Source organism: Mercenaria mercenaria, chromosome 9 (genome assembly GCF_021730395.1).
Source record: "Mercenaria mercenaria strain notata chromosome 9, MADL_Memer_1, whole genome shotgun sequence".
Taxonomy (NCBI): domain Eukaryota; kingdom Metazoa; phylum Mollusca; class Bivalvia; order Venerida; family Veneridae; genus Mercenaria; species Mercenaria mercenaria.
Window position 1 is genome coordinate 47964377 of NC_069369.1, and position 288358 is coordinate 48252734.

General features: G+C 34.4%; 3 protein-coding genes and 1 long non-coding RNA gene across 4 annotated transcripts; 2 read left to right on the forward strand and 2 right to left on the reverse strand.

The window, feature by feature from the left end:
* Positions 1-22233: 22233 nt before the first annotated feature.
* On the reverse strand, positions 22234-142624 carry LOC123547055 (neuropeptide F receptor-like). Its single transcript, XM_045333818.2, has 4 exons — positions 141960-142624; positions 68315-68372; positions 27050-27193; positions 22234-25325 (listed from the first exon to the last, which is right to left on the reverse strand). The coding sequence occupies exon 4, from the start codon at positions 25309-25311 to the stop codon at positions 23965-23967; it is 1347 nt and encodes a 448-aa protein (XP_045189753.2). The 5' UTR covers positions 25312-25325; positions 27050-27193; positions 68315-68372; positions 141960-142624; the 3' UTR covers positions 22234-23964.
* A 103318-nt stretch (positions 142625-245942) lies between these two features.
* Positions 245943-247024, forward strand: LOC128559273 (keratin-associated protein 19-2-like). Its single transcript, XM_053550544.1, has 2 exons — positions 245943-246003; positions 246588-247024. The coding sequence occupies exons 1-2, from the start codon at positions 245943-245945 to the stop codon at positions 247022-247024; spliced, it is 498 nt and encodes a 165-aa protein (XP_053406519.1).
* Positions 247025-269740: 22716 nt separating this feature from the next.
* LOC123547942 (uncharacterized) lies at positions 269741-275950 on the reverse strand. Its single transcript, XR_006685772.2, has 3 exons — positions 275810-275950; positions 271265-271348; positions 269741-269910 (listed from the first exon to the last, which is right to left on the reverse strand). It is a non-coding gene; the product is annotated as an uncharacterized LOC123547942 (long non-coding RNA).
* A 7802-nt stretch (positions 275951-283752) lies between these two features.
* Positions 283753-287710, forward strand: LOC123535016 (putative nuclease HARBI1). Its single transcript, XM_053551349.1, has 6 exons — positions 283753-284147; positions 285449-285588; positions 285991-286093; positions 286729-286814; positions 287119-287191; positions 287503-287710. Exons 1-6 carry the CDS (start codon positions 283938-283940, stop codon positions 287686-287688), a joined length of 798 nt encoding a protein of 265 aa, XP_053407324.1. The 5' UTR covers positions 283753-283937; the 3' UTR covers positions 287689-287710.
* Positions 287711-288358: the final 648 nt, after the last annotated feature.

The window sequence follows — 288358 nt, forward strand, 5'->3', positions numbered from 1 at the left end:
CATGAAAGGTTTTCAAAAATAACAAAATAATTTTATTTACCACACACCAACATCCGCCCAAGGATATTGTCAAACACTGACTAAATCATATGATGACGGCAGAACCCTGTGGCTGTAAAATAGCGACAGACTCGACAAGACCTACAGAATCAAACTCGTGCTATAACCTACTGACAAATTGTCCAGTGAGACAGCACTATAAAGTTGGGCATTGTGCTCACTGCTACAAGTAGACACCGTCGTTTATATGCCTGAAAAATTGTTGACGTTAAACCCGAACACACACACACACGCGCGCGCGCGCACGCACGCACACACACATACACAAATTGTCATTAATTTCCACAACTTTAAGAACATGAGAATGGTATTTTAAAATATGTTTCTGTCTGCTGTAAGCGATTCGTCAATTTCCTTGTCAAGTAATTTCATTGTTTAATCCAATTTTCATCACAACAGCAGAAGACTTACTAATAGTAAATTTCGCTTTTACTCGTAATAGAAGCAAAATATGTAATAGCTAACTACATAGCTGGTATGAGTACACAACAAAATTCGAAATATCACGATTGAAATTCAGCCAAATATATACATGGCGGCAGTAACTAGTGTTGGAGGTTGACGACGTGCATATTCTGAAAAGGATCAAAATACAGATAATTACTCGTATTAGGTACATACTGCTAGCTACTTAATCGCAGAACTGATAAATTTAGCAATGATTTATTCTTTATGTACATTCATACACAAAATGTACCAAACAAACGTCTCGAATAATTACAAAGCGCATGAACTTCTAACATAATTATAATTATTATTATTATACCAGATTTATATATGTTGAAATTTTTCTCTATATGATGAGCTATGATTTTTTTTTTCATTTTTAAAGAATTATACATAGTCACCTCCCTTTGGAAAACGACGTTTTCTACAATTATTTTGAAAAATTCTTGTTTTTCAAAGTCTTAAAAGAAATTCCTATTGACTTTCCTAAATATCACAGGTATCATAAGAAAGCATGTTCTGTTACAAGAAAAGTAGTCAAAGCACCATTGTCTGTCAAGGCATGAATTTCAGAAAATATAGCAATCCATCTATTGAAAAAGGATACATACACAAATTAATATAATGATAATTTTGACGATGTCAGTAACATTGAAATGGCAAAATACATCTTCAATCATTTTCTTCGATTTCAAAACTGACATATCCTTTCCAATTATGGTCCTATTTTTGGAAATATTTCCGGTGTTATTAAATATAAGACGATGATTTTCATATTTTAAGTTAATATGCATAAGGGTTCATCCACGTCAAAAATAAAATTCAAATGTGGTTTTCTAATTTGTGTCAATCAAATGTCATTGAGCATCTGATCTTTAAAATGATTGAAACAAACCTTTTTTAACAACCACTGAGACAAAACTATTTATTATTATTATTATTATTATTATTATTATTATTATTATTATACAACATTTATATAGCACTCTTTTCATGCACTTGTACACGTTCAAAAGTGCTTTACAGAATAAATTGCAAAAATACAAACAAATACGTATACAAAGATAATGCATTCCACATTAACAAAAATCATGAATGAAAACAAGCATAATTTAAAAACAAGATAAAAAAATAAATGTATCGGTCAGTTAACAAAAATATTGTACAAAGAAGTGGGTTCTGAGCAGGCTTTTGAAAGCAGCTAGCATGTCAGCTTCCCTGATCTTGACAGGAAGGGAGTTCCAAAGCTTTGGAGCAGTGCACGAAAAGCTGCGATTGCCATACATCATGGTTTTAGATTTTGGCATAACCAGTGACAGCGTGTCTTGTGAGCTTAGGGTCCTGACCGGTTTATACACTTCTAGCATATCCCTAATATAGGCAGGGGACTGATTGTGTAAAGCCTTAAAGGTGTGGGTCAGAACCTTGTACTGCACCCTGTATTTCACTGGTAACCAGTGAAGCTCCTTCAGAACCGATGGTATATGATTCCGACGGGGCGTCTTAGTTATTACGCGAGCTGCAGTGTTCTGGACATGTTGCAAGTTGTTAAGTGTGCTGTTTGGTATATCACTTAACAAGGCATTACAGTAGTCTAACCGTGAAGTAACCAGGCTGTTTATAAGGGCTTTTGTGGCATCACTGGTAAGATACCGTCTGATGTGACCTATTCTGCGAAGTTGTGCATATCCAGCCCGGCACACCGAGTTGACTTGTTGTTCCATATCCATACCGCTGTCAAATACTGCTCCAAGATTCCTAATACATTTCGTGGATTTTATCACAGAATCACCGACCTTCACAGAAACGTCATCAATGTACTTGGAGTTACGCTTTGATGTCAATAGCATAACCTCAGTTTTATCAGCATTGAGCCTCAGCATGTTGGAATTCATCCACGAGACAATTTCAGCCAGACAGCTCTCAATGCGGCGCAAAGCTTCACTTCTGGCCACAGCCTCTATCGGCTTAAAAGATAGGTATAATTGAGAGTCATCAGCGTAGAAATGATGAAGACGTCCATAACGTCTGCATATGGCACCCACGGGTTTAGTGTACATGATATAGTTCTTTGAACCAAGCACTGATCCCTGGGGCACACTGTATTTCATCAACGTAGGCGTCGACAACTCACCATCAACGCATACAGTTTGATAGCGGTCACTAAGATATGATGACATCCATCAAGTGCTTTGTCTGTGACTACAAAGTGATGTTCGAGCCGGTGTAACAGTGTCTGGTGATCAATCGTATTGAAAGCCGCAGAAAGATCGAGAAGCACGAGGACTGTTACAGAATCTTGATCGGCAGATGTGAGGATGTCATTCTGTACCTTTATCAAAGCCGACTCAGTTGAATGAAACTTTCTGTAAGCAGACTGCAGTCCATCATGTAACTCATTTTCACTCAAGTGCCGCTCAAGACGCGCATCTACTACCTTTTCTAAGATTTTTGAAATGAAAGGGAGGTTAGATACAGGCCTGCAGTTTTTGAGAATGTTTGGTTCAAGACCTGGTTTCTTAAGCAGGGGTCTTATCCTAGCACTTTTAAACTCTTTTGGTACATAACCTAATGGTTAACTTTATTTCATGTGCAAAGAGTAATTCTAACATGTACGAAAAACATTGTGTGGAATATCTGTTTCGATTGATGCCAGAGTTAATATCAGCAAGGTAAAACAGTTTATTCTTCATTCTATCTACGAGAATGTTAACTATACTAACTATCTTAGTTTCTCTTCCAATACATATATGTATACCTTTGTTCGTAGTATCTCCGTTTCTGCATGATGTCCGGACAAAGGAAACATAAATATAGCTTAAATGTTAAAAGAATAAGAGGCTAGGGCTGATACAGCTTCACATTTATTTGAATATTTGACAGAAAAAAATCAAATAATAAAAATAAACTGTTTTATGCAGGAATAGCGATCATGCATGTTTGCAGAAACAACATCTGCGGAATTTCTCAGGCGTTCCCTTGGGATTTCGCAGATCTTGGTGCGTTAACCGTACAATAATAAACCAGTTGTAATACGGTTTTATCGTAAATGTTTTTCCTCATACAGTCAAAATTTCACCAGAAATGTCAGCCAATTTTTCGCAAAGTAATATAGCAATTCAAATTCGGTTGAGGACTGCTGCTTATTCTGTTAGAAGATGGAAGCCTGTCTCGCCTAGATCCATTCAGTTTTCACGAAACGTAAATTTGTCTCTAAAAATATTGTACTTAATCTGAAATTTTTTTTTCTAAAGACCTGAAAATAACAAAATAGAGTTCAAATTTATTATATAGAAGTGAATATCAGATCATCAGAAAGTAATATTCTGGTAAGAATGTAATAGCATATTTGTTGAATGATTTAAGGAAGAAAACCAGAACGGTTTTCTCCGTTTAAATACTACAACAAAATAATAGTAGTAGTAATAATAATATATCTGTTTCACATTAATAGAGAACATCATAGTTTGAAACAAAACACATAGTTGTAAATGAAATCAGAATATCTAGTGTTCGCGAAAATTGTCCTTTGTTCTACCACAAACATACAGTTTGATAGCGGTCACTAAGATATGATGACATCCATCAAGTGCTTTGTCTGTGACTACAAAGTGATGTTCGAGCCGGTGTAACAGTGTCTGGTGATCAATCGTATTGAAAGCCGCAGAAAGATCGAGAAGCACGAGGACTGTTACAGAATCTTGATCGACAGATGTGAGGATGTCATTCTGTACCTTTATCAAAGCCGACTCAGTTGAATGAAACTTTCTGTAAGCAGACTGCAGTCCATCATGTAACTCATTTTCACTCAAGTGCCGCTCAAGACGCGCATCTACTACCTTTTCTAAGATTTTTGAAATGAAAGGGAGGTTAGATACAGGCCTGCAGTTTTTGAGAATGTTTGGTTCAAGACCTGGTTTCTTAAGCAGGGGTCTTATCCTAGCACTTTTAAACTCTTTTGGTACATAACCTAATGGTTAACTTTATTTCATGTGCAAAGAGTAATTCTAACATGTACGAAAAACATTGTGTGGAATATCTGTTTCGATTGATGCCAGAGTTAATATCAGCAAGGTAAAACAGTTTATTCTTCATTCTATCTACGAGAATGTTAACTATACTAACTATCTTAGTTTCTCTTCCAATGCATATATGTATACCTTTGTTCCTAGTATCTCCGTTTCTGCATGATGTCCGGACAAAGGAAACATAAATATAGCTTAAATGTTAAAAGAATAAGAGGCTAGGGCTGATACAGCTTCACATTTATTTGAATATTTGACAGAAAAAATCAAATAATAAAAATAAACTGTTTTATGCAGGAATAGCGATCATGCATGTTTGCAGAAACAACATCTGCGGAATTTCTCAGGCGTTCCCTTGGGATTTCGCAGATCTTGATGCGTTAACCGTACAATAATAAACCAGTTGTAATACGGTTTTATCATAAAGTTTTTCCTCATACAGTCAAAATTTCACCAGAAATGTCAGCAAATTTTACGCAAAGTAATATAGCAATTCAAATTCGGTTGAGGACTGCTGCTTATTCTGTTAGAGGATGGAAGCCTGTCTCGCCTAGATCCATTCAGTTTTCACGAAACGTAAATTTGTCTCTAAAAATATTGTACTTAATCTGAAATTTTTTTTTCTAAAGACCTGAAAATAACAAAATAGAGTTCAAATTTATTATATAGAAGTGAATATCAGTTCATCGGAAAGTAATATTCTGGTAAGAATGTAATAGCATATTTGTTGAATGATTTAAGGAAGAAAACCAGAACGGTTTTCTCCGTTTAAATACTACAACAAAATAATAGTAGTAGTAATAATAATATATCTGTTTCACATTAATAGAGAACATCATAGTTCGAAACAAAACACATAATTGTAAATGAAATCAGAATATCTAGTGTTCGCGAAAATTGTCCTTTGTTCTACCACTCATCTATCAATGAAAAACGAGACAAACATAATAATGTATACTGAAAAAAATATATACACATTGTAAATAGTTTTTGTTTATAAATAATTATAAGCATGGTTTGTAATTATTCATTTTATGAATGATATATGGGAATATGGGCATATGCGTTGCCGAGTTTTCTTATTGAAGGAAATACTAAACTGTCAGTAATACATGCTCTCAGCAAAATATGAATAATGCATGGTTATTTGATACAAATGTACCACGATATGTAAACTGTCAATTAAGACCAACGCCTGAGTCCTAGTCTGCGACATAACATCACGAAACTGTTTTATCCGTATCATGATACAGCCGTTATGCATCTCCTCTCATACTCACTTCTGAAAGGAGCTATTTAAGGTAAATAGAAGTTTTAGTTAGATCTGTGTAATGTTTACAAAACAAGTCAAGATTTTTAAAGTCTTACTTCTAAATTTTAGACCCAGAACGTGGATGCATTGTTGATGTTTTAAGAGCAGTTTATGCTCCCTGATAGAATTATCCATTTTTATTTTTTTTTTTGTAAACGTTAACAAGTTTGTGACAAAATGTACAAGACAAAGCTTTCAATTTTAATAATTACTGTAACAAGTATTTTCCTTGTTTCTCATTAATATTTCTTGTTTATTTGTTCTGCTAATATCCGATATTTCAATGAGGCAATTCACTTCGTAGCCAAAACCAAAGATATTACATATCATAATTTAAAGTATGTACTTTAAATACAAATATTAATCGAAAAATGATAGATATAATTTTGAGAATTAATCAGATTAAAAAAGTATCGTTTGTACGATATGGTTCTTTCTTTTGTGTGTGTGTTTTATTTCAGTATCCTCACTTCGTTCTCCTGGAAAATATGTCAAGAAGAACAGTCAATATCATATGGCTACCTGTACATGACTTTTAGTTAGGATTAAGTACACTAAAATTAATCATACATTAAGACATAACCTAAATGATTACAAGAAATGGTCATGCCTGAATTTTCCACTGAAATCAAATGGCACCATAGAAGTAAGAAATAGAAAAAACAGATGTAAGATACCGATATATGAAAACAAGACTGAATATCCAACAGGGAAAACAACGTTCTAAAAACGCAGCCTCCCCAAACGTAAACCCAGCACGTGGACGCGCACACGACCGACACACAAACACACGCTTGCACGCACACACACACGCGCGCCGCACACACGCACACAAGATAAACACACAAGTACAAAACAAACACATAAACACAGTGGGGCACCGCCTTCGAACGGTCAGTGGCAAAACCACCACTTGGGGGCTTTAACCGGTTTATGGTGCACCTAACCTCACTCTTACCCCCACCATGTTCAAAAGTCACAGGACAGTGTAAATAAAAGTTATCCCCGCCAGGTGAAACCCTAACATACGCAAAGGCAAAATAAGACATGTAATGTAAGACACAAAAATGCTCTTTTATATATATATATATATATATATATATATATATATATATATAAATGCTATCCTTAAGAACCTAAAACGCAGGTACTCAGTACCTTTGCAGAAGACAGAGCAACAAGAGAAACACCCTTAAGGGACCGACGAAACAGGCCAGAAGACGGAAATCAAAATAGCTCAGTCCTGGTGGGATTTAAGAACTACCTATCATAGAGTCCTCCACCTGTTCCGTCAGACACAATCAACGTCCAACTGTAGAAGGGCTGAACACCAAACATGCGGTGTGTCTCAAAACAGTAAGGTCTGTAGAAAGAATTTTAAAACCGTTTTTTCCCTTCCTGCATGTAAGATCTTAGTTATAATCACCAAATATAGCAAGTGTTACCAATATTAAAAACAGAAATGTTCCTGTAATAAATGTATGGAGTTCTTATCATTTCAACTAATAAACACGCACTCTATGTTTAGGCATCTTATTAAATCGTAAATCTACAGAACGTAATATTGTGAATTCTAGACAACTGAAACAAAATTTAATATGTTCAATTCTTATTTTCTTACTTGAAAAGTCAGTTCGTCCAGCTAATTTTGTCGGTTCGGCACCAGATTATTAACTGAGAATGGCAAGGCGAATTTTTATTACCGGTATTTGGCAGAAGACACTAAATATTACAGCTGGTTCCCGGTGTTGTTAACGCTTAAGTTGGCTTTAATTTACCATAAATTTAATTATATTTTATACAGAAAGTTTGTATTGCCTTCTTTTCGCTATTGGAATAGTTGGTTTTCATAATGACTCTCAAACAATGTAATGGTTACTGTAATTTCAATTTTGCAATTAATTGATTATTTCAGCGTGTTTTCAACCCTGACTGACCAGTCAGGTGATATTCTCGTACCTTATAGGACAATGTGAGGTATGTAAACATTTGTAGTCAACCGAACGTTGAAATCGTTGGAAAAGTTTGTTCTAGAAAAACAAACTGAAACATTGCTTTCGACGTATTATCTAATTATCTTTATCTATAAAGCGGTGTAGCAAAATGTTCATGTTAACTTGAAATCCATCTTGATTGAAATATAGTTCGTGGTAAAACAGCTTTTATTTGATTTTGAATTATATTGTTGTTTTAGTTTACGGAGGTCGAATGCTCTAATGCACAAGTAAATAACTAATAGATGTCTTTCATAACCAGACGTAAAACTCTTAACCGCTTTCTATTTCTTAATCTTTTATATTTACAGATTTATTTCCGCTTTCTTCATTAATGTTGTAAATGATCCAGTTTTGCATATTTTTTAAGTAATAGGGCTCTGAAATGACAAAATCTTTATCTTCCGGCGGCTGTTTCAATATCAAATGTTTAGTTATAACACACACTTTCCATGGGCAACGTTCGGTAACAAGCAGGTATTTCATATGACGACTAAAATATGTGTATAACGGTAAAAGGCTTTCAGTCGTGCTTTAAAATGCCCAAAATGTTTTGTTTTAGGATGGTTAGTACTGTCTACATAACCACACACTGTGCTTTATATTTTCTTAGATATATACTTATTTGATGTTGACTTACTGAAAAGAAATAGATCACGAAATTGTAAAATCGCCAACTAATTGTCCGGAGACGTGACTTGTATAAACAATCACAGAAATTCCTGCGCTGTTATCTGGAATATTCTTGTCAAACTGGATGAAATTAATTCATACATAAGGAAATAAATGTCCATTAAATGTTTTGTTTCTTTCTTCATCTTTTCATCGGTCAACAAGCTTGGTCCCTTCCCTTGTGGGATATTAATATGTCTTATCTCCTCGTATATGAACAATAGACTGTGTGTACATGCCAAAAATGGATAGAGGATTAAAGGACGTTTTGTGGACGTTTCGGCTAAGAATTGATTCCGTAACGTTCCATTAAAAATTTCATAAAATCTCAGTTCTCCAGTTTGAACCGGAGTACTGCAACATCGCATAAAGGTAACGTAAGCAATGTTTTCACTGGAAAAGAAAATAAAGTGTTTTAAACCCACGTTAATTTCTTGGGTATATTCAATAATTTATGAAAGAAAAAGAACGTAGAAGAAGTAAGTTTCACAAAAAATTAAAGATTAAATAAATACAAAAACGACGTGTTATGATGCAGAATTCGTCAGGATGAACACGAGATTCGAATGTACATGTAGTATCTATAATTGTATATTTCTACATTGAATATGATATTTTGATGTTGATTAGTTTTTCTGTGTATGGTAAATATTTTGACAAGATAACATCTCCATGTGCATTTTTAAATTTAAGCAAGTAGACAGTCTGACGAGGAACACCATGAAAATATTCGATTACAGTTCTTAAGGGAACCATTTTCTGAAACTATGAACTTTCCTATTAAATATGCAAAAACGGGGATTTCTAATTATTTGTCCAATCGGAATATTAATATTTAACGAGAAATTTGACAGGATGTTCCTTGTATGGAAAGGGCACTAAGAATTGGCGACAATATTATTGAGGAATACGATATTGTGTCGGTTGATATAGATTTTTATTATATACCTATATAAATTCTGTAAAATGATCGGCTTGTATTTCACAAGTAAATACGGACGGGCAGAAAAACATTCTGTGCTGTACCTTTTGTATTGTATGTTGCCGGACTTTAATTAATATGCATGACCCGACACAGTTCTATGAATAGCGCACATAAAAACTTCACTAAGTTCCATTTTAACATCGATAAACATTGAAGATTTCGTTCAATAACAAAACAACAAACAAAAAGGTGGAGGTATATAATAAAAGGGTCATTATAACAGTAGCTAGATCTGGGATTTTGTATTCGGCTCCCTTGGATTTTGCAAGACCGGATCACCCTAGGCGCTTGCGCGTCTCATGAGATCCAATTTGCCAAAAATCCACTTGAGCCTAAGACAGCAGTCCATATCGAGCTATTATTACAATAACCCTATAATATCTAACTAGAAAGAAAAAATGTCTTGCATTCTAACAGAAGTAATCCAAAGTACGTGTTTAAACGACACCGCTACGTGCCTAAATAAATTAACAAAGACATCACACCAGCCTGGGATTGATTTGTTATTCTGGATACTAGCGTTGTATTAACAATTGAAAAGTTTTCGTTTCAATACCCAAAGCGTTCCTTTGGTCAAACAAAATGTGATAACGTCATCACACATGTGTTATAAAAATGTCTGATTATTGTTTTGGGTATTTAGGACGTTACACAAAGCACGTTATGTAATATTTTGAGAATAAGGTGAATAAGTTATCTAAAGGTACAAATAATATTCTAAATAATACTAAAATCAATCATACAGAAGCATTAGTTGGCTTGTTTAAAACAGAAAGCAGAACATGTGTTCATAATCAAAAGCTATAGACATGTACAACTGTAGATGCATTTATTAGATGTTAAATATTTGAAAGAAAGTTGGTTACGGTAATTTTTCCTGTAGGTCTAACCTGTTCCTGGTGGATTTTACAAATAAGTTCATGTACACTGGGCTACCTGATACAAGCAAACAAATCATTATCTTCCAGAAGCTTGTGAATTTGTGTTTATACTTCATTAACAAATTGTTGCAATTTCATTTTTTTCTGTGCTAAAATATGTGTTAATATAAAACGTGATTTTAATTTTTATTTTATGTTATCTTATTTTTTTTGTTTGAGTAAATAGAACAAAGAAATGAAATATGTTCTTTAAGATCGAGAAATAATATTACAAATTAAATATTAATATATAATAAATAACAAATACACAGCTTTTTCTGAGGAATAGATTTCGAATTGAGATACTGACTCCATCTTTTCTCAATGTAATTTAATCTAAATTTAACTGAAAAATCATTAAATTATATTCCATAATTATTCATTTTTCTTGTTTTCAAACTTTATTGTTTGCTGTTTTTAAAATATAAGATTTTCTCTCTGTTCTCTAACAACCTAACTAGAATATTGAAATTAACCTACGAACATAGCGTTATATAGGAGAGATCGTGTTTGTATACAAATTCTATTTTTAGAACTGATAAGACAATGATCGGGTGGGCAGAAGCCGACCGTCCATGTTTTTTGTAAACAGTGATGTTTTTCTAACGGTCTAAACTTTCTTAAAACACAAATTACATAAATAATTTTTTGATCAATGGAAAGGTTATAAAACAAGCAATTTATTGATTACTTTTAATTGTTATTTCGAAATAAAATGGATTAATTATGAACGCTTAACTTACACTGTTTTTCTAAAGGTTGTGAAAATCACTACGCCGCTTTTAAAATTATATGTCATTTAAAACGGTTATTCATTGAAAAAAGATATTTGGATACAAAAATATGAAGATTGTTAGTATTTCAAATCTTTTTGAATTTTGAAAATCCATAAATGAGCAAAAAAGTTATTAAAAATTAAAAATTCTGATTCAATACGCAAACGGTGTTAAAATCATTTGTTTTGCCAACCACCAGATAAACAGATGTTAACGCGTGACGTCACGGCGATCTCTCCTATTACTTACTCATTTAAAACCTTGTCTATGAATATATATTTGTTGCCAAAGATCGTGCAAATTCATAGGTTACCCATCACATGAAAACAGAAGAAACGAGGTTCAAATTATTTCATTAAAAAACTCAAGTTAAAGAAATTGCAAATTCACACACTCAAAAAATGGGCAATATGTCCATTGTAATAAATGCCATATACATGTATATAGAAAAATGTTATCTATCACAGAGACCACTTTATACAGTACATTAGAGAGTAAATGTTGTTACATTTGTTAAATGGTCCTCTATCATAAAATGTAAATCTTATAAAATAATAAGCTACTGTCTTATTTCCAACATATTATGTAGTAATATATACTGTTAACGCACAACCTTTCAAACTGAAGCGTTTGCAGGTAGATATTGATTATTAATTATGACTAAATGTATTGACCAAAGCAAACCACCAACAAAAGCTTTTTGCCCTAAAGGAGTACTTAACATGTTATGGTTAAATACCGAGGTTTCCCTTCATTTCTCTTAAATGATATTGTTATTAAGGTGTGTATTAACAGAAGACTAAACGTATGTAAACAAGGCGATAAAAAGCTGTTAACACACAAACTTTAGACGTACCATGACGAAACGTTTATGTATAAAGGCCCTTAAGCACACAAATTAATGTACATTTAACGATATGCATATAATATTCATAGCAAGTTTTATTTTAGAACATCGTGAGCGCGTGTTTATTGATTTTTCCCGTTATAATACGATAAACATACTTTATCCCTACAAAAAATAATATTGATATATGTATTAGAAATTGTGCCATAATAATTGAAAACGAAGAGTGAAATTTAAACGTTAGCAGTGTATATACATGTGTCTTGCTTATGACCCTGGGACATTAATAAAGTATAACTGATATCTGGAGCAAAAATGAATAAAAATCTGTAACTGTTATGGGATTTGAGGATTAAAGAATAGCACATGATTAGCTGCTACATAAATCCAACGACTTTTGGGCCTTTAAGTATCACAAGGGAAATATGCCTAAAACAGATTAAATTATGCAGAACACGTCTATATTCTAACAGTGTATCATGGACTCAGACAGCGAAAGCTGTTTTGATCAATCTACCTTTTAAAGACTATTGTTTTCGACGGAATAATCAATGAAGTATCTGCCTATAAAATATCGTCTGCACGTTTTCTTAAAACGACTTCTAAAAAGGACTACTTAGCAAAGCAAAATGCATACATGCATGCCCCGTCTGAAAACCATTTCAATATTGTTGAAAAGCTTTAAAGGCAAAGAAAATCTCCTATATAAGTGACCCCCCCCCCCCCCCCCCTTTAAATACCAGACTTTTTAATCCCCAATATACAAGATCCTGTCTGGTCCACTCTGATAAGGGTCCATAAAACTCCGGCAGACTTGACATGTAGCCTAATTATTGTCAGAGAATCATAAATTTTATTGCCTACAGATAAATTGGTTATTTCCTGTGCATTTTATTGATTGGAGTGCTGTTTTTTTTTGTTCTTTTTTTTTTTGTTTTTTTTTTTTTTGTTTTTTTTTTATTCAGAATGTACACAAAATCATTTTAATTGATAATATAATTTTGATTGCTCAGTCATGTTGAATAATTTCCCGGCCAATTGAATTATAACTCTTATAGCAAAGCAATTCTCACTGACCTCAACAATAAAATAATTATTTAAAACTTAATATTTATTTAAAGAGAAATTACAAGTTTGTTTATTCAATAATTATGATCTTTTTATCAAAAGTAACAAAATAAAACCAGAAAAAGATAATTGCTGGATTTTATCAGAAATTATTTAAAGAAGCGTTCAGTTGCATTTTTAATAGATAAAAAAGGAATATGGACAGAAGGATTTTATATATTAAAATGCATAATTCCCCTTGTGTCTAAATAATGTTTTTTTTTATGTATAATAAATCCAGCAATAAAGATATATCATTGTTCAAAATACACATAATTTATTATTTCTAAAAGCTATGTGTCTGAATGCATTTTTTATATTTTTGATAAAAAACAGCAATGATGAGATGTAATTGTTAGAAAACTTGATTTATTTAAAATATAATAAAAACACTGTTGTATCTTATCACTTTGTTTATTTAGCCCTATTTCAATCAAGCTTTCTAAACTCGTTATAAAGGTGAGAACTGATTTGCTATAAAGGTGAGAAATATCACCTGCAATTTATTTACTGCATGGTAGCTATACAGTAGCTTATTATGATAAACAGAAGCAAGTCTATCAATGGTCCTGGCTTGTGTATTGGCCATTACCACCAATACTCAGACCTTATCATTCCCATAGGCCACATACCAGGCATACCAGAATCAGTGTCTTTAAAACACACAGAAAGTTTGGAAAACCATTTTCTCCCTTTGTGTCATTTATCAAAATAATGTTTTCTAGATAAAAAAGTGTTATTTGTGCAACTATATCATCGCAAACAATAGATGTGTTTGTAAAATATAGTTTACTGAACCTATTATATTTCCAAAGCGTGAAAAAGCGCAACAATTTTACGAGTGTAATCTAGGAAAACGTCATTTGTTTCGTAAGATAAAGGCCATATTTTGTGATAATATATTTTGTAGCTGGAGAATTTCAATCTCTTTTTTCAATTTATCACAACTATTATGTTTACAGAGTTCAAATAATGCCTCTAAAGGGAAAATCAAATTCAATCACGTTCTTTATTTATATTTTTGGAATCCTAAAGCTTTAGGCATGAATAACCCGATAGTAATTTTTGGTGCAACTCAGTCACAGTTTCAGCAATTGTTGGAAAATAGCGTAAAGTAAAAGCTTAAAACCGTTATAATGTTTTAATGCCTATCAATGCCTACCGAGTAGATTTCTCAACTTAAAATACATGCACAATGTAAAGTCTTTGACATTTTCACGGCGAGTTATTGATGAAAACATGCATTATAATAATTGATTTCTGTATCATTATAATTTTTTGTAAATATTACAATTGCCTTTCCATTTGTTACCATGTAACGACAGCGAGGAGATACTAAGTCCTATGCAGGAAAAAATAGGAGATACTTAGTCCTACATAGGAGATACTAAATCCTACGTAGGAGATACTAAGTCCTACGTAGACTTAATATCTCATACGTAGGACTTAGTATCTCCCACGTAGGAGATACTAAGCCCTACGTGGGAGATATTAATTTACTACGTGGGAGATACTAAGTCCTACGTATGAGATATTAAGTCCTACGTAGGCGATAGTATGTCCTACATATGAGATAATATGTCCTACGTAGGAGATACTATGTGCTACGTAGGAGACACTCAGTCCTACGTAGGAGATACTAAGTCCTACGTAAGACAAATTTAGATCTCTCTGCTGGCACCAGGATGCTGCCATAACATGTGTATAACATTTATGCTCTTCCAGGTTTAAATTAGTGTACGGATTTGTGTAAGTTATGTTTTCCCGCACTGCGTTAAATGGAAAATTCGTTTTAAAACATTTATATCCATAATGAGTAGCTGTGTGGGGATCTTAAGGCATCAGATCACTATGTGTTAAAGGAAATATCAATTTAAATGAATATATAGAAAATACTTTATATCAAAGAAATAATTCGGTGTATTATATAGGCTCATAATTCGACTGTCGTGAATTCTACCTCTATTACACGGTATATGGAAAGGATCTGCATCCCATAGCAAACAAAAATTATTAAAATCATATAAGAATATATGATCAGTTTATTCGTTCAGTCTAAGGACAGTACCCTTTCCGGCCACTTACATTTGAAGGAATAACGAATAGGTTCTTCACTTGCCCACGACATATGGGATAAACCATAAATGTTATACGATTTACGTTTACATTTAAAGAAATATACTTCGGACGAGAACAGTGACACGTGGTAATAAACCGATTTAACTCTTACTGTCTCTTGATTCTGACCGGCTAAATTAAAGCCCGATTCAATCACTTTATCTATCTTAATGCTTCTTGATTCTGATTTAGTTACTTTGTTATCTATCTCTGTGACCTTTGACTCTGCCTGATGGAGATCGATACAGTCGCTATATTTTATCCTATCACTATGCATTTATCCTGCCGTGTAAATTTTGGGTTTATTCAGTCAAAAGAGGTTTATACCGTCAATACATCTGATGGACTACTTTTTCAAGTATATGCACTATTGCATAGGCAGTGTAAACTGGGGCAAGAGTTCGAAGCTCAAACATTTCATCATTTTATGAGCACAGCCACGGTAAAAAAGAATAAAAAATGAGTTGACTCTATCCTAGTATACCTCAATACGTAATGGTACGGTGACGGTTTTTAAAATCTGGGTGAATCGACCTTGACTTTGTGTATTGTGGCGTTTTTACTCATTTCTAGTTAATAGAAATTTACAGAAATAACTTATTAGTCTAGATTTAAGCAATCGTTTATTGTAATTAATGGATCTAAACCATTCATGGTGGAAGGAATTTCATTTACCTCACAATGTCTTACATTGGAATGGAGTATATTTTAGGTATTTATAGACTGCGGGCATTTGAATTCATCTCAAGCGTGGTTTTCGACTGTATTTTATCCGAGTCAAAATCACTCTGCTTGTTTTATACACGAATGCCCTGTTAGCACCGTTGATTTATAATACACAGAAGGCAAAGCATGAGGTAAGGGATAATGTTTTATTGTAAGGAATCGTGTGTAACTGAATCAATTTATCAAGCAAGGGCGTAGGAATCTTTTTTGTATCGAAAAACATTTTTTTCTGCAAATATATGTTATACACAGATTGTATTGGCTGCAGGATAAATAGAATATTAGGTTACTGTCTTTCTTAACTTAAGTTATCTACCTCGTCTCCGAAAGGTTTATCCCCCTCGGCAAGACTCGGGGTGGATAAACCTTTCTCCAACTCGATGGATAAACTTAAGTTAAGAAAGAAAGAAAACTAATATTCTCTATATCTATTGTTTATTAAATTAATGCCTCATTATTCTGACATGTGTGTCTCGACAAAGTCGCTGTTTTTTCTACCGTGATGTCTCTTGAGTCTGCCTTTATTGCCTCGCAATAGACACAATTTTTTTCTTTCTTTATGCCTCTTGATTCTGTCCGCCTGGGTCGACAAAATCGCTATATTTTCTACCTTAATGTCTATTGATTCTGCCTTGGTTGGCTCGTAACTATATGACGCTATATTTTCTGTGTTTATGCATCTTGATTCTGCCCTGCCGGGTCCACGAAGTCGCTATATTTTCTATCTTAATGTCTCTTGATTCTGTCATGGTTGGCTTGACACTGACACTATATTTTCTACCTTAATGCCTCTTGATTCTGTCTTGCCGGTCGACAAATTTGCTATATTTTCTACCTTAATGCCTATTGATTATGCCTTACGGGGCTCGATTCAGTTGTTGTATTATCTATCTTATCTATCATGATGCGGCTCGGCGAAATATCTTTATTATGTCTTAATATCTCTCGATTCTGTCTGATGGGCTATGTTATCTTAATTCTGCCTGGTGCCTTCATCAGTTTGTGCCTCAAAGTTTGATTCTTGCCTCAGAATCATTATATCGAAAGTGATTTAAAATAATATTTATACGGTATATGGATACGTCAGCATTATCTAGTGATATTATATTGAAACTATTTCGAATAGAATTCTGCTACTTGCATTTAGTCTCGAAACGTTTTTGTTTATATTGCAGGATTTAATAAATTGTTTTCTGTTGTAATCGCAAAAGTGGGCTTTCTTGAAATGAACAGTTACATTAAACTGATTCGACCAGACACGCCATTGCGACATTCCATTTAAAAGTAAAAGGGAACAAATTTGTTTCATTATCTCTGACAGCAACTTAAATATTCTGTGCCGATAAAGTAATGCACAAAGCAAACTACTGCTAAACATCACGAAATGCTGTTTATTTAATGTGAACCACTACATACCGAGTAGATGTTGATACGTTATATGCGTGATGTCAGCAGAAAGCATCATTGACAATATATCAGAAATTTAACTTGAACAATTGTTAAACAATATCACTCCCGTACCCAAAATCACAAAACAAGAAGCCTAAGGTTCATTGACATTAAATAAATGCCACTAATTTAAATAGTGTACCTAACTAAATTGAGCATATTTTAAAGATATATTTAAGCGTCACAGTTAATCATTATTTAGGTGATCGAAAGCTAAAACAAGTTTATGACTTTTCCACATGAATTCATCCTATGTCAGCTAGGCTTTAAGCTGTTTTGAAACAAAAGAGACTTTTTAGCCTCAGAGATATAAATTTGCAACTAATTTTGGTAACTGTTGTTTTATTGATATTCCTCAATTAAGAGCTATACCGTCATGTTTTTATTTTGATCTATTTTTATTTGAAAAACATATTATATAAATTTGAATTATATATTTTAAATGACGACAAATTTCACTGTGACCGCAGATGATAAGACTCGATAAAAAAACAAAGACAAATATCAAACAGGGAATGCCACGTACCAAATTCGCAGCCTCCCCAAAACGAAACCTATAGCACGCAGACGTGCACACCACAAACACACACACAAACATACAAAGCCAACACACGAGGCAAAACGGACAAACAAAGGAACACACACATATACGGGCGCACATACACAAAGCCTACACAAGAGGACAAAACGAACAAAGGAACACAGTGGGGCACCGCCTTGGAACGGTCAATGGCAAAAACACCACTGGGGAGCTTAAACCGGTTTATGGTGCGCACCCAAACCGTGTCTGCTACTATATTGTTTGATTGTTTTCGGGTTTCAGTCAGATTATATAAATATTTGAATAAATATCACAACACAAGTATTTCAGTACTGTGATCGGAGCTGCTGTAAAATACCTTCCCTGTACTTAGCCTCAGTGATATTATTTTCTGGTACTTTGGGATCAAGTCGGTTAACTACATATTCCGCTTAAGTCGAGGCCTCATTACCTCCAATCGACAAAGCAAATTCAACTAAGTTTGCTATTTTTTTTGCATTGTTGTGTACTTTGCTTCCAAAAGAGCGTCTTAAAGATTTCTTATCGTTGAAACTGGTTTAACTAGTACACTTAAATCAGATATTTATGAAAAGACCAGTGTTTCTTAATTGTCTTCAGTGGGCTGTGTTTATATATAATCCCGAATTTAAGCACTGTCTTTGAAAATAAGAATGATCCGTTTCCTTTTATTGTCTTCTCCTGTTCAATGACGTACGAATTGCGTTAATAAGATGTAAGATAAGCAGATCGTGTTTCGTGATGCACAGATAGATGATTCGTCAACATTTTATTTCTTACTAGTACTTCTAGGAAACGTTATTACTTTGAAATAAATACTTGATGTACCATGTGTATGTTTTAATTGTACGAAAGTATTTATTAGTATTTATACATATTGTACTTAAATTAAGGCAGTTCTGCACTTTCGATTCAGAAACGTTTCTACAATCATAATTATGTACAATTTGATTATGATCTAACATTTAAAAAATTGGAATACACTTAGAAAATTCAGGACAAAAAAAAGATGGGATCGTGTGCTTGACTTTCTACTAGACTGATGAAAAAATATAGGTCTCAATCAAGTTTTCATGATGGAAGTCTATAAAAAATCACATTTTCGGTGACATTTTCGCGAATAGGAATGTTTTCACATTTTACAATGTTGTCGATTGTAAAGCAACTTCTACAACTAATATTAAGCATTCTCGATACCTCATTCCTGATGGAATCCATCGCCAGGAGGGTATAAAAAAGAGAAACCTGTTTCATTTACCCTTGTTCGTATACCAAGTCACACTTTACGTTACGCTACTAATACCGGTTTTATCAAACGCGCAGAACTACCTTAAGAAATAAATAATCTCTTAGAACTCAGTTTCATAAGTACTGCATATTAAATACATATTAAATACACATTTCCTTCCTTTAAGGTATTAATCGTTATTGTTTTGATGTTTATAGATGCTATTATTTGAAATTTGAAGTGTTTAAGACAACGTGTGTAACGTGTACATTAGAAAAGTGTGTTTCAGTAATTATTTATTTGCTGTAGTAAACGACTGATATTCATGAATTTTCTGTGGTTTAATCATCAGGGAAAAATTAATCTATTTATAAACTTATTAATGAATCAATTTACTTATGCATTTTATTTATATTACCAAAAAGATGACCTAACGATTTATTTATAAAAAATAGTTAACTGCTGGAAAAGAACTGCTAAATCAATTAAGCGGACAGTATTTTCACTAGCAGTTTATAATGTGATACGTGTTCTGCAGACGATATTAAATATTTATTCAATAAGTATGTGGCTCTCGACAATATTCAATTTCAGTATCATTGTTAACAAGATTTATCTGCTGCTCTGGGGGCGGATGCCACGACATTCCTATATTGTTCCATATCCTAGATTTTCAACAGATAGGTCAGCCTTCACCAGGCTATATATAATTTTCAAGTATACCGTACCTACTTTAGGCATCTGTTGTTTGGGTTTATGCATTGCCGTTGATACTACTTATCATAATCGGGTGTAGTACATTCATTTGTTCAAATTTGTATCCACGTTAAGTGGAAAAATTCATTAAATGTAGATAATGCTACATCTGTTAACTAATATACTAACATCAGACTTTAAACGGGTATTATGATTGTTCTACGCTATCGTACGTACTATGTAAAATTATTTGAGAATAGCTACGCACTAGCTAATCTGAATGTATAAGACACTGTTTTGTTCAATTAGCTAGCTATAAGGCCTGTCATTTAGATATTTACAATCAATATAACTCTCTCCACACACCAGTGTATTCAAAATCTGGTGATTGTTTTGTAGACAATTCACAATGTATTACTTATTCACTCACTTTGAATTTGAAACAATGAGCTTAAAAATTTGACTTCTCAAAGAATAAACTTTAAGTAAGCTGTTTTCTTAAGTATTTTCATAAGCTTCTCTCGAGGAATACCAAGTATAAGTTGTTTAAAAGCACATTTTTGTTTAATAAATAAAAAGTAACAAAACAAAGGTCAAACAGAAAAGGCCATATTCAATGAACAAGGCCATGCCTTGTCATGTCTGATAAAGCAGTTAAGTCGAGGAGTGTATGACTTTCAACTTAATACGGTTTAAAACTATATGATCAGACAAAAAGACACGTTTAAATGGTTTTCACAGTATGGAGAATTGGTGTTTAAAATCACCGACCTAAGGATGACCATACAGAGTTGAGATTCTACATCTTATTGCTTAATATCAAGTTTACTGAATTTGTCTCCTTACACTTTTGAAACAAAATGCGAATTTAGACCATCCTTTACTAAACTTTGAACATATTTGGTCCATGCATTGCGATTTAGCATTGTTGATAGTAAATTGTCCCATGACATAATCAAACATATGTAAATACAGCTTTCAGAAAATATAGCCAAATAAACTCAATCTCACCAGGTAAAACCCTATAACCCAAAAGAACAACATAAAAGACAACTAAATTAAATATGTGATGCATACGTATTTAATCTGGCAGATAATTTATTTGGTGGTTTTCAAAATTTGATATGTTGGCATTGATTTATTTTCGTGTTCGAGACCATAAAATGTTTAAACACGTCCGAGGGTCATGGAAAAATAGCAAAGTTTAGATATGAGAAAATCATTAAAGAGGGAAACCTATTCTATTTTATAAGACTAGATACGGTATGCTAATGATACAGTGCTTGTACTCGCAAAATTCTTTCACAATGTATTCCGCTAATTTATACTTGAACTTTTGTACATACCGGAAATAAGATAAATCCGTATTATTACTCATTTTCTTTTAAAACAGGTGCTATTTGAGGAAAAGGAAAGCAAACGTGACGGTAACTCTTGAAAAAAACCGCACCAAACAGCCAAAATAACATTTCTGTCAACAACATAAATGATGCAATGCAATCTTCAGTGCAGTGTCGGGCCAAGTTGATTACGTATATGACAAACAAAGGTATTAGCAGAAACATTACAGACACTAGGCTATGTGCACATTGAGTTAAAGCGTCTTACCAAACCTTTATGAAGCGTGATTATTATCTTTATAACAAAGACTATCATCGTTGTTACATTTTTTAATATACATGTATACTAGGTATAAAGAATAAGTGGACCAATATGTAATATATCGCCTCAATTGTTTAGTGCTGACAACGATTAAATTAAATTCACTGTAAAATTAATGTGCGTGAAATTGATGTTGATCCTTGTTATAAATTGTACGGATTGTAAGTTACATAAACCAATGATTATTTTCTGAGACGCCATGGAGGCAGGTAATAATACTAATAATAATAAGACTTTATTCAAAGGTCAGTGTCAGTGTACATGTACTAGTGTCAGGGTACCCCGGTGTCAGTATAACGTTACTAGGTGGGATATCACGTCACGTGTCAGGTAAAAGTTTTATTTACATTATTGTTTTAACACTGCTATTGTTGTAATTATGATTTGGTCTACAACGATGCATGAGTTAATTAAAAAAGTTTGTTCATTTTGTGGAGTCAACAAATGCATGTTCACGTGTCAAATTCTGCCTTGCTCATTTAAGAAAAAAAACAATTTATTCAAAAGTAAGAATTCCTGCATCAAATAAAACCAGAATTTAGGAAATAAATAGAATATTGATAAATGATGAAAGACACATTAAATAAATGTTTTTAATATTCATAATATACTTCAACGTCAACACAGAGTTTATGCAATGTTACAAATTGAATACTATTCACAAATTAACATTTAATTTACATACTGCAATCAGACCCAACGTCTAAGTTAAAAAAAAAAGCTTCATTTCCTATGAACAAATTTCGGAAGTAAATAACAATTGATACTTAATTTGATATAATAAGTAGATATATTACACTTACAAGTAATAATTAAATAAATATTAACCTTTACCCTGCTATATTTCTAAAATGGACTGGTCCATCATTCAATTTGCGCAGTACCACTTATTATTCAAAGGGGTGTTCAATGAAGATTTACTGACTGAAGAGTACGCACTGATCCGTCTACACTGGTCGCAAAGGCAGAACCACTTGCCGACAGCAGGCTAAAGGTTAAAAAGCATACAATTAGTCATAACTTACTGAAGTAAATTGATCCTTTTTTAAGAGTTAATCATGAAAAATAAAAAAGATGGGTATCATTTTTCAAATTTTTCTACATATACTTAATTGGATTCTTAAGAGTATAGCTCCATCTAGTCTTAAGGCATATAAAATTTCAAAATGAAATTATTCCTCTCATCATGTTATTGTTTAATTATAGAATCAAAGAACAGACAGCAGCACATACAGAGGTAAAAGAAACTACCATCTTGATTGACAGATAATACACTATACAAAAAAACTACAGAGCTATTCTATTTCCTGGTTTCATTGAAAAGTTTAGATAAAACTTGAATCGACAGTACATTAAATTTTGTAAAATGCATGATAAAAAATGAAAAAAGAATTAAATGACTGTAAAGTTAGCTCGAAGCAATCGTACTTATGCCGTTAAATCTCATGGTTTATGTTTATAGACAACAATGCACTTGCACGCTTGCAAACTCCCTATTAAGTAATCAGTTAGTGTATTTATGTGTGGGCTATATTAATCATCTTAAAGTTCCATAAGGGTTTTAATTTTATGTTATAATGAGATAAAGCAGTTGTCCAAATAGAGAATATATTTATAATGGTTAGAAATACACTAATTTTAATATTTCATAAAGAGAAGTAATCATAACAATTGATTCAATAATACTTTCTAATATGTTACCCAATATTCAAACCTATGAGAAATATGGTAGAAAAACGATTAGTGAAAATAGGAATTAACACAAAATTAATGAATGCATGTTTGTATTATGTTTATATAAAAATGTGGCAGCCACATTATAAGCAAAGGCATTATGGACCTTTATGTATTCACGATTTATGTAACACTATTCAAGATAGAATGAAGATAAAGATATTAGTGAATTAGATTATAATTATCATGAGTAATGAATTTGAGCTCACTTATTTTATGTAATGTTGCGTAAGACCTAAGTAGAATGCGATATAGGTTAAAGTGTGCCTAAAAGTTCTTCGAGTAGGCAAGACTCTTTATGTTTGACATTTTTTACGGCAAAGATAATTTAGGTATGTCCAGATGACATCATATCTTAGATGACATGTGCGCAAATATTCAAGATTCGAGACTTTGCTTATATGACAGATCTTCAGATGTTTGAACAATTAATCAAATATCTTGGCGATTTCTGACAAAAATATCTGCCAATAAATTGTCATTACAAAAATTATAAAAACATTGCCAGCGTACATTTGTATTATGAAGAAAAACATACATCACTTTAGCAATATTGCTCCCCTTGAAATCACAAAGCAGTTAACTAACATGTAACATGCTAACTGAGAAGTGCAATATAGAACAACAATTCTGATCTTTAATGTCTTTTACAATGATACTGCTGATTGTGGACAAGTCTGGTCAATTTCGGTTGTCATAAACATGTGTGACGTATTTGTCGGACGCCTGATTGCTCTCTGAAATCCATTGGTATTCCCACCATTTTCTTCGGGCGAAAATGTTATTACTGGTAGACCCTGCTCCCTTGCTCTACGAAGAAACAACCACTGTGGTTTGACTACATTACAGCAGTCACAATGGAGCACCTTCATAAACTCCTTTCTGAAATTGTCATTCAACCATCCATAAAGAACTGGATTACTACATGCAGAGCTTAGCACCAGCGTGTGACAAACAATATACAATAAATTTATATCGATTGATTTGTTTTTGAAAAATATCTGGAATTGAAATTCCACAAGAATATTGCTAATATTCAACGGCAACCAACTTAGTACAAACACCACTCCGATCATTGCTAGCAAAATATTTGTTTTTCGCTTTCGCGCCGACCTATTTTCATTGCGCCGATTTCTGTTGCAGGCGGGAGGTGGGCTATTAACATCACCTGAACTTCTCGGTGGACGCCTGTTTACCATACGATATTTCAGTTTGTTACAAATTCGTGCATGTGCAATAGTCACAGTAATAACAGGTAAAATGTATTGTACAACCATTGATGCGACTGAATATGCGCCCTTTTCAGCTCTAAGGGTTAAATCTTCCAAACAATAACAGTGATAGTAGTCAATATTTGGTACAGGCTGTTCCTCGTTATATACCGAAAATATAATCAATGGGCTTGACATCAATAGTGATATTATCCATATTACGATCAAAGCAGCGGCACCTCCAATCCTTTTCATGCTGTCTCTTGTTGGGTACACGATTACCTGGAAGCGATCAAGAGCTATAGCGGTGATACTTATCGTTGACACAAATACATTTGTTCCTTGTAACATCGCAGACAGTTTACACATGAAAGCGCCTAAATGCCATTGACTGTTGAGCAATCTGTACAAATTGAGCGGTTGTGTGAACAAGCAAAGTGTAAGGTCAGAGATTGCCAAGTTTATTATGAAAATATTTCTCGGTGTGCGCATGTGCGAATTTAGAAATACAACATAACAGACAAGGCCATTTCCAAGTGCTCCAAATATTATCATGATTGAAAAGACAGTTGTAATTATTGCCTCTGTTGTTCTGTCAAAATTGTTGTTTTTCTGGCTCTTCAGTACTTCCAAAATTTCAGCTTGATCAAAATATGGCGGAAGATTGCCGCTGTGATTCCCATAATAGTCATAGGCAAACGGATCGCTGAAACGGTAACCGTCGGGCAGAGGTTGTACAGTTGACATATTGGATGCCAGTTGGCCGTCGTATTTATGCGTCATCTTTAGGCGCTTACCTGTAAAATTAAACAAAAAGAAATAAGCGATTATTCATTAATTTAAGGGCTTATCAAAACATTATTGTTTCAAAATATGATTTTAAATTAGTGCCTTTGCCACTGGCCTTTCCAAGGTGGTACCTCACTGTGTTCCTTTAGTTGTTAATTTCGTCGTCGTTGTATGTGTGTTTATTGTTCTGTTTTGTCTCTGTGTGTTTGTGTTGGTCACGGGCTCGTCCACGCATGTAAGGCTGTGGATTATTCTTTAAGGCATCCGATCCACAAATAAGCAAGTTCTATATAACAGTGCTATTAAAATATATCAAATATTGATGACTGGTACATAAGCTTATTAAAATTTGGTCACATTTGAAAGTGTACTGTCTACTGATTTGTTTGTTTGTTTGTTTTGGGTTTAACGCCGTTTTTCAACAGTATTTCAGTTATGTAACGGCGGGCAATTAACCTAACCAGTGTTCCTGGATTCTGTACCAGTACAAACCTGTTCTCCACAAGTAACTGTCAACTTCCCCACATGAATCAGAGGTGGAGGACGAATGATTGCAGACACAATGTCTTTTATCAAATCGTCATAGAGAACGCCCAGGGCTCGAACTCACGACCCCGAGATCCGTAGATCTGCGCTCTCCCTATAGAGCTAAGCGGGCGGGCTGTATTGTCTACTGAAAAAGTAAATATAAATTACATGACATAAATATGTTATAGAAATTTTATTTTTTTACTTTATAGTTTTCACTGATACTTCAACAGAAATCCAGTTCTTACAGTGTAAGATTTATCATTTCGCAGTCAACAATCATGACTGAAGTTATTCTTGCATATTATTTATGGTCATCTTAATTACTAATTTTTTGTTCAGCAGGTACAACTTTTTCAAATAATACAAAAACAACAACAACAACATGGGGTCACAAGGCATCAAAAATAACCTGTTTGTGGATCGGATACCTTAAGGAGGCTGTGTTCTTGGAATATGGTCTTTCCTGGATATTTGTCCCTGGTTTAAAACGTTTACAATATAGCTTATTTACTGCGGCCTATGCCAAAAAGAATAGTATGGAATTCAACAACAATATATTATCATCTTGTCCAATTAAGTATTCCGTATTTCATCTTTTTCATGGTAGTACATTCAACCTATTTATGGAAGTAGCTCTGTAGAAGGAATGTTACTTTTCTACAAATTATTCAAAACATATTTCAAAGCCACAACGCGTACATGTTTAAGAGTAAGCAAGGGGTCCGCTCACGAATCCATCTATCCATCTATATTCTGAATTGAGATGGGAATATTATATTAAAAGCGTCTCATCTGAAATACAAGTATTAGAAACAAAATAAACAAGGTTAAACACCGTCGCAGTGTTTGTGTACTGTTTTAAGGCCGATCAATTAATCTCATGTTATAATTATACTGCAATACAATAGCCTGTAAGTAATGAGGTATAAGTCCGTATCACAGCGTTTTTGTTATAGAAAAAAAAATACAAACTGATGTTTAGTTACATCATGTGAGACTACTGATTAACAGAAACATTAAAAGCATCCTTTTGTTGACAAATTATTTCTGATACAATGTTTACTTGGCAATCATGCGATTCACTCTAATATAACGTGTATACGCTTATAAATTGTCGACTTGAAACGTGTTCAACTAGTAACGTTTACAGGGGATCTACATGATATAATTGTTGTCATAATATTATGACAATATAGCTTACCTTCCTAATCACTTTTCCTGTCACGTAGTTTCAGATATGTACCCAGTTTACTTCAATTTTGGAACATGAAACCACGTACAAGCATCTGATATTCAAAATGCAAATGTCTAGCCTTGTCTGATCAATCCTTTTTTAACCTGACATCTGAAAAAAAAGGAAAACTCCATTGAAATAGTTACATTAATTGATTATATTTTATATGTGTAGGACATACACAATTTATATATTTTTAGGATGTAGAATGTAATTACAGGCTGCTTTACATTGCTCAGTGTTTATTGTATCATGGCTGTAAGTCATTTTAGGCACCACATAAAATGAATATTCATTATGCATTGGATCATTTCAAACAAGTTGCTTGAATCGATCTACTCCATAACTTGTTGCTGTCTGGAATCTATAGAAAATGTTTGTTTTTGTGAATTTGCACACCTAAATTTTAAGTGTTTTGATGGCATGATCCGAACAAAATGAATTAAAGCCGCTCAGGAAGACAGCTGGTGTGTGATAAAACTCTCAGTTGTACACTCAGCTTTAATGATATAGGTAATAACAGAGAACTGCCCTTTAACTTACAACTAATGAAAACTATATATGCTCAGAAACGTTGTATATAAAGTAAAAAAAAAAGTATAAAAAGTATACCAGATTGTACTTCCATATGTAATGCAAAAAGTTTTATCTATAATATAAACTTTCACTTGCAGCCTGCTTTATCATATAAAAACACTGAAATGTTGTAGCTGTGTCCATTACCTGAAATTCCACAGCTGATTATTTTAAAGGTCGAAAAAGCTTGATATAGGAGCTGAAACTTGCACTCTTTGTTGAAAAAGAGATTCTCGTCGGGGAAATGGAGCTAATTTGTTTGGAGATGGATGCCGATAAATTGTTAATATCCTCATTTTTTCCACAATGTATTGCATTCTTCAGGTTTCAGCACAAAGGATATTAGAAATATCATGTTTTTATTAACCAATATCTAGAGCTACTGCAATAAAACAAATTCATCAACTTTATCATGGATTTGTATAGAAACAGGTGAATTTGAATAGATATTCTTCAGGACTCCAATAGATATTTTAAAACAGTGGAATATATTGTAGATTGTTGAGGTTTAAACTTTGTCTGATACTAAAACAGGAGTGCAATTTTGACCCTCACACCAGAGTTGAAGAAACATATCTGCCATATTACTTTGAAAACAGGCCTGTAGATTCAGAGAAAATTTTTACAGTAACTTTGAAGCCATCAATTTGAAAATAAACCTTCCCACGGCAGTCCTGTTTTTGACAAAATGAGATGGTTTTTAACAGTTTTATTTAAACAATATATTAGAGGGTCGTCCAAGGATCATGCAGGTGAAATTATCTCAAGATCGAGCGAGAAGTTTCTGATTAGAATATGTTTACATTTTCTACAATTATAATATACAAACCACACTACCTCTTGAACGTGTTTTTGACACAGCACGGTAGAAAGTATTTCTGTGAAATATAGGACACAATTTAGGACGAAAAGTCATTTGTAGAGTTTTCTATTAGTTCTGAGTTACACACGATAATTTTAGATAAAGAATTTCTTTAAAAGATTTAACTAGTGAAGACCTGCTTTTCACTGTGTTGTTTAGTAAACGTTAAGAACATTAATAACTTACTCATAATTTTAGAAATGCACTGATGTGTTACATTTGCTAAATTCAGTCTGAGAGTAAATTGTGGAGAGATGTTTTGCCGCGTACACATAAAAATCATCTAACACAAATATTTATTTTGAACTTATTTCTTATAAATAACATAAATGTATCATAATTAAAATTTAAATTAATTAAATAGCTCGTTAAAATGTCAATAAATGAACCTATAGCAATATATATGCTTAAAGTCATTAAACAAATGAGGCAATTTTTTTCAAAAGTCACAAAAATTCACACAAATGTATAGAAACGACTTCTATGTCATGCCATATACAATAAACAAACAGTTCTTCAAAATTCATAATCTTCACTTCCGTAACTATTTAAAGATGTGTCCTTGTATAATAATAGAAAATACTTATTGACATTTTGTATCATTTTTGGAGATGTCTGCGATGGTAAAATGACAAGATATATTATGGCATCACTCGATTTCGTTTAAATCAACAGCATATGAACCTTTTAAATATCTAGTGTTGCTTTAGAAGATTAAGTAATCGTAAACATATAGTTCCAAATGTTCACATTTTTTGTGTAATTCTTCCTCCTTTGACTGTAATATGAAGTTGTTCTAAAATTGTTTCAACCTACATGTATAATGTTATCGGTTGTAAATAGTTAATATTCCATAAATCAAAACAAACATTAAATCCTTGGCCGAAGTATTAGGTAAAACATTACCGTATCTAGTAAATAATCATTATGTCTTCTATGTCACCCGGGTAACTTTAAGCAATGAACCACATGAAAAAAAAAAAACACTATTTTCTGGGCTTAAATTTTCCCTGATATCAGAATATCTCCTAACGTTTCAAAACAAATGTTGCCTAAGTTTGATTGGCGTTTTGTGATTTATATAGACACCGTGCAACATTTGATATTTCTTTAACACAAAATATACTGACTTTAAGTTCATATTTGTCTGTTTTCCATGTTGTCTTAATGCTTTACTTTGTCTACGTTGTGTGTACACATCAAAATAGTGTATAATTCCGTTCTGGGGAGTCTTGGGACGTGGCTAATCCTGCTGTATATTGGTTTTTCAGTTTTCAGTTATTGTCTAAATTTCATTCTGTTTTTTTTTTTTTTTTTTAATATGAAACGTTTTGTCTTCTTTCTGTAACACATTTGTTGGTAAAAGCTACTGAGTGTGTATTCAAATGTGGTAACGTAAGACGTGAACTAATGATGTGGGTGCGTATCAATAAACCGACTATCTCATTGAGATACGCTGCTCATTATGTCTGTGAAGAAGATTAAGAAGAACCGATATTAGCTATTTATTTCTAATTAAGGAGTGGAGAATCTGAACTGTTGACATTATCTCCAATCATTTACGAGGATGTACCGTTTCATTCATTCTAATTTTACTTTTACTGTATTAAAGAATTACCAGTTTTGTTTCATCTATTTTTAAAATCAGTGACCAATTTTGGAAACTTGAAATACAATATTTAAAACAAAAATAAAATGTTTACTGTATATTTTAGAAAGAGAGTCTGTGATCGACCACTACAGTATGCATAGACAGATTGCAATCCCTTTCACGCAAAAGAAAAGATTTCTGTTATCAGACAGATTAGGAGACTATTATAACCTATCACAATAGCAGTCTTGATGAACCGTATGGCGGCCGTAAAACCTTTCGTGAGTTTGTTTATCGACTAAAGCATGAAATTACCTTAATGATTTTTATAAATGCACTCTGTGGAGTATGATCATTGGAGAATTACCATGATTCAAGTATAGCAAAAGACATCAACATATCAGACCGAATTTACTGACTTCATATAAGATGGAAGAGTGAAACACTTGGCATAAATGGTTGTAGCAATTTTAATTTTCTTGAATGTACATTATTTATGATACAACGTATTTGCTTAATCATAACAGATCAAATGCAAAATAACTCACTGAACGGTCACTTTTATTAATCACTTTCCCCCCAGATTAATCTTCTGCAAAATCCTCTGGCAGAAGTAAGGAACACGAGATGCGGTACAATTCATTGTACGAAACATGGAAAATTACAGTGATATAATGAATTTTTCATCTTCAGAGATAGTGTTTTACATCTAAAATGACAAATGTCAGGTTGATGTGACGGCACGGAAATGTATCTCAGTAAAATAATTATTATGTGAAGTTGAAGACAAACATATTTCGATGACCAAAATAAATAGGAGTACTTTATATGTCCGTGGTTTGAACATGCAACTCTTCTCATGCATAGTTAGGACAGTACTAGGTGTATGGTGTCTATCGCAAACAATAATATATAGGTAACTGACCGTTCCAATGCGGTGTCCCAATTTTCAACTTGTTTCTGTCTGTTTCGTATTTTGTTTTACTCACATTGTCTTGTTTGATGTTGGTGCTTCTCTCCTCTTGTCCCACCTTACACCATTGCATTTACGCCCCTCCCCTATGGGTGAGGTTAGGTGTCCTGCCGTTTGTTTCCTCTATGTGTGTTTGTGTGTGTTTCTAGGGCGGTTCCCCAATATGTTTTTTTTCCTGCTTGTCTGTTTGTTTTTTTCTCTGTATAGGTGTATGTGTATATGCCTGTATCTGTTAATGTGTATGTGTGTGCGTGTTTGCGCTGCTGTGGTTTGCAGTGTTTGGTTACCGCGTTTGTTTGTTTTTTTTTTTTGGAGTGTGGCTTTTCCTGTGACTTTTTTTTTCCACTTTCTTTCCCAACGCTCCCAATCTTGTATTTATCCTTTTCCCATTTTTGTATTTTGCATACAGTTAGGTGTACTTGTTGGATTTGCTATGAAACCTGTCTGCTATATTTTCCCGTTACAGTTTCTTTTTGTTGTGGGTCTACTTTGCGAAGCTCCATGGCTGTGTTTGGGGTGTTCTGTGCTTCCTAGAAGTCTATCCTTACCTTTTATAGTTTTTCCTCAATTAAGTGATATGAGAAATACCAATGGAACACAGAAAAATATTTTGCTTAAATATATCCGAATGAAATATGGGAATATCTCGTTATTGTAGGAAATTGATGCGTATTTACACTTAACAAGTTTCCTACCGCAATAATTAGAAGTTTTCCAATATATTTACATTACTTGAATTACATTTCTATAGTTATGAATACGTTTAACCAAAAGCAAGTCTAATGTAAGGAACTGATGCCATCTTATACATGTTTTTATTTTACGAACCACAACAGGTATTCAAGGGTCACAAAAACACATAAACATATTGGATACTTTAAGAACTTAATTAGACTTTTACACAAAACAAATCATAAAATGTATAACAATACTATTATTTTATCATATCTAGAAATAAAAATAAACATTTTTTAGAAAAGCAACTGTCCACACCTGTCCATTTAATAAAGGCTCGCTCATTTAAATCTTATCGAGTAGCATTTCCAGAAAGCGGATTTGTAGTTATAAAATCTAAAAGAAGAAACTTCGGAAGCAAATCTTACTACATTTGCCTGCTTGAAATACGGTTAAGATATCTCGCATGTTGTGACGTAATTTGATTGGGGAGAAACATATCCATATACACACAATTTACAGTGACATTTGTTTTTCTATTTTAACATGTCTTTTTAAATTGGGAAGCATAAATATGGCAAAGATATTTCACGTAGATGTTTATCGTATATGTTTGCCGCAAGTTTTTCTATCTCGAATCATTTGAGTACAATTGAGGAAATCAGGTACCTTCCACGATAGGAGTTGCCTGACATCATTTTAGCGTGCTGTATATTGTGGGTAGATATCGGCGACACTGAACATTCTATTAGACTGATGTAAACATGAATGCTGTTAAAAGAATTATTATTGACTACTTTAATATTGCATTTCAGAGACACTGTAAATCTTCTATGAATTCATGTAACAGATAGAAACAATATCTATTACTTTATAACAATTACCCCAATGGTATCATTTATTTGTTTGCCATTTGAATGAGGCGTCTTGTTCATGCAAAGTTATTGTATGTCTTACAATTAAAAGACTTTACTCTAATGTAAAATAATGCAGAACGAACGAAACGATATCTGACTCAGGCAGCTCAAATAGATAGATATGCAATACGTTTCCGTGTTTTGTTTCTGTTTTAATTACAGCAACTACGGATAACGACACGGACATTACACATTCAACGAATTTTCAATTAGTTTGTCAATGTATAAACGCTCAATTGGCTATATTGTCGCAGGTAGTTCTTAAAAGTACTGGACTACAATTATACAGGATTTTAAACTGGAGAGGTTAAAGTTAGATACAAACTTATTATTGAAAATAGTCACTTTTTTCATGAATGCAAAGAGCCGTATTGTTGTACAACTTCTTTAAACTTTATATACTGACTGCACAGAAATATGAACTAAAATGCGCAGTTTCCTTGCCTTGATATTGAATTATCTGGCCTTGAAAATTGGATTGTTTAGTATTTTATGATTTTCAAGGACAGATAATTCAAGATCAAGCCCGGGTACCTATGATTTTTAATACATATTTCCGTTTTAAACTTGACCTTTAGTTAGTAAACGAAGTTTAAAGAAATTCTATTTGTAGGAATATATTTGCCATATAGAAAACTGTCCGATATGTCTTTAAATGATCAACAGTAATACTTCTAGAACGACAGGCTCACCTTGTGAGAAAAACGTTTTCTGAACATTATAAAAGCTCAGTGATATATGCTTACGCCCACTATAAATAAATGAACATGATCTTAATCAAAAGTCTTGAAGTAACAAACATATCTTTAAAGCTCCAAAGTCTTTTTACAAATTTCTTATTCAAACGTATTGATGTGCTTTTACTACAAATAAACTGACGTTCATTATTTAAATCCCTAGGCATCATAAATGTAAATGTAAAGAAATGTGAATATTTTCGACGTCTGCACGAAAATATACCATTATACCGCAAAATATACCATTATACCGCAATATATCAAATTTTACTGTCGCCCATGATTTGCATTTACAAACAACAAACAATCTTTAGAATCTTAAATGGTACCAATCTGCGACAAAACGGGTTTTTTATTGAGTACTTTATGAAAAACACGTATAAAAATAGAAACTCAAAGCGGACAAAAATGACCCTATGTCCGCTCATGGAAATGTTTTGCCGTATGTATGATTGATTCGATAAATGATAAAAAGCTTACATTTTGTGTATGATTCGCTTAAATATCACTGAAATGATAAGGTTTACAGTTTGTTGCAAATATATGATGAATTCATTATAATTATGACCTTTGACACAACAGACCCAACAAAAAAATCAGTTACATTACTTCATATTAGGCGGAAACGCCTAAGGCCAGGACCATGGGTAAAGTGTATAATCATACTATGGGTAATGCAATAGTGAAGTGAACGGCAATAGAATGCACCTAAGTACCTAGTCGAACTGACGTAAGGACACACACTGATCCACGATATATTGTTTATTAATTAAAACATATATAGGTATAAACTGCAATATAAAACGGTTGCTTAGCGAAGCCGCTATATCATTTATTATCAATGAGACCAGAAATAAAATAAAAACATGATTTAGTACGTTAAAAAATCCGTTCTAGTATGTTATCGGCCTTGTTTTCAATTATAACAACAAGTGTTGTTTGTTCGTTAATTTTGTATCCCTTACTGGAATGGTAAAAAAAATTATTCAACGTGTTGTTGTTGTTGTTCATAATTTCCAAGATCACTGGAATATTAAAATAATCGATAGCTACTGTTACAGTTTTATGTCATTGTTTGAGTTTTATCAGTTTACTAAATAAGGTTCAAGGAGAAAGAAGAAAAATACTTAAAACTGATATGAACATGAAAATTACCTAGACAAAAATAACAACTCCCTTTTCAAAGCTTTATATTCGATTACTGATACTATTTTCAACGCTAATTCACTCATAAAAATAACAGTATCATTTTGTTACCGTTCGTATTATATAGTATGTAAAATATCTTTTAAAGGAATTGAATAAGAGTTTTGAGAGTAAGCTGTAAGAACAAAACAAACCAGTAGATGAAATTACATTAAATTTTTGATTTTTTTCATCATTTAGAACTAAGAAAAAGTTATGTCTTTTGCACGGCAAACAAAACAAACAATACATATGATTTGACGCAAACGTCTGACTTGTCGTCATATAATTACTTCGAGGGACATACAGAAAACTAAGTGCATAAAAAGTACGTTCTCATCAGATGTAGTCGTTTATATAATTTTTGAAAATTAGAAATTATTTTAAAGCAAATCTTTTTGAAATTTACATCTGTATACAGCAAATCACGAAACAGTACTATCTGTCCTTATCAAAACAATAAACAAGTCAAATGGTTTATCGCGGCCAGAAATTTGTACAAACCGGACAGAAGTTGCGAAATTGTCATTTGTGCAGGAAAGAAGCGTTTACCATAATGTCCAGTACTGGACAGGTATAGTGACCATACACGGACACAGTCAATTTTCTCAGAGGGGGTCCGATCCCCTGCCCCCTGCCCCCCACCCCCTCCACCCTGGAAATTTTGAAATTTAGCACTTCATTTTTTGCATTCTGGGGCAGTTTTATGGACTAACCTGTTAAATTTGGGAAAATGATAAAATCAAGCTTTCCTGAAGGTAAAATTCTTAGTTTCTATTAGATAAATAATATGAATTATGTCGGGGTCGTGTGTAGCAGCAGCCGCATATACTTTATATGTAGTCCTAATGCTGTCTTTTTCGAAAAACATTTTCTTTCCTTCTTGTCTTCTTTCCTTTTTTAAAGATTTTCCAGAGGGGGTCCGGACCCCCGCCCCTCCCCCCATCTGGATCCACGCATGGTGACATATCATGCTTTCTGTTTATGCAGGTAAACTTGTTTTTTCGTTAAATTTCAACACAGCACAATTGTCTGAACAGTGTACAAACTCATTACTGTTTTCTTCAGGCAATGGTGGAAAAAAAGTGGTAGACAATGAAAGCAGTAACATTTTTATTAAAAAAAAAACTATGAGATAAACATTTCCAACATCTTTGGACGGTTCAAAAATCCCATGTTAAACATACGATAAGTACCAAAAGTATAACGACAGATAATTCACAACAAATCGTACGGTATGTTTTATAATCAGTAGAAGCTAGTTGTATTTACGCTTATGAGACCTGTTTCACCCATAAGTAAAGAATTCACAGGTCCATCATGAAATATTTTCCCAAGCGCGCATATACTTTATATACCTATTCAATATGATCGCGGCCTCATCGGCGATCAATAATACAAAAATACGAGTAAGAACTTTTTTGTTGTTCCTATCCATAAAAGATAAAGAAAATATATGATATCGCAAATAGTAATGAGTGTATTGTTTTGACTGGTATTTCCATCTCTGACATTTTATAAAACATATATTTGAGTAAATATCCCTCTCAGACATGTTATAAAACATATATTCTTAGTAAATACAAACTGCACTTTCATTTCAATCCAATTGATTCCATTAAACCATACATGACAGCATAATGTACACTGGAATAAAAAATAAAAATATTTGCTTGCAATTAGGTTAATGAAATACTACGTCATGTCAGTGATAAAATTGTCTGATGTAACGTTTGTTGGAATAAAAAGAAGTAGTTTACAGAGGCAGAATTCTGTTCTCCAATTATCAAGAAAACGCTCTTCGAACTTACAGGAATATTGGATCAGAGATAAATAGGGCCTATATAAATAGTCTTTTCCTATAATATAAGGGCAAGGAATGTAAAGAATGATAAAATCTGTTTAATAAGAACGTTGACTAAATGCATAGATACATGTAATAAATACTGAATTTTTAGATCTATTTTGGTTTCACGATGGACATAAGAGCTAATATGATTTTCTGTTACCATATACAGACTTAATTAAAGGTGTATATGTCTGCATTCTTGTATACAGTCAAACCTGTGAACAAAGACCACTCTTGGGAACAAGCAAAAGTGGTCTTTGTACACAGGTGGTCTTTATTCGTGGGGAAGGATCTCTTCTGCAGCTAAAAATAATTTTCACAGCTTCTTGCTTTCTTTATGTTCTATGTATTAATTCGGCCAGTGCAAACTTGCAAATTTTCAATCAAGCAGTAATTATTATGTTTGCTATAAGGTGAAAGTTGTGAAAATTCGGCGGAATTTAAGTATTTTTATGCCGGAACGGTCCAGCTTGGTCGTTATTTGGGGGCATATATGACCCTTGGGAATGACTCAGGCCGGTCGCTGGTCGCGGTCGACAGGTGGTCGCTATTCACGGCCTTTTTATGAGTATTTTTCTACGGGGGGACCTGAGACCGGTCGTTGTCGACAGGTGGTCGCTATTCACGGGTGGTCGCTAGCACAAGTTTGACTGTATATTATTAATATATTTCCATCCAAGAATTAGCTTATTTCTAAAGTTTAAAGATGCTACCAACCATTCTGCACTTTTTATGCATTTCAACATCAAACATTTTCCTCATTACAACTATCAGATCTAAGACTTTTGATCCTCCATACTTCCTTCTCGGCAACGTCTAGATCAGGACATTAAACTTCTGTATGACATTTAACTTTTTGTCATTACGAAAAATTATTTCAGATGACAGAGCAGGCCATCTAAGTGACACACTGGTTATAAACTGTCTGGAAAAAGGCTTACAAACTACAGATGTTAGCGTATTACTGCTAATTAAGAAGTAAAGCTGACTTATTTGCCATCATGCGGACGTTTCAGTCATCATTATAGAGTCCAAAACCAACGAATGTCTCTGTTTACTCAGACAGGTTTGATTTGCTGAGTTTACACCTCATTAGCACGGAACTCCGATGTTGTTCATACTTAGTTGACTTTTATTCGCCATAGATTACGTTAAATTGCATACAGGAAATATGAATAACACTTTTTTCTGTTTTGTATTAAAAGAATAAAATTGCTTCGTTTTAACCATATTCATATTTCATAACAAAACCTTTACGTTTGCTGTTCAATGGCTTTTCATAATCTATGTAATTATATAACACGTAATAGAAAGAAAAGAAATGCTATATGACACTACAAAGGCAAACTTTGTCATGCGAGTAGATTATAACAAAGCATATGCCACCAAAATTTTAATGTTCTCCGCTTCTTTGTTTTTAATTTTGTGTGGACAAACTTTATTTCAATTAGATCGTATTATTGGTTATTGAGTTTAGTAAATTACTTATTGAGCATTAGTGCGTCTGTTCTTAGTTAGGATATATTTCCCCGATTATTTGTCTGTCATTTTATACCATTATTAGAACACTCATCAAATTGTCCTTTGATAGACATAGAAAAGAGAAGTTTTATTAACTTGAGCAAATAAATAGCAAATTAATTGCTAGTAAGTTTGTATAATTATACCATAACTAAGGTCATATCAATTGGCTTGAAACTGTTACTATCTTTACATTTTCAATATCCTTGGGAAAGTTTAATGAGAACTTGCAAATTAAAATCAGCAACTTATCCACATCAACATGCTACATGTATTCTGGAAACAATATATGAGCCGCGCCATGAGAAAACCAACATAGTGGGTTTGCGACCAGCATGGATCCAGACAAGCCTGCGCATCCGCGCAGTCTGGTCAGGATCCATGCTGTTCGCTAACAGTTTCTCTAATTCCAGTAGGCTTTGAAAGCGAACAGCATGAATCCTGACCAGACTGCGCGGATGCGCAGGCTGGTCTGGATTCATGCTGGTCGCAAAGCCACTATGTTGGTTTTCCCATGGCGCGGCTCATATCAAAGAAGTATAAACTGTAAAATCATTATTTAATTTGGTATCTGTCATAATAGCGAACGACAGTAGTAAGTAGTTGGTCTGCACTAGTTTGATTAAAACTAAATTGTTTGTTTTTTTTTAGAAAGTATAACTGCCATCTCTAAAATCGTATCTTTGGGTCCGGTCTGTTATAAAGCAAATTTTTTAAGTTATTATATTAAGTACCGTTACATCTATGGAAGTTTTGAGGTTAAAGGCACTGTACTTGAAATCAAGTACACATTGGGCTTCTGTTTTACTTGAAGGGATACTGATTCCTGCTTACAAGCCAATTTTAAATTCGAAATCAGAATTTCACAGATTACATTAATAACAAAGATTTTTAAAAATCGGTATATCTATACACTGCCATAAACTCAGTTTTTGCCTTAAATCTTTTTAATGTCTTTTTAGCTCACCTGAGGACTGCTCAGGTGGGTTTTTGTGATCGCTCGATGTCCGGGGTCCGTCTGTCTGTCTGTCTGTCTGTCAACATTTAGTTTGTGTATGCGATAACGGCTGTATTTTTCAACTGATCTTCACTAAATTTTGCAAGAATGATAACCTTGATAAAATCTAGGCAAAGTCTGAAGATGGGTTATCTGGGATTGAAAACTAGTTCACTAGATCAAATCAAAGAAAAACATTGTGTATGCGATATAATGTTGTATTTTTCAAGTGATCTTAATAAAATTTTGTCAGAATCATTACCTTGATAAAATCTAGGCCAAGTATGAAAATGGGTCATCTGCGTTTAAAAACTAGGTCACTAGATCAAATCAAAGAAAAATCTTGTGTATGCGATAAAGACTTTTTCTTAACTGATTTTCGTGAAATTTGGTCAGAATGATTGCCTTGATGAAATCTAGGTCGAGTTTGAATATGGGTCGTCTGGGGTCAAACAATAGGTCACCAGGTCAAATCAAATAAAAACCTTGTGTATGCGATAGAGGCTTTATTTTTAAATTGATCTTCAAGAAATTTGGTCAGAATGATTGCCTTGGTGAAATCTAGGTCGTGTTTGAATATGGGCTATCTGGGGTAAAAAACTAAGGTCACTAGGTCAAATGAAAGAAAAACCTTGTGTATGCGATAGAAGCTGTATTTTTCAATTGATCTTCACCAAATTTAGTCGGAATGACTGCCTTGATAAAATGTAGGTCAGCTTTGAATATGGGTTATCTGAGATTAAAAACTAGGTCACTAGGTCATATCAAAGAAAATAACATTGTGTATGCTATAGAGCTGTATTTTTCAACTGATCTTCATAAAATTATGTCAGAATGATTGCCTTGATCAAATCTAGGTCGAATTCGAAAATGGGTCATCTGTGTTTAAAAACTAGGTTACTAGGTCAAATCGAAGAAAAACCTTGTGTATGCGATAGAGGCTTTTTTAAATTGATTTTCATGAAATTTGATCAGTATGATTATCTTGATCAAATCTAGGTCGAGTTCGAAAATGGGTCATCTGAGTTTAAAAACTAGGTTACTAGGTCAAATCAAAGAAAAACCTTGTGTATGCGATAGAGACTTTTTTGAAATTCATTTTCATGAAATTTGGTCATAATGATTGCATTAATCAATTCTAGGTGGAGTTTGAATATAGGCCATCTGGGCTCAAAAACTAAGGACCAAATTTAGCCGGAATGATTGCCTTGATAAAATGTAGGTCAACTTTGAATATGGGTAATCTGGGATTAAAAACATGGTCACTAGGTCAAATCAAAGAAAAAAACATTGTGTATGCGATAGAGCTGTATTTTTCAATTGATCTTCATAAAATTATGCCAGAATGATTGCCTTGATCAAATCTAGGTCGAATTCGAAAATGGGTTATCTGCGTTTAAAAAGTAGGTCACTAGGTCAAATAAAATCCTTGTGTATGCGATAGAGGCTGTATTTTTAAATTGATCTTCATGAAATTTAATCACAATGATTGTCTTGATCAAATCTAGGTCGAGTTCGAAAATGGGTCATCTGCGTTTAAAAAAAAAAAGGTCACTAGGTCAAATCAAAGAAAAACCTTGTGTATGCGATAGAGGCTTTTTTCAAAATTGATTTTCATGAAATTTGGTCAGAATGATTGCCTTGATCAAGTCTAGGTGGAGTTTGAATATAGGTCATCTGGGCTCAGAAACTAAGGTCACTAGGTCAAATCAAAGAAAAACCTTGTGTATGCGATAGAAGCTGTATTTTTCAATAGATCTTCATCAAATTTGGTCGGAATAATTGCCTTGATAAAATGTAGGTCAACTTTGAATATGGGTTATCTGGGGTTAAAAACTAGGTCAAATCAAAGAAAAAAGCATTGTGTATGCGATAGAGGCTGTATTTTTCAATTGATCTTCATAAAATTATGTCAGAATGATTGCCCTGATGAAAGCTAGGTCCAGTTTAAATATGGGTCTTCTGCGGTCAAAAATTAGGTCAAATCAAAGAAAAACCTTGTGTATGCGATAGAGGCTGTAGTTTTAAATTGATCTTCATGAAATTTGGTCAGAATGATTGCCTTGATCAAGTCTAGGTGGAGTTTGGATATAGGTCATCTGGGCTCAAAAACTAAGGTCACTAGATCAAATCAAAGAAAAACCTTGTGTATGCGATAGAGCTGTATTTTTCAGTTGATCTTCATCAAATTTGGTCGGAATAATTGCCTTGATAAAATGTAGGTCACCTTTGAATATGGGTTATCTGGGATTAAAAACTAGGTCACTAGGTCAAATCAAAGAAAAAAAACCATTGTGCATGCGATAGAGGCTGTATTTTTCAACTGATCTTCATAAAATTATGTCAGAATGATTGCCCTGATGAAAGCTAGGTCGAGTTTAAATATGGGTCATCTGCGGTCAAAAACTAGGTCAAATCAAAGAAAAACCTTGTGTATGCAATAGAGACTGTATTTTCCAATTGGTCTTCCTGAAATTTGGTCAGGAAGACCAACTAAGTGAAATCTAGGTCGGGTTTGAATATGGGTCATCTGGGGTCAAAAAGTAGGTCACTAGATCAAATCAAAGAAAAACCTTGTGTATGCGATATAGACCGTTCGTGAAATTTGGTCATAATGATTGCCTTGATAAAATCTAGGTCAAGTTTGAATATGGGTTATCTGGGGTCAAAAACTAGGTCACTAGGTCATATCTAAGAAAATACGTGTTTAAACTCAAGAGACCACATTTTTGGTCCAATCTTAATGAAACTTGGCCAGAATATTTGTTTCCATGAAATCACTAGGTTCAAACATGTTAACACTGTTATGGCTTGTTCCTCAGGTGAGCGACCTAGGTCCATCTCGGCCCTCTTGTTTCATATTTTCTTCTTGTAAGCTCTGACAAAGACAACATCCGCCTTAACTTAATTTGATAAATTATTACTAAATACAGCAGAATCTATGACGGTGATATATAAGCATTCGACAGTCACGTAATAGTGTTATATAAATATTCTAAAAATCGAAAGTTCCTGGCTGTTGAAATATCTCATATTAAAAATAATTGACAACCCAAGTTTAAGATATGACTATACTTATGTGTTTGTGTTAGAAAATACTGTAATGTATACACCAGAAAAGAGAAAAATTAATCAAAGAATGTTACGAATGTTATAATAGACCAGTGGTAAAATTCCATACTAGTTAACTGTATTTTTAAATTTCTAAACGAATGCAGCTTTAAGTTTAGCTGGGTTAAACTGATTAACAATCTTAACTCTCCTTTGAGAATATGTATGATTTTACTTACAAGTATGCTATTCTATTAAATATTTAGACGGACATCTAGGTCTTACATAAAATGACAGGTAAGTTCCACATGCATACAAGCGAGAATATTTGTTACAGCAGTAAAGTAAATCCTGAATATATTTCAATTTAGATATTGCTGCCGGTTAAAATACTCGCTGTTGAACCTTTGCTGACAATTGATCCACTACATTTATCATTTAAAGCGGATACAACAATCTTCCTATTGAAAATCATAAAAATTGTAATGATTCAACAAATGGAAAAATCTAAATATTCGATATTACTTGAAAACTTTATATTACGACACATTCATATCTCTTACAATCAGATTACTAATATGTATAACAACAAATACCTAGTTTAAAAAAAATAGATTGGAATATGTTTATACCATGCACATAACAAAGGTCGATGGGTTGACCACCGGTTGCTCAAGATTAGTCGTGCTTTGGAGCACGTTTACCACTACATTTGTTAATCACGTGTAATACTTGCAGTATCAAGGGACCTACAGCAACAAAACTTCATTCTATTTCTTGTTTCGTAGATAAATTAAGTACCGGGAGGATATTTCATGAAATTACCTGACACTTTCTAAATCTAGCTCTTGATGCCACATGTCACATACTTGTACCTATCAGACACATTTTAAGAGATATCTATGCAAATAAGGAATTTATTCCACCTCAACATGCCATTAATATTGACATACTTAACTTTAAATGGCGTCAACGGTATTATAAATCTTTGTTGATAGTTCAGCACTTTGTCAACCTTCGGCTACAAAACAGTTCTAAAACATTTTCTGTAATTGGACTGTCAGTTTACTCGACCGAGCGCTGTACTTCTCAGATGATTGATCTGCCAAAGGTCGATGCCTTGTTTACGTTTACCATTAGGGACCATTAAGTGATACCATTATAATTGTAACCAAGAATGATGATTGATGTAACCTAGCCATTTGTCTGTCAGCAGTCATGAGCAGTAAATATAATGCTGAAGCACGCAGCATTTTATTGTTAAATGACGTGGTATCGTATTTACATCCTTAATATCAGTTTTGTTCTGAGCAAGACTATATCTGGCAAAAACAGCTTGTGCAAAATATAACATTTTGATCTTAAAAATAGAAATTCTCGTATAGATAGATATGGTTAACAGTGCTGATAAAGAAGGAAATCGTCCCTGATATCTCATTGGCATTTAAAATTTCACTAATCCTCTTTAAATCCGGTCATTCAAAAGATCTGCTTGTGACACTTTACTGACAACAATGGACTGTTTCAATATTGAAAATCAGAGACTGAAAAGGTATATTATATACAAAAGAGTGCAATTCGTGTAAAGTAATGTATCGCAAATAGCGTGATCAGAAATCAAAATCTTCTCACGTTTGAAAACAGATGCAATTATCACTTTTAAATGTGACAATAACATTGTACGAAAACATTTTTCTATATTATTATTTTTTGCTCATAACGACAAATAAAATCTTCGTTCTTCGGCACGTAAATATCTTTCTCTGTTGAAGCCCCGAACAAATTACTTGAACCAAACATTCTCATACAAAGCGTGTCGTGATAAATATCCATACCAAAGTGTGCTACAGTTACTCTTATTGTTGTATTATTATATACTATGTACTCTTAATATGTCACGTTCTTAGAATTAAGTTATTATAATCTATCATTATTATTGTTAAATTTTTAACATACATGTACTGATAAGGTATTTCTCTCCGATACGAATGTACAACGTTTTAAGGGTAAATGGGACAGTTGCCTATATGTATAGAGGGCAAAGATTTTGCTACAGGCAGAATTTCTTTGAACTTTGTATAGTGACTGAGAATCAAGTTTAAAACGGAAATATGTATTAAAAATCATAGGTACCCCGGCTTGATCATGAATTATTTGCCCTTTAAAGTCGATTTTTTCAGTATGTTACGACTTTTAGATAATTCATGATCAAGCCTGGGTACCTATGTCAATTATTTTTGGAGCAGCCTCACAACCTTGCTCTGGATACTTGTCTAGTAAGCAGCTGCCCAGCATGATGTCAGTAATGAAAATGAGCGGAGAAAGGAAAGGCTATTCTTCAAACTCTATACTACTGGGACTGTACAATGATCACACTATGCTATTCAATTAATTTATTTATTTATTTGGGTTTTATGGCGCATCAACACAGTATTTAAAGACTATAGAGTGGAAACGCTCTTTTTTAAAATATCGTAAAAATATATGTAATTTAAAAAAAACATCTTTAACATTTCACCCGTAATACATTAGAAAAGTACAATGAAAATAAGTAACACTTCATCAAATTGCTTTATCTGTGTGCGGGCCAATTGTAACAAAAGTAATATGTTTCATGTTTATATGCGGAATTGATACATACGAAAATACAGTTTTGTTGTGAGAGTTTGGTATTAAAATATGAAACCAGTGTATTTCTTTATATATGCACTACATACATGTATGTAATGAGTGTCACAGTCTGTGCCTATAAACCTCGGATTAACTGTGTATGTCTTAAGATTGTCATAAATTATTCAGTCGTCCAATTTTGTACAGCAGCTTTAATGTACATTCATTAATTTTGTACAGCAGAGATCAGAGAGAAGTAGTATAATTACATACACAGACTGGGCAATAAGTACCCTGAGTAGATGATTATATGTTTCGTATTTTTTATATTATTTTGAATGAGCATGTCTGTTGTTTAAATATCGTGAAATTATGTATCACTGTCTACGGCAGACATTCATCTTGCTGAGATAATAATCCTTTTTGCTTGCAACCACTCTTGTAACAACCTCTGCAGAGCACAATCTATTTGAAATAACTGAACTTTCTTTTGCTAAACAGTCAATGAAACAAAACTATGCTTTCCCTGTTTAAGGGTCAATAGATGTTGTACAAAATATCTTTCATAGTAATTAAAGGGCGTATTAGATAAACGCATTAAATAATCCCTGTTGACAGTATTTACATGCCATAGAGCGGTGAGATATATTATTATTAGTATTTGTATCTTGCAGATACATTTTGAATTATAGCTTTATTCTGTTATTTTAGTCTCGTTATAGGTAAAATGTACATTTTGACACTTAAGAGCGATTAATCAAACACGCGAAAAACTTTTACAAAACTGTGCGAAACATTATATTGACACATGATATACACAATAAATACATCATTTTTGTTTCTTTTGGGTCGGTTATAAATATGATTTTTCTAGTCACTGAATTATTATAAACGTATACTTTGCTGCATATGCGACCATTTTGTAATTTTACATAAAACATTTCAAATTCTGGTAGGCCATTGAAAATTATCAATAAACGTTGATTTTACTTAAATTATATTAACAACTAACAAACGCATGTACCAACGGTAGTCCGACTAAACAAGTTTCGGTTTACAAATAAAGAAGCTGTCATATCTCATAAAATAATCTTAGATTCTTATCTTCCACATGTAGCAAATAAGAAACATCTGACAGCCGCAAATGTATTTGGTTCTATTTCTCCTTCTTGACGATTGCCAGTATCACTACAGGAACTTTTGTTCTTCTCCGTCTGATTTACTTTATTCTAAATCCTAATGTTTAGTGTGTGTCATGCAGTTATGTTTCATGCATTTGTGTTTCATGCAGGTGTGTTTCATGCAGGTGTGTGTCTTTCAGTATTGTGCCATGCAGCTTTGTATCTTCAAGTTTTGTGTCATGCAGTTATGTGTAGTTATGTGCAATATATTTGTATGTCCTGCAAAGATCTAGATTGCAGCATTTAAATTGAGTATAGCTTAAAGAGGAACCAAACACTAAACAGGGAACAAACAAAACATGCAAGACAATTTTTGCTTGTTCAAAGAGCACTTGCTTGGTCTAAGCGGACGAGGAACAAACAAAACATGCAAGACAATTTTTGCTTGTTCAAAGAGCACTTGCTTGGTCTAAGCGGACGAGGAACAAACAAAACATGCAAGACAATTTTTGCTTGTTCAAAGAGCACTTGCTTGGTCTAAGCGGACGAATCTTATCGGGGAAATAAAACCCAAGTGATAACCAAAAGAAGACAATAATAATTTATCGATTTAAAAGTCTTGAATATATCGTGAAAAACGATATTGGTTGAGTATTAGCCATTGAAAGCTACAACAATTTGTGAAAAGAAATATGGCTTTTGTATAGATAGATTGCTATAGAACGTTCAGGATATCTTAGTTTGCATAAAAGCAGTTTTTCTACACAAGAACTTTATAAAACATCCAACTGTTTTTTTTCTAGATTTTTATTTGCCGGGTTATTATATTTTGAAAATACATTTTGCCTATAAAATTGAATTATCAAAGAAATTTTGAAATTCAAAAAAGCTGCTACTACGGTACCACACATTGGGACCTCTAAAATGAGAAACAGTTTATATCTGGATCTGGTGGAGTCAAACATATGCTTCACGCAATAGATGAAAGAAACAGTAGTGAAATAAAATCATCAGCATATTTTCTGTTTGGTCAAATACTGTCTCCTTTGTGTGCCTTGCAATTTATCAATTCACATCGTTTTGTCTTCCTTCAAACAAAATTAGTGCTTTACAGATACTTATCTTTTACATTTTTGTGTAAATGCAGAATCAGCATTGTCAATAAACATAATAAAAGAGAACTTTGCAAGTACCAAAACCGTAAATATCAAAGGTTATTTCGAATATATATTTGCAAAAAACCAAGACTATTTCCAAGTAACTATCCAGGTATCTTTTCTAAAAAGCCAGCGTTTTGAAACCATTACTGTAAAAGAGTGTTATACTTAAAGTGTTACTATTGTAAACATCAAGCAACCAAAAATTTTCATATTTTTTACCCATTTATTGCTTATTTTATGCCAGGGTACGCATCACATATTTAGTGAATCAAGCAATTAGGTAGATCATTTAGGTGGCAAATATAGGGATTGTAGGTGGGTAAAATGTTTCTAAAGTTGCACTTGAAAAACTATTTATAGGCTGACCCTCTAATGAACTAAGATGTTGCTATCACTTCGCTGCGCTCCGTTACTGCAAAATCTACTTTCATCAGGTCAGGGAATGACATACTTGAAATTATATATTCAAAATTAAGTAAACATTCTTTTACTTTTATAAGCGTTTTGCTAACATAAGATGATATATAAATCTTGACTGATATCATTTACACGAACTGTGTCTATATTATGAACAAGAAGTGTCTTTAAAAAAGATACACGGCCTCATTAGTCAATGCACACTTTAAGCTACGAAACTAGTATGCACTCCGCACTTTTACATACGATCTGGTATTTATAAAGCAAAACAAAATGTAGTTTTTAAAGTAAATATTTCATGTTCTTTATGTAAAATATGTTTTAGAGAACACATATTTCACATCATAATTATATTAATCACAATCTAGAAAGTTATGACAAAAAATAAGACTAAAGGGGCAGGGCCGAAAAGTGTATTGTGTGTGTGGGGGGGGGGGGGGGGGGGGCGAAATTACCATTTTTAAAATTGAAAATTGTCAAGGGATACGAAATGACCAAAATGGGGACGACTTGACTGGGGAACGAGATGACTAGGGTGGACGAGTTAACTGTAAATCGTTTACGAGATATCACTCCGTATCAGAGTGGCAGAGCTGAACTCGCAGGGATTCAGATTCATGACGTGTTACAAGCTATTTCCACAGTAGCCTTGCAACGGATTATACTGTCTAACAATGCAGCTTAAAGAACATGCACACCCCTTAAGAAAATATTATCTATTTTCATTCGGAAACCTATGGAATTTTTCATCCACCAATCAAAATGTACAGTTTTAATCAACTGTTAAATGACCTTCACCCCAGATATAAACGGGAAGTACAGATGAAATCAATACCGGCCTGCGGTCGGAAAAATATTTTCATAGACATTGTGGCCACAATATAACATAAGTTTATTTGTTGTTACCTATTGGATAAACAAATGAACATGTATCATGTTGTTCTCAATTAACATTAAAATAAGGGACAATTCATTTTGATTTCTTTGTGAAATGACATGAACCAAAATCAGATGAACTGACTCCCGTTATTTTGTGTTAAAAATACTTGAAGACTTCTTCTGCAGCATTTACAGACAGAATAATGTTCTCGGTTTTATTCCTGATCAGGTGTAATCTGTGTCAGTTGTCACTTGTTAAACGTGAAACTTAACACATTGTTTTTTTTGTTTGTTTTATTTTTTGTAAAAGTAGCAACCGCTTTAGTTTATATTGCTCTATAGATAAGTTCCATATGTCTGTACTGTTTTGTATGACTGATAAATATGTGCTATTTCGTATGAAAATGTCCATCGTGTAGACAAAACTATGTGTAAAGATATCTCATGTCATGCCATTTTATGTTTTACCCTCTTGGTCCTTAACTTTCAACGCGGAAATGACTACAACAGTTATTGTTTTGTTTACTGAACCCTGCAAATATGAACATTTTAGAAACTTTGATAAAAATGTTTCCTTTTCACGTTTAAACTAACAAATTATCAGATATTCTGTCAAAGGCATAAGATTATATGTATATGTATTATAACTTTACATAAATTGTAAATATTTGCTTTTAAGTTAGTTGCTATAAAACATTATGGTAAGGAGCACGTCTTACAGATATCATAGCATTAAGTTGTCACATCATACATTGTACTTATTATCATAAAGATTATATTTTACCTATTCATATCAGACCTCTATTCCATTTTTATAAAATTTGTATTGTTGACTCTGTCAACAAAGTGCAATACCATATATTTATAACCTACATATACATCTTTGTACTATATATTCATAGAACATTTTATAATTCATGATATATCATGGAAAGTGAATTGAATATATTTAAGAACATAAATGTTTTTTGTTTGCAACATGAAACAGACCATAGGTCAAGTTGGGATCAATTCTGACACTGTATATGCACATTGATAAGGGAGATAACTAGTACTGTCTTAAATAACCAGTATTTCGTTGCACATTGATCTTCCCTTTACACAAGTAGGACTATTTGTTGTTGATCTTCTTTTGAACATTATTCCGTTACTGTTAACAGAACATTAAAAATAAAAATTGTTCTATCATGCAATTAGATTATAGTATAGCAATATATACTTTTTAGAACCATTTTTAACATTCTTTAAGGTAGTTACAATACCTGTGAGATAGGCCTTTTTATCTTCTCCGTGTTAATATTTTCTTTGAAAAAGGGCATAATCACTCATTTCGATCTCTTTGATTTTAATTTAATATTAAAATGACTTATTTGACAAGTTCAGTATTCGTATGTTGTATGCTCTACACGTTCTTTTTATTCTTTTTACGAGAATATCGAATAATGACACCGTATAATTGTTCGTGTGATTACATATATAGGACTTATACATATGCAAATTAGACAAGGAAGCACTATTTTAATATGCATGCTTTTTGCACTTATTACAGCATGTATGAACAAGAGAGCAAATAATCTATTCTTTTTAAATCCATCCGAACATTTAATGGACTTCCACGGTTAAAGTATTTACTATGAACATGTACAAACGAACGTGAAGTTGTTTACTTTCGCAGTTTTCGGGTGTATGAGGGGGCATATATTTTTTTAACTATGTGGAGTAAAGGCATTCAATTTAAAAGAGCTGTTGCGAAACTAAGGTTGTCTGGCGGTTCTTAAAACGAAAGTAAATATCTGATACCTGTATTCACTAGGCTACTTTGACTAAATTTGACAATACATTGCTTATACTGGAATGTTTAGTTCTCGGCAATGTCTTACCTGTCACAGAAGTCACCAAGTTATCATGGCTGAAAACTACAGCATGTTTCCATGGATGTATAGTTTAATAGACAAAGTCATAAATTTGACGTCATCTAATCAGTTAAGGTCGTTTGAAAGCAAAGTTACTGATTCATTCAGTGATAATAATATATATTTTAAAGCCATGAAGCTAAAGCCAACAGAAAAAGTGTGTCACGTAATACATACTGGGAACTAATTTTGACACAGTCTTCCCATCTAAATCAAATTCTGTCCGGTTAACCTCTCTGTTGTGGCAACAATTCATATCTTAGTTCTCTACAACAGATTAGAACCGCTGAGATGTAACACATATGTTAATACACATTAACTTGTTCATTTTATGTTAACATATACTATATGAAGTCATTGTTCATGTTTTAAGTATGAAATTTGGATCTAAAATACCTTTAAAATATCGATTTATACAATTGTTCCTTTCATACGATTTTTCTCTTATTCTTACAATAGACGTTAAGGCAGACACTCAGATCAAATTACTGAAGCTGTAAGAATATACTTTTTTCCTTTCTTGGTCTATCAAATTACATAAGCACTGTCTCACTGTTTCGCCCCAAGTGCAATGTACATGTACATGCACATTAGCTGGTGAAGGTTTCATGTCTGTTAATGGATTTTCCAAAGTCTGTTCTTTAGCAATCCAAGTAAAAACTTCACTTTTTTCAAGTCGGTAAAATAAAATAAAACGGTCAGCTTAGGGAATATTCCCTAAGTTAAACCTGACGTGTGGTAATGACGATGTAGGTTATTGTCATCTAATTACAAATGTATCTACATTTTTGTCTCACCGAGAAATTCATACAATGAATTCTTTCATTAATTTCCCCAGAATAAAGCTCAAGGCAACAGACATGATAACCAGGAGACGGATTGTCTTCCGGTTAGGTAATGGAATATTCGCAACAATTAGACGTTGCTAACGCGATAGATTGTATCTTAAATTGGAAGGATTTCTTTATGCGAACAGGAATTCACTCTTTCTTATCATGCGGCTGATCCAACAAATTCTGTTGCTAACGAATTTTCACAGATGACAGTTTATGTCTAAATGTGTATATGCATAAATCTGTAAAGTATCGTTCAATCTTATATTCACATTTAATCCCAAAATAAAACAAATTAAAGGTAAAATACGCTCAGATTACATTACTCTTAAGTAAAACACAGTAAGTGTATGTAAGGGTAGACAGTCATGTTTATTTAAATGAGAAAAAAGCCGAATATTATGCCTCCAATGTAACACTCTACATGACAACAGGTGCATTGATGAGCACAATTATACCTAAATACAAATAAAAACAATAATAAAAGCACAGAAGTAACAACAGGGCACAAACTTATATGATGAAAAGTTACATAATATCACCACTTCTTAATGGTCAGTCGCAACACAAGCACATGGGTTTAAACTTGTTTACTAGCACCAAAGCTCGATCGTATACTCCGACCATGTTCCTATATTAAAATGCAATGTGAATCATCACAGAAACATATTCTTATAACAAGAGTATACTCATATATGGCGAATGTTATTAAACCAGTTGCCCCTTAGGTAATTCAAGAGCTAACTGTAATGGTGTCCCCTATTGATCCCGTAGTGATCGACTGTCACAAAGCTGAACATTAGACATGAGAGCGTTTCTCAGAATGCGTGTTACTTACTAAATGGAAAATGAACAGTAAATAATTCTTAAGATATAAAATTTTATTTAATCTTTCTGATAAGGAAAATTGCAAGCAAACAGTCATGATAGTATTGCGTTTCTTATTAAGTAAAGGTATTTTTTCGTTTGGGGGCTTTAACGAAATGGACGTAGTAAAATGTTATGCTCGTAATATAAAATGTTGATTTGAATAGCTTTTATTATTCTCCGATTTCATCTCCTTTTAATGTCGCTCGCTTTGATTTTTGTTAAGTTCTTCAAGGTCCTGCTAATGATCAATGTCGAAAATAATAGTTCATGGAAAACAAATACGCCTTGTTATACTCGAGAAAACATCATATACACAAACGCAAACATACATTATCGGAAATTATAACATCATGACTTGATGAGTTTCATATGGCCAATGCTTCAGGAAGCATACTTGTACATGTCGTTCTTTTACTTGCTTCCGGTTGCTTCATCATCCGACTCCATGCAATGTGGCAACACATAACCAGTAGAAACCCATATACTTTTCCGTAATAGAAAGTTAAAAAATGTAAGTTTACATCATTTAATCAGCAAAATTAGATTTTTGTGGCTCATATTGTATGATTTGATTTATAGAACAATATATGAATCATGTTTAATGACCCCTTGGATATGGTGCCAGTTGTTTAATTTTGTCTTTTGGCAGTTCCTGTGATATACACAGACATCAGATCCCCTTTCTGTATTCTAGTTTTATTTAGTTTTGTCCATTGTTTTCTCGTTTTGGGCAAACCCATTATTCTAACTGGGGACCGTGCGCCACTTTTCAAATAATTGCGTTCTGTGTATCATTGGAGGTTCCATGTACTCCGCCGTATGAATACTGCGGATGTCTCGATCTTGTATTTCTGTACTTGTATCAGTTATAAATGTTTGGATCTGCTCAACTCGGGGCTAGGGTGTGTGTAATATCTTGCATTTCTAGTACCGTCCACGAACATGCTCAATTAAAACAAGCCTGCAACATTTTCATCTTTGTTTTGTTGGGTGACCGGTGGTTTCCACTTTTGCTATTCAGTCACATGTTAAGACACGGTATTTACGAATATATTATTGATGTCATTGTGGGGATCTGAAGGATATATCCGGGAAACAATTCAAATGGCAAGGTCATAGGCGTATGACCTTTTCTCGTAATAACGCGATTGTCTCATAATTATTCGATAATTTTCTCTTTTCCCGTATATAACTAGATCTTTCCCATAATTACGAAATTATTTCAAAAATATTTTTTTCTGCGACATGATTGGGATTTCGTATAGACAGAACTCCGCAGAAAAAATATAATTATGTCTCGCCAGGTGTTAAGAACAAAAGGAATGAATCTATCAATCTCAGTTGCAGTCCATAAGACTATACCTCCTATTTCTTAGTATATCTAATAAGTCTGATTCGTATTTGATAGACCTTCAAATAGCATTTAAGATTAATTACTAGACTGTACAATTGTGTCTCAAACATTTACGTTGTAAAATCCAGTATCTCTTATCAAAACCACTGAAACTGAATAGAGAACATTTTGAGATTCAACGAGCAAAAATTCTAATCTAAATACTTTAAAGTACTTTATTGTCAGGAAAGCCTACGACAGCTGACGGAGAAACCTGTTAAAGATTAACGGTCTTTACAGTGGTTGTCGTTTCGCTTCGAACATTAAGAAATTTGTTAAATAAAGAAAGTGTAATAATTGTGACTTTCTTAAGATCTAAAAAAAGATTCTTTGTGTCCGGTAACATGCTAAAATGAATTAGGGTAGGTAGGTCGGAATTTTTTTTTTTATTCAGCGAGACTTTTCGGAAATTATTTTTGTGTCAAAAAATGAATACAAATAAGGGGGTTATGCCTTTGAAGCACCAGTAAGTTGATTTCTAGCATCATTGGCCATGTTTTAAGCATAAAAGGTGCAGTTTTGCAACTTTTTGTTGAAAAGTTGAAAAATATATTCACCAAGGCCATAAAAACATTTAGGGTCTGGCTAAAAATTTAGGATACGCCTAATGGTATCTTCCCCTGCGTATGATGCCATTTATTTATACCGTTATGAAACAGTGATTAAACGCCGCTTAAGTGAAATATGACCGTTTATAATATTCAAGTAGTATTGAGCTGATTTGATTCCGTATTTGTATATAAATGTATGTGTGTCATGTTTAGTTCGAAACAGTTCCCATATGAAATGCGTAATACTTTTAATAACAAAAACAAATCCTTAAACCATTAACTGCATGACAGAAAGTCATGCAATTCGACACATATCGTGACTATCATGTGTGTAAAAAAATAATGTCAAAGAAAAAATTGCTCAGCAAGGATCGAAGCACACGCACTTTTAGAGTTCCCGGGAGCCACCATTAGAAAAAGAAGAAGATTTTAATCGAATTTTTTTCTATTTAATTAAATCTTCCTTTTCTTCAGGAAAAAGACTATTAAATTTGTAATTAAAATACAAACAAGAAACCCAGTGCGAATTACTTTATTTTAGGGCAATCGGAGAAATTGAACAATTGAATTAAAGTGTGTCACTGGCACAGAAATGAGACTAAAAATTGTGCCGCATGTGAAATTTGTTGCTTATGGTGCGGTATAATCTGTTCTTTCGTTTGTTTGTTTGTTTTGTGTTTAAAGCCGTTTTTCAACAGTATTTTAGTCATGTAACGGCGGGCAGTTAACCTAACCAGTGTTCCTGGGTACCAGCACTAACCTGTTCTCCGCAAGTAACTGTCAACTTCCCCACATGAATTATCAGAGGTGGAGGACGAATGATTTCAGACACAATGTATCTTATCTATCGTCACGGAGAACATACGCCCCGCCCGGGGATCGAACTCGTGACCCCGCGATATGTAGACCAACGCTCTCACTACTGAGCTAAGCGGGCGGGCTTGTTCGTTCGTAGTATTTATATCAATGAAAACAGTATATATTCTGCTAAAATTATTTCTTTCATTTAGAGATAATAATAAGATGTATAGGGTAATAAGATACTTTACTTACTGTGAAATCATTTAAATTCGCTGGCATGAAATTTCGCGCAATGGTGAAAAAGGAATGTTTCGCGCGGGCTTTAATTCGCGCATTTTCAATTTATAAATGAAAAAAAAATTAAAAAATAATATTAGCGCGGTCTTAAATTCGCGCATCGGTTCTAGCGCGAAATACGCGAAAATTCGTCCTACGCGAATAAAAATGATTTCACAGTATGTGTCAGATGTGATTATTAACTGTTTATGTTATTGAGATATGTCCACGCTGACATCGACGAGTGTACATGCGAATTTCAGAAATTGGGATAAGCGCATGAGCTATACATTGTATATATTACATCAGCCTGAAATATATAAATAATAAACAACGGCATTGATGCATGCAACACTAGGCGAACCTAACTGAGTCCCCTTGTTGTGGGTTACAGAAACAGGACGTTGCGTTGCCTTGTTGTTTGAGATAAATTAATAAAAGCAAGAACCGTTTAAGATACGACCAAGATGGTTTTCGTACAGAATAATAAAACCATGTCCTTTTATTTTCTTCTTACTTTTGTCTGCTTGTTAAATGATATAGCGCACTAAACAGCTAGTCTGGTAAATCTACTTTAAAGTTTAGCAAAGTCATCCTCAAGTATAGATTTAGTTTTTGCTGTATGATGTAATGCTTCACTCATCCCTCATAGCCTAACGCAATATTTAAACGACGCTTAAAATAGAAACAACGCATCGATTTCTAAAATTGCAGTGAAATATATCGTTAGAATTTCAAGAAAAGTATTTAATCTTTGCCCGTAAATCAGTGAATAAACAACACCATTAAGTTTAGCATTAATATTGCCCTCAAATAATCAAAATTTAATGTGTCTTAATATTCTAGTTTGATATTAGAATGGGTTACAAAACGTTTCGACCACTAATATGCAGCGCCATATTTTTCCAGCTATCCAAGTCCCATCCTTTTCCAGCACAACCCTTGCAATAAAACTTAAGGCATCCATGTCATACATAAATAGTGAAATTACTGAAAAAGTGAGTGTGTGACAAAGAAACGTATTTATCAGAAAGACGCAGTATGTGTCTTCCGTCTACTAAATTTAAAGAATCTGTAGAATTTACCTAACTTTTCATTGCAGATCAATACGTCTGTCTCAGTGTTGTTATATCTTATGGTGCTTTGGAATAATGGAGGTCATTCATGATTCATTACCTCACGTGAACATATTCAATCAAACAAAATGTATTATTATAGATTAATTGTGCGTTTAACATAGTATACAAGTACGAAAGTTGCTGCAAGATGCAGCAAAAGGAAACTCCACGCCAAACAAAGCAGTGTATGTAGTACTGATAGAACAGGAGATGATATAACGATACTGGTGTCTTTGTTGTAGACCCTAGGCAAACTGACAGTCTGATGGGGTTTGATGAATGTTGGGGAAAAAACATTGCCTTTGTAGTGTGAGCAGGATTAATGTTGTTGTATTTAGTGACCTAATTATTGATTGACCATGACCTTTATGCGAAATTGACCTTTAGTTTCGGTATATGGAATGGAATGTATTGCATACCCAATGTTGTGCTTAAATTCAGACTTACGTAGTTGTTCATCCGAAATGACGGAGTTTCAAACTTAGCTCAGATGTTATCAAGACAATTATTCTGATAAATGTCTAATCAGGGATGTGGGCTCTATATGATACTTTCAAGTTAGATGATGAGGAAGGACTAACATGTACAATGAATGAAACACAACAAACTTAATTTTATCCCGCCTAGGGAGGAACAAGAAAATTATAACCAAAGTGTTGTATGTTGACGATTACGTTGGTGTATTTACTTAGAGGGTATTGTTGTTGTTGTTGTTGTTGTTTTGTTAATCTCCTTAGGAGAACAGCTTATGAATACGCAGCAATCAATATTGACTAAACAGTTCACTACTATAAACTCCTTTATCACTATATACAGTCATATACTGATCAACTGGTATTTTGGAAGGACAAACAGTCAATGTTGTGCAATCAGTCACCTCTCAAGAAAGACCACTGTTCTGATGCCTGTAAGAAACCTACATTAAGATAATAGAGTAAAGATACTTTAAAATACAAGTTACCTTGGTTCAAAGGCCAGGTCTTGCCTTATTGTTATGTGACATTTGTACAAAGTTTGACTATTGTTATGCATATCAAACATTAAACATATAAATACTTCACTTAAAAAAATAAAATAATCAAAGTGTAAAACAAAAAATGTAAGACACTTTTTATTGATGTTTGTTCCAAACGTACGTACTGTCTAATAAGTTTAGTGTTGATTACCGGAAGAGGAATGGGCATAGCCATGCCTACATTAAGATGATGGAGCCTTGTAGCTTTAAGGAGTTGCAGAGTGAGATACAAACTTAATACATAGAAACAACGACATTTTAACAACGCGATACAAAACATACTACAATCCTTAACAAATGCACAGCAATCCTTAACAAATACTTATACAGAAGTAGTGGAATAAATCATACTTATATACATACCAATAAAAGTAACAAAATAAAGTAGGTTTAAAAATTAGCATAAATTAACTTTACATGCATGTACAAAGCAGTATATCCGGAATTTAGGTTGGAATAAAAGGCCTATACCCATCTCCCGCCCCCTATCACATGAAATAAATGTGGCAAATAAAAATGCCTACAATACCATATATCAATATTTAAAATAAGATAAAAATAAAATTATTACACACGAAAAGGTAACCTTTCTGGCGCATTGATCAAACTGAAAACGAAAGGAATAATCCACGTGATGTCCGACACAAATTGCTTTCTTTTCTGCTTTGATTTCTTTCCTGCTTCTTTTTTTCTAGTGAAGCTTATTTATTTCGTTTGTGTTGTTAAATCTGATGGCATTTATTATGGGCCAGATCAGACATTAAAAATAAAAAATTGAAATGTTGCAGATCGAAAGGAAAAATATCGTCATTTACGACACACATTGCCTCACAAAATGCCATCACAAATACAGAATAAAAAGCATTACCATCAATATGAAACATAACACCTGCCTTAGTGCAACATAATTATTTGTCACGTGATAGAATTTCTTCCGTTACCATGATATGAAATTTGGAATTGTTATTTTACCTTGTTGTTAACGTTTACAAGACATGAGACCAAATTGCATTTACTAAACACTGACTATTCTCAACTGGTACAGTGTATTTATTGGATGAGAAATATCTTTATAATTAATTAACTATGTGGATAATCACGCATGACTCAACATATGCATAGTAGGATATTTATAAAATGTGTGTACTCGACTACAGCTGTGATTTGACAATGGCAGCTCGACTTATTAAATTCATGATTTACAGAATGTGCATGTCAGCCTATTTTCGACTCCTACTGGATTTGACAGCACAAGCGTGACTTATTACTTTCGTCACAATCAGAGACATCAATAATTCCCGTTGAACAACTTGCAATTTGCTTCTGTGGTACAGCTTTATTTTCCTCGGTATTTCTGTGAAGATTTCCTGGGAATAATTCCATAATAGTGTACATTGATATTGACGTTCCTGAATATTTGTGCTAAAATGAAAACATGCAGTAACTGTTCTTATCTAATGTGCAACTGTTAGAAAAACAAACATGATATCCTTTTAAACTTCCTTTCGTTAACACAACATTTTTTGGAGTTACATGTATCTACATGTACTTGACATTCAGCCATTTATGGATTATTTGATTATAACCCTTTAAGAAGCGTATTAGGGTTTCTGTGAACAGCTCTCCTTTCGAAAGCGTAGATGTTTTGTTAAACGCAATTTAATACGAAACATAAGTTTGTCACAGAACTATGTTTTATGTTTTTAATATACCTTTCTTATTAACTTGCGTTATTCCTGTCTTAAATTCTGTACAAAAGTCAATACTGCTCTGTTACTAAAAGAAAAGGCAATATCAAACAGCAAATGGTATCTAAAATATACAACTTGTCTGCATAACTCCTCTTTAAATAAAACATTTCTCAGAAATTACCCTCCAACGTCGGATATAGATCACAAACATAAATATCAATTAAGTTAGGGGCCTCCGTGGCCGAGTGGTTAAGGTCGCTTGCCCCTTATCGATGTGAGTTCGAGCGTTGAATTTTTCATGTGAGGAAGCCATCCAGCTGGCTTACGGAAGGTCGGTAGTTCTACCTAGGTGCCCGCTCGTGATGAAATAATGCACAGAGGCGAACCTGGAGTCTTCCTCCACCATCAAAGCTGGAAAGTCGCCATATGTCTTATAATATTATTTGTGTCGGTGAGACGTTACACCCAACAACAAAAGGTTATAATATCAGCAACTAGTTAATGAAATTAAGAGCCATGTAACATTTCAAATGTATTTAATATTTTTGACAAAAAGGCCAACGATATACACTTAGTGAACGGCTTACCGATCAATGGTCAATACTACTGCCCTATGTCCGAAGAAGTGAGGGTCACTAGTGTTTACAACTGACCAGCAAGCCATTCAATAAGTTCTCTTGATTATCACAGGGTGCAAGAACATTATTTTCACAGTTTTATTTTAAAATGTCTGACTTATTAGCCAAGTGAACATATGTTGCATATGTCACAAAACAAAGAGTTGTTACACAGTTGGCACAAGAACAATTGAGATTTCCTATACAAAAACAATATCAAATTATTATCAACACTTAGTGTAACAACGTGTTAGAACTTCATCCTCTTAAAAGTATATTGTTTAAAGGTAATACTTGAACAGAAATCTTATTAAATTTCAGGAACGTTTTGAATATTTATTGTTCAGACGAGCACATACTTGACGTCCTCTCCGTATTGACAGATAAACGTGTTTTATTGTCGCTCTGTAAAAATGTAAAACCTATTCCTTTTGTCTTTGATCAAGTAAAATATTTCAAGAGGGACAATTCAAAATAAACACCCTTTTACAACATCTAGCTATCAAAGTCCAATTTCGCTTTTCAAAATGTATTTGATGCGTAACCAGACAGTATATATATTAAGATTAACATTCTGACCACTACCACTGAAATAACAAACTTGTCAGTTTTGCTTCTACAAACAATCTTAAGGAGTGTTTGTTAACACAATCCTAATCAAAATGGCCTTTCTGACAGAGGTCATTTCCAAATAACTAAGAAAGTCAAGAACACCTAGATAAGATGCGGGTAAGGTCGTAGGCTTCAAACCACTTGTAACGCACCTCTGTAGATTCGAAACCTCGCGTAATGGCCAGAATTATTTCATGTGAGGAAGCCATCGAGCTGGCTTGAGAACGATCGGTGGTTATAGCAGGTGCCTATTTATGTCTTAGGAAATACTCGGAGGCGTCTTCATCCACCATTAAAAACTGGACACTCGCCAAATGATCTAAACTGTTTTGGTATGACATTAAAAGCGACGATTATTTTATGTTTAATAATAGCCATTTTCAGTCAGCACTAACTGCCAAGCCTGTTATTTTAATTTATTTCATTGTGCAACAAATATGCCTGCACCATTTACCATAGAGGTTTTGTAAATATAAACATTTCCTGCACCTGCGTAGATCTAACCGTTTTCAAATAAGATTAATTTAAAGCATTGTAAGATACAATTTAGTGACAATGAACATTCACGTGATTGATATGTAAGCCCTCTCTAAGAACTGAAAATAAATCTAAGTTGTCCTCGAGGAGTAACAAAACTTTTGAAGACAGGACAAATTATGACACACTAGTATGTGTGCAGTATTCGTCAATTGAGCTCATGCAATTCTTAATATACATTTGTAGTTTGTACATATCATCTACACAAGGGGACTTAATATGTAATTTAATTTTCTTTTATATGCGGTTGTGATTATTCAACAGTGTAATACAGGTTTTGTGAAAAAACTCATTACCATTATTTTCAGAAAGTTCATTCATGAGTTTTAAAAATAAAAATGTAGTTAGATGATTCAAAGGAAAGGAAAAACGTCATGTGAAAAAACTTTGTTAACTTTAGGCAACCTTTGGGAATGAGAAAAGCATCTCTATCAGGTACAAATGTATTACCTATTGGATACTTTGTCTAAGTATAACTCAACATTCATTACTAACTTTTTTGTATAAGAGCACGTGCACAGGTTATTATTGATTTTAAACCCTGATCTTAATAATCAATGGCAAAAATAAATGCTAATTCATACAATATTTCTATTCTCCTTCATAATAACGGTAGGATGTCTTTGCATTTATGAAAATCCTTTGATGATTTATTAAATTTCCCAGAATATAGCTTAAGGCCACAGACATGATTGCCGACAGAAAGATTGCCTTCCGGTTAGATAATGAAATCTGTACATCAATTAGATGCTGCTAACGCTTTAGATGGTATCTTAAACGAGAAATCATCCAGGAAGGAGAAACTGTCAACAAACACTTCTGACCGTCAGATAAAGATTCAAATGTCAGTTCAAGATGAAACCATTGTGATTGCACAGTTCGTTTCAAAGTAAACTTGCTTTTTCAGCTGCTTTTTTGTGTTATTCCTCTGAGGTTCAACTTGACAAACAATGTTTATAGGTGTACTGTATTTACCTGTTATAAAATAACAGCTTCATAGAGAAAAAAAACAACTTGTTTATGAGAGTATTTATATACCAAAATTATTGTATTGGAGATAAAAAACTCTTTTAGACAGAATTAATGTAGCATTGATACGTGGTTATAACAATTTGTAATAAGGACAAACAAATTTGTTTTCTTCACAAAAGGTAAAATACCACTTACTTGAGATATGAGCGTATACATTGTTAATTTAAAAGCTTTGTTGATTTGTTAACATAAATGTTCTCGTAGCACAAAACAAATCTTTCGAACATGAATTGTATGAAGGAAATTATCTCAGTATAAGTAATAGTCTGTTCAGTTCTTTACGACACATTTTGGAAATCAGAGAAAATAACTTTTACAATTTGTAGCGACACCGGAAGGTTTAATTAATTTCAATCGAAAACCTTTTTTTATTTCATTAAACAGGAAAAAATGAGATTCTATTCATTCGACATTTCCTTCGGTTAATTACAATGAAACAGCAAAGTCAACACAAATTACATTTTTAAGCAATCGGAGAAAACGGAACGTTGAATTAAGCCGGTGGGTTGGCAATTGTTAGAAACGAAATAAAATATGATAGAAGTGTGTTTAAATTTGTCTGCACACTCCGACGTCGCACATATTCACGTACATTTCAATATGTAATCCCTCGGGACCTATATTAAACAAGAGGGCCAAGATGGCCCTATATCGCTCACCTGAGAAACACACCATAACAGTGTAAACATGTTTGACCTAGTGATTTCATGGAAACAAATATTCTGACCAATTTTGGACCAAAAATGTGTAAACAAGTATTTTCTTCCATTTGACCTAGTGACCAAGTTTTTGAGCCAAGATGACCTACATTCGAACTTGACCTAGATTTGATCAAGTCAATCATTCCGACCAAATTTCATGAACCTCAATTAAAAATACAGCCTCTATCACATACAAAACATTTTTCTTTGATTTGTCCTAGCGACCTAGTTTTTGACCCCAGGTGAACCATATTCAAACTTGCCCATAATTTTATCAAGGCTATCATTCTGACAGAACTTCATGAAAATCAATTGAAAAATACAGTATCTATCGCATACACAAGGTTTTTGTTTGATTTGACCTAGTGACCTAGTTTTTGAACACAGATGAGACATATTCCAACTTGACCTAGATTTCATCAAGGCAATCATTCTGACTAAATTTTATGAATTTCCAATGTAAAATGCAGCCCATATTGCGTACACAAGGTTGTTGTTTAATTTGACCGGGTGACCTAGTTTTTGACCCTAGCTGACACATATTCAAACTCCACCTAGACTTGACCAAGATAAACATTCTGACCAAATTTCATGAAGATCCGGTATAATATGCAGCCCATATTGCACACACAAGCTTTTTCTTTGAATTGACCTAGTGACCTAGTTTTTAATCCCAGATGATCTATATTCAAACTTGACCTAGATTTTATCAAAGCAATCATTCTGACCGAAATTCATAAAAATCAATTGAGCATTACAGCCTCTATCGCATACACAAGGTTTTTCTTTGATTTGACCTAGTGACCTAGTTTTTGACCCAAGATGACCCATCTTCGAACTTGGCCTAGATTTCATCCAACCCATATTCAAACTTGACCTAGATTTTATCAAGGTAATCATTCTCACCAAAATTCATGAAGATCAATTTAAAAATACAGCCTCTATCGCATACACTAGGTTTTTCTTTGATTTGACCTAGTGACCTAGTTTTTACATGCTACACCTGAGGCGAGCTTTCTAACTCACATCGGTTTGGGACAAGTGATTCGAAGACAGCGACCTGAACCACTCGACCACGGAGCCCGGCTCCCCCTTGCCTCCCCCTCTCCCCCACACACCTTCTGTTTATCACAAGATGTATGACATATATGCGTATATCAATCACTCATTGCTTTGCGATATACCTTATTCCTTGTTTCAACAAGGAACTCAACCTTGACCTTCTCTCACAACCGTATGCAGCACATCAAAGTGATCGCACTTAAAAGCTGAAGGCAGGGCAAACTGACATATCCATTACAAGTGACATTGCCGGAATTGAATCCAATATATCATTAAGTGAATGTGTGTTTAATTAGCTTGTCAAGCCAATACATTTATCGAAAGGACGCAGTACGTCTAGGGATCAATTGGATCTAAATGTCGCAAATCAGGATCGTCTGTTTATTCACGAACGTCTTCTCAATTTAAAGAAATCTGAAGAATATACATATCTTTCCCTTGGATATCGTTAAGTCTGACTTGTTATGTAAATGGCAGAAATAAGCGGCTATTTTAACAATTTAGAATGTATTTTAATTCCGTGTCTCATATGCATGATCAAACTTTCAGCTTTATAAATCTTTATTAATACTTGTATTAATTTTGATTCCCATCTGTCATTAAAGCAACAGACATGTTGAATAAGGCTTTGACTGAACATTCTCATTTCCGAATTCTTGATAGTAATTTTTTGTTCAAATGAAACGAGCACGATAAAGCATATACGCATTTGAGGACATCAATATAGAATATAAAACATGCCAGTCGGATTTCGGCTCATAGGTTAAAGGTCAAGGTCATAGTAACCGGCAGACTGAAAATGGTTTCAAGACTGAATATCAGTAATTGCAATAGCTACGGCTTTCAAACTTTACCTAATGAATATGCACCACTAGCGGGAGTTCCTGTCAATTTTAGGACCAGTTGTTGATAGCGCAAACGTAAGTATTTACTTTCATGACAAACAAAAAACCAAATAATTACGTCATTTCTTAACCGTTATTGTCATTTGTTTACTTTCAATTTGATTGTGCCCTCTGCGACAATCGAGAGTGCGAACAAAACAAACGCTTTATCATTATCATAGATTGTTCCTATCGAAGAATATTTGTCAGTAGATTATAACCCTCTTTTAATCTATGCGCATTTTTTGCAAAAAAAATAATGCACCTTAAGTTTCCAGTTTATATAAATTTGTGTGTCGGTGGTATGAAGGCAGACAAACCCAGCTTCGTGGCCATTTCATGATTAACTAGCAATTCTTTTGTTGTTTTTTCAACCTGATTTTCTCACCTAATTTTACTAGAATATATTTTAGATATTGTCTTCCCTCATATAAGATACCGTTTTGAAAATAAAATATTACGAACATTTCTTAAAATGTTAACCTATTTGTGGGCTGGGCGTTTTTCACTACAGTTGATTTATTACGCTATCTGTGAAGAACACTTCACTCATATATGAGAACAATTATTATATTTTATGATGAACTAAATAGTAAATATGATATCATATATGAATTGTCTAACCTATCAGCTAAAGCATGTATATTTTTTATCCAAACATCTTTTGCCTTCCTCATCATACGATGTTACAAATAAAGTTACCCTGAAGGTTCCAGTATAATACATACATCTGTTGAAATCAACTATTTTTATTTAACGCAAGGCAAACAGTTAGTAAAATTACTAGCTATCACTAAAGGTGATGAATGTACCCCCCCCCCCCCCCCGCATGCACTGGCACAGTACATTGCAATTTGACGCACACAAGACTGCATGAGTATGTGGACTGTATGTATATAGACTGTATGTATACAGTATAGTAACAAAAAAAGTCCCATAACTATGCAGAATATTTATCTAAAAGAACGTAACATGCCTATGCACAACTAGGTTGGTACTGATCACTTGTGTGAAGTTTCATTAAATTGTGCAAGGGTTGGAGATTAGGCCGCACAAGATTGCATATGCAGATGTATGTACATAGTATGTAACAAGAAACAAAGTCCCATAACCTGCAATTTTTGTCGTCTGAGAGAACCTAACATGCCCCATGCACAACTACTGTTGGTACTGATAACTTTTGTGAAGTTTCATTAAATTCTGTCAAGGGGATAAGGAGAGATGGTGCGCACAAGACTGCGTCTACGGACAGACGGACAGACAGACAGACATCCTGAAACCAGTATACCCCCTTACAACTTTGATGTTCGGGGGGTACAATAAAATACTATCCATATGCCTATGCAAAAGCACAGGGTTCTGATGTCAGTGGACTGATATGCACTAACATTTACAGTTTTGATCCTGGTTTGGGCTACTAGCAGATATATCAGAATTCGACGTGAAAAAAATTCAATTTATAGATTTCAAATTATAAATTACCTCCCTCGACAAATGAAATGTTGCCAAAAATTGTCGTTAATGGATTTAGTAGTACTAGAAAACTCACTTGTGGTAGAATTGCTTGTTTTAGTTTCGATGTGTTTATTGTATAATAAGTAAAAATAGCATTTTCCAAATACATTTGCATTTCTATTATTTTAAAATTTTGCAGCCATCTTGGGCGCCATTTTGTTTTACCACACATTTAAACTGCAACAAGCAATTATAAAATCTATTACGGACCCTCGCAAACATACTGTGGCATTTTGTAGAACGGTTTCAATTACCGAACTCTGAAGAAAATTTCAGTTTTAATAATACAGTTTTGCCGACGTATAACTTCCTATAAGCAGAAAAAAATGTTTTCATGTTGTGTTTCTTATCGTTATTCTTCTCACAATTCCATTACGCAAATCAATACTGCTCTGTCACTAAACTGAAAGGCAATATTAAACAGTGAATAATTCTTAAAGGTACTGAAACATTCTGCTTAGAAAAAACGCGTGTCTTAATAATTGTAATATTTATCTCAATGGAAATCATTTTTCTCTGCCAAGATATTATCACAATATTTTATCTTCAAGAGGTAATGAAAGGTAAACTTGACGGTCAAGCGGGCGCATGAAATATTCTGCTGTGATATTCCGTTGTGATAGTTAGTGGAACCTTTCGAAGCAAAGAATGAAAGCAAATAAAATAATTGCAGACTTGGTTTGATAGTCAGTTTATGAGAGGTAAAGTCTCCGGCTAAAGTGAAATTATATATATATATATATTGAATTGCTCCAGAAATCGTTTAAATGCCGCCACACGACGCTTTATTTCGATAGTTAATAAACAGAACATTTGTTTGAAGAATAAAGTGCAACCACTTTTTCTAAAATAGCTGGATCTTGCTCTGTCATTCCAACTTGATAAAAGCAAATTCAAGCAATGCGTTAATAGTAAGGTAGCTTATACTGTTGTTGAATTAAGCGATATACTCGGAAATTTCTATCATATATATGCTAGGGTAGTCAAATATTCAAGTGATAAGTACGTAACTTCATATGAACTATAAAGAAATCTGCGAAGTTCAGAACTATTTTACTTTTTTTTTAGATAAACATTGTGCCCAGAATTAAGTTTTCCTTGAATTGTAGATGATTTTGACAACTTATATTCACATAAACAAAAAACCTTACATTTACATAAACAAAAATATCTTGTTTTGTTTAGAAGTGTGTATATACCAAGGTCCAGTTCATTGAGAGGTCAGACTTAAAACGTATCCTTGAAATTTGCTAATTTCATGAGAAGCTAATAATTTTTTTTTTATTATACACATAATTGTTTCAACGTCATCAAATTTCTACACTACCGATTATTTTGAATATAATATATCCTGTAAGTTGCAAAAAATTTGTTATTAGATTGTTTTATCATTTAGTCACTCTTGCATTTCAAATTATTATGCAGTATCCTCTGAAAGTGACAATTGTAAATTCAGGTTCTAATACGTCTTCTATTCACGTTGAACTTGATGATTTCGACATTTTCTAGTGAGAATGGAAAACCAGATGCTCCTATGAGCTACAATATTTTCCGAAGTATGCCGAAATGCGACACAGGATTACGTAATCGAACGAAAGTTGCCAATAACGAGTTGTAAACCTGAACAAAAACAATATAATATTCTAATTATTATAATGGTAATTTTCAGCTATCCAGCTGCACCCTAAAATATCAAAGCTAACTAAGTGTTCGTTACGTAAACAAGGACTTCTTCCGTAGGCCAAAATTTTCAGAAACATACATTTGTTAAGGCATTTCATTAATAAGTCAATGCATTGACTGATAATTTAAAAGTAATAACATTGAAAGGCTAATAACCTATAAGTTATCAACATAGATACATTTCAGCTACCTCCAACTGATTGAGTGCTTAACAGAAAACTGACTTTGACACATAACTTATTAGATATACTTTTCTTTTAACATTTATTTACCAGCGTGATTACTAGAAAATGATTATAGTTTAGAGATTTTTGTAAGTTTAAAGGAAATGCATTTAGTTTCCAATGTGCTTTTCTCCCTGAAAGCATCACGTTGGTTCATTAGCGCTTTTAAGTTTCCTGTCAATTTCAGGTTATTTAACGGCTTTTTGACCGGTACGGATTTAACTGTTATTGCTTGCCGGATGAAATTTCCGGTGACTCGCCGCTGCTGGCAAAATTGTTCGAATTCCCTAGCGTGAAGTATGGCGTCCATGCTGTAAATGACGTCACAACGAACATTTTAGTACATCAATGCGTAATTCCATATGGTATTAGAAGAGAAAAAGAGATTGTTTTACGTTAATTTCAGAATAAAGATTTTAGCTGCTGATTGAAATGACCGGCTCTCGTGCTCTTCTTTTTGTGTCGACTGAACGAAGACTCGATATCGCATAAATCCGTTTCCATCGAGTGGCATATGCAAACAGTGATACCATTAGGAGCAAGATCACAGTTCATAGACTAATTAAAAACGCGGTCCGGATATAAAGATGTAAAAGCTTCAGTTAACAAAAAAAGTCTGATGCTAGTAATATAGTTTAATGTAATTTTTTAACACAGCTGTTATTCGTTACGTTTTTTCGTGTAAAATTGTTTAACATAGAGAAAAACTTGATCCGATTTAGCAGCAGCATTAGGTTTTGAAGAATTCAAATAACTCGGCTAGATAAAATAAAATACACTTACATTTTTGTTTCACATTTCATCTCCTGCTACAACAGTTTTCTTGACTTTCTTCTAAATTCTGAAAGACGAAAAATGATGTTTATTCATTAAATAGATTCTTCAAAATATGAAATCAGTAACGGGGAAAACAATTAAATATTTCATATAATTATCATGTTGCTTCTTGTATATCTGGTTGATATTTTTCCGATAATAATTTAAGGTTATGCAAACAGCTATCCCTCACATGTCAATTTTCTTACAAACTCCATACATAGATAATAAGTACAACATCCCCTTCTCTAGCAATTTGAAAGCAGGTTTGAACAAGACAAATGGTGTTAATGATGGCCTATTTTAGATAAATGGATGTTTAATTTATGGGGTGACTAAACCATATGACCTGAAAAAACAACAATAAGATATACCGACAGGACAAGATGATCATGTTATATACTTTTACAATGGCTGTATGCTAAGACTAGAGCATTATCAGAATACTAATATAAATTTACTTTAGTCTCAGTTTTACTGTTACCTTGACTTATGACCTACTGACCAATAACAGTGTTCATCTACTGACAATAGACAACTTTCTATGCATTTTGATAGTCGCAGGCCACGTCAGGTTCGTCTATTGATCAGAAACCTTTTTCATCTACGAGGTAACTGTGTCCTACACCGCTTTCTACTAGACTAGACAAAATCATTCTACTTCTACTGTAGGCCTATGCATTCTCCAAATATTGACCAGAACCATTTTATTCGTTTTCAAAGTTTGATGGCCGTAGGCTAAACATTCTCCAGCTATAAGTAAGAAACTGCTGTCTCTATGTCGACATGACCTTGACCTTTGACCTGCTGATGACTCCATAACAATAATGATTATCTAGTCACAACAAGAAATGATCTAACGAAGGTTAAACAGGGTAGGTTAACACTTAGATTTCTTTACTTATTGATAAATACATTGCCTACCGATCTATATGACTGCAAAATAATAAGCCATTTTGTCGTCAGTTTATTCATAGCATGATACGAATCTCCATTAAGGAGTTACATAATTAACAAGCGCCGAATTACTGTTGCATCTTAAATGGCCTGATATCCTTTTTATGTCCTGCATGTTACACATGTAGGAATTGTGGGTTACCTTTTTACAATTGAGAGAAACGTACACTTGTAGAAAAGTTGTCAGAAATTATTTTTGGTCTTTAAAACTAAACACTTGGTATCAAACAGACGCCTAATGAGACCACACTTTTATGTAAGAATGTGACAGGTAAAGATGAAGCTTCTACTCAATCAAACACATTGCAAGATATTTCCTAAATCATGGTAATTGACGGCAGGCCAGACAGGTCAAATTGCTGAAGCTTTAAGGTTGTCACTTGTAAATCTACTTGATATATCCCATTATATGCTAATGTCCAAATACCGATATCGCTCGTGAAAGAATAATGAGGCATTGATTTTCCTTCCCTCCTTGATATGTGCGTATATTTTAGAAACGTAATGGCATTCAATTAGAAAATGCTGATAAACCTTTGGTCATACGTCTTATGAAAAGGACCCCAATCATAACCAAATTTCGGGTTAAATTGATGGTGGATACCTTTTAGTTAACAACTTGATTTTTACTCTCCTTTGTGTCTTTGATATCAGTTTCTATTTTTTCTGTGTTCATGCGTACATCGAGCTATAAATTATCGGACAGTTCTTCAGATTCATGAAGTTCGGTGTTAATGTAAAGAATTAGAAGTTAGCTAGGCCTTGTAACGAATGAAAGGCTGCGATTTATGTCTGTTAGCTCTGTAAAAGAATACGAGTGGGGTAGTGTTTAAAGTCACTGTAAGCAAAGACGCTAAAATAAATAGAATTTGAATAAAGAATTTTATACATTTCTCCTGCATAAAAACATGCTTTTGTGGTCATCTACACAATACGGATCAGCGTGTTGAAAAAAAAATCGTTTACTTCTTATTGCCACCTTACGATTTTTCTTGACATGCATATTTCTTAAAAAACACAACATACATATTGAATACGATCATTTATTCTTCAATGCTTCAGCTTTTCTTATGATCAGTTTCTACTTTAACAATGTTTATTCTTGGTTAGACGTTCAATTTCATTTGATTTGTCTAAAGGCTGGAACAAACAAACACATTAAGAGAGTACTTAATTAATCATTAACGTGTTGGTTGGAAACAATCAGAACCCAACAGAAACATCAATTCTTCCTGACGAAGATAAATGTATTTTATGTCCAATAAAATGATTTATGTGCCGAACTAGACTCCCTTCTTCCGTTTGAATTAGTGACGCAGAAATGTTGGCGATAGGCCGGAAAGTAAACCACTGCATAATTAATGATCAATTCAGTAATCTCTAACCTATTTTCAGCAAACAAAGAAAAACGTATTTTTGATCAAACATTTTCGACAAATTTAAGAAGGATACCAGCGGGATGAAAAGATAAATGGTACTCTATGTTTCCTTACATGCATATGCATTGGACTGTTCAGTTAATGCAATGAAAGTGGACTTTCACTTTCTACAGCCGTAGTAGCTATTTTCAATTTTCCGGCGAAGGATCTAGGTCAACGACCGCGCTTTGTGGACAATGTGTTTTCCTTGTGTATAGCGATGGCTGTGAAAGTGCCTCTCTAATGGGCATTCTTTTGTATAAAATCTCAAAACGTTTATAAAAAATAATGAGGTACTTTCCTTTCCGTTTAATTTAGACTCGGTACGTTACATGGTGCAGTTTTCTGCCTTCCCAGGAGCGCGGACATTCACATTAAATTCGAACGTATGCCTGGAATACGTACGCAATTTTGAGCCTGATATCGTGATTCCGTTTTTTGGTACATGTGATATATACGATCAAACCCAATCGCCAGATTCAGTTTAAGCACAGATATGTGAAATTACAAAGTCTCTGCACAGGGACTTGCAGGTTAAAAAAAGTGATTATAAGACATTCACTCCATAGGATCAGTTCTCGCATAACAACACGACATCCGGTAGACTGTGCTTGGAACAACATATGGGTGGATAGATTAAATCTTAGGCGGTTACAACAACCCTACAATAAACTGTGGAAGTTAAAATGGTTTTGTTCACAAGCAAGTCAAAGAAGTTTTTTTCCGTCGGTTTTACCGCCCCTGAGAAACAGAAAATTGTTCAACAACGTCAAGGCTGCGATCAGCAGCTCCATTTCTGAAGCAAGAGACCTCTAATATAATATTGTCTGTTACTCCAACAGGACTACGAAAATCTACTGTCCAATTTATTAATGCTCACATACATGTAGGATGCAAACAAATTTTCTGGAAATTATTACAATACTTATGTTACAGCATTGATTTGTGGCGGCTATTTCCTAGTTTCTCTTTATAAGGCCATATGTAAACTATTGCACTGTGACTGATAATTATACACTATTATCTAACATTGCTGCTGCAATGGATAGGTTATTATGTAGCACTGGGTCTTCACTAGACACATTACTATGTAGCATTGTGGCTGTAATAAATGTACATTACTATGTAGAATAATTAATATTGCGGCTGCAATGGATAATCTATTATGTAACACTTGGGCTACACTAGACACATTATTATGGAGCATTGTGGCTGCAATAATATACTTATTATGTAGCATTGCGGCTGCAGATAACTTCTTATGATATTAAATACATCACTGCAATTGTGAATTTCAAAGAACTTTATAGCATTGTTTCTGCTTTAGATATTAATTATTATCTAGCACTGTGGCTGAAATGAATCTTTATCAACTATATACATGGACTATTGTAGATGCAACAATCCGTTCTGTTCCGTAACACTGTGGCCAATACATTTACAAATGTAGGGACTTCCAAACCGGCATTTGCTTCGGCCATATGACTGCCAGGCCTACTTTTTCTGTTATCGCACATCTGTTACAGTTGTGGCATTCCAGTTCCAAGGTCATTTGGAACAATGGATATACATGGCTTTGGCTAATGGAATTACTATTTTGTATTAATTTATTCTAAAACAGTTATAAAATATTTACAGTACAATTTTCACCAGTAGATATGCCTGTTTGGGTTCAATGCATACTTGGTTAGTTTTCAGATGAAACGCAAAAGATCAGACACAGACGTACATGCTACAGAAACAGACACAGTCGCTAATATTAATGCTACAGCAGCAGCAAAAGTAAAACAAAACGAGGCTTTCAAAAATAGAAAAATGACACAAAATGTCGTCCAGGAAGTAAAATAAGAAAGACTGTTTAAGCCAAAAACAATAACAAGAGGGTCAAGATGACCCTGGATCGCTCACTTGAGTAATATGAACTAAACGGCTCTTATGCCATGATATGAAATGTAACAGATCAGGTTAGAAAGTCAAATATAAGTAAACACTGAATTTTATTCCCAGTTGTGTGAACATGTTTCAAATGTTAAATATTAAGAAAGTAGGTCAGTAGGTCACTTTCATGGTCACTGAGTCAGTTTTAAGATCGATGTGCAAAACTGTATATGTCATCGAAATGGCAAGGTTGTATCTTAAAAATCAAGAAAGTAGGTCAGTAGGTTAATTACTTGGGGTCATCAGGTATTTATAATTAAACAGTAGGAAATATGATCAGATAATGTTTTAACTATTTTTTCCTATATAACTCATAAAAACTAAGTGAACCCGGGGCGGGGCTTTAGATGGACCCTGCTTTATGATTTGAAAAATCTTAGTAAAGGACCACTAAAAATGCCACATGTAAAATATCTAAGCTCTGTGCCTCTCGGTTTCAGAGAAGAACCTATTTTATGTTTTTCCTATGGAACTCTATGTAAATTCAAGGAACCATGTGGCGGGACCAATATTGACCCTGGGATCATAATTTGAACATTCTTGGTAAAAGTCCTCTAGACAATGCCACATACCAAATATCTAAGCTCTAGGTCTAGCTATAGGTTTCAGAGAAGAAGATTTTTACAAGTTTACAATTTAGTCATATAGGGAAAATAAGCCCCGCCCCCTGGTGGCCATGTTTTTTACTGAAATAAAACGGCTTAAGCAATTTTGATAGAAAGTCACCTAGAGATCATTTCTACAAAATATTTTTGAAATCCGGCTAACAGTTTCTGAGAACAAGATTTTTAAAGACTTTCCTTTCGGTTGCCATGGCAACCACAGTTCTTAATGGGTTTTAAGAATGAATTTTAATTCTTTGGGGAAATTTGAAACATTCTTGTGAAGTTTGGTCTTAATCTGCCCAGTAGTTTTGAATGAGAAGATTTTTTTAGAAATTGTTGACCGACGCACGACGGACGACGGACATCAAGCGGTCACAAAAACCCACATTGAGCATTTGGCTCAGGTGAGCTAAAAATGGTCGGAGTTTAAGCATCACACTTGCTAATGTAAAATCTTTCCCTCCAAAATAAAAAAAGAGCACTGTTACTATTATTCGAGAAATTAACAATGTTCCCAGGGTACAAGAACATAGGAGACGAACCCACACAGATAGAAAAGATACACCAAGCCCAGCCTCTTCTAGGGCACACGAACAATCAGAGAGTGACACTTCCCTGACAGACTACGATGCACTGGAAGAAGAATCTTTATCCGAGGATGACATGTCCGACCTTCGGAATCAACATGATAGTAGTTTCATTACAGGCAATACTTTTGGGGTGCATACGGAGAACCAACACTAGAAGTCCCCATGTCAACACCTATTTCGTCTCAAATTAAAGAAATCCCTTAAGTAAATGATTTGGCAAAATACCTACATCGATATGGCTGAGGTGGTGCCAGCAACTCCACACACAGGTCACTCAAACAGTCAGTTTTCTTTGAAGCTTGGTCATAACTCGCATCTTAGTATAACACATTCTGCCAAGGCCAAAACGATTACCTCCATAGAGGTTTGGTATACAGCTTTTATTCGTTTTATGGCTATCTATGCAGAAACATTCTCAACCCATACCCCTGACTTGACGAAGTATTTTGAAATAGTTAGGGATATAGCTTCCAGGGGTGGGCCTGCCTGGCAACCATATGATACCCAATTTTGGCTACTAAAACCTTGGCAAATCTTGGCAAAGGGGAAAACAGACTCCCACCAACCTTGGTTTTGGACGAAAACATATAAGCCATTTAGCAGAGGAGAGTGTTACTCCCCCTCCTGCACCCTCCCTCATATCTGTGAGTTCTGTAAAGGATCACACTCCGCAGGGCATTGCACTTTCCGAAGTCGAGAACAAGCCGCTCAAGCTAATAGAGATACGCATCCGTCAGTTCTTTTAGACAAAATAGAACTGTTTGATTTTTATTTAGACAAACCTTTGTGATCGAATACCATTTAAATAGGTGCTGGGTGCGTGAGAGATGTTGTACATCTCATCAACAATCATGAACAGACTCTGCTCTGCTATTATGCTGCTTGGTTTCTTTCTATGCTTCTAAAGGATCTTTTCACATATTTATCAAAATGTAAACTGCAAACTTCATTTTATTTGTATGTAACAAATTTTGATTATTCTTCCAAATATACTTGATAACTTAAAAACAAAGAGAAATATCAAACAGGGAATGCCACGCACCAAAAGCGCAGCCTCCCCAAAACGAACCCCCCAGCACGCAAACGCGCGCACCACACACACACACACACACACACACACACACTAAGTCTTTTGTGGGCGTATAAACTTCTGTAAAACAAATCACTTATATTTTCAATCTATGAGACAAAATATTGAAATAAGCAGAAATTATTCCTCAGAGCAAAATACTGTTTTTCATTTAAACTTACTTATTGTATTCCTTTGTTCCCCTCATAAATCCGGACAGATAATCAATACTGCTGTCACTAACAAGAAAGGCAATGAAACAGTGAATTATTCTCAAGATACATAAACTGTCTGCTTTGACGTGACCCGTGTCTGAAACTAATATTTTCTGTGAACATAATTATTTTTTGTTCTGCTAATATACTGTCACGGCCATTTATTAATGTTTACGTTTTATGATTGAAAGAGGTTACTGAATGAATGGCAAAGATTTAACAAGCCTGTTGTACGTTCATCAAATGTGATAAAGCAATCATATTTCTTTTACCAAAGAAATCTGAAAAGGTCCTTTGGAAGCATAGTACACAACCAAGCAATAAAAATGCCGACTCGGTTCAAATGAGTCTGCTAAACTGTTAAACAGAGGCGACGAAAATTACAACACAGCTCACGCCCCATATGATTATTTTATTAATCTTTAACACACTTTGAATTTTAAGGTCAGACATTTCACATCTTAATCATGACTGTAATACAGACATGAAACTGTGTCTGATTTGCAATGGTGGGAGTCATGAACTTCCATAAACTTCATACTTCCATCTTTTTTTACATTCTTTTAAGTAGTAACTGTTTAACTGAAGAACGTGGGAAACTGTAACACATGTCCTTTATTTTGTTTTGCAACTTAGACATTGGAATTTTGATCTGATTTTGATTAATGTACTTCTTTCTCGCTCCATTATTTGTGATGTCTTGAAGACGGTTGAAATTTTTAGAAAGAATTTAGTTTTTCTAGAACGAAACATGTGGTATTCATGTACACTATGGAAAACCCAGTGTTTACAAAATAAGTTACAATACAATTTAGGGGTCCTAGTAATATCCCCCTTTATCACAATCGGCATAAGCTAGAACAGAGTGCTGTGAAATGTCAAAATCCTCTAATGATGTACCAAAAATGGTATCTCCAGCATTGCTTTATGTATTTATCTAAAAAAGGAAAACAATGTATACGGAATGTTCTATAAGTACACAGCATCAGTTTATTAAAAGATAAATAGATAGTAGCAATCTTTTACATATGCGGCTTTTAGTTGTTTTGCAATTGTACACATGCATAATTGTGCACACATCTTACATACCCCGAAATAAAAACTTAAAGAGTTAAACCAAGAACCGATTTGGTGAGTAAACAACAGTGTCTAAAGGCAGCACAATTTCTAATTTTGTTGTCTTAGCGAAATAACGTGTTGCTTCAATTATGTATGTACTTACTGTTAAGAAGTACGGATTTGTATAAACACTTTATTTGCTTGTGAGGCAGTTCGAGGATTTGATCTATAATGCGACTATGTTTTTAGATGGAGCAAATATCGACGGACACAGTATATCTGAATGTTTTGCATTGTTTAATATTCATGAAAGTCAACCGAGCTGAACTGGCTTTGAAGGCATTGTAAGATATTTCATATGTTTCCAATCTTGTTTCTATTGCCAATTATATTTGTGACAGCTTATCACTTGCGTGCTTTGTCTAAACACCTGTCCCCAACCACTCTTAAAAGTATTTAGGCAAGGCAATATTACGTTTGTATGTTTTAAGGTATGTTTTTGCCTTTTTGCATCAAGTTTGTTTTCAAATATAAAACATTTTGTAACAGCTAAAACAAGGAAAAAATCCAGAAGGAATAGCCATGATTCAGAAACACAACCCCCATAATCAAAATCCTACATAGGCGTATGCATGTATTTGACGATAGACATATACACAAAAGCATACGTCAAGAAACCCGAAATAGACAAGGACAAAACAAACACATAAAGGAACACTGTGGAGCACCACGATAATGGCACTGGGAAGTTGTCAATTGCACGCACATCCGCAGCCTTCAACCCAGTCAAGTTTCAGTAGTAAGAGCTGGAACTATTCTCTGTTTTATAACTCTGCATCCTGGTTTAATCTAGAGCTAGATAAGCATGCCTTTTTAAGACATCACACAGGGTTTTATATGTGGTAATATGAATAAACGATTCGCTGAAGGACAAAAAATTGCATTGGGTGAAAATGATTGTCAATTAAGCTTGATAATATTTCAAACCCCTAAGCCATTTCTGCAATACTCCCATCTCATCTAAATTAGCGCTGTGCGTAAATTCAGTTGTCTTTTTAGGGGATCATAACAGATCTCCTGCAAAAAATCGTTAAAAAAAAACTGTAAACCGATGAGTTAATAGATGCAATTACACATGGCAATTGATCTGATTTGGTATCTGCTCAATATTGATGTCTGAAGAGTTGAATGTTAAAATTAATTGTAATTTAAACGAATAACGTCTGTTATTTCATTACCTATTGGCCTATTTACAAATTTCATCAATTGCAAGAATCCCATTTCAGCCGGCATAATGCTAAAGTAGTGTGTGAATGTCAAATTAATGATGTATCAAAAATTGGTATCTCGAGCTTGTTTATGTTATTTATAATAAAAAGACAAGACGGTGTTGCGATAGCCTCAACATCCTTATTTAACGATTACAAGATATGAGCTCTTACATACCTTTTGTTGGAAACACAGAAAGTGAAACTTACTATCTAACTAAAGGTACCAAAAGATTGGTTATAAAGAAAAGCCTAAACAGCAATTTTCTATTTGTATTCCTTTGCGAAAAAGCCAATAATTACTAGTAATAAGTACATTGTATACACACTTAGTTGCTTTGTCAAATTTTTATTACAGTTTTAGATGGAATACACGGACACAGTAATTGAATGTTTCGCGCATTACACTTCAGAAATGATAAAGTTTGGTTTAACGCATGTAAGTATTTTCATAGTCTTCCAATCTTGTTTTTATTGCCCAATTATAATTTAGGACACCCTTCGGTTGTCCATCGACCACTTTATTTGGAACATTTTTTGTATTTTTAAGTATAGTTTTGCCATATTTTGCCTCTATAACATGTAACAGCAAGAAGGAATTAAAATCCAAAGGTACAAAACCTTAATAAAATCAATTGTATTGTTTGACGATAGACCTATCAAATCGTAAAGAAAACCGAACGCGGACAAACACCATAAGGCACTGTGGAGACCCGTAAAATGGCAGGATTTAATTGCACAATGTCAACAATAAATTCAGTATAGAGCTGGAATTTCTCAGTATAATCTGTACTGATTTTGACTTGCTGCCTTTTAAGACATGGGTTTATATGTATCTGAATAAATATTGTATGCAAACTTGTGGACTCAATTAAAGTAATATTAAATCCTAAGATGAAGTATCATCTAAATTCGTTGTGAGTCAAAATTAAGGGATAATTCATGATCTCGAAACGAAAGGTGGGAAAAAAGGATGAGTAGAGTTACGATAATACTATTTTCTCTAGTTTACTCTCATAACAAATACATGCAATTAAATGATAGTCTTTGATGTGTTTCTAATTCCTCTTTATTTATGAAGAATATATGCCATCAACATAGTGGTGAATCGTATGCATTTAGAAATTATGTTTCTCATTATAAAATATATCACAGATGTTTTTAATAAACGAACATATTCTTGAATTATATACTTTTAATTCATTGGGTGAGGAAACCATTTTTTCTGGCAATTTAGGGAAAATTTGTGACACACTTAGTAGTTTATGGGTCTCCCATACTGCACAAAAACTTTTGGCTCATTTGAAGTATTGGTAAGAGATTTGAATCTGTTTGAAAATAACAACAGACCTTTACATATTTTGTTATCTTAAAAGAATCGTGATGCATAAAATATTATTATAATAGTACCATGGTCTAGTTCAATCTTAAAACTTTCATTTTAGTATGCTACACATCATGTTTATCTTTCAAAAATGTGGAAAAATATCATGTTAAAGCAGATAACCCGCTCTACTCCTCAGTGTGTCATTAAGTATCTCTTAGAATATCTGAACGGTTATTCAAGTCAATTATTTTCTTTTTTAAATTTAAAGTTTCTCTTAATATAACTAAAGACAATAGGCGTTAGTATTACGGAAAAGAATGTCTGTGCCAGTACAATAATCTGATTTTTTTTCTATCACTTCAGCATGTTAATTAAAATGTGGGCCATAACTGTGATAGAATCTACTTAGCTCTATTGTGTCGCGTAAGAATATTAACAGATTTATGTTAAACAGTGTATATTTAATCGGATGATTCACTTTAATAAATCCTAATGACGGAAGCTAGGATCAAAGGACACGCGGTTAATAGTTTACCACAGATAAATTACTCATCTCTTTGAAGCGACAAAAACGTGTTTTTATAAAATTACCAGCCTATCTTGCAATCAATGGGACATTGAATCTAATAATAATCAAGTGAAACAACACAATTTTCTTGACAGTTTTATATCGTATCAACAAATTTCATTTAATTATGATAATATTTAGCTTTTTTTTTCTATCCATTAAGATGATTCTGAAATTAGCAAATTATCAAGTAAGGTTGCTCAAGATTTTCTTTCGGCAGTACATACACAATAAAAAGTACATAATTATCATTTTGCCTAGTTCCTCTCATTTATCCTATTCAAATCTCGACTCGGCTGTGCAACTAACAAATAAGACAGTATAAAGTAATTAGTGTATTTAAATATGTCGGCTTTGACAAGACACATGTCTAAAACAGCTATTATCTGTAAACAGATACTTTGTATCTTCTTGTTATGTCGATACACTGTCACATACTAATATACACTTTTAAATAGAAACAGGTTAATTTAATTATGCCAAAAATATATTAATCATATTTTTCGCAAATTATATATCGAAACGATATTTGCATCTGAACATGACTCGTATCTTAAGACCATATTTTTTCATGCACGTATATAAAGTGTCTATCACAGTGTCACTGTTTTTTTTTTTGTTTATGTTGTTTTTACGTGAGGTAATTTTGCCTTGTACCTTTTTCTTGACAATGCACAAATCTACCACAAAATCCTTTCTTATTGCCTGGTACTAGAACGGAAAAGAACTTGTTATTAGTTGTTGACTAGCTTATGACTCATCAACCACCAAATTGGAGCACATATACTATTTGGGATCGAACTTTTGACATCCTGTTCCAAATGCAAATGTTTAAACCCGTAGGATACGGTGTATAATGGAAAAATAAAAGACTTAAAATAAGCAAATTTTCTCGCTTATTATTTTCCCATTCACACATGTAACTACAGTTAAGAAGTATGGATTAGAATACAGGCATTCGTGTTAAATTTCGATAAGGCAATTACGGAAAATGCAGGCACAGTATATCTGGAAAGTATAATTTGCCCGCTAACTATTCATGAAAGTCCAACGACTTAAGAGATGAATGTATAATAAGCGATTTCTTCCATATTATATTCCTATGTCGAGTAACATATATTATGAGACAATTTAAAAGTAGCACGCTTACACCTTCTATTACTTTTAGACTCAGTTACTTTTGATACTGTAACAACTGCACCGTTTTGCGCAAGAAATCTCTTTCCAGATAAAAACACACATTCTGAGCGTGTGCTAAAACTAAAAGCTCGAAATATTCACCATCAATGAAATTAGAATTTGGTCCATTACTGTGCAAAATTAAAACGCTTAACTCAAGACATCGCCGAAAATAAAATATTTATGAGTAAAGTCTAAAAAACACTAACGGTTACAAAATGTGCAGTTTTGGTGTGAACAAATTGTTATTTTAGCACATCAAACATCTTCAATCCCTCATTCTGTTTTTGCGTTTCACTCGTCTCATCTAATGTAGCACCACAAACGCAATTGTTCTGTTCTCTCTTGGGAACCATACAAATGTAATTATTTCTGCATACCTCTTCAATGAATAAAAATCGTAAAGAATCGTTAAACAAAACCCATATAAATGTGTTTGCTATTGCAAAACTTGCATAATGGTATATTAAGTGTCAATACCAATATTATTTACAGATTACATAAAAATCTCATTAGTTTCTAATATTGTGAAATAAACGTGTACATAAACTGATTACTTTGTTATTTGCCCCTAGAAAAGTACCACAGTAAAAATTGGAAAGGATGTATTAGTGCTTAGGAAGTATATTGTATAAATGTTAAACATATTTTGTTTTGTTTTGTTTTTTCAATAAGTTAAACGCTTAATCGATTATTTTTATGATGGTCGTTTACTGTGATCTTGGATAACACTCGAAATCTATTTTCATGCGATATCATTATGAAGAAACAGCTCAGCGTGATTTTTAAGGACTGTTAAAAAGGTTTCTATGTCAGTATATAATAGATAAATATTTTGCGTAATAACGGCATCAAAAGAGTGTAGCATGGATGATTTATTCTCATCAACACGACCGCGTTTCGTACATGTGATTTGGTGCAAGGCTGTTACAGTTAACCCCGATTGAATAAAGCAAAGTGTAATGGATTAGAGAGGCGTGTTTATAAACAACTAACATATTGCAAACTTTTTGTGAACACACAAATTTCATTAAGTTCAATATTATGATCTTAATTTACGTATGACGTCATTGCGGAATCGTACCTTAGCATGTAGATTACTAGATTGGTAAATAATTTGACAGAGACACAAACAGGTTTAAGGCTCCATTCATGAGGCAATGTCATGTTTTATCATAATTGTGTGGTATTAAGATTTTAAACGTTCTTTTACTACCGTTACCGCACTGATGTATTTCGCATGTAATGGAACAGAGATATGATCGCCAGGTTACATTAACAGAGGTTTGATATAACTGCCAAATATGTTATACTTTACAATAATATTGTTAAGTTGTTTTCCTACGTCTACATGCTTATTTAGGAAATGTACCGGATCATGATAATAATACATTTTTTTATCATATGCAGTGTCGGCAAGTGTCAATTGAAACCAGGCATGGCAGGAGACGTAATGATGAGGAGACAAAGCCATTCATCTCGGGTTTGTTATCTAAAGGTAGCAGCTCATATTTCTATACTGGTAGAAACAGTAAAAACGGTCAGACTGACGCAATCTTTTCCTCTGGTAATGACAGGTCTGGAAAAATTCCAGCTTTTTTACAAAACGAAAACGTAATTATACAAAACGTTCACTCTAAATGTCAGTGACTGTTAGCAGACATCCATTTACAGAGTATCCATTAAACAAAATCTTATTTACCTTCAAGGACGTCTAAGAATGTCTAAACGAGACTTTCTGTTGATTATTTACTTAATTGAATTCCCAGAAACCATGTAAGAGGCAATCGGCGGGGTTGTTAAGAGGAAGAATGTCTATTCCGTTTCCATAATAGTATGCCTATATATCCAAAAAGAGGCCTAGAAATTGCCTTTGATGGCATTTTTTGTTAATGCCCGACAGCCATGATCATTGTTAACTTTATAAAAGATGGAAAAGTTTCAGGGGGGCTGCCGCCTTCTAAGGGTCATAGTGAGGTCACAGCACAAGGTCAAAGGTTAATAAGTGCATTTTTGTTACAAATTCAGATTTTCGCCATTTTTGCTACTTTTTAATATAAACTTGTAATTTTTCGGCAATAATTATGAATTTGGGAAGTAAAATAAATTACTTTGTGTAGATTTATTGCATTTGAGACTGGCAAAATTCAAAACGACTAAATTTATTTCTATTGAACGAGTTTAACTTTTCGTACGCTCCGATATTTTGTTCATTTATGAAAGCTATCTTTCTCATGTTTCTAAAACTTCCGTTTCTAGGCTAACAGTTTCCAAAACGGCTGACTGATTGCCTGTATGATTGTCTGTATGAACTGTACAGGTAGAAAACATCTATGGCGCGTATTTTATAAAGAGTAGTACAGTCAAACTTCGTTTGCTCGAATTCGGATTGTTCGCTTACTACTCTTGGCTCAAACTCATCGTCATGTCTATATATTGTATGCTTCACGATGGCTTCTACTACTGATATCGTGAACATATTTTACTTGTCCCGTCGAGCTTTAGCGAACATAGTTTGACTGTACTAAGTGTTGACAGATCTAAAGATTCCTTCGGAAGCTTAGAACTCAAGGACGAAAATATAGCAAACTCGTTTTGATTAAGTCTGTTTGTGAGATAGTATGAAATGTGCAAATTCTCTCAAGCATTATTCTATTCCAGTGGTTTAAGCATGTGCTGTAGTAATTTCAGGAATGTGTGGGCGTTTAGAAATACTATGTACAACAGTTAAGCGATATCAAAGTTTAAATATAGATATTAGATAACCGCAATGGTTATGTATTTTTTTTATTCCATTAGTATGAAAATGGTACTCTTCATATTTTTGAATCAGCTCTTTGAATTAACATCAAGCTATTATAAGAACTGGTAACCACTCATCAAGTGATTTCAATATCTACAATTTTGTAACTATTTGTTTATGTTAGTTGTATAGATGGCATAACTTCAAAAAGACTAAATAATTGTCAGTTAATTTGAAAGTATATTGAATGTTATTAGTATGATCTATATGACTGTGAATATAGGGGTAAAGTATGTTTGTTTTCCTGTTACAATACCTTTAGATTTCCGAGTGATTGGTTGGTGATAGAACCGGGTAGAGCAAACGTACCAATGTATCATGAAGGAATCTGATTTTATAACATGAAACCAATGTGAGCAAACGCTATTGTAAAAATAAATATATTGTCAATTAAATTCAGTGCGGAATATTGGAGGAAAAATAAAGATCTATCTACGCTTATAAATGAATAAACTCCATACTTGTCCCACTTGACAGACTATAGACGTCTTAGCCTGACATATTCAACCGGCAGTATTTATTTATTATATATCCATCGTTTTGAATTTCAAATCTCTTATTCATGCTTTTTCGATGTAAATGAGATGTGAAACCAAAATTTGTAGTCCTGTTTGGCGCCATATAACCTATACTGTGTTGGTGCGCCGTAAAACCCAAATAAATAAACTTATTTATGCTCTTCTAATCCTGCAGGAAGTTATTTTTACGCAATGTATGTCTCTTAGTTACTATCGAACAGCCATATTTCGTCATTTTGATTAGCTGAACCATCATCTGTCAGTAATCATGAAAATACCGAAAGGTATAACTTCAATATTTCACTGATTGTGCCTTAACGTTACTATTATAAAAAATTCTAAAGCAATTTTTCTGATGTTTTTATATCTTTATTTTTATATTTGTATTTGTAAAACATCTGAATGACTAATGTTTCAGTGTCAAGATACTACAAGATACTTTGTTTTCACAATGTTATCAATGACCTCCTGTCTGAAACTAAGTGTCCGATGTGTTAATTGTTACGATCTGCTCCGTTTTCAACTTTTGTTTTAAACAGGAAGTGAGAGTGTAAAAGCAAAGCCAAAAATGATAAGGATCGAAACAGAAATAGCGTGCTGAATTTTCAGAATAAAATGATGCAAATATCGCGTTAGGAGCTTCGGTGATAGTTCTTGAAATGTGCTACTTAATTACAAATACATAAAATATTACGATAAATGTCTGACCGACAGTAAAAATAGAAAGAAATTACAGCAAATCAAAGAAATAGTGTATAGATTAACTAACTGAAATCGTACATATCTGTTCTGTTTTGTTTATTACCGTACATGTACTGTGGACACCTATAATGTGACCAACATTTCAGTTATTCCTCTAAAGTGGTCCTATTTAACCATCACCGCGTGGACAAATTAACATAAATATATATCATTTATTGAATCATCACCAGTATTGAAATCATTTCTTTAGGAGCTGGAGAAGCATTTCATATATGTTACTATCAACAGTATTTCAGTCATGTAACGGAGGTCAATTAACCTAATCAGTGCTTCTGGAGTATCTACAAGTACTAGCCTTTTCCCCGCAAGTAACTGCCAACTTCTCCATATGATTCAGAAGTGGAGTACGAAATTACTCCTGACAATGTCTATTATCAAATCGTCATGGAGAACATAACCTCTCCCGGGGATCGAACTCACGACCCCGCGATCCTTAGATCTGCGTCGTCCTTATTGAGCTAAAAATACCTGGTTGTATACATGACAGTAAAGTGATTTAACTGTTTATGTAAGAATTTCATATATTTATATTTAATTCATTTTTCGCTATAGTCTCCTTCCACAAAACCTACCATATTTTCTCTTTCGCACACATTTCTCAAAAGGTGTACAATATGTAAATATTTTTTATAGTCAGTTCAAAGCTTAAATTCAAATTTTATTGCTGCCTGAAGTGCAAGAAATGCATTTGAAGTGTCATTTTATAATCATTTACTCAACAACTCCACACCTGACTTTTGTTTTTATCACTGCCAAATTTTGACAGATTTGAATGAAAATTGGACGCATTGTTTAATGACCAATTCAATTAAATAAACATAACAGCGATGTCAATTGTGCGTACATTCGTTGAGCCTTGACAGTTCAAATAAGGTAACCCAAAAATAAAAAGTAACAGAATGAATGCAACTTGGTGCTGGTCTCTATGCGACAAGTACTGCCATCTGCGGGATTAACAATTTTGTCATTGATGTGGTGTCATTAATGACATCACAAACCTGATATAAAATTAACATGTTCATATTGAAAATATTGCCAAATGTTTCGTTTCAACTAAACATAGTTGAACATTCAGAATATAATAATTTGAATTTCATTAAATTCATAGGATCAAAGTGTACTGCTGTGATTTGGAATTCACTAATTATGCGACTTTTAAGGTTACCTTACGGTTAAATGAATTTAAATAAGGCTACGATCATTTCTATGTTTTATTATAATAAAATAATCATTAACCATTCATTCAAATCTGTCAAAATTTGGCGATAAAAGGAAAAAACAGGTTGAGTTAGAAAACTTGTTGAGTATATTATTAATATACGCAACACTTTGCTATCTTTTATACCTTAGAAGTCATTTTCAAAAGTTCAGTTTTGACCTTGACATGTCTATGACCTTGAGATTACATTAAAATTACCCTTAGATACGACAGTACCAAAAATATTTCTGCAGTTGATCCACATATAAAGATTAGCAAACATGTCAAGTATAACGCACTTTGCCATCGTATGCCACTTTTCCCAGATATATATTATTCTATATATATAATTATATATAACATTTATATTTTATATATTATCATCAGTTTTATTTACAAAATACTAAAGGGCGTTGAGACACAATATCAAAACCAATTTAGATGGTTATATAAAAATAAAACGAGTGCATAGCGGCATAGTTTATTTGCAAATGCACTCATTTGACCTTTGACCCCATTATACTGTAATGAGGCACCCTAGAAGGCGACAGCCCCTTTTAAATTTCATGTATGATCCTAATTAACACTTTTATATTAATATCCGAGCATTAACAAAAATGCTATCAGAAGTCACATTTTCCTAAGATACTGGCAGACTATAACGAGATATGTTTTCTTTATCATTTCACGGTATACATTACGAATGTGGGTAACAACGGCCATCCATTTAAAGTTTGAAACATATTTGCGTCTGTTAAGCAACGGAACAAATGATGTACACAATGTAGAAAATAATTGAAATTATGTCGCAAAATGGTCGCTTTAACATCCAACTGTTGCAATTACTATATAAGGTATGCCGTGCTCGTACCATATGTAAATGTAAGCATAAAAATCTATTTTGTTAAATGACCAATGTGTTTCAAATGTGACTACATCATCTAACGTGCGTACATAGACAAGTTCTGTAGCCTGCAATTTGGAGGTCACTTTGATTTCGAAGTTTAAAAGAATAAAATTTCGCGTTTCGTAGAATTTTCAGATAAATTTTTGATATGATTATATATTTTTTTACAAAAGTTTGAGTACAGACATCGAGAATATTGTCAAACCTAAAATATATAGTGCAGTTAGCCGTTCAAAATAAACAATTACGTCCTTTGAGGTTTAATTATTGTACAAACTATCCTTTATTATTGTCAAAATAGCATTTAACGTGAGAAATCACAATTTATAAGACGTTTACGTGCGTGAACAACGGTTATCATAAACGTTTGTTAATTTAATATTGTATAGGCAGTCTTACCTAATACCAAACTGTAAATATAGCCACACTAAACTCATATGACTGTTTGTGTTTAAACAAAGATTCTGTCAAAAAAATTGTCATGCATTGTCGTGTTAATATTGGAATTAAAGTTTAACTATATTTGATTCTTCTCGAGTCCGCCTCCTTTTCTCATATAAGAAGTGGTCTTGCCCTCTCATAATTAAGAACATTTCACAACCGTGTAAACGGATCTACACTTGATCCATTCATTAGGTTATTGCTTATGGGATTACTGCTAGAATAATATTAGCTAGAAGAATTATATAACAATACTTTACATGTAAGCTATTGCCTAAGATACCTCAATTAGCGACATATTTGTTTCCCCTCAATTAGGTAAGCAATTATTGTTCATTATAATACAAACTAGCCCCTGGATTGTAATGCATTATTTGCGTTTGCTGTGCCTTTTCAGAAAAGGCGAAAATAGCGAAAGATGATAATTATCAATACCACATATTACCTCTGTGTTAATTATGTCCGCAGAATTACATTGTACAGGTCTGAGTCTTATAATCGATAATTACAGTTCTCTTTCATACATGATAGCTTTACATTTGCATGGAAATTCTCCAGATGTCACTTAAAGCATGACTTTTATCAGATAGATACAGAAGAATAAAAAGAATAACATATTTTTCTAGAACAAGACAAGTCGAAGACGCGTACAGATCCTGTCAGTTCTGCCAAGCATTTGTACAAATTCCAATATTATGATGTATATCTGTAAAACATTATATTTATTTGCGCAATCAATGAAAAAATAACATCATTTGCTGGAAAACATCGCGAAATGTCATTCATACTGCAAATATCACCCATGAGAAATAAAAAAAAACAAAGATAATTAGTCTGCGAGGATAAAATCTGCACAGACAAATAATTACAATATTCCAATCACAATGTCCACCACGAGAGTTATAATAAACGTTTCAGTTTGATAATTTAATTTTTTTTGTTTCTTTGGGTTTAACGCCGTATTTCAACAATAGTTCAGTTATGTAACGGCAGGCAGTTAATCTAACCGGAGTTCATGGATTCTGTAACAGTACAAACCTATTCTCCGCCAGAAACTGCCAACTTCCCAACATGAAACAGAGGTGGAGGACGAATTATGTAAGACACAATGTATTTTATCAAGTCGTCACGGAGTACAAACGCCACGCCCGGGGATCGAACTCACGACCTCGCGATCCGTATATTTGCGCTCTCCCTATTGAGCTAAGCGGGCGGTCTTACATTTAGATTTGTCAACATTTGTACTAAAATGCAAATGTAAGACAGAATAATGCAGGCCTGTCTGTTCATGTGCAGCATGTTGTTTAAATGTTAGAAGGCCGCATAACCAGTCCATACATCCAGGCATTAGATTAAGTAACTCGGAAGTGTTATCTACGAAAGACCGGTGGTGACTCCGAACTTCATACTTCACACTTCACACTTCATATATATAATTCTGAATACACATACAAATAATAGGAATGTCTGAAGTGTGAAATGTGAAGTGTGAGGTTTTAAAGGTGAAGTCTGAAGTATGAAGTATGAAGTCTGAAGTTTGAAGTGTGAAGTTTGAAGTGTGAAGTATGAAGTATGAAGTGTGAAGTCTGAAGTGTGAAGTCTGAAATTTGAAGTGTGAAGTATGAAGTTTGAAGTGTGAAGTATGAAGTATTGTAACAGTTTCGACAGAAAGAGACATGTAATAAAAAATTACATTGAATTATTTAATCTTTAATTCAATATGATAGGAATATTATTAAAAGACACGTAAGGGGATTTCGTATATCCTATAAGTGTTAAGGGGGAAGTCATTTTAAGTAACGTCAGGAATTGCATTTTCCCGTTCGATATTAAGAGTTTAATCTAGAGTAACACTACACAGATTTCTTTGTTAATTAATATAAAATTTAATGCACTTTGTGCTTGTCATTGGTGTTTCTTCAATAAAATTGTACGAAATGTATAGGCAGTGTTTTATGAACAAAAAAAAATAGGAAAATGAAAATGATGTGTTTCAATCAGGGTACTGAAATATTGTTTCTAATTAAGCGCTCCTCCGTCAGTTAGGCATTAACTTCGCAATATTGTAGCACAAGAAGTCTGGCAGTTCCGTACAATCAATATAAACCGGTATAAACTGATAATAAAGCGGACTTCAGTAATAAAACTGTCAAGTGCAAAATTTCAAATGACAGAGCACACGGTTGTACCCAATTTGTCCGGAATTGTATAATATCCAGTTCATGAGAGTTTTTGCAATAATACGCAAAGAGAAAACACATCACAGAAATCAAGAAGTTACGAAAGAACCGTTTAAAATATCATAAATTAGCACATTATATTTGTTCATGAAAGACATTGTGATGTTTGTGAGGCAAGCTGTATTGAAGATAAACGCCACATTTTGATATTATCTAAGAAATGAACTTGACAGTAAAATGTTCATTATACTATATTTTGTAACGGTTACTAGTAATGGAGGATAAAATATTGTTGATACATGTAGATTGGCTTATTTTATTATTAATCTAATAAGCTCACATCAGAAGAATTCTCAGTGATAACTGACTAGGTCTGAACAGCTTCCTGTTTATTATTTATTGATAACAGGCCAATTTACTACATTTTGGTTACGATATTTATGGGTTAATGCAGCATTTATAACATATGCATACATACATTGGGTCAGAATTCGCAATGTTTACAATTAAACAGGAATATACATAGAACATAATACATATATATCTGCAATCATGTTGGATACATTCCTTTCTTGCTGATGATATAAGAACTTATATACAAAAACCAAATTAAGCTGACGTTTCTTTATTGTCATACCCTCTCATCCCGAGAAAGCACTGAATGGGTTTCAGTGTTAGTGATATGCAAATGGTTGTCAAATTGTAACAAAACAGTGGAACGTCCATGACCATAATTAACACTGACTGGCGATTATACTAATGCAGATATATTTAAAAGTTGAACTTAGAAAGCATTTGAAAATGTGCGTTGTGCAACACGAACAGATGAAATAATCTGATGGCACTTCAAAGTTTTACAATACCAAGCAGTCAACAATCTGATGGCATTTCAAAGTTTTACAATACCAAGCAGTCAACGTAAAGTGTACAAACATGTGCAGATAATAGAATGGAGTGTAATTCTATAATCTTGAATTTCCTATATAAAATCCGAAACTGGGTTTTCATTGATGCTAGTGAATCATATCTAAAAGTGACACGTCGCCTTAATGTGCACAAATTAGTTATCTGTATGGTACATTCATTGAGAAGTCACTGGAAGCAATATTGAGTTAATGACCTATATTTCCTGAGCTAGATATCACATTTACCCGCATATGAGGTTATCTGCCTGTAAATGAATCTATTAAAGCTATAGCGCTTTTTACAAGCCATTAAATAGTTAATTGTTTTCAAAAGATTCGAAATTGTTTGAAAGTGAAGACAAGGAAAGGAAAGCAATACTGTTCTTTATATAATATGGGCGAGTCGGAGAAAAAGAATTTTAGTGTCAATGTTTTATGCCGTCAATGTCAGACCTTAAAATTATTTAAATGGACAAAAATGCTCTGACCGTCTGTTGAAAAGTATCATTTAATTGTATTACATATACAGAATATATGTACAACTACTCTTCATCAGAATTAGTAACTGTTGTAACACTCTGAACTCTCAAGAATTACATTCTAAAGGTGGTGTTACTAGTTGTTTTAGCTTGTACACGGCAACGCGAGAAGAGTTGTACATTTCATCAACTCTCTTGAGCAATTTCTGTTAAACCATGCATGTATGTTGTATTTGACTTGTTTGTGGTCATCTATTCCAAGTTCAGTTAAAGATTTTCTTTTAGGTTTGATCAAATGCCAACTTCAGGAATAAAAAGTTTGGAAACATGTTGTCGACGAAACTATTCTGTAGTTTCCTTAATCAAGACATGTTGTCTTAAATAATGTGAAAACAGCTCAGAGAACAATTGATGAACATGTATGAGTCGTGTTGAAATACGAGAATAACCGAGTATGGATACGCAAAAAAATGCAGCTCTTTTAATTTTATACTTGAATAAAACAGGCAGACCATGGACCTAAACGTTTCCAGCTGTTGATGTCATACCATAAATGTGTCTGCCAATGTACATTTTTTTTATTTCCTATGGCAAAAAGTTGAAATGCAACTGGGCTATTACTGTTAATTCCTTTCTAACGTTAAACATACGCAGGCATTGTTTAATAGCATAGGTACAGTTATTCATTATGTATGGCAGTGCTGCGAAGACTTTTTGTTGTTGTTTAATTACCTTATTACGAAATGACATTTACGTCCGTTATATAAGCCACTATGGGGATTTGAAACCAATATGTGACTTAACTGTTTAATAAGTTCCTAATCCGAGCTATTTTTCAGGAGAGCCTTTCTATCCAGAATTGATCAGCTGCTAATACTATATATTAACATCGTGAAGTGTTTATGAGCCTCTGTCAATAAATTATCTCAATATTTGCATAGGCTTGGCGGACAAATACTCATTCATATTTTTTTTTTCGTTGTTGGTGTCACAACTTTAGTATTATATGAAAGACCCACTGCACGAATGATTCAAATATTGTAAGATCTTATTTCGTAGAGTAAGGAAACTAACTTTACATTTATTTAAACAAGGTAAGGTATGTTATTAAGGCGAGTTTGTTGCGGGAAATAATGGTCATTCTAATTAATGTTAGGCTTGATCGTATGCTTTTATATGGTATAGACAACATAAAGGAATAAGTTTAATGAAGTTAGACACTGCAGCTTTTATATTGATCGTAATGTTTAAGGAAACGGCTCTACTTTGAATATCATGAAACCCTACAATGTCTGATTCTGCATCTCGCAACATTATTTCTCATTCTCTCTTTGGGAATCTGTCGCATTTAGAAGATGCATTAAAGAACAGTCAAATATACATTACATTCTACGAACAGTGCTACCCATAATTAGTCGTAAAAGGATACGAATAATGCATTTGTGTAAAAACGAGCCTTCAATAGACAAGGGCAAGCAGTCTATAAGCAGCTTCCAATTAGACATGTAAGCAGACGCTCACTTGGTTTGGTAGTCTACGTTTCTATTGATGTTTATGCAACTGGTTACCAAATTTAAAAACACTTCCTACGGTTGCCTAACAAAAGAAACAATTTCCTTACGAAAACTTTCCACGTCTTTTTTTATATTACTTGATCTATATAGAATTAGCCTCGATAGCCAAGTGGTAGAGCGTCCGCTTTGAGTACCAGTAGCTCCCTTTTTACGCGCTCTGTATTAGAGGGGAAACTGACCTCTTCTCTCATTTCCTCGTGGGAATGGATTCCATAGGGAATGAAGTGTCAAGAGTAATAAATAGAAATTGCAGAACTGTTTCACAATTGATCTAAATATGTTAGTATTATTAGACTTATTATAAATGTATTTATTATAAGTAAAAATACTGACATTTAATTACAATTTTATTTTATTTTCACTTCAATTGAACCGCAGTTGGTTAATTGGATAACTTCTGCTTTATATAGGTTTACGTATTTAAAGCAGATTTCCCAAGAACATTATTCACTACACATTAGATATCGACAAAGCTGCAAGCGTGCGTAACACCATGCAAGATGGGGAAACTGTATCTCCTGAAAGGTTACATACTAATCACAGGGCAAACATTCTACTAATCTGTTTAGTCTATCACAACGTAAGCCGTTGTCTAAGCTCGTGACCTTCATTGCCATTTGTTTCCTTCGCGCCTAGCTTAATAATGTTCATATCAACAGATAAGTTCTATGTCTCTTATATCCGCTCACAGCTTAAAGGGAAGTCAATACGAAAAAGAATTGAATATAGAAACACCGCCTTTGGAAGGCCAGTCGAGTTATTCAGTGGGACAGGAATTGTGGGATTTTGACATATATATATGAAAGGTGTATCTATTAATTCATGTCATTTGGTTTTAAATGCGGAAAAACTCAACCGAGAAATCTATGATCTTTAGGCCCAACGAATATCTTTGGTTTCAAATGGTAAGTACTGAAGCAAAACAGTTTACTGAAAGACGAGGTTTTAACTTGCAAACCCAAATTAATATGTACATAAAAAGTAAAAGAGGCACGAAGCAGAATCGTAGCAACCTCTAAGAAAATTCGAAGTAAGCGGGACTCGAAATTACAAAAACATACACGTATTGATATGGTGTAAACTTAATTTTTTCTAATGCTAAAATGTATGCATATAAATGATATAACGCTCCGCTTTACGTTTATAAACATACATAAACGATTCAAAAGTAACAAGTGGAAACAATGGAACCAGATCTGCTTGGAATGGATGCAGTCTGCGGTAACTGTTATTTTCATTAACATTCTCTTAATATTCAGTCCATAAAAATGGTTGCGTTCTCCTGAATTCTAGCTATAGACTAGACTTAATTGTGAAGAAATTGAACTATTGTTCCCTTATTCAAGATAATTAGATGCTTTATATAAAGATATACATTTGAATGAAACTAAACTGTTCCTTTGAATGTATCATAACCGCCTCGTATGACACATTTTGAGAAAAACTGAACTCACTCTTCTAACCATAAAGACGATCCAATAAACCTAGAGCTGCTTTATAATGTAATCTACAAGAATATCCTTTGGAACCAGGAATACACGCTAGCGCATTCGATTTCTATTGTGTCTACTGATGAGAGGGCGGTACTGAGATGTGTATCCCCTTTTACACTCCTATCGCCTTATCAGGAGGTCATAGGTTAAACTGCACATTCCCATACGACATAATATTATTTACTGAGTTCTTCAGGAAACGGACTCAAGAGTGGTTTAAATTTCATCACAATCCAGCTGAAATAAATAAGCCAGATTGCCTTTATCGTAACTTTTTCAGAAATACTGAATTGACCCCTTAATTCCAAAGGACCAGAAAATATATAAAGACTCAGATCGCCTTTTGAAATAAAGTGAAGTTAATGAAATTAAAAAGAAGATTCCCCGGAAGCATACAATGCAAAACAGACTCAGTTCGATTGTGTCTTTATGAGCTAATTGTTTTAGATATTGTATAAATTCAAATGTAGTTTTATTAAAGTTTACAATTGACGGTGTCTTTTTCGACACAAATTTACACGTCTATTATCATGCTTTGTTCCGTTCTCTATTTTCAAAAATACGTTCTAATTATTGTAAATAACGTTCTTCTTTACTCACCGAATAATGAAGGTCCAACTAGTTAAGGAGGCAAGCTAGTATCTGTAATAATTACAATTATTACTCAATTCATAGATTTGTGCGTTTCTGGTTTGCTGCTTCAGCACACGTGACCAACTTTCATTTTTCAATGAAGCCATCACGTATTCATAAGATCTAATTAATAATAATAATTTTACGGACTACTTTTTCGTTTCTGAAAAGGTTGGATTTTTTTCAAATAGGAAACAAATGGAAGAAGATTTTTATAGTTGCAATTATAAGAATTGAATGGTATTTTTCTGCGGTTCATCGATGTATGAACTATCAGGAAGTGTACACCTAATTTTTACATAAACACCTTCATGCAAATTAGGTGTAAACTTCCTAACTGTTCATACATCGACGAACCGCAGAAAAATACCATTCAATTCTTAATTATTTCAATATTATATGAAATTCATACAATTATAAACTTTAATAAAACTACGTTTGAATGTATACAATATCTAAAATAATTAGCTGGTAAAGGTTTGTAATAGAAAACAAAGACAAATATCAAACAGGGAATGTCACGTACCAAAAACGCAGCCTCCCCAAAACGAAACACACAGCACGCAGACGTGCACACCACAAACACACAGCACGCAGACGTGCACACCACAAACACACAGCACGCAGACGTGCACACCACAAACACACACAGGTCTTTTTATGTTTTTAACTGTACTGGCTTCGCTACATTGTACAATTGACAAATATTCCGTGAAAATGCCACAAAAAGCTTCATCAAGAGTGAACACTTTCTAACTGTTCTCTGTATCTCATCTTATCGCTGTTGTGCGTACTTAAACATGTAAGATCTTTCTGTAACTAATAAAACTGCATGTTTCATACAAATGTAATTAACTATATTACATTAAACATATAGATTACTCAGTAATTTTATCTTTAAACGTTTAATGTAACGTTTCTGTTAAAGATAAAAATTGTAATGACATAAAAAAGTTACCAAATGTTAGCAACAAAGACATGATTAAATCTTTAAAGGGAACTGTCCAGCTTTAACTGGTTGAGAAAATCCCAAGCTTCCATTCTGAACATTACTGCAGTTCCAGCTGCAGATAAGGTTAGAACTTCCACAAGACTGCTAGATAGTTTGTCACATGTCAAACTGAGCAGGTCTACCTTTTCCATTCACCAAAGAAACCCTTACAGGAAAGGAATGAGTGTTTCTGAAACCATGGAAATACGTCTGCACATGGTTTGGAATTAGAAAACTTAAATCCGAAAGATACAAATAATATTTATAACCATGATCTGATTTTTTGAAGAAGCTATCACAAGGTATGATGAGACCACTTAAATTACACAGAGTACCCCATATAAACGATTACATAGATATGTGCGAAATATGATCGTTTGATCACTTTCATAGACGCAAAAACGAGACAGACATCTTCAAAAGAAGATAAAGGTCAGAAAAACAATTTCGTGGGATAACATCATAAATAACGTTTCTATGGAACTGAAGAGATCCCATTCGTTTCCCACTGTGAAAGATATATGCCATATTTTCGCGAACTCTAAATTATTTCTTACTAGACAATTTATGGGTTTTATCAATTGTCGGCTGGTACGATTATAGATATATCTGAAGTCAACTTATTTAGAAACATACTGACATTTTAAATCCTTCATTGGCGCGCCGAAATAGGCATCATTGTCTTTTTTGCAAGAAGTATTGATGGCTGTCGGTTACAATTTTATCTGCTTGAGAAATAAAGATTGGTTTACTTTTGACAGATGTGTAACAACTTATGAATTTAGTCTAGAATTACATTTTCCTGAATTCGAAAGTTTGTTGTCATCAGTGAACATAATGATTGACCTGGAATGTACTCGTTAATTTTCGTAGGACCTCACATATAACGACTCAGCAAAACATAATGGTATTCATAGCAGTTATTGGAAAACTGTGGTATTTTGTTAAATGTGATATGCCCACGAAGGTGATTAAAATTTCATATCTCCAATTCATATAATTATGCAGGAAGCTCATCCCACCCAAATCTACATTAGTTTGCAATTTCAATATCTCTGTGCTGAGCTCTGCATTTCTATAAGATAACTGGAAATCGTTATAACTGGCAATTTAACGACCTAAAGTAATTGAGCTGTCAGCGACAAAGCTTTGCAAAAGGAATGCAAAGATTGTAGAAAAAATGGGGAAAATGAATTTAGATTAAGAATAGAACCAAGAAAATTTCTCTTCATAGTCTAGGAATAATTTCTGCAATGATCTATTACATCAAGATAATCGATACAGTAATTTTAAATGAATTACTTGGAAATCATTAGTATTCGTGGGACACTGACTTTTATGGTTTTCAGGTTTTGGAGTCAACTCACAAAACTAAATAATTACTAACGAACAAATTAAATTCCTGTTCAGTTTATGTTAAAAATTACAATCCATTCCTAAGAACTTTTACGGCCAAACTACCTCTCCCCTCCAACCCTCCCCTACTCCCCCGCCAAACAAAAATAAGACAATAACTGATGAAGATCCAAAAAGACCAGTCTCCTCCAACAACAACCAAAAGAATTTCATTATCTATAATTTTACCCATAAAACATTCGGATAAGTACAACGTTTTAACGTTTGCGATACTGTTACCATGACAGAGGATAATAATCTTAAGTTAATGCAAGTTTATATGGTTTTGTCTATATTATTGGGAATCGGGAAAAAAATGTTTCCCATGAGATGATGAGATTTTGATAACAATTACATTATATGAATGTTTTACACTTGACTGCGAACAAATTTCTTTGTGTCCCGCTATAGAACAAAAGACACTTAAATCCCGAAGAACTATCAACCTGGGACAGAGAAACTAAATCACAAGACAATAACTGATGAAAATCCAAAAAGACCAGTCTCCTCCAACAACAACCAAAATAATTTCATTGTCTATAATTTTACCCATAAAACATTCGGATAAAAAGTACAACGTTTTAACGTTTGCGATACTGTTACCATGACAGAGGATAATAATCTTAAGTTAATGCAAGTTTATATGGTTTTGTCTATATTATTGACGCTTACAGAACGGAGAGTTGATGCCGTATATTGCGTCATGTCACATGTCTGAATTAGATAATTTGCAAACTTTAGCTTTAACAATTTTAACTGTGAACCAAGCATCAAAAGACTTTTGTTGACAAATACTTATCCTTTAAGAGTGATAAAAATGTACATGTGCACGCATAATAATGCTATATCGTCGCCTTAATCGATCTTAATGTGTTCTGGAAAATGTAGGGATATATTTACATAAGAGAGCTATCACTAAAGTCTTGTAATGCCGGTTATAAGCATCCGGTTAGAAGCTCTGCCTTTTTGGCTTGGAGCTACGGCTCCAAGCCTTTGTATTGTTTTGGGGTTTTTTGGTACCCAAGTGTGTGTTAGTATGATACGAAAAGCCGGGAAGCTGCCGCAAACCGAAATCAATATGTTACGAATTCAGTGATTGGTTGCAGGAACAAGTGACCTGTGACGTAAGCTGCTCAATGCGGAAAAATTGGAAGTTTTCCGATTGTTTGTCTATTATTAAAATGGGGGTGTACAGCAATATGAATATAACTATAAAACGTAAGTGTGTACGATAAACTGACAACTTCTCAATTTTGACGTTTACATTATTCATGATTGAGTTTACATTTATCCGTTGTAGTAATTGTTAAAAAGATTTAACGGGCAGTTGTGAAATTTGTTAGAAAACACCGCCCTGAAAGGATGTAACCTGCCAAATGGTGTCTCAAAAGACATTTTGCCGCCAATTTTGGTTGGTTCGATTATTGTGGTAGGGGTGTTATTAAAACAAGTTAAGGAAGTAGCTCTGCAAGGTATATTAAACCAGTTTTTTTTCCACAATACCACCGTAACTTGTCCAGTTATGTAGACTATGCCAAAACCAGCCAAGCCTTTCCTATTTAAAAGGGAACTTTATCTAGTGGGTATTATAAGAATAAGCTATCACCTCATCAGCCAATAACATTAACAATTTTGTCACATACCGTCATTTTAATCTTTTAATCTTATACTGAGCTATTCTCAGTTAGGCATTAATTAATGTAAGCAACATCAGGCAATAGGAACATTAAACTGCAATTTCACGTATTAAAGTTTCTACTATCATAACCTAGCCTCGTGTTATGTCTTCTTGTAGACTTTATATAAAATATGTTTTCCAGTAAAGAACGTCATATGCCGGGCTACATAAAATTATGTAAGCTTGTCAATAACGACCAAAATGTAGGCACCTAAAGCAAAAGAAATAATAATACTGACGTTGAATGTTATATTCGGACTGAACATTAAATGAATATGATCATTACGCTGCATCTTGCGACGATAAATATTTTTTTTTACCTAACAACTCTACCTTTTTGCTTTTGTTGGTTTTACCGTCACACTGACAAAATTATATGTCATATGGCAACTTTTCAGCTTTTTGCGGTGAGAAAGACCCCAGGTGCTTCTCCGGGCATTATTTCATCACGGATGGGCACATGGGCAGAACCACCGATCTTCCGTTAGCCAGCTGGATGGCTCCTTATATGAAGAATTCTACGTCCCAAAAAAGGCTCTATCCCATATTCCCATTCTATGATTTTTAGGTAGAGCGTCGGTCTACGGATCGCGGGGTCGCGAGTTCGATCCTCGGGCGGGGCGTGTGTTCTCCGTGACTGTTTGATAAACGACATTGTGTCTGAAATCATTAGTCCTCCACCTCTGATTCATGTGGGGAAGTTGGCAGTTACTTACGGAGAACAGGTTTGTACTGGTACAGAATCCAGGAACACTGGTTAGGTTAACTGCCCGCCGTAAAGAATCTAGTAAAAACGGCGTAACCAAACAACAAACAATCAAACCATTCTATGATTTTAACAATATAGCTGCAAATATATCAGATTGACACGATATTTTCCTATAGTCAGGACAAATTATCAGACTGCTTAGACATCAACGCCGAAACTTACCTGTTTTGTCTATCGAAACGTTATCTATTAATACATCTTATTTCTTCTCGTGGTGCAATACAGTGTATCTGACATCAGATAAGTTTTGTATGTCCCTCCATGCTTAACATAGTAAGTATCAATATCTACATGTTAACAAACTATCTATCAATATATGAAGATATTAAGAGTATCCAACAGGAAAATCAACGTTACAAAAACGCACAACTTTTGTTTCGTGATGCTACAATAGTGTAACCGTAGAAGAAATACCATGAGTTTTCTGCAAAATTATTCAATTATCAAATCTGTCATAAATGTGCATTCGACTAGAGAAGCCATGTAACGATGCCGTTTTGCTAAGAATTCCCTCATTCATTACCGACAGATATAGCTGTAAAGATGTAAAGAGTATTTTTCAATTAGAAATTGACGTTTTACATGAAACATAGATGAACAAAATACTGTACAATCCTGTTCAGTTTATATTTAGGGAAAGCGAGATTGTTTTTTAATTACATACTAACAACATGCCAATAACTAGCCATTGAAGTCATATACGTAATATATTGTGCTTATAGCTGAGTAATTAAATTATAGTGATTTGACAACAATAACATTACTTTTTATTATCATTAGCGAAATAGTAATAAACTGTATTACATAATAAAATGTATGAACAAAACAAAGAACACCTAAGTGTAGACAGGGTCATGTACATCACATCGCAAACCAAATCACCTTAAAATCGACCCTCATTAGAACTAAGTAACAGACGTTCGACGTAAGAGATCTTACTAAAGCAAGTACGTTGTATAATAATGTTAATCTAAAGGCATAGGGAATACCAATATAAAGGAGAGAATAGATGCGGAAACACAATAAACACTCATAAGTCATAAAAAAAAACACATATAACTGTACGGACAAAAATGAGTTGATTTTCACTGTTTGCCTTGTTCTCAGTGCTTCCGAGGGATCTACATTTCAGATTTTATTTACTTCACAACAGCCGGTGTAAGTGCTGTGTGGCGGCCGTAAAATGTCGCCCCGACTTCCTCTCAGTGTTGTTATATTTTCTGGACCTTCGGAATCATTGATGTCAACTCATTTAGATTTGAAGATTGAATACTGCTTACGCCGGTGCTAGGGGGCGTGGGCAGTGTTGCATTTTCCATTACTGCTCATGAACAGACTCAATCAAACCGAGTCTGCAATTTTCACTGTTTGCCTTGTTCTCGGTGCTTCCAAGGAATCTACTTTTCAGATTTTATTGAATATTGGGAATGGTCAGTCGTTTTATTTCTAGTCACAAAATGTTTTTTTTTTAAACTTTACGGGGAAACATACTTGTTTTTCACGAGATTGAAAACTGTAAAACGATCATTATCATTAGTCCGCCATAACTATTTCTGATTTCAAAGTATAGACTATATATTTAGACTAATTCAAACATACTTAGACGAATAGATAAAGTATGTTTGAATTACTTGAAATAATTTAAGAATTGATGTTTTTGCAATATAACGGTATAACAGAAATATACTGTGTTAAATCTAAAAGACTAACATGTGGCGGTCAATGACAAAGCAGAAACGTCGTTGCCACTAAATGTAGCCGAAGTATCGAAAAAGACATGTATCTATACATACAGTGCAATTTATAGTATTTGTTAAATGCTTAAGTACAAACTTATGAAACGCTTCGGGTATCAATAAATAGGAAAACACGCAACGATAAACATATATATCTTACAATCAATTAACACGTAGAAACAATGGTACACTTTCAAAAGAGTATCTGTCCTTGAAATGGAGGCAACGACCTTACTGAGAGACCATTATTATTCTCCCTAGATATATTCAGTCGGTGTAGCCTCTGAACTCTAGTTATATGCTAGGCGTAATCGGGAAAAAATGTTTCCCAGGAGATGATGTGATTTTGATAACCATTACATTATATCAATGTTTTACACTTGACTGCGAACAAATTTCTTTGTGTCCCGCTATAGAACAAAAGACACTTAAATCCCGAAGAACTATCAATCTGAGACGGAGAAACTAAATAACAAGACAATAACCGATGAAGATCCAAAAAGACCAGTCTCCTCCAACAACAACCAAACGAGTACATCATACATGTAAAATGTACAAAAAACACAGATAAAGTAAAAATATAGAAAAGGACAAGGAACAAACCAGAAAAGAAACCAAACCCACTTTGACAACGCCTTGCAAAAGTTCATTGGAAAAAAGCTCCACACATAATAAACAAGAGGGACAAGATGGCCCTAGGTCGCTCACCAAGGTAAAACACCATAACAGTGTCAACAAGTTTGACCTAGTGACCCAGGTTTTGACACCACATGACCCATTTTCAAACTCGTTTGAGTTTTCAAGGAGATAAACTTTCTGACCAGGTTTTATGAAGCTTGGAGCAAAAAATATGGTCACTAGAGTGTAAACAATAATTTTCTTTGATTTGACCTAGTGACCTAGTTTTTGACCCCACATGACCCAGATTAGAACCCGTCCATGATTTTATGAAAACAAACATCTGACAAAGTTTCGTGAAGGTTATAGCAAAACCGTGGCCTCTAGAGTGGCCTCTTTGATTTGGCCTAGTGACCTAAGTTTTGACCATACATGACCAAGATTCAAAATTATACAAGACTTTTGATAAGAAACATTCTAACTAAGAAGATTGGATAAAAATATGGCCCCTAGAGTGTAAACAAGCTTTTTCTTTGATTTGACCTGGTGACCTAGTTTTAGACCCCACAAGACCCAGATAAAAACACATCCGATATTTTACGGAGACAAACATTCTGACAAAGATCCTTGCACATCAGATGAAAAAATGCAGCCCCTATTGTAGGCATTTTGCATACACAAGGTTTATCTTTGATTTGACGAGATGACCTAGTTTTTGACCCCAGATGATCCATATTTGAACTTAAACTAGATTTCATTAAGAAGCTCATTCTGATCAAATTTCACGAATATCCATTGAAAAATGCAGCCCTAGCTATTGCACACACATAGTTTTTCTTTGATTTGACCGGGTGACCTAGTTTTTGACCCAAGATGACCCATATTCAAACTTGATCTAGATTTCATCAAGACAAACATTCTGACCAATTCTCTTGAGTTTCAAACTTAAAATGTGGGGTGTGTTAACAAGATTTTCCTTTGATCTGGCCTAGGGACTTAGTTTTTGACTCTCACATGACCCACATTCAAATTTGACCTAGAAATCATCAAGGATAAACATTCTGAGTCATAAAGTTTCATGAAGAAGGGATCATAAATGTTAACATTAGGTAGGGTGTTAACAAGCTTTTCATTTGATTTTACCGGGTGACCTTCTTTTTGACCCCACATGACCCAGATCTGTTCTTGACCTAGCGAACATCATGACAAACATTCTGACCAATTCTCATGAGTTCCAATCTTAAACTGTGGACTCTAGAGTGTTAACAAGATATTCTTTTGGTCTGGTCTACTGTTTTTGACCCCACAAAACCCAGTTTTGAACTTGGGATCATCAAGACAAATATTCTGATTACGTTTCATAAAGATTGGATCACAACTGTGGTCTCTAGATTGTTAAAAAGGCAAATGTTGACGCACGACGGACGACGCCGGACAATGACAGGTCACAGTAGCTCACCTTGAGCACTTCGTGCTCTGGTGGGCTAAAAACAGGCTTCTTTTTCTTATCCGTTTATCATGTATTCAAATAACAACTGTGACTTACTGTACCAATAAGTTACCTAAAATAGAGCTTTATAAACGAAATCCGACTTTTCATATTTACACGAAGTTATTACTTCAATACATGCAGTATTGAATTGCCTTTACAGACAAACAGCAGGCACTCCCACCACATTGTCGAACACCTGAACAAATAATTATTATGAACAGCAAGTGGTAGTTAAATAGATATTTAGCGTGAGCTCTGAAGCTTTCTAGAAGAAACTAAATCTAGATTATTTACCATGATTTTTCATTTACTCATTACATGACAATATGCAAATATTTACAAAGGACGTTTATTTTAAATCTCAACACCTCAAAATCGAAAATAACATTTGTTCTACGCATAAATGTATATAGAATGTCATCTTCGAAACCATATTCATTCATCGTAATGTATTTAATTCTAAGCAGTCTTAAAATCTCATTACTTTGCATTGATCCCCTAATAAAAAAACAATACTGCACTGTCACATACAAGAACGAAAATACAAAATGAAACAGTAGGTAGTTTTTATGATACATACTCATTTTACGTCTCTAAAACATGCAGGTTCTGTTAACGGATGCGTTTACAACATACTTCATAACATTAGATGTATAATCTATAAGAATAGAAACATGTTCTAATGTGACGAATAATTATCTATACATGTAACGCAATATTATTGCGGGTATATATCAGTTTAGTAAAGAAATCTTAATACTTTGAGTGTTTCTGAATATGGTAATAGTATTATTTGACTGTTTGGATCAGGCTAAGTACATGTTTTAATTGTATAGCATCGGGTACTAGTGTGCGGCTAAACAAATCGATAGTGTTTCTATGTATTCTATTTTTTGTTGTTGAGAACAGCTGGGCAGACTGATGCGTCTTTGATACTATATGTAGGTGCTACATTATCAATATTTTTTGTTGTTCTTCGAAGCAATACAAATCTGTTGAATCCTCTGAAATACACTTCTGAATCAGTATTTTCTTGTGAACTACCTTATTACTTATATTTTTATTTCCGATACTAAAGTTATACTAAATACAATTCTCATTTCTCTTGATGATAATATAATCTGGTTTATGAACACTACTCTGTGTGTGTGTGTGTGTGTGTGTGTGTGTGTGTGTGTGTGTGTGTTCGGGTTTAACGTCTTTTTCAACAATTTTTGTCATATAAACGATGGTGTCTACTTGCAGCAGTGAACACAATGCCCAACTTTGTAGTGCTGCCTCACTGGAATATCACGCCGTAGACACGTGACATGATACCCCACCCAGTCACATTATACTGACACCGGGCTGACCAGTCCTAGTACTACCCTCTTAATGCTGAGCGCCAAGCGAGGAAGCTACTAGTACCATTTTTACGTCTTTGGTACGACGCGGCCGGGGATCGAACCCACGACCTCCCGCACTCAAAGAACACTATTGACTGAAGGAAAACACTTAATTTAATTAATTTAAAAAGACAATAAAGCCCGCTATTCGAGTTGAAAATAACATCCGCAAGAAATAAGGTCGATAATTACATAGATTTGTTTTCTTTTTCTATACATAGCCAACACTTCATATTTAGTGAGATGTCCCGATTACTACATTTGAGGACATTTAAGAGGCAACTTTAACTATGAATCCTTTATCCGTTCTATCATTCTTTGAAAATAGCAACATCTTTCACTTAAAATAACTTAAGGTTTCTTTTCATAGTATCACTTTTGTTCATCTATTAATAATGACTTTTTCTCGTGGAAAGAAAGTAATAACGTTTTTGGATTTAGATTACAAAACATTTATAACTATGTTATATGGTGTTTCCAGAAAAGGTTATCAAAAAGAATAATATTAAACAGCGACTTATTGATGTTTTCCTATGAGATGATATTCCATACATTTATAAGCAGTTTGTTATCGTTTGATCATTGTCCTAGACGTGAACACGTGACGGAAATTTTCAAAGAACACTAAGATCCCTTTAGACATGTTCGCGAGTTTGCAAATAATGTAGACATCATAAATCACGTATCTGTGCAACTGAAAACATGACAGAGTCACTTTATGCATTGAAATATAAAAAAAAAGATATTTCTGCAGACTCTAAATTATTTCTTACCAGACGATTTATGGTGTTCTCGATCTGTCGGATTATAGATATCTTAAGTCAACTTATTTGGGCTCAACTGACATTTTGATATACTTCAACGACGCACTTAAATAAGCTACATTATCTGTTTACGAGACATTTTCATTAAATGAGCCGCGCCATGGGAAAACCAACATAGTGGGTATGCGACCAGCATGGATCCAGACCAGCCTGCGCATCCGCGCAGTCTGGTCAGGATCCATGCTGTTCGCTAATAGTTTCTCCAATTCCAATAGGCTTTAAAAGCGAACAGCATGGAGCCTGACCAGACTGCGCGGATGCGCAGGCTGGTCTGGATCCATGCTGGTCGCATACCCACTATGTTGGTTTTCTCATGGCACGGCTCAAATATGTCTATCATGTTGTTTTATTTCATTCTTAGGTAAAATAATTTACTTTATTTTCAAGGAGCAAATACTCCAATACTGTTCTTTAAAAAAAATCACATAATTTGTTTATGTGTGATGTCAATGTATAAATTTATTGTTTTTATTACTTGCTAAAGTTCCACAACACTGAATAAGAACCGTCAAAACTTTTTCTTGCCAATTGACTTATACACAGTAACTGATTGAAAATAAATTGCTTATCAGTAGGTAAGTTCATACAAAGGCATATCATAAACTCAAATAGAAATTGAATATGTGAACTTTAAAGGTAATTTTATATTATTTCGATATGTTTTAATAGTCACTGTGCATCTTTCAATCACAATAAAATGTTATAAATTAGTAAAAATTCAAAGAAATAGTTGATGCAATCGAAGTACCGTCACTTATTTAATTGTAAGCGAGTTAGTGGCAAAATTGAAGAAAAAGAGAATAGGAACTAGAGATTTTGTATGTTTGCGTTCTTCAACGTACATGTATTCAATGTGACAAATATGGAATATATCATATTGTTATGTTATTACAAACATATCCAGCAGTAAAAAACAATGACAAAGTATCTGCTTACAATCCAAAAATCGACGCCCCAGAAATATTAAGACGTAACTTAAAGTTGTAAAGTGCCATAGCTTGAACATAATTCAGCGGCCTTGTTTATTGAGTTAGTATCTGTAACTTAAAGAGACTGGCCTCCAGATCGTTCGACAACAAAAAATATTCTTTTTAAATAAATGCTACATTTTATGAGAAGGCTTTAAAACTTAATTACTGACAAACTATATGTTACGAAACACATGAGAACTTGCTGTTTTTACTACTTTTTACGATGAAAATCGAAAAGCGTTTGTAACGCTTTCCTCCAGGTAAACTGTCTCGATTATAAATATCTATATTTTGAAGTCATAATTCACTAATTCCGCTATAGTGCTATTAGTTACAACGACGGGGGAATGTCTTCATTGCCGCGGCGGTCAGTGGTTCAGTTTCCGACGCGGTCATCTTTTTTTCTTGATTTGGAATTTTTAAAATATTTTAGAAACAAAAATTCATATTCTAATGTTTATAATATGACCAAACTTCATTTTTAGCCAAATCTGGAGGTCAGTGCCTTTAATATCCAGTTTTCGGTAGGGTTAGACCTTTTAAGATTGCATGGTATGTGATTTGGATACAAAACGTTATAGTAAATAGGTCATAATTAGCACATATGACATTTCGTTACGGATAACTGTAAAAATGTGTATAAAAATTTGTTAAATATCACACACTCGATACGTATATGACAAAAAGTATTTTCAGTTTTTGAAAGATTTTGCTATGAGGTTTTAATTTGGATGCGAACAGTTTCTATGAGAAAGCTGTGAAATAATTTTTTTCGGTTTTCTCAAAAGTACTGTTTTTTTTTACTGACGAACTGTTATTTCTGTGACGTCGAAATATTCGATCAACTTTTCTCAAGAAGTCTTCAACACTGTAATTGAACTTACAGTCTAGGAGACACACGTTACGAATTCAGTCTAATAAACAAAGTAAGTTTAGGAAGTAAGATATAAAACCAACAGCACTGTGAAATGCAACATGAGTACAGTGAATTAATTTTATTTCATTGTTTTAGGAAACTACATTGTACGTTACAAAGAATTATAATAGAAATTCATATTTTTTATAGAAATAATAGTAAAGCTATTATACAATGTATGTTTGAAACAATTGCACGAAATAAAGAATACAACTAACATAAAAATGAACAAAAAGCCATTCATGGCCGTTGTGTTCCGAATATATTTATTATGCATATTAAAGTGACGAAAACCTTAACCGGTGTATCTTTCAAAAGTCAAAATACTAAATGTAGATAATTGTGACATTTTGGTATACTTATCATTTTACATCCCATACCGTATATGTAGCTATATCTTCCCGTTCATTTCAAAATTTATTCTGCAATTGCATTTTCTCTGTGATGAGCTCTGCACTTCTCGAAAATAATTAGAAATCTTTATATACTTGCAATTTATTGACTTAAAGTAATTGAGCTGTCAATTTGCAAAGCTTGGATAAATCATAAAATGGAACTATTAGAGAACAAATGTCAGGATTGCATCTCACAGCTTATGAAAACGGCTAGATCACAAAAAAAAAAAAAAAAAAAAAAAAAAACATTATAAAATAACATTCAAGACAAAGAGCGATGATTCTTTTCTATTTTCTGAAAGAATATCAAGTTCCTGATAATAAATCCCGTCTTTCTAATTCTATCTTAACAATAAAATACACTTGAAAATAGTATTGGTACACGCAAATACTACTGTTTATAAAAAATTCTTTTCAGTATGTTCAGTGATTTTAATAGTATAAAATATCACTTTTTTAGCTTCACTATTACATCTCTTAAAAACAGCTGAGATGTATGCCTGTTTTAATACTAAACACTATACTATTGAACGAAATAAATATAGAATAACCGGTATGCAAAGAGTTTTCCCGTATATCTTTCTATTATCAAAATTGTCTTAAATGTACGTATGGCTTGAAGCCATATAAAGATACCGACTTCTGAGAATTTTGCTAATTTCCTCAGAATCTAGCTAAAAGCAATATGAAGTATTGTAAATATGTACAGTGTCTTTTCTTCTTTTCGTAGAGCTATTGATTGATATCTTACAGAGGCGAAATGTTTCCAAACGAACAAAAGGTCTCATTTTACAGAACAGATGGAACTGAAAACAAATTTATTTACAAACGTAAATAACGGCAACAAATTAGACATTGAAGCTATTTCACTATTCTTCTGAAATTAGACTGAAGAAAAACACACAATACATGAATGAGTAATCGTTTCAGGCTACCGTTGAATCCATTGTGTCACCGGTTGCGTAAGCAATGTGCGTGGGTACCCATTAGAATTATGAAAAGCATGCTCGAAAACAGTTTCATGTAAAAGGAGTTTAATGTTTATCTGTTGCTAAGAGTAGTTGTTCAGTAATAGTCCTATACATTATGTTGGCATATAATTCACGATGTACAACTGTAGTCAACTTATTAATATACATTTAATATTTCGACAAAAGTTGCACACCACGGACATTCACTTAGACAGGTAACTGCAAAACTAGAAGCAAGTGTAAGATGAAAATCGATTATGTTAGACTTACAAAGGTGATTCAATATAAAATAATTGATATATGTTGGTAACAATATACTAAATTTAGGTTGAAGCTATTAAAAATGTTTAGGTTTAATTGATGTTCTTAAATAAAACGAATACTCAACCTTATGCCCTCTGCAGGCGTGCATGTATCATGGCTATATTTTAAAATAAACATCTAAACTATTATAATACCTACGGTTTCGACTGCATTTGTCAGATATCATAAAAGAATTGTAGAGTATACAATCTGTCAACCTCATGAGTGTTCATTACATTGAAAAACGTGTGAATTTATATCAAATGATTCTGCTTGTTAATAATTGGCTCCTGAGAAAAGTTTGACATTATTAGATACTGAAAGGTCTTAAAACTTAAACTGTGAAACAATTGTTGTAAGAAATGGGAAGGTAATGTACTAGCCTCTCAAGGACTGTCTTAAGGTAGATTTATCACGCCATTTAATTAATTATGTCAACGCAACAATAATTTATAACATTAACCTATAGTTGATGGGCCAATAAATGGCTAATTCTCGATTTTTATATTTTCTTCATCCTACCTAACAAATTTGAATTGATAAGACAGTAACCTGATATTTTCTTTATACATGTGTCACAACGTGAAGAAACGTTGTCACGGACATCTGGAAAAAATATTTGGTTGAACTTTTAAGACGTTTCTCGTCAATGATTATGTAAGAGGGAATAACTTTTTGTTAGTTCACAAGTAATTTAGGGCATAAAACTAATTTGAACACAACTGTCAGATATTTCGGCACCAATGTGAAACTTTTCCTCATGTTAATTCTAGGCGATTATTTGCAACTAAATTTTATTACTGCTTTTTTGCGAGAGGTTAAATCTTCTATTATGTTGATTTAGTAAATAAACGAAATCTGCCGATTCCTTTAGAAGTTAATGAAGAAGATAATCAGTTTCGAAAAGTATTTCGCAATTGTGTTTTATGTCTAATTTTGGACAGCAAAACTTAAAAAAGCACCAAACAATCCTTCGACGCAAGCGTTCACTTACTTTATATCAGCAATCTCCTTTTTTACAATAAAATGTTTCTTTCGCTTGTCAAGATCTGTTTTTTCTAATTGGTTTTGTGTTACAATGACAAAATTTCTGTCATATTGCGACTTTCCCAAGTTTTCGTCTAGGAATGTCTCAGATGTTCCTACCGACATTTTTGCTAGGCACGTGCGACCACATAGTTAGGATCCTCTAAGAGTCTATAAACAAGCAGGAAGGCTTCCTAAAATGAAGAATATTTCTACACCAATGTGAAATTTTAAACAAAAAAGGCAAGTGATTCTTAGTCAAGACAACATTCTCCACTAAGCCATGGCGGTTCATTCACTAGCTAAGTAGGCAATGCCAAGGATATTATATAAATACCATATGGCAGCGTGTGTGACATTGATATTGTCAACCCGAGGGCAGAATGTCACCCGAGGCGATAGCCGAGTGGTGACATTCTGTTCCGAGGGTTGACAATATCAATGTCATACACGCTGCCATATGGTATTTATTTTATTATACCGAACAAAACTAAACACATAAAAAAGTTTTAAAAATGTTTCTGGTTCATTTAATTCAACAGTTTCATCTTTAGCGCGGTAATCAGTTGTGTACACACTGAATAGCGACGTCATTACAATATGACACTGTGTACAAGGGACGCAATCATATGGCTAAAAACCTGAAGCAGTTATTTGCCCTTATATGACATTCAAAATATCAGCGCGGTCACATGACCTGACAGTCACTTTCGCTTGGTCACGTGTCAAAAAGACTGAAAATGTTTCTGATAGTCAAAATATCTCCTTTTCGGGTAATGGGATTTTACCATTGTAGACAAAAGTGAGGTATAATAAACATTTTTAGTTCATATGCAAAAATCGTGTCATTTGTGAGTATTGTAAACTATGTTTAAAGTATGTTTGAATCACTACAATATTCAAAGCAGGTTGCTTAAATAAATTGCCTTAAATGCAAAAGCCTATCATACATGAGTAATCTAACTGTGCGAAATTAAATTGGTAAATAAGCTATTGCAAATGCAACATGAATAAGTTATTGTTGAATATTTTCTTAAAAAAAATATACAAGACATTCCTTTCATATAAATAAAAATTATTGTTTACAACATGCTATTATTCCTTCAAGCAGGGAATTACATAACGACGACTCGCACACTTTTATCCAAATTCGGCATTCGCAGGCTTGCATTTAAGTAACGGCATTACATATATGACATGTCGTTGCTGTCATGTGAACAATGTTCATTTTTATATTTCATCTAAACCCGCAAAAATTTAACTCCATAAATCATGTTTCTATACAACCAAATACAATGTATAGTCTAAATAAACTTCCATTATAATAATATAATTTATAATACTTTCACGGCTGCTTACTATTTTATTAGGGAAAGTTGCACTTTGGAACCGTACAATGCAACCTAGTAAATTTGGTTTGATATTCGTGAAAAATAGACTAGGGCAAATGTTGGTAATGATAAATATAAGGATTTTTATCTGATAGAAGCTTGTGCCATTAATAATTCTAATAACCACTTTTGTTCATGTCGGAAAAATCTTTAACATTTGGCGCATATTTATATCTAGTGCAAGACGTCTTAGCGTGAAACTGCTACAAATAACATGTAAGTGACAAAATCTCCCATTAATTGTTATATAGATAAAATAATAGATGTATGGGCTAACCCCATAATACAAAATAGCTTGGTCTTCAGTAAAACATGTCATCAGCGTCACGAGAATTATCCACAGAAAGAGCGCACAACAGTAAGGTAGCTAATCGAAGTAATATTGCTGAATAAAACTTATTATAATAACATTTCGAAATTGACGTCAGGCCTGGTGGGTCAAACTGCTGAAGCTATAAGTTTGTTGAGTGAAATTTATCCAAACATATGACGTACATCCATAAGAGGTAATAACTTTCTATCTGCTACAACCAGTTATATTCCCGTGCCCCGTTTTAATTACTTTCTGTGAGAGCTTGGATGTTTTTCCACCAGCAATAATCGAATCACGTCTCTGTTCATGTTAGGTATTGCTGGAGTGTTCTCACGAAACAAACAGTAGTCTAGAAATGTCAAAGCTAAATGTCATTCGGTTGATTGATTTCCTTCAGCAGAAGATATACTGTTTACTGGAAGAATTTTGTTGATAAACATATTTTCTAACAATGATATAAATGTACATGCGTACTTACATGCATAAATATACTAAGTATGAAAATAACCCTTGCACATATCTATGTCATATATTATATATCCATATAAATTTTGTAATTATTATAATAGTATTTCGTAAAGTTATATCATGTTTCAGGCTTCACAGAAATGTTGACTCCTTTCGTCAGTGACGGCTCTAATTTAGTTCCCCACAATCTAGCTAAAAGCAATAGGACAAATTGCAGAGACACTTACTTGATGTCCTATCCCCTCCGATAATTCAAGAAATGTTGTAGATCATTTACACTGTATCTTACAAGGCAGAATGTCTTTTACCCAAACAAACACGTAAATTTGACACCAGTAGTGTATAATTACGTTAAGCATTTTTCTGTTCTTTCTGTTTTTTTCTGGAGTTTTTATTTTGTTCTTTTTTGTTGTTGTTTTGTTGTCAACAAACTTATAGAAATTGAACGTTTTACTTTGCTAATGTCGTATTCATCAACAGCGAAATATTTTATAGGAGATTAATTTTAGTAGATTTCTTGTTTGTGTCAATATACGAAATTAAATCCGAAAGATCGAAGAAAATTCCTATATTTTCCTCATTCAAGTTGGAAATTCACATATTTTCACCCCAAAGAAGTGCCCATTTTTCGTCAAATTCTGGCATTTATTGTCAAAGAAATTAAGTAAAAATATAGAATCAATGTACAGTATTTTTGGAACAAAGCTGATTTATGACACTTATTTATAAATCATTTTTATCGACTCCTTTTACAAATACTTTAAACATCTATTTTGCAACAGTATGGCTACTAACACATTTTATTAGACTAAAGTATTCAAAGCTATATATATAATGCTTGTAAATTCACGTAGTAGTTTTTAATGACTTACGAAAACAATGTAATATAAACATTAAATACCTTACAGTATGCCCTCATTTTCCATTTTTTGTAAGGATGAATAACTGAACGCTACACATAATGAAACTAATTGCTGTTTGCCTTTAAAAGGTATCTACGTCATTTCAGTAAGCGGACGGACGTAAATTGCCCGCGCTTCGTTCTGGTTACTTTTGAATTTATGCATATTTAATAAAAGACAACCATGCTGGATGTAATACGTTATTAGTCACGTGGTGAGAACGTTCCAAACACTTGCCTACTAACATAATAAAGGCGCCTACTGTAGATGCAATTCTTATATCTTGCTTATTGTACTGCTTTTAAAAGCCCATTATGTCGCCAGTACATGAACGTTTGTTTCCGTCTCAGTGATTTCGTGCGGGAAAAAGCAAAGCACATTTATTGAAAATGCAATAAAACGGCAAAAATAATGCGAACGCATACTGTCTGCTTGTCATATTAAGTACATCGGACACCCTTTTGCTCTACGGCCATATATACCAATAGAGGTAGTAAATAATGCGTATAATTGTGTAATTGTCTAAATAATATACACATTATGATAAGTATGCACTACAAAAATAAGCAAAACACATGCCATTTCTTGATATTGCTGGTAAGCACTTACTAATAGGTAAACTAAGGCTCTGTCAATATATGACATGTTCTCATCTGACAAAGTGACAATATTACAGTCGTACATAACAAAACTTGATTACACCTCCGCCAAGCTTGATTGATCTCATAAATATAAGGTATAAGAATCTATCGTCTCATTATTTTCTTTATTTTGCCTTCTTCATGAAACGATAATTAAGGACATACATTTGAAGATAATTAAACAAAATCTCGTTATATGACAGCTAACTTTCAAAATAATAATGAATAATGTCCTTACTTGCAGCAAAACTTAAAACATAATTGAGAAATGTATCTTTCTACGGCATCGCCAGGTTCGTAATTCATATGGAGATTAACACACATGAGGAATAAAAAAGATAATCACTCTGTACAATATGCGGAGAAAGCCAACACTATGGATAATTGCTTCGTCCTAATTTCTTCAGCTAAGCAGTCCCTCTGCGTTCTGTTCAAGAGCAAACATTTAACGTGGCATCATGATGTAGCGGAAAGCTTTTGGTATACTAATGCATCGTTCTGACTGGGAAATAATATATTGGTATGTGTGCTGAAATAAACAAAACTTTTCATACTAGATTATTCTCCTCGAAGTGACCATTTTAGTGGTAATGCATATCAACCTTCAAATGTTTGGTTCTTTGGGCGTTCATCTGAACGAAAGCAACTGAATATTTCATGCTAATCTCTTAGCTTATTGTGTCACTTTAAAGCAGTTTTTTAAGTACTTTAATCCCTTTGAGTGATGCTGTTTCCTTTGTTAAGCATTTTAAAAGACAAAACTGACCAGTAAGGGTTAAATCTATAACTATCAACGTTTCCATTTATTTTTCTTTCAAATGCAGACTGTTATAATTTAATTTACGTTTTACAATGACAGAACGGGGTTTCGGTCATGAAATAAAGACGTTCTTGTAATAAAATCTAAAAGACAATCCGTTAGAAGCATACAAAATAAATAGCATATATTTGGTCTGATCGATTCTTTATATATGAGGTAATGGAAAGTGCGACACCATTTATGTTTCATTGATCAAATAGGAATCCTTTTTGATTTATTTCGATTCTGTTCAAATATAGATTCTAGGTCACATGTTATTGAGGATGGTTTTCCTTTTGTTGGATTCTTTGTTGGTCCTTTGGTCAGACTTATTCCCTTACAGCTATTCTAATCATGCAATGTTGATGAGATGGATGTAGAATGAATAGTTTAATTGATTGTATTACTTTTCGTACAAGAAAACAAACATTCTATCCAAATTTTAAGCAATAATATTTAGATCGTCACTTATAGGTACCAAATAGGAACATGTACTCTGCCATATGCATATGAAGGGAATATTATTATATCGTTACATTCCACCTCATCCAAGCCGAAAATAAGGACATGAACTTTGATTTATATATATGATTTTCTCAAACCTTGCCCAAACCATACACAAATGTATACGCAAATAACTTTTAAACACGTTCTTGAGCAGGAAGTGGTGAATGAGAACTGGAACAGATATTTCGATTTCTATCAATTGCTAGGTGATCAAGATGTTTTATGACTTTAGAAAATAAACAAGCAACTTTATTTGTCTTTGAAAACTGAATAATATTTATGTAAGTTTAATAACATTTTAATCAACTACAAATCTTTTTGAAATATGCGTTTTTCTATGATTCACGATATCTTGACCCTACATTTAATGTTTTGAAATGTAAAGAATATTTTTTAATAGTATGTAGGGAATTTTGCGAACCGCCGGAGCAAAATATTGCAGATTGTGTGTGTGTGGTGGTGGGGGGGGGGGGGGGGGGGGGGGGTGTTATCATCTTTTTCAACAATTTTCAGTCGTATAAAAGACGATGTCTTATTTTAGCAGTGAGCACAATACCAAAAATAATAGTGATGTCAAACTGGAAAATGATGTCATGATACCCCAACCAGTCACATTATACTGACACCGGGTAAACCGGCCCTGAACTTTTCTAAATGCTCTGCGCCAAGCATGAAAGTGAGATGTTAAATGTTTCACGTCTTTTGTATGACGCAGCCTAGGAGCAGACCCTTAACTGCGGGCACTTGAAGCGGACGTTCAACCACCAGGCGGTATGTAACATACTGAACTTCTATATAACTGACCCATCTAAATTATTATCCTGCTCATCCCTAAATCTGCAATTTCATTTTCTCTGTTGTACCATAACGAGCTCCTCATTTCTCTACAATAATTAGAAATCGTTAGAAAATTGCAACTTAGCGACCTAAAGTTATTGAGCTGTCAATGGCAAAACCTGGCAAAGTGACAGAAATAAACGATTGAAGGAAACGCATCAAGAGCTTAATCATACTGTAGGGGAAACTCACAACTTTTAAATTATATGAAAAGTAGTTCAAAAGCCATTGAATTTGTCATTAGTCAAGCAATAATGATTTGTCTGCATTGCTAATTGTGTACAAACCTTTCTCCTATAGCATCCAATAGAAAACATGTACAGTGAAGCTTTTATAATTTGTTTTGTGTTTGATTTTCCTACCAACACGTACAATTTCAAGATATAGGTCATATATGTGACTTTTCTAGATTTGTTGTTGGAGGAAGACATTTGGCCTTGGCATTGTTTCAGGCATGGATGGATGTCAGGGTAGAACTACCGATCTTCCGTAAGGAAGCTAAATGGTTTCCTCTCACATGATGAACTCTACATCAGATTCGAGGTGGCGAAGGGCACCTAATTCTAAGCTAGCGAACTTATCAAATTGTCCACGGAGATTAATCTTTTGCAATTACGCGAAATCATTAAGAGATGCGAGTAAATAAAGGATTTTCAAAATGAGAGTAGTGTCATCTATACATTGAACCTAGATAATAGCAAGTTTACGTTACATTCCGTCAATATTTGCGAGTTGCAAATGCATTATTAAACGATTAACTTTCCTCTATGTTAGGGGTTTTAACTTGAGGTTGTAGATAAATGTATGTATACGTTCTGGTTGGGAAGCAGCTTCAGCATATATTTCTATGTTTTTCTTTCACATTTTTGGACAGCATTGTTCTAAATAAAGTTGGTGCTCGTGACGTAAAGAAATTTGCACGTTTCATAAAATGTTCATGAACAGACTCAATTATGCCGAGTCTGCTATCGCTCTACTTCTGAATCAGTATTATCTTTTAATTTTATAACAATTGTTGTGATATACACAGTAAGACATTGTGCCAACCAGATATATCAACAATGTGCCAATTACAAGCAAGTGTGTGTTTCTCCTCTCTCCTAAATTCGGTACCGCTCTATCACTGCATTAACATTAAAATAATACGAACATATTGTCTGTTTGATAGGGTGTTTTTCTCAAGCAACTTGTATCAAAAAACATAACTCCTCTTGTGCTACGCTCTTATAATTCATAAAGAATGACGCTTTATATTATGTAGTAGAACCTCGATGAAATACCAAGTTTAACACAATTCGTCTATAGAAATTAAAACAACTAAATGCGTGAAAATATAATTTTATTCATCCCGTACTGGTTAAGGTTCATATCCGTATACGGTTAGACCTATATTTTGAGAGAGAAAAAATCAAACAACAGCAAATCACAAAAAAAAAACATGTATTTTATTCTACATAACAACTGTCAATTTACTTATATATACATTGAGTTTCGGAAAAGGACGGCATAAAGGGGCCATCACTTTAGGACAGTTCAATGCCATTTTCAAGGAACTGTTACATACCTTCGTTTTTATGCTGAAATTTCACATGATTAGATGGAACGTAGTTTTTAGCAATTGTTTATTTTTAACATTTAGTTTCAAATGGGGACAATTTTGAGAATAATTTTAGTATCCAGTCGTACGGGACAGTAGGGTAGAGCATGTAATGGACAGATAGATTGTTATAAGTTTAAGAATTGTGTTTAATTAACTAAATGTATTAATTATGCAGCATTTTGTAACATTAATTATTATATAAAAATTTATAAAAAATTGGATTCGATCTAGAAATGATTATAAATATAATGCAATTATGTAAATTTTGTTTTTTTCTAAATCATAAATAAAAGTTATAGTTGTCTCCCAACATAAAAATCGGTAACTGTTCAATTTAATTTTATTGTATAAAGGAAAGAATGATACTGTTGGATTCTTTATCAATATATATAAAATACAAACCGATTCTTCGATAATAAACAATTCACCCGTATCTCTCTCAAATGAGTTTGTTATTTCGACGGGAAAATGTCAAGGATATATTTTCAAGATAATCAAACAAACTCTAAGACAACATATAACGCTAACTGACAGTTTATTTTCAAAACAATCAGTTGTATTTTCATAATAAGAATTAAAATGGTAAAACATAAATTCCCTTGATATGTTGGCGAGTGTCTCAATTCTACGACATGGCGAGATTCGTCATTCATATGGAAAATAATACCCGTGAGTAATAAAACCGGTAATTGCTCTGTATATGTAAGAACATTACCAACACTTCCGGTAATTGCTTTGTCCAAATCTCTACAACGTAGAAGTTCCTCTGCGGCATATTTGACAATTGCAATTATTAAGACAGCAAAAAATGTATCGGCAATTAGCATGTATCTACAATTGTCAGCGCTCTGAAAATGAGACACCTATGTAAATCACTCGGTATATAATCAAATTTAGTTTGGTTGAAATCCAAACTTGAAGATAAGATATGAATATTTATTTCAATGCCATATAATTTAAAAAGAACTGTTACAGGTATTTATTGACTCTCCAGTCTACAGTAAAATTTATTGGTCATCAGCCATTCTGGTAAAATCTTCAAAACCGATATAAGCTCTGTTTCAGTCATAACAGCGTCGCTTCACAAACTTCCACAATGTTCTAACATTTGACAAAATTGGAAGAAAGCATATCCTGAAAAAGGTCTACGTTATGAAAACATACGGACCATTCTAGCATAAAACTGCTGTTCTTGTCACTTTTCGGGGGTGTTTTAACAGGAGAGAAAACGTGTGTTAACAGAGAGATTCTCGCGCTCACGTGCTGTTATAACACCTTTTTAAATATGCGCGTTCCATGGCAAAGCGTTAACGTCATTCGGCACCAAAACGGATAATTCAAAACGAAATGACGTCAACGTTAAAAAACATCTCAGACATTCCCGCGCATTTCGCGAAAATTTAATGAAGCTGAGTGACATTGTATTCATTTATCAGTTTTTACGCGTTTTATGCTAGAATAGCGTTAGCGCATGTTCTTTTCGTGTTATAACATTTGCAGAATCCCTCGGGATACGTTGGTACCCTCGCCCTAACGGGCTCGGTCACCAACCAATCCCTCGGGATTCTGCAGTTATAACACGAAAAAACATGCGTTATCCCTACATTCTAACTTTATGAGAATTTTGTCATCAGATTATATTCCATTAACTGAATAGATGCAGCAATTGAAAAATGTAAAATCAAATTTACTGAAACACTTGTCATAAATATTATTAAAAGATCCTACGTACCCCTATGAGAGCAGCTCTTTAAAACGTATTTGATAAGAATTCATTTTACCAAAGAAAGAATTTTTATTCGCAGCAAATTTGTCGAGTAAAACTGGACTAAAGTTATTACTTGATTATTTAATTACATCCCTTAATTTCTGTTCAAAGTCGAACACGAAAATTAGTAATTATGTTAACTTAGTAGATAGGTTCTACATGTATCTAAAACGCCATTGCAAAATCAGTGTTCAAATAATTTCAAACCGTCCCGATTCGTTATTTTATATTGGTATAGTTAGAGTACGAGATAGATTGAGACCCCTTACAAGGGATGATGACTGGCAATAAACGTTAATTTGCCAAGTTATTTCGCTTAAATACGAAAGTCTGAATAACATCCGTATGTAATCCATGTGTTGTTAAAGAAGACAGTAAAGCATAAATGAGCCATGCCATGGGAAAACCAACATAGTGGGTATGCGACCAGCATGGATCCAGACCAGCCTGCGCATCCGCGCAGTCTGGTCAGGATCCATGCTGTTCGCTAATAGTTTCTCCAATTCCAATAGGCTTTAAAAGCGAACAGCATGGAGCCTGACCAGACTGCGCGGATTCGCAGGCTGGTCTGGATCCATGCTGGTCGCAAACCCACTATGTTTGTTTTCTCATGGCACGACTCATTTTGTTCTTATTTTCCCGATAATAATAATAACTCGCTAGATGAGTTTGCTATATGCAGCTAATTACATAGAGAGGCTTATATCAGACTACGATTTCGCAGCAGCATATATACGGAAAATCGCTTCAGTGCGCAGCTGAAACCAATGTAAAAACATTGTGACAACATCAACACATGTATAATCTAGTTTTCTATGAATGAAATATTTAAAAATAATGACTGATGTTTTATAATATTACAAAAGCATCTCCTTTAAAAAAGATAGAATAGACGGCCTATGTACTGCAAAAGTACGTACTGCAGAAAGTGTTATTCTTGTGACTATTTATCAAAACAAAATCACGCGCTAATCTGTCAAATTAAGCACCAGCCAATCATATCATTAACGTGTATTCCAATCAGCAGCCTACAGTTACATTTTTATTAGCCTGACAATTTGTTTTCTTACTTGTTTATTCGATGATAACCTCACTGCTTTCATTCTTTCCTGAAATGTATAAACACTCATCACTTGTAATTCTGCTTCTGTTTTTGGTTTCTCTAAATCCCATTAAATGAGGTGATGCTTTTTTGCTTTAACACGAACTGTGTAGGTAGAATATGACAACATCCATTTTGATTAATATGTCTATTAAATTGCATAACCTGCTGAATTTCAAACAGATAAAAGCAGTTGTCACTTCAAAATGCAATTTCCTCTGGGCGATATCAGTTATATTTTTTACCTTGGAAACATACAACGTTGCTGTGACATGATACAGCAATTTAACAACAAAAGAAGGTAATACCTGTGTAGGTGTAGCACAGTGCTATTCTTTTACGTTGCAATAACACCTTTGTTATCCAAATAATACGAAATGATGTGATAATTCCAAAATGCTACAAACTGGAGGACATGTCAAACTTGGTATGGACATTGTTTTTGTCAATATTTTCTTATTACTCATTCTGATCGTTTACAGTATTATAACTGATTTAACATGGTTTAGAAGCTGTACCATTTGCACTAAACAATTTGAATATGGGACATATTGTTCAGTCTGGAGAGCCCCGACAATGTATACATTTTGCTTTCGAGAATGAGTTTGGCGATTCAAAGTGTTGTCAGCCTCATTTAATGGACTTTAGGTAATGAATATTATTTTGTATTATTCAGTTATTATATAAACAATGATATGAACATGTTCAAAAGTTTTTATTTTAGATCAAATAACCCACATCGACAAATATATAAGCTTATGTAGTAGTTGATGGATACTGACCCAAGTGTTCATAGAAATTTCGAAGATAAATCCCGAAGTGTTATGAGGATAATAGCCAAAATTGTAGTTTGAAATTTTGCATATGCTGTTCTAAAGGTACTGACTGTTGTATATTGAAGAAGTATACTCATAACATGTGGTAACTAACGGCTGTAGCATGCCCAAGGTAATGTTTTATACACATGGTCAGTACCAGATGTTCCTGAAACATTTTATCTAAAGGGTAAATGTCTATATCTTTGTAAAATTCTGTTTTAAAACTCAAGTCCGCTGTCAGAAGGTTCTGAAGTTTACACGCCTGTATCTTTTCTGCTAGATTTTGGTAAAAAATTAAACAAGTCAGAACAGGTAAATGTAACACCTAAATCTAAATGTGCTGAAATTCCACAGGGGGATTGGGTACACCCATATTTAGAAATTAAGTATGCTAGGGGTCAGTTAGCATTTTAAGGGTTTGAAAATAATGGCACTTTAACAGGTCAGTTTTGCTGGAATATGTTGAATACTGCTGTGAATTCATAGAAGTACGTTCCCTTAATCCCTTAACTGATAATAGTTTGATATTGTACTTAATAATTTAGTACATTTGTTAACTTTTGTTGTCCCCTACCAAAATTTCATCTGCAATACAAGACTCGCATGCATTTCCATACTGAAATATAAAGAGTTGGTCCCAGTGTATAGGATAAGATCTATGTTCATTAACTTAATATTTGTTCAATATCCCCTTCCCTCTTCTGTAAGTTCAATACATTAAGTTGGTGTTATGAATTGTAATTGAGATCAATTTTTTTTGTTTCTTGTGCTATAATAACCATGGTATTTCGACAGCTGTTCAAAATCAGTGGTATGTTTTGTGGTGTTGGAAATCCTGGGCATTTTTGAAGACAGTAATATACGTCTCGCAGATCTTGGCAGGATGAAGATAACCTCCAGCCAAACTCCAAAAGCCATTTCTAAAGGAGCTAAAGATCTGTATAGATTGACTGCCGGGTACCCCCACCAGCACTGAAACAAGCGCCAATATATGGCCATATTTTTTCGGCATTCTTTATCGGGTCTTTATCCAAAGTCATCATTCGGACTATCTCTATAATTGTAAGAATTACATTCATGGAAAGAGAGTGTTAAAATTTCTTTCCGATAACATATGAGGCAAAAACTCTTAATCTGCGATGGGTTTCATATGCCGTACTTATTAGATTGCTGTGCCTGTTACCAGTATAACAAGAGCTGTCGGAGGACAGCAACGCTCGACTATTCAACAGCCTTGTCAACTAAATGAATACAAAAGTCGAGAAAGGGGCATAATTTTGTTAAAATGGGGAAAAGGGTTATGGAACCTTCACAGTGTTTATCAGCTCATGACTGATACTCATGACTGAGTGTGTGAAGTTTCAATCATTTCCCATTAGTGGATACTGAAAAACTAGCTTACATACAAAAACTTCCAAAAACCTAAAACTGCTAAGTTGAAAAAGGGGCATAATTTTGAAAAAAAGCAAAATAGAGAGATGGGACATGCACAGTGCATGTCAGATCATGACTGAACAAGTGTGTGAAGTTTCAATCCATTCCCATTAGTGAGAACTGAGATACAGCTTACATACAAAACCGTAACCAAGAATTTCTCAGTCGAAAAAGAGACATAATTTTGTAAAAAAGCAAAATAGAGTTATGGAACCTGTGCAATATAGGTCAGTTTATCACAGTGAATAAGTGTGTGAAGTTTCAATCCATTCCCAGAAATGGTTACTGAGATACCAGCTTACATACAAAACTTAACCAAATCGGGACGCCGACACCAACGCATGGGTGAGTCCAATAGCTCGACTATTCTTTGAATAGTCAAGCTAAAAATCGTTAACAAGTTCATAATTATCATCATGTTGTTACAAACGCATTCACCAAAACATGTCCACACACACAAAACTGGTCAATGTGTAATGGTATGTACATGAAAGAAGTCAATGACGGCTATTATCCACTTTCAAAGACAACACATGTAGGGCATTATCCATGGTCATTTTCGGCTATTATCCATTTTCACACAAGGATCAATATAAATGGTTTTGACATAAAAACGGCAAACGTAAACAACTTACTCTAAACTATGTCAGATAGTGAGATGGTAGAGCTGTATATACAGTGAATTACAAGCATAAAAACAATTCTAAATATTTTTTATGAATTTTCAAACTAAACTTACATGGATTTTGTAAACTATTTAACATACTGTGTATTGTATTCACAAAAATAAAGTAAAATAATAAGAGTTCCATGGAAACAAATCACCATTCGTTCTTTTTGCAACATCTGGTGGTTAAAATTTCTTATCAAGCCACAGCAACTTACCGAAAAACCTGAAATTTTCAGAAGCATTCATCTGTCATTTTGTAGCATTTTGGAATTATCACATCATTTCGTATTATCCGGATAACAAGGGTGAATATACATTGGAGAATTTCTTGCTTTCACGTTGAATAACAGTAACATGTAATGAAATTTAAATATGACCTATTTAGGAAATATTTGTGCCATTAATTTGTTATAATTATGTTTATTTGGCTGCAAGCTGCATTGTGTTCTAGTTTATTGTTTTCGTTTCATTTTGATTTGTTAAGAGCCACACTGAAACAAACAAATGTATGCTTTATGATCACATTAAAGCGCAAGCAAGCATTATTTCAGAAACTGGAAGGCACCTGGGTAGAGCTACCGGCCGTCCGTACACAAGCCGGCCGATGAGGGACAAACGATTTAGAGACAAGGACATTAACCAATCGGATACGGAGGCCCAGATGTTAAAAGTTATAGCAACTTTCCTTATTCTTGCACAAGTAGTCTTCTCCAAGTATTAACATGTTAAAGATATCTAATGTCCATATTTTACTAAAACATTTTATCTTTAGATATTTTCTTCAAATGTTGAAAATCCTCATCAAATATTTTTAACTTTTAAAGTTAATAGATATATAAATTAAATTTCCTGACTACCTTCCCTTGTTTTTAAGGAATTTAATCGACAAAAACTATTCTCAAAATATAATGGCTTTCAATTTCAAACTCATTTTCATCAAAAATGTGACGGTAACTTTACATTGCGCGCTAAACTATTCTAAAATACAGCAACATAAAGAATATTGCTTATTTACAGTCAAATCTACAAGAATCTACAGGAATATCCTTTAACGGTATGTAACTTACCAAAGTAAATACTGGTAATGAAATGTGATAATAGAGCCAACTTAAGCGGAACTCTATAATATGTGACCGAGGTTTGCAGTGGCAATACAGAATTCCCCTACTGGTGAAAAAAAATTTTTACTTGACCTTCAGTAGTGACCTTGACCTTTGACCGACAACCATGAGGCATGTTCGCGAAAGTCTAATCATTGGGAACATTTTTGTGTAGTACTATTAAATCATTCAATGCCATTAAAAGAAATAGAGCAGAACCTTTAATCGACTAGTATAGATCATTAGTTGACTAATTGTCTTATCATGGCGAACTTTTGTGTGAACCACTAAGATAATCCATCAATGCATATAGAATTATGGAGCAGAAACAACTTTTACTTCACCTTCAATAGTGACCTTGACCTTTGACAATAAGTTATGTACGTGCATAATCTACATATTACCCTCTATTCACATACCAAGGTTTAAGAACCTATCTAGAATAGTTTTTTAGTTATTGCAGGATCCAGATTTGAGGACGGACAGAGGACATTACTGCAGTGCCCTCCGGTGTTCCATCGGTAGAAGACTGAAAACGCATTGAGTGGACTCAATGATCTCGCAAGAAATAAAAGCTATAAGGAGATCGTTTTTTTTGGAAGCTTAGAATCCTTTCATATCATAGTATTGCTTCCGGTCTACGATAGATAAGAAAACAAGGAAGAATATCCAACAGGGAAAGCCACACTCTAAAAATGCAGCCTTTCCAAACGCGCACACGATCAACACACACACACACACTCACACAAGGATAAAACAAATGAATAAAGGAACACAGTGGGGCACCGCCTTGGATCAGTCAGTGGCAAAACCACCACTGGGGAGCTTGAACCGGTTTATGGTGCACCTAACCTCACTCTTAAGAATCATGAATATTGATTTAGATGTTTAAAAGGTAGGTATATCCATAAAACGTTATCTACATCACTTTTTCCATAATTATCTCTGTTATAAAAGGCATGCATTTTTGCATCGTAATTGCAAAACGAGACTAGCTAACGTAACTGTAAAATCTAATCAGATATTAAAAGTATTTGCCATTACATAAGTCCTATAATATCGATGTTTTCATTCGTTCAAACTTCTTTTGGTACAAATAATTTACCATGTGCATAAAACCCTTAACAGACATCATGTCAAAACAGATGAATGTGTTTTTCACTTCAAAGTTATATTTCATCCCTTCTGTTACTCCGTTGATAGCAGAATATGTTAAATATAACATATCAGTTTCTCTGATATTTTGATACAGAAATATTGTAAACACAGTAAATGGTCTATGGTACGCCAATACGTAATTACTTGTATTATTTTCCTGGCAGGTTTGAGCAATTAATCTGTTTGGTAAAGAAAAGTACCACTCTACATTTGCGTCAGAAGTATGAATGTATAAAGGCATGAGACGGTCATTGTCTGTTAGTATTTTTTTCTATAACATGAATAATTTATTTTTCAATCTTCAAACATTTTCAAATATGATGACATGGATAAAGTTTTTTAACAATCGAGATAGAACATGTCTCTAATCGTCATCTAAACAACAAAAAGTTGTAGTATTATATGTCCAAGAAGATTTTTATGTATATATCTTTTAAGTGAAAAGTTAGAAGAAAAAAAATAATGTAAGAGAATAAAAGATGTAAAAAAGTAGATGTCTGGGATGTTTAGATCGTCTCCACACTTAATGGCTATACTTCAATGGTTTTTATGCCGTTTGTATAAGTCATCATCAAAGTTTAACAACATATTTTCATATTCAGAATAAACATCTATGGTTCATTTATTCAATATTACCAACTGAACTTTCCCATAAAGATACTGTAGTTCGATAACCAACATGTGTCTGTGAGTAGTTTTGTTTGTAAATATGTAGCACTCTAGTCATGTCCTTCCATTTTCTACATTAGCACTGTATACAGATATGTTGCTTCATTATTGTAGAAAGAACAGGTTAAAATATGACATTCACGTATTTCAAACCTCAAAGCAATTATTAATATTGTTTCTTTTATACCTTACTTTTCTTATATATCTGGTAAACATACAGTGTATATCAAACAGATTTGTTTTATGTATAAGAAATGTTACATTCTTGTACAAATCTCTTCTTCTATTACGTAAAATCCGTTGGGTATAGTTTATCAATATAACAACGTTCTATAAGTCTGACATACCAGCATTGGACTTTTATATCACTAATCGATGAGCCTTAATTGTATATGGTGTGATATTCGCCGGAAGAGGCCAATGATTGCCCTCTTCCGGTGAATATCGCATCATATTCAATGGCTCAAGAGTCAGTTATAACCGGTTTATTATAATTATGTATTATTTATTTATTTTTATTGTATTGTTGCAACCTATTTAATGTTTGAAAGTAGCAATAACTGTGTGAAACTGTAATTCTTTTTTAGAAAGTCATGTTAAATGGGGAAAACCCACTAATCATTAAACATGAAATATATTGAAAGATGATGAGCGGTTTCGGCCAATGAAATTTAGGTTATTTTTAGAACATATAATAAATATAATTGTTAGTTTCAACCAACAAACTACTCACAGACATCAGATTAATAATACATTGATTGTATTGTAGTGACTGTAATGTGAATGCTCCAAGTTAGATAAGCATAGCTGATTTCTAAGTCCTTTAGATTACAAAAAAATACACTGCCTTGAGAAATATGTATTATGGTAAATTTCCGATAACTTCTCCTGCTTCAAGTATGTATTTAGCTGGTGCTTGACAAGTAGCGATGGTGCGTTCCATAGTGCAATTGAGATGATACTAGAGAAAACAAAGGATGTTATTTCAATGTAATATTTGCTTGATGTAGAACCAATTATACAAACTGAATGTAGTCATCTTAATAGGATAATTCTTTGCATCACTGATACAGATTTTTCTGTGAACAGACAATTTAACATTTGAAACAGTTCGATAATAATGTGCAGTATCATTCGGTATGTAACAACCTGGGTACGATATTATATCACTCAGAAACAGGTGCTGTAGAAATGACATGGAGTTATTAAGGTGTAATTGTTATGATATCTGGCGCTATGCCTAGACATTTTTTCGTTTACTAGATAACTCTTTAAAATAGTATAATATTACGTATTTACTTACATAGCTACAATACAGTCTAATCTCCCCAATATCATCGGCGCTGTGTCATATTTGGTGTTTGTGTTCCGTCTAGCACCGTCTAGCATTAGGTTGATAGTCTGTTTATGAGATGTAATAAAATGTGCACTAACACCCATAAGCGCTTGCGTAATAGAAGCATTTAATGGACTTATTTAACCTGAACAATCAAATACATTGATTGTATTACTTTTCATGCAAGAAAACAAATATTCTGTCCAAATTTGATAAAAAAATATTTAGACCGTCATTTAAAGGCACCCCTTCCTATTTGCATGTGAATGGAAATACTTTTATAACGGCACAGTCAACCTTATCCAAAGTAAAAATTAGGATATAGTCTTTTATCAATTTTGCAAACAACATTGAGCAACAACTGAAGCTTTTCGGTAAAAAATAACGTTTCCTCTTCTTTAATGATACAGACGGAAAGTAATTTATCAGCTCCAGACCTATTCGCTGATGAATTCACATTCTGGTTATATGCCTTAAATTCAAGAGTTGGATAAACGCGACCGATGTATAATGTACTGCTGAAAACATCCACATATTTACATGTATAATCAATAAGGTTTAACATTCACAAATAATTCATAATTATGTGAATACTTAACAGCACAAACAAAAAGAAAACTGAAAATATACGATATTTTAATGAAAATAATTAATATATGGCAATATCTTCTATGTGTGTGTAAAATGGTAATAAATTAACTAATACTGTTATGTTCGGTTACAGTTCGTTCGCTAGTTGACATACAAAGGCCTATTTATATCTCTTGATAGTCAAATATATGTGTAAAAATCTCCTCAATATGTTGTAAACCTCAGGTTGAAACTTTTGACAATATATCGTAACTTCCCTTTTTATGCTGTATCAAAGTGTACAGCATCAATCAATTTTCATAGATATTTGACTGTTCTATTTCCCGAAATAGAGATTTAGGTCATGCTGTAATGTATTTCAAGCAATGAGCTAAATATTATCACACCACACTCCAAACACGTTATCCGTTTATTTGCAGCGGTTCCTTATTTAATGATATATTTACGTTGTTGGCCACCACTGAAACCTACAACGTATTCGTAACATGATGTAGCAATTTTACAATGAATGCAAGGTGAAGGGACATCCTTTTATAGTCTAATATGTCAGATGTTGTTTTCGTGCAGGATTGGGACTTTAAAAAGTATACCTTTTGCTATTTTCTGTTAAATTCTTTTAATTCGCACCACGAAATTGGTCAAAAATATAAATTACTTTAAAAGCATATGTAAAATGTGACATAGTCTTCATAATTATCACTTCCTTAGTGTGATATTAATCTTTATAAAACATATTTACTTCTTAATATTACTTAGATATTATTCTTCGCAGAAATAAATCTATTCTTGAATGAGACATTATAGTCTGTTGGGCAACCTGTCGTATTCCACTTTTTTATTTTAGTTTTGTAAGATTAGATTTACTTCTTAGTGCGGAATAAATCTTTGTAAAAATATATTTATTTGCAGGCGTCTACCGCGAAATATATTTTATTCCAAGACATCATAAAATAAGCCCTTCCTCAGGAATGTAACGCCCATGAGAAATATAAATCATAATTTCTATATATCAATCAATTGCTATCAATACAATAACAACAGAAGCTGTTTGTAGAGTCATCCATTTCATATGTTAATAACGTTCTATACAAAAGACCACTAATAAATCAACGGTAAATTTGTCTGTATCACCTTGTTTCCTTATGTCATTGAAAGGCAAGGCACAAGCTTTATATAAAACTGAAACCTGTCTGTTTACACAAAATGCAGTTCCGCTCTTGCAAACATTTCTTTCACAGATAGAAATCTTAGTGCTAAGATTTTTATGGACAAACAATTCCTTTCACACTGATTAAGAAATGAAAACTCGTTGTTTTCTATTTAAGGTAATAGTTGTTTCTTAAAGGAAAATTTGTAATGAATTTCTTTTATCACTCTGGCACAGAGAGATACATTAATTTCATGATAGTTTATAAATTCAAGGCGATTAGTAGCACACTATCTTAAAACATATGAACATTTACGAGATAGTTATGAGTAATAAATCAATATTACGAAAATTCATTTTTAGATTGTGCACAAGTATAATTATATGAATTTCAGCTGTTTTTGATCAGTACACGCTTCTGAGAATTTTTAATAAATATACAACAAATTGCACGTGTATTATAATTATAAAGACATATATACTGCCTAGTTATAGTACTCCCACAAACGTAATTTTATAGATAAATGCAAAATCGTTCTGAATGTTGGAAATATAGATGCTTGATTAAATAATTGACCAATACAATTATACACGATTTGCTTTACAATGTAGCCAATCAAATTGACAAGCACATTTGGAAAAACATATATGCATATGTATAAAATAATTACTTGTTTCATAAACTTTTCTCCGGTGATATTTTTAATTCATTACTTATTCTACCAATAGTCATTGTTACTTCGAGCAGACATGACAGATTTTGTTTTCGCTTCTTTCTCGATAAAATGAAAGTTGTTGAAAATGAATAGTTTTCAAGAAATACAAAGGTATCCTGACAATGTTGATTGAATCTATTATTAGTTTTCAGTCGAAAAAGAGGGCAATATTCCAACAGAGAAAGCCATATTCAAAAACGCAGAAACCCATAAAGCACATATTCTCACTCTTTCAGACAAGATATCGTTTTAGGTTATCTTAGATGAAGCTTATTTTTAACAATATTAATCTTAACCGTATAATTGATTGTTTTGCTATTTGATTTTTATGCAGATACGCAAAATTAAACCGTTTGATCATTTACCGACAACAGCAGAAAGGGGACTTCTAGAAGACGATTTTCATTCCGAAAAAAAACATTTGAATCTGCAGATCGCATGATTTATTCTATAAATCAAGTTTCTCTGCAATTGAATCTTTGATAAGGTAAAATGAAAATGTCATATATAAGCCATGCGTTTATATACGCTACGAGTTTGAAATCAAATAGTTCAGTCTATACATGCATGTCGTGAAATAGTTTTAGCTTTCATTTTAAATAGCGCTACGAAAGAAATACCGGTTCATTTTTATAAGAGTAACTTTTATTTGTTTGTTTTGGTCTTGGTGCCATTATTCAACAGTATTTCAGTTATGCACAATGCATACGGGTTTGTAGTGCAAACTTTCCCGCATGAATCTGAGGTGGAAGACGAATCCGTCTGTTATCAAAATCGTCACGGAGAACATATTCCTCGCCCGGGGTTGACCTCTCGACCCATGATCCGTAGACCTGCGCTCTCCCTATTAAGTTAAGCGGGCATGCTTACAATAGTTACTAAATAAAATGCTATTAACTTTACGAACAGAGCTGAAACACATATATTATTGCAATCTAATTAGCAAAAATACGATACAGAAACATTAAAATTTGTATGATAGGATATTTGATGGTTAATAAAAGTAAAACAAGAGCACCGTAATGCTGAGCAATATACGCCCGAAGGTATGACCTTTGACCCCTAAGTGTGACCTTGACCTTGCTAGCCATCCAGTGTCCAAAATTTGTGTCATGTTTCTTCGAAATCCTTCGAGGGGTTCAAGAGTTACAGAGCGATGACCTTTATCTTGAAGTGAGACATCCAGAACATGCGCTCTGCACGTCGTCTCAATGTGCCAAGTTTCTTTACAGTCCTTCAAGCAGTTCGAGGGTTACAGAACGGACACGAAACACACTCATATGACTATTGACCCTTAAGTGTGACATTGACCTTGAAGCGAGCAATCCAGAGTAGAGTATGCACTCTGCACTTCGTCTCGATGTGGTGAACATTTGTGTCAAGTTTCTTTGAAATCCTTCAAGGGGGTCAAGAGTTACAGAACGGACACGAAACACACTCATATGAACTTTGACCCCTAAGTGTGATCTTGACCTTGAATCGAGCCATCCAGAACATGCGCTGTGCATGTCGTCCCGATGTGGTGAACATTTGTGTAAAGTTTCTTTGAAATCCTTCAAGGGGTTCCAGAGTTACAGAGCGGACACCAAATTGCTAACGGATAGACGGACGGACACCGGGGATATAACATAATACGTCCTTCGGACGTATAATAAAACAACAAAGCATGATACAATAAGTAAACAACAATTGGCGTCCAATCTTCGGTCATTCGTTCTCTATCAAGAATCATTGAGAACATACTGGTTTACTGTATTTTGTAGATGATTTTATGTAATCAATTATGAAATTACCTTTACTTAAAATTTAATATATATGCCTTTCTACGTACTGTAGACCTAGCAAAGTTAAACTAACGTTCAAGTTGATACCCTGCGTAATGTAACATGAAAAAGACGATTAGAATACAAACATGGTTTATTACTTTAGACAATTTACTTTCCTTGTGCGTGCTTTGTATGAATACGCTTGTTCTCAACTTTAAAAATTGCAGGATTTAAATGAAAATGAACGAACAATCATATCAGAAATGATTTAGCAAGCACATGCGTTAACTGCCTATTTAATTTAGTCTTGAAAAAAATGGTTAACTTTACTCGACTTTGAAATTGCGTCTTCTATTCCTTTCTCTCAAAGTAAAACGTGTTATCATTATGTTAGTTAGAATTTTAACTGCAAATTTCGTTATAATAAAGCTTCAAGAAAAACGCTTGACGATTGTCTGATAATTTTTAAAGTGAAAATTCTGGTGCAAATGACATTAAACTAAATTTTTATTAGTATGGTTTTGAACATTTGTAGTTAAAACACTGGAACAAAACTTAATCTATATCATTTATATCACTTAATAGTATTTTTGTCAGTTTCAAATGTTCTTTGTAAATATCTCTAACCGTCGTATGCACTAGCTGTTCTTGCAGGGGAATTCTTTTTATGGCAGGCCAATGCAAACATATGTAAGCGAAATTTTTCTTAAAGATTTGTTGGATTAAGCATCACAAAATTATTGTTTTGACGATTCAATTCTAGTAGGTTAAAATTGAAAGGACATACAGAGAGCTTTATCATAAATTTTGATTCATACCACAACCAAAATCTTGTTTGAAAAGGGTAATAAATAATATTCACTGCATCTTTTTTAATACTGCGTTTTACACCGTTTACGGTCAGTCTTGTAGATCTTTTTATCTATATTCAAGAAAGAGCCACCGTTCTTGTACCTTTTCAATGTATTTCAATGACTTGGAATCGCCTTCAATTGATTTCAAGTTACTGTCTGAAATCAAAGAATTTTAAAGTTAAGTTCCAAACATTTTTTTACAGAACACACAAAAAAAATAAAAACAACAAAAACAACAACGTCTTAAGTTAACAGACTGATGGTTCTTCTGCTCCTACTATTATTCATTGTCATCATCCTTGGTAAAGTCATATTAAATTGTCTTTAATGAATTCCAAATTATTGTTTCCAAATTATTAAAAAGATCAGATGATTTCATCGTTATTCAGGGCAAATTTATGGTTATTGCGTTTGTTAGCTTCTCTTGATTATAGGTATCATAGTATCAAGTTGTTACAAAACCCCTTAAGTGGAATTATATCATTCTCTTTCATACTGAAATTGTGGAATAAATAAATACAATTAGAAACGGAGACAATGTTATATAAAACTCAGGTATGATACTTGATATGTTTACTTATTTTTCATTGGGTAAAGTGATATAATATTTCGTCAGTAAAGTAAAGTTATTCCTAAAGATAGTTCTGCACGCTTGATATACCGGAAGTGATGATGTAACGTCATTTTTCCGGAAAACGTAGAATAAAATCTGTATTCGGCGTACGGAAATGCAAATCAGTTTATGAATTAATGGCAACCTGTGAGTAAATTTATTACAATGAAACTGTTACTATCTTTCTAAAGTTAAAACATGATATTAAAGCATCTGACACGTTAGATAATTCTAAATAATGTCTTAAAATAAGCTTGAAATATGCGGGTCACTTTAATCATAGTCAAATACCTAAAAAAGCACACGGATCTATACATTTTATTTCACCACAATATAGGCCATATGTTTATTTACGACTGTGAGACGTTTCATTAAAATCTACATTGTGGAAAATTTCTTATTCTCCAAAATGTTATGAAAGTTGTGATTTTCCCATAAATTCTCATTTTGAAAAATTCCGTGAGATTTTTTTTTCAAATCAATCTAGCAAAAAATCAAGCACACGACCCTATCTGTTTTATTTGCTTAGTTTTCTAAGTATATTCCGAAGTTCTAAAAAATCAGAGTTTAATTTAATTTATATTGTAGAAAATTTTTCAACCCAAACGTGCAGAACTACCTTAATTTAAAAAAAATTGCTAAAAGGGAGATAAATTTATCATTGTTCAGAACTGAGTTATTGTGCCCAATTCCGTAATGATGCATAGGTTTTATTGAAAGAAACAGCATAAATTTTAAAGGAATTCTTAAAGTAAATTCTGTCAGCTGTGGAAACTGATATGCAAACTAACATTATGCTCTTAAAAGTTTGTTTGAAGTTTCCATCAAATGCATGAAGAGATTTCAGAAATGTAAAAGGAAATGTTACTTTCTGGTCATTTTCAATGTAAGAAAAAGCAGAATAAGTTTGTCAAAAGAAAAGTAAAAAATATAGGGCATGGTATGTAACTCATAATCTTTTCAATATGTGTTAAGTTCTAATGCAATACCTTCATTTTACAGAGATGTTCAAAGAAAACCTCAACTTTGTCAAAAAGTCAGAACGGGGAATAAATCTGCAAAAATTAAAGCCACAGTAATGGAACTTGGTGTGTAAATTTATAATATTATCCAAATTGTATGCTTTTCTCTTAAAATTTAGCTGTTTGAAATTCAAGTCAAATGCATGAACAGATTTCAGACATGTCAGTTTCTGGAAATTTTCAAAGCGAACATTGGAGATAATTTGTCAAAACAAAAGTAAGAGTTAAGGAACTTCTCTTATTATCCAAAAACTTTAGTATATTGTATGTTTCAAAACGATATCTTCATCGATTCCCTAGATGGAACGGACGAAATAGGACTGCGACGGACTGAACAAAGTGATTCCAATGTAGGCCCAAAACAAAATTTGGTTGGGTATGAATATTTTGTCATGATTAAAAAATAAACCTACCACAAGGGATTGATTCAGAATAGTAATGCCCGCTTCGATGCCTAGAAAGGCGGAACCATTTTAAGCTACCGTGAATATTTCTTCTCGTAGTTTGCCTAATCAGTTGTGTGTAACTGTAGATATTTTCCAACGAATTCTCATTAAACTTTCAACTGTCTGCGTTTAAATAATGGTCTCAATAAATACACAAGAAAAACTGTACACAAGATTTGAGTCACACTTATTCCCAACAGAAGTTGTAATCTTCCTTAGTTTTCACTTTGGATGCTTCTTATATAAGCATTCTGTTGTTCTTATGTTACTTTGAAACCGAGTTTTCAGACCTTGAACTTGAGCATCACGGTCTTTTTTCTTGTATATTCAAAAACATTTGCTACTTCTAGTTTGATATTATGTTCATGCGTTTATTTAAGAAATAAATATCCATTTCTTTTCAATAGCAGTTATCTGCTTTTCCGTTTGGAGCAACATTCCAGAAATCTGTAGTGTTTTCAAGTCATGTCTTTGGCCTTTTATACAGGATTTAGTTTTTCTGCCACTTATCGATTAGTCTGAACTGTAGCAGATTCTAGGATTCTCTATGTATCTAGTTACACATCGCCCTAATGCTAAGTGAAATTGAGCTCACGAAATAATACAATTCTCTAGAAAACAGTAAATATTTGAGATTTGAGTTACAAAACTGTCTTTGAACTGTGCCGGACATTTTGGACAAATATTTTGAAATTTTCAATACCATTTGAGCGATAAAACTGTAATAAATTCATAACTTGCCTGGAATGCGTTGCATTGCAAATCTGCTAAAAGTTTTGCTATTGTAAGTATATACATTTTAACATATAAATGGTTGAGAAGCTTTATATGTAGGAGTTATGAAATAACTTTAGTGAAGTCGCTCTTGTGGTGGCACATTTCTGCCACGAGATAATCTAGGTAGCTATCACAATAAAAGTATTGCTATAGCTACCGAGTAGCCTGGGAATCCAGTCTGACAATTTCTAACATTTTTTTCTACCTGCAAATTGTTGATAATATCGGAAACTCGATGAATGCCAATTAACACTTAGTCTAATTAGCGCAAATTAAGTGGGATCTTTAATGCATAGATATTAGGTATGATTTCTTCTGACAAAGCACGAATATTATCAACTGCTTCCAGGCTAGCTACCGAGATATCTCGTGGCTAGAAATATGTCGCTGTAAGTTCCGGTCTTAAAGTAAACGTATAATTCAAGGCGCTCACATTATTGGGAACTGGCAGACTAAAGTATGACGATCGATGTATTGCAAGTTTTTCTTGTATTTTGCTAACATATAATAAGCTCCCGCTGTTTCCTTATCATACTTGGAAAACATCAATCGCAGATGCAAGAATTTATTGTTACCCGAAAGCTAGTGTATGTTTCGCACCAACATCATATTGTGCTGTTCAATTAGAAGTTTCATGGCATTTTCGCATTAAGAGAGAACATAATATTCTTTGAAATAAGTGTCAACTACTTTACAGCTTGTATAAGATGGATTACAGCAACCTCCCTTTTTTATCTTATTTCCTTGTAGTGATTCTAATTACATTTTAAGCCAAAGATAAATTGATTGAATACAACGGCATTGACAATTCCATTGAATGTAAGGCAATAACACCAGTTAGGGAGCAGAAAAACTTTAATGTTTTTTCCTAAGCTAGTATCTGAGTCGTTAACAAAAATTTAAGGAAATTTTATTAAAAAGTCTCAAAAGCATTGAATAATAACGCTGGGGGCAATGTGATATAAAATATTTTTCTATTACATAAGTCAGTTTGTTACGTGACATCCAGTACTAATCGCCGGTCAATATTTGGTCCATGTTTGGTGTTCATATTTGGTGTTAGTGACAGGTCAATAGTTCAACACTAATAAATTGCATGGCTAAAGTGAAAGCAAAGAAGATATATTTCTAATGTTATGATATATGAACGTATTGTATGGATTTACGGTGGGTTGTGAAACTGTTGCCCGAGGTCCAAATTACAATAGTTTTAATTACTGACGTGTAAGCCCTTCAATAAGTGTATACAAAAAGGTCATTTGGAAGCATTAAAACGAATTATTTGCAAACTTGGATTGAAAGGGTTTTTTCTCCAGAGAGAACATCCCTCACGTTCCCTGCTGCAAAAATGCGAAAATCGAAATAAAGACCCTTAACTCAGGCGAATGATAAACAAGAAAAAATAAGGGAAGACTTTTTAAAACTTCTATGTGTTATTAATGTTCAAACCGATCATAAAAAGTGGGATTTTATAGAGCCAAAGAAAAACATTCTGCTTAGTAATCACGGGAATGCTTTCTGATAGAAACACTGACCCTGTGGAATACTTTACACCTAAATGCTAAATTTAAAACTTTCCTTCCATACATCCACACTTCTATCAACGCGTACAAAAGAACTATAACACACTTTACAGGCTTCCATGGTGATTAACTGAATATGACACTTAAAAGTTATTATTCTCGTGTCTTTTTATTGCAGGTTGTAATCTGTAAAGAACTTTCGTTAAGTATTTTTCCTGCTTGTGTGTGTACGTGTGTATACTTGTGCGTCTATGTGTCTTTGTCGGTGCCCTACAGAGTTGTTATATCTTACTTGACTTTATTTATCTATGTAAGTTAGTTATTTGTGTGTGTGTGTTTGTCTTTTGTACGCGAGTGTCTGCGCTGCTGTGGTTAACGTTGTAGGGTAACTGTGATTAAGGAACGTAGCATTCCCTTTTAATTATTCATCCTTCTACCACTTCCCCTTTCACTCTCTCCCCCCCCCCCCCCCCCCCCCCACTCCTCCTTTCTACCCCCTACCCCTTCCTCCCCTTTTTTTCTATATTATGCATACAATTAAAATGTACTTGTTGGATTTTTGAAGAAACCCGTCTATTATATTTTTCCGTTACAGCTTCTTTTTGTTGTGGGCCTACTTTGCAGATGCGTGGCTAAGATAAGATAAGATAAGATAAGATAAGATTTATTTGAAGTCGGCAAGGCATCAAACAAGTACAACGTAAGTTCATGTGAGCTTTTGAACCGACTACAGGTTAACATATGGTATATATTAAAACAATTGTATAAAAGCTGCAATTATAATATGGATTTTAGTGTTATTGAATGGCTCTGAGGCTTCCGAGAAATCTACCTATTATCGTTTGATTGAATAAAATCTACTTTACTATAATGCAAGTTTTGGCAGTTATGATATGATGATTTCAGTGAATACAATTATGTATTGCTACCAAAATGATATCTCTTCCATTTAAGTAACGTTTCGTGAAATCTTTCACATTTTATCTATCCTGTTAGAAATTTATTTATGGAACAAAACGGTACATCACACAAAGTAAGATGCTGTTGGAAATATATTAGCATTTTAAATGTAATAGGGAATTACTAAAAAGCCGATTTTTACTTTTCATTTCAAAATAGTTTTTTTTGTGTAACATTTCCATTTGTTAATTATTTTTGTTTTAATTGTACCGAATGGCAGATCTCAAAACGCGTAGTTTCTGAATTCAGCCTACTGTCACCGTGATAGCCAAAGGCATGGAGTACTGTTTTTCAGCTAGCAGTACTAATGAATTCCATGTGATATTTTAATGTATAATCGTTAGTGCAACTCGTTTACAAATACAATACACTAGGTAGAGTCTGTTTATAACACTTGATCCAGGTTGTCGATGTATGGCATAAAATATATTTAAGACATGTTTAATACTTGTACATGTATGTATAATGTATGTAAGGCGGATTGTTTTCAAATATGTGTACCTTTTTTAATTATGTTTCACTTAAAAACCCTCTTAAAAACTGATACAAAGTTTAGAAATAGTCAGTTATATACAAGATAAAAATAAATACTTAAATTGGTACATTTTCCCTTTTTAAAATTTACGATGGCTTACATTTGAAAGGTTTTAACGATGGTCCCGATTAGTCATCTGCAGCGCAGAAACCCATTCAATAATTGTGGTAGCCGTTGAGCAAACTACGCCTTTTGCTAGCAAACGAATTATTCACACAAACAAATTAAATCATTACTTCACACATATTTCGGTGCTTTAGACTTCTTTGTCATTTTAGAAGCTATTTACACCGGCGCAGTAGGGAAAAATATAATATGATTTTATTACATAACTTGATGTTTCTAGTGACCGTTATAGCGCATTTGGTAAATCTGCGGCTGCAGCTGACTGCATTAAACTGGGTCAACGTCTATCAGTTTTAATTTTATAGTGTTTGAAGCGGTTTGACTGAAATATTACCTCTCTAAAAAGGGCCACGTTATATACAGGTGACCATTAATGCTGGTTAAACGAATGCAATTTAATTTTTCAAATTTTATACTAATAGTAAGATAACTATTGGTTGAGCAACAAAATCATATATACAATGTAGGTAACCTCCAGCGAACATCGATCTATTAAGCGCTGAGGGAACTCAAATTTGTGTAACTGAAAAGATATTTATGTATCGAACAAGTCCATAATTTGACCAAAATTTGATAAACTAACATTAATTTTAAGTCATCTGGTTAGTTCTGTTCTAAATATACTGAAAATTCCTTCTTTTCTATGCAACACACTACCTTCTTTTCAACTGATATGCCACAATGTAAATATATTCAAGACTGATAGATATTTGGTGCCTTTCCATTTCGTAAGCCTGACAATTTTCTCTCGAGCCATGTTGTACCGTATTTTTGCAGGGGAAAAAGCTATCACACCACACTCACATTCGTTATCGGCTTATTTCCAAATGGGTTACTGAAGCTGTGCTTTTATGATGTGGTTTTCTGTTGGTGATATCTCTCATACATTTACCACTGAAACTAAAACATTTTCGTAAAATGATGCATCAATTTTACCATTAGTTCAATGTAATGCAGAATGCTTTTATAGCTTAGTATATAGGAATGTCTCTGTGTATGGAGCATCAATTTCTGTCTATCAATATTTATACTGGTAATTCATTCTCTATGTTGCGAATATGATTACGGGAATAACTGCCACAAGACTTTATGAGAGAACAATTAAACAATACGCCAGAACTATTTAGTATAAAGTCATTTTGAAATTTTCTAAAATACTCTGATATGGATTTTAAATGGGGGCAAAATATTTTATCGTCGGTTGTCAATTTCTTATATAAGTACCCATTTTATTCACGTGTTATCAATGTTCATTTACAAGCATATTACATATAAAATAACATTAATAAAAGTATTATTCATTTTTTTTTTGTTGATGACATTCTTTATAACCACTATAAATATATGTACAGTATTTTAAATGCATTTTACAGACCGCAAATATGTCTTATAATTTAATACTGCGATCTGCAACTTATTGAATCATCTTATGTACGAATGTTTCTCACTTCTTTTTGCAGGAAGTAAAAAGCTTTGAAATAAAGTCTGTCTTTTGTGTTGTCTTGCCAGGTTGTCTAACAACCAACGTGTACATCAATATATCACTGACATATTTGGTTTCCGGTTAAATGTGATGTTTTAATCAAAGTGTTGAATGTGTTTCTGTTCCATTAGTGTATATAGACATGCACAAATTAGTCTTCAGATCATTTCATAGACGAGAAAGCGAAAAGGAACATCTGCAGAATAAGATTTAGGTTCCGAAAACAAAAATTTCGACTCCATGTGATTTATAATGTCTTTTGAAACTGGATATATCAAGGAAGCATTAAAACTGTAAAATGTAAATGTCATAATACAAAATTTACATGCGGCGTATCCGTCTTACTGATTTTCTCAAAACACCTTTCCGGTATACTTCTCTAATTTCATATGTTTCAGCTGAGATACATATTGATAGGATTCAGTATGGCATGTCGTTTTTTATCCTGAGATATTTGTTTACACTGCATATACAACAGACTGCTTTCATAAAAAAATGCAATGAAGGAAATATGAAACAAAAATAACAATTTTATCATTAAGAAAAACAACCGCTTCGATAGCCTTGTGGTTATTACATATTGTTTCCATTAGCCGCTCTTGCAGATAGTCCCACCCTTCAAGTCACTGATGAATATTTAATCCCGTGTTTTAAATGAATTATTGTAGGAAGAAATTTTCTCGATGTAAAAAAATTGTCAAATACATGCATATTGTATGATATCTGAAAATTCAGATCCGCTATTTAAGCTGAAGTTTAGATATGATGTCATTTGTATCATATCAGACTTAATGTATAAATACAAGAAAAAGCTCTTCAGTATTTACCATGAAAATTTGCATTACAATGAAATGTCTTATCACTTTGTATTTAACCATAGAGTTACTTCATGTTTCCTTTTATCTTGTGCCATACATGTATATAGATAACTGCAAGGTACCGTGGAATTATTATTTGTCATTAATTGATCTGTAGTAATACATGTACTTTATGAATTTTGTCGGTACACATCTTCGGACGGTTAAACATGCCGGATAATGAGCCTCAGTTTTTCCATTGGTATCTATAAGATCTGCCTTGTGTATTGCATACTTTTCAAAAACATTATTTTTAGCTATAAAGATACCAACGGAAACCCAGTAGCAAATATTACATTTCATGATTCAGTGAAAAGAAACAAAGAACACAATTGTACATTATTTTTCAGGATCGCTGATAAAGTGTCTTAAAAGAACATTTGTTTGTATTACTTGGCTGAGAGTTTAGTGAATTGGCGACCATTTTAGATACAGAACAACACAAATGCCCAACTGTTAGTCAATGGCATTTAAAAAGGCCCACATACTCATATATACCTTGTGTATGTTAAAATTTGATAGTATTTTTATAAACTTAAATTTTTGCGAGTGCAAAATTATAACAAAATAATTTGTAAGAAGAATATCAATTTATGCACTTAATTTACCCAGTGACGATCAGTAAAAGGGACAGTGTGAGAGAACGCCCCTAATCACCTCCATTGAAAATAAATAAAAAACGCTGAAAGAAATCTTTAAAATATAGGTATGTCCGGCTAACTTAGCCTAGATCTTTTTGAACAGGAAGTATGGTTATTAAGCATGTCCTGTGTTTAGCAACGACACAAGTAAATCCATCTATACTCGGAAGAACCAGTACTGACTGGTTTTAATTGAACATTTATTAAGTGATTCCTTCTGCGGCAGTATAAATATACCGTGGAAATAGTTTTTATGCGGAACTAATTTGGAATGATATTTAACTGATTCTTTGTTTTTGTTGGGTTCAACATCACTGATACATTTGGGCTAATACTAGCAGCCCATTATGAAAGGAACACTAAAATTTTAAATTCGACGCAACAACCTGTTACACAGATAAATTCAGATAATAAACTAGCGAATACATGGTCCTTCAGATGGAAACGTATATAAATAGTAGAACATCAAACGTATAAAATACTTACCTTCAAGAATGGTTCAGCACTTCTGAGTATGCAAAGAAGAAGCAACTGTCAATATACATTTTGGAGTCAAAAAGTTATTTTTTCCAAGGATTTCTTTTTATTTGAATTTAAAATTAAGATGGTCGATTAGTACACAAACATCATTGTTGTATTACTTGATAAATAAATAACATACAAATGATGGTTTTCACTTGAACATTTTGTCTTGTAGTATTTGAATGATACTGATTCTCAACTTGTCTTGCTCTACTTTTATCATTTTCTATCACTTCATGATTCGTAAATTTGCATCCAATTGTTTAAATGTTTATTTTGAAACTGATATTTGATCATGTACGACTGGCTTATATTAGGTGAAGTCTTCAAATTATTAACTAACACTAGCTGCGTTGTTAAATATCACATGAAATCTGATTACGTTTTTATTACGTTAACTTGAATAATTTCCCGTAAGAATTCATTTACTTATTTAAATATATCTCATCTTAACACAAGTGTAATTCGATATTCATGCGTTTATTTAAGAAACAATATCCATTTCTTTTCAATAGCAGTTATCCGCTTTTCCGTCTGTAGCAACTTTCCAGAAATCTGTAGTGTTTTCAAGTCATGTCTTTGGCCTTTTATACAGGCTTTAGTGTTTCTGTCACTTATCGATTAGACTGAACCGTAGCAGATTCTAAGACTCTCTATGTATCTATATAGTTACGCGTAGCCTTAATGCTAAGTGAAATAGCTCTCGCGAAAAAATATAACTCTCTAAATACAGTAAAAAAGTAGCGTTGAGATATTAGAGAGTTTGAGATTTCAACCTTCGCCTTCCCCTTCAACGTCTCTCATATATATTTGAGGTAAAACGTCACCGATATGCGTGTATTTTATTTATATCAGACGTTGCTACTAAAGTTTTCAATGTAATATCAAGTAAGCCTAAGACTTCTCTTTATTGCTATGTGAAATAAAAAGTTTAGTCTCAAGATTTCTGCTTATTAAGTTATTCGATTATCCATATGTATAATTAGACTAAATTTGATGCGAAACACTATCAATAAATATAAGAATAATGAAGTTTTGTATGGCTGATGATTTTAACTAAATACATTGAATTGAACCTGGAAGTATGAAGTTATCAACTGATTTTGAGAAACTTTGAGATTTTGTTCAAACTTTAACTTCTACTTTCCAGATTTTATTTTTTTCTACGGCATATTTGTGTCCCCAGGCGGTATCGATTATACCAGATGGGCCTTTTTGTCGTATGAAGTGAAGTTTTGAACGTCCGAAGATGTAGTATCACGAAAGTCAAAACTTCAGGCTTTTTACATCTTCTCTGTCCACATACTTGGCATCAAAGACTGAAATCTGCAAGGAGGCATATGGGATGACAGTCATTTTACTTGAAAAATGAATAATAACGGGCGATTATCATTTGGTGGAACATTTTATTTTCACTTCCAAATAAAATCAATCCGTTTCTGTCGGACACTAAATACGACAATTGCGTTTTAATTATAAACATAAAATGGTTCTAGTAAGATGGAAAATTCTTCTGAAGTATCAGACAATTTCAGATCTATGATATCATGATGCGAGAAGTTTCCTGTTAGCCGTAAGGAATAACTCCATTCTTTACATGCACGGAACCAGAGCCTGGCAGAGGGGCATTGTGGGTCAATCCCCTCTTTGATTCTTTCATTTTACAAAGAAAATCGGTCTTGAAACTCGGTGGCTCATGTTATAAACATATCATTTAAAAGGTTAGATTTTCATCAGGTACATTGTTTATGAGAGTCAACAAGTAAAACGCGTCTTTTAAGGAATTCGATGTACAAAGTACCAATTCAAAGTAAAACAAGAGCACCGCCTTGCGGGTGCTGACGCTCATCTGATTTTTTTTTTTGTGTAATAGAAATATTGTCCTACCCATGATTTTCTAAGTCTAAAAAGGGGCATCATTCTTGCAAAAAGCAGGATAGAGTTATGTTTCTTGATGTTCAGTGTCCACTTATGATGGTGAAAAACTGTTGCAAGTTTTAAAGCAATAGCTTTGATAGTTTATGAGAAAAGTTGACTTAAACATAATACTCAACCAAGAAAATGATTTTCTAAGTCCAAAAGGGGCAATAATTATTGCAAAAAGCAGGATGGAGTTATGTTGCTTGTTGTACAGGGTCAGCTTATGATGGTGAACAAGTGTTGCAAGTTTCAAAGCAATAGCTTTGATAGTTTAAGAGAAAAAGTTGACCTAAACATAAAACTTAACCAAGAAATCTGATATTTTCTAAGTCCAAAAGGGGCCATAAATCTTGCAAAAAGCAGGATGGAGTTATGTTTCTTGCTGTACAGGGTCAACTTATGATGGTGAACAAGTGTTGCAAGTTTTAAAGCAATAGCTTTGACAGTTTAGGAGAAAAGCTGACCTAAACATAAAACTAAACCAAGAAAACTGATTTTCTAAGTCCAAAAGGGGCAATAATTCTTGCAAAAAGCAAGATGGAGTTATGTTTCTTGATGTACAGGGTCTGCTTATGATGGTGAACAAGTATTCCAAGTTTCAAAGCAATAGCTTTGATAGTTTAGGAGAAAAGTTGACCTAAACATAAAACTTAACCAAGAAATCTGATATTTTCTAAGTACAAAAGGGGCCATAAATCTTGCAAAAATCAAGATGGAGTTATGTTTCTTGCTATACAGAGTCAGCTTTTGATGGTGAACAAGTATTCCAAGTTTCAAAGCAATAGCTTTGATAGCTTAGGAGAAAAGCTGACCTAAACATAAAACTTAACCAGGCAACGCCGACGCCGACGCCGACAACCGCTCAAGTGATGACAATAACTCATCATTTTTTTTTCAAAAAATCAGATGAGCTAAAAAAAACCTTTAAGATAAACTATGAAATACTAATCAACAGCATGACGGATGAATCTGTCTTTTATATTTTATGGTCATGCCTTTTGCGTTTGCTTTATGGCATATATTTAACTTAACTTCTAAGTATATCGAGAAATGCATTTGTAATAGCTTGTGTCTCATGTTTTTGTTTAAAAAATATTAACTGTATTATCTTTCAAGAACACCATCAACAATAGAATACTTTGATATGATTATTAGCACGACTTGTCGAAGAAAAAGAAGAGCTATTGCACTCGCCCCGGTGTCGGCGTCGGCGCCGGCGGCGCCGTCGCCGTTGGTAAAAGTTTTTGATAAAGTCAAATATCTCATAATACAAAATTCTAATCAAATGTATTTAACGTATATAAATATATAAAGAAATATTGTGTGTGTAGAGCTACTGTAACATTCATATAAATTTAATGTGACGCAGTTACAGCTGACTTTTTTTAATCCGGGTTTTAGCGGCTGTACATATTTATATTGTGTTAGCCTTACATGTGTACAGTGTCTGATGCATAGTATTGTTATTGCACATAAACTAGTAAATCTTATATTTACATAAACTTTATGTAGTAAGTGTTCAAGTTTTCAGGTAAAAAATTTGGGTGTAATGTACATTAAATTTTGAGCATTTTAGATGTTTATATGGGTATTCCTGCATAAAAACTACTTTTTTCACTGAATCCGCCCATGTATTAACGGGGAAAAAATCGTGTGCAAACAAGGCACTTCACGTGCAGTTATTACATGAGTTTTAGTATTGAAATGCTTTCCCAAGGACGTATATGTATTTCTGCGCAGATTGACATATTGTATTTGCGTGTTGTTTCTTTCATAAAAACCTCTTTTTGTAGCATGATAAAAGATGCAATTTAATCCATAGAATGTTTTGCTGTATCAGTTACCAACGCCAAATGCACTGCCCCCAACAACGTTCGTACTCACTTCTCCCATTGTTTACTCCCCTTTTAGAAGTCAGCGTCGATTCAGTTTTTGTAGATAACCGTGAATGTTTAAGAATCGCGTGTAACTTATGCGACTGTTTGTTTTTAGGAATCATATTAATGATTTTGATAAGTATCACTCGGTATGTTTTAATCTACTTTCTCGAAGAATATATATAAAAAGCTTGGAAGCTTGGAAGCTTGTCACTACCTTGGTCACAAACATTCCCGCGGGCTTCTGCAGACGTTAATAGACAAAAAAAAGTATATTATCCCTATATCCATTACGTATGTATCTGACTGTACATTTTTCAAATACTTGTCAGTGACTTTTCGTTTATTGTTGAGTAAACGACAAGTCCGATATTAATAACATTGACAATTGAAAAATGATTTTATTTTATCAAAAATTGTTCTGTTTTCCCATAGCTACTGACGGTTTGGTACAATTGCAAAACTTCAACATTAACAGTTTATTCATACCAAATGCTGTATGATTTCCTAAAATATGAAGAATTTTATTGAATAAAGAGACCTTAATTAAATTTTGTAAACATAGTATTGCTGATAAATTGAAAAAGAGATGGAATTTTCTTGCCATATAATATATTAACACAAAAGATGATGGCCTTTTTCGACGAAACGAAATGGCCTTTTCTTAGATTTTAGTCATAAATGTGTTCCGCATTTTAACTCTCTGGAAATATAATGGGTTTTCGTTAGAACATATATTTCAAACAGCAGCTATTGATCGCGAGGAACATTTTCACAAGAGACACTGATTATCTTGAACAATCTGGCTTCTGCAAAGTCATTAGATACATATAAAACTGTGTGTATTTCTGTGATTAATGTTATATGTGCAAGGGATTCACCTAGCGGGTAAATTTAATTTATACCTCGTCTCGTTATATATGGATATGATGTGTATTCATGAGTGAGGCTTAACGTCAGAAAACAAGTTAAAACTTTGAAGTGGTGGCTGTGCCACTGAACGTTCCAAAGGCCGCCCAGCTGTGTTCCTGTATGTATGTTTGTTTGTTACTTCTGTGTTTTTATTGCATTCGTCGTGTTGATGTGTTGAAATTATCAACCTAAAAAAACAAAGTGACATTTCACAATCAACATATACGGCAAGTAGATACAGCCATACTTCCAGTAAGCAAATACATAGCAAAATATTCTAAAATCTTTAGACTTTAGACCGAAATTTCACATTTATTTTACAAACCGAAAATAAGTAACACTACCTTCCAGAAAATGAAGGAATTACATTTTATCAAACTGTTTAAACCATCTCTGAATGCTAAATAATTTAAATTATTAATATCGTCATTATCCACGACGACCTAGCCTGACGACGTCATTACCTGTGCTTTGTATTGCATACATGAGATATGCATTGTATGTATTGTATTCTGAAAGTCTTGTAGCAATATCGGCAATGTCTAGAAAGTACACAAATATATTAAGTATTTACTAGAATTCAATTGATTGATGTAGGAGGACATTGGTACGAATGATAACAATGGTACACTGAATGTAAAACAGGGCACAGATAAAAGCTTTTTTATGCTCTGACAAAAGCGTTCGTGATATAGGTTTGTGCCTGCCAATTACATCAATTCAGTTATAGAGTTAAACTTGATTGTTAGACATTTGTGTTAGCTGATGGCATTGGCAAACTTGGTATGTTATTTTTGTCCAGCCTTTCAAAACACAATACCTCAATAATTTTGTTACCATTCGATCTGGTATTCTTTGTCGTTTTTATACGACCTCATATTTTCCTATACGTGTTTGTATGGAGAACGTCACATTTATAATAAACAAGAAATATCTTTTTAAAAAAATTCGGCGTTGATGGGGATTTAATGTACTGAAAATGTTCGATTGCCGTATCGCTCGTGCGTTGTTTACATAAGAAATGCATTATGTTTTTTTACAAAATTAGGACGCTTTACAAAAGTGAATATTCCTCTGCAATTTTAAATTAATACTGCATTTCTGACACTTTTCGTTAGATATACCAGCAAATAGACGACATTTTGTGTTTCAAATTCATATCAAACACTCGAATTTACTGTTAGTATAATCAAGAGGGAAATCAACCCTACATTACCGTGTTAATTATACGGAGATCGCCGAGCTCAACACGACCGGCAACTACACTGCAATTATCATTCAGGTAAAACTCCAATATTACGTGTATTATAAATACTTCATGTCTACAGTAGCCCATTGTGCTTCTCCGATAAACGTCATTAGCGACAGTATCTACAGTATCTATGTAATACTCTGTTGAAATGTAACGAAACTTTTTTGAAACAGTATATTAATGTCAGCCAATTAAAAGTAAACATTCATTCTTTTCTTGCCAGTCCTGCTGTTTTTACTAGTTGAAGAATTGTAGATTTAAAACTTTTATTGGTTCTTTAAGTTGGTCAAATGTTAGCTTAGACAGCTACGCCGAAAAAATTAAAGTATTCTGCCTAAATGAGATCAATGATTGTTATTAGAATTTTCGGATTCCTCTTTATTCTATAACTTTCAAAGTAAAGTGTGACGAAAGACATGAGGATTTTGAATACAAAAATAAATGTTATTGCAGTAAACAACTTCCTTTCATGCTCTGAAATTGTCTACAAATGGCTGTTTTGTAGCTAAGGATAAATAGGATGTATTGGCATCGTTATATATATATTAAAAATATATTAAAAATGGTAGAGATCGTGAAATAAATGAAATGATGGCTATGCATAAATCAAAATGATTATATTTTAATACTTTTATCAACAACATATTATCTTTTCTAAATGTGTAGAAAATTGATAAATGGACTTTTAAAATTAAGAAAGATATTTAAAGCCGTTTCGTCAAAGCAGAGCGAAGGAAAAGTATATTACGTAAATGATAGGCATCTTAAAAATGTCTGCCATACGTCAGTATGTTAGACAAATAAGTTAAAGTTTTAAACATGCAAGAAATTGCTGAATATTGCTTATTCTTAGAGAAACATATCATTTTGTTTATTTCAATGATACGTGTGTGACGTTTTCATGACAGACACACATGAAACACGCAAGTATCTACTGATTGTGTTTCCCTTGCGGTTCCGCTTTCGAGTTCATGCTTATCTGGGGTTTTCTTTTATATATGTTTTACATGAGCATTTTTGTATTTTACATAATTTACCTAAAGTTACCAAAACGTATCAAAGAGACTTATCTGAGCGGGGCAACTTTTATTCACTATGGAACATGGATGGAGAAAGAATGGGGGTTTGTGCGCAATTACAAACAAAAATATAATCAGTGGTGTTTGTGCCGGCCGTACCCAACTGTGTTCCTGGATAAGTATTTTTGACCTTGTTTTCTGTTTGTTTTACCTTGCCCGTTATTTCAAGTGTATGTTCTTTCATTTACACAAACATTTATACGCTTCGTTTTGCGACGCTTTGTTGTGAGAATGTGACTATTCCTGTCGGATCTTAAATTATCTCTTAATTAAGTCATGGACTGTCACGTGTATACGTTATTTTACAGTCCTTTCATCGCAGTTTTTGCTCGCTTCATTTTATCTATTTTCAGTATCTTCTTCAATTTCAAGTATAACATGATCGTGTTTCTTTCTGAAGAATTGTCATGTTTAATATTGTCACAGCCAAGATCTATAAACAGAAGACTATCAAGTAAACCATTGATTATGGTAGAATTTATACGAGTCTAAGTACCGGTGTAATATTTCATCTATAGAAGAAGGGCGTATAAAAATTGGTCACACAGAATATTAACCATATTAGGATTTAGGGAGAGCCATTTTTCCTGTAGTTACTTTCAGCATGCTTTGAAACTGATCATATAGTATATTGCAGAGTATATATTGCAGAGACAGTGAGTTATGTGCGATTTTATAGAAAGTTATAATAATATATTTTACGAAACAAAAAAATAGAGATTGTTTTTCATGAAAAAACATATGTCTCACATCACTTTAATTGTAAAATGCCACAGATTGAGGGTCATAAATCCAGGGAAGATCACTGACCCATAGCATTCCATCGATATACATAACTACGCTTGAAATTATTCCGCTGAGAACCACCAATCAGGAAAATGCCGACGGTATGCACAACTAAGCTTGGCAATGATCACTCTTGTGAAGTTTTGTGTAAATCCACCCGGTTGTCACGGCTTACTTCCAGCCGTTAGAGCTATTAACTTTCCCATTACACCCTCACTGATGGCTATGGCCTCAGCCTTATAACGTGGCAACAAATTTGTTTCTGTTGGTATGTGGACGTGGGTCCTTTTGGACTGGCGGGACACTACAACTGTAAGACAATATCCAAGATATAATTTATTTATTTACTGCAATATTTGTAGCAGATGTAAATAACGTAGCGATTACTACAGTATAACGAAGGCGAATGCAATTGTAAATAATCATGATGGAAGTACATGTATATGATAATGAAACAATGATTCCTTTTAATAAAGTAATTACTGATAAACTATCTAAATATATTACAGTACATATTTAGAGTATAATGAATGAGTAAAATATCTAACTAACCTGTAAGACAATATCCAAGATATAATTTATTTATTTACTACAATATATGTAACAGATGTAAATAACATAGCGATTACTACAGTATAACGAAGGCGAATTCAATGAAGCGCTGCATTCATCATAAACGCTACGGGTCACAGGTTAGTAAGATATTAGTGTACTATAACGGGACATATAGATTATATTGGATACAGGTACGAACAGAGTATTGGAGGGTTGTGGGCGGTTATCGGGAGGACTGTATTTGATTATTTCCCCTGGACCAGTTATGTATTTAAATAAAACGGATAGTATTGGGATTAAAAACAACATGATGTCTGATTAATTAATTATGTTTTATCGTATACTTTATTCAAAATCACAAGTTAATATACAAATTAGCGTGAGATAATTTGCCCTACGACACGGTGGTGTCGGAGGAGTTTCATGGACAAACATTGTGTTAAATACAGACGGACAGACAGTCATACGGACAACACTGAATCTTTGTCTCCGCCACTTCATGTACAAATGTAATGACAGTATTTAACTATCACTGATATTGCCTTCCTGCAATCAATTTGAGTTGAATTTCGAAATTGCATTTTTTCAATTCTAATACAGGGAAAGTCTTATCATTTGGAAAATGAAACATCATTTCAGGCATAATATCACGTTACTTTATAGTTGTGATCCGTCTTTGCCTTTACTACAGTACTATTTTTCAGTGTTGAGTTAACAAAATAGAGAAAAGTGGAAACTTCACAGGTCGCTCAACACGACAAAAACGAAAATGTTGCAGGCTCGGTTTGATTGAGCCTGTTCATGGACGGTATTGGATATGCATGCGTGCTACCGTCCACGCCCTCTAGCCCCTGGTTGAGCAGAACTCAACATTCACACATGCTAAAAGTACAAAAAGCAATTTAGACACATCCGCAGATGTATTCAAGTCATACATTTAAGTATAAGTCAGCAGCTTGACCGATCGATGAAGTGCAACATATTAATTGTATGAAATTTAAGGTTTCTTTAAAGTATGTTCTGAGTGGTCAATCTGCTTAACTTTCTGCTGTACTTTTAAGAATTGTCAATCAAGTTTCCAGTTCACATAAGTCATTTTGTATGACTTTATCACTACTGGTTTCCTGTATCGACATATCGTTTAAATGACGTTTAAATGACATAAAATAAATCGGGCACAAGACCTTATCCTAGGAAGCAACGGTGCCTACCATGGCTTTAAAAGATGATTTACTCTGATGTATCTCGTTTTAAAGTGTTTTAATCATTCTTAGATTGGTTCTTTGTAGACTAGATATTCAAGTTTTAATAATCATTCGTGTCGGAGAACAGTAACGAAAGCTTCAAAAGGATGATATCAGTTTTGTATTCAACATCAGCAGATGCGTGAAAGGTCTTTCAGTGAATACTAGTAGTTGCGTTTTCACATGCGAATACATTGTGAAAGCCATAGTTCAAGTTGATAAGTGTATTGCCTCTATCGAGATGGTTTAGGAAGATTTTCAAATGATGAGTTTTCCACACTATTTATGCAGGGGCAACATGCAGATAGTTTTTAGCGAGATGAACATCACCCTTTTAAATACAGGTGAAACGTTTGCGTTAATTCAGTTCCTAGCTAAAGCATCATTATTTACAGAAGTTTGAAAGATGAAAACATATTTGAGAGACTAGCAGAGTGAAATTTTATAACATTGCATTGAATTTTTGCTGTGATATCAAATTTCATGGCCTATATAAACTTAAATAAGTTTTTCTGCACCAAATTAAACATCTAAAAGGTGTGATACTTAATGTTGGTATTTGTCTACTTCTGGAGAACAGCTGTTTAATTATTTCCTTTTTCTAATAAGAACCTACCAAATTTTTAGTGTTAATGTCCTCGTACGATTTGTAGTGACAGTTTCCATACTTACTGCAGCAAACACCCACTTGCGGTAAGGTTACCGCTAAATACGTAACAATGGCTCGGGTTTTCCCGGGCATCCAACAGAATGACTTAAATTAGGGGACGGTATTACATGCTTTTTGCTCATTTCATATTTATTGAGAACTTCATAGGTTTTATTCTACTGGCTTGCAAGATAGTTTGAAAAATCCATCCGTAATGGTAACATTCATGTTTCAAAAGGAACTATCACCAGTCCTATTTTACTAGTGTTCAATAGTTGAAATATAGATGTAAATAATATCAATGTGCTAGTATGTGTGGTAAAAAGCAGAAAATCCTATTCGGTATGGAGCTAAAAGTTGCCGCCATCAAGCGTTCCTGCACTTTAGAAATAAGTGTACCACATAGGCATAATATGCGTTGAGATAGAGTTAATGATATAATCTTAAAGAATTTTTTTTTAAAGTAATTACATTAGAAGGCTTATGAATATACAAAAAATATCAACTACGCAGACTTCTACAGATAAGAATAAAACAGAAACAAGCTGAAGTGTGTAATATTCATATTTGCCTAAATACCTTTCGAAGGTTATATACTTCAACCCTGTATAAAATGTTACTTGAAGGGACAGAGACAGATCATACCTAACAAGATATTTTAGCAGATTATTATAAAAGATTTGATTACACAAAGTAAAATGAATTGTTACCGTTAAAAAATTGAATCTACCCTGACTATAAGATACAATCCATCCTTAACGACCGGCACATTGTGATATGTTTGAGCCATTAACTCCCTACAAAGACAATTCTTGTTTTTCAGCATGATAATAATTATTAATTAAGAATATAGAAAATCAACATTCCACAGCAATAGCCTATGTATAAGAAACATGTTTTAGTCTTCACATAATTCTATGTTCCTTCTTTGCAACCATTTGTTTCGGCTTTGTGATATCAATAGCCTCTCTACATTTGTCAAAGTGATAGCTCTGACTGGATATTTATACGATTATATCAATTCCTTTCGTATGTGCAAGCGTTATATCCGGCAATTAAATCGCAAAGAATTTTCATCATGCCATTATAATTTTCATCATGCCATTATAATTTCCATCATGCCATTATAAATGACCATAAAATATTTGTACCATAATAATGCATATAAGAAGGTGTTTTTCTGATCTGGTTTATACTACATGAACACAGCGGAATGATACTTTTAAAAGAAGCAAATGTACGAAGTCTGGAGCCATAAGTTATATTGTTGCTATTTGGTATTACTACCAAACAATCTGTAGGACTTGCATTTTCGCAACTTCGTTTAGTCTCGGCTAGGATGGATAGACTGATGCTAAAAACATGGTTTTAAGACAAGACATGCATGTTAGCACTTCGTTTCATCATGTAGTTTAGTAGAAAAATATATTAAAAGAAACCAAGCAGTAGCCCATCAAAGTTTCGAATTCCTCAATGGCATTAATAGTTTCTTCGGAGACACTTGTCTTATAATGGTACATTTGTAGATCGAAAGAAACAAATTTTCTTTTCATGTTTCAGAATACTGACTTGCTCCAGAAAATATAATTAGATTTAGGCATCTTTTGTCGTCTGATTCGTGCTTAATAATTGCAACGTCTAAGTGGAACAACATTTACTTACCCATAACTAATCTAGATATTGTGATTTTATCTGCTTTCTACGGCGCGTGCAGATATCATTAAGTCGCGTAATGTTTCTGTAGGAAAACTGGCAGAATGGGAAACAGAATAAATTTCATAACTGATTTCACAAACGGTGAAGCAAAAGCATTTCGTTTAATAAAGCAGCATCAATTTTTGTGTTGTTTGATCCACAAAATCCGTAACAACGTCTCTCCTGAATTTCATTTCTTCTCTCGAAAGATCCAGATAAAAATGATACATATCCATGGGTGTTTGTAGGATGTTTTGACCTGAATAAGGCACAGATGTATTTTGTTTTAAAATGTAACATATCTAATACGTAAAATTATAGCCTATGACAATTTTGGAAAAACAAATATTGGTTCTAACTTCTGAAAATCTTTTGATGTTAAAATCAGTCCGTGTAAATGTTTTGTTATTTTTCAGATAAATATTTGTATTGTTATATCATTTATGACATTTTCTGTTTTGAATGTCTTATATCTTAATCCAAATGAGTAAATCATTGTATATTGTCTGCCTATTTCTCCTGAAATAAAACAGGTTAAGAAATTGTTGGCTGCCTTCCAAACATAGCACGGATGAAAAACAAAAGATTTACATGCAGGGCCAATAACTTTTAAATATCCCCCCTTTTTAATCCCCCGCCACAAATGGTGGGGGTTATAGGAATGGTCTCCGTCCGTTCTTCTGTCCTTCCATCTTCCGTCCTTGCGTAACATTTTGTGTCCGCTCTGTATCTCCTAAACCCCTTGAAGGATTTTCATGAAACTTGGATTAAATGATCACCTCATCAAGGACTCATGAGTCAGCCATGTCAACTCAAGGTTAAGGTCACAACTCAAGATCAAAGGTTTGAGCTCTGTATCTCCTAAACCCCTTATAGGATTTTCATGTAAGTCGGGTCAAATGATCACCTCATCTAGACGATGTGCAGAATTCATGGGTCACCCATGTCACTTCTAGGTCAAGGTCACAGCTCAAGGTCAAAGGTTTACCCTTTCACTATCCATACCAGTGGCGGGGGATTTAGCTGTCTTTCAGACTGCCTTGATAATAATGGTCATTCTCGTAAGCGTTCGGTAGATTTTCAAACGAGGAAAGTTTGTTTATAATCTGATTAAAATCATCTCCTATTAATGCTATGCACGCTGGATCTGAGGACAGGCTATTGAGACACTCCTTTACCAATCAGAGCCTTACATTCAACATTTTGAAAGTGAAAGTAGAAGTTTATAAAAATCTATATTTTACCTAGGATTTCAGTTTCCGATATCTGATTATCACGTACGGGTCTATAATTCCAATATTAAGTAAGCTTATATAAACACATGAGAGTTAGTTTTTTTCCTATTTTCCATTCAAAATTGAAAAGCGTTTGTAAGGGATACCGGAGGTAAACTGTTTTAATTATAAAACTTTATATTCAACCATCGATAATAACGTGTTCTTTTGTGGTGTATTGGTCAAGTACGCAGGAAAATATTTATTGCCTCAGCGGCCTGGGTTTGATTCCTGCCTCGGGTGTGAATTTTCTTTGATTTCACATTTTTTTAAAAGATAGTTTAGAAACAAAAGTTCGTGTTCTTATCTTCATAATCTGACGAAACTTATATTCTAAAGAAAATAAATTAGCCAAACTCCAGTCGTTTTTAGCCAAACGCTAGTTGAAATGAGTCGTCTGATTTGTTCAAATAAAATTAGATTGGTGGAAATAAAAATAGCAATATTGAAAATCCGATGAAACAGAATATGAATTTGAATAGTCTGCCTTCAGATCTAACTTTAAGGAAGATCGAGAACTTTAGTCAGAATGGTTTGTATGCAAAAAAAAAAAAAAAAAAAAAAAAAAAAAAAAAAAAACAGATGTGAATCTAGGCACAGAGGTATACTTACTAAGCCTGTACGCTTATTTCAGTCTATCTTCAGTTTTGACTTTACTGACCTATATGACAGCTTAATGGCTCTTTTCTTATTACAACAAATTATCTCTATCGCAAATCTAACAGCCAGACTTCATGTCAAAAGGGAACCATAGATCAACGCATTAGATCGCAGGACTATGGTTGTACTTTCACGAAATATGACCACAAAATTCCTTGACATTACAATTACTTTCTGGTATGTTTCAGATTATCAAGTATAATTTGTTTTGTTTTAAACGATCTGTACTATCCAGGTAACATATTCCCTTTATCAGTTATGTATTTAAAAATTGTGTCTCTCGTTTTTGTGCATTTATTGTTGACACCCAAGCCATTTGTGCGAAAAAAATACAAAGTTGAATAACAAAATCGTTTTACCCGAATTTCAAACATAAAGTCACATAATTTTGAAAGAAAAGATAATTATTTGTGAACTCGTACCTGGTACACTGGAGCGTATGCATTTCATTTGTTGCACAAATTGCCCACTTACATGAGATATAACGATCATAACAAGCCTAATTTTCCTTTTTATCTTTACTATAAAGGGAATTCAAAAAACACATTTCTACGAAAGACCCGAGGTGACATTTCAACTTCATTATTTCACGCTTTCTGCTTCATGATTTCACGATTTCCACTTAATGAATTCACGAATTCACGATTTCTGGTTCCTGATTTCACGATTTCATGAATTCACGAATTCACGATTTCATGATAAAATTTCACGATTTCCACTTCATGAATTCACGATTTCACGAATTCACTATTTCCATTTCACGAATTCACGATTTCCACTTCATGAATTCACGATTTCCACTTAACGAATTCACGATTTCACAATTTCCACTTCATGCACTCACGATTTCACCATTAAACTTCACGAATTCACGTTTTCTTGATTTCACGAATTCACCATTAAATTTCACGATTTCCACTTCAAGAATTCACGATTTCTCGATTTCACGATTTCATAATTACAGTACAATTTCAACTTTTCGCGATTTATTGTCACATGACTAATTTATGACGAAAAACCGCGGGTGATATTCGCTACATGTAAGATGGCGTGTTATGAATTGTACAACCAGTTTAGGTACTGAAATGAAACTGCGAAAATGCCTCCCAACTGATGAGGAATAGACTTACAAACAATACTTTTAGAATGCATTATTGCTAAAATGAAATTGTTCCAGTCCTTTTTCGGTTTAGTAAGCTCCCAGCTTTGTGCTATTACATGAAAGCAATGCATCTTTCACATGTAAGCTATTGCCACCTGCTGTGTAAATGGTATGCAAACTGAGTTGATCACGGTGCGGCCTTACCACGAGGGCCGTTTAAAACGTAAAAAAGCGGCTTAGACGTTACAGGCGTAGAAAGGATATTCATACAAAATATAAATTCGTCCATGCAAGCATTCTCTTAAATGAACAGAAACCAATGTGTCTATAGACGGAAAACGGATTCCAAATAACGGACTGACGGACGGACAATGCAAGGCTAATGCCGTCGCCTAACATGGCGTGGGCTAATAAACATACTAATATTTTTGAATTGTCTAAACAGAAAGCTACTTGGGCATCTAAATTTTGTTCATATATGTTTTGTTTAAAGTACCCAATACTGGGTTGGTACAGGCTCAATACCCTCCCCAACCTCCACAGAGACGTATGGCAGGAGTATAAACTCATCCTCTGTAACCCAGATCATTCATTACGTTTACACTTCATTGAATGGAGAGTAACGGAATAGAACAAGTGAAATCAAGAAATCATGAAATCGTAAAGTTTAATTGTGAAATCATGAAATCGTGAATTCAAGAAGTGGAAATCGTGAAATCAAGAAATCGTGAAATCATGAAATCGTGAAATCAAGAAATCATGAAGTGGAAATCGTGAATTCAGGAAGCAGAAATCGTGAATTCATGAAGTGGAAATCGTGAAATCAAGAAATCGTGAAGTTTTTTCGTGAAATAGTGAATTCATGAAATCGTGAATTCGTGAAATTGTTAATTCATGAAGTGGAAATCGTGAATTCAGGAAGCAGAAATCGGGAATTCATGAAGTGGAAATCGAGAAACCAATAAAATCGTGAAATCATTAAGTTTTTTTCGTGAAATCGTGAATTCATGAAATGGAAATCGTGAAATCAAGAAATCGTGAAGTTTTTTCGTGAAATCGTGAATTCATGAAATTGTGAAGTGGAAATCGTGAATTCAGGAAGCAGAAATCGTGAAATCGTGAATTCATGAAGTGGAAATCGTGAAATCAAGAAATCGTGAAGTTTTTTCGTGAAATAGTGAATTCATGAAATCGTGAAATTGTGAATTCATGAAGTGGAAATCGTGAATTCAGGAAGCAGAAATCGTGAATTCATGAAGTGGAAATCGTGAAACCAAGAAATCGTGAAATCATGAAGTTTTTTTCGTGAAATCGTGAATTCATGAAATGGAAATCGTGAAGTTTTTTCGTGAAATCGTGAATTCATGAAATCGTGAATTCATGAAATCGTGAATTCATGAAGTGGAAATAGTGAAATCAGGATGTAGAAATCGTGAGTTCGTGAATTCATGAAGTGGAAATCGTGAAATCATGAAGCAGAAATCGTGAAATAATGAAGTTGAAATGTCACCACGGGTCTTTCGTACATTTCTGCCACATATTATTGACTGTTTTCTAGTCTAGGTACGTCGAATCCAATCCATCATGTGATTCTGTTTTTATTTCAATCTTATTTTGAAAATTATCATTAGGACGCATATTCTTAGAAGCAATACATTGTCAATTCGTCGCTAGGTTCTAAAACTATTCAAATTATGTAACTGTAATTCTCTTGTGCCTTATCTGAGGTCAACAAATCGTAATCTTTGTGTCAGTAAAACACGTTAGCCAGTGCAACGATAACTTCAATTTTTCATGCAGTTAACCCGAATAACAAATCAAACTGATGATATTTATTGTTACCTTTATATTTGGCATTTAGTTTTAGTGAAAAATCGTATTGGCGCCGATTATTTCGATCAAAATGCAACATTTCCTCCATCTAGATAGAGATAACTCTAAATAACCCAATCACGTTTATCAGTCGTCAATAATACTGCTACCTATTGTTATTCTGCGTTTTAGCTAATTTTTAATATAAGGGGCACTTTATTAAATTTCTTGGTACTATATTGCACAATTCTGAATAGGCTGAATTAAGGAATTCTCTTTTTATCTTCAGTAGTGGTGTTCGTAGTCTCATAAAAAGTCATATGAATTTGGCCTTAGAGCAAACATCATTAAAATCAAGATATAGAGGTCGTCTGTCAGTCAAGACCAACCTGGCTTCTTGCGCTAAATCATTCTTCGGTCATTGATCGAAACCGATGGAACGGACGGACAGACAGACGGTCCCAATACTTCGCCCTGCCCCTCGCGATCGGGAAACTCAGTTATTACCCGAAATTCTCACAAACATTGCTGTCTAAAATTTTCACCTAACCATTTTGTATATGCATTGCTTCGGTGCGTTTGGAATTATTTTTCTGTCGTTAATGTAGGATATTAGAAATGTAAGTCCCACATGGGAACACGCGTGGTGATCAATCAAAAGTTTAGGAAAGAAACATGGCATCTAATGGACATTGATTTCTTATGGTAGGAATTAATGTCATGTAGTTTGACAAGGATCTATTACTTCTAATCCCTTCGTGGAAAGGATTTACAAAACATCCACAAGAACCATTTAGATCAAGCAAAACATAAAATAGCACATAACAGGGGATTGGTTCTGAAAATGCTGAATCTTTCTATGAATTCTTGTGTTACCATTTTAGCAGAAGAAGTGAAATTTGACATCAATCTCAGTGCATATACATGCTTCTGTTTCTGTTACACTTCTGTTTCTATACATAACAAGATCTTCTTTAAATAATGTTGCAGTTATTAATTCTATGTATGTCAGTTTATACGTTATCAGAAAAATCATAAAAGGTGGCTATTACTATCAGTCCTAAAACACATGAAGGCAGGTAAATTCCGACGATGGCATACAGAGGTCGGAATATCTATTCAACACTCCAATAGTAGTGTATTACTTGATAATAATGTTTCTTTCTTACTCAAGATTACAATTTGGTATGAAGGTGCAATATTTCCTTGATTCACTTAAGAATTGCTTTACCGGGTGATGTTTTGAAGAATCAGCATTGCAAAAATTAAAACAACAAGAATAAAGACATATTAGTTGTGACTAGTTTATTAAATCTCTCGAATTTGATTAAAGCTTCAAACTTCCGAGAATCAGTATCGAGCCCGCTTCCAAAAAATACCAGTACTGATGTCATGAGATTGTGGGGCTCTAACTAATGACCTATGGTTTGAGTGATTTTACACCTTTTACACTATAACACCTCTCCACTATGAGACACTCAAGTAATTTTTCACTTTAGTTGTCTAGACGTTGATGGAAATAATAAGAATCTTGCAATTCGTGCAGATAGAGACACTATTTACATTAGGTTCTATGCCCATTTCAGCTGCCTTCAGATAGATACAAAAAAAAAACTTACATTATCTCTTAAAAGCTGTATTACCTTTGATAATAAATTGAAACAGCGATCGCTCAAACATCCATGACTTACGTCCCTTAGCTAACTCGAACAATACATGTGGACTCACAGTTTTCCTCCTCATTGCTATGTCTGAATCGCTCGAACATCCTGAATATCAGGAGCGTTTCTATATGGAAATACTGTTTCATTTAAAACGACGAAAACAAACAATTGTGCGTTGTGTGTAACGTTTGGCAGCAAATTGGCAAGATTTGTTGAAGAAAAAAGTACATTAAATTTTAATTACACGTATTTTCTATAAGTTAACATGCGCAATCAATGTTTATTTCTGATATATAACCAGGAAAGCATTCCAGATATTGCTTGACACATGTTACGATGTATAATATAACACTTCTGAACATAATATTTCACTTAACAACATTTAAATAAAAACATTCATCACTTGTATAATCTTCAATCTTCAAATTATTGTATGTTGAAACTGTATATACACCTTTTAGTACAGAGCCTGAAGAAAAGACTTTTAACTATTGTCGTGTCGAGCAGTTGCTCAGACAAGTAATCGGATGGTAGATTGTAATGTCTTGCGGCACACCTGCTACAAAAGTTATTGAAAGTGTGTTAGTGCCAGGATATTTACAACCTTTCAGCACTAAAACAAAAGTCTCTGTCAGAATACAATTGACTATTCGCTTTAGATGTTTGATCACTAGAGAGAAACACTGATCATTTATACTAAAACTATATAAATATAACATTTCCGAGAGGCTGCATGGAATTATTTTAAAATCTAGAACTATGAATAACAACCGAAGCGTCAACCGGGGTGTATTTCGAGAGCTGAACATTTTCTTTTCATCTCTCAGGATAACAATATGTATTCTACTATACGGAAAACAAAATGGAACTAAACATTTATTGAAAAAAAAAATTAACAACCACAGGTTATAATATTTAAATAATCGATAAACAGTTTTACTCTACATGTATACCTATTTTACCTATCCAGTCGCGAACGTTCATTTGCAACACGTGACCGTACAATATATTACGATATTTGGATGCACGTGCGTACAAAAATCCTGTATTTTCTGTATTTGGACGCACGCGCGTACAAAACCTGTATTTTCTGTATTTGGACGGTTCAACAGTCCCAGGTTAAACATACGATAAAGCCCGAAACGCGTGAAAATGTTCCGAATGTAAATCGGATGAAGTAGGCGCTCTATGTACAGAGTTTGATTATGCGTCTTGAAATCTGGATTTAATTTGAGGTTTTTTTTGTTTACAACACACAAAAACGATTCAAGGGATAACAATGCTATCTGATTTAGATATTAAAACGTTAATAATCAAAAACTTAAAAATACAGTAAAAAGAATCATCAGATGTTGGAATATTTGAAAAGTCGCTAAAAGAAGCCGTTCCGGACGAAACCTAGAAATTGGTATCAGCTCTGACTGTCTGAATAGCTACCTCGGCAGCTTTTATATAACGGTTAAGAAACAAAATGGAGAAGATTATGAATGGCAGCGAACGGGCGGTCAGCATCCAAAACATGTCTGCTCTATAATTCAGTTTTCGTGGGATCTTCACCAAACTTGCTGACAATGTTTGTGGGCATTACATCTCGGCCAGTTTCGATAATCAGTCAAATTGTACCAGGCACTCTTTGATTATAGCCCTTGAATTACTCGAAAAACGGGGAATTTAGCCTTGTTGCTCTTTTAAGTCGAACAGTTTTCATCCGATCTTCACCAAACTTGCTGATAATGTTTGTGGGAATAATATCTCAGCCAAGTATTGTTACCACCCAAATCGCCAAATGGCTGTTGTAGGGAGGTTGCACCATATACTTTTTTTAATGATAATACGCAGAAAAAAACAACATTCAATGAATTACGTGTATTACGTATGAAGTGAAATAAACATAGAATAAAAAAGTTATTTAAGGTCTAACATTGTTCTGTATAATATATAATTGCACTCATACCAAGCTGGGAAAAAACTAGAAAAGGCAGGAATACAATACATTGTATTCGGTGAAACATTTTTAATTTAAACTATTATTATAGTAAGATATAATAGATATAGAATAAAAAGGTTATTTAACATTGTACTGTACAATACGAGATATATTTGGACTTGTACCCAGCTGAGAAAACCATATTGAACTCGCCTAGCGGCTCGTCCAGCATGGTTTTCTCAGCTGGGTACTCGTCCAAATATATTTCCGTATTGTACAGAACAATGTTAAATAACCTAATAATATTATTAACCGCAATTGAATATAAATATATCGCCAGACATTTTGCAGTGCTCTTTTATCCTTTTTTTTCTTTTTGATGATTTCGTCTGTCATAAGCAAACATAACTAAGCGTCTAGTCAACCTTGATTGTTGCAGTATGTAATTTTTCAATCCGAAAAAATACTTGAATGTCATTTTTTACAACAAATCATATAAAAAAATCAACAACATATAACATTTTTATATAAAGCACAATGTTGTATAAACATCATTGACAGATAGCTTTAGGCCGACAGCCACATTAATATACGATCTAGCCAGGCATACGTATGTTTTTGACAACACAAAAAGTGACGTCAGACGACCTTCATTCATTTCCGGAAGTAAAGAAAATGAAAGTAAACAGGTTAAGCCTGAAAAGGAAAGTCGCATTTGCATTGGTCTATAGTAAATTGTCACGCGCATGGGTCACCCCGTCTAAATGTATGTGCGTGGACATTTGTTTGCTAATAGAGTCAATTTTCAGCACTTTCTAATGATTTGAAAATACCTGGGCTTTAGCACGACATGTCAGCTTTTCATCTACGAAAACATATTTGAACTCGGAATAAACACAAATCCCACAGGGGTCCGTAACGGAGCAAAGGTATATTGATAATTTTGGAACTTCGTCAAATTGTTCAAAAGGTCCTTTTTGATGTTGTCAAAAAGTGTCAGTATATGCCTCGGATGTTAGATATTTATGTATTTGAGAGCTGCAGACCTAGACATTTCAGAAATAGTTTCAAAATGAATTTCGTTTAATAAATGTTGATTCTACGGAAGCGTGAAAGGGCCATCAGACGCTAATACGTTTCATTACGTTACAGGCGCGGAAAGGATATCCGATCATAAGGTTATACCGCATTTGAGATAATTAGTCACCTTTTAGTACGGCACTTTGTATTGCATGTCAATACTTCATTCACTCGTTTTATTACACATATTTGTTTAATGCGATCAAATATTGAGGAGCTACGTTTCTTACTTTTGCAGGTTCGTCAAAGTTGTCTAAGCTCAGCTTAAAGCTGAATTGTTATATGTGTATCCTCAATGCGTTTTCTATATATTTCTGTAAGCTTACTTTGTGGAAGACTGCGTTCTTGGAATGCGCGTATTAATTCCTACTAGACCTATGCTAATTGACAGATGGATAGATTTGTTACATTGATCAGGCAGTGGTGCAAATCCTTGTTTATAATAATGGAATCACTTATTGTTCCTTAAGGGAAAACGGAAACAAACCATCGACCAAGACAAAGCAGGTGTAAGCATCTGAAAAAAGGCAGCTGTTAGTTGTGCAAGCTGATAGCCAATTACAATAAATGTCTTACAAATGTAGTGTTCAAGCAGATGGTTGATAAAATGCTGTAAGGAGATATCTTGGAGGGCATTTCAAACAATGTAAGTCAATTTTAATGGCATTTTGTGTTAAACAAATGTCAATCTGCATTTTCAGGTGTTCAAAATGTATCAGATAGACAGATATCATTAAGGACTAGATTGTAAAAAAGCTGTTTAAGGATGAGTTTCAATTATAGTACTACATGTATAATAAATCATATACTCACAAGTGCAGGAATTATAGATAAACGTTGCATAAACGAACAAGTGTCCTTCCTTTCTTTTGAATAAATTATAAGGTCGAGGTCAAAATATTTTTATATATTTAGTTTAACTAATCCTTTATTATATGTTAATCTCAAGAATTTTATTAACTATGGAAGGAAAACCGACGGAAACTTCCTGTTATTCTGGTGAATTGAACATGATTTTGACTACAGGTCACTTGAAAAAATATCTCTGTAATAATACAGGAAACGTTTTGATCTATATTAATTTTGTATTCATTGTTATGTCATGCTGTGAGTTTAATACACAAAGAGTAACGTTAAACGCTTAGAAATTAAGAAAACACGGCCCAGCACGTCTTGAGTCGTCTTTGTGTAGTTGTTGTATTGTCGCGGCGTCTTTGACCAGAAAAAAAAGTGTTTTCGATATTGCTTTATGTGCCAAATAAAGGAATTTTTAAAGACGTATAAGATCTAGTTTAAGATCAAATTCATATTATTTTTTCCTGCAAACATCTGCCCATTTATTCTTTTATGAAATAATAAAATGACGTCAGGACCCTAATCAACCGAAAAAGAATGTCTTTTGTTTGCTGCGCGTAGGCTGTCAATATATTTGCAACATAAACTGTCAGACAAAAAGTACTTTATAATATGCTGAATACATGTTATATCCAAAGTTTAACCATTTTGTTACTTGGTAGCAGAACCAATGATGCGTATAGCATTTTAGGATTATTCTGATAAATTACATGTATGTACTAGCGTTCCAGATGTCATGAGAATGGACTAAAACTTATAAATTATGCTGTAAGTGTAGAAATATTCGCGGGCTTCAAAGTTTTCGCGATATTCACGGTGATCGGCAGTCCGCGAATTCATAATTACCGCGATTATTTCTACACAAATTTCTACTTATAAGTCATATTTTCGCGCAAATGTGAACCATCTAATTAAGGTCATATGGCGATTTTCCCATGATGTAAAGGACGACCCAGATGCCCCTTCATGTATTGCATTGGCTGGTGCCTTCGTAGATCCACTGACCATTATATAAGCAATGTGAAGCAGATATATTTCACACATGAAAGAACTCTACAACATAAACTCGGTTTCAAATCCACATCAGTGAGAGCAAAGCGGTTCGAAAACAGCGACCTTAACCACTCTGGCGCGGATGCTCCTTTAGACTGTTCAGAAACATCTTTTAGAACTCTGTTACCTTTAAAAGGCATGCATTTTTTTAATAACTAGCGTCAACATTACCAAGATAGAGCTATTGCAAAAAGCTTTTTAAGTACGTTTATATATGATTATGAGTCAGTTGAAAATGCGGCAGTTTTAAAATTGCTTTAATTCAGAAAATAAGGTTTTTTAAAAAGTTCAAAATAGTACACCAGGTTTCAGTACTAATTACGTTCTGCAAAATTGTGACGATAAACATTCCCATATTTACGCTCATTTGGTAAACTTTAAGGATGGTCTGGCATTTCTAAAATATTCCGAAACAAGCACATTTCTGTTTGTTTCCGTAGTCTGGAATTCATAGTAAGACGCTCTGTAGAGTTTTAATTCAAAATCAAATGTCAGTGAAAGATGTCTGAATCTGCACTGGACGAAATGATATGAAATCCATAGAAATGCTCCACTTAAACTTCTGTTTACTACTTGTAATGTGTTTATAGTCATGACCAGACGTGCGCCGAAGCAATACAAGAAAGTGAATTGTTTTATATGGCTCAGATAATAATGCTTCCAGTGAGCATAAATAAAAAGCAAATTATGTCTGACTTTTAAACGATTACACGCTAAAACTAGTAGAATCCTCCAGCACTCCTGTCCGGGACTGGGAACAGTCATTGAGTTGGTTTCGGACAAATAGTGATAACATTGTGCATATATCTCTATCAAAGACGCAAAAGCAGTGTTCAATCACAAGTCTTTTTCTCAAATATAAAATTTAAAAAGATCCATCCAGATATGCCAACGGTACGCGACGTACGTGGAGATGGCTACTATCCTATTAAATAGAGTTACATGAAACGTAAGATGACACCAAAGCAACCGGAAGTTTACAAACTTGAAGTGAAAGACGGTATAATTAAGCGGTGAATTTCTCGTATATCCTTCTGGACCGAATCACAGATATATATAATATATATTGATTACGAACAGATAGCTATAAGCTATCGGTTACTACCGTGGGTCTAACATAATTTATGAGCGTCAAAATCGTTGAAGTAACTTCTGGTTTTATACGATCAACAATATGCATGTACAAGTTGTTACCAGGTTGTTTAGATCAGTTTGGCGGCTTAACAATATTCATTCTCATTCTCTTATAGGTTAGGGACAAGAAATTAAGACCTATTTTATAATTTTACTTGAATCCGTTGATGCACTCGTATAATCTTATACCAAATTTGAGTAAGATTATATCAAACGATAAGTTCTCAAGTGGTGTTTCTGCCACTGACCGTTCCAAGGCGGTCCTCTCTGGGCGGTTCTTTCTTTACTGGTACGTTTTGTCTTGTATTTGCTGCTGTGGAGGCGAATGAACGGTGTCCTATTAGGTTGTACGCTCTCCATCCAACTTTCCCTCTCGCTGTCACTGACAAATGTTTAATGAAGAACAGGTAGAAAGTTTTTGATCACAGGAAACCCATTTTTGAATTAGACTTCATACAGACGAGCACTGTTATAAACATTTATGCAGATGAAGCAGACATTGTTGTATCCTTTATGTGTAAACAACGTTTTTCTTTGGTTGGGCAAAATAACCTAGTTCTGGACATCAAATAGACAAGATTAAAACTTGTTTTTGTTGTGTTGTGTTTCACTACACACCGACACAATTATTTGTCATATGGCGACTTACCAGCTTTTGATGGTTGAAGAAGACCTCAGGTGCCTCTCAGTGCATTACTTCACCACGAGCATCCAGCTTTATTGCTTCCTGACATGAAGAATTCTGTGCCCAAAGCAAGGCTTGAATCGGCATCGGAAAGAGGCAAAGGATAAGAAGTCAATGTTTTGCTCACGATTTGACCTAGGCTAGCGACCTAGTTTCCACCTAAGATAATCCAATTACGAAATTGACCTATACCTCATACCGACAAACAGTAAACCTTTTTAGAAGATAAAGTAGGGAATTTGACTTTAGAAATTCAATGTTTACAAAGTTGTTTTTGTTGTGTTTGATGTTACATCGACACAATTTATGTTATAATGCAACTTTCCAGCTTTTTTTAAGGTAAAGGAAGTCAACAGGTGCCCCTCTGTGCATTATTTCATCACGAGCAGGGACCTAGGTAGAACCACCGACCTTCCGAAAGCCAGCTTGATGGTTTCCTCACAGTCAGAATTTAACGCCCCAAGCGAGGCTCGAACCAACATCGGTGAGGGACAAGTGATTTGATGTCAGTGACCTTAACCGCTCGGCCAAGAAAATTTATTTAGTAACAAATTTATTCTATGAGTCGACGTAGCGACAAAGTTTTACAGTTAGATAAACCAGTTTTGATCTTCCTCTTCATGTCATTAAGACAATATACTGAGAAATATTTAGGATTTAACAAATAGATAAAATGGTCTTAAAAGTGTTGCAAATGTTTTTAAGAATTTGACTAAGTGACACAGATTTTTTTAATTCGGGCAGACAAAATTTAAACTACACCTTAATTTAATAGACACAATTTCACAAACTTTTGAAGATCAAATAGAAATAAATTTCCGCTTCCGAGTTAACAAGGTGTCTCAATAATTTGACCTAATGACAGTTTTTTTATGTTAGATATCTAATTTTCGATCGGATCGTGACATCTATCTTGTAAAGAAAAAGAAACTAACAGACAGCAACTAGAGTTCTAGAGTATAAGCAATGTTTTTATAGGATTCGACCTAAGACTTTTTTATATACCTCGGGTTACCAAATTTTGTACCTCACCTATATTTCTTTGAGGCATTCTGACAAAAAATTAAGATCACGTAGAAAATGTCTCTATATTGTTAACAAGGATTTCTATCATGTCACCTAGTGACATACTTTCTGACCTCAGGTAACCTTTTGTCCAAACTTGACTTGGATCTGTTTTGAGATAAGAAAAAATCTATAAACGTCCATGAATATTCAATCAGAAAATGGGGCGTTAAATGTTGGCAATATTTTTTCTATAATTTGATCTATTGACATAGTTTTTGATCCCAAAAGACTCACGTTCGAACATAACTTAGATTCAATAAAGACAAACACAGGATTATAAAGACCTTGTGGAAAATATGACATCCGGAGTTAACAAGTTGATCGTTTCTCTATCATTTGACTTAGTGACCAATTTCCGTAACCAAAATAACCCAGTTTCGGACTAAGACTTAACGAAGATAGATATTCTGGGTTTCATTTATTAAAGTTTACATTGAAGACATATCGAGAAAAGTGATCCCGCCCATTGGCGGCTATGGTTTTAGATTAATCAGGTTATATTTAAACAGTTTTGGTAGTAGGACACGCAAGGAAAATTAGCATGAAATTATTTCAAAATGTCATATACAGTTTCTGACAGTTTCTTTTTCTAAAGTTCCAACTATATATTAGGAAAAGAAGAATAAGGAAAAGTGACCACGTCCACCCCGCCCACTCAAATTACCGGCAATCATGTCTTGACAAATCGGAAAAAAATGAACAAATTACATTTCAATCTTTGAAATTATTATAAAATCAGACAAGCAGTTTCTGACACTATACACATACATGAAAATTTCCTCCAGAAAAATTCTTATCATATGTTCCCCACATGTGGTCAAAATGTATTTTAACCATGTATTATTGTACTTACAATTGTGAAAATTGTAAATGTCCAAGCAGTTGTCTAATGTTAATCAAACTTAGTGTTTATGGAAAAAGTATGGGCTTATTATCTTGGCAATGATAACCAGCCGGATAGTCTTTTGTTGAGAAAGTGTAACTTTTTAGTTAGTCAAAGGTGAAAAAATTAAAGCCAGAAGAAGTAGAATATTAAATGTCTAACGTGACAGTCGTATGATTTGACAGTTTTGCACTCACGTCTTTTATCTTTTCAACCTTTATGAAGACGTGATAGCAAACCCAGTTATACTTTCTAGATATAACGAATGTTTACGATGAATGACGACTGACATACTTTGTTCTGGAAAATTAGACAGGAACTCGATGGAAGCTATTTCCTTCCTATGAAAAGCGATATATCCGGCGAGTGTATCATGTTCACTGGCTTTTTTCCATTAAAGAATATGCGTCAGTCGTGATCATTTGCTCAAGTAAAGATTATAATTATGAGAATGATTGGAGAAAATTTTCCGCAAAATTGATACAGAATCAAAGCAAAAAAAATAAATAAATAAAAAATAAACAAACACACAATAGTTTGGTGGCTGTATAAGTAAGTATACGTTTTATTATATGTGATTTTCAGAAAATGTTTCTCTTTTTTTTTTTTGTTTCTTTTACGGATAAGTTATTTGAAGAGTACAATTATATCGATATGATTTCACTGAAATAAATTATCATTATCCGACAAAACAAGAAATGTATTTAAGAAACAGGGAAGTATTGACCTCTGTTGTTGATTTAATTTCAACGGATTACGGTACAAGTATGTGTTAAGTTTTATGAAATCTCTCAAACATTTTCTTTTTCACTTTATTATATTTAGAACGTTATACTATATAACTCGATATACATTTTGGAAATGAGTTTTAAATGCTTAAACTGATCAGTTCTTAATGAATATGTCACTAAAGTGACGTCACTAAAGTGAATACAATACCATACTGTTTATCAAATTACAGATTATGATGACCTTAGAAACCAACATTTTATTGCATTTTAGATATTTTCCCCGGTTGAGGGAGCCGTGCCACCTAGTTTTGATATCTGGGTCAAAGTAATTAATGCCCTTAAATATGCAGAGACAGAGCAGAATATCCCATACAGTACAATAGGGTAAAATGCCTTAAACGTTCCTGACAGCGTGTTACTACCAGCTTAATGACTTGAAGTGAGACTTTTTTTCCTGTTTAGTGACCTCAGTCTTTTTTGTCGGCATAAGCTCCTATAGACTTTAAGGTTTATATTTTCATTCGGAAAACGTGTAGGTATATATACTTTCGAAATGAGACTGGAAAACTTACAAACTTTTGATGATTTTGGCGAATAACGTTTAAACACTTTAAACAGCGAGAGAAAATTGTTTTAAAAGCTTAATCACTTAAAAGTGTAACATCATTCAACGCTTTCCTTTCTTTCCAGCTTGAAAGGCATATCATTAAAAGTTGTTATAACTTTACTAAACACACACAATATTACAATGAAGCATTTCCTTATAATCTTGTCTCCAACAGACAGTATAATTACTTTATCGCATAGTGCGGCAATTTTCCTTTGATCTTTGCAGCATGTTATACATAGTAACACACATTATTACTACAAAACTGTGCTGATATCTTACAAAACTGTTGCGATATATATCAACACGGAAATCTCTATGGAGTTTCATAAGAAAAAAAGTGTTCCGATATATATCAGCACAGTAAAACTGTTCCGATATATATCGGAACACTTTTTCTCTACTGAGGTCCTATCAAGGGAGTATAATTTTTTCCTTTCAAAGAAATGATGATTTTAGCTCCAATTTACAGTTCACAGAGAAAGAATTGTCACAAACACCTACATTTATAAAGTAAAAGAATAAATAAACTAGAATATTTCAAAAACTTGATAGTTATTGCCAAATTCAGAAATACATGAAATATATGAAATTCTGAGATTTCTCAAATGTTTCTTTTTCTTTGATTTTTTTTACAAACAAAACAACAAGTTTTACAGTATGTCTGGCCAACGAAATGCAAAGATTTAAAACCAATGCAGAAATTTGTTGGGTACTTTTATCTGGGGAACACATTTTCTAAAACAAAAGTTTTAGTGTTTCAGTCAGCGAGGCGCAGAAAGGCAATCAAAATAGTAAAAATAATAATAAACAAATTTAAATGAAAAGTAGAAAATGCTTTCGTAAAAAAGCGCATGTCTCCCCCAATGCAAAGTCCTATAGGCAAGAAGTCAATAGGGGTCAGGAGCAAAAATCAAAGAGACACTGATGGTTGGCTGCAATAGGGATCATCTACTTGGCATGTCCAGTCATCCCTCTAAATTTCAACACTCTTGGCCTAATGGTTCTCCAGTCACTGTTCAGGCTCCTGTGACCTTGACCTTTGATCAAGTGACCTCAAAATAAATAGGGGTCATCTACTCTGCATGTCCAATCATCCTATTAAGTTTCAACATTGTAGGTCAAGTGGTTCTCAAGTTATTTCCAAAAAATGATTTTACATGAACAGGCCACTGTGACCTTGACCTTTAACAGACTGACCCCAAAATCAATAGGGGTCATCTACTCTGCATGTTCAATCATCCTATGAAGTTTCAACATTCTGGGTCAAGTGGTTCTCAAGTTATTGATCAGAACTGGTTATGAATGTTCAGGCCCCTGTGACCTTGACCTTTAACGGAGTGGCCCCAAAAACAATAGGGGTCATTTACTCTGCATGAACAATCATCCTATGAAGTTTCAACATTCTGGGTCGAGAGGTTCTCAAGTTATTGATTGGAAATGGTTTTCCATGTTCAGGCCCCTGTGGCCTTGACCTTTAACAGAGTGATCCTAAAATCGTTAGGGGTCATCTACTCTGCATGACCAATCATCCTATGAAGTTTCATCATTCTGGGTCAAGTGGTTCTCAAGTTATTGACCGGAAATGGTTTTCAATGTTCGGGCCCCTGTGACCTTGACCTTTCACAGAGTGACCCCATTATCGTTAGGGGTCATCTACTCTGCATGACCAATTATCCTATTAAGTTTCAACATTCTGGGTCAAGTGATTCTCAAGTTATTGACCGGAAATGGTTTTCAATGTTCAGGCCCCTGTGACCTTGACCTTTAATGGAGTGACTCCAAAATCGATAGGGGTCATCTACTTTGTATGTACAATCATCCTATGAAGTTTCAACATTCTGGGTCAAGTGGTTCTCTAGTTATTGATCGGAAATGGTTTTCCATGTTCAGGCCCCTGTGACCTTGACCTTTGACGGAGTGACCCCAAAATCAATCGGGGTCATCTACTCTTCATGACCAATCATCCTATGAAGTTTCAACATTCTGGGTCAAGTGGTTCTCTAGTTATTGATCGGAAATGGTTTTCCATGTTCAGGCCCCTGTGACCTTGACCTTTGACGGAGTGACCCTAAAATCAATAGGGTTCATCTACTCTTCATGACCAATCATCCTATGAAGTTTCAACATTCTGGGTCAAGTGGTTCTCTAGTTATTGATCTGAAATGGTTTTCAATGTTCAGGCCCCTGTGACCTTGACCTTTGACGGAGTGACCCCAAAAACAATAGGGGTCGTCTACTCCAGCAGCCCTACAACCCTATGAAGTTTGAAGGTTCTAGGTCAAATGGTTCTCCAGTTATTGCTCGGAAATGAAGTGTGACGTACGGACGGACGGACGGACAGACAGACGGACAGGGCAAAAACAATGTCTCCTGGGGGAGACATAATAATATATAAATTTTAATGATAAACTATGCGATAAAACAGTTATAATATGTAGTGCTCGTGTGTTACCAGGCTATATCAGAGCTAGGGGTACAACTCGTTATTTTTCTCTTCACATATCTGTCTCGGCCTACCGGCCTCGACGGTATGTGCAGAGAAAAATACCCTCGATGTACCCCTAGCTCTGATATATCCTGGTAACACACTCTCACACATACTATAACTATTACGTAATTTACATACAAATGCAAAATATATTATATTTCGTGCAAGTCATTCAACAGTTTAATGGAATGAGCATGGAATCATTTTGTGCATTTTGTAACCTGTAAAAGTTTAGTTTTTGTAAAATGATTGAAACAGTTTTCCGTTCGGGTAGCATGACATTTATCTTTAGAATAGAAATGTCAGAAAATCCACCGGGCATCCAACACGAAATATTAAATTATTACACAAAATAATCAGCAAAAGGCTAAGGCGTCAACATACAAATCATCTGCATTCGTCTCCTAGAACAGGATCACTGGCGATATTAAATGTCAGACTTCAGAATTTGGAGGTTTTTTGTGTACGGGCTCTGGTCTTAATTGACAGTTTTCATATGTTATGGAGTTTTGCTGGTATCCAATAACCATTCATAATTCATAATTGTACCGAGAATAATATATTACTGTCAGTTCCGTTTCCTTAAACTTTTTTTAACTGAAGAGCTCCTATAATCAAATGTTTAAAGGTGGTTAATCGGATTTTGATTAAGGACGCTCGCTACAGTTTCGTAATTTTTTTCTCAATAATAGATTTTGATGAAATGTTTTGTATTTAAAGATCATATTATGATGTATTGAAAAATGAAATAAAAATACTAGGTCACCAGCTTTGTTTCAATTTAATTTGCCCCTAGATATGGTGCTATTTTAAACATTTTTCAAAATTTCTGTAATCCTAAAATATATTTCAGTAAAGTACAATTATCAGCATAAATTTGATTATCTAAGCATTTTTATAATGGAAAGCAATATATCTATTTGAAACATGCTCAGAGAAATCAAAATAACATGATTTTGTAAAGAAAGGCATACTTGTTCAGCAGATCCAAGGGCTATTTTTGTCAGTTTTAAGTTGGTACTTCTGCTATTTTATCGAGTTTCACATAATAGAATTTAATCAAACTCTGCACATACCTTTGGTTATGTCATATTTCGCTTAAATCAAATTACAATGAGGTGGGGTGTGGCGGGCATTTATACAACGCAGGTTGGTACGAAATACTCTTTCAGTGTTTCAGCAAATGACTTAGAAATATATATATATAATTATCAAACGGCAGATTTCTTAATAAGCGGATTTTAAGGTGTTTCTGAAGCATTATGATGGCATAGAACGATGAAAGTTCCGCCTTTTTTTTAACAAAACCTATAGTTTACGAATGTACGGTACGGGTACGGTACGAGATTAGAAACAGCTGTGACTCAATGCAGAGTTTGAGCACTGGTATAAATAACAGACTCCAGTATATGTCGGATTGAAGCGATTTGAACTAAAAGTACTTTAAATGTATATATTTTGTAACCATGGTGATACTTACCTTAACCTTTAGTCAGTATATTATACATTTTGTACTTAATGCATGCGAACATACAATAATTTGCGAATTTTTGCCGTACGCGACATTAGATAATCACTTCCGGGCATGCGTAGAAGACCGCACCAACTCTGCAGTGAGCTACATCGATTAGAAACACAAGCAAATTGGCACGGTGTTGGGGTAAATTCAACCCATACGGAAAAACTGTAGCGAGTGCCTTTAAGTAATCGATTTGTTCGAAAGTTTAATAAATGATCATTTACCCTTATTTGTGTTCTTTTAGTGCTTATACATGTTAGATTTTTCACTGCAGGTATTTTTTAGATTTGATTTTCCAATCCTGCTTCCCAAAAATTTGTAAAATTCTTTATTGCGCATTGTTTCACAACGACAACCATTTACTGTCAAAGCAGAAATTTCCGCGAAGGTTTAATTTTCGCTATATTTGCGAGGCCCTACATCTCGCGTAAATTAATCCTCGCGTAAATATTCACCAATATTATAATTCTAATTCAAGAAGGATACCTTTTTTACAATTTCGCGAACATTAAACCTCGCAAACATACTCAAAATTTCGTATTCGTGAAATTTTGACCCCGCGAAAGTATGTGCGTTTACAGTAGATAAAATGCATGTTCGGAAACTGGTTAGCATTTGAAGTCTTCTCCTAAAAAATTAAATTCAAATTTCAATTCTATTTAAATCCATTGATGAATGGAAATGTCTCAAATATTTTTTCTCCTCTAATCAGCTTAAGTAGCCTTAATTGCTTTGTTCAGAAACTGAATTGTGAAAATGTCAAATATCCAGACCATTGAAATAAAAGTTACAGAGAACCGGTCTGATTTAATATTTAGCCTATAAATTACATTCGAAGAATAAATTGTCCAATAAACAGTAATTTCACTGATAATGCGAGTATTTCTAAAAAAAACAGCTGTAAGACCCATTAACCGGTTTATAACTTCATTTGACCGTCAAATTTAGTGCCAGTTGTGTTCTATAAGTTGTTCGTCTCGTCTGTTGTATGTTTATCTTGCACACATACATGTATACAGGTTCCAGTTCGGGGGCTGTGTTCTGTGAACGTGACCTTTTGATATGTACCAAATATATTCTGTAATTTCATCTTCGAATTTCAAATACTCGAAACAATCATTTACCACGTTTTTTTTTGGGCCATTTTGCAACTCCGTGAAACCGAAAATTATTTTTAAATTTATACGTGCTGTTAATGTTATCATCTTTACGCATGCATCAATAAACCCCATAAGTATAATTATAAGGTTCAACAACTGTTGTCAGAAAGCGGACATAAACAAATGAAAGCAAAACTGGGCAATCCTTAACTTCTTTTTTTTTTTCGCCTCAAAACAGCCGCCATCTATCTCCCAGACCGAAGTGGAATTGTAGACTATTTCAATTTAATCTGTATAAACTTATTACTTTCAACTGAAGAACAGACATCATCAATCAACACACTCAGTAGCAGTAACTCCCGCATGACAGCATTTTAGATATTTATGTGATGAAAGGAATTTATTATTAAAGAGACAGTGGGTGTATTAAACAATTTGTTTCTTTCCACACAAGTTAAATTGACATTGTTTCTACAATAAATTTGAAAAATACACATTGTGAACCGGTGATAAGAAATGTTAAAGGCACTGACCTCCAGACTTCGACTAAAAATGATCTTTCTTTAAACTTGAAGTTTGGTCATATTGTGAACATTAAACTATGAGGTTTTGTTTCTAAACTATCTTAAAAATGCAAGTCAAGCGCTTGAAATCAAACCCGGGCCGCCGCGGTAATAAAAAGGTTTTCCGCTTTCTTTACCAATACCGCCACGGGGAAATATGTGTTTATTTCGTTAAAGATAGATATTTATTATTAAGGCAGTTTCCCTCGAGTTTACGTTTTCGATTTTCAGTGTAAAAATGTAAAAACAACTATAGTTCTCGTGTGTTTCCATAGCATATAGTCTGTCAGTAAGTAAATTTAAATCTGGCATTAATTTCCTGATACCTATTTTTTCTCCTTTTTTTAATGTACGATCTGGAGGCCAGTGCCTTTAAGCTTTCTGTTGGATAACTTACAGGACTCTGTTAAATTTGGCAATATTTTAACCATATCAATGTCCACAGGTCACCCAACATGAAAAAAAAATGAAAATTTGATTGACGCTACCAGAGTTCTACTGATGATTAGTTTGTCAGCTGAGACCGGATCTTTTTATGAAACCTCAATGTACATTGAACGGGCAGACTTTATTTTCTAAGAATGGCGAAACAGATTTTTCAAATTTATATTCTATGCCTCTATATTAGAACTGAGGAGTTTTGCAGGCGATTATTCACAGTTTGCGAATTTTATTATATAAATCTTTATATGACAAAAAAGTTGTAAAACAGGGTTACGTATCACAGAAAAAGGTGTGTCAGGCAAACAGAAAGGAAGTTGGCTGAAATAATTTTGTTTTTCAAACTTATATAAGGTCAGATAAACTGCATTTTTAGATGTGAAAAACATAAAAATTTTAGTGCTTAGCGAAAGATTTGTAAAACAGTTCGAAGAATCTGCGAAACTGCCTTTGTCTTAAAGTTTTTCGTTCTTTCTACTTTTTTTAACATTTTATCGGCACTCAACCTCTAGTTCCAAACTTTCCCGACTTTTCATAAACATGTTTTCCCATTTTCCTAACCAATAAAAATCCCTGAGCCTTCCTTGGCCTTGAACATTTTTTCCTGACTTCCCTGATCTTTGGAATCTGTCAGAATATTTGTTTAAAACATTTCTAAGACGGATACATGAGGCAGAAACAATACAGTTGTTTATAATAGATATCTAATCTTACACCGATATTGTAGTATTATTTGTTGTTTTTTTTTTAGTTTTTTTTTTTTTTTGGTGATGGCTGTTCGTCATATTTCATAATATTTGCTAGAACGATACATGTATGTATTGATGTTATCACATACAATTGCAGAGAAATAAAATTATACAAGTTTTGATTTATTTTCCTAATTTCTGTTAAAAACGTAGATAAAAAAAACAAATGAAACATCCACCTCTTAATTTATGAGTGAACTGGGTACGAAGTTTCTTACATCATTTAACAAAAAAAATGCCACCATAAATCATGAACATACGACACGCGGAATATGCATATTTAACCAAAAAAGCTCATTTCTTATCCACAACGGTCGTTTAAGATATTTAACTGTCCCATGTTTTGTACGATAACATTTATACATTTTTGACAAATTCGATGATGAAATATAATAGGGTTATTATAACAGTACCTCGATCTGCGATGCTGTATTCGGCTCGAGTAGATTTTTGCTAGATCGGACCAGGCGCGCAAGCGCTGAGTGTGATCCAACCTTGCAAAATCCACGAGAGCCGAATATAAAATCCCAGATCGAGCTACTGTTTAATGACCCTTTTATTACAAAATGTATATACCTCCACCTTTTTGTTTGGTGTTTTGTTACTGAGCGAAATCTTCAATGTTTACTGATGTTAAAATGGAACTTAGTGAAGATTTATATGCGCTATTTATAGAACTGGCATGCATATTAATGAAATCAGTCCGGTAACATAAAATACAAAAGCTACAATGCGGATTTTTTTTTCTATTTAAATATTTTCAAAATAAGAGTTTGCACTTTTGTCCGGACATTTTTTCATTAAGAAACCTGAAACAAATGCATGTTTAGAATTTCTTTACTTTTTAAAAATGCGACGTCACTGGTATACCAAAAACAAAGAAATGAGTAAACCTGAAAAAGTGGAATGCCACAGACCGCCCAACATGACAAAAAATGTAAATGTTGCAGACTAGCTAAATTTGATTGGGCATGTTCGTGAACGTTAGTTGAAAAACTAATTTTGTGATCAGATTTTTTCAAAACTTCAGACTTCATATTTCACACTTCAAACTTCAGACTTCACACTTCTCACTGCACACTTCGCACTTCATAGATTAAACATCACGAGACTTGACGTCATCTGCTTATTGTGTATCGGCACAGATGCGTACGCCATTTCTTATTTGAGTTTTAACTATATTATTGATTGTGTATATTTTAAATGTTCTAGGAAAATAAAAGACTTCTCGAGTTTAGATTATATCACTTGTTGATATTCGAAAAATAAGGGGAAATGCACTGTCTGCCGTCCGTCCGTTCAAAATCTTCCTGAGAAAAACTATTATGATAATTTTAAGCAATCTCATGGGAATTACACTTGGGTGACGCACATGAAAATTGCTAAAACATTATACCAAATGCATATTTTAAAAATGCAGAAATCTGGTTGCCATGGTAAACGAAAGGAAAATATGTTTAAAAATATTCATGCACCCCCATGCACATAACATATCTTTTAATAACTAATAACTGCTCCTGACAAGCGCCTGCCAAGTGTAATCAGTGTTGATTTTATGGCAGTATAAAGTTGAAGTTGAAGATGTGTAAAAACAGAAAGGCCTAGAAATTAGATATATTGTGTGTGATATTACCTAGAGGTCTTCTAGTATTAGAGGCATTCAAATTATGCCACTGGTTTCAAAATTGATCCCATCCGAGGGACAGTACTTTCAAACGGACTTATAAAGGAAAACCTTTTTAATATCTTCTACTAGAGCTATATTCGTTCAAATTATGCTTCTGGGATCAAAAGTAACTCAGCCATAATCATTATACTTCATAATGTCCAATCTCGGTAATTTCAGGTTGTTTAAAAATAGAAAACAAACACGTCCGAATAGGACTTCACACTTCAAACTCACACTTCAGACTTCACGTGTCATACTTCAGACTACACACTTCGGACTTTCCTATTATTTGTATGTGTGTTAAGCATTATATCTGAACTGTGAAGTCTGAAGTAAGAAGTTCGAAGTCTTTTGTTTGTTTTGGGTTTAACGCCATTTTTCAACAGTATTTCAGTCATGTAACGACGGGCAGTTAACCTAACCAGTGTTCCTGGATTCTGTACCAGTACAAACCTGTTCTCCGTAAGTAACGGCCAACTTCCCCACATGAATCAGAGGTGGAGGAAGTTCGAAGTCACCACCGGTCTTTCGTACATTTCACTTAACCTGTATGCTATTTAATGCTTCTCCTGTTTAGAAGCCAGTACTTTAAACTTAAAATATGCATGTAAATATTTTAACTATGAATCTGCTTAATTATTTATCGTGTAATCATTCTGTTAACGTTCATAAACATCACTAAGATACCGACAAAAATGATATATCTAGAAAAAAATAATTGTCAACGCTTTGTAACAAAACGTAACGCAATATTTTACGCGACGTAATAAGCATTGTACCAAAATGTATGTATGACTGAGTGAACAACAAAATGCTTTGAAATTTTTTTTCAAATCCGGTCTTTCTTTACATAATTTCAATGTTCATAGTTAATGTTACACAGTATTAAAAAACTTTTATATCGTTTTCGTCCCTTTCTTGTTCTTTGGCGCCTCTAAAATTGGTTATGCCAATAGAAGATTCAGAAGGAATGAACAGTATTATTTTCAAAGTAAAAAGTTACATATCTCTTGTCTGATAAAGGCGATTTTATAAAATCGTAGTATATTGTTGTTTCTCGTCTTAATATTACAAAACGTAAACCAGTGGCATGCCATTTGTAAACCAGTTGCTTTTTACTTTAGTTTATTCCTACAAATGCGTAATAAAAAGTATTTCATAGACGTAATTGTGCCCGAATGTCAGATCAGTTTATCTCATTGTCTTTTACTCTGACATTACCATGATCGGATAATCTTTCAGAAGCATTGTCTGCAAACATTTGTTATCCCTACAAAATTGCAGTTGCAAAGGCCTTTTAAATTTGCCTCATTATCTTGACATTTGTCATTTTCTTCAATATAAAACTTGATATAATACATACAGTAGTATGTTTTCGTATGGCCTATTTTGATCGACAAGAAATACACGTATAATGTCAATTCTTTGCATTTTTCTCCTGTGTTCTTTCAGCAATGCCATTCAATATTGCACCACCAGCCGGCGAGGAAGGGTGGGATGAGAAAGAATGGGGAGGGGATAGAAAATATCGGCTGTTTTACCATGCAGAGGGTAACATTTCCCCTGCCCCCCCCCCCTCTTCCCCCGCCCCCCCCCCCCCCCCCCCCCCCGAAAATGGTGCCAGCCTTCTTTCGGGAATTGGGGATGCGTGTTTTATGCCACGTTTGCATCCTACTTTCGGGATGCAGGTTTCTACGCTTATTACATGTATTTGCTTCTTAGTCTGTGTAGATAATTTTTGTGGTCGTATTAACCTGATAAGGGTAAAAGTCTACCCATGCCAAGCCTTACAGAATCACTCTTTTATTTTTAATTCTCTGTTGCTTCATGTTATATTGTATCTAGAATATTTTTCAAATTTACATTGCACAAAATCCGTAATTTTAACACATAATACAATGTACATTCATATTATATCATATGGTCAAATTTTACATATTTTATTACGTTCAGCAAACTTCATTCAAGCTAACAAAATTATTTCATACTTAGTAACAAAACGTATTTGAATTTCTGTTTCCTAGACAGTGGTGGCTAATGTCCATTCGAATTGGTATAGAATCAATCTTTTGATTCCCCTAATTGCCTTTTCTTTTTGCAATATAGCTGGTGCCATAATCAAGATTGTAAACAATCGCTAATGTATCCCTAACATGTATAACAGGATATCCGCTCAGTTTATTTATTTTTATGGACTCTGCGGTGGGTGGTGGCTGCGAGTGACGAATCTTAATAATTTAAACATGGAACACCCAAGCAAAACATTTTGAGATTCGATCTCTGAACGAGTTATTTAAAACAGTTTGTCAATGTATTTGATACTTTTGAAGAGGGTACCACGTTTTAAATTTCCAGTGAATGACAAAAACAAAAATGAAATATTCTATTATTTCCAAAAATAATAACGTTATTATTCAAACTAATGTTTTTCTTTACCCATTAGAATGGAACAATTTCTCGTTTGGCTCAGCAGGTAGAGCAAAGATCGACGGATCGCAGTGTCAGGAGTTCGATCGTCAGGCAGGGTGTATGTTCTCCGTGACGTTTAAATAGGAGACATTGTGTCTGAAATAGTTCGTCCTCCACCTCTGAATTATGTTGGGCAGTTGGAAATTACAGATGCAGAATCCAGGAACACGAGTAAGGTTAACTGTCCGCCTTTATGCAACTCAAATACTGTTAAAAACGGCGTTAAACCCACTGGCACCATACTAGGAAGAAACAACACTCTACATGTTACACCCTACCCCTAGTTATACTAGAAACATGTCCATTTATTGACACTGCGCGTTTTAGGTTGGAAATGTGTCTCGGATCTAGGAAAAGAATAGGGCCGCCATTCGGCAGAAAATGTGGAAAGCTCTTTAGACAAAATGAGCTCTCTTAGATTAAAAAAAAGAAAACACCAAGAGGTATGCTATCCATGACATAAATATTTATGTTTAATTATGCTTACGTTTTGTTAGAAGAAGACAAAAAGTTCCCTTAAAAATATTCCGCTAAATGTACATTTACAGAAATATAATTCATGGTCTTCGGTTTCCTAGTCCTCTTTTTGCCATAATTCCGATCTTAGATGTTAAAACTACATTCCATAAACAGGTTTTTTTCTTCACTTTCAACTTTTTCTGAACCATTCAAGTACTGGTCGAATTAGTACTCAGTCTGAATGTATTTATTTAATTTTTCATATCAAAATATTAAGCGTACTTGAGGAAGAGATCCTGTTTGCATACATGAAGTCAGAAGTGCTTGCCTTTGTCTAAGCTACTGTTGTCTTTCACAATCGTCAAAAGCTACGAAGTGGTTATAAGACATAAAATTTTGTTGTTGCATTGTCTTACGACCGTTGTTAACAATAGCAGACAAAACAAATGAGCCGTGCCATGAGAAAACCAACATAGTGGGTTTGCGACTAGCATGGATCCAGACCAGCCTGCGCATCCGCGCAGTCTGGTCAGGATCCATGCTGTTCGCTAACAGTTTCTCTAATTCCAATAGGCTTTGAAAGCGAACAGCATGGATCCTGACCAGACTGCGCGGATGCATGGTTTTCTCATGGCACGGCTCAAATGCAAATAGATATAGCGTCATTAGACTGTATTAGTCTCAGTTTTCATCAATATCAGAAACTTTATTCCTTGCAATAACTTATCATTTTCTGAATGATATTGTGTCAGTTTTTGTCTACATAATGTGACTGTGGCACTCACTTGTCATAATTCAATTGGTTTTGTTATTTTGGCCTAAGAAGACTGTAGTAGCGTTGAGAAGATAATACTTGTATATGAAGCAGTGAATAAGATCGGTAGCTCTTCAGTTGCCTGTTTGTGTCTGATATAATGCACGCTTGGAATGGTGTTAAGGGCTTACGCTCTACTCCGTTTATGATAAAATCTTCGCCGAATGACATTACATCAGAGTATGACTTAATACCCAAACGAACGAAACAAAGAGATACCGCAATATACGTATAAGATCATTAAATCTTAAGACTGTCAGTATCAACTGTTAAGTACGTTCAGCGTTTAGGCTTAATTGGCCATGTTCAAGTGATAAGAACATGGGATAACACGCATCCTCAATACAATCTGTGAAGAAATCCTTTCGAAGCATAAATCCCAATCGAGCAAAAACGCTCGGTGCAATTGAGGTAACGAAATGTGCAACACTTCTTACGCCGCTCGCTCCCTCTATCTCTCTCTCTCCCCATCCCTCCCACATAGGGCTCAGCCTTGAGCGGAATTCTATTACGGTAAAAATGAATATTCAGCATGACCCCGAAGGACCAAACACTCGTTTTATGGAATGTGAGGTCCAATCTATTTTAGCTGTCACTTCAAAATATAGTTAAACACAGGATTGTGTTCCTCTTATTGCTAAGCAAGAAAGACCAGGCAATGACCTATACATACAAACACAACTGGAAACATTAACATGATTTAAAGTCACACCCGCGTAGATAATTGTAGTGTATACAAGTTGTTAAGTTCTAATTATTTCTTAATCAGAAATAAATTGCGAATATTGGTTCTTCGTAATCTTGTTCACAGACAGATATTAGACAGTGTATATCTTCTTAATGGCCTGTTTTTATTTGCATTCGTTATTTTATTAAGCCGCGTCTGACACATCAGGACTTAATGAGACTTTCATGAAAATGTACAAATAATTGCACAACTATTTAATATTACTACCCAAAAACATATGTATAGAAAGGACAGTTTCTAAATGTTTCATGTTGGGAAAAGAACACAATTTAGCGAATATGTGAACGTTTGTTAATTTGTAAGAAAACAAGGGTATTCGCAAGCCAATTAACCAGTATTCTATATCCAAACTAACATTTACGTGACGATCTATTTGTTGATTGTGAAAATATTCAATAATAACGTCTTAACTCTTAGCCTGCTGCAGGCGAATTTAACAGCCTTTGCAAACAGCTTGGAACCAGATCAGACGCCGATTAAATCGGCGTCTGATCAGGTTCCAAGCTGTTTGCTACTCTGACAATACTTCTTCCAATTTTGGAGCAAATTGAATGAACTTTACTATTTTAGCAGATGACATTTCCAGCAGACGACAATTTATCTAGCATGCTAAGGGTTAACATTAATGATCTTAATCAAATATTTAGAGCCCGTTCACCAGGATATTGGTTATATTTTCATCGCTACTGACAACATGCATTGATCTGTAGAAGTAAGTCGGTGTTACACACATAGTATTATTTTTCAGCTCACCTGACACGAAGTGCTCAATGGTGAGCTATTGTGGCCAGTGATTTCCGGCGTACGTCGTCCGTCGTGGGTTAACATTTTCTTTTAAACAACATCTCCACTACACTAGGCCAGTTTAAATGAAACTATACATGAGATGTTTCTTTGATGGTCTGCTTCAAAAATAGTTCATAGAATTTAAATTCGCACAGAACTCTGGTTTCTATGGCAATCAAAAGGGAAAAAAATATTCTCGGTAAGTTCGGAAATCTGTATCAAAATTATATATTGCGTCCTAATCTCTATGCTGTAACCTCAAAAACAAGAAAGTAGGTCAGTAGGTCTCGATTAAGACGTTTTAAGATAAGTATAGAAATATGTATCAAACAAGAAAGTGGGTCACGTTTTTCTCTATACAAGTCTTTTAAAACGAAGTGCACCCCGGGGCGGTGCCATTTGTTTCAAATGTACATCAAAAGAATCACATGAACAGTATTCTGTAATATTTTATAAGAAAGATCATGAGAACTTAATGAGAAGGCTCACTAAATCTCGTTCTTGATTTTTTTTCCTTACAGTATCTTCCCAACAGCTACAAAATATCTGTATTTGATCAGATTTAAATTGATATAATTTACTTATTTCAATTCATAAAATTCACATAAAACACGTAAGGCTCGTATTACTAATCTTTTTTTTTTAAATTGTATTTTATTTGACTTACATACAAAAAAAAATGTAAAATTGTAATTCTTTTAAACAAAACTGACAATTTTGACTTGTCACTGATGTCAGTTGAAAACCGAAGGAAAAGATGACGAAAGAAATTGAACTAATCATAAGCCATAAGGAAGGGGCTCTCCATGGCCAAAGTGGTAAAGGTCACTGACTTCGGACCACTTGCACTTCACCGATGTGGTTTCAAGCCTTTCTTGGGACTTGGAATTCTTCACGTAAGGAAACCAGCCAGATTACGTACGAAATGTCGGTAGTTTTACCAAGGTGTCCATTCGTCAGGAAATAATGGCCGAAGGGGCACACGGGGTCTTTTTAACCAAAATAAACTTGAAAGTCGCCACACGACCTATAATCATGTTGGTGTGACGTTAATAAATTTCTGTAAAAAGATAATACATTTGTAACAAAATCTGTAAAACGATCCTTTGGAAGCATAAAATGCAACCAAGAAGAATAATAGCAAACACTGTTTGATCAAGTCTGTTCATGACAGGTAATGAAATGTGCCACACCTCTTACGCCCCCTAGCACCGGCTTAAGCGGAACTCTATTTCACACCTGTTGAATTGACTCCATGGTCCCAAAGGACCAGAAAATATGAAAAAAAAACTTTAAAAAATATATACAAAACAAAACATTAATCACATAAACGCAAAACTGCATAAATTTCAAACTGTTCTGTATTTCATAAATGCACTTCGTAATAGAAATGAAACAAATTTAAAATATTTTCCAGAATTTCAAATATGTTTCATTCAATGTATCATTTTTTCTGTTTAGGCTATGGTAACACTAATGAAATTTGACAAGTGTAGCAGATTTATTTGTCCATGCAGATGATACCACTACCAGAGCCATTAAAGCGAAGGCTTTAATCTTGAAACTACGTAATAATACGCCTTCTAAGTAAGAAGTTCCACCGGTAGGGACTATATGAATGTCCTCCGTCCGTCAGTCCGAGCTTACATTTGAAAAAACTTCTGTGGCTATAGGAACAGTAGGTAACTGTACTTTTTCTTTGATGTAATTCATTCCGTAAGCTTTTATGTTACGTGCCTAATGGAACAATAGAGAGAACAAAAGAGTAGCCGTACAAATACCCGTATGTAGGAGCGTCCGTCCTTCTGTCCGTCAGCAAACCTGGATCCTGCAATTACTCAAAAGGTATTCAAGCTAGGTTAATAAAACTTGGTACGTGAATAGAGGACAATATGTAAACTATGAAAGTACATGAAGTATGATTGTAGGTGTTAGGTCAAGATTACTACTGAAGGTAAAGTAAAAATTGGTTCTGTTCCATAACCTTTATTTGCATGGATGGATTAGTGCTACTACACAAACGTTCCCAACGATGAGACAATGTGTCAACTTATGATCTATGTTTGTCTGTTCACTTCAAGGGCCGTCAGGGATAAAAAAAAGAGTAATAAAACAACGCTTGAAACAGATTCCTTCGATGAAAAACATAATGGATAGTCACCACACTTAGCCTGTAGCAACCTTGTAAGGACTGCTTTTATAACTAATGAGATTGAGCAAAACATGACACATATGACCAACATTTGTTTAAGTCATTTTATCGATGCGAACTCATGGCTTACAAATATTTTCGCAAATTATATAACATTTGACATTATGTTACATAAATTTCATACTTACACCCTGCAGTGTATTAAAATAAAAAAATGCACAAATTTCAATTAAGAAGTTGTGTAACATAAAAAAATATACCGCAAATGTTTAAGATATCGGCTTTGTAGCTAATTACTTGCTGTCGGTGATTCTAACATTAACATAAATTGAGATAATTTTATAAAACAGATATCTAACAATGAAAAATGACAGAAAATGTTAAAACAAGTATACATATTTGTTAAAACGCATTAAGAAAGTTGTAGTAATCATCATTACATTTTATCGGTACCAACGTTTCAGACGTTACTCATTCTGAAGGATTTCTCTGACTGTTCACTCCGCTCCAAATAGGTCAAAAGGTCGCTGTTATGAAATGTAAAATTGATAAATTGAGCCGCGCCATGGGAAAACCAACATAGTGGGTATGCGACCAGCAAGGATCCAGACCAGCCTGCGCATCCGCGCAGTCTGGTCAGGATCCATGCTGTTCGCTTTCAAAGCCTATTACAATTAGAGAAACCGTTAGCGAACAGCATGGATCCTGACCAGACTGCGCGATGCGCAGGCTGGTCTGGATCCTTGCTGGTCGCATACCCACTATGTTGGTTTTCTCATGGCACGGCTCAATTGTATTATACCTATACTGTTGGTTTACGCTCAGGACTATAGCGCAGTTGTTACTGCTTGAATGTACATCTTTCATTTCGTCTGTCGTTCTGCCCCGGATCCACGTCTAGGATATTGTTAGAATTTATTCATTAAAATAGGGTTATGACAAGGAGGTGAAGACCTACAAGTTTCACTGAAATTGCCTGAGAAACAAGAGTTATGACCCATACTTCCTGTATAGTTTTTCTATACAATATATTTCTTTACAAATGACACAGGTCTATGTTGCTATGAGAAACCACAACCAAACATATTACACCTGTAGCTTTCTTGGAGCCTGGGGTATGCAAATCTGGTGCCAAGCTTGCTGTTACTAAACATAGTTAATTGTTTTGCTCAGTAGCTTCAGTAAATAATATTAGGTTTTTGCGACCAAACTTGGACTTTGAGAAGACTTGCACGGAGGTCATGGTTTTAGTCTTGATTTGCTTCAATATAGTTTCAGTTAAGTTTAGGATTAGGGGACTAAATCTGTTAAAATAGTAGCGTTCATAGTGGCCGATGCTTTCGTCCGAATTTGGGGTAGCTGTGGTCCTATACGTTTATATATAGAAAGGTTCATTTGATAAGTTCGTATAATCAAGGTCTAGGGCAGTAATTCTTTAAAAAGAACAGAATAGTTTAAGTGAATAACTTGTGGTATGAATGAGTGAAAAAAGAAACCATCAAACCAAACTGTGTATACCTTGCACAGAGAACAAGATTAACAAAATCGCAATTTGGTTTGCTTTGGTCAAAAACATTGTGACATGTGTATTTTAAATACGAAGTTGCTTTACTAAGTATCTATCTTCGGTTTTGAATAAGGCACTTTCATTAAATATGTAAATATGTTCAAGCCATATAATTTGGGAAAGGAATGAAATATTGCGACCAAACCAATGTTCATTTTGATAATTATAGGTTACTAGCTTTGTAACAGGAAGTATGCACGCATTCTGCGGAAATATTGCGCGAGTTCAGGAGCGAAAGAACAAGTACATATTTTCCGATATGTATAAACACATATGTATATGTACAAGTGTAAGGTAAATATTAATTTGCTCAATATCCTGGACAGGCTGACGATACTGAACTAAATAAAAGAATGATTGCAACGACACATACTAAATTACGTCACGCACCCGATATAAAATTCGTGCGTCAGTGCATCGAAACATATTGACGTTTCCAATACCATTGTAATTTAACGGAAAATAGAAACGAGTGTGTAATACGATATTACTTATTCACTCTTTGTAGGCGAAATAGAATGTGTTTATTTTCATTTTTTTTTCTGTTGTAACAAGTACAGGATCACTCCATTTGCCTGTTACCTTTAAGAGCACTACTAACCATTAACAACTAGGACATTGATATATCAGTATTTTTCAAAATACAAAATTATCGTCAAATGAATGAAATCATTTATGATTGATAGGCCCTGTGTGTAAAATCAGACTATGTTTAAGTGTCAATATAGGATAAATCGGTCTTGTTATTTTCCCTATAATGGTCAATGCAAACTTGTTATCTGTCACGTAACAAACTGTAATTTATCAGCATCTTGGCGCCAAGCATTTCCGTCTTTTTCAGAAGAAAGCAAATGGTTGCATGTCTGTAATATAAGGTTTTAACCACTAATGAATTTGACGACAACGTGCATAATTTGTGAACCAAGCGACTAACACACTAATTGTGAGCATTATTAAACACGCGAGCTGAGACGCGACCTCAAACAAATAAAAATGTAAATAAGGATGACGTGACTGAAATGATTTCTCTATTTCTAGAGCATAAACTTAATACTGTCCGTAGGTATTTCCCGGTACTCGGATATTCCGTATGTTTCTTTGTATTAATTTTCGGTTTCCGAACTTAAATGGCGGAAGTTGTTTTTTGGATTTTACGCCGTTTTACGACGGTATTTCAGTTATGAAACGACGGGCAGTTAACCTAACCAGTGTTCCTAGATTCTGTACCAGTACAAACCTGTTCCTCGCAAGCAATGCCAACTTCCCCACATGAATCAGAGGCGGAGGACGAATGATTTCAGACCCAATGTTTTTTTCTCAAATCGTCACGGAGAACATACGCCTTGCCCAGGGCTCGAACACACGACCCCGAGATCCTTAAATCTGCGCTCTCCATATTGAGCTAAGCGGGCGGGCTTAATGGCGAAATAATGATCGAAAAACCAATAAGACATATATTTCTTAATCGACCATGTCACATGTACTATTAGCTATGAAGAAAAAACTTTCAGCTACCAATCTCGGGTTTTCGTGTTCGAACATATTATTTTTTGTATTTATCTCAAAACAGGCGGGAAATTGCTGCACTTATGACTTTTATGATTCAAGTATTGGGAAGAATCCAGTACCTTACAAACACATAGATGGATTTTGCGCGTCGGTCATTAGGAACAAAATTCAGGTATTTTATACTCATCGCTGTTAGTTCCCAACATGGAAGAATCTTTTGAGTGTCCTTAAAACAAAAATCAGTTTCCAAGGCAGTAGCTGGTTGTTACGAAAAACGCTGCGGAAAATGGATTTCACTCGGAAGATAACAACCGAAAACAGAAAGGTTCTCATAGAAAAGCCTTCCAAACAATGACTGTCTTTTTATGCTAAGAAAGAACTGAAGGCATGAGTTATTCTTTTGTTTACTTGGACGAAACCAGGAAAGACACAGCGTTTACCGCCAAGACATGCTGGCAAAGAGATCACATACCGTCTTATTGTTGTTAATTCCGGAATCCGCAACGCATTTATCAAGAGCGCTCAGCTGGTGAACAAAGCTTCATTTTCAAAACATCTCGAATAAGTTAGAAGAAAAGTTACTTCCCAAATTACATAGCCTCAGTGCGACCCTGATGGAAAATGCAAGTTTGTCACAAGATGCAAGCAGAGAGGTTTCATACTTCTAGATTTCGGAAGGAGGAAATTATGGTAATTCACGAAACTTTAAATAAATCCGTGTAATAAAACGTAATCGCTAAAATTGTTCCAAATGTATATCACAATACTTTCGTCTTGTTTGTCATTTTTAAGGAATGGCTTTGAAAGCTTTAGATTTCTTTAACGATGGGTTGTTCAAACTGCATAATCCAGCACCGTCATAATCCGTAGACCAGCGTAAATGACACCATGGTCACGATGTCCTGCACCTCCCGCCTTGCCATCCTGAGTTTAATGCCAAAGAGTTGATTTTGGAGTAAGTCAAAGTCGCTCTTTCGCCATCGGAATTTTAATTTCAGGTTAGTACAACAATAAAAGGACAATTCCAAAAGAAAATTTATCTCCGTCATTTTACATTCGTGTCAATATCATTTCAGACTTGAAGATACAATAAATCATAGCAATGCTGCCTTTTGTGAAAACTGGGGAGGACAGATGGCGAAATGATTGTAATCACGTTGAGAGGCTGATAGAACAGAAGGTATTCAATCATTCATGACAGGATCGTCAATAACCTGGCAAATGATACGAACGAATTAAATGACGGAAGTATAGCACTGACACAGGCAGTATGGGCGGCACTACTGATACCGCTAGCGAAGTGGAAAGGATTGTACTTCTATTATTGTTAATATGTAGAATGACTAAAACAAGAGCTGTCACCAATGGTGACAAATGCCCCCGCAGCGCCTTGACCTTTGACCTTGACCTTTGACCCCAAAGTCAGTAGGGGTCGTGTACTCAATAAGTACTATCAGCATGTGAAGTTTGAACGTCCTGGGTGCAGTGGTTCGCGAGTAAAGTGCCTTCATGCAAAATGTTAACGTTGTGACGAACGAACGAACGGACGGACAGTTGAAAACTAATATGCCTCCCTTCGGGGACATAAAAAATCAAAATAAATACTACCAAAAATTGAAAATAACGAAAACTTGATAAAAGTTACATGAAATTATGTGAGACTAAAAGCAATATCAATAAAATTTCACTACAATGAAATAAAAGAAATAGTCTGAACTCTATTTGGACACATGATAATGTGCGCATAATGTCAAAGAGCTTACCGTGTCATTGGTAAACTATATAGGTTAATTCAGCAAATATAGATATCTTCAGGATTTACGAGTAATTTAAATAAAGCGTAAACTAACGAAAACGCCCGAAAATATGGACGAAAATTGATTAGTGCCAGGTCAATACTTACGGACAATAATATAACGAAATATCTATCTTAAAATTATTAATAAAAGGTACGTCTTATTTCCCGAGATGCTAAGACTTTTGATATTGTGATACATTACAGGAAAAGGGCTATGAATGTCTCAGATTTTGCTCACATAAAATAGTTACAATGCTGAACTATTTATTTTGCAGTAAAATAGTGTCCACCTCCAACCGGCGGGCGCTCTTGTAATTGATGTCATTTCATATTGTAATATACATCCCATGTTTCATTTGTTACATGACTTGGTGAAATTAAAGCTATATAATGTTCTGTGTCTCTTCATAATAACAGACAATCATAGAAGTCATTATCTCTTCATTTAATCATCGAATTTAAAGTCAATATTATAAGCGTTCATACAGGTTTTATTAAAGTGTACATGTTACAGTAGAGCCGATTTGACAGACTGCAGTAAAAAATCGGTTCTGTAGTTTCTTGTAGTGATTAAAATTGACATTAAATGGACTTAAAAAGCTTTTATATAAAGTTGTATTATCATATTATTCACAGTCATAAAATCAGTTTCCGAGTCAGTGCTTTTAAACCATATCCTCGGTATAAGCACGGATTATAATTTTAAAACAAAGTTGGTAGCAAGAATATTGTCAGATATGCTAATTCATTCACAATTTAAATTAAGTGTTTTAAAAATAATATGCATCCTGTAATGGCGGCAAATGCATTATTTCTTTGCAGAAAACGTTAACTAGAACATAATCTTTCGCTGGTCAATGCATTTTAAGCCCCCAAAGGTGAGCATATTAAAATCGCACTGTCCGCCCGTTTGTTTAAATTCTAGTCTGGGCAACTCTGCCATCTACAACGGGATTTTGAAATACCATGGCATATCATATCCTGTCGTTCATATTGTAAGAACACCAAAAAGAAATATTTCATTAAAAAATCGTCGCTTGCGTCTTAAAGTGAGCTATGTCCTTTTTTTCCATTTCGAGAAAAATTGCTTCAAAGTTTCAACTTCCGTTATTATCGTTATAGTTGGTCTTTTTGAAAAATTAAAAATGCAGGAAGGTGTTTTATGATTCTGTCTTGACATTAAAATTATTTTAAAAAGTAAAATGACAATTTGATTTTTTTTATTTGGATATAGCTTAAAAATGAAAAATGTCTATCGATATTTCTGCCTATTATAGTGCACTAAGTGATCATAGCGCAATATGAAGTTAAAACAATTGCTTCTAATTTTTCTCTTTTTTTTCCAAAAAAAAATGATCTATCTCCAGTTGATGTTTACTAATAAATAAACTTTTGAATGTACTTCAGATTTTAGCAATAAATTATTTCAAATGGCGAATCCGAATGTTGTTGTTGTATAAATGATACACAACAATAAATCCAAATTCCGGATATAAATCGCAAAAACTTGTGTGACAGACCAATTGCTGATTTTAAAGGAAACTTGAAAATGTGTAAATCATCAAATACAGATGGTATAGTTTTATGCTGATGTCTATGCAATCAGGCAGGCTAGTATTGATAATGATTTGCCTAAAGATATACCACAATGCCTAGGAGGCATTATTTTGTCGCAAAAGTCAGATTCTGAGCCTATAACAGTGGAGTTAGATCAAACTTGTACGTCAGATGAAATGTTTTCGATGTTTATATACAGGATCAAACGATGACACTGCCTCAGACCAGGTAGAAAAGCCTATGAAGTAACTAAGTGATGATGTGATATATGCAGCTACACGTGGTAGGATAAAGCCTGTAAAACATTTAAACATCGGTCTTGGTGTTAAAAGCCTAACAGGTAGCAGAATATCAGTATAAATACTGAATAGGTTCGGTCACTAAGTTTCTTATCATACGGTTCAAAAAGTTGAAACTCAGTTAGCTTAGAAAACAAGCAGGCAATCCCAGATCGGTTATGTAAAATACCACCTCTTCTTAAAAGTCTCTCTTGGGACAACTATGATGAACATATAGAAACTCTCTCAAGCTCAAGAACCCTTCATGACACAGTAGGTATCTGTTACCAGGCCATTCCATCTAATCCAGAACAAATGGACAATATCAGGTATGAAAATGAAGCTACCGGTCCTACAATGAACCAAGCCAAAGGTGGAAGACGGTCTCTAGAAATTACAGAAACGAGTATCGAGACTTACCGAAAGAAACCAAGATTGTCCAGGTTTGAATACGAAATCCAGAACTTTGAAGTCCCAGAAAATTTAAAACAAGTTAAAAAGTTAGACATGTTGAAGATGATAAACGCTGCAGTAACATTTGATGATCGTTTGCCAATACAGAAAGTAGGATACACGGAAAACTTAAACTTCCCCCTACACGTCTTGATGTAGTCGTAGAAACTTTAAAGTGATCACAGAAGGTAGCGAAGGAATGTGGTTAAGATTTTGTTATAGTCATATATAATTCAGCTGTGACAAAGCCAGTTTACAAATCCAAGTGAAGGAGTCCACATTGTTTGATAACGTCTTTATTTGTTTTGGAGCGTTCCATACCTCGATTGCTTACTTTGGAGCTGTTGGACATATACTTGAAGGCTCTGGAGGTCCTGATATCTTAACAGATTCTGGTATTCTTGCATCTAGTTCTTTACTTTTCTTTCATGAAAGGCAAGTATTATAACAGATGTAAACGACTACATGTTATACTTGCCAGTGCATTTAACATGTTGCACTTCCGTCGATTTCAAGAAGTACAAGATTCTTTGCTAGATAACCTTCTGGATGATATGAAAAAATTGGCTGAAAATCCAAGCCCTGCAATGCTTGCTGATATACAAGCTTCAGTCTTTTTATACGTATGTAAAGTATTCCGGTGACACATTGAATGGTCAGCACAGCAAAATATTGGCTGATATATATCCAGCTTGTAAACATCTTTCTGCGCTTTATAAGAGCATCAAGAACAAACGACTTCAGTCTTTTTACGTATACAATTGACGAAATGTGCACCTCATTCTTTTGCAACAGGCTGACCAAATTACAAATTGCTCAAGATGGATGGTAAAATACCAATTATACAAACCTATTAAATGCACATACATTCATAAAAGAGAAACTGCAAAAGGGTGCTCTTTCTGTACGGAGAACAACAAAAAACTTTGTGAGAGCTGAAGTCGACCTTACTTTGAAGCAAACAATTAATGCAGATGCCGCTTCAAGACTAATAGGTATTGCAGCGTTCTGTAACTAAGATAGTGCAAGACAGAGATGGATGCTTACAAGGGCTGTTGTTCGGAGTGACATTGTTGGAATCCTAATGGAAATGACTGGTCTAAAAACAAACACCTATCATTGTACAAAATCACTGAAACCATACCGGATAAGAAAAGACCAAGATGCCATAAAGAAAGCCACTGGAAGTGTAGAAAAGACAATGAATAAAATCTCAAAAGTAGATCCCTCGGAAGCACCTAGAACACGACAAACAGTGAAAATTGCAAACTCGGTTTGATTGAGTCTGTTCATGAGCAGTAATGGAAAATGCAACACCGTCCACGCCCCCTAGCAGTATTCAATCTTCAAATCTAAATGAGTTGAAATCAATGATTCCGAAGGACCAGAAAATATAACAACACTGAGATGAAGTCGGGGCGACTTTTTACGGCCATCAGACAGCACTTAACACCCGCTGTTGTGAAGTAAATAAAATCTGAAAAGCAGATCCCTCAGAAGCACCTAGAACAAGACAAACAGTGAAAATTGCAGACTCGGTTTGATTGAGTCTGTTCATGAGCAGTAATGGAAAATGCAACACCGCCCTAGCACCGGCTTAAGCAGTATTCAATCTTAAATCTAAATGAGTTGAAATCAATGATCCCGAAGGACCAGAAAATGTAACAACACTGAGATGAAGTCGTGGCGACTTTTTACGGCCGTCATACAGCACTTAACACCCGCTGTTGTGAAGTAAATAAAATCTGAAAAGTAGATCCCTCGGAAGCATCTAGAACAAAACAAACAGTGAAAATTGCAGACTCGTTTTGATTGAGTCTGTTCATGAGCAGTAATGGAACCCATCTGTACATACATCTTATGCTAACCTGGACTGTATCACTACTGGGAAACAAGCGAGTGATGATGTAAAGTATGATCTTTTAAATTGTTTGGAAATAGGTAAAGCTTGGAAAGGTGTGTATTTAGCAAAGCGTATGCAGAACCCTTAAGAATTTGAGAAACCGAATAAAAGGAGGATAATACCAATTTCACATCTGATGTAATCAAAACTAAACTCACGTCAAAGAACAGTAAGGTCGTTGAATTGCAGATTACTCTAGAAACATATTTGGTAGATAACTACGCACCAGTGCTGAAGGAAATATCGATCTACGACAAGTATTTTCATATCTACTTCTTGCAGTTCCCTGTCTCTTGCTCATGTAGATAGAGCCATGAACAAGACTGACAAGGCAAAGCTAATACAACAGCGGAAGAGTACTGTTTAGGAACAACTCTAACAAGCGTAGATGTTACTCTTGTTGACGCACTATCTACAGAATATTGCACGAACATTCGGTGACTTATCAAGTTTAATAATAATAATGCTTTGTAAGATGTCACAGAGGGTAGACTTCATTTGTGAATAGTATGTATCACCATCAATTAAGTATACTGAACGCGAAAGGAGAGGAGAACAAGAAACTGTATGCTGTAGTGGACCTGAACAGAAACTCCCATGTGACTGGCAACATGCACTGAAAAATTCATCATTTAAAACGTCACTAATTCATTTCCTTACCGAAGACTGGAGAAACAAGCAACATGCAGATGGGCTGAAGAACCACGAAATTTACCTTGCTGTCGAAAATACATATCACCGATATAAAGTGAAAGGTAGGATAATTGTACCTAAAATCATCTTCGAGTATAACTGCCAACATGAAGAAGCAGACACAAGATTATTGATTTTTCACCTAGTCAAAATTATCAAAAACAAACCATCAAGCGAATGTGTTTAAAGTTACGATACCGACGGACTAGTATTGTTACTAAATCATGCAAGTCAGTTAGAGGGACAACCAAAAGTCTGTATGGATGCAGGCCTAATTATATAAGTAGTCGCAATACAAGACACTACATTCCTATTTCCAGTCATACAATAGAAACAGAAATGGTGAATGCCTTACCTAGTATTCATGCATTTACTGGCAATGATTTCTGTGCATCCCTCATGAACAAAGGAAAAATATGTCCATTTGAAACACTGGTGAGAAACCAGACGTATGTAAGTGCATTAAGTTTTGCTAAATTAGGAAATGAATTTTCAGTAAGCACAGCTGTTGAAAATACCATATAGAGATTTGTATTATTGATGGCCAAAAGAAAGTGACATAGATATGGTAAGATACAAACTAAGTGGAATATGTCTACTGACATGATTTGATTGGAGGATTTGAGGAAATTCAGTATCCAAAACTGTTATATTTGAATCTTGGCACTAATAATTCACCTAATGATCACAGAATTTTCAAGTCATTTAGCAACGTTTTTGGAATATTTATGCAAGGAAGAACATGTAGAATATGGAGCTAAAAAGCCATTGTCAAATACTCACATTTCCCGTTATAATACTGCAAAAACACAACTGTTTTTATAATGTCTGTATCCATCATGCAAAACAACGGCGGGAGCCTGCTGTTACAAACAGTGATTTTATTGGCTGAATTGGACAAAGCTCACAATAATGTACAAGGGCAATGGAGTTAGCTCACTATGTGATGAAGCAAAAACTTATCACATGACTGGCAACCGTACTGTGATTGGATAAAAGTGGGTTTACTGTTCAAGGACTTTGCTCACTATAATAGGTAAACATGTTTTCGATATGTGAAGACAGCGCAAGATGTGACTGAAAAACTTTTATGGGGCTTCCAATCTTTATTTAAAGGGTACCAGGAACTAGCTCTCTCTTGAGACGAATCTAACAGTATATGTTATATCTTCAAAAATGTCACTTAGCTCACTATAAGACGCAAGCGACGAAATTTCTTAAATATCCACCAATAAAAAACAAAAAATGAATTTATATTAATAGAAATTTGGGAAATAAAAATAACACCCGCTTTTTTTTAATGGGGGCAGAGCGAAATCTAAAACGACGACCCCCTAGTTTTCTTTAAGAAATCGATAGCGATTGAAATTTTGTACTCCTGTTAAAATTCATTCAAAATACTGTATACCAGTGTTTTAAAAATATTAGCGTCTTCACGCGAAATTTCGGATGAAACTTGACGCGGTTTTACGTGTTTTGCGTTTATAAATCGTTTGCCTCCAACGGAACGTGAAAATCTGCTTGATAATATATGTTTTAAAGATAGTTTTAAAACAGACTTGAAAATAAAGAATTTCTGCGATGTTTTTGTTGTATGTAAAAACGCTACCTGTCAAATACGTCATTTTGCACTCTGCTGAAAAACAAATGGCGTAAGTGGTCATGTTTGAAGATTAACAACAGAAAAAAAAAAAGAATAACAGAGAACAGAAAAAATACCAGTTTGTTGTAAATATGGTCAACTTTAATTAGTGAAAATTTCATAACAGTTTGTTAAAAATCGATAAGTTGCATTTACAAGAGCATTGATGTGTTTTATGTGTCATTCAATTGCTCGTATAAGGGAATCAGCTGGCAGGGACAACTTTTACATACACTGTCTCAAGCACCATTTACCGTTTTACGATCCCCAGTAGTGTTTTGTTTTTGTTACTGACCGTTTCAAGACAGTACCCCACCATGTTCCTTTATTCGATCGTTTTGTTTTGTTTGCTTTGTGTCTAGGTGGCATCCGTGGCCGAGTGGTTAAGGTCGTTGACATCATATCACTTGCCCGTCACCAATGTGGGTTCGAGCCTCACTCGGGGCATTGAAATTAAGGAAGCCATCCAGCTGGCTTCTACCAAGTTGCCCGCTGGTGATGAAATATGCACGGAGGGGTATGAGGGGTCTACCTCCACCATCAAAACTGAAAAAATAGTTATATGACCTGTGCGACGTTAAACCAATCAAAAAAATAAAAGAAACACGCCTGTGTTCTTTGTGGCCTTCTCCTGCGAGGCATTTGACCTGTTTCTTTTTTATTATATTGCATTTTTCTCCAAAATGTTAAAATGACCATCTTTTGGACAAGTCGCCCATATGTGCAACCAGTGATAATCTTAGACTGAAACGCATACTGTAAGTCCTATTGGAATGGTCTTCATGTGATAAGAATTTCTTTTCACCATCTGTCACTAAAATGTAAAACAAACGTTATTTTTAAACATCCAGAACTTCACAGCCATCATTACTAAAAAGGTTTGTTCCAACGTTATCTACATAATGATTAGTATTTCGTCAACCCTAAATCGTTCAAAATACATCATACATTCCATAACTTGTTACTTCAGGGTATTTATTTGTGATGCATAAGGCTGGGTAATTACTTCAGGGACTATTTAATGTAATGACGTATGACTGCATTGATTGTATTGTTGATAAGATAGGCATACATTGCCAATTTTTTTGACGTACAAACAAAATATCTATTGATCAAACGCTGATAGAATCCATCGCGAACCAGATAGTTACCTTAAGGTAGTTCTGCACGTTTGATAAACCGGAAGTGATGGCGTGACGCCATTTTTCCGGAAAACGTAGAATAAAGACTGGATTCGGCGTACGGAACAGAAAATCATTTTATGAATTAATTGCAACCTGTGAGTAAATTTATTACAATGGTACTGTTGCTATATTGTAAAGTCAAAATATGATATTAAAACATATCACATGTTAAATAATTCAAAATAACGTCCTAAAATTAGCGTGAAATGTCCGGTTTACTTAAATCATGGTAAAATATCTCAAAAATAAGCACACGGACCTCTGTATTTTATTTCATCAAATTATAGGCCATGTCTTTATTTACAACTGTGAGAAGTTTCATCAAAATCTACATTGTAGAAAAATTTCTATTCGCGAAAATGTTAAGAAAGTTATGATTTTCCCATAGACTCTCATTATGAAATATTGCGTGAGGTCCCTATTTTTCAAATCAGTCTAGCAAAAAATCAAGCACACGACCCTATCTTTTTTATTTGCTTAATTTTCTAGGTATATTCTGAAGTTTTGAAAAATTAATGTTTAATCAAATTCTACATTGTAGAAATAATTTCGATCCAAACGTGCAGAACTACCTTAATATAGCGATAACTTTTCTGTAAAGAAAACAATAAATAAAATGGTAGCTATGGTCAAGTAAAGCAGGTGTTGGTTACTCAGCCCGGCGGTGGTGTGTTTGAGTGCGATCGAGGTTACATCTGCGTCTGCTTTCAACATATTAGTAGTAGTTTTTGGCGGAAGATCTAGACGAATCATAAAAAAATAAATGTAACAAGTGAATGAAGTATTGCCATGCAATACAAAGTCCCCTACTGGAAGGCACCTAATTTTCTCTACTGCAGTATAACATAATGAACTGATATCTGTCTATGATGTATAAACAATATTATACTATATATACAATATAATATAACAAAGCACTTGGATAAAAATTTGCAGATATAAAAACGTACATTTGTTTTCATTTAGATTTTTTTTGGCCGATTATACAAAAAGTTATCATAAAAGTTATTTATAGTAACAACAAAGTGAAATTAATCCTAAAAAAAAAAATCTATAAAATGTAAGTCCACAAGAAAATCTTTACCAGGCAGAGATAGATCAAAATACACCTAAATATTGGATGTAACATGCATGTTGTACCACAGAAAAGTGGTCTCGATTTTTCCCTAAGGCCAGTAATAAAAAAGTTACAATGTAATCTATTTATAGTAACAACAAAGGGATGTAATTCTAAAAAAGTGTGCCTCATGGTGGTGAACATCTGTGCCAAGTTACATCAAAATCTCTCAATGCATGAAGAAGAAATGCTCCGGACAAAGTCATTCTTGAATTTGACCTTTGACCTCTATGTATGACCTTGACCTTAGACCTAGCGACCTGGTTCTGGCGCAAGACAATTCGTCTCATGGTGGTGAACATTTGTGCCAAGTTACATTAAAATCCCTCCACGCATAAAGAAGAAATGCTCCAGACAAAGTCATTATTGAATTAGACCTTTGACCTCTAAGTATGACCTTTACCTTTGAGCAAGGGCTCCGGGATTTGCGCATGACACATTGTCTCATCATGGAGAACATCTGTGCCAAGTAATACTGAAATCCCTTAATGAATGACAGAGTTATGGACCGGACCGGACCCTGTTCATGCCATGTTAACATTTGACTACTAAGTGTGACCTTGACCTTTGAGCTAGGGATCTGAAAGTTGGCATGACACATCGTCTTATTATGACATACAATTTTGCCAATTGATATTAAAATCCCTTCATGGACGAGAGAGTTATGGACCGGACAGGAAAAAAACCCTGTTGACATTTGACCTCCAGTTGTGACCTTGACCTTTGAGTTAGGGGTGCGGGTTCTGCGCACTACACGTTGTCACATCATGGGGAACATTTGTGTTAAGTAATATAAAAATCCCTTCATGGATGAAAGAATTATGGACCGGACACGAAACAGACCCTGTTCATGCCATGTTAACATTTGACTACTAAGTGTGACCTTGACCTTTGAGCTAGGGGTCTGAAAGTTATGCATGACACATCGTCTTATTATGAGGTACAATTCTGCCAAGCGATATTAAAATCCCTTCATGGAAGGGAGAGTTATGGACCGGACAGGAAAAAAGCCCTGTTGACATTTGACCTCCAATTGTGACCTTGACCTTTAAGCTAGGGGTCCGGGTTTTGCACATGACACGTCGTCTCATCATGGGGAGCATTTGTGCCAAGTAATAATAAAATCTCTTCACGGATAAAAGAGTTATGGACCGGACACGAAATTGCGGACGGACGGAATGACGGAATGACAGAATGACGGAAAGACGGAATGACGGAAAAGCGCATTCATATAGTCCCCGAAACTGGTTTTCAACCAGTAGGGGACTAATAAAATATACTGTAGCACTATTTAACAAAGGTAGAGCGCCCGCTTTGAATGCGGAAGGTCGTGGGTTCGATCCCTGGCCCCTTTATACAAAAGACGTGTAAAATGGTACTAGTAGCCTACTCGCTTGGCGCTTAGCATTAAGAGGATAGTACTAGGACTGGTAAACCCGCTGCCAGTGTAATGTGACTGGTTGGGTTATTATATCACGTGTCTACGGCGTGATAATCCAGTAAGGCAGCACTATGAAGTTTAGTATTGCGCTCACTGCTACAAGTAGACACCGTCTTTTATATGACTGAAAACTTGTTAAAAACGACGCTAAACACAAACTCGCATGCGCACGCACAAACACACAGCAAATCAGACAAATCGAAAGGTCGCCAGTTCGAGTCCCGCGTGCAGCACATGTTCTAGATGATTCGAAAGTACCGTGTCTGAAACACTTCGCTCTCCAACTTTGATTCATATGAGTAAGTTTTAACAGTCAGAGAACAAAGAAGTACGTGTTATTTAAAGCGAACTGCCGTTATGTAGCTTAAATACTGTTTACCAAGTTTAAATGCCATTCTGTTCTATAAACTGATCACAATTATGCATTTTTTTTTTAGAAATAAATGAACACGTACAACGCTGTCTATATAGTACTTTTCCAAATGTAACTCTTAGTGAGTAAGTTCTGTTGGTTTATTTCGAGTGATAAGCTGATAAGCAGAGACCCTTACTTAGATTAGAAGAGATATTCAGCTGTAATTAAATATATAAATCGTGCACAAAGGTAGCTGTTTAATGTTCATATTAAGGTAATGGACCCATAATGATAATCGGCGATTTCCGTTCGTATTCTAAAAAAAATGCGATTTCGAAACTCCGGTTATGAAAAATAATTTTTTGATATGGCCGAAGGATGCCGAATTTGCATATGATATGGAGGATACGTTATCACAAGGAAATTGCCGACCGCCATTACAGCTCTGTTACCTTAACGTATAGCTATACATTGAATGCGTGATCTGTATTGTACAGAAATCTTGACAGAAAGATTCAGAATGTGTACTTGATATCTAAAAATACCCAAGACCAGCTTGATGTAAAATTTACTGTTACGTAATTGAAATACTGATGAAAACTGCGTTAAACCCAAAATTAAACGAATTAAATGTAGAAAATATATTTATATTGTATAACTATTTTGTTAATAATATATGCGTTTACAACAAATTTCACATACCGACTTTTGAATAGGTACTGCAGCTAATTATGTCTCCCCCAGGAGACATATTGTTTTTGCCCTGTCCGTCCGTCCGTACGTCACACTTCATTTCCGAGCAATAACTGGAGAACCATTTGACCTAGAACCTTCAAACTTCATAGGGTTGTAGGGCTGCTGGAGTAGATGACCCCTATTGTTTTTGGGGTCACTCCGTCAAAGGTCAAGGTCACAGGGGCCTGAACATTGAAAACCATTTCCGATCAATAACTAGAGAACCACTTGACCTAGAATGTTGAAACTTCATAGGATGATTGGTCATGAAGAGTAGATAACCCCTAATGATTTTGGGGTCACTCTGTCAAAGGTCAAGGTCACAGGGGCCTGAACATTGAAAACCATTTCCGATCAATAACTAGAGAACCACTTGACCCAGAATGTTGAAACTTCATAGGATGATTGGTCATAAAGAGTAGATGACCCCTTTTGATTTTGGGGTCACTCCATCAAAGGTCAAGGTCACAGGGGCCTGAACATGGAAAACCATTTCCGATCAATAATTAGAGAACCACTTGACCCAGAATGTTGAAACTTCATAGGATGAGTGTACATGCAAAGTAGATGACCCCTATCGATTTTGGGGTCACTCCATTAAAGGCCAAGGTCACAGGGGCCTGAACATTGAAAACCATATCCGGTCAGTAACTTGAGAACCACTTGACCCAGAATGTTGAAACTTAATAGGATGATTGGTCATGCAGAGTAGATGACCCCTAACAATTTTCGGGTCACTCTGTGAAAGGTCAAGGTCACAGGGGCCCGAACATTGAAAACCATTTCTGGTCAGTAACTTGAGAACCACTTGACCCAGAATGATGAAACTTCATAGGATGATTGGTCATGCAGAGTAGATGGCCCCTAACGATTTCAGGGTCGCTCTGTTAAAGGTCAAGGCCACAGGGGCCTGAACATGGAAAACCATTTCCAATCAATAACTTGAGAACCACTTGACCCAGAATGTTGAAACTTCATAGGATGATTGAACATGCAGAGTAGATGACCCCTATTGATTTTGGGGTCACTCTATTAAAGGTCAAGGCCACAGTTCATGTAAAATAATTTTTTGGAAATAACTTGAGAACCACTTGACCTACAATGTTGAAACTTAATAGGATGATAGGACATGCAGAGTAGATGACCCCTATTTATTTTGAGGTCACTTGATCAAAGGTCACGGTCACAGGAGCATGAACAGTGACTTGAGAACCACTAGGCCAAGAGTGTTGAAATATAATGGGATGACTGGACATGCCAAGTAGATGATCCCTATTGCAGCCAACCATCAGTGTCTCTTTGACTTTCGCTCCTGACCCCTATTGACTTCTTGCCTATAGGACTTTGCATTGGGGGAGACATGCGCTTTTTTACAAAAGCATTTTCTAGTTATTGATTTATTTTTGGCCGACTCACGGCCAACGTAACCGCATTAGGCGTTTTGACCAGTATAGCATATTTTGCACGTGCAGGGCATGTGCACCAATGTGCACGTATTCTTGAACACTTTCGGCATTACTGACGAATGGCCTGCTGCAAAAACACATATCACGGTGAAATTGACACAAGAGCAATGCGCCCGAGCTGTCAGAATTTTACAACAAAATTCAAAATCGGTCGCTTCAATGAATTGTACTTGGGTTAAATTTCGCCAAAAGATCTCGGATGGTAGATAGCCACCGATCGAAGGTTCAAGGTTAAAAATGGAAATAACCATCAAAATACAGCTACACACAAATTATATCAAAATTCTTCTTGCAAAAAAAATTACCCACGTGTCTTAAATGTGTCCCGTCTAGCAACATTCCGATAGTTCGATCGCGTTGCTCTTGTGTCAGTTTCACCAAGATATGTGTTTTTCTAATAGGACTTTCGTCAGTAATGCCAAAAGTGTAAACGAACACATGCATGATGGTGCACATGCCCTGCACGTGCAAAATATGCAATACTGGTCAAGACGCCTAATGCGGTTACTTTGGCCGTGAGTCGGCCAAAAATAAAAAATAATAATTAGCAAAAGTACCTATTCAAAAGTCGGTATGTGAAACTTCGTGTTAATACATTAACAAAATAGTAATACAATATAAACTGACCGATTAGGAATTTTGTTGAGTGTACTAATAAAAAATATTTTATTGAAAACTTGTTTCCATTCAAACAGCTATGCATCGAATAAATACCTAAATCTTCCGAACACGTGGCATTTTCATTCAAAAAGAAGCAGCATACATTTCATAACGTTTTGCTTCAATATATTTATTGTTTGATAAGTTGTGGTCTTAAGGCTTGTAAATTTGTTGAGGGACTAATAAACATGATGAATTATGTCTGAATGGTTTGTATTGTTGTTGTAAGTTAGGTGTGAGTTTCCAATTTATGCCAGTGTTATTGACGTACATACAATACATCTCTATAGATCAAACCAGCAGGTGTGTATTTCACACTTCAGCAGAAAAATCGGGCGAACATTGTTTAAGGTTCTAACAAGAAATATCTTTAAAAAAAGATGGTCGGCGTGATGTAACTGAAGCACAAGTTATATATGGGCAGAAACCTGTATTTTAAATCTTTCGGCAATGTTGAAAGGGGCCTCTGTGAAGTTTTGTATAAATGAGGACAGTAGTTCTGAAGAAAACGGTGTTTAGAAATTTCGGAGTGACACACGACGGACACCAAACAATCACAAAAGCTCACTTTGAGCCTTTGGTGCTTAAAAGATGGTAACAGTAAGCAAACAATATTGAAATACGTTCTATACTTTATTTCTGGAATTGTTGGAAGCAACATGAACTCTTACCTTACTTCAGCTTTTATCAAATTTTTCTATCATTCAGAATACGTACAGTACTGTTTTCACCGGAAAGATTAATTTAAAATTTAGTCTAAAATTTAACAGTATCGGACATGTTGTCGCAGGTTAGTAATGATTTGCACTTGTTAGAAATTGTTGCTGTAATGCAAGGGTAAGAGTTAATGACTGTATAAAACAAATAACCTTTTTGTAAAAACAAAACTTAAGAAAAGGAAACTTAACAAAACAGAAATAACTTAACAAGAAAACTTAACAAAACAGAAATATGTCCGGATCAGCAGATGTATATTTGGTTACGCACACCTGTTCAAGTAGTACGTATACAACCCGATGGTTCTGTACTTATAGAGGTTATAGATGACGAACGCGTTGTCATTTCACTCCGTGTCACACATGACTCAGAGTTAAGTATTTTCAGCCTTTCCTCCAATCAGCGCCACTCTTACAAAATCTCTCATTATGGCTGAAAATACCGAGAATACCTTACCAAGCAATCCGATTGGTACATTATTCAGGCGGCATAAGGTCATACGAGGTCATAAAATCGTGCTTAATACGGCACGCCGAAAAACAAATACAATTATGTATAATAAGGAAACTGGTCAAGTAAAGCTGTGTTAGTCATTTTGTCAGGAAGTGGTGGCCTCGAGCAAATTCGAGGTCACATCCGCGTCTTCCGGCAGAGGATTACTGGTTCACGCTTTCTTCAAAATCAAACGAAAATGATAAATATTTATCAGCTTAAATACATAAAAATGTAGTTTTTCTTGCTTTACCAGTAGGTACAAATGGAAAGAACGCCATTTTGATCCCTCGGAGCGTGTAATCTCAGAGACAATTTGACAGAAGTCTGTTGCCCTCCAAATCTGAGTCATGTTGGGAAGTTGATAGTAATTTTGTGCACTTATAAAACTGACATGATGAACTGACCTAAGTGACATAGCCGAAATAGTCCGATCAATTCGTAACAGAAAATGCCGAAATACTTCAGAAAATGGGAAAAAGCTCTAAAATTGGCACAGCTTTTTATTTAAGCATAAAAAACATTTTTGTTCATGGGACCCATTTGAAACCTGTCAAAAACTTGATATTTATCTTACAAGATTCTAATAAAAGGTCATTATATTTACATTCATCCTCAAAATGCACCAAATATAAGTGTATATGATAAAATAAATCTTAAATTTGCATCAAAAGCAAAATTGACAATTTAAATGATGTTAATTTCTTTATGTTTCCATGGTAACGGCTAAAATCTAACCTTTAAAACTCAGTTTAATATTATCATAGCGAAAACTGTGTTTTTTTTTCATATTTTAAAGGATGTTTTGTTTTACTATATATAATTTATATTTTTTACTTGCATTCCCTCCACAGCAGCATATTGAAACATTGTTGTTATTCCCCACCAGTGTTTAGACAGAGGGGGCTTATGGGTTGCCTCCATATGCATGTCAATACGTCAGCCATACAAAGTGGGATACTGTAATAACTTTAAAACTACAACATATTTTTTCATGATATGTGATATATAGATAGATGGTAATGTGGAGAATGCCAGTGTTATTTAAATTTGTTCCTATGGCAACAAACAGTCCACGAATATGACAAAAAGTGTCATCCTGCATTTCTGTTTCTTGAAAAAATGTACATAGATAGGAGGAAAAATTAAAAACATGCTTGTTATCTTATTTTCTCCTTTTGTACATCATTTTGTCTGTCTGTATGTCCGCCCATCATTCGCAAATGGCGGATTCTTCATTAAGTACAAATTTCAAAGATTTCTTTATGTGTATAGACGGTAGGTAATCTTGAGAATGTGAAGTTAAATTAACTTAGTTTCTATAAAAATGTAGTTCCTATGACACCAAGTACGACAACTACCCCTTTCGGTTTGGGACTTAGAAATGCAAGAATAGATTATAGCGACGAGCTAGTAGGATCAAATGAAACAACGTTCCTAATTATGCACCCGCAGTCACAATATCTGCATAATAAATTGATCACATAATCATTGATTATGTAATGCTTACTGTGTAACAAAGAAGAGTAAGGCTGACAATATTAAAGTTACTTTCACGGACACCACTTAGTAACTATTCTGTGAAATATAATACTCAGCAGTGAGCTGAAATCTGAAATAAGGTACATGTCAGATACTCGTGTCAGTACACACAGGCATGAGATTGTAGACAACTTTAGTTAACTTGCATAAGGCAGTGCAGAGCATTTCAGCACTTTTGACAAATTACATCTTCCTCAGAAGCCTTTATCTAGGTTGCACATGCACTTGAGGAGCTATTGGTACGTGACTCAGCTACTTGAGGCAAAAACTACCAAAAAGGTTCCAATTTATCAAAGATACCTCTGGTCAGCCTTATTTATCTTGACTTGGAATCGTAGGAAAGTGATAGAACACCTGACCCCCATATGTGCCCGGCCTAATGGGCAACCTTTTTAGTATGTTCAAGCGGTCTAGCAGACAACGCAGGAATGCACACTATAGCCCTAATCTTTGTGTGAACAGATGGTTGATCAGCTACTTGACATACTTTGTTGTAAAGAAGAGTATCGAAAGCCTTCACCTATACCACAGAATGAACAGTTTGTTTGTAGGAAGGTGTAGAGAATGCATTTAAAAGCTTAATTCACCAATAAGCGCGAGCTGTACTGGTTAGTGTTGTTTGACAAGACAGTATTATTCTTACATTGGACTGTTTAACTGGTAGTGACATAGCCTTAACAAGAAATATCTTTAAAAATGATGGTCGGCGAATTATAATAAGGAAAGAAGTTTATGAATTTTTCATCTAACATTCATCTTTCATCTAACATTTTTCAAATTGCAAAACTAAACACCGCACTTTAACAATTTAAATGGTTCTCTTTTAATTTTTCGCAAAGGTTTCTAAGGTTGTAATTTTGTTTCGTTTATCCTTAGACGAATAATTACAGCAGTAGTTTGGTGAAGATTCATGAAGCGGTTCATGAGAAGAGGTCATTAAACGTTTTTATATTTTTAGCTAAATTGGTCCCTATCCCCATTTGTAACAAAATAGCAGGAGACCTTACGATATTGTTACACATCGAGTTTGATAAAAATCCATTACATTTTAGTGGTTAATGCGAAGAAAGGCATATCAACTTTTAGCTATAGTGGTTCCTAATAGGGCCAAGTTCCTATATAAATAAATTTGGAAGAGGACCTTATAATGATGCTCCAGACAAGTATGACAATGATCCACCAAGCTGTTCATGAGACGTTGTATAAAGGCATTTCTAGTTTTAGCTCTAGCAGCCCCTAAATGGGGTCAAATGTCCCAGCTGAACAAAGTTGGCTGCGGGCCTAATAAAGATGCTACAAAGCAAGTTTGATTAGAATACATGAGAAAAAATCAATTAAAGGATTTTTTTATTTATTATTTTTATTTATTCTAAAATAGGCCAACTGATCCCGCTTTAACAAATGCATATTCGCCATTCATGAATCTTTGGACAATGACGTCACACCTATAAAAAAGTGAAGGTCAAGCAAAACATACAATTGTAATTATTTCAATATTTCTGTTTCATAAGCAAAGTTTTACCATAGTCATATCACATAGATAAACTGTAGGGTAACTTTATTTCAGTGTAATGAGATTCAGTCATGATTATATAGCATATATATAATGAAACATTTCAACTGAGTTCAATATTTGCATACCATACTAAAGAAAAATATTTATATATAATAAATCAGTTAAATAATTTATAACAAATATATCAAAGAAAACAAGCACTCATTTCAATATGCAATCTGAATAAGTCACAAAAGCAAGAAACCTTTTCATATACGGACGACAATTGTAACAAGGAAAAAAATCTTTTAAAAAGCACTTCTCTACATAAAAGACTGTTATCACAACCTTATTCATGTGATACGCAGACCGTATTCAGCTCTTTCTCTATTTGATATATATTGGCATTTGAACAGGTTTTTATCTTAATTATTAAACTTACTTATCATTTTGAGATATATCAATATTCTTGCTAAATATACTGAGCCAAAGTTAGCTTTAAAACTGTGAACAGCGTCGTTTAGGATAAACGCTTTGTCTACATTTCACTCAGCGTAGCACAATCAACAGAGTGAAAGAAATTGACACTCTCGTCCAATCAGACAGTGTTGCATAAATCTTCCATTTTGATAAATTATCTATAATGCGTTATCAAGTAGTTTGATTTGCAAACTGAAGTCACGTGGCATAAGTAACGAAAACGAATTTAGACGGCGTCGCCCAAAAATGGTAAATAAGTAGATAATATTTGTTGTCTTAAAACTAGTAAATTGGTATTAAAATTGTGTTCCGAATACATGTGCTCATTACATAAATTCTTAAGTACTTTCATTTGATATGTCCTTATCTACTATATTTTGATTTCAGTGAAAATGTCCAGAAATAGATATTAGAGCACAATTTTTTTGTAGAAATGATAGCTTCCGCTACCAGTATTTACTACCCCCCCCCCCCCCCCCCCCCCCCCTCCCCCTCCCCCTCCCTATCACACTCAGCCACGTTCCCACTACGTCCTAAAAACTGGCAGGACGCAGTGAGAACTTGTACACTGTAAAAGGAATACAGTAGACACCGATAAGAACATGATATGGTCTCCACGAATGTGGAGGACGCGGTTGAACTGTTTGATATTTTTTTTTTTTTTTTTTTTTTTTTTTTTGGACATGTTCAAAACAAAAGTAGTGTGGACGTGGTCGACTCAGGAAGCAGTAAGAACTTAATAAGGATGTAGTAATGGTGTAACTAAAGTTACAAGCGTGGTGCGGACGGGAAAGACTGCATGACGTGCTCATTGTGCTGTCACTGGGTTGTCATATCGTTCTTGCTACGTCAATGGAGTTTTCACTTCGACTTATCTACCATGCTACGTCCGTGCCACGTTGTAGAATACCGCATTAGGTTATCAATACGTTCTTTCGGTGCTCTACATGTCTATGTCACGTTTGCAGCAGGTTCTCACCGTGTCTGTATCAGATTCTGAGAATTGATTATGAATACTGGATCCAGTTCCCCATCACTTCATTTCCAAACAGCAATGGGTATGATCGCACATCATCAGAAATTACCACATAATCACGGACTCAGCAGCACTGGAAGTGGACTTCTGGACCTTTGTAAACCCTTCATGCTGCCTTTGCTTTTTACACCATGACCTCTCTGGTCTCTCTATAATACTGTTCTGATTTATTTGTTGGGTGGGGAAGTGGGGCGGGGGGCTTGTGGTATATTGTATTTGATTGTTGTTGAGTGTAGATGTGGACACAATATAACTTGCAGAAGGAATTAAAAAGAGGCGGGTGGCGTAGTATTTATAAGTAGCCGACGAACGCAGTGAGAAGGTGATAAGCGCATGGTTAAAGCATGGTAAGCTAGAGGTGCAATCTGACTAAATTTTCAGGACGCAGTGTGATCTCCATGGTCTGCGTCTGAGAGTGATCAGGGCATAAGTGTCTGTACATATTATGCTTATGACATTAAAAAAGAAAGACAAATATCAAACAGGGAATGCCACGCACCAAAAACGCAGCCTCCTCAAAACGAAACCTACAGCACGCAGACGCGTGCACTTAACTATAAAACAATTGTTATGGAACAATGTGCTACAATTTGACAAAAACAGAACATTACAGGAACATGCAAATGTAAAACTGATTACGCTGATCAAACGGCAATGACTTTTTCCCAAAGAAATGATGGTCTGACAGGCCAGAGATGTTCACATGGTCTATCGCACTAACATAATTAATAAATTATATAGTTTTACCAAGTCTCTTAGTGTAAATAAATTGAAATGAATACAGCAACACTAACAAATTCTGAGTCGCGAAAACTAATGACAAAGTGAATCACATGTCAATTATTCTCTAATACACACTACAGTCAAACTTCGTTTGCTCAAACTCTGATATTTTGAACACCATCCTTCACTTGAACCTATCGTCAGAATTCATTTATAATATACTGTTCGATCACTCAAACTACCGATAACTCGAACACATTTTCTCGTTCGCGACGGTTTCCAGTTAACGAAGTTAGAATGTATTTATTATAATTTTGCAATTGTTGTAAAGTTCTACTCAGGACTGTTGCCATTTTAAACATTCTTGATATGCCAGTTACCATCATATACTTAATTTTGACTTGCATAAATGCATTCTGACTTTTGTTCTGCTTAATAGGAAATTTTATCCAAGGGAGACAACTTTTTTCATTTTTATTGGAAGAGCGGTATTTTTGTTAATATAATATGTTTGAATTTATTCAAACAGGTGATTTTAGGTAATTATGCTGATGACTGTACGTGTCTATATAAGTTTTATAGATAATATAAGGTATTTCTGAAAATATAAACATGCATGGCGGCCATCTTGGATTTTTCGGCCATATTGGATTTGTTTGGAGTGGGTCTCATGCTCATTTTTTGTGTTTTGCCCTAAAGTAGTTATGTACCAAGTTTTGTGCTTTTCCCATTTTCTGAAGTATTTTTACACGATTTTACTGGACTGAAATACTGCGTGTAAACAAAAGTATATACGGCAGGTGTAATATTTTAATGCATAAATCTGAAATTGTTCAACAAAACTTTTTATTCATTATGTGCGTTGTAAACACACATCGTTTACACACAAGAAATCGAGACATTGTCAATTGAAATTCTTGCAACCTCATGAAATAAATGCCGGTGACACAGCTTTGTAGTATAAACGTATTGAATTTGAAACAACTTGTATATTGCTTGTTTACTGAATAACAAGTAGAACTTGAGGTTTGTAAGTAGAACCCTGGGTTTGTAAGTAAATGCATTTATGCCCCCTTTGAAGGAGGGGTATATTGTTTTGCTGTCGATCATTAGGTCGGTCGGTCCGTAGACCAATCGGTTTCCGGATGATAACTCAAGAACGCTTCGGCCTAGGATCATGTAAGTAGATAAGGTTTTTAATTGCCAGCATATGACCACTATTGATTTTGAGGTCAGTAAGTCAAACGTCAAGGTCACAGAGACCTGGAACATTTACACCGTTTCTGGATGATAACATCAGACCGCTTGGGCCTAAGATCATGGAACTTAATAGGGAAGTTGATCATGACCAGCAGATGACCCTTATTATGCCCCCTTTCGAAGGAGGGGTATATTGTTTTTGCAGATGTCGGTCGGTCGGTAGGTCTGCCGGTCCGTAGACCAATCGGTTTCCGGATGATAACTCGAGAACGCTTGGGCCTAGGACCATGAAAGTTCATAGGGAGGTTGTTCATGACCAGCAGCTGACCCTTATGATTTTGAGATCAGAGGACAAGGTCACAGTGACCCGGAACAGTTAAACGGTTTCCAGATGATAAGTCTTGAACGCTTGGGCCTAGGATCATGAAAGTTGATAGGGAGGATGACCATGACTAGCAGATGACTCCTATTGATTTTGATGTCAGTAGGTCAAAGGTCAAGGTCAGAGTGACCCGGAACAGTTAAACCATTTCCGTATGATAGCTTGAGAACGATTGGGCCTATGATCACGAAACTTAATAGGGAGGTTGATCATAACCAGCAGATGACCCCTATTGATTTTGGGTCAAATGTCAAGGTCACAGTGATCCGGATTAGTTAAAAGGTTTCCGGATGATAACCTTTGAACGCTTGGGCCTTGGATCACGAAACATTACATGGAGGTTTACCGTGACCAGCAGATGACACCTATTGATTTTGAGGTCAGTAGGTCAAAGGTCAAGTTCACATTAACCCAGAACAGTAGAACGTTTTTACCAATAACAAGAGAATGCTTTGGTATAAGATCACATTTGATACTGAGGTCACTTATGACTAGTAAATGATCCATAATAATCGATATAAGGTCAGTACGTCAAACGTCCAGTACACAGTGACCAAATAATTTCTGTTCCTTGTGCAATTATTGAATGCATCAAGGGGGGCATTTCGTGTTATACGAGCTCTTGTTGAGTTTGCAATCATTAGGTCAAGGTGACCCGGAACAGTTAAACGGTTTCCGATCGATAACTGTTTTGGCCCTGGATCTTTAAACTTCATCTGGAGGTTACCGGGTGATAACTCAAGAATGCTTGGCCCTAGGATCATGACCAGCAGATGGCCCCAATTGGTTTTGAGATCAGTAGGTCAAAGGTCATTGACCAAATAATTTCTGTTCCTGTTCTACGAGCTCAGGGGATATTATTCAGGCATATAAAAAGCCACTGGAGTTTATGGCTTTTATATACGAAAACTCTGGTAAACACTTATTTTGGTCGATTAAAAATTCTGGCGAAATCCTGGATAAGTTTAAAATTAATAATTACAAGGTTTCTACAGTCAGTACATACGATTTTTCTACTTTGTGTACCACTTTACCACATAACTTAATAAATGACATATTAACTGCCCTAATTCAAAAGACTTTTGCCAGAGAGAATGCTACATTTCTCGCTTGCAATTTTGATAAAGCTTTTTTTACTAGCAATATTATTAAACATTATATAATGTGGACCTGTGACGAAGTTTGTAAAGCCCTTTCCTTTTTATTGAACAACATTTACATCAGGTTTGGGAATGTAGTTTTTAGTCAAGTTGTTGGTATTCCCATGGGAACAAATTGTGCACCCCTTGTCGCAGATTTGTTTTTGTATTGTTATGAAAGAGACTTTATGTTGAGCCTTTCTCCAGATAGGCAGGCAGATATTATAACTGCATTTAATAATACATCACGCTATCTGGATGATATTTTTAATATGGATAATCCGTATTTTGGTCATTTGGTGGGTACTATTTATCCTAGGGATTAAAACTAACAATTCGGATACTGATGCTTCATTTTTAGATTTACATCTCTCTATTTATGACAATATTATACATACCAAAATTTATGACAAGAGGGATGATTTTAATTTTAGTATTGTAAATTTTCCCCATTTGGATGGGGATGTACCTCAGGCTACATCTTATGGGGTATATATTTCTCAATTAATTCGGTTTGCCAGAGCGTGTAGTCATGTCAAGCATTTCAATGAACGTAATCAATATATTACAAGTAAACTTCTTCAGCAAGGCTACCGTTATTACAAATTGCGTAAATATTTTGCTAAATTTTACTATCGTAATTCTGATTTAGTTTTAAAATTCAATAGTAATTTAAAGACACTTCTGCGAGAAGGTATTTCTAAACCCGTTTTTTATGGGGATGTGGTTTACAAACTTCGTAAGATATTGGGTCATGGTAATTTTCCAAATGTATTTGGTAAAATTATAAAACGTTTTATCAAAAGAGGTTACGACCCAACTGTTTTGAGACATACCGCATGTTTAGTGTTCAACCCGTTTACAGTTGGACACTACGCTTCCCTCTTTGATTGTGTCTGACGGAAGAGGGGAAGGACTCTATGATAAGCAGTTAATAAATCCTACCAGGACTGAACTGTTTTGATATTTGTCTTCTAGCCTGTTTCGTCGGGCCGTTAAGGGTGTTTCTCTTGTTGCTCTGTCCTCTGAAAAGGCATTGAGTACATACGTTTTTGGTTCTTAAGGTTTGCTTTTTATATATTTATACACGAGCATTTTTGTGTTTTACATGCCATGCCTTTTTGTTTCCATTACGTGTGTAAGAGATTCACCTGGAGGGGATTACTTTTATTTACACTGTCCCGTGTCTTTGGAACATGTAGGGGGTAAGAGTGAGGTTGGGTGCGCACCATAAACCGGTTTAAGCTCCCCAGTGGTGTTTTTGCCACTGACCGTTCCAAGGCGGTGCACCACTGTGTTCCTTTGTTTGTTCGTTTTGTCCTGATGTGTTGGCTTTGTGTGTGTGTATGTGTATGTGTGTGTGTGTGTGTGTGTGTGTGTGTGTGTGTGTGTTCCTTTGTTTGTTCGTTTTGTCCTAATGTGTTGGCTGTGTGTGTGGTGCACGCGTCTGCGTGCTGTTGGTTTCATTTTGAGGAGGCTGCGTTTTTGGTGCGTGGCATTTCCTGTTTGATATTTGTCTTTGTTTTTTACATTAATTCATATACAAGTTTACCACGTAATCTATAAATTACAAACTATCGGCTTTGATACAAAATGCCTGGGAGTATAGTATGAAGTTAATGTTGCATTTTGGCTATGAAGTACTAATATCTGAATTTCAAAAGTAGGAGTTTTGGTTCTAAAGGTTTGCTTTTTATAACCATATTTTTACACGAGCATTTTTGTGTTTTACATGACATGTCTTTTCGTTTCCATTACGTGTGTTAGAGATTCACCTGGAGGGGATTACTTTTATTTACACTGTCCCGTGTCTTTGGAACATGGTGTGGGTAAGAGTGAGGTTGGGTGCGCACCATAAACCGGTTTAAGCTCCACGGTGGTGTTTTTGCCACTGACCGTTCCAAGGCGGTGCCCCACTGTGTTCCTTTGTTTGTTCGTTTTGTCCTAATGTGTTGGCTTTGTGTATATGTGTGTGTGTGTTTGTGGTGTGCGTGTCTGCGTGCTGTGGGTTTCGTTTTGGGGAGACTGCGTTTTTGGTACGTGGCATTCCCTGTTTGATATTTGTCTTTGTTTTGTTTTTTTGGCTGCTATGGTGGTTAGTCCCATGATCGTGTAAAATAACGAGAGCTGTATGTTTGCTTTGGTCTTACTCGTTAGCTGTTGATATAAAACAAGCAAGATCAATGTAATTTGATTGTAACATTATATGTGTCGTGACGCCTTATCTACTATCAATTGCGTACAGTTCATAGCAACTAGTCTTTTCTCAGTTATCAAGACTGCCTGTAGCATCTGCCTGTAGTGTTGTTTTTTTTCTGTTTTGTGAACGTGACAATTCAATGATTAACGAATGACAGGTAAGGTAATGAAGTGCATTGAAAAAGATAGTTGCCACCAACTCCTCGTATCTTACTTTGCAAACACTATCTTAGAGCTTACTCTCGGATTTTAAAAGCCAATGATGAATATCTGATGTTTCAGATGGTCCTGTATTTTAGTGACATTCATTATGCAACTATGTCCTTTCTTTGCCTTTGAACACCTGTCTTAGAAACATGTCGAATGTGGATGACCTTTACCCAAGAGTATCAATCCTTGAATTGCCTACGATGATATGGGCTTGTAGTTATACGTCTTGCTAGCTTGAGCGCTGACAAGAAGTTGAAACTAAATTCTCTGTTTATCAGAAAGTAATTTTTCTACCAATGTTTCTGATTGGTGAATACAAAAGGAGACACGATTTCAATGAAACTTTCTGATTGGTCGAAACTGCTTTTGTTATTTTGAAACGTTCTGAGTGGTCGAAACTATATGTTTTGTTTGAGTGTTAACGCAGATACCGTTTTACGGTCATTCAGTATTTGAGAATCGATCGAATTGACTTAGCTCTCAAAGAACAAAAAAAAACAACAACAAAATCGTCTTGACAATGAGCTGTCAGCAGGAGCAGTAGAGCTTTACGACAAGCAGAAATACTTAACACCTGACTGAAAACATCGATAACGTTTTGACATGCATCAACATAGAAGTAACTGACGAAAGGCTGTTTGGCGGCCGTAAAAAGTCGCCCCGACCACATCTCAGTGTTGTTATATTTTCTGGTCCTTCGGGATCATTGATTTCAACTCATTTAAATTTGAAGATTGAATACTGCTTAAGCCGGTGCTAGGGGGCGTGAGCAGTGTTGCGTTTCCATTACTGCCCATGAACAGACTCAATCAAACCGAGTCTGCAATTTTCACTATTTGTCTTGTTCTCGGTGCTTCCGAGGGATCTACTTTCCAGATTTTATTTACTTCACAACAGCGGTTGTGTGGCGGCCGTAAAAAGTCGCCCCGACTTCATCTCAGTGTTGTTATATTTTCTGGCCCTTCGGGATCATTGATTTCAACTCATTTAAATTTGAAGATTGAATACTGCTTAAGCCGGTGCTAGGGGGCGTGGGCAGTGTTGCATTTTCCATTACTGCCCATGAACAGACTCAATCAAACCGAGTCTGCAATTTTCACTATTTGTCTTGTTCTCGGTGCTTCCGAGGGATCTACTTTCCAGATTTTATTTACTTCACAACAGCGGGTGTTTAGTGCTGTGTGGCGGCCGTAAAAAGTCGCCCCGACTTCATCTCAGTGTTGTTATATTTTCTGGTCCTTCGGGATCATTGATTTCAACTCATTTAAATTCGAAGATTGAATACTGCTTAAGCCGGTGCTAGGGGGCGTGGGCAGTGTTGCGTTTCCATTACTGCCCATGAACAGACTCAATCAAACCGAGTCTGCAATTTTCACTATTTGTCTTGTTCTCGGTGCTTCCGAGGGATCTACTTTCCAGATTTTATTTACTTCACAACAGCGGGTGTTAAGTGTTGTGTGGCGGCCGTAAGAAGTCGCCCCGACTTCATCTCAGTGTTGTTATATTTTCTGGTCCTTCGGGATCATTGATTTCAACTCATTTAAATTTGAAGATTGAATACTGCTTAAGCCGGTGCTAGGGGGCGTGGGCAGTGTTGCGTTTTCCATTACTGCTCATGAACAGACTCAATCAAACCGAGTCTGCAATTTTAACTATTTGTCTTGTTCTCGGTGCTTCCGAGGGATCTACTTTCCAGATTTTATTTACTTCGCAACAGCGGGTGTTAAATGCTGTGTGGCGGCCGTAAAAAGTCGCCCCGACTTCATCTCAGTGTTGTTATATTTTCTGGTCCTTCGGGATCATTGATTTCAACTCATTTAAATTTGAAGATTGAATACTGCTTAAGCCGAGCCGGTGCTAGGGGGCGTGGGCAGTGTTGCGTTTTCCATTACTGCCCATGAACAGACTCAATCAAACCGAGTCTGCAATTTTCACTATTTGTCTTGTTCTCGGTGCTTCCGAGGGATCTACTTTCCAGATTTTATTCAAGTTTCAATCAGACCGCTCCGGACTATTTACGCTCAATTTTTATGAGCACGAAATCAGGGTGGCCACGAACGACAAGGACGTATATGATATCATCTGGGTGGAAAGATTCTCTTGGAGAATCAAGCCCTGTTGACCGACGAAATCGGTGAATTATGTTTTTGAGCTCGATACTAACATGTTTGCTTCATCAATGATCGATAACCGTCATACTGAATTGAATTCCTACAAAAGGCCATTTTCATCAAGGATAATATTAACTGACACACGTTTTAAGGTATTATAGCATTAATAGTAATGTTTACAAAACGGCCTTTGCTTGGTATATTCTGAAAGGTAACCGTGTTTTGCACTATTTTGCAATTTTTTATGGTGCCGTTTTTTATAAATTTTGTATGATATCTCCTCAAGCTCGAGTAGAGATGAATTTCAAAGTGATAGCCACTATCCAAAACGTTTGCAGAGAACTCATTTTACCATTAATTTTAATAAAAGAAACATCAAACTATTGGTAAACAATTATAAAACACAAAATAAAAATGTCAATATCATTTTTTCTATGGTGCCGCAAGTAAACGGATTTAATGAGACAGAATTCATACTTTAACATTGAAAAAATAAGGTCAAATGCTGTGTTTCCGTTTTGAATTTTGCTTATTCCATTTAAAAATAACCTTAGGGCAGACGTAAAACCTACCTAAATTTCTTCCTCAATATATAATCTAAGGGTGAAAGCAAAAAAGAGAACTTTCACCGCGTGTAACTCAACATTTTTTAAGATGTGTTACTCTACCCCTTCTGTTTACGTAGTAAATTCACTTTGAACACCAAGAAATTGCTTGTAAGATTCACCTTTTTCCATTTTTGTACAAAAAATCAATAATAAGTCATGAAAGAAGTAAAAACTTACTAGAAAAAAAAAGGAAAATGGTCCCAGTGGGGCTTGAACCTACGCCCCCTAAGAACTGCATTAAAAGTAGGGTTATGGTAGGAATTGAGTACTCTTCAAAAAGGAGGTTCTCTATTAGTGATCTAGTACCTGAAGTCCAATTATTTGTAATAGTAGGATTATCACCACCTGCGGAAATATTCTACTAAATGTTGATATCGTAAGTCAGATTTGTAATAATAATTAATAATACATCACGCTATCTAGATGATATTCTTATTATGGATAATCCGTTTTTTGGTCAATTGGTGGGTACTATTTATCCTAGGGAGCTTCAGTTAATTAAAACTAACAATTTGGATACTGATGCTTCATTTTTAGATTTACATCTCTCTATTTATGACAATTTTATACATACCAAAATTTATGACAAGAGGGATGATTTTAATTTTAGTATTGTAAATTTTCCCCATTTGGATGGGGATATACCTCAGGCTACATCTTATGGGGTATATATTTCTCAATTAATTCCGTTTGCCAGAGCGTGTAGTCATGTCAAGCATTTCAATGAACGTAATCAATATATTACAGGTAAACTTCTTCAGCAAGGCTACCGTTATTACAAATTGCGTAAATATTTTGCTAAATTTTATTATCGTAATTCTGATTTAGTTTTAAAATTCAATAGTAATTCAAAGACACTTCTGCGAGAAGGTATTTCTAAACCCGTTTTTTATGGGGATGTGGTTTACAAACTTCGTAAGATCTTGGGTCACGGTAATTTTCCAAATGTATTTGGAAAGATTATCAAACGTTTTATTAAAAGAGGTTACGACCCAACTGTTTTGAGACATACCACATGTTTAGTGTTCAACCCGTTTACAGTTGGACACTACGCTTCCCTCTTTGATTGCGTCTGACGGAAGAGGGGGGGGGGGGGGGGGACTCTATGATGAGCAGTTTTTGAATCCTACCAGGACTGAACTGTTTTGATATTTGTCTTCTGGCCTGTTTCGTCGGGTCCTTAAGGGTGTTTCTCTTGTTGCTCTGTCTTCTGAAAAGGCATTGAGTACATACGTTTTTGGTTCTTAAGGTTTGTTTTTTATATATTTGTACACGAGCATTTTTGTGTTTTACATGCCATGCCTTTTTGTTTCCATTACGTGTGTAAGAGATTCACCTGGAGGGGATTACTTTTATTTACACTGTCCCATGTCTTTGGAACATGGTTGGGGTAAGAGTGAGGTTAGGTGCACCATAAACCGGTTTAAGCTCCCCAGTGGTGTTTTTGCCACTGACCGTTCCAAGGCGGTGCCCCACTGTGTTCCTTTGTTTGTTCGTTTCGTCTTATGTCTTGGCTTTGTGCGCGTGTGTGTTGTTCGTTTTGTCCTTATGTGTTGGCTTTGGGTGTGTGTATGTGTGTGTGGTGCGCGCGTCTGCGTGCTGGGGGTTTCGTTCTGGGGAGGCTGCGTTTTTGGTGCGTGGCATTCCCTGGCAAACCGTCTGGGACTGAGCTGCTTTGATATTAGTCTGCTGTCCCTTACTGAGTTCTAATGTTGCTTTGCCCGAGTACATGCGTGAATAATTCGTTAATGAAAGCTTTAAAACGCTACTGAGCTAACTAATTAAATACTTGATTGATTTAGTTTGCGCATTGCATGTTAAGACATGCGAAAGTACCGTCACGCACTCTAGCACCAATGGACTCCGTAATAAAGGAACACCTGTTTTTCAAACAATTAAGAAAGTCTGCCCGCTTAGCTCAGTAGGGAGAGCGTTGGTCTACGGATCGCGGGGTCGCGAGTTAGATCCCCGGGCGGGGCGTATGTTCTCCGTGACGATTTGATAAAAGACATTGTGTCTGAAATAATTCGTCCTCCACCTCTGATAATTCATGTGGGGAAGTTGGCAGTTACTTGCGGAGAACAGGTTTGTACTGGTACAGAATCCAGGAACACTGGTTAGGTTAACTGCCCGCTGTTACATGACTGTAATACTGTTGAAAAACGGCGTTAAACCCAAAACAAACAATTTAGAACAAGAGCATTTTTGTGATCCACATCTCATGCATTTAGTTACCGTTGTGTGTATAAGACATTCAGCTGTCGGTACTACATTAATGTTACTATACTTTTCTATAATCTTGGATCATGGTAGGGATATAGAGTGCGAGAATTGGCATGACACGAATTAAATGGTTTAAGCATGATTTAATGGCATGACCATTTCGGCCTGGGTGGTTCCAATACTCCCGCTTTCATAGCTTTGGGTATTGTTTAATCACCCCTTTGATATGGTGCCTGATTTTTAATTTTGTCTTTTTGGCAGTTCCTGTGATATGCAGGCTCCATAACCTCAGATCCCCTTTTAAATTCCAGTTTATTGTTTTGCTCGTTTAGGGCAAACCCATTATTTTATCTTGGAATCATACGCCGCTTTTCATGGATTTACACGCTAGTGTTAGTAGCGTGTATCATTGAAGGTTCCATGTGCACCGCCGTATGAACACATCTGTGGATGTCTCTTTTGTACTTTTAGCATTTGTAAATGTTGAGTTCTTCTCAACCCGGGGCTAGAGGGCGTGGACGGTAGCATGCATTTCCATTACCGTCCATGAACAGGCTAAATCAAATTAATGATCTTGTTTGTAAATAGCTGTATAAACGCGGGGCTGAGAACGAAATAAGTGAAACTGAGTGTTGAGGGCAAGTCTAGTTTATCAGTAAATTCCTAATAACACAGAAGACAATTTGAATTAAACATCCCTATAAAAATTTTACTGGCCAAATTGTTGATTATATTTTAATCTGATCAAGTCTGAATGTCTACAATACATGTAACAAAATCTGTCTTCAGGAAGCATACTATCCAATCAAGCTGGTCATGATCAACCTCCCTATCAATTTTCATGACACTAGGCCCAAATGGTCTTCAGTTTTCACCCGGAAACCGTTTATCTGTTCCAGGTCACTGTGACCTTGACCTTTGACCGACTGACCTCAAAATCAATAGGGGTCATCTGCTAGTCATGACCAACCTCCCTATCAACTTTCTTGATCCTAGGCTTAAGTGTTCTTGAGTTATCATCCAGAAACCAATTGTCTACATACCGACAGACAGACGGACCGACTGACATCTACAAAACAATATACTCATCCTTCTTCGAAGGGGGGGCATAAAAAGACGCTTTACTGAACTGGTTTGCCGGTCGGCAGTCAAAAACGTTTTACCCTTAGTCTTTCTGACCACCTGCAATAGTGTTACCATTCAGTTATGTGTTTAATATTACATGAAACATTGTGAACTGCTTCATTACTTCCGTGGTGGCGAGGTTAACCACTTCCTTAATGAATCTGTACACGGTTCTAATGCAAAATGTTTGTTTGATCCTTAAGAGCATGATGTATACAAGGATATGTACTAGCCCTATCGACGTTTACTCGAAAGTTCAGCCTCCACAAACAAAACTCACAGCAGGCAGATGTGAACGCAATGGATACAAAAGACATGGCATGTTAATCAAAAAAAAATGATCTTGTATAATTATATAAAAAGCAAAACTTCAGAATCCAAAACGTATGTACTCGATGCCTTTACAGAAAAGCGAGGGAATGAACATACTCGTTACTATATAAGCAGTTTGTTGTATGATCCTTTAATCTACATGCAGGATAAAGGATTTAACAGGAAACTGGATGAAAGCAGAAGTTTCATGACATTTCCGAGATCGTGCAATATGGTCTGCGTTTCTGAATTAAACCAGTTCATAACCTAAATAAGTGAGCTTTTGTGTTTGTGATTCAGTCAAAGGAATCATGTGACCATGGCGGCATCAACTAGTAAACAAAGGTAGTGGTATAAAAAATAGGGCAAAACTTTGAAGACGCTGAGAGACTAAATAAAACACAAGAAAGATAACATAAGGCTATGTAGCAGAAAACTTGATCAAAATAAGAAGGGAATATAAAAACGCGTGATAAAAAGGCTGGAATTTGAATAGCAATAATACCCCACCCACCGAGATACAGACACAAGAATAATCAGTTATGAATTCAAGTGCAATTAAGTAATAGATATATAACCGAAAACAGTAAAAAATTCAAACTGTAATGCGAAACTAATTATAATGAAGATCAAAGCATGGCAGTACAGCAGCTAAAACAGGTTACTAGACAGGTCCTGTACGCATCCACACCCCATCCACAACAGATACTCAGTATATAATGACATATCTAAACATAATACAGAATGCTGACCAGCTGAATACTAACGCTAACGCAATTACATGTCAAATGTGAGACATAATTACAACATGAATGATTTGAACAGCCCACAAGTACAGGCACAGAGGCCTTTCTACCAGCAAGCACTCCCAATGTCCCAACAAGATCAAAATGAAATACCACCATAAATGCATATTGTACAAGGGATAGAAGCACTGCTAGATAGGAGATTAAATCGAATTGAAGAGACAAAGGGCACTGTATCAGAGCCTTGAAAATATAATGACACTACATACAAGAATAAATACACTAGAAACCAATATGCAAGATACAAATCAAATGAAAAGTTCTGTGACAAGTGTTGATAAAAAAGTAAATATGTTAGACGAAAGCAAATAAGTGATTACGGAAACAGCATAGCAGTTATTAGTGAATGGTATGAAAAGACAAATTTTGCACAATTAAAAGTCGAAAGTAATATTGAGCACCTGCAAGAGCAGATGAAACAACTGAAAATAGATATGCAAAAATTAAAACAGTACCAATCAGAGCAAAATAATCTTAGATTTACAGAGCAGAAGTATGCAGGAAAACCTAATCTTTCATAATATAAAAGAGGTTGACCTGCAAGAAGGCGTGTATGAAGATACTGAACAAACATTACAAGACTTTATCACTGAGGAAATAATAATAATACAACTAATAAGATTTCATAAAGTACACCGGCTTGGAAGAAGAATAACACAAACAAATAAAAGAACACAGTGTGGCGGCAACCAAGACCAATAATAGCAAACTGTAATGATGTGAAAGATAGAGACCAAATTCACTGCCCCAGAAGTTCTAAAAGGATCAAACTATGGAATAAGAGTAACAGTATCCAAGAGAAATTGAAAACCGCAGGAAACTGCTCTATCATAAAATGAAAGAAGCCAAAGAGGAAGGACAAAAGGTGAAACTTGTAAGAGATAAGTTATTTATAAAAATACACATGACAACAGAAGAAACCTCCCACAAAGACATAACCCGCAACAAGAATATACAGAAACGTGTACTATGGAAAATCCATAAATATGTATAACAGACAGTGTAGAAATCACCAACCAAGAAATACAGCACAAGATAGTACAATTACCCCATTTTCTAACAAATCTAAAGTCCTAACAAATATTGAAGATGATGAAACTGTGACAATACACAATTTCTCTGGAAAAAGGGCTGTAAAATCCCCTTTAGACTTAACTGTAGAAACGAAAAAGCAAAGAGATTGTTCTCCAAATGAATGTCCTGAGTATGACAGTGATGTTGAGTACATGTATCTAGAAATCACAAATAATAAGTCTGCAGAAGTACCAAAAATGACAATGAAACGAATAATACAACTCAAATTTTCAGTGTATGAACTGGGCCAGGAAGACAGTGAATTCTAGCAGGCGGAGGAAGGCAACTTGCATCTTAGGTAAGAAAAATACATTATTGAAGATCAAGACATAAAACTATGGTCAGTAAATGTGTGTGGGTTAAAATCTAATTTGCATTATCCAGAGTTCATATAATTTATTAACACTTATGACATCAGATACAGTTATAATTGATGGATATCAAATTTATACACATAATAGGCATGGAAACTCTAGATACAGGTCTGGTGGAATATGTCTGATTGTTAAAGATGCATTAATTTCAAAAATTACAATTTTAAAAAGTGAAAGCAAGCTAGTGTTATGGTTTAGACTTGATTTTGAACATCTTAATGTAAATACACATTTAATTTGTGGAAATATACATTCCCCTTATAAGAACCAAGTATGCAAATCAAGACCCATACCTAGAGTTATAAGCAGAAATAAGCAAGTTTACACCTAATAACTAGTATTTATTATTATTTGGAGATTTACATTCACGTGTTGGTGAAAAAAAATGACTTTGTTCAGTGTTATGAGTTTATTTTACACACAAATGGAAATGATGATCTTATATATGAAAACAATGAAATTTTAAACATACTAACTGAGCATAATGTCCCATTAGTTAGAAAAGTAGCAGATACAGCTACAAATGAGTATGGCAATATGCTGATTGATTTCTGTGCTAGTAATGATCTTTTTATTATAAACGGTAGAGTTGGCACTGATAATGTAAATGCAGGAACTACATGTAAACGGAAAAGTACGGTAGACTATTTTATTGGTACCGTAAAATTATTTGAGATAGCTAAAATATGCAAATAGAGAGTTTCTCAAATTTGATCTCTCATGTACATAATCCTGTTATTCTGACAATTAGTTTACAAGTAGAAAAACATAATAAGATGAACCAGAAAGATAGAAAGAGTGATGAAAATGTAACTAAATTATTGGATGTTTCTTGCAAAGACAATTTTGTAAACAAAATATAGATTTGGTACAAGTAGGAAATATAAGGGATAACTTTAATACACTAAGTGACTCCAGCATAGTAACCCAAAATGATATAGACATGCTGTAGAAAGTATTAATTCTATATTTATGGAAAGTTGTAAATCAACATTTGGGGTTAAAAAGGCTAATAGAAATGATAAAAAAATACCAAAATATTCAAGCCCTGGTTCAGCCGAGACTGTTTTAAAGTAAGAAATCAGTACCATATTGCAAGAAAGATGTATGATAAAATAAATTAGAAAGACACAAAGTTATACTTAAAAGTGTCAGTAAACAGTAAAAAACAAAATAAATACAAGCTGTATAAGAGTAATAAAATAGAAAAGCTAAGAAAGATAAAGGGAAGCAACCCAAAATAACACTGGGATACAATAAATAGTGTAACTAAAATATATAAAGAACAACAAGTCAAAATAGAAGATCTGTATGAATATTTTAAAAACATAAATTCCAGTAAAAATATAACAGATGACAATGCAAGTAATATATGCAAAAATTCGCCCATCAATCGTCCAGTAAGAATGTATTTTACCATCCCGACGTGCTTGATTCAGTTCATGAATAATATCTTGTCTCCTCCTCGTGAGGTCTTCAGATATGAACACTTTGTGATCGTCACTTTTAACATTTTTTAAGTTTTTCTTGCTCATATAAATAGTGTTTTTAATCTTCCAGTTTCTAAATTTGCAAATAATCTGACACTTGCCGTTCTTTGCTTGGCCAATTATGTGTGACCAATTTATGTCATAAACCTACCTTGATTTTATCGTTACAAATATTCACAATCAGCTCATCAGTAGATTTGTCTTTTTCAAGCGAGACACTATGAAAACGAAGGTTCGTTCGTCGCCCATATTGCTCAAGATCATCTAAGTGATCACTAAGTACCTCCGCACGCTCGTCTGTAGATCTTAGTCTTGCCCATAACTCTCTATTTTCTTTCTTAAGACTTTCAGTTTGAGAGGTTTGACTTTCAATTTTGGCTTCTAATGCCTTTATTTCAACAGACCGCTCACTGATTTTTTCTGAAAGCGGGTGGACTGATTTTTCCATTAATGATTTCAAAATTGGAGCCATGGCTGAAGTTAAAGCAGCAATAACTGCACCACTGAAAACAGTCGCCTGAACTACAAATTGATAAAAGACGCACACTTTACACATCGGAGCTTCCGGAGCTGGCCACAAGATACTTACTTGTGGGAACAAAGTACTACAAGTTGATAGCTTGCCGCTGCGAGATAAAGAAATATACGAGATAAAGAAAACTAAATTTACTAAAAAATCCTTCTTAATTCCGTCAATAAAAACATTTTCATGTGAGGTAAATTATGCATTGTATTCATAGTTATATCATGTTGATGTGTCACTTGCCTGTAACCGCTTTGGGTTCAAAACCGCGATTGGGGTGTAGAATGCTCAAGTTCATTTCAGGAAGCTATCCAGTTTGTAGCAGTGGAATGTGTATTTATATCTACACACTAAAGAAGTACTTTTGAAAAAAAAAAAAACACGTTAAACCCAACAAAAAGATATTGTTTGGGACATTTATGTCTGATTATGATTCCTTTAGTTATGCCCGTTTTTTGTGAAAAAAACGATATTGCAATAATTCGTTCTATACCTGATTCCAGTTTCTCGTGTAAGTTTGTTCTGTATTATACTTTATTTATTTTTCTGTTACTCATTTCCGGGGGCATATATCATACAATGTTTACGGCATTATTCTTCTTTTTACAGGTCATGTAAACGCAAGAAAAAGTCATGCGAATGGACATCAAAATGTTGACACAGATCGGTATTTGAGACTTAAATCTTCATGATATGACTTCATAGAACTGGTGGATAAATCGAAATGCGAAGTCTTTTGGAATGGCGAGTAAAACGGTTGTGTCTCTATATAGAAACGATGATACAATGGAACGGCAATTTACTTTTGCACGACGGAAAAAAATGATGTTTGCATGCTTTTTTTTCGGAAGCAGCTGCAAAACCACCGTCAGGAAACTCTTTTTGAAACTATGTTGTGGTAGCCTATTTGACTGTTTTCGGCCTGCCTCGGTGGGACGATATTACGATAGAGTTTTATATGAAAATCGACGATAAAGTCCGAAAATCTCGCTTGTCTTGTGGAGAAAAGAAACTTGATTAAGAAGTTCCGGCTAAGGAATGATTTCTTTTCATCGAACCAGCAGCTGTAAGAATACACTCTCTCAAGAATAAAGTATCTGCGTCGGACCAGCTGCAATTTTTTACCGTCATCTGAAGATCGTATCTTTCAGGAATAAAGTCTTTTCGCTGGACCAGCTACTCTGCCTAACTGTGACCTCGTTTTCTCTGTCTCTCCTTCCGGTGGGGCTCAAACTCCGGAGCTCTCGACCCGGAGGCGAACGCCCTACGACTGAGCTATCATGGCACACGATTCCACTTACAGTGATGTAATTGTGTTTAATGGTAGAGCAATGTTAAAAGAATGTTAAAGTAACTATTTTCACAACGTTAAATCGACAACGGCCGCATACTAGCGTTTTTACAAAGCTAAGCTTGTTTACATTAAAATTCGTTTACAATTTATGTACGAAGCCACTACTGCAGACGATAATTCATATTGGAAGCGAGGCAAGATCAGACGAATACACTTCCTGTCACTTTGAGCTGATACCAGCGCGAAGGTAACCACAGACACAGTTTACTTAGGTACTGACACACTTAATAGCTGCTCTTCTTTTTTCTGTATGAAATAGAGGAACTTCCAGTGGCTGTAGCGCACACTGAGCAAGGCACACACCGTGGGCCATTTGAAAAGACTGTGACTTAGTTACTTTTTCTTGGAATGTTCTCAGAGAAATAATGACTTATTTTTCGTGACAAGTTCTGCTTTTTTACGCCGAAAATGCTACCAACATGTCAAGGATAGATCTGTTAAATGATTTCAACCAAAACAATGTATCAAAGGAAAGGAATGTATTTCTACAGAGTCAAAACTGCGAACAACTTGAATCCGTTATTTTCTACCATTTTTTCGTGCCATTGTCCTATTTGATAATGTCTTTATACCTACTGAGTTGCAGTTCTGCACGTTTGAAACAAATTTTTTTAGGTTTTTACAATACAGAATTTCATTGAACCCTGTTTTTTTAACCGAAGGAAATTTAGTTATTAAAAAGATAAGATCGTATGCTTGATTTATTGTTAGACCGATTTGGTCTTAATTCATTTCTAAATTGACACTTATAAAAGTTCGAAAATTTCCGATGGTATAATAATCAGTAGATTGTCAGTTTTCAGTCAAAACATAAGTTTGTTTGTTGCTTTGTTTTAAGGTTTAACGCCGTTTTTCAACAGTATTTCATTTATGTTATGACGGACAATTAACCTAAACAGTGTTCATTGATTTTGTACCAGTACAAACCTGCTTTCCGCAAATAACTGCCAACTTCCCCACATGAAGCAGAGGTGGAGAACAATGGTCTTTTATCAAATCGTCACGTAGAACATATGCCTCGCCCGGGAATCGAACTCACGACCCCGCGATACGTAGATCGGCGAAGTCCCTATTGAGCTAAGTGGGCCGACCTAAAACAAGTAAATAGCTCTGGATTCTACAAATAGTTCCATTGTCGCAGCTAAATACACTAAAAGACAGATATTACTGCACAAGGCCAATACTATTTTTTTATTTCTGTAACTGAAAAACGCACCCTCGTAGAAGTTGCTTATTACGAAAATTATATTTTTGTTTCATAAGTTATTAATCACTTTACAAGGTTTTGTGTTTTTAGGATAGATAATACATCGCTCTTGTTTTACTTTACTTGTTACTGTGTTTTGTACCGATATGATATATTTTATAGTACCAATAAAGTTGATTTTATGTCATGTTGGGATTTTAAAGATTTTTATCGCTTTGTCTGTCTGTCTATTTGACCTTTAGTCACATTTTCCATGCCTAAGTTGAAATCCTAATGGTACAGCCGACATTTCATTGAAACTTAAAATGCACATAGATGTAGCTGAGACGAAGTGCATCGTACAATAACCTGAAGTCTTTGTTGAATTGTATTCAGATATTTTCATTTATGTAGCTAATGTTTTCTTGTCCAAAAGTACTTAAAACATCTCTGACAGTGTAACATATATAAGATGGAGAGCAGTACAGAAGAATAGTAATTACGTTGAATGCATTTAAAATTATCTCCCTTTTGTATTTTTGTACTTCATTGGTCCGATGCGTATTTCCAAAAATGCTAGGAAGTTGAAGTCATGATGTATAGCAAGGAGAGAAGTAAATTGCACGAGAATCTTTGCTCGGTTTAGGACATTTCTCATAATGTTTCCTTTTTATCCTCTGCCAAAAGCATATTGTTTTTACGTTGCCCGTCCGGCTGTCCGCCTGGGTGCTTATAATGCGGAATGTATTTGAGCTAGAACCGCCACATTTAACATAATTAAAATTTGCTCACATGCTATTACGTATTATCCCACATGACTCGGTAAATGCTGTGTTTTTGCCCTTTATTTGTTTAAAAACATGAAAATGTTTAAAAATCAAACAGTATAGAAGTTAAAATCACCAGATGTCATATAATGATAATTTAGGATAGTGCAACTACGCATTGGCGGATCTATGATGTGTGTGCAGGGGCGTGGGTGGATGGGGGCTCTGTGGCCGAGTGGTTAATGTCGCTGACGTTGAATCAATCGAGCCTTACTCGGGGGATTGAATACCTCATGCCAGGAAGCCATATAACCTAAATTTGCGTCGGTGCGGCGTTAAACCTAACAAAAAAAATGATGCGTGTGCGTATGTTGGGAGTCATAATTTCTAGGCTGGGGTACGCTCCCTTGGCCCCCCCCCCCCCCCCCCCCCCCCGCCCCGGAAAGAGATAAATATATCTCAAGTGGTGCAACCCGACGTACATGTCGTATGATTTAGCCTTCTATTTTGTCACAATATCATCTTTGAAGTCTGTAAATTTTAATCAAAGCTCAAAGGAAAACAGAACATATATCATTGAACCTCCATTACTGGCGAAATTCCCCTGGTTCTGCAGCCAAATACACAGAACTTAAAGAGTCGAACTTTCTTTGGCCGTATTATTACTACTTGACAACCGCCTCAGCTACATACTTATACGTTTTAACTCACTACGGCACTACAGCAATCATTACTTTAATTGCATTGCATTGAAATCAAATATCCACCCGAATCCCATCCCTTTTTTTTCTATTAAATGAAATGCACATGCATCTGTATCGCAGAAATAGGTCTACAACTGTTTAAAAAATTTAGAAATTATTTAAGCCAGGTGTGTAATACGAATATAATTTTATAAGCCAGTAAGCATTGTGTCTGACGAGAAAATCATTCGTCCCCCGCATTTTACTAATGTTTGAACGTTGTAATTTGGTAAGAAATTTCCTAATTTGATAGTATAACTTGAAAACTTGATAGATAGGTTAAACGCACTAAAATAAACATTTTGGTTGAAGTTTAATTTTATACACTTATTGAATGACTTTTTCGGACCTCGGGCAATATTCGTCACTATTTACCGGAAACAAAACAAATAATTTACATTGTGCATTCTATGGCTGGTGTTAATCAACTATAAACAAAACATAATGTCATAAACCAAACAATTCCAGTTTGAACTGTTAGTAGCTTTGTTAATTTAATAATGACTGTGTTGATATACCATTACCATCAGTTTGATAGTATTTAGACTGTATCATTTTATGACCTTATTCCGGTTGTTTAATTACACTTTTAACAAATTTTGCTTTTATTACATGACAATTTATTACATTTGTGCAGGTTTAAGGTGAAAAGTTGACCGCATGGTCAAATATCGCCGTTAGCGCTGCTCCGTTTTGAGAAATTGTTAAAAAGTTCAGACTTATTAAACAGGAAAAGTTTTTTATTGGATATTGACATTCTTTCATGCAAGAGAATATTGTGAGTAGATATCGTGCTCAGTTGATGCAAATTTAAATCGATTACCACTGTCATTTTTTATAACTTCTGCGTATAATTCATAGCTGCTTTTAAATGGATGGTGTCATACAATGAATAACTGAACTTATCACACGTTTGACATCGCGGGAGTGTAATAAAGTCGTTAAATAAAAATGATAATACACTAGTGTAATAAAGCTTTGACGTCGACGTCGTTTATAGTATAGGAGACGTTGTTCAAACTGACTTGTTTATATAGTAAACGAAAGAAGAATTTTTTATCTTTTGACAGGAAAGGCTAACATGTGATAAAAAGAATATTGCATTTGTGCCTTTCCACATTGCATTTATAAAACTCGTTGAATAAAATTGATAAAATGCTTGGTAGAACCTCGCATTTTATCATTTTATTCAACTCGTTTTAATAAATTCAATATGAAAAGACCTTCATGTAATATCCTCTATTTATCAAATCATGGCGGTCACTACGGTTTAAAAGGTTCTTAAGAAACTGCTTTTTGAATTAGTGAAAATAACATCGAGCAAGGATGGTTTGTAGTCTTTCTTAAAGCATGCTACCTAAAGCATGCTACCTAAAGCATGCTACCTCATTTCGCTTGTAAGGTTGAACAGCACCGTAATCTCTGATAATGTTTTGCTTTTAAATTCAGAGTGGGTATCTTGCCTTTTCAACAAAACTTGGCCCGTTGCTAGTATTATTCTTTTTAAATTTCTCTGAAAATGTTACCTTTTCTAGAGGAGTGTATGGAATGAAATCAGCTATGTTATGCTCAGTGCTTGGCTCAGCACTTTTTCTGTTATGTTCTGTTGAGGCATTCTTTATCAATACAGGTAAGTCGTTTTCTTTATTTACGTATAAGGAGTATTAAATGATTAGTAGACGTAGTATTTGAACATGTTGTTAATATTTTTTGTGTTCCATCATTACCTTATAAGAAGGTTGGATACACATAATATTATTTTTATCATTATAGCTTGTATCTCTTTCGGTTGACAAATGAGTTGAGGACTGTTATTTCATTTGGTACAGCTTCAAATCCGAAATTGATTGACTTTATTACAAACACATTTTTTCATATATATTAAATGCTTAAGCAGCAGTGCATAATATATATCACTTCCGTTGTCGTTGAATATATGAACACAAGACATGCAGTACTTGGAAAAAATGAAAGTAAGAAATGTTTTCATACCTTGCCGTTCTAAAAAGATGTCGAAGACGTATATAGTCATTCACTGTTTCATATACAAGTCAGTTTTCAAAAAAGAAATAGCGATGCTCTTGTATAGAATTGTTACAGAACAATAAACATAATTAATGTATGGTTATTTGTTTTGAATGTCAAGTACTGTTCTATTTGTTTCGTTTTTGTTCAGATCAGCCAGATAACCAACAGGCTGTGTACAATGCTCAATATGCAGGAAACTCAGCAACATGGTACCCTAACCAGCAATGGAATGATCAAGCACAATATTCTACACCGAACACATACCCATCATATTCTAACCAAAACAGATATCCATATGCAACAGAAAATGTCCCTTACAGACACATTGAGCCCCATCCACGTGAAGAGGAGACAGAGATGCAATTAACTGGGCCAGAAGATGATAAGTTTTTAGAACTTGCTTCAGGCTTTGTTGAAATGCTGTCATCAGATATAACCAACGTCATAAGCGGATTTCTTACAATATTAAAAGTTTTGTGACGTTTGTTACATTCTTACAAGTTAGTAGGAAAAGGGAGTTTTGTGCTTTTTAAAGATTAATATTTTTGAAATGATATAGTAACAACCCATGGCAAAATTACAAAAAGAATTATTTGTCTCTTGTTAAGTTAAATGCAGTTTTATAATAATTGAGCCGTGCCATGAGAAAACCAACATAGTGGGTTTGTGACCAGCATGGATCCATTTTGTTCGCTTTTAAAGCCTATTGGAATTGGAGAAACGTTAGCGAACAGCATGGATCCTGGTCAGACTGCGCGGATGCGCAGGCTGGTCTGGATCCATGCTGGTCGCAAACCCACTATGTTGGTTTTCCCATGGCACGGCTCAGTTATGTTCTGTTAGGTTTAATACGTGACATTGAAAATATAGTATTCAGCTGCAATAGTGAGAGAGTTCTTAATATGTAGCCATGGTAAGAGAATTCGAACTATTTTTAAAACAAAATGTATATAGAATGACAATAAAAGATATGAAGATGTGTTACATTATATTTTACATTTTCATCAATTAATGGAATTTCGTAATATGTTTTCGCATTGGCTGCACCTTCGTACTGCAGATGTCTCACTCGCGCGATATATGCAATAATGTAGTATGAGGTATCAGTGTTTGAATATAAGCATCAATTTGTTGTTTTTTTTCCCTAAAGATTATCGTGACCTATTAGTCATCATCATTGCATTCTTTTTGCTATTACCTCAAAGTACGTTTGTTGGCTTTGTTCACAGCATAACATCACGCAACAGGCGTAGATAATTAGAAACAGGACGAAGCAGTCGAATGTGTTATGATGAAATATATACAAGAGGTATATTGTTACATTTAAGAAAAAGGTCAATCAAAGAATATATTAATTCTTATTGTAGCTCTTAACTCTGTGCAGTTTCTTATATGCGATTAATGTTTTGTGCATTGCCATACATTCAGTTACCTGTTCGTATATGTTCTGCATATCCGAAAATATAAGCGTACATTGTCCTGATTTGCTCACACGTTATGATATTGGTAACTTGATTATGCTATTGATAAGCAAACCCCTTGTGTGTCTAACCAAAACGGCGGCCATACTGGATCGGGAAAATCAGAAGTTAACTCCACTTTTGACAAGTGCAGTGATGGTTATCTATGGACAAATCATATACAGCTTTTTGGCGCATTTTGGGTCAGCTACATTTCAACAAATATGAACTTCATGAAAATCCGCCTGATAATACAGTTATAACCTATATGGATTAAAATAACTTCTAAAGAAAGAAGGACTTTAACTAGAGACGATCAATCATATTATAAACAACATGACTAGATATGCCAATTAACAGGAGTAGGGACATTATACGTGCACGTGTAAGTAAACATGTAGTAAATATCTATAAGCATACATAACAATTACCGTATCCTAAACACGGCCATATAATCTTTAGATTTACACACAACGCCTGTGTTATTATCTTGTATGAAGCATTATAGCATTGTGTGAGTAATTTGTAATGTTCTGAAAATTGTCACATCAAACACAATTAATCTTTCACGTATGTTTGTCCGCACAAGTACAAAACCACAACCTCTCAAATTAACTTAAATATTAAACGGCTGAAACACGGTATTGGTGCTGAAAGTAGTCCCACTTTCTCGAAAAATTAAATTTTTACATACAATATTTCTTTTGTGTAAATTTTAAAGTTTAGACTATCTCCTACCTAAATCAATTTTAGTTTTTAGTAAACATGCATGCATCACTGTTTTATCGATGTTTTCCATCATATGGTATAACAAAAGTTACAGACACTACACTAGGTGTATAACATACAAGAAAAACAAACAAATACTTCAAAACTTTGATTATTTTCACTGTAACATCAATAACAGATTATAAACATTGAAAGTAAAAAACTTAACTGGAAGTGATAAACATCTTGACCAAAAATTTCAGAACATTAATGAAGCTGGTATCAGACAAAAGAAATATAAGCCAAGAAACTTTTCTTTAACTTTCACAAAAAACCCACCAGAAGGTTAGTTAGGCATTTATCTAACACCAAGAACAATATGAACACAAACAAAATCATCAATTCTGTCCTAAAGAATCATAAATTTTGGTAACAGGTAATATTACAGTATACATAGATTTGGTTACAGACACTACTGAAATCTAACATTTCAATGCAGTGGCAGAATCATTTAAAATAATGGCAAATTTCAACACAAAACAACTCAACATTAACACATAAACTAGAATATATGTTCAAATGAATGTTGACTAGATAGAATTAAAGCGCGAACTTATTTTAACATGAATATGTGGGAACTTCACATTAAAATTATGAAAATGAGAACAGTGTAGCCAAGTTTAAAATAGAACAATGTTGAAAACAGTAAAATACTAAATGTAGGTGATTGTTTATTAAATCATTGTCATTGAAATAAACTCTGACTCAAACTGCCTACTGAAATAGAGGCATATTAGTGATCCCGCATTTGGTTACAGACACTACATGGATGTCATGTTTGGTAATGATACTTGTGCTTTTGTCACATGACCATACTTCTTGTACTATCTAGTATAGTCACTTAAAGTAGAAATGTCTATGTGTTATTTCAAGATCAACTTTAAGCTTTAACATATCATTTGACCTGAATCTGAAATGACCCCTTTCATTGACTACTTCCGGAGCTTAAACACAATGCATAATTACATCAATTGGTTCCTGTGAACAATCTTCTTTATCAGGCCAGATGTACACTTTGCCTGACTTCTTCATGTATTTCAGTCGGACATCTGTATCAAATACACCCATTATTTCTGCTATACACACACAGAGAGGTCCCTTCTTTGGCTTAATCCCAACAGCTACAAAGTCACCAGGGTTGCATTTTTGGGATCCTGTTGGTTTTACCATCTCAGCTGGTTCTTCATGAACTTTACTCTTCTGGGGTTCTATTGCTTTCTCTCTCTCAGTTGGTACTTCCTGAACTTTACTCGTCTTTTCTGCAGTGTTTTGCTTTCCTGTTGACTTTCTCTTCTTTGGAAGCTTTTCTGATGATTCTTTGTTCTGTTCATTTTGCTTGCTCGTCTGTTTTCTTTCCTGGCTTGAATTGTCTTTGATAATTACTAACTTCCGTGCCTCCCAGGCATTAATACGTTCGCAGAAGTACTTTTTCATTTCCTCACACTTTTTCTTTCTAAGTTCTTGTTGAATGATTGGATCAGAGAGAGCTTGCTGCCGTTTTCGTAGTCTTGCCTCCTGTCTCCTTTCCCTATCGACTTTTTTCAGCTCATCATATTTTGCTTTGTTTTCTCTCTGCTTTTTCCTCCATGCTTGTACTTTGAGCCTAGTCTTCTCCCTTCTATCTTTCACTTTCTGCTCATCTTTGCTTGGTTGAACTGTACTTCCTGAAAAAAGAAACAACTGTGTTTTGATTTCCGCAAGCTTATGTGTTTATGTATGAAAATGCAAATTTAGATATTTTAAAGCATATTGCTCATGTGTCCTCTTCAATGTATTTATAAGCAAAGAAACTGAAAATCAGCTGTTTCTTTAAGTTAGGTGTCTGATAAAGAAACATGTAGCTTCAGGCTGTGTATTTGGTCAATATTTAAGCTTTTAAACTGATTTCAGAAACTCTTCAATGTCATATAGAATAGTCTGTTTAATGCATAGGCTGTGTAGTGTCTGTAACCACTTGAACATAAGAACTAGAAATCCTATATTTTGTCAGACCTCATGAAATTGTCATAATTTTGTTGCCTGAATTTACTGATCTCATAATAGTTATTGCAAAAACACTCTATTTACAGTGTGTATTTAAAGAGATTATTGGAAATTGTGCCAGTTGTAAGAAATCTTGGAAATATAACACTTTTATCTACATTATTTATTTTAAAATTTAGCCTGGAATGTCCCAGTATTGTGCCTTACACAACAATATTGTAAAAGGAAACACATTAACTTTTCATTTCATACTCATATGAGGAAATGGTCATTCACTAAAAATAAGGGGATATTGGTTACAGACACTACAGATTATAGTGTAGCATTGTCAGAACAATAGGAACATACCTGAGTCATCACCAGGGCTTTTTCATGTTTTCTCCCCATTTCCTAGGGTCGTACCATGGTAAGGAACACAAAAAGCAAATGGTAAACTTTTCTGGATAAATATACAGGTTACATTGTGCTTCAGTGAATAATTCTGAAAAACAATGCCACAAAGGTGGTGCATTGTTTCATTAAACAAGAGTCATTGCATCATATTTTTGCACTTAACTCAGTAGTTCTATGTATGATGCAACATTGCACCATAAAAGAAGGAACTTTCTATACTGAAAAACAAAATAATAGTGACAAAAAGAACAATGATTTTTTCTTTCATTTCTATACCTCTTTGTGAAGTGTCTGTAACTTTTTCAAAGTAGTAATTTTCAATGATGTTAATTGATAGAACTATGATTTTTGGCAAACCTGGACATTACATGACTACACATTAGCCAATGTAGGATTTATACTTTTGTATTGAGAAACAATGAAAATATTACAACATAAACTTTTAATGGTTACAGACACTACAGAATTTTAAATTTAAGTATTTTGCAAAGAACTGTTGTTCATGCCTAAACCTGTACTAGCCCAGAATTATTAATGTTTTTTATACTTACCATAACAAATAACTGTTAGGTTAATGTCAATGAAAGTTCAATTTACTTTTATTTTCTACCAATTATTGGGTTATAACAATGAGCATATGTTTGATTTTTAACTGTTTAAACAAACCATTGCTGATTGTATTTTACTCATAAAATCCATAATTTATGACCGATTTCAAAAATTAAATCAGCAAAACGTGCGGGACAGATGTCTGTATAAATCCATATCAATTGATGTACCATTACTTATTGAAATTTAGGGTATTCTTCATTCTCTTGATAATTTTTTTTCAAGTGGGACTGCATAACGCTAAAAAATAGCCAATTTTGGAACATATTTCCAAACATATCTCAAGAACGGGTAATACTAGCCTCTTGAAATTTTCAGAAAAGTGAGATAGGCAACTTCTAGTCTGGTCAGTCTTTAAAATCTGTCCCTATCTTATATATTTTTTCTGTGCCATTGATATAACATAAAAAAAAGCTAATCAGCACCAATACCGTGTTTCAGCCGAAACCAAACCTGTTATAAGCAACCCACAAAAGAAATGAATCCATGCGGCTGCCAAAGGCAGGGGCTGTCCTAATCAGGTAACACTGACAGCAAGATACAGGAGGTTTGCTGACCGTGACTGCTCAACCCAAGGACCATTTCATGGCACTTCTGCACGTTCGGATCAATTTGTTTTCGAAGAGACAGGGTTGTGTGTCCGATTTATTGCTAGACTGATTTGAAAAATTTGACCTACCAATTTTCATAATGGGAGACCATGGGAAATTTACAATTTTTATTACATTTTCAAGAACAGAAATTTTTCTACGATGTAGATATTAATGACACTTCTCACAGTCATTAATAAACGTGTGTCTTATAATATGGTGAAATAACATGTACAGGTCCGTGTGTTTTTTTCCAGATATTTACTCAAGTTTAAAGGGATCGGCACATTTCAAGCTGATTTTAAATCGTTATTTGGAATAACTGAACGTGTTAGATGTGTTAATATGCAAGTCGACTTTTAAAAAGATAGTAACGTTGCCGCTTTAATATATTTACTCACGGGTTGCAATTAGTTCCTAAAATGATTTTGATTTCGCCGAATCCAGGCTTTATTCTACGATATCCGGATAAATGACATTAAAATTAATTCTACAAGCAAATCACTTTGCATGCCATACACTAAATAGCAAATCACTTTGCATGCCATACACTAAATAAAGCAACTGAAATTCAAAATGGCCATCAAGATGGCCGCCAATTTTCTAAGACTTTATGAAAACGATTATCTAAGCAAAAAAAAAGTTTGATGATAAAACATTTATTTCTAAAATGAAATGCACATAAAATCAATATTACATATGTGATTGACAGTTGTTATCTGGAATTCATTTCTTGAGGCAAATATTCTACAATGTAATCACAAAAAAGGTTTTTAGTGTTGCATCAAAATACGTCTAAAGAAACTTCTTACATAAAATCTTATCTTTGATAAAATTTCATAACAGCAGTCTTGTTGTTTGGCAGTGCAGTCCTAATACAAAACCTGTGCTTTTACTGGTCCATTGAGAGGCTCAGCATGGAGTTCATACAATATAGATGTTCAGTAGAGTTCCGCATTTTAAACAACCGCCTCGATAGCCTAGTGGTAGAGCGTCCGCTTTGAGTGCGGGAGGTCGTGGATTCAATCCCTGGTCGCGTCATACCAAAGACGTAATAAATGGTACTAGTAGCTTCCTCGCTTGGCGCTCAGCATTAAGAGGATAGTGCTAGGACTGGTCAGCCCGGTGTCAGTATAATGTGACTGGGTGAGGTATCATGCCACGTGCCTACGACGTGATATTCCAGTGAGGCAGCATTATAAAGTTGGGCATTGTGCTCACTGCTACAAGTAGACACCGTCGTTGAAAAAGACGTTAAACCCACACGCACACACACACACACCCACGCACACGCACGCATTTTAAACATGCATTGTATCATCTCAAGCCTCTTCTCATAGCTTTGACTTTTGACAGAGGAATGGCAAGATATTCTAATAAGTCGTTTCGTAATTTATTTAGAAGTTTACATAAATAGTAGTTTGTAAAACAACAAACAATTTATAAACGCAAGCCAATCTATCAACAGATATATAAAATTGTTAAATTAAAGTGTAACTGTTAGTCAGAACTTTAACTGGTTGGCTGTATCACACGCGTCTGCCTCAGACTATACATATACTTTTAATTATTCATATTTCATAATTGTTTTCAATAAGTTTCAGTATCTCCCGAATGCACTGTCTACGTAAAAGAACATTGGGAAACACAGTTAACAATTGCAAAATTGATCAGTTCTAAAGTTCTGTTAAATCACGTGCATTTCCTGGCTAGTGGCAGCCTATATCATATTTACTTTGATGTTACTGTAGATCATGGATGACTGTGTTTGCTATGATCACTGCCTTTGTGGGATTTTACTGGTCTTCTTATTTCATACAACTTGTTTTTGATAGCAAATATCCCAAGTAGAACATCAAAAGGCACTTGTGTGCTGATGCGTATGTTACGTGAATCTTATCAAACTGAGGTGCCTGTATTAGTGCCCATCCTTAAATTGTAGGTGCCTGATATTTAGATCATACTCTCTTTACTACACTATAAACAACAACGCACATACCGTTTTTCTTTTGCAACGCATCTGTCGATAAAAGTGTACATATATTGCAGAAAAAGACATGGAATTGAACACGAATGTCAAAAAATGGTTATAATACACTGTTAGTTCTCATATGTGCATAGCGGTACCCCCACTGTGAGGCTTATTTCTCGACAGTTGCAGAATATATTCACCTTTTCTTTATACAAGTTTACTCCTGTTAGTTCCTTGTGTTCCATGTTCCGTGATAGTAGCTGTAATGTCAACTTACTTTTGTGAAGTGATGTGTTTGGATGGTTTCATTTACTGGTCCAGGGATATGCTTTGTTTTCATCCGAATAAGTGATGTGCTTATCCAAGAAACTGAAGGCATCATTAGCTTTATCCGCGAAATATAGGTTTGGTCATACACCGTGTGTTAATTCATTCCTCAATATATTGATATCTGTAATTCAATAGTTTTCCTACTTATTTTTTTTTTTTTTTTTTTTTTTTTTTTTTTTTTTCCAAAATAAAACCAAATATAAATGTAACATATTTAACAGTGTTGTTACAAAAAAAACACACAACTTGAAAAATACGTTTTACGTATATTTCATTCTTACAGTACTAAATAAATGCATAGAAACTTATTTTGAAATATGTTATGAATACGCTGATACAGTAGAATAAGTGTCGTGAAATGGTAACGTAACATATGTAAAATGAGTTTAGTACAGAACCTTTTTTTTAAAACAAACCACTAACAAACAAATATAATTATGCTATTAAAAGGATTGGTAATGTTTTGTAGCTAATTTCATAGTGACTTGTATTGTATTTAAAATCTGTCTAATTTAAATTCTTTTTTAAGTAGTCTGAAATGATAAAACAAGTTTAGTGAAATGGTAACGTAACATGAGTAAGAATGCTACATATACTGGTTCTTTCTTCCATAATGTGTTTACATAACATTTTCATATACTGCAGTTTGGATCGAAACTTTTTCTACATTGTAGAATTTGGTTAAACCTTGATTTTTTAAAATTTCAGAATATACCTAGAAAACTCACAAATAAAAAAGATATGGTCGTATGCTTGATTTTTTTTTTTTTTTTTTTTTTTTTTTGCTAGCCTGATTTGAAAAATTTGGACCTCACTCAATTTTGAATAATGAGAGTGTATGGGAAAATCACATTTTTATAACATTTTTGCGAATAGAAATGTAGATTTTAATGAAACTTCTCACAGTCGTAAATAAACATATGGTCTATAATGTGGTGAAATAAAATGTATAGGTCCGTGTGCTTATTTTTGAGATATTAAATTTGACCATGATTGAAGAGAACCGCATATTTAAAGCTGATTTTAAGACAGTATTTTGAATTTTTTAACGTGTCAGATGTTTTAATATCATATTTTATCTTTAGAAAGATAGTAACAGTGTCATTGTAATTATTTTACTCACGGGTTGCGATTAAACCATTAAATGATTTTCATCTCCGTACACCGAATCCAGGCTTTATCAAACTTGCAGAACTACATTAACATATTAATCACATATCCATTCATATTATGTTTCAAATAATGGACAAGTACTGTACATGTTGAGTGACTTTTGACATAGGGTCAATTTACAGCCACCCCCACACACCCACCAACTATATTCAGGTAAAGTGGTTTCCTTGTAGAATTATCTGAACGATTCGGCCAGTTTGGAGCTCTAAGCACTCTATCTATTACGCCATTATATCAGGTTAACTTAGTGTAGAAAGACCTTACCACCAAGACAGAATATGCAGTGCTTAGATGAGACAGACAACATAAAGTTTATGAAAATGTTCAATAACAAGCCTTTTAAGATACATAAAAACAATAGACACAAAAAGCTTGATTGGAAATGACAGCGAGTTTTGTTTCTCATTAAACTTGATATCATTGCATATAGCAAGATTACTTTAAAATTTATAATTTTTATAGAAATAAATACCCGTATGAATAGAAAAAAAATCATTAGCAAAAATTATTAGTAACAAAGAAACAATTTGATCATTTATAGCTGGTTGAAAAGTGACACTTTCTAGGTAAGCTATATTTAAAGTTCACATTTCGAGGCATTAGTGAAAGTTTGCGCACCTAGCTTAAAATAATCTTGATGGTGTGCAAAATCTTTATGTAAAGTAGAAGAACAACATACTAAATTTAATGCGCATGAGACGGTTTTAGAATTATGACTTGCATACATAACCTTCTGCAAAAGTTTTGCTGTTTGTTTTGGACCAAAATACATCTGCGCTAATTCCGAGTGGAGTGTTTTGCGCCTAATAATCCTGGTGCAAATTGTTATTGCTCCTATTAAAATGTTGCATTGCGAATTAATTTGCTCCATGTGAACCCAGATCGGCCCGCGGGAAAAAGGTTATTTTGGCATTGATTTTAATGCCTTAGACTTCAAAAAATGTTAAAATTTATACATGTTTACTTACTGTAACATCTTCAATTTTCTAGCAGTTTACTAGTTAGTTATCTTAAACCGGCTCAGTCATTTTTATAGACATGCATAGCAATCGACCGCGTTTTCCTATTTTCTGTCGTGCTAATCCGACCGTTTTATTTACTCTCTCAACTCTGTATAAAAGATTAACATAAAAACTCACGCTTCTAGGCAATATTTGTTGATATATTTTTTATTTTGTAGTAAACTTGTAATTACAATATTATAAACAAAAAAATGTTTTTCAAAATTTACATGCTGACTCGGGCACCTACGACCCTTCGGATATTATACAATGCACGGAAAATATAACCATTAAAACACATTATTACGTTGTCAACAACTTAACAATAAAGCAATATTTCGCGATTTGAGAAAGACCATATTAATGCAAAAACTTTGTTTACACACTTTTACACTAGCGGCTGGTGAACTTTGTGCATTCCATGGAGGTGTGCAACCTGTTTCAGAGGTCATTAGCACTAAGCGGATGCTCGCCCAAATATACTTCAAATAAACATTTATTATAATAAATGATTACTTATATGTAACTGTCGCTATTTTGTGGGAATAATATTGCCCATACGGTCAAGAAAATCATATATGTCCGCTATCAATCAATTACTGAAGATACAAATAGCAGTAAATAGTCATTAAAGTTGGCATATTAGTTAGTAATACTAGTAGCTTTCGAAATAACAACCTAGTCGGTATTTCGTATAAAACGACGCCCAAAACCATCTTTCTAGTCATTCGTTAAAAGGATTTCAGTACTTGAGAAGAAGAAGGTAAGCATTTCCTTTTTATATTTTATCATCAAAATACGTAACAGATTTATTTATTTATTTCTTGTTAAAGTTAAAATCTTGTTCAAAACCAGTGCTACCTTAGAGTTCAAAAGCATCCTTAATCGCTGAAAAATAGAAATAAAGAGAATATCTTTATATTAATTTTACTTAAATGATTGAAGTATTTTATATACACGTCATTTTATGTCCTTAATAATTCTTTTTAGTTATCTTCATATCCCCAAAATTAAAGCTATACGGTGTAAAACTCAACTCTCATCTATTTTCATATTTTTAAAATATATTACATGTACCACTTTAACCTTTAACAGGTATTGTCATAAATACTTTTAAATTCAAACATCGAGACATAAATATATAAATTAACTGAATAAAAAAACCATTACAAATTAGTGAGATACCGTTTATTTCAGTGTCCTTTGTATTTTAAAAACTATTCCAGTAGGAGTTGCAATATCCTAAGAACAACACTTTCAAATTTTCATAATCATTATCTTGATTTTATTCTACACAGTCTTAAAGCTTAGATATAATGTATCATTTTTTATGGTAGTGATCAATGAAGCAAATAAAAAAATGGGCATTCAGAGTACAGCAACGCTCAACTCTTTAATAGCCTTGTCAATTAAGTCGAAAAAGGGACATAATATTGAAAAAAAATGCAACACAAAAGTACGGAACATGTACATTGCATGTCGGCTCATCACGATGGAAAAGTGTATGAAATTTTAATCCGTTCCAATTAGTGTGTACCAAGCTACCAGATTACGTACAAAAACTTAACCAAAAATTGAAACGCCGAAAACGAGCATAATGTAGCACAAATGAAACAAGCATGTAAATTTCAATCCATTTCTATTACAGTTGTAGTGGATAATGAGATACCAGCTGATATACAAAGACTTAACCAAATCGGGATATTGACGCACAGTCCATTAAGTCTACCCATTCCTTGATTAGTTGAGCTAAAATGGAGAGCATGTACTTAAGAACCTAAAACTCATTCAGTTATTGATATGGTTTGCTCTTTACTTCACCTGGAAATAAATTTTAAAAGAAACATACTGCAGAATAATATGAAATCAATTGATTTTGCGGACACAAAATTTTGTTGTTTGGGCTAAATTGGCTATCTCGTAAAGTAATATATTCATGGATAATAATCTTTAAAGAGAAAATTTAGGAATTGTACTGGTTAGTTGGGATTCTATTTCGTGAATGAACTCCACAAAAATTTGTCCCCCATGAATGTTAATGATACTGGAGTAGTGCTACAAATACCCCACACAATATCGTTTTAGATGCTAACTATTTGATGTAATAAATAATGACTCGATAGACAAGATTTTGAAATGTAAATTGAATGTGTTGATGTTTTTGCCCGCAATTGAACAAACTACGACACCATAAAGTTAACGAGATTTAGGTTTTGGCCGGATATAGCTTAAAGCGTTATATTGTTATAGAAGAATGCGATATAATTAGTTTTGATACTTTTCCCTGCTTATATACTAAAAAACGTAAAGCATTTGATGGTAAAAATGATGTCTTACTCATTATCTTATAGGAAATTCTACCTGTTTGCTTTTAACACAAATAACACATTAATGAACATGTGTTATACTCCACATTTGATCTGTATTAAATATGCCTGCCTAATAGACTTTCAGGTACTGTACTTATTTTCTACATATTATTTTACATGTTTACTCCCCAGGTAACGATGTACAAGCTCATCTGTCTCACGTTGTGTATCACTGTTGCTGCAGCTTTTAACAGCTATGGTAAGGAGCCTTATTTTCTTTTTAATCGACTGGATTTGAATGACTTTTGACTTAATTACAAGGTGAAAATGCAGATCAAATAAATTGAGTATCTTTATTTATAATTTAGAAGTTATGAATGTAAATCTTAAAGTGTGAGAAGCTATGCAAGATGAGTTTACCCGCTGATTGAAATTATTTAAAGTCTTTACTATATCTTAACAATGGTATAGCAATTTTACACTTAAGGAAAATTCTATCACTTTTACGACAGCCTCTGTAGCCTAGAGATAGAGTACCCGCTTCGCTCCTGGCCACGTCATACCAGATACGTGAAAAATGGTACTAGTAGCTTTCTCGATTAGCGCTCAGCATTAAGAGGGTAACATTAGGACTGGTCAGCTCGAAATCATTAAAATGTAACTGGGTGCGGTATCAAATCACGTGTCTACGGCATGATATTCTAGTGAGGCAGCATTATAAAGTTTTGCATTGTGCTCACTGCAACAAGTAAAATCGTTGTGTGAGAAAAAGACGCCACACACACACGCGCACACACAATAATTTACACACAATGAAAGAAGTTGGATAACATTTTCTTTTAGGTAATAGTTATTATGGACTGAGTAATTTCGGCGGCTATGGAGGATTTGGCGGTGGCGGTTATGGAGGTGGCTACTATGGCTCAGGATACGGAGGCCTTGGAAATGGTTTCGGATACGGGTCAGGATTAGGATATGGTTTAAGCGGTTACGGAAGTGCTTACGGTTCCGGTTTGGGACACGGTGGCTACGGATACGGTTCCGGCTATGGTTCGATAGGCCTTGGGGGCGGTTATGGCTCAGGTATTGGATATGGTTTTGGTGGTTCCGGTATTGGATATGGTGGTTACGGAGGTATTTATGGCGGCAGTTTTGGTGGTATTGGGTATGGTGGTTATGGTGGAATCGGAATTGGAAACTCTGGAATAGGAGGGACTGGTTACGGAATCGGTTATGGGAGCTACAGACGTAGGGGTGGAAAAAAATACGGCAGATATTAATACTAATGTAAGTACAAGCTTTTCTGGCATACAGTTATTTATAGGCATACATTAAATATGCTTTGGCGTTGAAATTGTTCCAGAATGAGCTTCATTTAACAACAGGACGTTCTTTTGCGCCGTCACTTCTTGTATCTAACTATTATTCATAACCTTAGTGATAGATTTAAATGATTACGATATACTGCGTTGTGCATATATAAGTAAAGACAAAATTTATTTGCATTTAGAAAAACATTTTTTGCTATAAAATTTGGACAAAATGGTAAAATATTGATGAAATGTGACATTATGTAGGAACTTCTTCTTTCATTTCATTCAACTATGTGGGCATCATGTTTGTCAAAATATGAGCCCTTGACATACATTACAACATCCTTGTATGCCATTGCTAAAATTTATGCTGTTTGTTTCAGACATATTTGTGGAGACAGATGTTACTTTAAAGGACATTTTGTGATTTCCATAAGAAGAATTTGTTGTCTTTTTGTTTGAAGTATATGTTTGCTTTCGCAATAACTTATTAAAGATACTTGAACTGTTCAAAAGATCTATTATCCTACATTTATGTCTTGTTATAGCTGGAAATAAGGGAGTATAATGGGATACATATATACGGTCCTTCTTAACAAAATGAGCATATAGTAAATCAGTCCCTTTATGTTTAGAAAGTATTGTATACGTGACGTTTCTCTGAAACGATTCTTTCTTTCACATATACATATAAACGATCCTGCTCCTTGTTGGCACGTGTTGTGTCAATAAAAAAAAGATCGACCATAGACTTTTCTTATCCTTTGGGATCATGTAAGACTTGATAGAGCTCCGCTTGTGCCGGTGCTAGAGCGGCTAGAGGGGTTTTGTACCTCTCGTGAACATATTCAAACATACCGACTCTGTTATATCTGTCTGATCCAATCATAGGTTCTGGAGTAACGACAACTGATTGACCCCTGAAAGAGCCAAAATTTGGTAATTTTTACCTTGTGAACACAATAGAAGGAACATTTTATACTTGATTTTAACCACACGTACACACAACTTAAGTCGCAATAAAATCTCTGTTCCTTTCGAAAACTGGCTAGATTCCGCCATACGTTCTAGAGTTACTGCCCCGGAAAGGGGCACATTTTTCTATGTTGGCACTTTCAGCCATGTAGAAGTTTCATTTATGCTTTGATTTGATACAAACTTACACAGAATTATTACCTTGATGATCTCTAGGCCTGGATCGAAACTGGATTATGTCGGGTCAAAAACTAGGTCATCAGGTCAAATCAAAGGAAAAGCTTGCTAACAACCTAGAAGCCACATTTATGATCCTATCTTCATGAAACTTGATCAGAATGTTTATCTTGATGATTTCTATGCCATACTTGGAACTGGGTCGTATGGGATTAGAAACTAGGTCATAAGGTCAAATCAAAGGAAAAGCTTGTTAGCACTCTTCAGGCAAAATATATGATCCTATCTTCATGAATCTTGGTCAGAATGTTTATCTATCATGATTCCTAGGCCAAGTTTGAAACTGGGTCATATGGGGTCAAAAACTAGGTTACCCAGTCAAATCAAAGGTAAAGCTTGTTAACACTCTTGTTCATTTGATGTGCATGAAACTTTGTCAGAATCTTTTTCTGCATGAAATATCGTACGAATTTTTATCTGGGTCATGTGGGGTCAAAGAGTAGGTCATCAGGTCAAATCAAAGAATAAACTTGTTTACACTCTAGGGGCACATTTTTTATTCTATCTTCATACAATTTGGTCAGAAAATTTGAATCATGAAGTCTTGGCTAATTTGAAATCTGGGTCTCGTGGGGTCAGAAACTAGGTCACTAAGTCAAATCATAGGAAAAGCTTGAATACACCCTAGAGACCACATTTTTGCTCCAATCTTCCCGAAACTTTGTCAGAATGGTTGTTTTCATGGAAGTTTGGACATGTGCAAATCTGGGTCATGTGGAGTAAAGAAAATTGGTAACTAAGTCAAATAAAAGAAAATGCTTGTTTACACTCAAGAGGCCACGTTTTTAGGTGCAGTCTTAATGAAAATTGGTCAGAATATTTGTCTCCATGAAATCACTAGGTAAAACATGTTTACACTGTTACGGTGTGTTACACAGGTGAGCGACCTAGGATCATCCTGGCCCTCTTGTATATTTTGCTTGCTTATATTCTGTGCTCCCAAAAGCAAGCGGGTTCTTATGTATAATACCCCGACGTAATTATTATAAAGACCTTTACATATATGAATAAGACAAGAATAATATCTTTTTGATACAGCTTCAAAATGTATCTATAAATATTATGTAAAGAATATGGATTGTATTACACAAATATACCAACTGACAGAAATCGAAGTCTGTATTGCCCTAAATTTTAATCTGATTCTGATTCGTGATCCAGGCCTGGCGAAATGTAATCAAACCTGAAACAACACCCCAGATGAAACTACTGCTGTGATAATCCTACTTTTATCTCCGTGAACTGCGAAAAATATTACTTATAGGAAGGCCACAACTTATAATGACCCGTATAAAAATACTATTAGGTTATTAGTCCCCTACTGGTTGAAAACCAGTTTCGGGGACTATAGGAATGCACTTTTCCGTCATTCCGTCCGTCCGTCCGTCCGCAATTTCGTGTCCGATCCATAACTCTGCCATCCATGAAGGGATTTTAATATTACTTGGCACAAATGTTCCCCATGATGAGACGACGTGTCATGCGAAAAACCCGGACCTCTAGCTCAAAGGTCAAGGTCACAATTGGAGGTCAAAGGTCAACAGGGCTTTTTTCCTGTCCGGTCCACAACTCTCCCATCCTTGAAGGGATTTTAGTGTTACTTGGCACAAATGTTTCCCATGATGAGATGATGTGTCATGCGCAAATCCCGGACCCCTAGCTCAAAGGTCAAGGTCACAATTGGAGGTCAAAGGTCAACAAGGCTTTTTTCCTGTCCGGTCCATAACTTTCCCATCTATGAAGGGATTTTAATATTACTTGGCACAAATGTACCTCATAATAAGACGATGTGTCATGCACAAGTTCAGACCCCTAGCTCAAAGGTCAAGGTCACACTTAGCAGTCAAATGTTAACATAGCATGAACAGGGTCTGTTTCGTGTCCGGTCCATAACTCTGACAATCATTAAGGAATTTTAATATCACTTAGCACAAGTGTTCCCCATGATGAGACGACGTGTCATGCGCAAATCCCAGACCCCTAGCTCAAAGGTCAAGGTCACAATTGGGGGTCAAAGGTCAACAGAGTTTTTGTCCTGTCCCGTCCATAACTCTGCCATCCATGAAGGGATTTTAATATTACTTGGCACAAATTTTCCCCATGATGAGACAACATGTCATGCGCAAAGCCCAGACCCTTAGCTCAAAGGTCAAGGTCACAATTGGAGGTCAAAGGTCAATAAGATTTTTGCCCTGTCCGATCCAGAACTCTGTCATCCATCAAGGGATTACAATATTACTTGGCATAAATGTTTCCCATGATGAGAGTTTCATTTATGCTTTGATTTGATACAAACTTACACAGAATTATTACCTTGATGATCTCTAGGCCTGGATCGAAACTGGATTATGTCGGGTCAAAAACTAGGTCATCAGGTCAAATCAAAGGAAAAGCTTGCTAACAACCTAGAAGCCACATTTATGATCCTATCTTCATGAAACTTGATCAGAATGTTTATCTTGATGATTTCTATGCCATACTTGGAACTGGGTCATATGGGATTAGAAACTAGGTCATAAGGTCAAATCAAAGGAAAAGCTTGTTAGCACTCTTCAGGCAAAATATATGATCCTATCTTCATGAATCTTGGTCAGAATGTTTATCTATCATGATTCCTAGGCCAAGTTTGAAACTGGGTCATATGGGGTCAAAAACTAGGTTACCCAGTCAAATCAAAGGTAAAGCTTGTTAACACTCTTGTTCATTTGATGTGCATGAAACTTTGTCAGAATCTTTTTCTGCATGAAATATCGTACGAATTTTTATCTGGGTCATGTGGGGTCAAAGAGTAGGTCATCAGGTCAAATCAAAGAATAAACTTGTTTACACTCTAGGGGCACATTTTTTATTCTATCTTCATACAATTTGGTCAGAAAATTTGATATCATGAAGTCTTGGCTAATTTGAAATCTGGGTCTCGTGGGGTCAAAAACTAGGTCACTAGGTCAAATCATAGGAAAAGCTTGAATACACCCTAGAGACCACCTTTTGCCTCAAACCTTCCCGAAACTTTGTCAGAATGGTTGTTTTCATGGAAGTTTGGACATGTGCAAATCTGGGTCATGTGGAGTAAAGAAAATTGGTAACTAAGTCAAATAAAAGAAAATGCTTGTTTACACTCAAGAGGCCACGTTTTTAGGTGCAGTCTTACTTGGCACTAATGTTTCCCATGATGAGATGATGTGTCATGCGCAAATCCCGGACCCCTAGCTCAAAGGTCAAGGTCACAATTGGAGGTCAAAGGTCAACAAGGCTTTTTTCCTGTCCGGTCCATAACTTTCCCATCTATGAAGGGATTTTAATATTACTTGGCACAAATGTACCTCATAATAAGACGATGTGTCATGCACAAGTTCAGACCCCTAGCTCAAAGGTCAAGGTCACACTTAGCAGTCAAATGTTAACATAGCATGAACAGGGTCTGTTTCGTGTCCGGTCCATAACTCTGACAATCATTAAGGAATTTTAATATCACTTAGCACAAGTGTTCCCCATGATGAGACGACGTGTCATGCGCAAATCCCAGACCCCTAGCTCTAAGGTCAAGGTCACAATTGGGGGTCAAAGGTCAACAGAGTTTTTGTCCTGTCCCATCCATAACTCTGCCATCCATGAAGGGATTTTAATATTACTTGGCACAAATTTTCCCCATGATGAGACAACATGTCATGCGCAAAGCCCAGACCCTTAGCTCAAAGGTCAAGGTCACAATTGGAGGTCAAAGGTCAATAAGATTTTTGCCCTGTCCGATCCAGAACTCTGTCATCCATCAAGGGATTACAATATTACTTGGCATAAATGTTTCCCATGATGAGACGACGTGTCATGCGCAACACCCAATACCCTAGCTTAAATGTCAAGGTCACACTTTGAGATCAAAGGTCAAGAGGATTTTTTTCCTGTCCGGTCTATAACTTTGTCATGCAAAGCAGGATTTAGATATCAGTTGGCACAAATATTCCCCTGGATGAGACAACATGTCATGCGCAAGAAGCAGGTCCCTAGGTCAAAGGTCAAGGTTATATTTAGAGGTCAAAGGTCAAATTCAAGAATGACTTTGTACGGGACATTTCTTCTTCATGCATGGAGGGATTTTGATGTAACTTGGACCAAATGTTCACCACCATGAGGCACCCTTGTTTTTAGAATAACGTCCCTTTGTTATTACTATAAATAGATTTTATTGTAACTTTTTTATTACTGGCGGTAGAGAAAAATCGAGACCACTTTTCTGTGGTACAGCATGCATGTTACATCCAATTTTAGGTGTATTTTGACCAATCTCTACCTGGTAAAGAGTTTGTTGTGGACTTGTATTATATAGATTTTTTTTTTTTTTTTAAAGATTAATTTCCCTTTGTTGTTACTATAAATAACTTACATGATAACATTTTTATAATCAGCCAAAAAAAATCAATATGAAAACAACTGTAGGTTTTTATATATATAAATTTTAATCCAAGTGTTTTGTTATAACATATTGTATATATAGTACAATATTGTTTATACATCATTGACAGATATCAGTTCATTATGTTATACTGCAGTAGAGAAAATTAGGTGCCTTCCAGTAGGGGACTTTGTATTGCATGGCAATACTTCATTCACTTGTTTAACATTGTTCTGTACAATACGTAGATATCTTTCGCCGAGTACTCAACTGAGAAAACCATATTGGAAGAGCCACTAGGCTCGTCCAATATGGTTTTCCTAGCTGGGTACGAGTCCAAATATATCTCGTATTGTACAGTACAATATTAAATAACCTTTTTATTCTTATCTATTTTACATTCGGAACGTGTTCACGCGTTTCGGGCTTTATCATATGTTTAACATGGAACTGTTGAATGGGAAAATTAGACCTATCGCATTAGTCACCATTAAAGTCAATAACTTTGGATTTCAGTTGGCCGCCTAGATGTCCAGCCTGCTCTTTAGTTCTCGGTTCACTACAGTATTGGCGGCTTGTGTCAAACAAGTAATCTCTTCTTCGCCAGTTTACCTTTATTCTAATGCTTCTTAACATACATATACAATGATTTAAAATGTGAGCGAGAAAGGCTATTTACAAAAACAAATTGGCCACCCAGTCGGACCCTAAACGTTTTCTTGTTGAGTTAGCTAGTACTTCCAAAAATAAATGAGAACAGCTGTTAACAAAATATATTGGATAGTCAATCTACTCATAATGCTTGACACACCCGTTTTTACATAGTTTCATTCAACTCCTTTGGGCCGTCTGAGGAAAAAAAATGTCATGATACCTCTCCCGTTACCTTTGCTTACTAGTATAGAAAATGATAACGCGTTGATAAAAAGTACAAGAAAAATCATAAGAAATCATTAGTTTTTATAATTGTCAAGGAATAGTAAGGCAAATGTCTTCTTGTACGTACCATTTCATCCAGTGCTGTATTAGACTGCCTCTCAGGATACAAGCTATCGGGACAAAAAGGCCAAAATTCAAATATGTCTGGTGTCACCTGTGAATGAACGATCTTACATGGATGTATATATTGATAGAAATCTACAAACCCGTTTTGACCGAATTTCGGCACTCCAAGTTAGTATCTTAGTCCAAGACGTCTTTTGGAAGCCAGAAATATCCATTTACATTCATTAATTCATTCAAGGTTGCTCATTCGAGGGAATCGTACTAAATAACCAACGTAAAATAAATACCGTCGAAATGCATATTTTCATACTATTCAATCAGGGCAATCATACGAAACTATCCCCTGCTTTTAACGACAGTGCATAATGTTAAATCAAAATTAATTCTGTCCGTTTTAAAACTGGCTCCTTGTACTTATATAAGATAGTCTAGCATATGGTGTCACATTTCTGCATCCACGGTTAAGCAGATAGTTCTCGCGAAAATTCGAATAGTTTTCGTGAACATTTAAAAACCTTTCATGAAAAGAAACTCTTGTTCTAAGTGAAAAAAAAATATGTCACGATTGTGTCAAACTTCTGCATGCGATAATAAATAAATGATTAAGATATTTTTTCCGAAACCATGCTTGTGTTCGTGAAAAAGAATTCTCTTGAAAAAAACAAGGTTGTTTTCTCTGCATACGATCTTAAAAATACCATCATAAAAATCTTATAATATTTCAAGAAAAAAAATATCGCGAAAAATGTAAAAAGCTTTCGTGATATTATGAGCATGTGATCCCGAAAATATTATCTGCTTATCGACACTTTATGCAGCAAAGTGCCAAGCACTGCATAAAGATAACTTAATGAAGGCAAATTTTGTTTCGTAAATGTAGACATAATCGCGAAACTGTTTTTCATTTTCGTGATAATGGGATTTTCAGCTATCTTTAACGTAATTGTTTTCACGATATTTTTTCACGAAAACAAGTTTTGTTCCGCAAAAACGTATCGTAATCATTTCTTTATTATCGTATGCAGGAGTGGGCAGTGTCGTGATTTTTTTCATTTTGTGTAAGAATTTCTTTCATGAAAGATTGATTATTTTCACGAAAACTGTAAGCCTTTACGCGAAAATTATCTGTTTAAGTGTATGCAGAAATATGGCAACAAAACGTTTCTTTTTACGGAAATAGAAGGGTTTTCGCGAAACTTCTTTTTCGTGAAAACAGAAGTTGTGTTTATAGTTTTTTTTTTCGTGTTTTTTTTAACTGGGCCATAAACGTTTCAGTAGAGGACACGTGCACTGATACCATTCAATTAAGTGTCGTTATTCCGTCTTAAAGTAACATGTTCATGGAATTAAGAGATAATTTGGGGGGGGGGGGTGGAAGGAAAGAAAGAGGGAGAGAAGAGGGATGAGAATGCTACACTTCAGCGTAAACTGTAAAAACTTAATGCTACATCATTTAAACCATGATATCGAATTGTCGTTGTCCATGATAAAGCCTTTAGGCAAAATAAATTTGACATTTGACCAAATACAGTACACATCTACACTGTCGTTAACATTAGCGTAAATAACATGTATGCATTTTTTTTGCAATAAAGGATAATAGTTTCACCTTTGAGTCAATATCATTGCAAATTTTGTTACAAACCAACACGATGTCATTATTATGTAAGATACCATTTGGAATCATGTTAAATCATGCGTGTATACAATTGACCCTTTGGCAATTTCAGTTTCGCTGATAATTGTATATGATCAAATCCAGTATAAATAAAATTAAAATGATGATAAAACGAAGATGTTATTTCATGACAGTCTTTAAAAAGAGGAATGTTTTCGAGAAAATTTTCTCCTTTACATGACACACAAATACAAACAGACTATTTTTGACAACAATGTTGCCATAGTTTCCCTGCATTTTTACAACAATTTGCAAAAATCAGTAGAAAATAAAATCTCTAAAATGAGACTTTGGAAGCATAGAATGCAACAAAGCAAAATAATTGCAGACTCGGTTTGATTGAGTTTGTTCATGAGATATAATGGAAAATACTACATCTCTCACGCCCCCCAGAACCCGCTTAAGCGGAATTCTATTACAAAGATATTGAATGGACTCCATGATCCCAAGGGACCAGAAAATATAATATATACCAGTTCGCCTAGTTTGCTTACTCTTCAGAATTTTAAATTACACATAAAAATATCTAATATTGAGCGGAAGGGATCATCCGGTAATTTTATTTAAGGTGTGAATGTATTGGTAACTACCTGGAGTGTCTGAATGACATCACACTGCGTAGTTTCACTCGTGATACTTGACGTGCAGATGCGCACAACCCGTGACGTCTAGCGGAAGTGTCAACAGACCATATGAAACGTTTGCAAATGCATACGCGTAATCTTTTGTTTGAAGAAAATGATAATTAAAAGATGTCATACTATTGAAAAAAAATAAAGAAGAAATTAAAGCTTTCAATTTATTTTTTTTTTTTTGTCTAATTGTCTAAAACCTTTAGGCCTTAAGCTTCCATATTTCACATCAAGCATTGTGTATAAATCTGCTACCAAGTTTGTTGAAATCACGTCCTTTAGTTCAAAATTGCCTCTGCCTTAGGGATGACTTATTTTACGTTGACATATAGTGGAAAACTTGATTTAAGAATATTCTCGTCTAAAAACTGTAGAGTCTTGAGTTTAGTTATTTGGTAATAAGTCTCTTTAAAATCATTCAAATCATGACCTTTGGGCCAAAATGGAGCACGTTCTGAGGTCATTTGTTTTATTTAGACATATAAAATAATAAAACAAAACGCACACCAAGGTCCAATTTTAAAATTTCACACATTTGAAGTGTCAATGGCATTTCTTTTTATTATAGAATAACTAGTACTAAAAGCAGAATATCAGTTCCTCGCCGATTGCTTAAGTTTCAGCTCTAAAATCTTTTTCATCTTTTTAAACGATGTTGTATTATAATATCTCTTTCCTACAATCATTGATAATGCAAATATGATCATATGTTGCAAACTATTTTGTGCGGACATGCGACATTTTATATTTCATACATTAAAACTGCCGAAAAATCCTTAACCTAAAACCAAATGGACTCTTTGTCTTCTATATTATTGTCTGAGCGTATAGGCGTGACGAAATGTCACAAATGCGTACTGTAACGTGAAAACATTGACATATTTACGGTGAATTTTATATAATGGACATTTATTACGGTTGTGATTGCAAAGCCAACTAATTAGTGTACATTAGTTTGTAAGTGAAATATTACAGGACTGGTAATAGTTACAATGTATTATAATTATAGTTATAGCCTAGAACTACATGTTGTCATTCGTGACATTTCTGTACATTCAATACGCATGTACATGTAATTTATAATATTAATTTCAATTACAGTAACCGTAATAATAGTTACTAAATTAATGTAAGATAGTGTCAAAAACTGATATCTTACTAGGCAAAAAAAAAAGACTGTGTTAAAACGAATGATGATAATAATTCAACAGATTTGCCTCCGTGGTCTCCCCGAATGTAGTCCATTTTAATATATAGTAATATTTTCCGACGTAAAGATCATTTTCGTGTCAAATAAAAGCTTTAATGATGCTTGTCTGTAAAGAGAAACGCATGAGGATAATTATAAGCAGTTTCATTAATAAATGTTGGTTCCAAAATTGTGTCGGAACTTCTGGGTAATGAAAAGGCGAAATAGGTATTTTTTTATGTCTACCAACACAATATTGCAGTTTTATCACATGTTTCAATCACGTGATAATGGGTCGTTGCATTTCAAACCCTACCTTTTTTTGAAAATTTTGATTGCATATAGACATAACTTCATGACAATAGTAGTCTCGAAAGATTTGTTTGTTTTGGGTTAAACGCCGTTTTTCAATAGTATTTCAGTCATGTTAAGTCTCGAAAGAAGTGAGAAACAAGCTGCTGTACATTGATATATTTTACATAGAAAATAGAAGCGGAAACATTTAACCGCTTCTAACCTATAATGTAAAATCCACAATTCGCGAGTATTGCTTGGACTCAGATAAAACTGATAATGTTTTATCAGAAAATATTTTCTATATTTATATGGAAAATAGTGGCAGAAATAATTATAGACAGTCTTTTCTAATATAATGAGTAAAGACGGCGGCGAAGTACATGAAAGGTTGATAGGCCTTGCTAAAACTGTATGTATAAACTGTTGAGACGCCATGTTCATGCTTCTGACAGAACACCCGAACGATATCTTTTTCTGCATGACTCAAATATATATTTACGCTTTAAGCTAGCCGATAATTCGAGTATTTATTGCGATGGTAAAACAGAACGTGTATACTAAAAAGATGTGTAATTGTATGGAAATGTTTACTATAAATACATGTATACAAAAATGTGCGATATATCAAAATTCTGACGTCCGTAACTTGCACGATCGCTCGATGTCGCTTGTCAATATATATCATATATGTATATATAATACATGTGCAAAATTGCAATACATCAAACTTGACACATACACAGTGTACAGCAGATACCATTTCAGTTCATTAATAGTTCATTGATTGTTGAACGAAACACTGACAGTGTGACCTCGATCTATTTTGCAATTACTATGTGTTGAATCAAATCATTTCAGTTATAAATAAATACTTAAAATCTATAGGTTTGTGTGGGCATTTCTATACAAATGTTTTTACTTCAGTATTAAATGATTTGCATACTTTATAATTTGTAGTTAATAAACTGGAAGAAACAGAACATTTTAGTGGTAGTTAATTCACTACATCCTGGTCTTAACTAAGAATAATGTATGCTAGTGCTCAAAACGATAATGTAAGAAATCTAGTTTAATGGCCGTGTGATCTTTAACACAGCTTGGTGTCTAACTTTCTCTAAACACAAGTGCATGGGTTTCGAAAATCTTATAAAAATCCTTACAAAACTTTTTGAAAACCCTTTCGAAGCAAACAATATCAGACTCGATTTGACCTAGTCTGGTCATGTGTTGTAATGAAATACGCAAACTCATCACGCCTCGTGGTATGATCGCATCGGTCTTAAAGGACCAGGGGAACCAGGGAATATCACAAAACAGATGTTTAGAATGAATTTTGAAGTGTGTTCTGACAGTTAATTGAATTAGATAGATCTAGTGACGTTTTATGCGGACATATAATCCTTTCCATCCATTTACAGAAGCTGAATACATGTTAGTATAGTGTACTTTTGCTGTATATAATTCTTTCAATTGAATTTAAAATAGCTATACCATTTTACATTGCATTCATGATTAAGCCAAAAGTTATACAGAGAAGTCCTAAATTGTTTGAAGTGCGGGCTCTAATAACACCTCTGTAAAATTCCATTGCTTGAAGCTTGTAATAACACTTTAGAACAAAGTCACCGTAAAATATCGCAAACTATTAAGCAGATTTAGAGCATGCGTTTCGTTACTGCGTATTTTAACGAGCATTTTGCATGATAGTAAAACCATATCCCCGAAATTATTTGTCTTTTGTTCGTCTTCTGTATACTTAATACATTTAAGCGTTGTATTGGATATTCTTTCAACAGCTTTGTTCAGTCGTATCCAGTGTTTTTGAACGGTACTTATTCATGAACATTTATCACTATAATCGCCGTTTTAGAATGTTTTATTCACTTTTCGTATTTATTCTTTTTAAAGTGAGCAAGATCTAATATAAAACAGTTCTCATTAGATAGATATGTCCCTTGTTAAAACGGCGATCATAGTGATAAATGTTCATGAATAAGTCAAGAAAAATCAACCAAAATATTTCACGACCAGCGCATGCCCGATACAGTTTAACGTCTTGGGACAACAAGACAATGCCGGGTAACCATGTGAAAAAATGAAGATATACATGCTTTACGTACATAAGCATTGAAAAAATTAAAATCAAAACAGCCATTGTTTATAATGTTACAGTGTATTTTAATACACATTAGCAGTGCGCAACAACATAAAGTAAAACGTTTAAAATTACTGGATCGACTTATGTTTTAAAAGTAAGGAATTGTTCCTTTTACACGTGACAAAATTCAGCTTCCCATTTAATTATCATGTTTAACTTGTCCAACGTCAACCACTGCTTATACTTAAATATCAAGACAACCTGTAAACTTATATTGTAATATCTAAAGGGTATAATTAGTATTTTTAGCTCACCTGTCACGAAGTGACAAGGTGAGCTTTTGTGATCGCGCAGCATCCGTCGTCCGTGCGTCCGTCCGTGCGTCCGTAAACTTTTCCTTGTGACATCTCTAGAGGTCACATTTTTCATGGGATCTTTATGAAAGTTGGTCAGAATGTTTATCTTGATGATATCTAGGTCAAGTTCGAAGCTGGGTCACGTGCCGTCAAAACCTAGGTCAGTAGGTCTAAAAATAGAAAAACCTTGTGACCTCTCTAGAGGCCATATATTTCACAAGATCTTAATGAAAATTAATCAGAATGTTCATCTTGATAATATCTAGGTCAAGTTTGAAACTGGGTCACGTTCCGTCAAAAACTAGGTCAGTAGGTCTAAAAATAGAAAAACCTTGTGACCTCTCTAGAGGCCATATATTACACAAGATCTTCATGAAAATTGGTCAGAATGTTTACCTTGATGATATCTAGGTCAAGTTCGAAACTGGGTCACGTGCCATCAAAAACTAGGTCAGAAGGTCTAAAATAGAAGAACCTTGTGACCTCTCTAGAGGCCATATATTTCATAAGATCTTCATGAAAATTGGTCAGAACGTTCATCTTGATGATATCTAGGTCAAGTTCGAAACTAAGTCACATGCCGTTAAAAACTAGGTCAGTAGGTCAAATAATAGAAAAACCTTGTGACCTCTCTAGAGGACATATTTTTATGGGATCTGTATTAATGTTGGTCTGAATGTTCCTCTCGATAATATCTAGATCAAGTTCGAAACTGGGTCACGTGCAGTCAAAAACTAGGTCAGTAGGTCTAAAATTAGAAAAACCTTGTGACCTCTCTAGAGGCCATATATTTCAATGGATCTTCATGAAAATTGGTCAGAACGTTCACCTTGATGATATCTAGGTCAGGTTCGAATGTGGATCACACGCCTTTCAAATCTAGGTCAGTAGGTCAAATAATAGAAAAACCTTGTGACCTCTCTAGAGGCCATATTTATCATGGGATCTGTATGAAAGTTTGTCTGAATGTTCATCTTGATGATATCTAGGTCAAGTTCGAAAGTGGGTCACGTGCCCTCAAAAACTAGATCAGTAGATCAAATAATATAAAAACCTTGTGACCTCTCTAAAGACCATATTTTTCATTGGATATGTATGAAAATTGGTCTGAATGTTCATCTTGATGATATCTAGATCAAGTTCGAAACAGGGTCATGTGCAGTCAAAAACTAGGTCAGTAGGTCTAAAAATAGAAAAACCTTTTGACCTCTCTAGAGGCCATACTTGTATATGGATCTCCATAAAAATTAGTCAGAATGTTCATGTTGATGATATCTAGGTCAAGTTCGAAACTGGTTTACGTGCCATAAAAAACTAGGTCAGTAGGTCAAATAATATAAAAACCTTGTGACCTCTCTAGAGGCCATACTTTTCATCGGATCTGTATGAAAGTTGGTCTGAATGTTCATCTTGATGATATCTAGGTCAAGTTTGAAACTGGGTCATTAGGTCTAAAAATAGAAAAACCTTGTGACCTCTCTAGAGGCCATATATTACAATGGATCTTCATGAGTACAGGAGAATTACAAAGCTAACTCCATTTTCATTCAACGTTTCGACTATTTTTATTAGTCTTCTTCAGGAAGTAAACAAATATGATATGAAATAAACAACGTCATGAATATATGACGTCATAAAAGATGACGTTACGTTACAAACGTTTTGGCGTAAAAATTACAATGTACAATAGGCTACATAATGTTTACACAAATGTATATCTAAAGTACTGTTTAAAGTATATTATGACAAAAGTAAAATTAAAAGTGGTTATACTTAATACATAGTAAGATTATAGACATTATTTAAAATAATAATGTTAATAATCATAATAACAGTAAGTACAGGATCACAAAGATACGAAATCACTGGGTAAATTGTGTTATAGACAAAAAAAAAAAGAAAATACCAGCAAAAACAGTACTAACTGACATTAAGAAAACCACAGTTTGTGTTACATAACAGAAAACACTATGAAGTGAAGAAATTTATGAAAAATTATACATTACTTTTGAATTCATTCCTTTTGGAAAAATAGTATCTAGTTTGTGAATCCAGTAAGTTTCCTTTAGAAGCCTCCTCATATCATCATGGATAACATCAATAGGCATAAAGCTAAAGTCATTTAAGCTATGACCATTTTGATTAAAATGAATTGCTACATGACTAGAAAATGCAGGATCGATAAAACTTGTAATATCAAAACGATGTTTATTCATGCGTCTTGAAACTTGCTGGCTAGTTTGGCCTACATATTGCATTTTACACTTCTTACATGTGATTAGATATATTACATCTGAACTTTTACAAGTTGCATTATTCTTAAGCTTGAAAGTTTTCTTACACTGAGAGCTATTAAAACTATCACTTTCAGTAATGTAAGAACAATGGATCTTCATGAAAATTGATCTGAATGTTCACCTTGATGATATTTAGGTCAGTTTCGAAACTGGGTTACGTGCGGTCAAAAACTAGGCCAGTAGGTATAAAAGTAGAAAAACCTTGTGACCTCTCTAGAGGCCATATTTTTCATAAGATCTTCATGAAAATTAGTGAGAATGTTCACCTGGATGATATCTAGGTCAAGTTCAAATCAGGGTCACGTATCTTCGAAAACTAGGTCAATAGATCAAATAATAGAAAAACATCGTGACCTCTCTAGAGACCATAGTTTTTGATGGATCTTCATGAAAATTGGTCAGAATTTTTATCTTGATAATATCTAGGTCAAGTTCAAAACTGGGTGACATGAGCTCAAAAACTAGGTCACTATGTCAAATAATAGAAAAAAACGACGTCATACTCAAAACTGGGTCATGTGGGAAGAGGTGAGCGATTCAGGACCATCATGGTCCTCTTGTTGAAATGAAGCTATTTAATGTGGGTTTATAAAACTACTATGAGAGTAGAGTAATGAATGCACTAGTTTCACTAGTGACGCGGAAATTTTTATTCATTGCTGATGTTTAGTTTGTATTTATTGTGAAACAGCTTAACGAGCCAATCACATTTTGTATTTTTTATAGGATCACTGTCTTTGTTCAGACCCTGTGTTTTGTTCACAGGAGATAACTCCTGAGGCTATTCAAATTTTGTATAACTATGTCTCTTTTCGTCTCAAAACACTAGATAATTAGAGCCAAGAATGACCGGTCAGAATATATAAGAGAAATAATTAAAAAAAAAAAGATTATCTAGTGGGTAGCCAGACTAACGATCGCTCTATCTATTAATAATTGTTGTCCAAATGTGCATCTTTAACGATTTACATACAGTTGATGCATACGAATCTTCAATGAATCGGAGCAATAGTCACAATGCTTGATTCACTAAGACTGTTTAAATAGGCCACGTTGTCATGACAAAAATGTGCATTGTCCCTGAAGTTTCCAACAGAAGGTATGCATCGTGCTGCGACTTTGGAACCAGACTCTGTTTAGGTCACGATTCCGTCGTTTCAGAGATAGAGAAAACTAAAATGTTAATAAGATATGTAGTTACCACCTACATATAAAATACACTGTCAAGGAGTTGTTTGAGATACATCTGAAGGCCTTCGGCTTCAGTCCCATACATTTTTATCTAGATGGTACCGAAAGAACCACAACTTATTCCTTAAATAGACGCCGAGCACATTCCATTGCAGTGTAACATTTTTTGATTAGCTTAGCAAATACAAAAGTACTAATTGGAACTATATAACTGCAACGTTAATGTTTTCACATTTATTAATATCGCTTTATTTTGGAAGACATATAAATTCAAATAATATACTAGCGAAAGCCGCCGCCGAGTAACCCTAGAAGGCTTAGGCCACCGACAGCCTGACCAAAGCGGTTTCCAGACGTTAAAAGACCCAGTGTACCTAGGTAAGCTAAACCTCTTCCTGCACCCCACCGTGGACCCCATCGTGGACCTCCCCAACGTGGATGTCCCCATCCTGGATCTGAAAAGATATAAACAAATATCTATATAAAAACAATCCTGTTTTTATTGGCGTCTACTGTATTTAGACTATTTTTCAAAAGTATTGGCGTACTAATAATCGCATATACATATTTTCTGACATAGAAATCATTATACTTAAAGAATACCTAAAAGCATAGTCTTAATAATTAAATTATTCCTTGCCTATTTCGAATGTTTATCGAAATATTTGGTCACTTATAAATGCTAACAGAAGATATATTTTTAAAAGAAAAATGATTTCAATTTTAGAAAGAGGAATCATTACTTATATCTTTTTTTTTTCTTCTTTTTTTTTAGTAACGAACACGTTTATTTCGTTTATTTCCATATTACACTATTTAAAATCCAAATGTGAAAGCAGGCAAGCATTCCGTGTCTGCATTCCGATGTATTTTCTTATTCAAGAAAGTGTTTAAACATATAGATACAGATCTTCTCAAACAATGTGAATGTGTTTAGAATATTCCAAAAAAAACAAGAACGCACAATCACTTAAAGTTTTAGTGCTCAGTCAAATAGCGGCAACCTTTCTCTTTACACCAAAAATTGACCAAAGGCATGCAGATATTTAGTAAACAAATGAATACAGATTAAATGCAAATTAATTGCTTTGCTGTACTGTGCATAAATGAGCCGTGCCATGGGAAAACCAACATAGTGGGTATGCGACCAGCATGGATCCAGACCAGCCTGCGCATCCGCGCAGTCTGGTCAGGATCCATGCTGTTCGCTAATAGTTTCTCCAATTCCAATAGGCTTTAAAAGCGAACAGCATGGAGCCTGACCAGACTGCGCGGATGCGCAGTCTGGTCTGGATCCATGCTGGTCGCATACCCACTATGTTGGTTTTCTCATGGCACGGCTCAAATGTAATGATACATACACCCATATCCATATACAAACTGTGCGTTTGTTGACACGACTGACAATAACAAGATAGTGAGGCAGATGGCAACAGCCGACTTCATCTTTGTTTTGTTCTGTAAGAAGATAGTGATGTCATTTAATCATATAAGCCGCACCATAAGAAAACCAACATAGTGCATTTGCAACCAACATGGATCCAGACCAGCCTGCGCATCCGCGCACGCTGGTCAGGATCCATACTGTTCGCTAACGGGTTCTCTTATTGCGATAGCCTTTGAAAGTGAACAGCATGGATCCTGACCAGACTACACGGATGCGCAGGCTTGTCTGGATCCATGTTGGTCGCAAATGCACTATGTTGGCTTTTTCATGGTGCGGCTCAATTATTATAAAGATTTAGAAAAAAAAAACAATTTGACTAGGAAGTAAATGTAATACAGATCGTCTTCAAAATAGTAAACAAAAAATATGTATACCCGTGTATTCCCTTAAATAAACAAATTAAAGATAAAATGTATGGAAATATGCCTGTACAGACATGAATTAAATATTGAGAGATCTAAGCGTATACTTAACAAAGAAAATATAGGATATACAGTTGAAACATGAATTTTCAAATTTAAAGGAACCAAGCATCAACTTTGAAGTAACCGAAATGCGGTTTTAAAATGAAACATGCCTTAGGTGTTTTTTCACTAAATGCGTTGCTGTAACCTCTATTTATGTACATGCCAAGATGATAATAAATAATTCACATACATTTTGAGAGTCGTGAACGAACAGAATCTCATATTGTACATATTTTCATATTTGCAATGAAATCTGTGAAAAGTTCCTTTAGAAGCATACAACGCAAGCAAACAAGATAAAAGCATAATCGGTTTGATGACCACACCATTACGTACACACGTACACATTAAGACGTATAAACAGGAGTGGATTTCAGTTTTACATCGACGTAACCGAAGAAATAGTATACATCTTAAGGTAGTTCTGCGCTTTTGTTACTCCGGAAGTGATAACGCATCGTCAGTTATCCGGAAAACCAAGACTAAAACCTCGATCCGGCATACGGAAACGTTAAACAAGGCATGACTAAATGGAAATTCTTTCGTTAAATTATAAAACTAACAACGGTTCGAAAGATTAGATCTAATAATAAAATTAGTCCAAATGATAAAAAACTTAGCTTCATTTCAACAGTCAGTTTAGTCATTGACAAATATCCCAAAATAAAGCGCATACATAATTTGCATTTTATTTGACAATATGATGGAAAATATATAAATTTACAACTCTAAGAATTTCATTAAAAGCCTAAAGAGTAGGAGATTTTTCTTAACGCAGAAATGTCATCAAAATGAATAGAATCCCATTGTGAAAATACGCTTAAGGATCAAAGTTTCCAAATCAGGAAAACAAACAATCGAGCGAAAGATCCTATCATAATATATGGATGACTTCTCTACATACATCATGATGCGTTTAAAATTTGGGTTAAACTTAAATATTACATTGTAAAAAGAAAATCTACCAAACGTCTGCATGTAAGAAGGAATTTTGAAGGGACTTGAAAATGTATCTGAGCTGGCCAGAACTTCGTAATTAGCGAGGCCGTAATACCGAATTTCAGCTGTATCTAATAATGATTATACTCAATCATAGTATCGCAGTATTTCACGAACTTAAAAATACAATTTTTCTCCACGCAAGAACAAATTAATTTTGAAGTATTTATTACATATTGATGTATATACCCATTTCTAAACCAGAATAAATTTGATTACAGTAAACGTAATGATACACATTTGTTGTAATGACGTCAAACAGAAAGGAAATGTAGAGTCTTCAGTAGGGTAACTATATGAACGGTATATTCCCGGTAAAACTTTCGTAGCAACCGAATGGTGATTTAAAATAATTTAAGTAATGTAGTAAGCATTCTTACTAGTCTTGAATCTTAGCCACATACGTTATTTACAGCAATAACATGACAATCTTTATAAATGAATAGACACTATTTGTAAATATCAAGAATTTTAATAATAAATGATGAGTTAAAAATGGTAACGTCTTTGCACTGTGTTTGTATTTAAACAAGACCTGCAGTTTGATTTTGTTGGTTTTTATCACACTGAAAACTGATTTGCTCTTTCCCATGCAGGATTAACTGAAACAAGAGCGATTTGAGTCCAGATTGACAAAAAGCATATTTCCTTTATACAAGTTTTCTATATGTTTAAATATTGTATAATCGTAAAAAATAAGTTCAAACAATATAAGATTTACCTTTTATACAGTCAATATATCGTCAAAACTACAGAGCTCCTGGTCAAAGATTTACAAATGACGGAATACTCAACAAATAATGTTAGCGCAAGATATAATGAATCAGTTAGCTATTGTAGTGTCAACTGACCAATCACTGTACAGGTTGGAACAATCAATTAGACAGTTATGATAAAGAAATGTTGTCAGTTATGCAATATTTATGTATGTACTTCGCCCATTCATCAATATACAATACATTATCATGCTAATAAAACGTAAGACAAAACAAAAATATGACGAATGACATACGCATAAATTATTTTTTATTTATTCTCATGGTATTTTACTACCGTTAGGTATTGCAAGAGGTCAAGCAAGGTTAAACATACTTCATATGGTACAGTTATTAAGTCCAAATATCTTTATGCTTTTACAACAAAAAGTTAGAAAGGATTAAAACCTTTTTTGAGACTATGCTTACAGACTAATAATTCTTTTTCTTAATTTCCACATGAACTTTTGAAGATATATATGAGCCGTGCCATGGGAAAACCAACATAATGGGTTTGCGACCAGCATGGATCCAGACCAGCCTGCGCATCCGCGCAGTCTGGTCAGGATCCATGCTGTTCTCTTTCAAAGCCTATTGTAATTAGAGAAACTATTAACGAACAGCATGGATCCTGACCAGACTGCGCGGATGCGCAGGCTGGTCTGGATCCATGCTGGTCGCAAAGCCACTATGTTGGTTTTCTCATGGCGTGGCTCATATAATTTAACAACTTACCTATTGCATACAAAATAGTCAATAGAAATAGATGGAAACTACACTTTACGAAATATTACGGCTATCAATTGCTGATTGTTTTAAACATTTGTTTTTTCAATTAGAAGTTTTAGAACTTGGTACCCTATTAATTCCAGATAAGATCATCATTAATATATTATTACATGAGGATGCTAATGTTTACAGATGATTAATTAAAGTATTCATGGGGCAAAGTTACACCTTAGACCAGATGCTAGAATGAATACAGATAATTACGATATCGAAATTGACGAATTGATAAAAATGACTCATCCGCATTAAATTGTAATTTCACTTTAATTTTTAAACTAACAGGATTTAATGGAAGATGCTAATCAAAGGAAAGTTCTCCAGGGCTACCAATCTCGGCCTTTAAATAAACTTTAATCTGAAAAAAATAACAGTATTCTTGATTCACTTTTGTTGTTAACCGTCAGATTAAATAAGATTTAGCTATAACTGAGGTTCTTCTGGACATTTTGGTTGTAAATATTGAAACATAGTTTTCGAACGGTGTCATCTGTTTCTAGGAATGACGTCATATATATATATATCGTAAAATTCTAAAATGACTTCACACACCCGCTTAGATTTTCTTAAATTTTAATAGAACAGTCAAGCAAGCGTGTGAAGTCATTTTAAAATTTTACGATATTTTGTTCCCGTTCCGGGTTCTTTTTTGTTCATAATTATACATATATATATATACATATCTTTTCATTGTCAAGTGTATATATATATATGGCATGTAAATATTTGAAAATCTAGTAACAAATGCGAATAAACAAGTACACGGTATATTAAGTTTTACTCAAACGAATGTATATAAAATATTTGAAAATGACACAATATGCAAAATTCCTCCGATGGCCTTCACACTCATCCCAGCTGATAAGGCTGGAAAGCGCCTGAAATAAAATTCGAATACCATTATAACAATTAAACAAATGAGCCATGCCATGGGAAAACCAACATAGTGGGTGTGCGACCAGCATGGATCCAGACCAGCCTGCGCATCCGCGCAGTCTGTTCAGGATCCATGCTGTTCGCTAACAGTTTCTCCAATTCCAATAGGCTTTAAAAGCGAACAATATGGAGCCTGACCAGACTGCGCGGATGCGCAGGCTGGTCTGGATCCATGCTGGTCGCACACCCACTATGTTGGTTTTCCCATGGCACGGCTCAAATGATTCTATCTACCGTTATTACACTTACTGAACTGTCTTTTGTAAATCTTTAGAAATTATTCTATAAGACAATTTTTCATTGGGTTTTAAGAAAACTGATACATCAAGAACGCAGTCACTGTCCCTGTTTAAAAGTGGATTTTACCTGCGTTTCACGAAATCAGTTATTAAGAAAGCATCTAGTAAGCTCATTTAATATATTCTAAGTTAAACACATATATAAGTTTTGTGAAGTATTTTTCTCGTTGTAAGTCGTTCACTTTTAAATTGTGAAAGTTTAACTACATGTTCTTAAGCTCATGGATAATGGAAATTAGTTGTGATCATGCTACATAACAAAACCTGGATATATCAGCTTTCTTGCCGGCTCGTCATTGTCAGCAGAATTATGTACTCAATATAAATATGTGAGTGCGTGCGTGTGTGTTTGTGTGTTACATGCGTTCTGGTCGAGTTAAAACTTGGATAAATGTTTATCAGTTCGTTAGATTCTTCTAGATATCAAAAATTGAGTCAGGCGTAGATTATCAGTGTTCATATCTTTTTTTAATTTTGACAGTGTCTGCAAAAAACTTACATCTATGTTTCTTATTTTTGGAAAGTTTTGTCTGATGTCAAACCGGGATAATACGTACAAAATATTTGAAAATTAACTAAATAAATTGCAGATGAGAGAAATATTTTGCACTTTGATGTAATGTGATATGATTAGAGGAACATACCTTATTCGCCAACATTATCCAATCAGCCTTAGGAGGCCTAAGCCACCAATCGCACGTCCAAAAGGACTGCCATATCTCAAAAGAGCTGCAGATCCAAGAAAAGCTAACCCCCTGCCTCGTCCCCAGCGTGGACCCCAGCGCGGACCCCATCCTCCGCCCCATCTTGGATATCCATCTGAAAAGAGAAATACCTAGTACATTAAAATTTTATTTGTTAGAAAATTCTATATGGACAAATAATAACTGTATAACTTGAAATTGTATGAATTCCAACATTCATAAGCAATGTGATTGTGTAAGCAAAACGTTTCAACATCAGTGATAATTTGAGCGATTGGGTTATACTTCTGCATAATAAACCATTACAACAGAAACTACTTTTAACCTGAAACGCATGCGAAAGCCTTCACTTTGTAGAACTGTTTCGTGATTCAAAGAGAAAAGATAAATGAATCCATATTTAATGTAATCTTTGACTAACATTTTTTGTAATAATAATAATGCATTTGTCCAGCCAATTTTGTGCGTCTTTCACCTCAACGCCAACGCTGGTTCTCTCTGTACACACAAGCGCATGTTAACATGTTAAAGAACCAAGTTTCACACCAAGATCTAATGTGCTTGAATCTGTCTCTCTACTTTATATACACCCGATGTCTGCCACTTAGACCCAGCGCCTACCAGTAAGTATCGTAAACGAGTTTTTGGGAAGTCAGAAATGGACATGCACCTTAGTCAAAACTGCATATTGAAAGTGCAAGACAATCTTATAAAGTTTACAGCGGGTGAACTCGGATTGTGAGTTTATGAGCGTAACGGAAACGTTTTGAACCGTTACATCTTAATAGAAAGTCATACCATTTTGCCGACTACTACGGAAGCATGGAGGGGATATAGGATTTTTTTCTTTTAATTTACCTCGTGACCACGAGTTATAACTAAGGAAAAAAAAAACGAAAAACAAAAAATGTTATCTCGTGGCCACGAGATATAACTAAGAAAAAAATCTTCATTCGTGGCCACGAAATATAACTAAGAAAAAAACAAAAAACGATATTTGCTAAATCGTGTCCACGAAATATAAGCAAGAAAAAAAAAACGAAAAACGATTTTCTTGGCCACGAATTAGCAAAAATCTTTTTTTTTTTCTTAGTTATATTTCGTGGCCCCGAACTAAGAAAAATCGGTGTTTTTTTTTTTTTTTTTTTTTTTTTTTTTTTTTTTTTTTATTTTATTAGTTATATATTTCGTGGCCACGAATTAAGAAATTGTTATTGTTTTTTTTTTGCTTAGTTATATTTTGTGGCCACGAGATAACATCTTTTGTTTTTCGTTTTTTTTTCTTAGTTATATCTCGTGGCCATGAGATAAATTGAAATAAAAAAATCCGATGTCCCCTCCATGCTTCCTTACACTACACTGTCCGTGAGTATTTCTTGGATTTATCACAGTCGAACATTACCAGCACACTTCAAAATCATACCGAATTGTTACTAAAGTTAAATAATTATAATTATAAAAATACGTACAAGCCCATTGCGCATTTGTAGAAACTACAGAAAGAAGCAGAATAGTAAGACACAAAGCCACGGTAGACCTCATTTTTGCGTTTCCTGAAAAATGTCATAACATACCGTATGTTAAACATCTATAAATCTGTAATTGAATTTATGTATAATATATATAAACTTTTATATATTCCACGTAATTGCAATAGCCTTAGTACTTTTTCATACAGAAGATATTCAGACTTTGTTAATTCCCGCATGCACTGTAAAATTTCATATCTCTTGTTAAATCTGTTACTGTGATGTTTTGATAAATGTGCATTACAATTTAACTGAAAAAAAATCTTATTTGATTAAAATGCTTAATGATAACATGTTTTACCTCAGAAGATACCTTTGAAGCATAAAACACAACATAGTTATGTTATAGTCCCCACTCAGTAATAGTGAGCCTGTTACTTACAGATAAACTAGGTATTGTAATTTTCTTTAAATGTATTGTTTGGAGTATTTTTAGAACTATCAGGCAATATTAATAATAAATACCTTTTTAACTTTATATTTCTTTTAGTTATAATAAGTTAGTTTATGAAAAGTCCCAAAATGTTGCAAAACATTTTAAATGATAACTAGAATCAGTAATCTGTATGAACATTTGCATTTCTATAAAGACTTTTTTTTTGTAAAATAACAGTTTTCATCAAAATGATCAATAATTTTGAGCAATAAAATAAATCTTAAGAAAATTATTAAAACAAAATAGTAAATCGAAACAAATACCTACACTCAGATATTATATGTAGGTAGTCCCAGATTGATTTTGTTTATGAAATAAAGACAGAGAAATAGTATGATATTTTATATATGGCCTGTTATAACCTATGTGAGTTTTACCAACTGACCAATTACCAAAACCTGACATACAATATATGTTATATGATGAGAACACGTGTACCAGTGATGTAAAGCAATTAGAAAGCAAAACATTTTTTGCAAAAGCAAAATCAATTACGGGAATGACTTGCGTTTTTATTGTTTGTTTCTCGTACATCTTGAACGAACGAATCGGTGAAACAATGTTAAAAGATATAAAACATCTCTTTATAACAAAAACAACCAACATGTTCATAAATAACAAAAAATGGAATGTAGAGAAAGAATATGTGGGCTGTAAGGACAGCTTTTGTTTGTTTGTTTGTTTTGGGTTTAACGCCATTTTTCAACAGTATTCATACATGTATACGGGGCAGTTAACCGTAACCAGTGTGTTCAGAATTCGTAAAGTACAAACTTTTCTCGCAAGTAACGCAAATTCCAATTGAATGATCTAGGTTGGAGTCTAATGATTTCAGACATCATGTCCGTTTATCAAATATGTCAAGGAGAAACACAAGCCTGCCCGTGATCGAACTACGCGACACGCATCCAGTAGACCAAACGCATTACTATGAGTAAGGGGCGGCTGTAAGGACAGCTGTTCTTGAAACAAAAATGCGGATGATGTAAGAGTACATATGCTATTAAGGACGCGCCGCAGAATAACTATTCTTTTGTACAGCCATAATGGTAATTATACATGATTTGCATATAAAAAGAAAACAAACAGTGGGCTGTGAGTGATATTAAGCCATTAGACAATGTGTTTAATGTCTAAACATTTTATTGAATGAAAGCAGCAGTATGCTTAGTATGTATTTAGTTCAGTTTGATCCACACTTGTTTCAACAGGGTAAAAAAGTTATTTATCTATGTTTTTTTTTTTTGAAAATATGTTGAAAAGAGATTAACTGGGTAAGTTTGCAGATGAAGTTGTGAAATACACATTAATTTAGGGAGGGCCTAAATTGTCCGTCTGCCAGCTTGTAATATAGCTGAATTATACCAGTATCATCAGAATAATTTTCACGAAGTTCAAGTGTGAGGAAAATGTAGGTCACTAGCTTGTAGTGGGTCTTTAACTTAATATTCCTGTGATATTGTAGGTTTTTTGTTTCTTTATTTTATCAGTGCCACTTAAAATATAAGTTTGAATAGCTTTAAAATCTCTCTACTTGAAAGGGCGTAATGATATAATAATAATATGACATGAATTTACATGCTTTGTGACCAAACCAAACATAATGTTGATTTAGCAAATAAATAAAATGGTCTGCATATCCTCTGTATCGCTCTTTATCTATCTATCCGGTGCGAAATGACGAAGATAATGATTATCGTTTTTTTTTTAATCCGTTGCTGTTTCATTCAACGACGTTCAGGTCGAAAAGGCGCATGTGGATAAAATGTTCTTTCTTTGTTAGCGGGAAAAGAAGAACAGGCGTTTTCCGCTTCTTTTGGTTCAAAGTAAAGAAGTTGACAGAAAACAGATACATTGACGAAAAGTTTTGTACAAAGTCATTGACCAACATATATTTCTGAAACTTGTTTGACTCGCTTGCCACACATCACCACGGCATTAGTTATATAACTAGTTCTAAGTTAAGAGAGAGTGCCGATCTACGGATCGCGGGTCGTGAGTTCGATCCTCGCGCGGGCCGTATGTTATCCGTGACAATTTGATAAAATACATTGTGTCTGAAATCATTTGTCCTCCACCTCTTATTCATGTGAGGAAGTTGGCAGCTACTTGCGGAGAAAGGGGTTTGTACTGGTACATTACTCAGAGACACTGATTAGGTTAACTGCCCACAGTTACGTAACTGAAAAACTGTTGGTTATTTAACTAGTTCTCTCGATAGTATGACATTGTCAGTATCTATGGTATCGTCTACCGTTTAGCGCAATTGGAAGAGCACAGAACTACCCATCACGGGGTAGGTTGTGAGTTCGATCACCAGGCTTATGTTCTTCGCGACAGTTGTGTCAGAAGTCATTTTGTCCTCAACCTCTCTTTTATATGGAGAAGTTGGCAGTTACGTGCGAAGAACAAGTTCATACTGGTAAGTTTGTTTCGTTTTAGTATTGGAAACGTTCCAATAGATTCTAAGATAACTTTGCGGTTGATATTGATATAAAGGTATACATTATCTACTGTTTTTATCTCAATAAATAGAGGATATTTGTTTGTTTCAATGTAAGATCGAAATATATTTCACCAAGTGAATACTAGTACTATAATGCAATATATATGTAAATTATGGTGTTCACGAGTGAAAAATATTTCGATAACAAATTTTCTATTTATGTGCTTTTAATGGTTTTAACCAGTTTTTCCGCGCAACGTCACGTGCATGGTATCATTGCGTCATAATGTCGTGACGTCAGGATATCTTTGTAGAAAAACTGTAAATAGTTCTAGCACGTTTCCTGATTTCTTTTACATTTTATTATGACAAAATGTATATATTTATAATCTGTAATAGTAATTCTATACATTTATATCTTTACTGAAGTATGTTTTGCAAGGAATTTTCTATTATTTATAATTCATATTCTTTCGCATTCAAGTGTAGTTACGGTCAGTAAAAATAAAAATGATATTTTCACTGTTTGAAACAGTGAAAATATCAATTTTATTTCACTGATAAATTTCACTATCTCACTGAAGAGCATAAAATAAACTTCTAAATTCTTCTAAAACCTTCTAAATTCATGGCAATGAAATCATCATTTCCAAAGCATTTTTATATCTGGTTATTTAAACCCGTAAATAACTGTTCACGATATTGTCAAGTTTGATGAGATTCAAAGTTGTCACGCTTTAAATTAATGAATACTGATTCTATCATATATATGTTTGGTTAACACTGAAAATTCGCAGTACTCAAGTAGAAAAGATGAACAGAATAAAATTGGGATTTTGAGAGTAAATTTTATCTAGGGAAAGGGTGGGACAGATACAACTGAACGCATATTTACAGAAACACACAACATTCGGGGAGATGACCTGCGTCGGGGAGACGTTTGGCGGGGCGACATTCAAGTCGAGTCAAGTCAAGTAAAGTCAATAACTATTTACTGTCGGTAGATAATATAACATTATAAGCATAAGCTATGTATAGCTTTTGACCGACATATAATATCATAATTTGTTATAATTTAAGAGCTGAAAGACATAATACATCTTGAAAGACAAATGGTAATAAGTAGTGTTTGTTAAAAGTATGGAAATAAGAATGATTTAATACATTAGGTTAAATAAATAAATAAATATAATAGATCTAAGTAATAAATAAATAAGATCAAAATACATCAAGCACATGCACATGCAATGACAGAAATTGGTAAAACGCTTAAAAAGTACAAGCAGTTTGCAAAGTAAGAAAATAAATGTTGTTTTATTTTACTAGGAATTTCAACTTTTAGCTGAAAAGCAATCAGCTTTTTAACTAAACTAGACGTATCAAAAATATCAATGATATCATTCAAGGCATGCATTTGGTAGAATCAAGTAGATCAAAATTCAAGTCTCCTATCAAAATATAATTGTCATATTTAGTTGTGCATTTATCCAGTGTAGACATACACTTTGATTGAAAAAAACATCTTTAGACAAAGAGGTGGGGAGGGGGGGGGGGAGGGTTGTAAGCACCTTTCAAAAGCCATTTCTTTTTTATTTAGATTTACCTCGATACAGATAGATTCAGTATCTTCAAATTCTAACTCAAGTTTTCTGTCCCCGGCTATGTCTGATCTGAGATAAGCTGCTACCTCACCACCTTTAACTTTTCTGTCAGCTCGCCAAAAGTGATAATCATTCACCAAATATTAAGCATCTGGAAAAGACTCATTTAATTTAGTTTCTGAAATAAATAAAACATCAACAATTTAACTAAGACTTCATTCGGAGGGGCAACGTTTGTCTGGGCGACGTTCGGCGGGGCGAGAAAACTACGTTTGTCGCTGTGTCAATGTGACAGAACGAAATAACGAAATGGTAGAAATAAGCCACCATATGAAGACGGGACATAAATCATCTCGGATGTATTGGTCATACCCGGTTGTTTCCAGAATCATAACTTGTCGGTTATGTTTGGAAAGGCTTCTGTTGTGGTTTCCGGCTAATATAAAATGGATCTAGTATAAAAACATAGACACAGGTAAGCATAGCTTAAGAATTTTTTCTAATAACAATGCAAATAAAAAATCATGGAATGCTATTTGGTGCATGCGTGATTGAACAACGATTACACACAAGATTTTACGTGCAGTGATCAAATATTTGCTTCCTGTTAACTGTAGACGTTGGTTACCTGATGACATTTCAGTATCCGTTATAACAAGAAACCACAACGGAAGCTTTTCCATACATAACCTTCTGGTTATGATTCTGGAGATACAGGGCGTGATCATGGTGATCGGCTATAGTTGAAAAATGTGTTAAACATAAACACAATGCGTTTTCGCATACGTTTTAAACCCTACCAGTTAAACATAACCGGGCAATTGAATGGTTCTAATGTAAAATTATTGTTTACCGTCATTTTGAATATATCTGTCACATGATCATTGTACTGTGTCACATAACGTGACGTCACTATCACCTGTTCTTCTCAATTTTGGCTACAATTTGCCAACATATTACCCGAAAAGAAAATGAAAATTAACAAAAAAAAAAAAACGCCAAAAAAAGTTTAAACCTTCAAATTCCAAAAAATACCAAAGGTCCTATCACATACTAACATAGTTGCAGAATTTCTGCCGCTGTAACATTTTGACCGAAAATTATGGAAAGCCAGAGAAGACCCCCGGAGATTCAATATAAGTTATATAGTAAATGCGGAAAATCGGGAAATCCGAACTTCCGTAGCTCCGAACATAGCCTCCGCGTTTTCAATATAGTTATATAATAAGTGCGGAACTTCGGAAAACCCGCTGATTCAATACAGTTACATTATATGTGCGGAAAGTCAAAAATTCCGACTTTCCACAACTCCGAACAAAGCCATATAGATATACAGTATAGTACAGAATATCAGAAATTCCGCCGATTCATTCAGAGTTCGAGTTCTATTTCATTTAGAAATAAAATTTTGTCTAAAATGAATATGTGCTTCCGTCTCATGGCGCAAGACAGTCAATGCGTAGAGTGGACATAATTCTAACATCCTTAATTTCACGACTTATACCCATAGAGTGTTATTTTTGGTGTGAAACTTTAGTGGACTATATATTTACCGTGCGTGGCATGTTATTTTATTTCACGAATCAATATTTTTAATGATTTATCTTGTGTTTGTTTCCGCTGCACGTGGCGCGGTTACGATAGTGTCATTAGTTTTCGCGATCATGGCCGAACAAAACCTTGAAAAAAAACAGGACATGAAAACATTAAAGACGAGTCTAATACAGGTTCTTCTACTAGGTGAAAAGCACCTTCGAAGAAAGTGCCTGCAGATGATGAATATCATAGTGTTTCCGGTGATATTGTCACACAGAAAAAAATGTACAAAATGAGGCAATTCTTGAATGCCTGAAATTTATGCAGTCCCCGCTGTCAGCTTTAGTGAAATGCACTGAAGACATTGAAAAATCCTGTGATTATTCTGAGGACTATGATTATTTTGACGACAATATAGACTTGAATGACTGTAGTGATGCCTCACCGGCCAAAAGACATCGGACGGAGTCCGAGCATGAACCTCAGACATCAGCTTGTGGTAGTGACTATAACAACAACACTACAGTCAGCAGAGTTTCTAGCCTAGCAAACAAATTTAAACTTATTGTATCAACCAGCACATATGTTGACTCTGTGTTGGCAGACAATGTTTTTGAGTTATTCAGGAAAGGCTTGTCAATGAGTGATGAGCATTTTGATAAAACGACTAAAGATGAGAGCTTAGCCCGGCCTTTTCAAACTGTGAGGCACTTAGTGAAGTACGATTGAATAAGTTAATTTGGGACATAGTCTCAAGTAGGTCACGGTCCAATGACAAAAAGTCTTTAAAACATTGAAAAATCTATTGTGAAAGCTGGTGTTGATATGACTGGGTTGATAGAAGACTGCAATGATGCACTTGCTTTGATAGGCCATGTCAATTACCTAGTCAACATGGCACGAAGGGACTTTCTGAGACCTGAACTACGAGTAAAATATACCCATTTATGTTCTCACTCTTTCTGTTCATTGCCATTTACATCAGAGTTATTTGGTGATGACGTCTTAAAGACTGCCAAAGAAATTGAAGATTGCAACAAAATGGGCAATAGAATGCACCAGAGTCAGTTTGTAAGAGGCAGATACAGAGGACGTGGCCAGTTTAGAGGCCAGTTTCTTGGTGATCGTCGACCAGGATATGGTTATGGCAAAGGTCAACACAGATTTGGCCACTCAGTCGAGGCAAACATTTTGATCCGCAGAGGAGCAAGGAAATAAACACCAATCAGTTAATTTCAGAGTTTAAAACTGGTAGATTGGAATATTTTGTCTCTAAATGGGATTAAATAACAAATGACCCATAGTAAAGCATGGTCATAATGAATTTATACATGGCATTGAACCGTCATAAACCACTCAAATTCAAGAGTCATTTTAGTACTAGTGAAGAAATGATAATCGAATCTTAAATCGAAAAATTATTACAGATGGAAGACATAAAGAAAGTGACTTATGCAAAAGGTCAATTCATAGCTCCAATATTTCTCAAGAAAAAGAAAAATTAAGAATACAGACTAATTCTCAATCTAAAATAATTGAACAAATTTATTCCTTACCATCATTTCAAAATTGACACTTTTGAAACGGCTGTAAATCTAATCACAAAAGATATGCTGATGGCCAGCATCGATATTCGTCATGTTTTAGTTACTATTGTATAAAAATAGCCGAAGAGATGGAAGATTTTTACGGTTCACATTCAGACACAAAATGTTACAGTTTCGAACAATGCCGATGGTTTGGCTCATGGGCCATTGCTTTTCACACTCCTCTTAAAACCAGTATAAACACTTTTTTTAAGAAATCAAGGCCATATAAGTACTGGCTTTATAGACGACAGTCTGTTGGGAGGAAATTTGGTGCAAAAATGCATTGACAACATTTGTGATACAAAAAGTCTAATGACCAGTTAAGGATTCCTAATAAACAAAGAAAAATCATTTATAGTACAAAAGTTATCAGACATCTAGGAAACATGATTGATTCGAAACAAATGAAACAAATGATTGTGTACTTGCCTGATGACAAAAATAGATCAGATTGCAAATGAATATCGTAAATTATATTTCAGTCATAGGACCACTATCAAACACGTAGCGAAGGTCATAGCCCTTACAGTGGCATCATTCTCAGCTGTTGAGAATGGCAAATTTTTTTATAGAAATCTTGAAAGAGCTACAACTAATGCCCTTCAAGAAAACAGGGGCGATTTTGATTTTTACATGTTCAGTGGCGGTTCAATAATGTTCACAAACAAATTAGACGATTGCGCAAAGGGAATCCTGACTTCGTCATTCAGACTGAAGGCTCACACTTTGGTTGGAGCCTGGTTTACGAAGGAAATGAAATAGGTGGTAGATGGAGAAATGAAGAAAGAGCTTTACACATTTATATCCTTGAACTGGAAGCGATTTTGTTTGATTTTAAAGCTCTGGCTGATAAAATCTCAAACAAACACATAAATTATTTATCAGACTCTACTACTGCAGTGTGTTATGCCAATACTAGTAACTTCGGTGAGTGTAAGTCATTTGCCTGTAACGAAGAGATATCTGGTTATGGTGTCTGGAACATAATGTATGGTTATCATGTGCCCATATGGCAGGGAAAGATAATGAAGCGGATGCTCCCTCAAGGCAGTTTAGTGACAATACTGAGTTGGAGATCAAAAATGACATTTTCTATAAAATTTGCAAGATTTGACAGACACCTACCTGATTTTTTTGCATCTTAGCTTAATCATAAGGTCCATATGTATTGTTCGTTTAAAACAGATTCTTGTGCTAGATTCATAAATGCATTTAGCATTGATTGGAGTGCTTTTACGTTGATATACATGTTTCCTCTTTTCAGTGTAATCGGCCACTGCGTTTGGAAGATCCAACAAGACCAGGCACAAGCAATAAAAATTGTACCATTATGGACAATCCTTGTTGTAATGAAAATGCTGACAGACAAACCAATAGTTATTCCCAAAAGCAAAACTCTACTGAAAATGCCACATTCAGACCAAAGTCATCCTCCGTGGAGAAAAATGAGTATGATAGCTTTCGAAGCAAAGGCAATTTCCTCTATACTCCTTGCATCATGGCGGCAGTAAACTAGGAAAGGATATAAATCATACACCAACAAGTGACTTCTATTTTATAGTAAACGAAAGATTAGTGAACCATCTCCCTCTGTGAACAATATATTGAATTTTTGACATATCTATATGATAAGGGTCTAGGATATAGTGCCCTAAATGCAGCCATCATTGGGAATCAGCATAAAATCTTTTTCTGCCGGTCACTTATATCTGTTAGTTTTAGTATCAGCTTAGATATATTATAGACGCTTCGAATTTATCCAAACATACAATTCTTTTGAAAGCAGCTAACTATAGATGCTTCCGCTGCATGTTTATCTAAAATACTAATAATGTATGTTATAAAGAAACAATACGTTTACAGAGAAATGTATATGAAGAAATAAAATGCACAACAATAAAGGGACCGGACAACAGAGTTTGGCCAAAAATGGTCTTTCTTGACGTTTGGTCATATCATGAGTATTAGATCGTGAGCTTTTGTTTCTAAGACTATTTTGAAAAATGTTAAATCAAGAAAAATATGTCCGAGTGAGAAATCGAATCGGGGTTGCCTCGACAATAAAAACTTACCTACTATCTTAACCAATACACAATCGTACTTAACGGCCGCTTATACAAAGCTTTATTACTGAGACAGTTTACTTCCGATATCCCGTTACAAAGGCTTTTCAATTTGAATGTAAAAAGTAAATACAACTATTTCTCATGTGTTTTCGCAAAATGCAATCTGTCAGTAAATAAATTTTAAAGCTTCTTAAGGAAGATAGATATAACTTCCTGATATATTTCAACTGTGTCTTACGATCTAGAGGTCAGTCACTTTAATACAACTAAAATGTTTTGTAAAATATCAATTTCAAATAAAATTACAAAGATACTCTACTCGAGTAAACACATGGATTGGCTCGAGTTCGCATTGGTTTCCCAGACGATAATCAACATGCCACTGTATCTGTTTAAAATGAAATATCTATATCACATTCAGTTTTGCTATTATCAAGGATTAATGAAACGTCATCTCCCAAAAGGTAAGTTCTCTCTTTTTAATATTTTAATATTCCTGTTTTTTTTACATGAGTCATTGCATTGCTACTTCATCATGAATAGTATTTAAAAATTAAAAGAAAAGCAAATATATGAAACAGATGCAAGAAGGTATCTATTTTATATGTCACATCTGTTATGCTAAACCACTACAAGACCGGAAAATTCAGTTTGTCCGATAAATAGTATCCTCGGCGTACCATGATTCGCGGAGTTAATTTAAATTCAGCGCAAACTCAATAAATAACAGAACTTTGTCATATGAAAATGTTTACATACCTGATTAAATTCATTTATCCTCCATCACATACATTATTCCAAATAATTTTATTCGATTTAGTGATATACTGGGATTAGTACGAAACAACCATGTCAAATAAATTAAGTCAGTCGTCTGCAAACCTTGATATCGTGGATATGACATCACAGCATCCTGGGACTTGAATCACGTGACACAAAGGTCAGATATAGTCATTAATGTAGTTTTCATGATTTTCAATGTTTTTGCTTTTAAAATGTTTCACTACAGTAACAAAAAATTAAAACATTAACATTTCGAATCAATACAAAACAGTTTCTACTCTTCCAGATATACACAGCATGACATAGGAAAGATTCCCCTCTTTAAGTTACTCTTTTTTCATTTCCGTGAATCTGATCGATTCCAGTGTTTGCATGGGTATTTCTTTTACCATTTCATTACATTGAGCTCATTTTGGAAAACGTGATACAGACTGTAATAGCCTATATTTATTCATAGGCTGAAATTATTCAGAAAGTTTGAAAAAGCAGGAAAAAATTGCTAAGGGTTATAGGTACATGTAAAACACTTTTTTCGCGTGACCAATAAGCAAACAATAATGGCCGAGAATCAAGGTACTCCGTTTAAGGACTCCGTCGATATACAAGCACCATTGATATAAAGAACACATCTTTGTTGTTGTAATTCGTTTTAGAAAGAGTACACTTCCGAAGTTTCTTTTGTTCCTTTCACAAATGGTTAAAACCTTTTTAAAGTTAACGTAAAAGTAACTACGGAACATGCTTGAGTTTCAACAAGCCTATATCAGCTTTTTTACGATTCATCGTTTTCAGATTTCATCTGCAAAAGTGAAAGTTTCAATTTCAACAAAGTTATGATAAGGTTTAAACTGGTAATAAGGTACAGTTACCTGTCCCTCGTTACCCAACTAAAGAAAGTGTATCCGAGAGAAAAATGGTCCCGTCATTTCATGATGGATGTCATCGAAAATAAATACCCTGACCTTCTGAACGTAACCAATATATTTAGAGCTGATGAGAATGAAGGGAACAGAGAGGTAACAAATTGCTGGATAATCATGATTTCTGTGGGATTTGTACCAAAGGTATGCTCGACCGCTTCGCTATGGTTAAATGCAATACAGTCTTCATTCTGACACATGTAAGGAGAAAAGAAGCCGGTCAACATGTCACCTCATAGAGATTTTTGTGTTTCTCTCGGACAGATTCTGAAAGAGATAATATTTACTTTTGTCATCAGGATATTGAGTCAAAGCATTGCATTGATATCTATGAGAATTTGATTATATTTTTGAGTCTTATATCGATAGATAACTCAAAAAAATCTATAGTCAATATTTTTGTTATTTTTCGTTCTATGTGGCTACTATTGTGACATATTTCGCAAAAATTCACCAGTTTCGATAAAATGTAAACATCCTCTTAAAAAATGCTGGTATTTTGTATATAAAAAGCATTTTTATAAGTTTTATGTTTGAAACCGATATGTAGAAAACATAACTGTGTAACAAATGCCGCGATTTGATATTTTAGAAATTTAAGCCACGTTGATGAACTCTGAGCGCTAGATGGACATATCTTTTTTCTCTGCTCTTGTTTACATGAAATTGCTTCCCTGGTTATTTGAATTTACGCACAGTTTGAATAGAGGAATATGAAATATGTATGCAAAAAAATCAATTTAAGGGTTTATAACAACTGAACATATTTGCCTGTAATTAGCATATTTTAATTGTTTTTGAAGGAAGACAAGCAGAAAGTCACAAAATAGATTTGCATATTGGCAGCCGTTACATATAACTGAGTATAAAATCATCATATATGAAGTCCTGCATTGTATCATTACTTATTCTGTTGGACTGCTTATATTTTCCGTATCCAATAACCTGAAATGAGAGCACTCGGACGATGAGAAGTTTGCTACATAGATGGGAAACGGCCACCGTTTTACAATTGTTTGGTTTTGCGTGGGTAAGCAGTTGCTATTCAGGGGGCCGTTTTATCAACGTTCTACGACATGTCGCAGGCATGTTTTTGTCTTAGAGGTGTCGCAGACAGTTCGGTACCGTTTTATCAACGTTTGTCGTGGTCTACGACGTCGTAGAAAATGTCGCAGACTTACGACAACATACGTGCCGTCGTAGACGTCTTAGCGACGTCAGTCTATTGTATTCAATATGGCCGCATTGTTGCATTTGTACAATTGCCAAGGAAGGAGAAATGATAGACTGTTCCGTGAAAGGATAGGATTGGATCAGTTAAGAGATTTTGAGGTGATGTCTAGATACCGGTTAGACAGAGTGTCGATCGAAGCTTTGATAGGGCTACTCGCTGACGACTTGATGAAACCTACACGGAGATCGTGTTCAATAAGTGCAGAAATTCAGGTGAGCCCTCCTTTTAATTTTGATTACTGCGGTTCCGCTCACTTTACCAAATTATTATCCTTTGCGCTTCTTACATTTTCTTTGCGCCTGTAACCATCTACCTGTAACCCTACTGTATAAATCATGGCCTTGACCTTGAAAAATATAACAAACATTGAAAGCACAGAGTAATGTTTTCAATGTTTGTTTAGGATCTATAATGGACCCTACATCTATATCAATGTACCTGAGCTAATGAATAAAATGTTAACTCCTTAAAAAGCACAGGTTTTTTGTTACTTTCGCTGTAACCACATAGATCTACTGAGAAGACAGTCACTTTTATGGAAATAATTTAGCAGACAGGCAGAGGAATTGTCTATCAACCTGCAAGGCAGACCGATTTCACACAGGCTGGCATTTACCATAAGATAAGATAAAATATAAGTCTGATTTATGTCGTCAAGACAATTAATAAATTAATACAGTATAAGTATAACATACTGTAAGCTCTAACTGAGCCTTTTTAATTGACTACTGAGAGCACTAAAATATGAGCCGTGCCATGAGAAAACCAGCTAAGTGCTTTTGTGACTGTAATGGATCTGCACAGTCTGGTCAGGATCCATGCTGTTAGTGTTCAACTTGAGACAGTCAGCGAACAGCATTGCATCTGACCACAGGAGCCTGAAATTCTATCTATATAGGAGGGGTCATTTTTATATTTAGCCATTTTGGAGCATTATAGATAGAATTTCAGGCTCCTGTGATCTGACAAGACTGCGCGCATTCATCTTGTGGTGTGTGTCTACCAACTGAGCTAATCGGATATCATAGACATGTAATAGGAGCGGAAAAATGTGCAGCCCGATACAGGACTCGAACCTGCGACCTTCTGCTTGCAAGTCAGATGCTCTACCAACTGAGTTAATCGGACAACCGATATCATAGACAGATTATATACATTATATACACACTGCTGCAGGCTTTTTTATCATCCCATACAGTAGAATGCAACACAAGCTACAAAGCTCTTGTGCAACAAACCTGGTATCCAGTAACAGGTACTTATCTGTGCTTATTTTACCTCCTGTAGTAACCCTTTCATTGCCAAGTGCCGAGCAAGGTAGCTACCAGTACCTTTTTTCACGCCTTTGGTATGCCGGGGATCGAACCCCAGACCTCCAACATTCAAGGCATACACTTTACCACTATGCTCTAGAGGCAGTATATACATATGCAGCTCTGTAAATTATGTTGTAATGCCGTTATTTACTCTTGCCAGTGTCATATACATGATTGCAAAATAATTTATATTTCAGGTTCTTGTTACACTGAGATACCTGGCTAAAGGTAGCTTCTACTCGGAGGTAGCAGACCTTCATGGTGTAAGCAGGAGTAGTGTCTGCCATGCAGTCGAGTCAGTTGTCACAGCTATTAATGACAAATTAGACACCATAAGGTATTAAACCTTCTCATCTTTCAATTTAGGCAGCAGCATTTACAATTCATAGGGAGTTTCATGTTGCAGATCATGATCAGACTGTACAGATGTGTTTTGCTTGTGTCTGCCCATTTACTTGGACATTTAGATGCTGAGCAGTTTATCAGTGGCTGTCTAAATTTGTGTTACAACACAACCTTTTCTAAACCTTTTGACTGATTTCAACTGAATTTTACATGAAATTATGTCAACATAATGAGATATTTCAGCAAGCACAGTTCAAGGTTATACTTGTTTTGGTAAAGAGCTAGGCTTTTGTATAACAATAACAAACAATTGTTTGTAGAAATTAACATGACAACATTTTGAAGCTGATAAACTTGTATAGGTAATTGTACGTTTTTTTTTTTGGTTTTGTAGATTTCCCTTGGAAAGTCTGAATTGTACAAAGTACAGTTTCTACAACAAATGCGGGTTGCCAAATGTCATAGGAGCAATTGACGGAACACTTATTCCTATACAGGTATCATTCAGTCAATTTTATTGAACAATTTTTTCAGCACTTAATTTTTAATTTTATTTGATTGACAGTATGAATTGGTTTTCATATATTTTATTGAAAAAATGTCCTAATTATGCGTGTGTTTGTGCGTGTGTGTGTGTGTGTGTGTGAATTTATACTTGCGCTAGCATTTTAGAACCAACTCCACCTGACCCTGCTGAATTTTTACAATGAACTTATCAATTTCAGGGCAGTGGCAATTAAAAGTTTTGAATCATATTTTTAGCAATCAGTTAAGATCTTGATCTGATTGCATAGTGGACATGTATATCAGTTACTAGTATCAGTTCATTTGACAGACTGTCTGGAAGAATTTTCACAAAAAAGTAAGGACTTTTCTTGTCCTTTGTGAGTCCCACAAAATAGGAATAATATTCTGTAAATTAATGATTATTTATTAATAAAAATTGTGAAAATATTCAAAAGTATTAACATACTTTTGAAATGTAACTGCATGGATTTACAGGCTGATATTCATATGCAATGGTATCAAAACTGGAAATATTTGTCTCCATCATCAAGAGGATTGAATTATAATATTTAATATTGTACCACATTATGTATATTAAAGGCATTTCTTTTTCTTGCCAACACAGGCCCCAGCAGAAAATGAGGCAGCATATGTTTGTAGGAAGGGGTTTCATGCCATAAATATGCAAGCTGTTGTTGACAGTAATATGAGGTATGTGTATTATATTTGTTTCATTTACATTTCATTAAATTTCATTTCCAGTAATCAAATGTTTAAAACTATCCTGTGTTGATTGTTAGTTACACTTTTCCCACTTTTTACAATGTATTGTTAAGTTAAAGATGCTTTAATTTATTAATACTGTCTTTTAAGTTTAAACAATTTCTCTTTATTAAATGCTCTAGTTGATTGGTTGACTAGTCTATATTTATTTGTTAGACATATTACTACCATTTCATGGTATATTAAGTTAAATGTGCTTGATTACCAACCCAGTTACATGTATAATTTTCAGATTTCTGGATATTGTTGCAAGGTGGCCTGGATCTCAACATGATTCTTTCATCTTCAACAATTGTGGATTGAAGGTATTTTCAAAGGCATTCATTGCAAATCATACCTTTTTGTATGGTTATAATAAGCAGTATTTCAATTCTGCACAAGATTGTTGTACCCAGGCAGACATTTCCACAAACAGATAAGTTGGTCCATTTGTGTAACAGTCTGCTTTTTGCCTGGTGTGTCAATTATACTTTCATTTTTAAAATATACATAACACATCAATATATTTAGTATTTCATTTTTGTTATATAACAGAGGCATTAAGTCAGATGTAGAACTTTCTCTGGCACGCTTATAAGAGGAAGGATTATTAATTTCATGTGTGTACTTTTTCCAGGATGTTTTGGAGTCTGCTGATTTAGGATATCTCCTTGGAGACAGTGGTTATCCACTCAGGAGTTATCTTATGACACCAATCTTAAATCCTTCATCAGTCGCTGAAGTAAACTTTAACAATCATCACAGTTCTGGTCGTTCTGTTGTAGAAAAGGCTTTTGGGGTTCTTAAATCCAGATTCAGGTAATATATATACATGTAAATACCTAGTAAGTTCATAGCATATAAATGGTTGAAACATAAGTAATTTCAGCAGCTTCTTGTTTATATTCTTAACCTTGTCAGCATAGTGCAATAACATCATGATAAGTGTTAAAGAAAGAAACCTTGAACCCTTTTCTGCTAAGATTTGAGCTTTAATGTAATATTACTGTAGTAAGATATGACTTCCTTAAATAATTGTATATTAATTTTCAGAAAAAAAAAAGCTTATGTTATTTGTACATATGAGTAATTGTACCCCCGCTCCCGACAACAAAGTTGTAAGGGGGTGTATACTGGTTTCAGGTTGTCTGTCTGTCCGTAGACACAATCTTGTGAGCACCATCTCTCCTCATCCCCTTGACACAATTTAATGAAACTTCATACAAGTGACAAATAACAACAGTATTTGTGCATGGAGTATGATTGGTTCTTTAAAAAAAAAAATGCAGAGTTATGGGACTTTGGTTTTTGTTACTATACTATATACATAGACACAGTCTTGTGCACACCGTCTCTCCTCATCCCCATTAACACAATTTAATGAAACTTCACACAAGTGATCAGTAACAACAGTAGTTGTGCATGGGGCATGTTAGGTTCTTCCAGAAAAAAATGCAGAGTTATGGGACTCTGGTTTTTGTTACTATACTATA

What these genes read in the sequence shown, in the direction of transcription:
- LOC123547055 (XM_045333818.2), bottom strand. Translation starts at nt 25,311, where the DNA reads ATGACGCATAAATACGACGGCCAACTGGCATCCAATATGTCAACTGTA.
- LOC128559273 (XM_053550544.1), top strand. Translation starts at nt 245,943, where the DNA reads ATGTACAAGCTCATCTGTCTCACGTTGTGTATCACTGTTGCTGCAGCT. An exon ending in TGCAGCTTTTAACAGCTATG is followed by an intron (nt 246,004 to 246,587) that starts GTAAGGAGCCTT and finishes ATTTTCTTTTAG; the next exon opens with GTAATAGTTATTATGGACTG.
- LOC123535016 (XM_053551349.1), top strand. Translation starts at nt 283,938, where the DNA reads ATGGCCGCATTGTTGCATTTGTACAATTGCCAAGGAAGGAGAAATGAT. An exon ending in GAACACTTATTCCTATACAG is followed by an intron (nt 286,094 to 286,728) that starts GTATCATTCAGT and finishes TTGCCAACACAG; the next exon opens with GCCCCAGCAGAAAATGAGGC. An exon ending in GTTGTTGACAGTAATATGAG is followed by an intron (nt 286,815 to 287,118) that starts GTATGTGTATTA and finishes TATAATTTTCAG; the next exon opens with ATTTCTGGATATTGTTGCAA.